The sequence below is a fragment of the Enoplosus armatus genome, chromosome 23, assembly GCF_043641665.1.
Source record: "Enoplosus armatus isolate fEnoArm2 chromosome 23, fEnoArm2.hap1, whole genome shotgun sequence".
Classification (NCBI taxonomy): domain Eukaryota; kingdom Metazoa; phylum Chordata; class Actinopteri; order Centrarchiformes; family Enoplosidae; genus Enoplosus; species Enoplosus armatus.
In genome coordinates this window covers 9,304,982-9,590,288 of record NC_092202.1, presented here as the reverse complement: position 1 = coordinate 9,590,288, position 285,307 = coordinate 9,304,982, and the positions used below count along the sequence as shown (strand labels likewise).

General features: G+C 40.6%; 1 protein-coding gene across 1 annotated transcript; it reads right to left on the bottom strand.

Moving 5' to 3' along the window:
* Positions 1-106,641: 106,641 nt before the first annotated feature.
* On the bottom strand, positions 106,642-230,114 carry LOC139305646 (receptor-type tyrosine-protein phosphatase delta-like). The gene is made up of 38 exons (XM_070929563.1): positions 230,029-230,114; positions 196,136-196,321; positions 172,644-172,789; positions 170,560-170,701; positions 153,543-153,731; positions 152,359-152,367; positions 151,575-151,592; positions 149,467-149,577; positions 148,204-148,215; positions 144,827-145,096; positions 143,186-143,767; positions 142,554-142,699; positions 141,722-141,866; positions 139,777-140,082; positions 138,715-138,908; positions 138,288-138,314; positions 137,696-137,813; positions 136,621-137,208; positions 136,083-136,183; positions 135,683-135,939; positions 134,590-134,683; positions 132,391-132,600; positions 131,111-131,271; positions 129,013-129,027; positions 127,887-127,999; positions 125,779-125,820; positions 125,124-125,221; positions 121,931-122,054; positions 118,761-118,936; positions 116,898-117,017; positions 116,661-116,815; positions 110,780-111,065; positions 109,615-109,793; positions 109,209-109,335; positions 108,829-108,954; positions 107,610-107,764; positions 107,289-107,424; positions 106,642-106,810 (listed from the first exon to the last, which is right to left on the bottom strand). The coding sequence occupies exons 2-38, from the start codon at positions 196,236-196,238 to the stop codon at positions 106,742-106,744; spliced, it is 5,850 nt and encodes a 1,949-aa protein (XP_070785664.1). The 5' UTR covers positions 196,239-196,321; positions 230,029-230,114; the 3' UTR covers positions 106,642-106,741.
* Positions 230,115-285,307: the final 55,193 nt, after the last annotated feature.

Genomic DNA, 285,307 nt, shown 5'->3' with positions numbered 1-285,307 from the left:
ACTTTTACCCCATCCGGTGCACATCATTGGTGCATCCCTAATAAAAATACAATTCAGCCATTCAGGATCAGGCACTTGACCACCACACAAATTAGGAAATGTAACTGATTTAGTAATACCCAAGTGTATAGACAACCCACATTGCTAATTCTTCCTACTGCTTCTTCTCCTGTACTCCCTCTCTCTTTGCTTTGTTTTTTTCTTTTCTTTAGACAAATAAAGTCTGTTTAGGGCCTTCCTCTTTCCATCTCCAGAGCCTTAAATGTCTGTGCCAAGGAATGGTCAGAATTTCCCTTTGCCGTTTTTAATCCATTATCACTCCTGTTTCCTCATCCCATCTTGTGATCTCTCTGTCCCTTTCTCCTTTGTCTCTCTCATCGCGCCACTGTGTCACTGGGCACACCTGCTTCTTCCAGCTGTCAATTACAGCACAGAATTACAGACTGGCACGCAATTAGGGTCCGCCTCACACACTGGCCCATGCTGGTAATGAGTTTCCCCAGTCATTGATCAAAGTCACAATCACACTCTAGTCCAGAGTTTCCCAATTAATTTTCCATTTTTTTTTTGCTATCCAGAGAGCATCTATGTTGGGCCGCCTGAGACTGTTTCTATATTTATATGCCAAAGCAGCAGAATTTTCCACCCAAGAAAAAAAGAGCTAATCCAATTTCAGTGTTGGGGTATGACTGTTTTTTAAGCGGACTCTGTGGAGGGAATTTGAATTTGCTTGTGAAACGTTGTTTGCCATAATTTTGAGGTTAATGAAGAGGATAGCTAGCATGCTAACCAATGAGCCAATAAGGTAACAGCAAGGAGACGTACAACTGACATAGTGATTCTTCCACATTTTTAAAAATGGATTGAAATGGACTTATTCTAAAAGCACATACAATGCAGCTACAGAGGACATATTTGCCATTGCACTGGAGCAAATATCCATACATTTTACTTTACATTTTACGTGTATTTGTCCTTATCCAACCAACTCATCAAACTCCTTGGGCTGTTGCTGCAGATCATTTAATAGAGCTCTGATCTGAGAAGGGGCCCCATGTACATCTACTTCTCATTATGCAAGTGTCAAGGCTTGAGTAGTGGGCTTCCTGGCAAATAATAGAGGAATGACATTGCTTGTTTGTTTTCCCTTAGATGTGAAATGCACTGAAGCAGGAGGGAAATAGGTGGCGGGAGGGGTGGAGTGAAGACGAGAGTAAAAGAACAAGCTGAGCATGGTCACACACAGTGTTCAAAGCCGCTAGGCACAGGTTTCTGTGACTGACAACCTGCTGTAGATGGGAACCCCCCAGTCACACTTTCCTGTCTCAATGAAATTGCCTCAGCGATATTGAGACAGTCTGTAGTCTTATTCGTCTTTGCCATATTCACTCAAGCAGTTATATTGTGCCCTGTCTCTTCTCTGTTTCAGCTAAGTTATTCTAATTAATCTAGCCAGGTTTTGTGAGAAAATATAGAAAACGTCAAATGTTTGAGTTTTGAAATGAGGACTCAAATCCAGCTAAGATAGCAATCTTGTGGTGAAGACAAGGTAATGAATTAATTTTGGTTCATGGCTCAGTAGTGAGGAGAACTAGGTTGAGTAATGAGAAGAGGAAGCTTTGATAATGGAAATCTAAATGATTAAAGTGTGTGTTTGCGTGGAGTGAGGTGGGGGTAGGGTGCTGGGGACTTGCAAGAGGGTTGGGGTGGTGTGATGGCGTGCAAAATTTGTAGCAAAAGCGTTTGTGTACTGTCATTGTTTGCTATTCTGCCTGCACCCATTATCAAATTTCAACATTATTTTAGTTTCAAATACTTGATATTATTCAAATGTAGGTTCAACACATGGAAATGGCAAGCTTATGAACAGTTGAACTCACATGAGTATCTTTCACACATAGTTCCCGATAAATTCCCGGGATAACCTTTCAGGCAACGCTAGTGATTTTCACTATTCATACCTGTCCAGCAGATGACGGTAATGCAACACTTATTGATGCCAACTACCATAAAACTCAACAGTAGAAGATTGGACAAGACGGATGTATGCATTTTCCCTGAAATGTTAGTAGGTCTTGAGGTGGGAAATTTGGCGGAACAGATTTCCCTGAATATTGATCCCTGATCTCATTCGTACATGACCCCATGCAGGAAACGTTCCTGAACATTTCAGAGATAGACTGCATGTGTGAAAGGGGCTTAAGATCCAAGAAATGTGTAAAAGCTGTCTGTCAAAAGAACAGCATACTTTAAACAAAAATATACAGAAGCAGACAATCTTTATATCATAATTCAACACCCACTTGTTATTTAGGCCATACACAAGACATTATTCCTTATTGTATACTGCACAAACATTTGTTTGTGGCCAGTTGAAATATTTTAACATATCGCCCTACCCTAGAGCACTACCAAATCCTTAAAACAGTCATTGCTAAAGAAATTGTCAAAAGCAAAAATAACAAACATCTTTCATATTACTACTTAAAATAAGGTAGGTCATGGGGGCAAGTGGTTCACCTTATTTACCCATTCGCACTTATATTATCTGTATGTCTATTATCCATGATGCAGTTTTACAGCTCTTTTTGCAGAGTGTTATTTGTTTGTCCTAACACCATGTGACTCTGACAAAGGGTTTGGCATCAAAACTCCATTTGGTGTCTGTAAGGTGGCAGGTGATATGATTCAGTGCACATGCTCATTAGAAAGAAGTTATCTGATAGTGTTTATTTGCCTTTAAAGTGCAATTCATCACTCAGGTTCCTAAGTAATATGTCCTGGCGACACAATGAGTTATGGCTTATTAAATTAAATGGTTTCAGTGGCACTTCTCTAACTGGAAATGACCTCACCCACCACCCGCTTGCTTCCTCTTTTTTGCTGCCGTGATGTATGCGGACTACACGCATACATAAACACATACAGTGCATACGCACACATTCAGCACCTCTGTGGAGGTATAGACTCAGAGTAGATATTTCCCTAATGGAAAAGCTCATTGCAAAAAAATAACTGTAAAACCAGCCAGTGCTCTGTCAAACTATTTTACAGTGTCAGCACAAATGCGGAAGTCTCTCTTCACTCTGCAATGAAATTTATGGCCATTGATGACTGATTGCATTTCTCCCCCTCACAGTACTCTGAGCCTTTTGAAAGTAACCCAGCAACATATTAATTTCTCCAAAGTCATCATTCCAAGTGCAGTGACTTGCTGGAAAAATAAAAACTCAGATGAAGGGAGAGCCTAGTTTTAGTAGTTCTTATCAGTGCTAGCAATAAAAATGTCCAACAATCATAATTCACACATTTGACAAATGACTGTTTTGTAGTGAGGAAGTGTGAGCACGTGTAGGCTTTCATTTCTATCCAGACGCTACATGTGTAACGTCTATATCCGACTACTTCTCTCATTATTGAATCAACCAATGTCATCTCAAATTAAAGGGCCAGTTATGTCATTACGCTCGGAGGACCAAGAACAATCTGGGTGCCTCAGAGTATTCTCAGGAACATCAATATGCAACATGCATTTAGTGGAACCACTGAGGTAGACACAGGCTCAAAAGTGTGCCTCTAATTAAAGGTCTAATGTCTCATCTTGTGCATGTCTTTTCCATTTCTTTTCTCGCCATTCCTGTTGAAGACCAGGAACGCTCAGGCAGAGATGGACAAAAAGGTTTATGAAAAAGACACTGATTAACCTGTCATGTTCCAGACAGGTATCCATTAGGCTCTTTAATCAAAGTCTATATGGCATGAAATTGACATTTTCAACCCACCATAATGCCTCACGCAAAGCACTGAACTGAACGGATACTGCCCTTATACGTCAGTGCACTTGTAGCTGTTCCAACTTGTACTTTCATCCTCCGTCTTCACGCATGAAAGCTCCTGAAAGATCTCTTTTGTTTTCCCAGTCTGCACCGAAAGTAAACCTTTCTCATCTTGAGCGTGTTGGAGGATCTTGGAGGGAGACGCACATCATCGGGTCAACCGACAGGTCCCATGTGGTGTCAACCAAACTGGTAGCCTGATTATGAGACACTAGCGAGACTGGGGCACCGTCCTTCCTTTTCTTATTTCTTGTAATTTCAGTGTCCAATCATTACCATTCATTTTCCAGCCCTTCAAGTCGACGCTTTCCCTTCACTACAGAGGAATGTTTCAGAGTATAAGACATGATCTGGGGAGCAATAATTTGCTCTCCCTGGTCAAATAGAGTTTGCAGTTATCCAGGATTGGAGTCAAAGGGCTTCCTTGCTGAGGGCTTTTCTGAAGTCAGCAGGTTGGGTCATACATTCAATACTGTCCACAATTCCTCCCTTTCCTTTCACTACCACTTCTTCCTCTCCTCCCTCACTTCTCTCTTCTGCTATGTCTGTGTCCTTAAGTCACAGGGAGAGAGAGCACGGTTGTTTTGATGTAGGATTTGATAGATTTGTTTGCTACTGCATTCATTTGCTCTGTATCAGGGAGCTGACGGGCCGTAAAATGAAAATTTGCCTTAGATTTTCAGCATGACTGTTTGGGGGCAAATGTGAAAGAACTCCCCATGCATTCCAGATACGTATTTTTCTATATCTTAAAAGTGTGCGAGTGCATGCTATGCATGGTAATTAATAACACGGATTGTAAGGTCCTTACCGACTCGAAATGATGTGGTTCATATTTGTTAAAGGCTAACTTTATTTTCACAAATCCCTTAAACAGCATTGATATTGCTCAAGGGGTTGTGATACTGTGATGAGAAACTCTTCTAGTTTCACTTATTTTGTTGCTCTTGTAAAGGAACCTCATGATTAAAAAGTGACAGTTATGGATAGAGTCCTGCTTTTCAGGTAATTAGATTAAATTAAAATGCATGTGCGTCTTGCGATGCCCACAATCTCTAATTAAAATGAATGTGATGCAAACAACGGGATGCGTTTTCTTGTTAGAAAACAAGTTGAAGGAGAGAAAGTCAAACAGAAGGCTTGCCTTTCGTAAGGCCAATAATGTCTTATGTTATTAATGTCTATACAGTGGTGATGCTGGTGCGCAATGTGAAACTTCCCAATATCTTGGCCAAAACAGGTGAAATCTCAACATACATTTAATTTTGTGGTAACTTTACAATGTGCAACAGTCAGGACATATTTTCTTGTATTATGGACAGTCGTAATGGCCTTGATCAGGAGCAGCCACCAAGGGTGCTTCCTCTTTGTTCATGTGCAGTCGATGCGTGAGCAGAAACCAAAGTAGGCCTGGTCGCACCACAAGGAAGGTGCTTGTGGAGAGCGCGACACCCCATTGCTCTTTCCCCCCGTGTGCCCGGCCGATGTCACAGAGCGCGTGGGATGATGGAGCACTCTCATTCCGAGTTGAGAGAGCGCTGAAGGTGAGAGTCGGCCAGAAACCCAGTTCTTTAATCCTGGCCGGCTTCTGCCACCTTGTTCAGCAAGATAAATGGACTTTTGACACGCAGTCAGATCACACACTGGCCAAGCTTTGATAAACAAACACTTGTTTGTTTGCACTCTCCCATCTCCTGACACCATCATGCGGCCATAGGTGAGGGTCTCCACCGATTAAAGATACCCCCTATTAAATGGGTTATCTTAGGTATAACATGAATACCCTAGCACATAAATAACAGAATGACATTTCTAAATGCACAGCCACTCTTACGCATTTTTTGTTTGTCATTGTATAGTTTACTCTCTTCACTATAGCAACACAAGCTTTAAAATAATGTTTTCAAAGCAATTATTTAGTTCATTGTTCAGGGAATTCTGAGGGTTGTCAAAAAACAAATCTGTCCTTCATGACAAGACGTGCAAACAGACTTTTGTGACAGTCATAACTGTTTGGGTGCTTTGTCATAGTCCAGGTGTGCTACACACATGCAAACCATGGGGGGCAATTAGAGAGGATGTCCAACACCTGGGTCCACAAGTGAGATGGGAGCTTGAGAAGATCCCAAATGACACTTCCTGCAAGAACAAATAAGAAGAGTATACTTCATACAGTCTATCTGAGGTATTTATCAGAGATAAACCACAAGTAGTCACTTCACTATTAATGTTACTCATGTTTACAACTAGCTGTAACACGAAGACTGTCCCATTTCATAGAAAAATTGCCCACACAAAGTGCAAAAGGTGATACAATGTGAAAAAGCTTACCTTACTTGACCAATCAGGAGGAGGGAGGTAAGAGGCTAAAGGTGTTTCACATTAACTCATTAGCTACACTCAAAATTAAAAAAAGAAAGCAGTCGACATCATCTAGTGTCCTGCTTGTTTTGCAATGTGCTCTGGTAAATACATACAATACATCTTAATGTGGCATGGCAGCAAGTAAGTGTATAAAAGTCAATTTTTACTCAAGCACCTTGTGAAAGGTTGTAAGGTCCAATTTATAAAGAGCAGCTCTCCCGCCCACACTCCCTGGGGCACTGTGTAAGCGCTGCAGACAGATCGGTTTAAGGCGAGAGTCAACACCGCCCGTAATCTTTTCCACTGTGTCCATAAATGTGATCGGGTTAAAATAATAGCTATAAACCGCTATGTAAAATAATACGGCTATGTGAACAATGTGTTCATTATTGAATTAATATGGAGTGGTGAATTCAATTGGATTTCTAACATTCGGTAATTATTTTCTCACTTGCAGAAAGGGAATTCATGCCTACATTTTCCTTTTTATTCTTGTCCACTCTATGTAGTTAGAAATTATTTTAAGAATGAGGTCAAAGCTATAGGAAATATTCTTTTATAATGCATACATTATACAGCATTTACTGTGCTCAGCATTTGAAGTTACAAAAAAATATACGTTTTTACGTTTCTTATAGTCCAGACATTAGGAGGTTTTGCCTATATTCAAATGGTACCAATAAAGCCACATACATGTAAATACATTTATCAGATTTTTTGTTTTATTTTGTTACAGCTGGGACAATTTTGTTAATTGTAGCTTGAATAAATTTGAACGCAACCCACGTAGCGTAATCCTAAATGACTTACTTATGCAATGCCTCCACTCTGCCAAAGCTGCCTGCCTTAATGACAAGCCAACAGATGACTTCAGATATGTTGTTGAAGTAAGTGCTGAAAGAATTAGTTGATTAATTCTCAGTCAACGGAAAATTAATTTCCAACAATTTTGATGATTGATTAGTGATCATATATCAAGCAGAGATGTGAGGATTTGCTGCTTTTCTGTGATGTATATCATTGCAAATTCAATATCTTTGGGTTTTGAACTGAAAAACACAAGCGCTTTGAAGATGTTCTAAGACATTGTGATGTCATTTTCTGACTAATACTCGTAACGTGAGCAGCACGTTAGCACAATAGCTGCAGCAGCTTCAGTGCTCCGTCTGTGTCTACACAGGATGCATTCAGGCACAGTATTGAGTGTAAGCATTTTGGGAGCACTCAGAGCCTAATACACAATCGTAAAATGGAAGAAAATAGACTTGAATCTTTAAAATACAAGGGTACAGTATGTAGACAGCTGATTGATAGATTAAAATAGAAGTGCATCTGTTTCGTCAGACACGTGTAGAAGGACTACTGAAAAACGTGGCTTAAACGCCTCCTGTGTAGACACTATTAATCTGTTGATTTTGTCTTTTATTAATCGATAATGAACGTATCGTTAGCTGCAGCCCAAGTGCTAATGTTACTGTCCTTTAATCCATCATTGCACATCCAAAATACTTCAACGCATTTCTTCTCAGTTAAGTGTCATTAATGTCTAGTTTTGTCCATTTTGTGTTAACGAAGAGGACAATGATTTCCCTGTTTACTGACAGGTTCAAGGTGACTTTATGTGATTTTACAACCTCCCACCTGCTGGAGTTCAAGACATTTTGTGCTTATACACTGAACTTTGAAGTCAGACAGATCATCACAGATTAAGTATTTGATTTTTTTTTATACAAAACAATCTATATACAAACCGTGAAAAGATTAATGCGCTGGCACAGGGCTGGCAAAGTGAAGTTGATGGCCTGCAGACAATGTGTGGGTTACAGAATCAGTCTGTGCTAAAATCAATGTCCTTAACAATGCTGTACAACTTTCACCTCTTTCTAACTGGAAACATAAAAATGGAGATTTCTCTACAACTGGCTTTAAAACAAAATTGAAATAACCACCTGAATTCTGGGCCACAAGCTGATGTAACAGAAAATATCTCTTCATCGGCCAGGTTTCACCCGCCGAGTGTGAGAGTGTCTCAGATTGATCTGCTATTGAGACTCCAAATGTGAATTGTTGACACTAACTGTGAAATTTGACTTGCTCAGTGGTACCATTTGGTTTTGGCCATACACAACCAGTAGAGATACATCTATCCCTCCATTCATCCTTTGTATCTCTCTCCCTCTTTCTCTGCGTTGTCTTCCCTCCCGGCTGGTAGCATAAATGGATTTTCATGCATCATCTGAGCGGGTGTATTGGAGTTGATGGAGTGAGGAGGATGACACGGATTCCAGTCACATAGCGCCTGTCCTGTACCTTTATGCCAATTCCCTCTTCTTCCGTCAGCTCACCCCCCTTTTTCTGATCCTTTCTCTAACCCCTCTTTGTTTGGACAGTTCCCCTCCTATATGGACCAAACACAGTGTTGCTGGAAGGCATGTCTGCATAGTGTTGGCTCAAAATGATACTAAACTGTGGGAGTATCATCTGTATTGTAGCATATATACATTTGACTAATATACCACACTTACACAGCACATTTAATTTGGTATTTAGATGTATGTATGTCGATGCGTTACATGTACATGTCTTTTCTTGTCACAAAATACATTAACTGTATGTGCAATGATGTATTATTTATATAGTCAAGGCACTGAAGTCTGGAACAAATGTAGGAATTATTTGTGCACTTTTCCAAAACATGAGAAAAACACAGTGCAATCAGACACCTCCTTCTAAAGTGCATGCAGTCCATATCATTAAAAAAAGGCTTTCCACATGTTAATAAGTAGTACCAACACAATGTATACAGCAACCTCTGGGGCTTCCACTTTATGTCATGCCGTCAGCCAAGCCAACTTTGTCTTAATGTTATTGATTTTAATTAGTTTCTGGTTTAAAGTTTGCTGATATTTTGGAAAGACTTTCTTTTAATCTGCGTTACTCCAGCTATGAAAAGCCCTCCTCCCCCCTGCGCCATCAGAAAGAATGAGAACTGATATTGTTCCTTTTACCGCAAGTCAGCTTCCCATTTGATTGCTTATCTCTTTTATTAGCTTGATGCTATTACTGGCATGGCTTCTTGGCTTTCATTATCCATTTTTATGCTGCAATATTCTCTTGGAATTGTTATCGTAGGCGAGTTCATCTTGTCGCGTTGTTTATGCGTGATTGATTTGTGGGTTACTGATCTCGCCCTCCACCCCTTGCTCAGTGCCGACTTGGCGGGTCGACAAGGTAACTTATTCACAGATGATAGATATCTTTATTAGGAGAAGAGAATGCTTTAAAACCTTAAGCACAGGCATTTATCTGGAGCACGGCATCTTACGGCCCAACACTCGACATGCCCAAACCCATCCATCATGGCTCGGCCGACGGCCCAAGTTCAGCCCGTTTGCCCTCTCCGTCAGCCTGAAGGACAGAGCAGGGTTGAAGACGGCAGCAAGAGACTGAGAAGAACAGGGAGCGGTTGCCATGACAGGACTAGTCCGGGGGTGGGTCAGTGCCCCTTTTGTGCTGACCAATACCATTACCATTTTTCTGCCCATCAGCATAACGCTGTAGGTTCAGCTGGAGGTCAAAGTTCGCCGGATTCTCAGTAGAGAATACTTTCTTTTTTTGGCACAAACGTCTTGGAATCTGAAAAACATAAATGAGGTAGTTTTTTCTTTTTTTTGTATCAAGCAAAAGTAGATGACTTTGAAAATACTCATTATGGATTCTATTGGAAAAAGAACCAGTCTTGTTTACCCAGCGGCCCTAGTTTGAGTCTTTATGCATATATGCCTGTATAATGAAGTTTTTGCCCAGTAGTGATGGCAAATGTCATTAATGCTTGCAAAGATGATGACTTGGAGTACTCACATTAAGCCAAAAGTCTGGATGCTACTTGTTTTCCTTAAGACCTATCATTCTCTCCTCCCGCTGCGTGTAATGGCACTTGGCATCAACACTCGATGATGACGAGGCGATTTAATTTATCTCTTCACTCTTTAGTCTTTTCAAATGTGTGCCTCGACTCTGCCATGGCTATAGTTATCACAACGATTCTTCTCCAGTCAGACTGAAGTGCACGCACGCACACACGCACGCACACACGCACACACACACGCACGCACACACGCACACACACAGTCTTACATGCTTGGGTTCTGTCGTTTCTGAGATAGCTTGCTCAGCAAAGGCATAGCCTTTCTGGCTGTGGAGCTCTGTAATCCTGTTGGTACTACAGAGGCCATATAAAGCTCAAACAAACCCCTAACAAGCTCATGAGTTGAATAAATATTATTAGTTGGGGCAGGTGGCTTACAATTGGGTATAGCAGGTTGGGTATGCAACATTTAGATACTCTGGGGAGTCTTCTTTTCCATTATTCCTATTCCAATATTTTTTTTCCCCAAGGAGATATTTGCACATCCAGCTGTCTCTGATGCAGGCGTGTTGGATAGTGTCAGATCCCGCACACTGCCCTTGCTCAGCATCACAATTTATTGATCATACTAACGTTTCAGTCCCTCTGGACCTTCGTCACAAACACTCTTGATGAAGGTCCGGAGGGACCGCAACTTTAGTGCGTAGTGCTGAACATGAGCAGTGTGCGGGATCTTCTTCTCTCAAAACCTTATTGACCAAGAAGTGAATCATTGTAATGTAAGACTTTGCAAACGATGGCTATTCTAGCCCTATTCAAAATTTCACCATTTAACATGGCAGTTCCCTTCATCTTTATTGGCCAGCTAAATGGTCTTTTCCCAGAGCTTTAATTATTCATAGATATTAAAGTTTAAATCCACTGGCTCTTGGGTATGCAGTCGTACGGCTTTGAAATAAAGGTCATTAACATTAGATGATATTAGCTTAACTATGCAGAGATACTTTGTGTCTTTGTCTTGTTTTTTTTCACAGGGTGAAAATCTATTTGTTCTGGTTGGAATCCATCCAACATTGAGAGTTGGCTTAGTATTCAAAACTAACTTCTGATTATTCTGGATGTTTAAAAACATAAAAATTTGCAAACTATATATCATCACATATCACATACCATTTTCCGCAATACTCAACAATATGTTGATAATAAGACAGAAAAAATACAATTTGGTGTGATTATTTTTTAATGAAAACCCTGTTACAAAAAATACATCTCAGAATGTACTAGTATTTAATTGTATTGGACTGGACATTGGTGATTGAGAAGTTTTATACCTTCTAGGAGAAGAAGTCAATTTCTGTAGATGGAGGCAAACTTCAGTACTTGAACGTGCCTCTATTGTTGAAATTCTGTTCTCCATCTCCAAGCTCAACACTGGCAGCGAAATGGGAGGTGGTCACTGCGGAAGGAATTAATATGTCAAATGAAGTGTGCCAGCGTGATGCCTGATTTGTCCTGTGGAATTTTTGGCAAATTGATTATCCATGCTTGGCTGCCATTTTACATTAGGGCCCCCGATGGCCCTTAGATGATTGCTTACATGTCCTCAACTGATCTATATTGGAAGTTTAATTAGCATTAGAGCACCATTAGCCTCTTTGACATCGTCACAGAATGGGAGTCGGAGTGGCCGTCTTGACAGTAATAATTGGTCATTGTTGATTAGATGCGGTCTAAACATTTGGCCCGGCTGTATTCATGTAGATCATGGAGTGGTCAGCACACTGGCAAGTACATACGAGAACCTGTTGAACCCTCTAAATAAAGGTGTGTGTGTATATAGCCTAAAATCTGGTGTGCGTATATAGCCTAAAATCTCTTGTCACCCCTTGATTCCACACAGGCGGCTAAAGGTCAGTTAAAACTACTACATTACAACAAAACCTCTTAGTATTACTATACGTAATCTGAGGCAGGCAACAACACATAACACTGCTCCTGTTGTGTGGGAAAGCACGTGCACTGTGCGTCACAAACACTCTGGCTGCATTAGTTACATTAATAAACTGTCCAAAGCAAACATTTGCCGTCTCTCACTTAGGTTCAATATTCCAGTGCGTGTGCGTCTGACTGCTGGGCTACGTTGTTCTATCACTACAGCGAGAAATTACCAATATCGTCACAGCCCTGCATCCGATTCACTTCATTACATACAGTACGATGGTTCACACGGTGCTCCATGTGAGTGCAGTCCACAGATGACTCACAAATCTTTGTGGGCTTTGATTAGTGAAAACCATGATTGACTTTTCAGGGTGTGATCGATGAGCGCCCTCACTGCTGATGGTTCAAAATGGCACGCCTTCAGTATTGATAAGCACTCATGGGGTGGGGGGGGGATCTACTTGTTGGATTGCAGGCAGCATCTGCGCCTCTGAGGTAATGGAACTGTCATTCTTCCTCTTTCAGATAAAAATCGTCTCTCCCCCCCTTTTCGTCTTTACTTCCTGCCATCTTCTGCCATATTAAAAGGGTTAGACATTCAGCAAGACGGCGACACCATTACTGAAATAACTGTTGCTTTATTTTATTTATTTTTTGCTCCTGCATACTAAAACAGACCACTGCCTGAACGACCCCCAAAAAATTATTTGCATGACAATACCAAAATCAACCTCCTCACTAGCGTAATCAACCAGTATTTGTTTTTCTGAGTTGGCATCTATATGCCTTAGCATGCATGACATATACAACATATAGTCGAACAGGGCTGAATTTGCACTAATGCTTTTTAAATTTTTTTTTAGCTCACTCCATGATAGTTGGACGTGAAAGCGAGGTTGACATTCAGTTCAACTGTTTCCCATATGCTCCGTATACTGTAATTGCCTGAATGATTGACTTGTGGAAGCTGACCTATAGGAAGCCTATAAATAACATGCTTGCTATTTACTACCATAAAAGTTATTATGAAGGTTGAAAGGGCTTTTCTATCATCTTCATCATTGTAGCTCTAATTGGGTTTAAAGTGTGAGAGGTATAGGTGCTAACTGCCCCGATTCCCTTGTGGTGTTAAGTGCAGAGGGGTCAGCATGACATGTCACATGACTCATACTGTATTTCTGCGTTCCTTCCCACAGTTTTTCTATTTCGAGAGCAGCTAGGATGTGTGGGATTTTTTCAGGCAGTTCACCGACTGTGCGCACGTGTGTCAGAGAGATGGTGAGAGAAAGAAGGGAAAAGTAGAAAGGGAAACAGTGTGGGAGCTAGGAAGAGAGGTCCCCAGAGCTTCTGTTAGGGTCGCTGTGTACTCTGGGATGACTGCCAGTATACAGTTGATAGAGAAGCAGACAGAGAGAATGAAGGAGGGAAAGTGAATGGACATTACAAGCAGTGGAGAGAGCATATGGTCATGAAGCCAGCAGTGGACTGAAAGTGTGCTTTTGCTCTCAACCCATCAAGTATTGTGACAGTGTGACCAGCTAGATGTGTTCGATACTAGTCTGCTAATACAGTGTTTTATGCCTCATAATGTTGGAGCATCTGTGATCTGCTGATAAGAGTTTAATAACGTAAAGGCTATAAGCTGCAAACCTCTTATTAGTTTTTCATGTCTAAATGTGATTGTATTTACTGCACATTCACCTTACAAGAATTTACAAAAAATGTTTTGGGTCAAGCAACCACATTGTGACTTTCTGTGATCTCCATATTCAGGTGGGTGTTTGTTAGAGCAGTTTTCATCAATCAGGCTGTTATCTGATTTGGCACCTGGCTCAATCAGTTGGTACAACATGCTGCCGACATCCCTGATAAATAAACCTGGAAGAACTATCCATCCCATCTGCCCCTACATATGTCATCTGATGTAACTCGCTGGGATGGGAGCTTACACCTTACTGAGTCAGAATCAGCACATGCTTGGCTGCCAGGTGGTTGTAATATATTCATTCAGAAGCTAATGCATGAATCCTTTTATGAAAAGAGAATGCCAATTCATTTGAGATTTTACAGAAACAAAGCCCCAATGCGCTGTTCAATAGAGGAACTGCACAGATCTGCCTGGTTGCTTAGAAGATATTTAATTTAGTAGACTTTGCTGCTTTTGCCGTTCACTACCGTGTCTCTATATGTACAGAAAATGCACCTGGACACCGAAGAAGCCTTACTTCCCTGTCACACAGCTACTGCGTTTTCAATGTAATTATGTGAATGGTGCTTTTCATATTTCATGTGGCGTCAATAATTAAAATCCAAGATACCCTCTTCTTGTTGTGGGAAATTGGACAATAGTAGATTTGTTCTAAAGTTCTTAAGCATTGCTTTTACTGACATAGTGTGGGTAAGGCAGTCATGTCATTTCAGTCCTGATAGCCCAATAAAACAGCCTGGCATTTTTCGTACCTTTTGTATTATTATTAACATTCGATTAAAGTAAATCTAGGCCTGCCTGATGTGATTTCCTTGAGATTATTTGCAAGAAGTTGCATTTGAAGCTTTTAACCAAAGTCTGTTCTCCCATCCTGTTGTGATTATTCTTTGCTCTTGCAGTGCTGTATTGCTGTATACCAACCAAATCAGCTACAAATGTCATACAACTCCATAGTGTAACAGAACTTTATTTTAAGTTTGTAAAGTTTTTGTTCACCGCTGAGTTCTGTCAGTCTCCGGACAAACAAATATAAGGGGAAACACTTCAGTCATCGTAACAATGAGGAAATGTCTCTCCAATGTCTGTGTGCATGAAAAATAACAAAAGCCTAAACCGAAATGTGTTACTGATTATGCCTATTGTATTTCTGTGTCATGAAATCTGCATGAGAAATGTAAGCAGTGTACAGCTGGGAAAAGCTATCAACAAGTACTGAACCATAAAAAAAAAAATGGAGCACTTGTGCACTTAGTTTGTCAATGCAAGCCCTGTATGATATTCATATAGACAGGACTATGGACTTATCTGGTCGGGTTTAGTGAATTTACAGGGAGCTAAACTTACTTTACATTCTTTTGTCATTTCTAATTACCGTAATATATTTAAATATGGCAACTTATGATATTTCTCTGTTGTCAGCATTATGTTTGAGCCTCTTGACTTTAACCAACTTTAGCTTCGTTCTATATAGGAAAAATATTCAGACTGCTAAGGGTAGTTGTAACCTATAATGGCTTAATTATCACTTAATTACGGAACTGTTGCTGTGGTGATGAACAATCTTTTTAATTTAATAACATTCCTTATGTTTTGTGGTACCTGTATTTGCTGACATTTTGAGTTACAAACATTTCACAGTGAGACGCAAAAGTCAGAGTAAAGTAGCCTTGTGTAAAACACAGTATCAAATGTTCTGTGTTAATATTTCTGATTATTCACTTTAGTTTACAGACTTCGATTCTATTTAATGCCCGCTGATGTGACATTCTTTACAGGTAAATCCAGATATTCCCTTTTATGTTCATGCACTGCTTTTCAATTATATATCCATTTTCCACTTCACCGCAGGGGATGGGGAGGACTCCATTATGTGTCCCCTCACACAAAGCAACTCCCATTTTCCTCCATACTTTCAATACGTCTTAAGCTATACCGGCCTACACATCCTTATTTCTTTTCTGTATAGAAAATGGGGATGATAAAAGTACAGAGGCAATCCTTTCCTTTTTCATTATTTATTTTCACAATATGTGCTCATTACTTATTATCTACAGTACTGGCAGTTATTATTATATATATTTTTGAATAAACAAGAGATAACTGAAATTCCCTCATCTCTTTCCGCAACCTTGGCCCAGACCTGGAGCTTTAGATAATGAATGCAATTAAGGGCTTGCTGCATTAAACCTGCTGGTAAACAGTGGGTTTAGCTGCACAATATTAGACTTATTGTCTGTTTTTAGGGCAGAAAAAGGGGAGATAGGAGACCGTATGCTTGAGGAAGAAGACATTTTGACAGAATAGAAATTGCTCCCACGTGCAGCAGTTAAGGCAAGTTTTAGTAAGTACATTCATTATACTTGTATTTAATTTTGATGTATAGTGGGCACCTGTAAAGAGTTTCATCAATTATTTCTCATTAATTAGGGATGCACAGCAGTGAATTTGTCACTCCGATAACTAATAATTTTGCAGATACCTACGCAGATTTGTCATTTTATCTGAATACCACCATGTGTCTAGTTTCCATCAGTACAGTTCAGCTACAGTATGCAGTAAAGACACTGCTTTATTGGTACTTGTCCTCATTTATTACTAAACGTCTGCATCTGCGCCTGCTGTCGCACAAGGAAATCATCACCCATATTATTTCAATCCAAATGCACAGCCCAATGGAAGCAGGTGGATCCAAAAATTCTGATTTCCTGATGGCCACACTTGACAACACACAAGGATTTGTTAATCAGTTTTTAAGTTTGATTGTCCATTAACTGTTTCAAATCATTATGGACCGTGCTTGAAATTGTACACAGACCGTCTCATGCAGGTGAGGTCTGGTACAGTTCATTGGTTTGAACCCATGTCCTAAAAAGTATCTTATCATATTTTGATGTGGACTGTACTGTGTGTCAGTGTGAAAGCCCCTAAAGGTATCTGTTCTGTCTCTGAAACTGTGCAGCCACTGAAGGTGTTCCACAAATCTTTAGTGTATATATATGACATGCCTCCTGCTTTCCTGACAGCAAATAATTTGTATGTGAACATTTTCAGAAGAACACAAATAACACACCACTTTAAGCCTCAGGCTAGACAGACCAAGCTCAACCATCATAGTTGGAGAGCAGCAGGAAGGCAAAGTTTGTATTTTTGAGATTGCAGTGCAGCTTTAGAAAGGTGCGTGAAGTCGATATGGTTGACATGTGACTGTAGTGGCACACTGCGAGGCCATTTTATCTGCCATGGATAGATGCAGTCCTGTGGCATTTTTCTAATCTGTTTTCATTTTCTAATTTCCTGAGTGTACCAACAAGGTCTCCAGAGAGTGAGTACTTGTCAATCACATCACAGAGTGTGGAAATATTGTGCTCCACGAGAGTCCAGCAGTAATGCCATAATGCACTGCCATATAGAGTCGTGCTTGCTAGGTGGATCAGTGTGGTGGCACTAATTTCTCGTTGGATTGTATCCTCTTTCTGAACCCATATTTCTTTTTTTGCCTTCGGTTCTACCAGCTACTCCAGTGATTTACACCACAACATCTCCTTTGAGTAGTGAAATATTGAATGTGAAGCATTTTTTGTTTTTTATTTTATTGGGACCATGCATGCATTGTAAAGTTCTCTGATGATTATTATTAAATTTCAAGTGGTTTTCTTGAATCTTGAAGCATGCCACCAACGGGCTATTCAGACTCAAGTAGCAGTTTCAGTCTCATGTTCCTGTCTTGAAATACATGCACAAAGTTTCATTCGCAGCCATTTGGGTTCAAACGTAAGTCAAAACAACTACCATATAACCCATGACACATCAGGAAGTGATAATTGGCCAGCACTAGATTATGACAGAAACCTCCCCCCTGACAATTGTAGTTGGGGGGAGTTATATGGAATTATAGTGCAGGCTGCAAGCAGTCAGACTTTATTAAAATAAAAGGTTGTAGTTATGAATGTGTCAGAAAGCGGTTGCTGACAGTTGTAACAGCTAAGATGCCCTAAATCAAGACATAGTTTGCTGCTGTAATTTACTGCCTGCTGCAAGCCGTTTGGTGGACACTGATGCAGGAAAAGCTAGATGGGAAGGTTTTTACAGCAACTATGATAGTCGTTCAGAATTGTTGGACCCATAAACCCCAGTCATCAGTAGTAGAAGAGACAATTTCCTTGCACATGTGTCTGAAGGGAAAATGAATTTGGTTTTGAAGATGCGGAGCACTGATATAAAATTTGATTTGTTTTAGCAAGGTTTTACTTGCCCCACAGTATATCTCAAGACAACATTCACTCATTCACACTCAAAACACTGAAAACCATGGTGTTGAGTTAAAAAAGTGATGCACTGATTTAGCATTGCACTCCTATACCATAGTTTTTATTCCATGCATTATTCTTCCTCGTCAACCTACCTGCTGCCTACATTACCCACAATGCAACTCTGTCGCCAACGGTTTGGTGATTCGGGTGTGTTACGCTAGTAGCAGCTAATGTAGCCAGAGATGCTAGCCTCAAGCAGAGGTCTGTTTAGCTCACTTCTTTACAACTCCACACCCCCAGATTTTTTTCATTTTCTTAACTCCCAACCGACGCTGACTCAAGTGACATCACTTGAGACAATTTATTGGCCGAAGCACAGCTTCCTCTGGAGCCACAAAAGGCTTTATACTACTTTTCAAATATGCAAGAGTAATCCTCAAGACCTGTAAACTGACAGTGATGTGTAAAATCAGTGGAGGTCCCCTTTTAATATTTTCTCACTGACCATATCAACATGCTGGCATAGCTGTGTTTTATCAATGCTTCTGTTGAAAGATTGCAATAGATGCCAGTTGTAAATTGTAGTGAAAAGTTGCTTTTAACTGTGAGGTACAGTGTACTAAGTAGGTATACAAAATGAAAAACAAAACTTGAGTAAAAGGGTATGTGTGCTCAAAATGCAAATTCAGATTCTTCTCTGTATATAAGCTAATGTTGTAGATGATTGTTATAGCTCTGAAAACGTGGCATATAAATACAATGCTCTCACATATCTCTGAATAGTAAATGGTCTAAAAGGATCTGCATGCAGGTACACATAAGCTTATTCGCCGAAGGGTAGACTGAGGAAGATCCGCAGGTGGGCTAAATAAAAGCCATATTATTGGCCACCAAAAAACAATCAAATTAAAGCAAATGACACCTTTTCAGAAAGCCGGCGAGGGGTCTGTCAGCCTGATGGAATCCTCATTTCTCTGGACCATTTGGCAGCGAGTTGCACTCCTCTTTCCCTCGTTCTGCCTTAATGGCCACGCTGACAGTGACATGATATTCCACATAAAAGGAGCCAAGAGGAGCGAGACGGGGTGCAAAACTTCCATTAACGTGATCAGAAGTTGTGTTGCTTCAAGGCCTTGTCAGGGATGCCCATTATCGCCTTGTCTGTTTTCCCGAGTTTAAATTGTGCTAATGGTGTTACTGTGATTCTGTGTTTAAGTGAACAGCTCATGTTGCTGTGAGGTGGGCCTGGCTTTGGGTTTATAAAAAGTTTGTGTTGCGTCCAAAGAATTGAGGCCATAGCTGCTGCGCTAATTATTATGAAGCAGATGCAGATGAAAATGTTTTTGCTTGGCACACAATATGAATGTAATCAGTAGTCCACGATTAACATCTCATGTCTTTTGTTTAATGAATTTTGAGTAGAAGTAGAAAAAACTTAACAAAACCCTTTGCCTCCCAAAACAGTGTGTGGGCTGACAAACCTACGTGATGTTAGTTGCATTGTGTTTTTCAGACGACGTATATTGTAATGCATCGCAGGAGTGCATATTTCTATGCCCATACATCGTGACACTTGTTTGCATAAAAACGTGCATGTTTGTGTGTATCCAAGTGTACTAGATGCTCTCCAAACACCCCAGCTCCTCCCCTCGGCCTCGTTCCATCGGCACAACTTCAGCAGGCTAATTATAGCCGTCAATCACTGCTGTCTCCCCACAGTTTTTTACCCAGCAGCCCCTTTGTGCCCTTGCCCGCTGCCGCCCACGCTGCTTAGAGCCAGATTAGCTACAGCCAGGCGCAACGAGTTGAGCTGTATATGAGAGACGGAGTGAAAAGAAGAAAGGGGATTCAAGAGCTGTTGATAGGCTCACTGCTTGCTTTGATGGAGATGGCGATCTAGCTCTAATTTGACGCACTGATGATGTTCTGTTATCTTGACTAGATTAATGTAAGGTACAGAGTGCCTTAACTGTACAGTTCTGGTAATGTAAGAACACTCAGAAGTCATTTGTCTGTGTTTGGCCTTCTCTCATCAGTCTCCCATTCCCTCCATCGGGTTCACTTTCACACATACCAAAACATGTTTGATTTTCCTGTAGTTATAACTCAACTGACTTATCTAAATGATGAGATCATTTTTTACTTTGTTTTCTTTGTGTCGGGCTGCCAAAGTGAAAGATTTGCTATTATTCAAATATTAGGTCAAGTTAGGCAAAGACCACATTAATCAACATTAATTAAACACTTTGATTGCACAACCTAGGCAACACAAGTAGCTTATTATAGGCCTCTGCAGGTATGAGACGATTCTGGCCTGCTGGAACGGCATCTCCTCCCTTTCACAACCACTCTGCTTCTCTGGATATTATTACATTTTCTACACCTAGGGGGCAGTGTTGTCTTTCCTTGTTTCAAGTCACAACTACTTTTGCAATAATACACAAAGATATGGCTGGACTTCATTTCCCTCTTACCATCGTTGTTGCCTCTTTCTGCTGGGCTGAGTTTTCCCTCTCAGCAACAGCATTTGGAAGATGTGGGAGGAAGGGTGGCCCTCCCCACTGAGGTGAGCTGTGAAAAAAGATAGGAGAAGAGGAATGGTGGGTAAAATACGTGCATATTCAGAGATGTGTACCAACTGCTGTCACATATCATGGGTATGACGTAAACTCTTAAAGATAGCCTGAGATAAGAGAGATAACCCTCTGGTAGTTGTATTATTTTAAATATGTGTGTTTGCATTTTATTTTGCTGTTTTGGGGGGGTCCAAAAAAAAAGACATATGAAAAGTTTGGAAAACTTATTTTTAGACCTCCAAAGGAATACTGGAACTTGCAGGTTGGGGAATAAGGGAAGGACATAATTATACAGAACTTTCTGAAAAGTTTAAAAACACAATTGCGTTTGTGTGTGTCATTTGAGCGATGAATTGCTTCGGTCCTAACTTGCCCTAGAGAGAGCAGGATGAAGGTCCAAGAACTGTCTCTCCATCTTTAATCATAGCAACAACCATTATGACTGCTGGAACAGAACTGATCTGAAAACAGCAGCTTGCTATCTGCGCCCTGCAGTGGCTCCACTGTGGATACCATTACATGATAAACACCTTTCACTATCAGAGCCCAGTGCAGTGCAGTACTCGGAGTCCAAGAAAGTTGGATTCAGAAATAGCAGCAGGAAACTTGTTGGACTGATTCTCTAACTAAACAACTCAAATATGTGCTATACAATTCTACATTTTGTGGTCATAAAATACACAGATCTAAGACCAAACGTACTTCATTTAACACTCTGATTGTGAATGCTTTAAACACATATACTAATTTCCCGCCTGTCCCACACTTTATATTGCTAGGCTGACATTTACTTATAAAAGGGCCCTAGTGATTGAATCCAGCCAATCTAGTGGGGAAACATACAAAAGCTAAAAATATACACCAGATCATTTCCAAATATGTTTTTTACATGCATATTTCATTATAGTCTCAGAGAAGCCAGCTCTTAAGTGTGATTGGTTCTTCAACTTTGCCCACCAAGGAGACCGTTTTACTATTCTGGCTGGTCTAGCTCACAGCAGGCTCAAGACCTTGCGCAAATGAATAGAGGCAAATGTCAGTGATGTGTTGCTTACCTGCTGGGCAAACAACTCCCTCCATCAGCAATTCTACTTGGCTCTACTTGTACCTACTGTGAAATTAACTATGCATTCAGTTTCTATCAGACAAGAAAATGAGCCCTGCTGTCCATGTGTTTTGAGTGCAGGAAACTTGCGAAGGTGTGCAAAGAAGCAGCAAACTATTGAATTGGAAGGAATAGTTTCCTTTGTGTGAAGTATAATATTCATTCTCTGGTTGATGAACACAGTGCATCAGAGTCAACTATGTGAGAAAAGGGGGATAGCAGTTAATGCACAGTGTTAATTTTCTGTATTATCAAATTCTTGTATGAAGATTTGGATTCACAACCCCCCTCTGCTTTACCTGCCCTGGGTATCGTCAGACTTTTTAATCCTCGCCTCTGTGGCTTGCAGCCGTATGAATCACTTCATGGCTCAAAGCCTTCTATTGATGATGTCACCACTCTGCAGATATTTTACACAGTGACTTTGCAGGTGTGTGTGCGCACTTGTCTAAGATCGTGTCAGAAGCATGTCACCTGGACAGCACCGCTTGGAAAGGGAGGCTTTTCATTGAAGTGATACTCCATCACAAAATCTATCTCAGACAGCAAATATTTAGTAAGAAAAAGTTAAGCTATTTTTGTCTATTTCGTTTCTAAATCATAGGTTATCCCAGCCTTTTCTTATCATTTTAGATAATTGGGGATTTATATATGAAATATTATGTGAGATGTGTCTTAGTGATTGAAGTTAATAAAGTTGTTGTATTTGTACATTGTTTTGAATCATTAATATGCAAATTACAGGTGAGGGTAGATCAGTATGCTTTGTAATTTTTAGGTATGCAGTGTTTCATGTAAGACCTTATGTATACTGCTCAATCATTGGCATTATTTGGCTTTGGCCTCCCTGTGCCTTAACATTTAACACAGTTTTAACATTGTATTTTATTGTCCTTTTGGATTTTGTTACAGTTGTGTGTGTGTGTGTGTGTGTGTGTGTGTGTGTGTCTTTGTGAATGCAGTGTGAGTGAGCCATAATGCCTAAGGCTAACGCCCGTGTTGGGTTTGACCTCCTGGGCAGGCAGGTAGGCAGAGGAGCTGACATTCAGGAAAGACAACAGAATGTTGTCTAGTTGTCACTTTTGTGGCACTTTTACGGATCTACGGGCTAATGAAGGTGCTGGGGTTGTGCCCCTAAAGTTAAAATGGTGGTTTTACTCAGACGAACATAAAGAAGCTCAGCCATGGGCTGTGTGCTGTTGCAGAAAGTGACATTTTTCTTTAGGTTTGTTCTTCAGCTTTTCTTACATCTCTCTCTCCTTTCTCTGTCTTTTGTCTCAGTATGTTTTTTCTTTCTGTCCCTCTTGCAGGCTCTAGTGAACACAAACAGCTTTTGCCAAGGGATTTGTGGATGTGTATGAATCGAGACTGAGACTTGGGAGCACTGGGCGTGCCTTTTGTTAATAGAATACGCTTGGTTGGGTCTCCCTGGGGCTGTTAGCGATGAGAGGAGAATGAAAATGTTAATGTTTGTGGAGCTGTCGTGGATTCTCAAAGACCTCTTCAATTTACTTACGTTACTCCACAACAGTCCATTGGAGGAAGAATGAATTGCTTTAGAGGTAGAATACCCACATTTCATCCCACATTTAATTGGTTCAGCTACATCATCACCAGAAGTTATACTTTGAACTTGCAAATTTGCCCTAAACTTTTTAAAAGTCTATTAATGATTAAAATAGTGATGGTAATTATGCATGCATATGCTTCATTTCTCTGCTACAGATGTAGGATAACAACTTTTTTTACTTTGGATTGTTTGGCAACTGCAGATGCTCCTTTTCAGCATTTCACTTAATTTTACCTTTTTGTTTATTCAGCTTTATCAAAAGTGGCCCCGGGCAGACATACAAACAGTGTTTGGTTCCTCAATATTTAGTACTTGCTGTAAATAAACATGTCACATCAGGAAGTATTACCTGTGACCACCATGGTTGGGTAGTGTGGTAAACAGGGGCCACTGTTTAATGACCATGTCATGCTGCCAAAAAACACAAATCAGCACAAGGCCAAAAATGACAGTTGTTTTCACAGGGATTCACTGGCCTGCGTCATTATATATATTTTCTTCTGGCAGAGTGGGCTGCGTACTTAGCTTATTTCATTCTCTTTACTCAGGCAAGACAGAAAAGGGGAGACACTGTGATGCCGTTTTAGTTTGAAGAAAGTGGAGGTGCACATGTGGTTCCAGAGGCAGAAACTAACCACTAGATTATCTCTGTATTTTTGGAACAAATAGACAAACAAAGTGAGAGATTTGTTGAAAAATGTTGTACTCTGAGGTTACCCACATGAGTCCTTTCCGTAGGGCAAGCTGAACTTCACTGGATCCTTCCTGTGAATAATCCCAGGCCTAAATTGGAGTCAAAATGTCAAGGTTTCAACCACAATGCTGTTGGGTCAATCTACAGTATGAATCATGTTTCCCAAATCAGAACCCTCAAAACAACAAAACATGCATTTGGAAACGCACCACCCCATGTCGTCACTGACTTCAAACTGATATCTTTCACACACTTTTCTAGTTAAGCTTATTCACCAAAGCCTTAATTTATACACAATAGAAAAGCTCTGTGGTTTCTCTAAACTCTTCCTTTCTCCAGCTCGTGTCAGAGGCAGTTCATATTGGTGCGGCAGAAATGGGATAAAGTATTTCAGCAAATATCCATCCTGACAGTCCATAGATCAGAGAGGGAGGGAGCACTTCAGTGCGTGTTCACCAGAGTGAGCGGCAGTGTCACAAAGGACGTTTTCCATGCTCCCTCCTCTTTCCACCTCAATTTATTATTGTTGGACAGGATTTTCTATCAGCAAGTGTCCTGAAATATAGCACTGAATGTTTTTTAAGCATTCTTTGAAGTTGCATTTTGTCTCCCACCAAACAATCAGCTTTTGCTTCTTTTTATGTGGAGACGGTATGTTCATAAGATTTCACACGTGAAACTAAAGGAAAATTCCTTTACTGTCCATTGAACATGCCTGTTGATGCGTATTAGAATGGAAACATGATTTATGTAACATTGTTGAACTCACGTTCGCTTTAGGAGGATTTACAGAGGAAAATAACGTATTACATACAAGGCTAATTGTTGATTAAGAATATGATCTAACATACGCATTGGCACCTCTGATTGTCACTTGAGGACATTATTCATTTTTTCTTTCAGCCTGGCCTCCAGTTGCAATTTTGTTGAAGTTTAGCAGCTTACGAGACACCTTGGCAGCCTTATTTCTCAGTTGCTATAGTGACGAATTACATACTTTATCGGTCATAATCATTGTGAAACTGACTCTCAAAGCAACTTCCATTGAGTTTTTATTGCTGATGCATATACATTAATGGTACTCTCTTGTCTAATCCAAAGAAACCTCACCTCTCTGAGCCTCACAGAGGAAGATCTCTACATACCTTTACCTGAAATATATGATTTTAGTATCAAAAATCAGGCTGAAAATGCAGTAAGAAATAAAAGAAAACAAAACAGGTAGGTAAAGTTCGTAGTTTTGTCACAGAGATTAGCATCTGTGGTCTGCACGAAATCATGTCAGTTAAGATTGAATCCAGTGGTAGCTGGTAGCTTTCCCTACACTTGAAGGCTGTCTCGTAAAAGTGTTGTTTTTGTTTAAAGAACACACTTTGAGTCTGCGGGCAGTGAAACAGTCGACTATGAGCTGCCAGATATATCTGACCTGCTGACCACATACGCCATGGCAGCTTCCAAACCTCAGGGCAGACTTGCCAAACGCAACCCACACGAACAACTCGACTGCTCTCTAATGACCGGACAGACCTGTTATTTATCGTACATGCAAGCAGTTCCCACGATCCAGATCAAACATTCATAATTACATTAACTATATGTGGGGTACATGGGAAGAGTTGGATTTCAGTTCTGTTTTTCTGTGTGCTTGCGTCCATGCTGTGCTTGGTCAAGTGGTAAAATGTGTCCATCATTATAGTCAATACTGAGCACTGTGTTTTGACGTGAAAGGCCTATACACATGATGTGTGTTCTTCGTGCAGATTTTTTTGTCCTGTTGATCTGGAGGAGATGGCTGAGACAAGGTGGTATCAGATAGCCTGACTACTCGAAGTGATCAATATAGGATGGCGCTGCGCGATAACTAATGACTGTCACGGGGCACTCATTCAAGAAAATGAAAACCCATCCTCCGACTCCGAAACAACAGAATTCAATCATTTTTCTGCCCTGGGCAAACACCCACACTGTTTTAAAGAGTAATAACATTAGAAGGAACTGCACCAAGTTCCAAACAATAAGCCTCTCAATCTAAATGCACCTTTCAGGAAGGTCATACCCAGACAGACTGCACCTTCGAAGAGCTTCCAGAGCTTTGAGTAGGGCGACATTGAAACAGTTTATTTAGACAATAACTGAAACATGAGTTTAGAAGTTTCTATGGACTATTTGGTCTTTTTTCCTGACATGAAAATTTGTAGCAAGTCTACAGAGGGCTTCATCACTTTTAGATGACGAAGTGACTCGTCATGGTCCCTCTTCCTTTAGCTACCTCACCAAAGTAAATGTTTTCCTTGTGTACTTCCACAAACAATAAATCAGTAGGGGTGGGCTGATGTTACTTGGCCTCTCTTTTCTCTCACTCACGCTCTCATATATTCACACACACACAGCGCAGACACAGACAGTAATCCTCTTAAACTGCTTTTTAAGCAACCATTTGTCATCTGGCTGTTGCATCTTGGGAAAATTGCTGCCCTACAGGAGTAGGAGGAAGTGGAGAATGAGTGCGAGATAGCAAGCACAGTCACGTTGCCACCTTTTTGTGAATGGCCACTTTTCAGAGTCATTAAAGAGAATCCAAAAGTCCAGGACTCATAATGGCAGCCAACGTCTCCTCACACATCTTTCTTACTCGTCGTCACTGTTTGTGCAGTGGAATCTCTAAGTTATTGATATCTGGAGGGCTGAGGTGTACCTAACCCAGAACATAATCATCATTATCATTATTCTACAATTAAAGGACATGAGCATTGGTCCACAAGAAGGATTGGCGTGTACAAAAAACACAAATAATTGTCTGTAATACCAGCTGTGGCTGCTTGACCTTGGCTACGGTAGTTCAAATGGGTTCCACTAGCAGCAAATGATTACAGGCAAAATGCATCTCTGATTTGAGGACGTTCTGACTTAATATCCTGGGATTGTCTTATTTTACTACAAACAAAAATAAAAAACTTACATTTGTCAACAACCATTGGATGGATTTCCTTGTAATTTGGTTCACACATTCAAGTCCCCCTCAGGATGAAGGTGCTAGTGCTAATTAGCATTAATGTTAGCATGCTAACACGCTAAACTAAGATGGTGATGTTGGCAGTGTCATTGTGAACATGTTAGTGTGACGTTAGCCTTTAGCTCAAAGCGCTACAGTGTCTAAATACATCCTCACAGAGCCGCTAGCATGACTGTAGACTCTTAACTCTGGCCGTGCCTTCACAGCCTGGTGGGCATGTAATGACGTGTAATTGTGTTTTGATATTTTTATTGTTGTAATTTTCTAAAGAATTGACAAAGTAAACGTATAAACTTTGACTACTGTTACTACTGTTGATGCCCTCCAGAGAAAGAATAGTGCCTTTGTTCCTGTTTTTAATGCAATGTCAACAATGTTTTTCAAAAATCACCCAACTTCCTTACTGATAAGACTGGATAATCTGAAGAATAGGCAGAGTGAATTGTGAGTTAACTCAATTTATATGTAAATGTAATATTTCCTGTGTAATGAGCTTATTGTATTATGTCAGCATTGGCTGGTTTTGTTTTGTGTGATTCAGAATGGCAACCGCAACCAGTATCATTACCTGGCATTCATTTCTCTAAGAAAGACAAGAGATTTGCTGTGTGCACTGCATTGGCCTTAAACTATGTAATGCCAAACAACAGAACATATGTGAGCAGGAAGTGGGATGTCTATTTGTTAGCGTTAACAAGCCACTTCAGTGGATGTAAAATGCGATAATGCATACTTGTGTACTTTAAAAAGGCCTGATTATATTGAAAGTTATTGTCATACAGCTTATTAAACTTTCAGTTAAAGTGGATGAACTGAGGCTTGAGGCTGTTAAAAATTAGACCTTTATGCAGTGTGTGTCTTTTTGTGTGTGCATCGTATCATTGTACAATGCCTAAATGGTCCATGACATGTGCTGATGCCTTGTGTCAGCACTTAACAGTGTATCAGGCACTAAGTGTGAGATTAATGTGGGGAGTACTCTGGTAAATAAATAAGTCCCAGTATGTGTTGGTACATCACTTAATGTTGTGAAGGGTAGATTGTAGGGATGCTAATTTAGATTTTTTTTCTGGCCGATAACCGACCCTTGTCAACTGATCATTAAAGAAGATTAAAATGTATTGTTTAGAATGGACGACTGTCTGCGGCCCACTAAAAAATGATCAATAGGCCAATTACAAATTGTTTTCATAAGAAAGGGTTTTTGGGCAATAGCAACACAAACAACAGCAGAACATGAGGATTCACACATCATAGGCTAACACACATTAAATCCGCAGTATAGAACATCTGGTAGGCATAATAGCTTAGATCTCCCATGTAGAAAAATATTTTATAACTTATTAAAACAAATTGCCTAGTCAATATTAGCCAGACTTTGTAATAGGCTAATTACTGATCAAAAACAGCCAACAGGTTAACAAAGCTCAAACTCAGAAAGGCCTAAAATAAAATAAACAGGGCAGGCCTACCTCTGTCCTCACTCGTGGACATCTTGTCTGCTGGTTTTATTCAGAAATATCAACGTGTCGACACGCTGTGGGGTTAGTCTGGTGCGCAGCGGAGAATACCCGCTCAGATGGTACCGATGTCTCGGAAACACAGGGATAGCGCCTCGAGTGGCCATCCTCGAGAAGCGCATCTGAATACTTTTCCACTTGTCAGGAGTATCCAATAAGGGGGGATTGTCTCTCCTCTAGATGTCCACCTCTGCCTCTAGGTCATTAGATTAATAATATTATAACTGTTTAACTGATAGTATTAATCGGTCAAAACACAAATTGTCGGTTAGCGGTTAAGCGGTTAATTATTCTCTAATAGATTGCATTGTTCATTATATAACTAATAAATACAGGTTTGAGTGGTGTCATCCAAGTGTCATTGTATTAGTTAGCCATTCATACCACAATTGAATGTTGATGGTTTCTCAGTTTTAGTCCTGCGATACATTACATCACTGTAGGTACTGTATCCTCTGGTATTTAAATAAGCATTTTGGTGTGTTAACTAGCCTGATCTTGGTACGTTGTCTTTTGTGCGAGGAGGTTCACTCAGGCGATACAGTCAATGTTTTTAATCCAGCAGCCTGGCAACGCAGCTTCATGTTAGCTCTGAAGCAAAGCAATTAAGCTCATTACTATGTCTGCTTTCTGCTTGCCAACACAGAAAGCACAGAAAGTGCCACAGAGCTGTGTCATTTTATGCGGTAATTTTCTCACTTTGTACCAATGGAGATTGGCAGTGTCAGCAAAATGCATCTACACATTGAACAGCAATACTACTCAAATCCTCAGGTAGAGTTCTGCTACCTGGGGTCCAGAAAGCATTGGGTTCAGATTCTGTTGCATTGAGCTGGGTGCTTGGGTCCGGTTTGGTTTGGTTATTATCAAATTGACTCAGTTCTCTCTCTGACTGCACTAAAGGTCTGCTTTTTTGTCTTTTGCTAGAAGAAAGCATCGTCTATGTGTTAGATTAGTCTCGCAAACTAACCACACATAGAAGAAATAATTCCAAATCTTGGCAAAGGGGACTTCACAATCCCCAGTTATTTACTAGCGACAGCATTGTAATGCTGTGTGACCTGCAACCATGCTGGATTCTGAGGTTCAGCTGGGAAAACCATTTTCATTTGGCCTGTAATAGGGAAACAAGACTAGGTCAAAACCTAGTATATAGCTGGACCATGCATGGTCAATGTGCTCCCGAGGACGTAATTGAGAACTGTTCCCACCTCATTGTAAAGCTTTATTTACGCTCAACGCAGTGTCCCCTGGTGCTATAATTTCTCTATAATTTCTAAGCGTATTTATGGATGACAGTGACATTGGAGATAATAATAGCCTTGGAAAGTGTAAGTCACACTGAATCTAAAAATATGTATCATGTCTCTGTGATCAGATTGGACTGAGTTATGACTTAGAGAAGAAGTAGCTTAAGACCCTTAGTAGCCTCCATGAGCCGCTGCTTCAGCTGCTGACCGTGTTGAGAAATGGGACACATCATTGGGACAAAACATAACCACGTTTGCCTTGACTTTTACGACACCGCCATGCACCTTTCCCTTTCACCTTCATTGGGTGTGGTCTCACATTTGTCAGGTTTAGTGTAATTGCATCGACGCAGGCACATCTGTACTCTTGGTACAAGTGGCTTACAAATAAATAAATAAAATAAATAAAAAATAAAAAACCTGATATTTCTTTGCATTGTCATTCCTGCCCTCTGATGACATATCACAAGAAACAAAGTATTTTACCATCCACTTCGTGCGAGCAGTGCAGAGCCTGTGTGAGTGAACCAGAGCATTATGTCATAACATAGCTCTATTTTACCCCAAAACCATTTTGTGAAACTTTGAACCCCACCACTCTGGAAGCTGTGATTCACTCCTTCCTTGAGCTGTTGCTTTTGTTACTCCAGTCACGAAACAATAAACTTCCCTGACAAAAACTGGCATGTTGGGTTTCAAAATGCAAACAAGAACAGTTTACAGAGACTCATTTAGTTGTTTTCAACAGCAGTGACACATTAGAGGTTTGGTTCTATGTCTGCCAACAATACTGTAAACAATTGGTTCTGATTTGAGAAGGACATTTGGAGATTTATCTTGTGGTAACTTTAATGTGGCATTTAAGTAAGCATTGCTGAAAGAGGTAGCGGAAGACAGAGGGAGGCTGAAATAGCACTGGAGAGTGAGAATGAGGCAGGAAGAGAGGTGGATGGACAGACCTGGTCAACAAACCCTTAGTTGCCTCTTCACCTGACACACTGTCAAGATACAGACAGCATGGAGGAGGCAGTGGATAGAGGGGTGGAGGGATAGCAGTCAGAGGGAAAGCAAAGGAAGCCCAGGCCAGGCCCTGATAACGGAGAGCTGTCGGGGCTCAGGAGAGGAGTGGGAGACATTAGCCAAATCCGGACGGATCACAAGCCTCTGGATGCAATCCAGTTTTGCGGGGCTGCGATAAGGAGGCTGATTATGTGTCACCCATCAATTCGCCCGCCTCCTGCCGCTGTCTCCTTAGCCATAAATCCACTCATGACAAGCTCTACTCTTCGGCAATCACCCCCTCTCTTCTTCCTCCCTCTCCCCTTCCCTCTGCACACTTCTGTCTACACTATACTCTCAGTGGTTTGCTGCAGAGAGAAAGTAAAGAAGGGGATTAAGCAAGTGACTGCAAGGATTGGGTTCCAAGTAATAGAGATTTAATTGATAGATCCTTTTTGAGAGTGAATATTTTTGATAGGCTGAAGTGCAGTGTGAGGATGCTTCGATAATGATTTATTCAAGGCAATGCAAAAGTAAAGCCATTAATAAAAAAACAGTACGATCAGGAAAGTTATTTATATAAATCTAATCTGTGACACATTATGGATTATCAGGTCAAAAAGAAATCTAAAATCTATATACTGTATCTGTATATCTGTATATATCTGTGAATCTTAGAATCTAATCCAATACAACCAAGGGGAAATCATCTGCAACCATTCCAACATTATTGGAAAATATGTTAGTGATGTGTCTGTACTGAATTAAATGCCTTTTTGCCTCTTAACTATATTTGATTACAAATGCTGTATCAGATACTCAGTTTTCCCCAACACAGACAAATGTTGATAGATCTTGATAGTAGTTTTAGTTTTCACTGGAACTTTTCAATTATATAGATAAGTATGTGGGTTGTGCCTGCATTGCATGCTATTGCATATAACTTAGAGCAAGGATATCAGTACCAACATAATATTTTCTTCCACGGGCACACAAAGTTTTCCTTAAATAGTCACAGCAAAGTGGCATCCACAAATTATGGCCAGTTAAATGCTTTTAGCACTTATTAATTACATTAGGAAACCAAATTGGGCAGCCGAGGTTTGATTTATTACTCAGCTAACTAGTTTTGTCACTCTGGGAATATGCAGATGGGGGCGGATGTTCGGATGTTCACAGAGAGAAAGATGGAGAAAGACAGCATGGCCAAACTGGGCCTGACCCTAACACACGTCTCCATGCTAACCTGCATCTAAAGTAACGGAGTCCTCTTGACCCCCTCAATGTGAAGATGAACACATTCTGGAGATGAATAAGGGCAAAGCGATGAATAACGTATACATGGGTCCATCACTTAATCGCTCCTCTCTCACATTTTAATAGGTCTAGCTACATTCTTGACAGCTTGTAACATAAAAGGCCAGTAATTATTTTCAGTGAATGAGCACAGGAGTTTTTTCATTTCAGTTTGTTCAGATCAGCAGCAAACTAGTTGTAATCAAAAGCCAGTTAAAATCAAGGGCATATTCTAACTAACACTGTAAAAAATACTTTAACCATTAACATTTAATCAAACATTTTTTTTCATTAATAGTTTGAAAAACCTAGTTTGACTAAATATAAAGTGGCTTGTTTCAAAATGTTTCTTGTATCACTTACTATTACCGTGAATCTAGTAATATTAAGTGGTGTGGTTTCCAAATGGTGACACATCAAGAGTCGGGGAAATTGCTGTAGTAATGACTAATGAGTAATTTTTTGTTATTAAATTTCAGAAGTTGTGTGTAACAAAATGTCCAAAAGCTCGAAGTTTGGAAGCACTGTCTCAAAGTTCAAAACTTTGAAGAATATAGAAAGTATGGGTGACCATCTTACTAGTCACAGGGAATGTATGTTTTCCTCTGCAATATCCCATTTCATTTTCCAAAGCTTGTAATTCTTGTGACTTGTAATTCATTTTTATTTCTTTAAGGCAAACAGCAAGTTTTCTATATCACTTTTCTTTGTCTAGCTTATGTCTTCTTGGGTTATGTCTGGTTGGAGAAATTGTGAAGATACACAGCTTCCTTCACAGTATGTTGAGAGACCACTTTAATGATGTTTTTTTACCCTGTTAACCTCCTGGTTTATAGATTTAGTTCATCAGGATATAGCTAATGATGACACTTTAAATTTTCATTACTGCGTTCCCAGTAAGAGTGTGTGGTCAGGGCTGTAATATGACATTAGCAGACACGCCATCGCACCACTATTGTTGGTGCCATATTGAGATTTAATTTTCTGTCTTTTGCTGTTTCTTTCTAAATCTGGTTTGAGCGTGAGGTTGGGATGAAGGAGTTGTATAGGGCAAGGGGCTGTGGGCTCAGTGGCTGTATCAAAGACTAGAGAGAGCATATTACAAACTTTTATCAGGAGCTGCAGGGACGGGAAGTGAAAAATCAATTATTAAATGTAAAATGTTGATGTGGTTTGTAAAATGATTTATTTTAGCTGCATGCAAAAACATGAGTGTTCTTTTTGTTCCTATAATGTGTGTGTGAGTCATAAAGTAACATTACTGCATTGTTCTGTGTGATTTGTTTCTACAGCAGTGCTGCCAGCATGTTAAGGCACCCTCATAATGTTAATAAGTGAACATGCTGAATGAAAGTCAATTTGTCAAGTTATCACTGGTCTTTCCATGCCAGTGGTGCTCAAAAAGTCATTGCACATTTCATGTCATTGGCGACCAAGAAAACCCAAGAAAATCAAAGTGATGTGATTATCATAAGTGCTGTGCCCATTCAATAGCTGTCCGACTGCTGACCCATTCATCCTGTGTTGCAGTTGGTGGTTCACTGCAGATCCAGCTTCAGACAGGACTTATGGATTTAGATTTTTTTTATATTATGCCACGTGCCGCAAACCCTGGACATGTTAGAGAAATATTGGTGTGAATGTGTGGTCTCCAAGTATTGGAAAGTGAGTTTATGAAAGCAGAAAGCTCAGTAAGTAGGTTAATACTTGAGTTGTTGGTATCAGTCTACAACCTTAATAAGCTAGGGCTGCAACTACTGATGCTTTTTATTCATTTGTTGATTATTTTTCTGATTAATCCACTAATTCTTCAATCTTTAATATGTTAGGAAATACTAAAAAATGTTGATCAGTTTCCCAGAGCCCAAGGTAATGACCAACAGTCCAAAACCCAAAGACATAATGCCAGCTGGGCCTTTAAATTTGTCAAACTATCTCTTAGAATGGATTTTCGCATTCCTTTTCCCAGATTTGCTTTGATAAATGGCTGTCGAGCTTTGCCCACACCCGTTTCTCTCTTCAAATGGTGCCTTATGCGCAGCCCCCAGTCATTGCTGCCCCATCTAATAACTCTTCCCATGTTTAAGCAAAGCGTGCGCCTAATAGACTGCTCTCAAATCACACATCGGGGGACGCTGGAGTGAGCTGAATGTCACAGTGCATTTATCTCCTTCTTGCCCCCCGACCAACCCATCTACGCTGGGACCATTATTTAACCTAAGAGAGGTCAAATCCTCCCTGTAAGGCTTGAACAGGGCATGAATTAAGCTAAATAGTGTATCCATCCATTAAAGTAGCCATTGGCTGCTTTAAAAGCTCTTGGAGCACTACCATCCTGCATTGCTTTATGGGTGTCATAGACCAAATGGCTTGATGGCGGGTGTGCCTGGCGGCATGTGACTCCCTCACCTGCTGGAGGAGGGGGTTGAAGGGCAAGAGGAGGATAGGGGGCTGCGATGCTGCTAGGTCAGCACTTGGCATGCTATGAGGGGAGTAATGAGCCTTAGAGAGAGATCTTCCCCTCTTTCCCTCTGCAGTCTGCGCCTCATTTTAGATTTGGATGTTCATCCACTTGTGCCATATCTCTTGATTTCTCTCTTTCTTGCACTCTCTGTATTTCACTTGCTGTCAGTTTGAATTTCTCATAATTTCTCTCATATTTTCTCTGTTGCTTTGCCAGACTCTTAGGCCAACAAAGAGGGGTTTTCATAACTTTTTGGCATTTAGCTGATGATATTGTACATAGATTAACCTAAAATGAGTGAAACAGCAGAAAAAACATAGCTCAGAGCATTAAAATCTATCAATAGTTTTCTTTTGACAATAGACGCAACAACATTTCCCCATAACCCTAAAATAAGCATCATATAAATAGACTGAAAGGATAAACTTGAGAGAAATAGTGCATTAAAAAAGATATAATTTTTATGACAAGACTAAAAACATTAGAGCAATTTGAGCAGTGAAAACAACAGAAATTCTGACTGCAGTGTAGAGGTCAGTCAGCCAGCACAAGTTGATGGTACATAGAGCAAATGCATCTGCCTGAGAAACCGGAGGTTTGCGTCTCACTGTTCCTTTATCAACGTTAAACTGGATTTCATTGTTAAAATTTCAACAGGCTTCTAACATAATCTATGTAGAACATTCTTCTGCATTTTTGGCTTCCCAGTGAAAGCATTATGCTGCAGGCTAGCTGTTTGCAGCCAACTGGACAGCTAAATTTGGATTTACCCAACAATGAAACCAAGATCCACAGCTGTGTGACCATATTGCACAGAAGACATGGCAAGACATGGCTTATTTCATATTCCCCCAACCATCTGTGATGTATAAATAAAGCTCCGGTTTTCTGACATTCAAACAACCAAGAACTTAGTTTGTAAAGACATATTGATAAAATCTTCTGTACTCCAGTTAGTATTTAGTGACCTTGAAAATGGTGCAAGTGTGATGCTGTTCGGAGAGTTACCTCTTTTTATCTTTGTCAGAGTTGAGATAATGCGTCACATTTCAAGTCATGACTTTATCTCTATAGTGTAGCAATATCGTATTATTTGCTACAAAAATCCATTATTTGTTGATTATTAAGTGGCACCATTCCAATTGCTCATGTCCGGCAGTCACAACAACTTGAAGAAAATAAATGTTTAGCTCTGCTTCATTGGATCACAAGCAGAAACTGAGCCATTGACACGAAGGCATCATGCATTTAGACCTGCCAGAGGAAGCCGTCACAATGCATCTCAAGTCAGTCAACCAAAAGCCCAGCTAATGTCTGAGGATAAGAAAGCACCAAATAACACAACTGCCATTATGCCCCTCCAATCAGCACCTCTACCACTTTTAAAACAGGCCTCCAGAAAATGCTTTCCAGCTTGGACAGGTAGATGTTTTCTAACCTGACATGTGAGGCTGCTGTTAACAAGGCTTCAAGGGGATCTTCTTGGTCCCTTTGGTTTGATGGATTTTTATGAGGGTCCTTTGCAGTGATGTTATTTCATATATATCTATGTCAGTGACCTATGAAGGTCCAGCTTGACTTAACAATGATCTACGCATGATTTGATTCACATGCAAGTAGAAAAAGGCGAAGGTATAGGGGTGTATCTGAATCAATAACATCACCGGGGAAATCAATCATAAACGGTGGCTGAACAGAGGGGAATGTATAGATTTATCGATTGCTTTGCAACAGCACTGTTCTTTGAATGCACAGTAAAAGAACCTGGTTAGATGCTTTGTGTCAACACTGAAAGCTGGAATGAAGAAAAAAAGGAATAGAAAATGGAGTAAGTGCCATATTGGCATACGTACGTCAGCTTCCCCAAATGCATTTTTGGCTTTGCATCTGCTCAACAGCAGAGTAAGATCTGGCAACCTTCCATCCCGCAAATGGCCCTATTATTTTTGCTTTGCACCCTCCGGTTACTCTGAATAAGCAGAATTTATCTATGTCAAACAGCCTTGTCTGTGTTGTTCGCTATTTTACCTCTTCGCTTGTTGTAGCTACACCACCACTGCCACCCACATAAACAGACATCCCAGCCCCACCACACCCCGTCAGCCTCAGCTCGTTAAAACTTTCCTCTCGTCAAATGTCTTCCTCGACTCTGCAATTTAGATTTTTGTTGTCTTTCACCTCTACGCTAAGGGTTATCTTAATAAAACTCCAGTAAAAAAATTCAGTTTTGGATGTATTCATCTTGTTCAACAGGGCAGTATTTTGTTTGTACCATAGCACATAGTTTGAAATGTTAGAGCTTAGAGATGTTAGAGCCTTGACTGGAAATGCTGGGATGTTTTTCTAAATCTGGGGCTGTTGATTTGGTCTGGCTTTGAGGCCAAGACACTGCAAGGTGTATAGTACATAGGGTTGTTTAACTTGTGTCGTTAAATTATTACATGGCTGCAATTTATTAGTCTGTGTTAGTTGATATACTGCATTAGCCCCTACAATACATTGTTTTATATAGTGGGTAATATGTAAGAACTTTTTTGTGGCTAACAGGCATCTGTCTCTGCTCTTGCTGTCTCTCTCTACAGCTGTCACTATCCAATAGAAATGGCAGAAAAAAATAATCTTTTTAAATACACTAATGAATGTGTCCAGTGGTGAAGCAACACTATGTGTTTTGCAGGAGTGCTTTTCTCCCCCGTATGGCTTTTACTGTAACGCTTTTTATCCACAGACTGACCACAAAGAAGTGGATCATGTGATTGCTAAGTAATCACAATGCTTTTATTATTATTAATGCTTATTCTATACTTTGTTAGTGTGTGCACGCCCTGAGCTGAGTGTGAGTGCTAATGTCTATTCCATGAACACTATCTGAGTGATGTACGGCTTGAACATTTCTCTTTCTTTTCAGACAAGAAAAGTATTTTCCTACGCTTGGTTGTGTTGATGTATAACCATTATGAAGAAAAGCAAAACCACCCAGTGTAGCCCAACCACCAATCAAAACTATCATGCTCGTATGAGTCATTCATTCTTCCTCCCGCACAGTTCAGATGAGGTGAAGACGAGGAAGGTCAGATGACTGAGTTAGGTCCTGCACTCACACAGAAAACCCCCAAATAAAACATAAGATCATTCTCTTTGTTTCTCCTTCTTTATATTACCCCTTCCACCCTGTTCAGATGTGTTCACAAACACACAATCTGTATAGGACTGAACTCAAACTGGTATTTCTCACTCACATCAGTGAAAATGTGCACATGTGAAGCCACACACACACTGCAGTGAAAAAAAAATCGCAAGATCAAAGAATTTGACTTAGGGATTGATTGTTTATTTTTCACAAATTAGGGTGAATGTTCAAAGGCATGTTAATATATTAATTAGTGTGTTTTTAGTGAGGTGTTGGATGAAAACAGGGTAGAGACTTCATTATTTCATCCACCTTGGCCTGCATGTCTTTGGCTAGTCATGGCTTGCTTTGCACAACTTCATTAAACCTGTGAGAATAGAAAAGGACAATAAGGACAAAATCCGCTACATGTAGTTTTATGTTGCGATATTGATATAAATTAGGATTTTGTGTATTTTTGGGAAAATAAATTCAAAAATTGACAGGAATGTCAGACATCTAGAAAACATTGAGAATCATTCAAGTCCATTCTGCACTCCATAACCTCGTTATCAGCTGCTGTATATGTACTTTTACACATGAAGTGAGACATAATTTTCTAATTTGGAAATATTTCTTAAACAGCCGTCATGTGCTTAGCATTTAAAAATCATGTGTTGGAAAAGTTCATGTTGCTGTTAAAGTGAAAAGCAGTACTGTACATCAACTATGGTACACCCCACATAACATGACGTCTGTGTCAAGGAAATTCATCCATCCAAACCCTGGAGGATTTCGCCTACAAAAGTCCTAAAAGTGGCTGTAATTTGAAACTTCTTGCTGTGACTGCTAACAAATGAGTCACTTTTCTGCCTGAGCAACTAACTTTTTATTTTCTGTACAGCGTGGATATAAGCAGTTTTGACATACACATACTTCCACTCACTTATAAACAGAGTACAGTGTTTATCAGGCTTTTATTTTAAACAGATTTACAACTTACTATTATTTATTATCACCTTTTGCAAGGTATTTAATCATTTACACAACATGCACAACAAAACACTTCAACTCACATCAATTTGCATGAAGTGCTAGGAAATTTCAGCTTTGGTCAGTGGTGCAGAAAAAATATGCTGTTGATATTACACCATTAGTTTATACCAAAACCATGGAATTACTATACAAAAATGTACAGTGTCTGAACCCACAGCTTTCATGAATGAAACATTTTTTTGCCTCTAGGGGGATTTGCTTTTCACAAGAGCATAAAGAAAAAACAGCAACAACCATGCATGACAGCACATCACATAACATAAAAACACAAGCATCATAAAAGGCATAAATTGAGAAATCAATAAAGCATGTTTAAGAAAGTGACTATGGGATGACGATGGAGTTTCCAGGTGTTTCTAACTTTTTCTTTTTTCTCATCAGCCTCTTTCCAGTCACACCTTGGAGTTCTTACTCCTTCCAGTTTTTTCTACCCACCCTACTCCGCATTCCTCTAAACACGTGTGATGTATAAGAACCTCAGTACATATGGTACGGTTTCTCTGGGATGGAGAATGCCTTCTTTACATCTCAGTAAGGTCAACTTTGGCACTGGTGTTCATGGAGACTTACTGTACAGGTGCACAAGGTCAATCAGTAATTTGATGACCATCACCTTAATAGCTTTTGTGGCATTCTCAATATTCAGTCTTCCTATCGTTATCCAAATGATGCTGAATCCCTTTAGCTTTTATGAAGAGAAACACAAGACTCTTGGGATGAGTGTATTGATATCTAGAATTATACATTTTGCACATGTCTTGACCTCTGACATTGGCTCTTCAAGTGGCATCCGCAGCTGTGTGATGTAGCCCTTCATTGTTAATCACACCTGTTTACCACAGCTGAAGTGGAGTCTGCCCACCTTTTGTGAAGAGGCCATTATTGTTCCTTTAGTTAGTGAACTTCGTGGTAGCACTTTAGGTTCTCAGCATGTGCTGGAGATGTAATGAGGACAAACTACAGTCAATGAAGCTTGTCTGGTGAATCAGAATTACTCTGAAGGGATAATGACCAATAAAGCAGCTCTGCTTATAATATTTCAATGCACTGATTGTGTACTCGTAAACCTGTGATAACACAGTATGTCTGTTCCCCTTCATTCCAGCAGAAATTGGCTAACTCATATATTATTTTAAGTACATACACAGTTGATTGTAAACCAAATAAGCTCCTGTTACCGTGTTGTGACAGGATACTAGAGGCTCTGGTATTATTTAAGCATATACTGTATTACAGGTCAGCATGCTGACTAAAACTCATCCACATAATTGTAAACCATTCACCTTCTCACCAGCTTGTGTTAGTTGTCAGAGTATCGAGGTCCAAGTGTTTCCAACACTGGGCCTTTAAAAATATACTTAAAAATGATGCCCAAATTTCAGTTGATGTCACCATGAAAATTCACAATGTGCTCAGTGTACAAGTATGCTTGGACATACTAGTTATGTATAGCCAGTATACAGTAGCTTTGCACAGTATTCATTTATTACTGATAGGTAGTAACCTGCCCAGCATTCAACATCATGTGTCATCACTTTAGCTGCTGTAGCAGAACAACATTACAGAGTAGCCTTTTGTCTGTGGGAGTCCGAGTCACCCTAAATAGCAGTTTCACTAAACTGTGTTTTTTAGTCATTAGCCTCTGCTCTGTGAAGTGAATAGCATCATTAGCTTTGCAGGCTAATGTTTATTGTATTAGTTTTAAATAAACCTGACACATTAATTGCTAATCTCAGCTATCTTAGGTACTTCATTGAAAATATAATGAAAACATTACGTATGTGCGTTTATTAATCACATTGTAAGGACAACATCCTGTGCACACTATCAGATTATAGTCGCATTTGGGGGACTCGATTACTCTGTTCCCCACTAGCTATATTAAATCTTGGGTAAAGACTTGGTGTTTGGTCACGGTTAGAGTTGGGTTAGGCGTGTGGTGGTGGTTGTTAAGGTTAGGGTAATTCTCCTTGGAGTGAATGGTTTCCTGAGTGAAACAGGTTAGTTTGTGTGTCACAGTTGCATGTGTAAAATATTGTACCATTAGTCATTTTTCATGAATTCAATATGGGGCATAATCACACAGCACCATTTTCATTCAGATTACATACAATTGGAAAAACGGCAACTGTTCTGTCAAATCGGTCAACCAAAAGCTGATCGCTGTGATTAGAGTTTGACGCTAAACACACAGATCCCACATACACACTAGACACACAAGATACATGCTGAGAAGTATGGGGTTCACCGTTTGTGACAACCCACTTAGTTGCCATGATTTTTCTGCCTTTCTTTCCTCCAAACCACCTTCCCCTGGGGTGAATCCTGCATCACAAAACTTACAGTTCTCCTGCAGAATTGATAGCCAGCACCACACTCTCCAACCACTTTCCCAGGACTCCACTCTTAGTTTGTATGGTTATGCGGCTTCTAGTGAGCAAGTTGTGAGAGGTTTTGCAATGACTTGGCAGATGGCAAACTGACAATTTGTGACTCTTGGAATAGACCATAAATAATGTGAGCATTCCTCACTTTCCCCCATTTCTCCAACTCCAGCCTTAAATGGTATTATATGAACCAAGTGGTCACGGGACAGGGAGTTCCATATGGCTGTATTTGCCATAATGAATAGGTCTTGTTTATGTTGGATTTTTTTTTTTATTCTTGAAACTGCCTTTCATTGGTTTATCATTAAACCCGGTCATTGCACCATTCGGTCTGTGGGCTTATTCTAAATCTGCAAACGATTCTTGAGCATATTTGTCTTCGGCATTTTGGTTTGGAGGAAGTAGAGGATTTGGAAAAATGATTCATCAGGAGATATTACACATACCTCAATAAATAAAGTAAAAAGATGAAGAATTTGTGGCCTTACGTGTAGCTCAGGACTGTGTCACATTACATCAGTTAACATAACCTCAATCTGAAATGATAGATTCTGAATAAAACCTTCAGTTCTGCAAGGGAGAGAAATACAACATTTTGGAAAAGTGGATGTGAGCTTGGCAAATGCAGTGTGAAAATTCTCTGCAGTCATGCCTGTAGCACCACGTGTGGTATGGTAAAATTTCATAGGATTTGATTTCATAGGTCACTGGTTGCAGCAGTTTACAGTAAACAAGGTCCTGTTGTGGTGAAAACCGCTCAAAATATCATATTAACAGAAAATATACCAAGAGAGAAAAACTACAACTATATTCCCTTTTTTGTCAACTTAAGTGAGAGGCTGGTCTTGTTGCAAACGGCCACGACAGCGATTTGCAGTGACACTGACTGAAAGAATGAGGTGATATAGTCTATTTATTGATCTACAAAAGTTATACACACAATCTGCTCACCTGACTGTCCACGCTCCACACAAACTTGGCCAAATTCACACACGTCAATTATAGATATAATATATTGATATAGATATTGTGGAATTGGATACTTACATTGAAAATGTGGTAAATACTGTGTGGATTCTTAGCTCGAGGAGCCTGCTGTGGCAACCACCTACATAGGGTGGATGTGAGGACTCTATCTTTGGATGTCACCCTGGAGACTACATTGTTTCTATTTCCCTGAGAGTTAATGATATGCTTATGCTATGCAAATTTTCCTCGCTGTTTTTAATTGTAGTGTCTGCGAAAGCCCACCTGATGTTCCACCTCCACTTTAACTATAAAAAGCTCAAAATTCAATACAATAAACATGTCTACTTCCATATGAGTAAACTATTACTTCAAAACTTTAGAGGATGTGGAACTTTTAAAGCCTTTTTTTTTTTTTTTACTCTGGGCTCACCTCATTTTGTGTTTTTGTAATTGCAAAGCCTACATCTAAGTTGTTGGTTTGTCTGATAATCGTAGCACACCTTGGTGCCATGATGGCTCAGTGGCCAGAACATAGTATGGTTCCAAAGGATGATTCCAAAGTGTTTGTATTGTAAAAGGTTTTCAAATGTTGGACAAATAACTTTATTATATTTATATTACCAATATAACACAAATTATAATGTAAAAAATATAATAATACATTATATTTAACTGATAAATGCAGTGTTTATGGTCTACAGCTACAGACTCAAGTAATAAAAGCCTTACGATACAAGGGCAGAGACTTGCAGGAAAAGCAGGTCAACAAACAAGCGGTTAGCAAGTAAATAGTGTGATTATTTGAGACGTGGCAACAAATAATTGATAAGCCAATGCATTTTTACCTCTAATACAGGTCATCTGTGCTGCAGTTTTAGCATCCCTATTCTGGAAAACCGTGACACATTTCCAGTTCCCCATGGTTCAGGGTCTGACAAAATACTGCAGTCTTGCTCCTGCTAATCACCAGTCTGAAACTGATGTGTTGTTCCATCGCTGTTGTCCTTCCATTCAAACTCACGACTGTCATTGTCTCAATAGAAGTTAACCAATTCGAATGGATGAATGGAAGGAGAGAGTGTATGTGGAAAAAAAATTGCAAATGCAGTAGCCAGCAGTTTTATTTGAGCTACATTTTCTCTAAAGTTCTGCATTTGTGGTTGTAAAACTGCATTTGAGTCAGTATTTTATTCATGCTGAGGTTGAAGAGAGGCTTTCAACAACCTGCCTAAGACTTCTCTCCACACACTGGCCCTCTCCACATAAAAACTACTATCAGACATTATTCTGAATATTATAGGAATTCTATTTATATAAATGTATAAAAATATCTTTTATGTACTATAACTTTGTATGAGGGCATAAAATGAACTCTTAATCTACTACTTGTTTTGAACACACATTTGAGCTTAGTTTGACCCAAATGCTTTGGTCATATGGTAAACATGTAAGGAATTTGTTGTCGCCACAAACTGTTTGAATGTAATTCCCATAATATTTTCTACTGGTGCTTTGTTTCCTTTTAATGGTCACACAGCCAGAAAACCATTCCCACTCTCTAACACAGACTGTCTGTTTTCTTTCATCATTGTTATGGATGCCAGCGATTTTTATCTATATCCTGTAATTACTGTTTCTATGGAGAAAATGTTCGAACTTTAGTGTTTATATATGTAATTTAAGAGGCTGTCATGGATGGTTTGTAGCATGCTATTGTGGTGCATCATTGTTACCACAATAAGCACAACAGTCTATAAGGGTTGATTCATGAAGGATCATAATAATTCTGTGAGCAATGGTCACAATGTTAAAGTGAGTCATTGGTGACAAGGCTGTGAGAGGCCTGCTGAATTACAGTATATACAGTAACACGCACATACAAAACAAACCAACCATTCTGAAGGAAATCTTGAGTCTGTACAGCTTAGCTCAAGTTTGAATTTTCTAGACTCAAAACAGATCATCCATTGGTTGATTACACACCATTTGTAACAGCATGCTACTTTGAAATGACCTTCTCTTCAGTCCTCTGAACTGATGTTTTAATGATGCATGAAATGTGCAGATTAGCAGTGTTAGTTTTATTTCAGTGCTCTGTGCCAGCCTCAGAATTGGTCATAGGTGCTTCTATGTCATATTTATGAGACTCAAGCTGTCTATTCAAAGAGAGGGGACCTTTTATAGTCTTCACATGGGAACAGGTCAGCAAATGTCAATTCCAGTGATTCATATTTCATGTCAGAATTGAAATGCCTCACCCATCCATCATACCAGCTCTAACAAAGTGTCACGGAGAAGGTATATTTTAGATGTTCTTCCTGTAAGAAAATTTAAATTTGGTTGTAGCAGTTAAAGTTGTGTCAAACACATTGTGGGGCTTGAATTGTCTAAGGAAATAAGTGTCTCCACACCTGATGTCCTAGGGGTGGTGACAAAAGTGAAAATAATTTTCACTCATTTACGTAAATTAGAAATCCAACAAAGAGAATTGCCTTCAGGCAATATCAACAATTAGAAACAAAAAATGAGTTGCGAGTTAAGTCATAAATTACATTTTCCTAAGAATTCAAATGAGGTGAGCTGTAACTTGGAAGTTGTCGGTGATCGTATCTTTAATATTTCATCGGGGCCAAGAGGGTTCACATTGTTATGGTCTCTTGCTCATCAAGAAAAAAAAATGCAAATTAACTTTACATGTTATGCTATTGCTGTGTTTTGATTAGACTTTTTTAATGAGCTTTAACTAGAGCCCTGAGCAAAAGCTCTGAAAAGGATTTGAAGCCTGTGATCTTTCTTGCGTCCTCCATAGAAAACACTGTGTGAGGCTTGCCCCGAAAGGCTTCCTCCGGCATTTTGACAAAAACCCAACAATGTGTGTGGCCTGTTGGTTTGACCAGTGTCTAATGTAGGAGGGAATGGGATAAACCATTGTCATTTTAATTTCAGTAAATCGATGGATGAATGGATGGATGGATAAAACCGAACCAGACTTGGTTTTTTTTTTAAGAAGAAAAAATGCATGTTTACTGATTTTAACTGTTATCACAATTGATATTAGTTGTTTGTTGAGTTCACACATTCACAAAGATTTCATGTTGGGCAGCTGGATGCAAACGTGACCCTGTAAGAGTGAGAGACGTCTCTGCTGCTGGTGCTGGAGTATTGGCACCTGCTTAATGGACGTGTTGTAAATGACCCTCATTCTCCAGTGTTTGTCAGCATTAACGGCGTTCCCCTCTGCTGAGAGTAATGCCACAGAACTGCCTGGGTGACAGCCTGCAGTGATTTGTTGCGTTCCAAACACACAGCGTCATGACACTCCAATAATGGACCTGTGTGTTTTACTCAAAAAATGGCACAATGACTGCCACGATGGAAGAAATTGGCTTCATTTTTATTCAAGCAGGGCCATTCAGGGCAGAGCAACAGGTCATGGAAGGTGCCAGCGTGCCACCATCTACAAAAGATGGATCCATATTGACGATGAATTAATGGAGAGGAATGGAACACTATTGGAATGTATGCACCTGAAGCGTCTAACTCCTCTGAACAGCGGCCAATACCTGCTCAATAAGACACAGGGAGGACATGGGCCTGGAAGTCGAGTTATCGCTCAGAGTTTTAGAAGTCCTGTTACAGCCTTAGGGTCCCTAACATCTAAATGTTTTTTTTAAGGACAACCACAATGGCACAGTATGATGACGCAATTTTACAGTTGATATTGCCATAGTGTAGTTAGTGTTGTGATAAAAAAAGCTGTGACAGTTAAATGCATTTAAGTAAAGACTACTAGTGCTTCAACCAAACCTTTTGTAAAAGTTCCTAAAGAAACACAGCCCTTGCAGTCAGACCAACAGAACCAGCACTAACAATTATTAACAAGCTAATCACATGTTTATGTATTTTGATGAGAACTGCCCGACTGAACCAATTATGAGCTCTGAAAATGATGTCCATGCGTCTATAAACCACCTAATCGTCTTGCAGATGGACTCGTAATGTATGGCAGGGTGGTGTGTTGTCCTCATGGTGAGCTTAATCAATGAAATGGAGTGGAACGTTTGTTGACATCAGCGGATCTCCGTCGTGTGAATCCAACTGCGGGCTTGTCAGAAGGACACACAAGCCGTCCCTGGTGCCTCTCCTACAGACATTTCTCCTGTCATCATGTCACACGTCCTCCTTCGCACATACACCGTTGCTCATGGCAACGGCACACTCTTTGTAGACTTGAGGCCACAGAAACAGCAAAGTTATTTAATTAAATAATCACAGTAATGATGAACAGCCTGTGAAATGAACAAGTAAGAGGGTGAATAGCAGAAAGGAAAGGTGCCTTTAACATGTCTCTCTCCTTTTTGACCAATTTAGATGATGTGTGAGCAGTTTTAGCATAAGGGAAAACAAGGCCAACTTGCAAATATACTTTTCGTGGCTTGAATGAGAATGAAACCAAACCAAAAAATTATATAACTAAGGCCTGTGTTTTTCAGTGTAGGTAAAACAACTTTAGACTGCTGGAATAGTGCCCAGTAAAAACCTTATGTAATATGAGATACTCCTCAAATGATCTAGTATGTACAACTATAAATGACTCAGAAACCCTGTTCATTGAAGGGTAGTTGACCATGAGAACGCCCATTTAGTAATTTAGTTTTCCCTCAAGGGCACATGTTATTCTGGCACAAGCCCAATATATATAATGCATGTATGCAATGTTGCAGTTATATATTCTCGGCACCGCCTGTTTAGGGACTGCTTGTGTGACCAGATTAACACATTTAGTTCAGGGGTTGACAAAGAGGCATAGCATTTTCTGTTTAGTGTTTTACCAATGCTAATATCAATACTGATATCTATTAAACCACATAGGTTTGTTACACAAGACAGCACATGTCACTTTGTTTAACATGATCAGCTTTGTTTGGTTGTCCTCAAGAGGGCGTTGCTTCTTCGCTGCTTTCAGTGATGTTTGCTGTTCCGGCAGTCCTTTCCTCTTAGAACAGGGGTACACACACTTTTTCAGCATGCAAGCTACTTATAAAATGACCAAGTCAAAATGATCTACCTACTATAAAAATGCAAAACATATATTTATTTATAAATATATTGAGTATTCTTTATATGTACAATATATGTTGGTGTACCTTGCATAACTGCATGAACCCATATTACACAATATAACTCTGTACATTTTTTGTCATTACCTTACTCTGATGACTTGCACTGAATGGAATCAGCCAGGGATGCATTTTGCTGCACTTGGCGCGCTTGTACGCGCATGCGTGGTGACCCATGTGTCAGAAAAGATCAGATGTCAGACTGGCTGCCCTGTATGTCAATCAAGTGACAAATTTCGTAGTGAGGATGGATGATAGGCTGACGTCTATTTTTTTAATGCCATGCGATCTACCCACACTACCTTTGTGATCGACCGGTAGATTGCGATCGACGTATTGGGCACTCCTGTCTTAGAACATACTGCTTGTATCGTGCATGATAGTTCTGCAAAGGTTTCCTCAGAAGCTTGCAATGCTCATTCTCCCATGCAGAAAAGTCAACTATAGTAGAATGGCTACTGTTGCTACTTCTCCTTTCAGCAGCTCACACACAGTGTGTATACATTTATACAAACATGATGTTTCACGGTATTTTTCAGTAGTTGGACTCAGACTAACTTTTCATTGTTTTTTATACCTGAACCGTTTTTGCTTTTGGTTGGTGTTGGACAACACTGCTACTGAGTAGTGCTGCATTCTTAAAGAAACACTGAAATAAATGGCCAAGTTGACATCGATGGTGTTCTACCAAACAGTTGCACTTGTCATGGAGTGCTGAAACAAACAGTTTAAGGCACCATTTCCTTATCCTTCAATTACTTTAAAAATGTTTTCCTCTTTCTATGTTGTCAGCTCAACCCATTGAACAGGTTATATTCTTCTCTTGTAAACAAAATAAAGCCACGGAAATTAGGTTTTTAGAACTGCAGTGAAGCTCAGCCTCTCCCTGGCCAGTAATTTGTATTTGACAACTCAAGCATTTAGTCACAAGTGTACTTTGTGTACAGACATTGTAGGAGCAAACATATTGGCCGGCTGGATGTATGGGCTCAGAAGCCAGATGCTTTGCAAGCACCCAGAACACTGTGCTTATGTGCCCTCTGTGGAAGCAAGATAGCGAAAGTGCAAAGAAAAAGGGACAAGAGGAAAGGATAAGACAGAGGAAAAAGAGTGAATTAAATGAGGTCGGGGAGCAACATATGAACTGTAGCTGAGGAATAAAAAAGGGATCAGTCAGGAGAACAAAAGTCAAGTTAACAAGGTGGGAGTCGAGAAAAATGATTAAAACCAAGGACCAATAGCACACATTATCGGCTACTTAAAAATCCATAGTTCTCATTACTACTGGAAAGTTCTGTTGTGTAATTACAGTAAGTTACTATGCAAATGTATTGTGTAAAATAAAGTCAGTTACTAAAAGTTTATTATACACCTAAGTACAAACTGTATTATTGGACGTTAAAGTGACGTGGTAGTGGGTGGTGGAGATCATGAGATGTGACGTGTGCCAGGTCATCACATTGTCGAAGCTGGAAACCTATACATTTATATTGCAGAAGATTATGCCATTAGGGCTTACCTCCTGACTAAAGACATTCAACTTCCATTTGAGCTATCATAGCTCTCAGAGGCTAATGGGAGTGTAGGAGTGCTGTTTCTGTACTGTAACACTATTTAATTTTTTTATGTCTTTGAGGCCAACAAGATTTCAAGTAAACACAGTGCCATCTTATCTGGAGATGATGTTTAACAGTACAAAAGGTTGGTTTGCAACTTTGACGATGCATCATCGCATCATTGGTGAAGTAGAGGCTGAAGAACTTTAAAAGTTGAGCTAATTAAAAATACTTTTGTAAATTTGTAAATTTGTAAACTGTCCATGTACCAGATATAGCCTTTAGCTAGTGAAAACATGAACCTTTAAAACCTTGTACACCATTTTAAAATTAGTTATTAGGCTAAGTTAGTAAATTGGTAGTAAGTCTATATTTCTGTCTTGTGATGGCAACATTTAGTTTAGTGTTTTATATATTGTACTTGGCCTGCATGAAATATGTATTTTCACTCACCAAAAGTAAACTGTTAACTCATAATTGCCTTCTCAATGGTTATGGTTGCATTAACTTCTGATCCATGTAAAGAAGAGGTTTTATATATGCAAAACAGAGGCTGGCCTCGTGCTTCAAGCTTTATACTGAGGACAATGAAGGAGGAAAGAGAACATTCAGTAGAACAGTGCAAGTTCCACATAGAGATATAAAGTAATAGTAATGGTAGTGGTAATAATAATAATTGTCCACCCTAGGGAGGGTGTCTTCCTCCCAAACCCAAAATGGGAGCTGATTCCACAGGAGAGGAGCTTGATAGTTGAAGGCTCTGACTCCCATTCTACTTTTGGAAAGTCGAGGAACCAAAAGTAACCCTGCATTCTGGGAATGCAGTGCTCTAGTGGGGTAATAGGGTACTATGAGCTCTTTAAGATATGATGGTGCCTGACCAGTAAGAGCTTTGTAAGTGAAGAGAAGGATTTTAAACTCTATTCTGGATTTTACAGGGAGCCAGTGAAGCTAATATTGGAGAAATATAATCTCTTTTCCTAGTTCTTGTCAGTACACGTGCCGCAGCATTCTGGATCAACTGGAGAGTCTTAAGGGACTTATTGGGGCAGCCTGATAATAAGGAATGGCAACAATCCTAGTTTTTCTGTATCTTCTTTTAGTAAAAAAGGCAGTCCTTGAAGTTTGTTTTATGTGGGAGTCAAAGGATCAATGACATAAACGCAGTACTACGGCTATCATTATCATCGTCCACAAACTCGCCTACAATAATTAATCTATCTGTTTTAAGATTAAACCTGATAAAAACTCTGAGAATTCAGATGAAAACACGGACCAGGAATGCGTTACACTTTAACAAATAGAATTGGCTGTAGTTGGTTGGGTGTGAAAGAACAAGGCTTTCAAATTTATTATAATTTAGTTGAGGTTCAGGGTTTAAACATTCCCAATAAAGGTACAAACAGGATATTCTAAACTCCCAATGTACCATCCTAAAGCTCTTTGGAAAGAGCTGTAACAAGCTTTCTTGCTAACCTTAAGTTAAGCGGATCCTTCAAGAAGCTTTATATTTAGCCACTTTAAAACACAGCATTAACAGTTTACTGGGATATACTGTTATTAGTTTATCAGCAGAGTAGTGAAAAAATATTTTGGACAGAAATCTGATAATAAATGACTTAGTGTGCAGGCAATTAGACTTGCCTCTCCTTACTTGCCCAAAGATACAGATATTAATTTCACATTTCAGAGGGCATCGACAATGTCTCCAAGCAAGTCAGTCCACTTTTACAAGCTTTGAGAAAGTAAGACAGTGCAGCATCTGATGTTCTTCAGTGCCTTAAATTAGATTTTTTTGTATAAAAGTATATTGATAAACTCTTCTCCTCATTCTTTCTTTCTCTTAATTCACTTGACAATCATTTTTAAGGCTTCTTCTTTTCAAAGATAACATTGCCTGCATATTTAAAAAAAAAAAAAATACAGCATCATGGATTTAGGTAACAGTTTTCCCACAAAATCACTATATTGTATTTAAATTCAATGCAGTTGAGGTATGGTGACCACCTCTTTTGACTTAAATTAGAGGTAGACACAATTTTGTCTGTAATATGTTACAGTATAATGTTGACTAATACAAACAACAACCTACACAATTTTTTGAGAGGAATCTTCAGCTCTCTGGCATTCTCAGCAGAGATTTAACATCATAAGCTTCACCATGCCTATTGACTATTGTATGGTACTTCATTATATTAAGTGTGCAGTATATAACTACAGGTGTATAATGTAATATTAAGGGTTACCTTATCAAAAATGCAGCACTGAAATGAAAAAAATATATTGCCATCTGTGAATGCAGGTGATACATTCACACACTTTGGACCGATTCCTACAAGCAGTCCAACACTATCCATTCTTTATCCAAGCAGTCAAATTTCATGTCCTTCTACTCAAATCCTAATGATTCAATGACTGATATTTCTTCATTAGACTCTCATACCTGGCTGGAGCCTGTCCCATCATCTTCTTTTTTTCTTTTAATGGCAATTCACATGATTAATTGGATCTATTTTTGTTTTACATTGCGGGTGACATGGTATGGCCGCTTATCAGTTTCCCGTCATTAGGTGGTGGGGCTTGACAATGGGTCTGCTGGCCAGGGTCGACACGACTTATCGGGATAATATATGGCCTCCGGGTTTTAGGTTCAGAATCCTTCCCCACAGGTAATATTTCTTCATTTTTGCAGCCACGGTCGGTCCGTCAACCTGGCCGGTCTCCTCTCTTAACTGTAAAGCTATCCCGCTGGGCCACCAAGACCTAATCAGTACATTTTTGACCATGTGAATTACAGTTATATTCACAGATATCATTTTCAAAGTTTGACTCAGATATAAAATTAGCATTGTACCTGTTAAGACAGCTAAAGACAGTATCACAAACAATTAACAATGTTAAGATGTCTTCATATTACTACATGTGTTTATAGACCTTTCAATCAATTTCAGAGTGACAGCATGTGCCAATCCTGTATTTCTGTATCCCTTTTGTTTACGTTTGAATTGTTGATTGTGGCTTTAAAAGGACTTGTAACAATTTTGACATTAATTTCCCTTTGAACGGGCAAGCATTGTCAATTTTGTGAAAAGGCAGCCTGTCTTAAAGAGGAGATACTTGAGCTGTGTGCTTTTTACCTGTAATGAATAAACCTGACAGGCGGATCAGACTTTACACTCTCTTTGTGCTCCCTGTGATGGCATAGAAGTTGTCCCCGCACCAGCTCAAAGACCTCATGACGAGCGTTGTCCAAGCCAAGATACAAACTGACTGTGAGAGTAGCCAGACACGACATGCCAGGGAAGGTGGGGAAGCTGGTGATAATGCTATCGGCAGCAGTCTGGGTCAGCTCAGTGCCAGGATAGAGGTTGGCAGGATTGGCATCCCTTACATTCTACACAGAGACGCCAGGTACCCGTGGGACAAGTGATGTGCGACCAATGTCTCTTCTTCAGTGTTAGAATTTGCATTTAACAAGGGCTGTCTAATCTAATGCAACATAACAAAGTAACGCATCGCACAAGGCAGCCTCACGTTGGCGTTGCTTGTTGCTTGGCACCATAAGTCAGAGGCAGTAATTGGTTAAAAGCAAGAGATAATTTCCTAATTTCCTGCCATCCCACCTGTTTTGATTTAGCACTGTGTGTATGTATGCGTGTGTGTGTGAGAGAGAGAGAGAGAGAGAGCTTGAGCTGTAGGATGCACTGTTACGGTTGCCTGTAAACCTGGGTTGAGAACTGCTGCCGAGCCTTCCAGCTTCACACCTCTTTATGTACAGAATCTGCGATATCTATCAAGTCCAAACACATGCTAGCCATTTATTTTCCAAGAATTCCTCCAAACAAAACCTGCACATGTGACAGTTTGAAACCTCTTGTCATGTCACAGGTGAAAAATGACACTGTGTGTGCACCTCACACTTGCCAGCTCACATGATGCACTGAGGTTTTTCAGAGCTTTCACATAAACGTTGTACGCCACACAAGGTGTGTTTACCGGACCGGAGATAATTCAAATGGATGGTGCACTGCATGGCAAAGCTCAAGTGAGCAGGACTTCATTTTGTGAGCCATTTCACCACATCACTCACCATTATTCTCTACATTGCCTGCATGTGTAGTCATGTAACAGGTACCTTTCAGATGCTTCGCTGTGACATAAATATAGCTGTTAGTGGTGAGATGTTCATGATGACGATACAGAGAACACTTTATTTTCTGCTTGGTGACAAGCTGTATTTTCTTCTCTTTCCCTCCCTACATTTGTAGCCTCATTACTATAATAATAAACATGTCAGGGTTTTTGGAGCCCTCTTCAGTTATTTGTCTTTGTTTCCCTGTAAGAGTTTGAAGATTGGCCTTTCTAATGCTAGAGGGCAGTAAGTAAAATTAAAATTGTATCCATGAATTTACAAAAATCAAATCTACAAAAAGCTGGTGAAGTTAGGATATTTGGAGCAAATATATCAAAGTTAACTACTTATTGGCTTTTTTAGTCACTTGGAGGGAAAAAATTAAAAAAATAGGGGAATAGGGAAAAAATAGGAAGACAACACAAATAATGTGCTAGCACATTATCATTTCCTTCCACTACTGCAAAAAAATATTTTGTGAAGCCAATGTCAGTAGGGCTTGCTTACTGTAAATGGTGGTAAACACTGTCTTCTTGTAGCAGAAAACGCAACCTTTGGATGTGTGGATATATTAAATCCAGATGGGAATTATTTTGTATTTTTGATTTTTCAATGTTGAGCCCTACCCTCAGATCACGAATGCCTACCTTTACATGTAGCGAGTAATCTGTGAACATTTTAAGGACAGCGATTCTTTCTTTTCCTTTTTTCCCTTCTTCATTGCTTTCAACTGTTAAACTTTATCTACTTTTGACTTCAAAAAGGTCACAAGGGTCACGTGATTTATAATGTTTTGTGCTTTCCAGCTACAGCACACTCTCCCTGTCCCATGTAAACAAGATACGAGCTTCAGGGTCAGTATTTCAGGAAGTGAGGGCAGAAAAACCACACGGACCTACATTATGCAATAAAATTCACAGCTGTATTTCTGCAGAAACCAGATCTGCTTTTCTCTAGGTGAAGAGTGAGTTAGGTAGTTGGTTGGTTAATGAGACAGATGGACCACACAGATTGCTGACATTAGCCTGCTCTTGATCTAGATCATGGTTCCTCATCAAGCTAATCATTTATCAGAAGAGTCCATCTTGTTTTTTTGGAGGGGGGAGAGGACAAGCTGTGCAGCCCTGGCTGCTTCAACACTTTGACCGCATGGAGAAAAGGCATCATGGAGTGTGTTGAAATGACAAAACATTAGGGGTCTGTTGCAAATGCTGCGTTGACTGAACACATCCTAACATACTTTGGAGCTCAAGACGTGTGGCTTTTTATGAAATGTTTTCCAAATTTCTGGGCATACTTCTTCCAACACCCGTGCACTCATGCACTTGTGTTTAACTTTTATTGCCATTATTTTTTTTATTATTAGGATCCATTTAAACAAATAATTGCATGTGATTGTACCAGTGAACAAAGTCCTAGTGAGAGATTACAGTAATCAGACATTTAAAAAAACAACAACAACTTATTGCTGGTATGGCACAGAGTATGCATACAATGATGCACAAAAGGTGTATAATACATACAGTGTGTTGGGGATTCTAGTTGACTATTCCCTGAGCCCCGCCCTCCTGCGTAGGCAAATTCTAACCATTGATATTACTGACTGAATTAACAACTGTCGCAAGCATGTTTTATTTTAGCGAGCTTGGAAGCTAATTATAATCAGCTCCATGACTTGGTTGAAAACTCAGTGTCTGGTCTTAAATATGCAATTGATGGCTACATACTGTACATCTTGCTACATAGAGCTGCTAACATTACGTTACACTGAACTCAGTATAGTAGCATCCAACTACACAGTGGATGTTGCAGTCCTTATCAGCTAGTAACCTGATAAAATAATGTCTTTATTTAGGAAGTTTGCATTTTGGCTGTGGAGGTATTGCTACAGTAGCAAGACATTCTTTTTGCTAATAAGCTACTGCTAAAAATGATAGACTACACATGGCATATATGTAAAAACACATTCTCACCAAAAGCAGTAAGATGATTTTAACAAGAGTTGTATTAAAAATAAACACTACGTTATCAAAGTGGTCTGAATGGGCCACATTCTTTGGAAACTCACATTGCATCTTGCAGAGTACATGTCTGATCTCTTTACCGTATTTGCTGAATCTGAACTGAGTAAGCCACAGAGCAAATCTTCACATTTCTTGCAATACACCATCAGGCCTGACATATTGGCCTGCTCTGTGCCACCCATCTGTTCACAGCTAGGCACAGTGGCAGCAGCCAGCGCAGGCCATAGTCAGTGCCACAGGGGTAGGGTCTGGAAAGGAGGGAGACTTCTTTCATGAGCAGCATCCACACAGCCTCCCCATCTACGGGAATATAACGGAAAGCAGATGAGTGTTTCCCCTCTGAGTTTCCCATCTCTTTTCATGACCTAGTGGGAGATGAATGGCTTCATTTTCTTTTGCCCTCGGTTAAAGTGCCATCTTGTCCACTCATTGCCCCTCTCACCAACTGATGTTGGGAGAATAACGAGAAACATGCTGGTCACATGCCAGGAATAGAAAGAGATAGCATTTTATATGTCAACAGAAAGACACATGAGAAAGCAGGCAAGATAAAGGCTTGCAGGCAAATTGGATTTGAGTAATGACTCACCCTGTCACAGCAGACAGAGACGTGAAATGAGCGCCCAAGACTTTACCAGACTGTGGCAAACTAAAGCAGAACAGAGTAGTCAAAACAAAGCTGGGTTATTTAGTTTGGTATTTGTCTGAGTTTCTGGAGCGTCACAGTTTTGGGTGCTGTGTGTCACACACTGCATTGATTAATTAGTCGCTCGGATGATGCAATAGCTCCCTGGCTCCATGAACATCTACAGCAAATACCTTGTGAGGTAAAATTGATGCAAATGCACAATGCATATATATGTATTTGTTCATTAGGTTTTGTTCATCAGTTAACATTCCTTTAAAAAAAGATAACATTTAGGTTGACTAAAAAAAAAGACTGGCTTGTTACCTCTTTTGTTAAAAGCATTTCAAACACTCTGTTTCTAAATGTCACTAACAAGTAACGTCACCACACCCTCGGGGAGAAAGCTGCAGATGCTGCCAGCGTCAGGAAATGGACAAACAGAATTTAGGATTAAAGAGACTCACTGGCCTGATGTCATGCTGAATAGACTGACTTGTATATCATAGGAGTTTAAAAACAAAGGCAGGCCACAGCTCAGAACTTCAGTTCAAAGATTTAATTTTAAAGCCTAGTCTTGCTGAAATTACTGTACAGTATATGACTTTTCTGGGTGGTGTTGTCAAATGGCACTGAGCCATCAGGTTAAACAACTGTATCTGTAACTGCATCTTGTATAACTCACAAATATGTGTATTATATCAATTTTGTCCGAAAGTTTGCCAAAGTGATTGTGGGAAATATAGGAGATCAATAACTCAAGTAGAGGTATGATGATAAATTATAGCACTTAATGACTAAATCTGCACTGAATGTCACTGACTGATGCCAAAAAAAGGTCAGGTCTTTATTAAAGAAATGTTGGGAGGAAAAAGTGTAAGTCTCAGCTGAAGGTATAATATTGGGTGTAATTGAAAGAGTAAATGTTACAGTGTGCAATTTATAATGATTCCTAACACTGTACCAATGGGAGTGTTCAGCAGACAATGTATTCTTTATATAGGTCCAAGGACTGCACTCATCTGATTTGCATGATCTCATATTGTTCACTCTAATCAAGGACCCTAACCTAACCCCCACCCCAACCTCTTTCACTCAAGTAGGGCTGGCTGAGAGCTGATGAAGTGGTAGCTATTTTCACGTAACAGAGAGAAAATGGGGGACGTCCTCAGTTGCTATCATGGACTGGGTTATTAAGGGCACTGGCACTCCAGAGGAAAAGATGAAGATTCATTTTCATTGAGTGTGGTGTAACTCAGGTAGTTAAATAAATAATAGGAATTCAAGCATGCACTGGATTATTGTTTTGGCCTAACTTCTATTAGATACTTTGAGCATGTTCCCTTGGTACTTTTGAAATTATACATTCTTAAATGATATACTTAATACAATTGAGTACTCGCCTTTAAAGAAGTCTGGAAAAGATGTTTGAAGAGTAAAATGTGATCACACTGGGCTAAAACAGAACAGTAGCATGGTTCATTTTCATTGGCAGCTCCCTGCCAGCATTAACCAGTCATAATCACCTCCAACCACACAAAACAGAATAAATGGCAAAAGCTCCTTACTGCATCTCTGCTGTTCTGTCTGTAGCAAGCAGCCTTCTAATCCAATTATGGGCACACTGTGTTCAAGGAATCTTGCCTGGAATCAGCCTTTGTTGTTTCATCCTTATGGGAGCTGCATTTACTCAATCAATGTTAGTACCAAATTTCCAATTAAAATTACCAAACACTTGGCTGGAGGAATCATTTTTGTTAGATTGCACAGTAATGTGGTTGCAGATGATAGACTGTATAGATTGCCTGCGCTTTTGACATTATCAGTCTCATAATAGCACCAACAGCAGAAAGCACCGGTGTTGTGTTGGTGGGCAGAAAGGTAAAAAAGGACTTTTTGTTTGACCTGTGGCAAATTTCTTTGAGGTCTGTTAACAGATTTGAGAGGTCCTGCTGAATTAAAGGCAGAACAATAAGACCAAAAACCACCTGTAATTAATTATTTTTAATAATAAAAGGTTGGTATTTAACACCATGGACATATAAAACAGCATATGGCTTCAGTTAGTGGGAGTTAGGGTCCAGTTGGAAGTAGCATTAGCTGCTCAGGCTCATTGTGTTGACGGTCCCTCTCTGTAACTGTACTCTCAGCGCACACACCGCTTTGTAGTAGCAACCCCTTTGGAGCCACTGGCGAATAATATTATACTGTACAAGTGCATGTTTTGCAGACTACAATATAAGGATTTCAGGCAACACAGTACACAGCATGGTCCGACATTTCACCTTTTCACCTTTTGTGTGGGAATATTGTGGATGGCTTGAAGCAGGGTTTCGTCAGTGTAGCCAAAGCTCTGACTCTTGTATCGTTTTTTCCAATAAATCTTTACACACCTACTCAGTTGTGAAAAAGTCAGCCTCCTAAAGTGGCTGTTGAAGTTTAGTGTTACCTGCTACCTGTATTTGCAGACATTCATTTCAAGATCTGGGCCATATTTTGTGAGATTACGGTTTCCGAAATGGATAGATACGTTTACAAGTAAAGAAAGTTGTGTTATGCTTTTAGGCATCTCATTTTTTTTAAATTACATGTTTTGTCCCTATGTGGAATTACTGTGGGACATCTTTGACACTCCTGTTTATAAAATACAACTGCCATTAGTGGTGAAGTAAATCTGTCTGTCAGATGTTTAAATTATGTTGTATATTAATAAGGCCTCTTGGGATCCCATATGCTACCATCTCTTTAGTGCTAAGTAGAGAACGATGACACATTTCCTTTGTAGTACACGGCTCTGTCTGTCTCAGTCTCTCCCTCTGCTTGTGTTTTATCTTCACTGGCGCTGCTCACAGAAGAAAACATCAGTGTTCAACTCGTCGCTTGGGAAGAAGTTTGATTCAAGTGCAGAAAGTAAATCATGAGATTGTCTGTTCATATTTCACTTTGAGGTATAGTTGAGAGAAAAAAACACTTTCAGTCAAGTGCAATAAGAAGTTGTCTTTATGACTAATATTGGTCTATTAATAAGTTCAGCACACTGAATGTACATCCAACATAATACAAGCACAATTGTCACATAGCTTTGCATTTCCATTAGAAAAGTTAGACGATACTCTTCTGTTGTAGCTTGATTTAGGCTGATAAGATGGTTCGGGGGAGCCAGCTATTGTAGACTTATTTCCCTTCATGTGAGACCAACGCAACACTCAAGATGCACTAATCTTAAACCTGACAAAATGCATTGTTTGAAGGCGGTCTTCGTGTTAAGAATCTTCCTGACAGATTAAAGTTGTCTGGATGAAATAAGTGGCAGATTAGCTACTGGCACTCTTTCGGTATTTTTTTGTTCTTTGCCAGTCTTGTAGTATTAGCTAACATTTAGCAGGATCTTATAGCCACAACACATTGCAGCATGGCCTATTAAGGCTTCTGTCACCGGAGAAACTTATATCTCTGGCATTCTACAGTAGAATCCTCCAGTCTCCCATCTTTCATCTACCATCAATGTTTACTGTAATTCCCAGAAAAGGTTTCAGCCAAAATCCTATTAAACTCTGGGTAGTTGCACTGTAATATTATATATAAGTCATTTAGGATATTTTTTCTTTAATGTGGTCTTCCTGAGATAGTACAGTGAATTAGTAAATAAAAGGTGTTGACATTAATCTCATCCATCACTCAATTTTAAATATAATCTACAAGACACATGTTTAAATATCATCTAAAGGATAAAACAGTCCCATACATGGAAATTCCAGCTGAGGCTCCATTCATTTTTAGATCACTGAAGATTGACTTCAGTTGAACGGCAAGGTGCAAGTGCAGATTTTCAGTATTTGCTTATCTCAAAGTGATTGCCTGCTCTTGCCGTGGGGGAAAAAATGTCATTTTGACAAACGCATACAGAAATAAACAGAAACATTTAATGCAAAAATAAGATGTAAGTATCTTCCTTCTCCAATATATATATTTTTTTCTCCTTTTAGTATAAAATTTCTGTCTGCTCAAAGCAGAATGTTAGCTAATTATTTCTGTATCTTTCACTATGGCTAGAGGCCCTATCAGACTTATATGCATGCAGTACAGATAAGGGCTTATTGGCAGAGAGAAGCGAACGATTTTTAATCAAAAATACGGGCAGCTCTGCTCATCAAAGTACCACTGTCTGTAGTTTGTCTAATCTGGTCTTTCCAAACTCACCCCACTTCCTATTTTTTTACCAACATGATTTTATTTCTTCCCTACTCCCACCCTCCGTCTGTCACTTTTTTCTTCTCACTACATTATTTGTCCATTTGTGTGTTACTACCAGCACAGATTCTTGTAATTGACTCCCCCTGCATCGATGGTAGCTTCCCAGAAATGACTGGTGTAATCTAGTACCAGTTAAGAGCAATTCACCTCACCCTATAAAATTGTTTGTGTGGCTGGCATTTATTCAAAGCATGCACAGGAAACAATCGGCTGTGTATCTCGTGGACGATGAAGAAAATAATTTCAAGCTAAATTTCTCTCTAAATAGACTGGTCTTGTGCTCACGAATCTTTGCCTTTTGCCATCTCCCCCATGACATATGTCAGAGTGAGCCGCCATTGCACACTGTAAATAATAAAGACATAATCACACTAACAGGAACAGTAACAGTTGTGTTCCTTACCAGCTTCTGCTTCTTTGCATAGAGCCAAAGACAATTTCAGTCTGCAGTTATGAGATGACATGTTGGCAGGTCATGACCCCTGTGTTGTGTCCATCCCGCATTCGAGGCATCGTTGAACCCTTGGGAAATTGAAGTGTGGCCTTTTACATCCTCATTGAATTAAGGGCTTTTTAAAGTTGACCTGAAGAGTCTTGTTTCCGCTGTTTTTACATGATGTTACCTGTTGACAGAAGGTAAAAGAGATTATTTCTCAGTTAAGCCATTAAAATGAACAGTGTTCTATGTCATATCTCTTCTTTCCTTTCTCACCTTTATGGCAGCTTTTTCTTGTCCCTGGAGGGCATAGGCATCAAACTTCAACAGTTATATTGAAATATTTGCATAATGTTGCAGCTACACACACACACACACACACACACACACACACAGTGTTCAAAGTCTATGCTGTTACTTACTTACAGTAATTGGTATGGTGGTGTATTGTTTGTGTGTTTGTTCTCAATGCAATAATAGTATAAACATTTTGGTTTACTGCTCTGCCAGTAAATGAATGGATGCAAGATACAGGATTAATGATACAGAGAAAGACAGGGGCATCCTTTGTGTTCTGTTATCACTTAGGCCTAATTATTTTACAAATTCAAAACAAATATTTTAATTCATTTCTTAATTGTGCACCACAGGTAGTTTGGAGACGTCCAGCATTAGCAGAGTTTTGGGGAAGAAGCACAACTTCAAATATACTTTCCCATCTAGCACTGTGTTGTCTTTTAGGGAGCAAAGGAGATTTGAGAGGCTTTGGTCACTGGTGGTAGCCAGGACAGGCAGGCAGGATGGATAGCATACTGTAACCCTACATATGTTGGTGTGAAAGTCTGCCAGTGTGTCTGTGCTGATGCTGACATTAGGATGAACGGTGCTGAGAATGCAGACTCTCTTTCTTGGCTTGTGTGTAATTGTTGTGTTGCCAGCTGTCGTCACTGTTGTTGACTATAGTATATAATATGTTGGCTTTTACAGTGGGCGACAGCTCCTGTCTCATTTTACTCATGGTTCTGAGCAGACTTGTCCAATTGGCAATTAGTCTGTTGGCCAGGCAGAGTGATGTAAAGAAATTGTCCATGATGACATTCCTCCCCTTGCCTGTGAAACATGATGTATGAGATGCATCATCTCACAGTCTTTCCCTAGTAGAGCAGGGTCTCTCCACGTTAAGGAAATGTGTTCGCCGTGTGTTTGGTGTCCAAAGTTTGAAGCCAAATTGGTTTTTGCTTGCAGTGGACTGGGTGAATTGGCATCGACATGTCATTTGGCATAACGCTTCATCAACTGTTGTGTTTCTTCCTTGCTTGAAACAGCCAGTGTACTTCTGCACAATTTGTTCCAAGTGATTCTCCTGTCATTTCTCTGCACAAACTACGTGATCTAACTGTAATCATCATGTGGATTTGTCTCCTTTGACATTTTGCAGATCAAAGTCTAAGCTTTCTATTTCCATAACCAGCACAGTTATGGAAGGCGTCCACCGCATAGGGTATGCATGCAGCAAATAGGGGTGACATTTTACAGTCAAGTGTTACAGCAAAAGTACAACTATCTGTGAGGTGTGTTGGCATGTCCATTTGGCTCAAGCAAAGAAAACTGCTGGGTCAGACTCCTGTTCAGATACCACATTATTGAATTTTTTTGTAAGACCTTTGCTACCACACCAAAAAAATGTCATTGTTGTTGTGTTGATTTGGCTGATACCTTTTTTTTTTTTTTTTTAAGAACCATGGTAGTTGTCCTTTGCACTCAACTGGAAAATCAATTTGTTTTTTCCCCTTTTTTCATTTTTTTCACTGTTTTTTTTATTATCTATAAATGCAATTTCAGTGTTGCTGTGAGGCTTGTAAATCACTCAAAAATAAAATAACGGATGCAGTTTATCTGCATGTTCAGTTTTCCAATCGTTCATCAGATCACATACTCAATTTAGCCTCTTTTTATGAGTTTTGCATCATGCCTCCATATGTTTTCTTATAAGACAGAGCTTCTGTTTGGGGAGTCTGACAAATAGCAGTATGCTGTTGTTTGTGCTCTGGTGAGCTAACACCACCACTATCACTATGGGTCTGTGAGTAACCTGTGCCTAGTATTTTACTTCACTTTACAAGTGACCCACCTGCCAATAAGAGAGTTGGGTGTATGATCTGAAACATGAATTTCTTTTTAATCAAGAATGTTCGGTAATTGATGCTGCCCAGGGTCAGTTGGTGTACTCTTATTTTATGGGCCTATAACTTGGTGTTTAAAAGACTCCTTTATTTATGACATGTCTACTTAGAGGAACATCCGTGGGCGGTCAAGTAAAATATTTGGCAAAGGGGGATTATGGAGGTACAGGGAGCTTGAATATGGAAGACATTAGAGAAAGAAAGTAGACAGCTTTTTTTATTGCTTATATTTTTCCGGGCTTAAATGCATTGTTAGTTTATGTGAGGGTCAAATTAGGTATTGGTAATTATTCACTTGTCATGACAGCTGTATTGAGCTGAATGAAAAGAGAGAGAAGCTTAACAGGGGAAGAATGACCACATGTTGGAGGTGTGTTCAGAGGAGGCACGATCTATGGGCGAGTCAGTCACATATTCTTCCATCGTTGAACCATCTGTGATTTAATTAGCAGACTTTTTAATAATAATCTTTGACCATCAAATAGCGATGCCATAGTTCACACTCAAAACAGGAAGTTGTCCAAAATTGTTTAGTTTGGTGAACATCCAGTGGCTCTGCATCTCCAGGCAAGCGTATTAACAACTATGATGGTAGTGATAGAGCATGAACTCCTGCTCACCTTCCTGCTTGTCACTAAAAACCTATTCATTGGCAGCGGGTGCAGATAGCACCCACACACACACTCATCTGTGGTTCCCGTGGATCCGCTGGAATTGGTAATGACACAATCCATCTCTAACCCATTTCCAATTCAGCTCTGGGAAATGAGATAGGATGGTAATGGAATCTCATTGATCTGAGTTTGCTCTCATGTTTATGGTCCATAAGTGTGGAAGTCATTTCTAATGTTCTTTTCCACATTGGATCTTTTTGCATGCTGCCATATTTGTGGTAGGCTTCATTCAGTTTTAGAGTTTATGGCAAACTGGATATGTGAGATGTTTTATTTTGAAATAGCAGCTGAAAGTTTTTAAATAGCTGGTGGGATACATGTAAACTTGCTACGATGTCTACAAGACAATGAGGTCTGCCTCTCAAATAAATATGACGATGATATGATGATGACATCACTAATTATTGAGCAAATGCTAATTGCTATCTCAAGCATACAAGGTGTTTAGTCACCCATTACAGTTAGGTCATACTGTGTTGTTACAAAAATATTGTCGCTTGATATCATGTGATACAAAACGTGATGATGCACATCACAGAGCTAAAAGGTTGATAGCAATTTCAAATAAGTCCTATTAATTGGCCATGTGAGCAATGCACAGAGGGAGCAGAGTGCTGTGGTGGAGATTTTTGAAAGTTTGTGTTCTCCCTCAGTTCAAGATAATGAGGAAGCTGCGTTTAGATACAAAGCAAAGTGAACTTTTGGCTCCCTTTGATCACTGAAGTGGTTTTCAGTCAGTCCCTTTTGTCAATGGACGAGTTCCACCACTGATGTTGCTGTGACAACAAGCAGCAACTCTCGGTAAGACGGCGCGGACAAACTTATCCCCAAACTCGTGAAGAACTTATATCACCCCAAGCTGCTATATGTTGCATTATAAAATTCAACAGAATGACGGCACTCATCACATTTAGACCCAAAATCAACCAGAAAAACTATTACAAAACTAAGCACTCTTTTGCAGTTAATGAGAAAGTGCAAGACAATTAACTGAGATGCACATGGATTTTGGCATGAGTTTGATATTCACTCTGTCCTTCAAATGTAAATAAGGTAATACAGGTGTGGAAAAGAGAAGAAAAAAGGCAGCATCCTTGTGACCTGCTTCAAAGTCAGTGCCACCAGAAGATGAGCTGGCCTTTCAGTCATAAAATCATGTGACTGTACGATAAGGAAAGCCCCATTTTTCTGGATGTTTGGGCCTCTGTCCAGATCATCCAACCACTGTCTTCAAAGACGCTCACACACACACACACACACAGAGTGCCCGTACCTTATCTGCCTTGCCCTCATCTTGCCGCAGTCCGAAATTATAACACAATGGAATCCTGCAGTGCATTCAATAATTCCAGCAACTCTTTTACATACTCACCCGCTTCATATTCTTGGTGAATATGATTGTGCAGACTGCGCAGGACCCAGGCAATATGGCTCCCCATTACATCACAAAGTATCAAGTGAAGTGTGAAATTAACTGATGTGATGACACGTCAAGATTGGAGTGAAGAGAATGGTCTGCATCAGTCTACAGACGTGTGGTCTATGGTTTGCATCCATTTAAAGCAAAAAGGCATAAAACAATGAAAACAATGTGGGTGTACTGTAGGTGCTGGCCTCTTAAGTAGTGGAAATGTGTGATTACTGCCTGGTGTTCTCCATCTCATTTGTCTTTTTATACAATTAATGAAAAATGTCAGTTGGAAGTCGGTTCCATTTTCTATTGTGGTTCAGGGAGTTGGAGTCGGTGTGTTTACACGCAGATTCCATTGTTTACTCCACTGTGGCCACCTTTTGGCTGTTTAGTATGGTGATGTTTGGCTGACTATATTATATATTCATTCCAACCCAATACTGCAATAACAGCACAACACTTTGCAAAGCTACGTAGAAACAACATTACTCCAGAGAGCTGCATTAAACATAACAAAACCCAACATGTTGACAGTTGTTTTGTTATGACAAATCAGTTTCGCATTCTGCAGTGCAGTGTAATTTAAAATAGGCAAAATCTGCTGGCAGCGTGCGCCTGCCACTCAAATACACACACAGGCACAGTGTCCCCAGATAAGTACAATCCGTCGTCCTTTCGTGGTTCAAACCAATTTGTATACAAAGAGATAAGTGTGTTCAAATGGTCTGTATTGGCAGATTTGTGTGGAGAAAATGCTGAAACATACCCAGAGATTCAAGGGCAGATGAGTATTCTCAGACTGCCTCAAACCCTTGTGGAAATGTTCATTTATCAAGAGCATAGGGAGAATCTAAATTTGATGCAGAATACTGTCACTTAAAGCATTGTCCAGGTGTCAGGTTACCTTGCTCTAGGGTCAAGACATCCTGGTCCTCTTTAGTGTCTTTGAAAAACATCACGACCACTTCTGCTTCGGTTCTGCCTCACTGCACTCTTTCCTTTCCTCTCTTCTATTCCTGTATCTCTCTCTCTTTGTCTTCATCTCTGAGGCTGCTAACTTGCAGTTATTCATTGTCTTCATCTCTTGTTTTGTTTTTGGTTTCTATGAAAGCAGTCAAACATTTAGCATCAGACTGATGCAATGGCAGACCAGCCTTTTTGTATTGACCACAATGATATAAGCTGCTGTTTGCATATGCAACCTGTGCTGACGTGCGCCCGATGGTTATTTCGTGACACACATCATTGCATAATCAATTGGATGAATCTAAACACCAGGCAACAATGACACTTTGAAATCATGATGCCTGCATGACCCCCATCATTTATTTAGATCTAGTTTAATGAAATAGTGAGATATCCAGATTGTTCACATCTAAACAACATTGCCACAGTCTTGTGGAGTGAGTTAACTGTGTGAGCGTATTGATCCCCTTGTGTTGAAGAGCTAAAGGTTAATGTGTTGTCTATCGATCTGAATAAAGCCTTTTACTTAACTCCACAGACACTGTGTTCAGTAAAGCCCTGCGGGTGTTGTTTGCACCTTTGGCTCGTTTTAGCTTTAACTGTCTTTGTGGATCCAGCACATGGCTTGGGAGAAAGCTACTGCTGACTTCATACCTTACATCACATTGCTAAATTACATTAAGTACTCTAGGGAATGTAGTACTGATGCTTCTGTTTTGCTATTTTTTACATAAGGTTTGAGAATATGTAATGCTTTTGTAGATTGACGCATTTGTGCTATGAATGCTAATAACAGACAACCATAAAGCTGTCATCTTTCATAAGGTGTCTCCCTTGTTCTTTAAGAGTTAATTCAGCTGCATATTACATTTGTAATATTTCTTTCAGTACTGCATTGAGTGTCAGTAATATTTGAGGTGGTTTCTTGGCTGTTGTGAAATATGACATTGACCAAACCAAAACATCAAACTGCAAGAAAATCTATAAAATCAGTAAACCTGCTGAATAGATGATGGTGCAGGATTTTAAAACTGTTATCACAGAAAACTAACTGTCAAGAATACAGGATTCAGATTGAGTTCTCCATGGGCCCCTTTTCCCTATTACAGAAATGAATGGTTTCAATATCTGTGCAATGGTGTGTTAAGAACGAACAGAATATCATTAACAGGAAAAGAGGCTATTAAAACATTTTATTTCTCTGAAGGCTTGGAAGTGAATCCTTCCATTGAGCAGAACTACTTTTGTTTACAGAAGTCATGGCATATTCACACCCCAACAATTGATCATAATTGAGATTATCATATTAAGTACTTGCAGATATGATTTCATTAAGAAGTGTCTTGGATGAAAGAACAATCTAAATTATTTTGAATAAGGTAGCTGAAATGCAGGTTTGATGCCGTCCCCCTTACCCAGGTAGGAATAAGCAAGCAATATAGACACACACACACACAAGAACAAGAACTGACAACTTGTGAACAATAACTATACACTTTATATCCATAACTGGTTTAGAAATGTAAACCACACACTCACGTGCTACACTCTACCTAATGTCTTACTGCCACCAATTGGTTTGGAACCAAATATGTAATATATGCCCTTCTTCGATGAACCCTATTAATTGGGTTACATTATATGTCAAAACAGCCATCACACTTTCAGAAATGGTATCACAAAAAAAGCCCCCACAGGCGACAGTGTTGGACAACTTTGGCAAATTTGAGAAATGTTTGTCGTGGGAAAACAGAGTGGAGGCCAAATGTGAAAAACACTGGTGGTGTCAATACAAACGTACAGTATACTTCAATTCAGAAGAGTCACAGTCTCTACCATTTACAAAAAAAACATGCTGTGGGTTTGGCCGGAAAATCAAAATTGACCACTTCTACTACTAACAATCTGACAAATGAAATTCCAGTGGATTGGCAAAGTAAAGCCAGCTGTTGAACTTTTATGCTGATTTGGAGAAATTGACCTCAGTATAAACAATAAATCATACCTAGTCTGTTCCATATTTACATTTTATTTCTTTATTTGTGTTTTTCGTAAGCAATTGTGAAAGGTCCTTGATACAAGAAATTATATCTGGAAAATAAGATGCAGTTGTCTCATGGCAAAACCAATACGTTTTTCTGTTCAGTCATTTAAAGTTGTAATCCTGAAGTTGATTTGGTTTAACAAGTCATCGAGTGGCTACTTTCTCAAAAATACAACAATAGAGTAACTGGTGTTTCTGTTAATAGTGCAGCCAAACAACTTTTAATGAAGAAGTCAATCAATAATCAGCCTTTTCTCATCAAGCCATGAGCAACCACGGTCTGATTTCATGCTGCACACAGTGCAAGTCATTTTCTGCATAACAGTAAGGCACAGTAAAGTAGGTTTCCTTGCTGAGGGTTGCAACTTGTCATTTGCAGCATTTAAACATGAAAATGTCTTGTTTTGTGGGCACATTTAATTGCTTCCTAATTGCTCGTTTCCTGTGGCTTCTTCACAATAGAGGCCACCCTGTGTTTGGCCAGTTACTAAAACACTAGTTATTAAAAACTTTTAATGTGAAGCAGTAGCATGTTCTGTTTGCATTAGCAGTAACTTAATCCAATTCTGACATGGTGTAAAGAGAGCGAACAGTAAACAGTCAGGTTAGCTATTGGATAAAAATTACACTACATGCAATTCTCATTTCCTATAAATCCCACGTGCATGTGAAGGCAACTTGAAACCCGCACGGGAATGGCCACTAACAATGAAAAACCTTAAATAGTATCAAAGGTAGGATTTCATGCAAATTTCAAAAAAAGATTGTAACTTTTAAGACAATGGAGGGAGTGTTGTTACAGAAGTGCAAGTATTTCATCTTGAATTTGGCCTGTAAACATTTTCTTTTGACGAGGAGAGTATTATCTGTCATAATGAATCTCCATGAAGCATAATTGGTTAAATCTTTTCCTTTTTTTTTTTTTTTTGCATGTGGGAGGTGAATGGTAAACCAAGAGAATCGGTAAACCAGAATACATTATCATCCTGAGTAGGTGGTGAAAACCCCTGTCTCTTATGTTATTATGAGACAGAGAAAAACACCTGTTGCTGAAATCAGCGAGGCTTGCAATTTAATTTTATCAGCCCACAAACAATCACTCATTAAGTAGCTGGATTGATGATGGAACCCAGTCAGCTGTGAAGCTCTGCATTCTAGGGCATAACACATAACAAGAGACTTCTTTTTACATGGGGGAGGAACCCGCTCAGCTGAATCCTCTTTGACAGGGGGACCCTTGTGGCAACGACACTGGTTATTCACAGCTAATGTCATGGTCTTTTAATCTTTTTAATACCTTCTGAAAAAATGAAGCAAATATATGTCCAACATCAGAAATTCCAAATTAGTTAAGTCAGCACTTACCATTTAATCAAACAAACAAGCATTTGAAATTAACTCGGCAGGCCAACTGTTTTGCAGATAGATAGTGTATAAATGCTTGGCTCTCCATTATAATTCACCTCCCTCACCCAGATGGGGATTTGCCATTGGCTGATTGGCAGATGTTTAACAACTGGGGACCCAAGCTCAAATCTAATATATTAGAACCCAACGCTGTGTGAATAACAAAGAGGGGGCCCAATGTGAAACTTGTTTGTCGACTTTATGCATATACATTCATCCAACAGCACAATTCATAAGTGCTTACTCTGCAGCTGATGAGGTTGCGGGGTCTTGCTCGACTTTGCTTTTTTTTTCTCATCTTATGGATTCCCAAATTGGACTGTATGTTGGTGTTGATGAGTTTGCATTTACTGTGTCGGTTTACTTCTTCAGTTGTCACTCCAGCTGTGTGTTGAGCTGATAAAACTTTATAGCAAGCAAAGTCTGACAAACTTTAAAGCACAAGGTGTGTGTCCGTATGGGATTTAAATTACACTTGGACTAATGAGCTGAAAAGAAGTAGGTATTTGGTACTGTTATTATTACTTGGGTAGGGAAAGAAAGATAACACGTGTGTTTCAGATGTCATTAAAATTACTGATCAGTGCATGCAATATTAAAATCATCCAACCTCCCCAAGACAAATAAATCCCTTCCAAATAGGGCTTTAGACTCATCCACTGTTTCAAAATACAGCCTGTCTCAGTGTAATATCTTCCTGCACTAGTCTCACTCGACACTCACTAAAAGACAGCTGCACGTCCTTTGAATCCTCTGAAAAACATGAGTCCACACAAACACTACAGCAGGGACTGTCAGTTCTCTTTTTAGTTACTTGTGTCAGCAAAATAAATACATGAGCTCTCTGTAATCTTAGTAAGTTGACTTGCCTGATTTCTCCCTCAGATACACAAACACACACAGCCCTCCCTGAAAAGAGTCTGTGTTGCTTTTCCAGCAAAAAGTGGAGCCAGACTGAGCAAAATGTCTGGAGAATTTAAACTGTTGATATTGTGTCCTTGAAATGCTTGGGATGCAACATTTAAGCAACAGAATGGAAACACAAAATTATTTTAAACATATTATAATGTCCTCATATAATATAAAAAAAGTTATGATTATGTTCATTGCATATTACCAAAATTCATTGTTTATATCCTTGCTTTTCTTTCCACATAAAACATTTTGTAAAGCCATTTTTAAATAAATATATTGTAAATCCTGTATTGTTTACATCCATGTTTAGTAGCTAGTAGTCGTCTTTGTCACTGCCTTTGCTAGCGCAATACAAACACAATGGGGACCCACTTGTAAAAACATTGCTCCGTAGCGCTACTAGTGGTCAAAATGTACACAGGATGCCTTTAATGTGTATGTGAATGAATACTTAATTACTACTACTTAATTACTAATTAATACTCAAGAGGCCTATAGCTGCCCATAGGATTAAAGTCCAGACCACAAACCACTATATCAACAAGCTTCGAAAAAATGAACCTCTTTTTGTCTTCAACTGTCTCAAAACATCACCATCACCATATAAAAAGAAATAGGTATTCAAATACCAGATGACGTATCGGAAGACCAAGTCTCAAACATATACACAAATGCTCAAATGACACCAGACACTGTCTTATACAATTTAAAATAATACATAGACTCCAATACTCCACAAAAATACACATATTTTGCCCCAAATTTGCATTTTTCTGATCTGATATCTCAGAAATGATTAATACTTCACCAGAACATCTATTAATTATTCTTGGTGTATCTGAAACATTAAGAAGACTCACCACAGCCTAAAAACAAATCCTCTCTTAGTGCCTCATTGCAGCAAAAAACAAACAAACTACCTCTTGTGTCATGGAAAGAAAAAGTTCCTACCTCCAGAATGTGCCTACATGATCTAACCAGTACATTACATTTGGAAAGGATAAGATATGTCTTAGAGGGAAGACTCCCACAATATAATAGGATTTGGCAATGCCTCATATCACACCTTGCACATAGAAGTTCCTGAGTTGTAGCCTGTACTTATACACTATTTAATTCTATTTAATGAGTAAATGAGTGAAAGAAACAGGGAACAGGGAAGGAGAGGTTTAGGAAGATAAGTAAGACTAAGGAGGAAGATAAAGGTAGGAAATTAATGTTCCTAGACTGCCATGTCTGAGTTCTGTTGCTTTTCTTGAATTTTGTGTCTCTCATTTAGTATATACACATTTCTTAAGCATTTTCTTCTGCTTATTTTTATTTAATTCATTTCTTTTATTTTGAAAATGTTTCCGTTTTCTTTTTACGTTGCTTATTTTTGATACTGTTCAAATCTCAAAATACAATTCTATATCATTTATATCATCTGTTTTATATCTGTGAATGTACATGAATATAATTGTATAATTCCGTCATGTAAATGAAAATGAGCATTGGCTCAATCAAAAATATTTGAAACAGAATTAAAGTCCAGGTCTAAAAAGATCTTTGCATAACAAACTGAATTTGGCTCAAGATTTTTCTAATAAAATTTAAACTGATACTTTAATACTTTTTAGAAGTGGATAACTAAACCTGTGTGCTTGCCATCATGGACAAGAAGAATTTAACAAGCACAAATGAAGAATATGAGAACTGTATAATAGTGAGTAAGACTCAGACCGGCTCCACAGACTTTTTAAAACTTGACCATGCCATGTACAAGAATCTGTGCAATTTTCCTGGGCTTGATAATATGATTCACTCAAGTATTATGTCATGATCAACAAATCGACTTTTCATACAGATACACATTTATTCACCGTCACATCTACATTTCCCCCATAAAGCAAGATAATATGTTTATTAGAAGAAAGAAATGCAAGTTTATTGCCCCATTTTCCACATGTGAACCTCTGTAGTCAAGAACCTCCATCAAATTCAGTCTATGATGCCAATCACAACAGTCACAGTCGGTCCTCCAAAACCCATTGTATTTTCAATTGTCCCCGCTGATCATCACAAAAGAGGCAGGCTACAGTGAGGCTGTGCGCTAGTAAATTGAAAGTGTAATTTCTAACAATATGGGGGCCCAGCGGTAAAGATGCGATTGCCTTATCTAGATTTCTGAGCAAATGTGAAATAAAAATGGATGTTCCATTCCAAATAAATAAGATGGGAATAATAGTGGGCAAATAACATTCGCCTGAGGTTAGGAAGGCCTCATTGGGCACACCATTTGGAAAAGGACACTTGAACCATTTGCTTTTTATTGCCTCTCCATATTTTTGACAGCATGTGCTCTCTCATCTTAAAATTAATTGGAAAATGAGGTGCATTTGTGTCAGTGATGTTAGTTTTACTGTCAGTGCAGGGAGGTATTACACCTGCAACTTAATTCTATGTTTAAAGGAATAAAAGAGTTAAGTGGGAAACAAAGTCACGTACTGTATGTAGGTAACAGACACAATCTGTCTGTCTTTAGATAAATGTAGTATATTTAGCTGTACATTAACACAGCATTGTGAGCATAACTAAATGTAGATGCAATTTCCTCAGTTTGCCCACCAAAGAATAAGATTTATGGACTTTTTTAGTTGCAAGATTAATCTGAACATTCCAAAGTCATTTACACACCCAAGTGCCCTCTGAAACCCCAAAATGTGGTCTTTGCTGATTTCGCCACAAATAGCTGTTGTCAAAATAATGGCATTCAGATTAAGACTTTCCATTTGTTTCCATGATGGAGGCTGTGGCTGAGCTAATAAATAGCAGAGACATTTTCACTCAGATGATTATTTATTTATTTTAGTGCAAACACTCTTGAAATGCACATGTTTCTGTCAATTTTGCAAAAAGGAGTCTATATGTTACTATTATTTGTCCATAGTATTAATTCATCATGTCACAATAACTGAACATAATGTCATGAAAATGTGGTGAAACTCATGACCTCATGTTCAGGAGATATAACTTGAGAAGCTCTTACAGACACAGTACAGCAGCATTTTCTCAAACAAGTAATGACACTTTCAGTAACATTTATCTCTACAATTCCCCTTTGACCCCTTGTGATATTTTCTTTTATAGCAACAGATTAAATCTCTTCCATACACTGAAGTGCTTTCTGCAACCGGCTCCACACAAACCACATTTGCTCAAGAATTGTATTTCACAGTATGAACCAGTAATTGATAGCAAATGAAGGGGTCATCTCATTTGAATGATAGAATTAGTTGAGGTAAGCCACAGTGGTGGACATCAAGGCCAAAGCAATTAGCTCCAGTGGTCAGCAGGTGGCAAAGGAGGAGGCTATTAATATGATTATGTAATGAGCCAAAAAAGAACAATAGCAAAACTGTAGAGCAGAGAGAAGAAGAAGCACTGTCACGAAACGGCTCGAATTTTAGCTGGCATCCATTGTATGTAATAAGGTTTAATATTAGGTTGACGTGTCCAACAAACCAACATACTGACACACGCGCAACAGGCTATTTGAGTGTGAACAGCTGTGTAAATATTTGTCTGCACGTTTCATAGCTCATGAAAAAATATAATATGATTCAAATTGTGTTAATACTTGATCAGGTTACCTTAATAGATTATTAAACAGTTTTGTGTAGTACAACTTAAAAGAGATTGATATATAGTATTTGAATGAAATATATATCATCCAGTTCTTTATACCATATATCGTAGTGTTTTTGGCACACTTTACTGCCAGCCATTGTCCAAGGCATGCTTTAGTTTTTAGATGTCATTGTCTACTATTTTTTTTTTTAATTCAGTGGTCATTGCTTTGTAATGCAGTTGTGAGTGCAGACTGATTCCAATGCAACAACAATATAGGCAGGCTCACATTCAAAGGACATTTCAAAATGATACAAACTGACTAACGGAAATGAATGAAAACCAGCCATTAGTTTTCATTCATTTCCGGAAGGGAGAATAACTGTTTACTCTGTCATGTCTTGGGAAAATTGGAAAAACATGCCAAATCAGATTGTTTTTTTAAGGCACAGGTAACCTTAGGATATTTCTGATATGATCTTTCACTACTCTGCACAGTCCAAACAACCATTTCTTCTGTTTGCTGTTTGTGTCTTCTATACAGTTTTTGAGGTCACTTGAAGAAAGCGTGAGAGAGTAACATATTAATTACATCCTCGGCTTAGTTGCAAGCCACTCGGGGCAGTTACGTCGCATTACTGTCGGTATGTGAACTCTGATTTTCTCATTATGTCTCTATTTAATGACAAACCCCTGAAAACCTAATATCAACGTGAGCTTATTTAAAGGCACCCACAGGCGAGACATTTCATGGGAAGTCTGGGAAACAGGAAGTGAACTACTATAATTTCCTGAGGTTGTATGCTTGGATTTATCCTGGAATTTGAAGTCAATATTAGTGTTGAGAGTAAAGGGTGAATTATGTTACAGGAAATAGAACAGGTATACTATTATTATTAATCATCACATGGTGGCTATTAAGACTATTGTATTAAAATGAGTCCTTCAGTACTGTCAAACTTTTTTACTTGATAGCCTGAATGTGTGAAAACATTTTTCTCAAAGTAAAATATGTTAGTGCATACGCTGCCCAAGTCATGTTTGTCACTGGGTATTTGGTAGTACTTGCAGTGTGTAGTTTGGATATAAATATTACAGTATTGGTTTTTATTGTAAATTCTATTAGTCAGACTTTACAAAACTAGGATAAATATATTCTTATGGAGCAGAACAAAAAGTTAGGACTGTAAATACTATTGTAAATCTATGCAGAATAATATGCAGGTAATGTTCCTAGAGAGTATGATATACTGTTGTCATGATCTCCCTTAAATTCAAAGACACTGCAGATCCAGATTAAAGAAAAGGAGAACATGTTTGCAGCTGATGTATTTAAATTGCTTCAGAGAATCTCACCTCGGCAAAACAGTAATATGTGTTATTACGAGATACTGTTTTTATAAGCTACCAGCTGGGTACATTTTAGATAGATTCTCTTAAAGTGCTTTCTTTCAACTGCAAAAACAGTCTGTAGATTGGAAAACATTTGAAGATTGATAAAGTGCGGTTATTTCCCAGCGCAATGACCCTTTTCAAAAGAACATCTCAGGGTGTCACTCTCAATTAACATTTGTCCTCCTGACGCCAGTGACAACTTGTCACCCAAGGGAGAAAAAGTTGGTAAAGGAAGAAAATGGTTCTGTCCTCACATGCCCTCAAGGATCAAAAATGCTACAGACTGTTTTTTCTTTTTCAGAGCAAACATGCAATGTTTCCCTCCCCCTGTCCTCTGCCAGATAGCCCTGAGGCTGCCAGAAGGGAAGCCATTGATTATTTAGCTCACAAGATGGACTTTGTGATGTTCAGAGTGAACATATAGCATGGGAAAAGACTATCTGACTAGAAAGATACGTGTTTACCTCTTGGGTGTGATCCATTAAATATGGTGCTTTGATGGTGTCAGCTCAACAGCCTCCACTCCATTCCTCCTGAAGTCAATCACAGCAGTCCAGACACAACAGCAGGGGACATGTGTTTCTGTGTTGGAGAGCTGGAGTTGAGATAAATTATAGCCGAGTAAAATTGGAAAGCTTCACAATTAGCTCATTATTATTTCTACAGGCGAAGGGACACACTTGTTTTCCTTATGTTTGTGTACAATCCCGTGAACACAAGTCTGACTAGTGGCAACCCTGTTATTACTCGGGAGAAAGTGTATGTTTTGGAGCTTTTTCTGCTCTCAGCTATTACACGAGGAAGACTAATTGATCCCTGCAGATGGCAGACAAGGCAATAGGTCATAAAGCCCAGCCACTTTGCTTTCTCACAACTCGCTATCACTTTCCTCCAAAAGTGCCATCAGCAACAGCTAGGGAAAAACTCCGGACATAATTTGAGGCCATACATCTTGGCAGACGGCTACTTTTGTCATCTTAAGTGGTCTTCCAAGCAGAAAACACCAAGAGCCAGTTGTGAGGTTCTGAGTGAGAATAACCCTCTCACAGCCAGTGTGAAAATGTGCAGTGAAGAATAGGATGCAACAAAATTAAACAATTTCTCCGCTTATTTTAGAGTTCTAAAATTGTGACTGTTATCAACATAAAAAAGCCTCTAATTGGTCTTATGTAATTTATTATATGCATTGTTGAGCATTACACCATCATCCTCTTTGTAATAAATGTGCTGTACATTCAAGGAAAAACAGAGTATATTTGTTGTGTCAAGTAGTTTGAGCAGAGGGAAAAAGAGGACAAAGTTAGAGTTTGTTTAATTACTACTTTCCTCACTCCAGTAGATAAAATCAGTAGCTTCAGTCAGCTGATGTGTTATCAACATTTCCTCTGAGAACTTCATTTCATACTTTTTCAGGGACCTGCTGATAAGGGTTTCAGTTTCTAAGATGACTTAATGATGGGATGGGATGATGGGGGAGGAGATATATATGTTTTTATATTATCTGTGATCCATCCCCCCCAACAGACTTCACACACACATGCACTAAGTATTCAAAGTACAGCGCTGATGTGCAGAAGAATTAACATCCTGTAACAATGTGACACATGTATGTTGTTCACTGCTGCCATGCTTTAAGGTTATCACACAGGAAAATGTAATCGAGATGAAGACTCAGTGTAGATGTCAAGTTCACAACATGTTACTTTTGCCTCATCATTTGCATGACAGGGCATGTCTGTCTTAGCAACGTTTTTGTCACAGAAATTCTCGTGAACCTGAAAGGCCGCCTGAGCATTTTGTACTTTTACATGTTTTATACTTTATACATGCTTTGAGCTTGTTTTGTTAGTAATGGATCAATAAGTGGTGACATTTCTTTTTCTTAGCATTGCTTAAATTCAATGTGATTGTAGAATCACGCAGCAACTCTCATATTCAGCACTCTGTCCAACCAAGCCATAATTGTAGGTTGTGGCTGCTAACTGGTCTGGCACTGTGTGTGATTTTCTTCTTATGGAATTGTACCTCTGTGTGCTGTCTGAGGTAAGGACTCTTTAACAGTAGGAAAAAGATGCTACATGTTTTATGAAACTATTGGCTTGGGGCGTCTATACACTCTTGCAGAAGCAGAGTTATATAGAAACACAACAGGAAGAAGCATGTATACTGTAAATTCTATTACAGCTTGTAGAATTTTAACCAAGAAAGTTGTTTCTTCATCTCAGCATTACACCCAAACGCGATTGTTAAATATTAATATGTTAAAAGTTGTTGATAAACTGTGAACACAGTGGAAGCTTTAGCTGCTGAAGAGCCAGGCATTTCCTTGAGGTGTTGTTGGAGACCAGACCAAGGCTAGAAGGAGCATAAATATTGGACCTACGTTCGTCTGGTTGCTTGAGATACAAACTCCAAATGAATCCTAATGTTGCTTTGTGTCTGTTCGACGTGTAAAAAACCAACTGTTTGCTAACATGTCTGCAATATCAATGTCAGTGTTGGGTGTGCAGATTGTTGTGCTTTTCACAAGTGGCTAAAAAATGAGTCAACGCAGGTTTAAGTAATCATCTTTTCCTGTCCACCATACTTTTTGGGGCTTTTTGGATTATTGTGCATGTATGATCCACGGAGAACATTACAGCAAGTTAGTGCTGTACTGGAGATATTCATGAGACTAACTAACCCAGTGTTTTGCTAAAACAATATTCCATCGACGCCGGTCTTCCCCAGTTTATCTTACACTGTCTGAAAGAGGATGAAGAAGTATAGAATTAGCGTTTTCTTTTTCATACTTTCACAGACCACTTTAAAGACCGAGCTCTCAAAAGGCGCTCAGCTGTTGAAACGTCAACTACAATTCAGAGCAGCGGTCTCCTGTGCTGTTGAACTCTGATAATTCGGTCGTTGCATTTTCCTCTCTCTCTCTCCATCAGTCTCATCCTTTCCCTCTCATGCACTATTTCTCTCCCCATCCACCCCCCAATCCTTGCTGTCTCTCTCTTTCTTTCAGCAAGGCCTTGGAGGGTTCTGCAATTACGTTTGGGGGCTGATCAGAAAAGGGGATCACTCCAGTGAAATAAATCGCTCCATAACAGCTGCGGTGAAATGGCGCTAATTGCCGATTGATTTGAAGCAGAGGCAGCAGATATCTGCAATGCAGAGCCGCATCTGCCACACTCTCCTCATCATTCCCCTCTCTGATTATCTATTGTTCAGGCTGTTTACTTTGTAGTGATGAGTGGTAAATGGCAGGTTAAGGAAGCTAAGGGGGCCAGACACCAAATTGGGTCCCTCTCAAAAAGACGGAGTGTAAAATTAGACATAATTAACACGTCCCTTAGGCAGATTCTCCAAACCTCATGGAGATGGCAGAGATGCAAATTAGCTGTAAAGATACACACTTTATATACAAAAACAGTGATTAGGCCGCCTCTGGTGTTCAGAGGCTACAGCCTGTCTTGATTGAGAGCAAATCAACCACTGAAAAACCCATTTTAGTTTTCAGAACTGGACGTTTGTTGCATTAAGCATCATGCCACTAGTGAAGAAAGAAACCACTACTAAGTTTATAGCTTTGCAATTGAAATCAGAGTAAAAAGCAATAATCCCTTTATTTTTAACTTTTTGTTTTTGCTTTAAAATGATAAAGAACATCAATTATTCTCTCTGCAAAAAGGTAATACAGTCCAGTTAGGTGTTGAGTGTGCTTTTTAAACCTGACTGCAGTGATGCAATAAAGAACTGACTTGACTTGTTGTGACAGGTGACAAATTCAGCCAGTTCTGTGTCTGAAACAAACAGCATCTGACATAGATATGAGCCATCCAAATTAATGGTTTCAGGCTCTGTAGTGGTGCAGCTGTTTGTTTGCTCCTCTGCTCAACAAATATTGCTGTCAAATAATTGATTTAAGTGCTTTCTCAGCAAGTACATTTTGACAACATGGGATGTCACATTCTCTCTGCAGTGTATAATGAAGCATCTCGGGCAGAGCCTAAATTTTAGTCCTTGGTAACTTGTCAAATGTAGAGAAGCCAGTCAGTGTCATCCATCACTAAACTGTGCAAATTCCATATTTACCTCCATGCTGGTTCAGTTTCGGAAATGCAGTCTGACTTGTGGAGCAGAAAACTAAGAAAAGAAAAGAAAACATTTAATTAAGCTTGAAAACTGGAACACCTTCTTCAACCTAAATCTACTTAAACTCACTTTTGAAAGTCTTCGACCAAACTGGCAAATGATGTACTGATTTCATGCTATTTCATGACATCATAGACCTACATCCACTTTCACTGTAAAAGACAGAAATTCATGCCTAATACTTTCTCCTACAGCATACTGATGTGAACCAAATTATATCAAAATTTAACCATTTGAAACACTTCTGAACACTTGTGGGGCTCATTATTGTCTGATATGAAAATGCTACTACTTGCTGGCCAATTCTGTATTTCTAGAACAAATGTACCCAGTCTTGTGTTGATTGAATAACAAGTCACTAATTTGGGGCTAGCTTTTTGTCAGGCCACAATGAATTGCAAACAATACTTGCTCATAATGCTCATATTGTTGTGCATAGTGTTGAAAAATATGTATTAAGTAGTGAATATTTCAAAGTTGTTAAATACAACGCTTGGTACATATAGGTCAACATTCAAAATGTCTCTTGTAAATAAAACGATGGGTTATACAGAAGAATGTGCGTCATGTTTCAGCTTAGAATCAGATTAAGGGTGAGGGAAATAGAACTGTTAAAGGGTAAAAGCGAAGTTTAATCACCCTGTCAGCATGTCCCCATATGAGACCTTATTTCATGAGGCATACATTTACGATGAGAGTGCAAAGTTTCAAGTCTATACAATTTACAGACTCGTGTGAAATTGAGTGTGGAGGAAAAGAAAAACACACACAAAAAACTGGAGCATAATATGAGTTTAGTCCTTGAAATATTGCGAGAAAAACAAATACATAAGACACTTTTTTTCTCCTTCAGATCATTGAAAAAAATGCACATTCTCAAATTGATTCGTCTTTTCAAACTTATGAACCATGGAAAGGCAAAGGAGCACGACCAGTAATTACTGATGCTACACGCAATATTTTCCTGCTTGACATTAAATAGATTAAATCTTGTGCTTAACAATGAGGTGAGAGAATACTTGTGAATACATTCACTTCATCTGCAGTTGATTGGCAAATGCCATCAGTCTTATAAAGTGTTGATTATATATTACCATTTTTATATTGAAATTCCATCATAAAAATGTGTTTTATTAAGTGAGCTCATAACAGAGTGCGTCGTGGCTCTTGGCCCCCTGCTGAACAGATTGTCTTTTCACAGCAGGTGGACTGCCATTTGCTACAAACTCTTGGAATTGACATCATTACACCTCAATTTTGTGATTCATGTTTGTTCATAGGCAGTGAGATATCCCATTTCCAGAGAATCGGATACTGTCTCCCCACAAGGGTTTTTAGTGATCTTTTTATGATTCACATTGTCATCAACATTTAAAGTGTAATGTCGCCTCTGCTACAGCTTAGGCAAAGAAGGATTTCTTAAGTGCTGATGCCTGGTTTGAGTAAAGAAGTTTATCCGAGAAGAAAAAGCAGAGCAACAAAGCAATTCTGCAAAAAACAGTGTGTTGGCGCTTGTCACTTTGACAGACTGTAGGTATACAGCCCACACCAGCTTCAAAAATAGCACAATTCATGCAGTCCAGGTAGACAATTAGGTGAAATTATGATAATTATAATCAGTGAGGGGTTTAATGTATTTTGTTATGTTGTGGGCATTTGTGTACTCTTACAAAAGAATAACTTTTAAACCGAAATGGCTACCACAGGGAGACTGGCATATCCACAGACTAAACATAGTGTGCCCTCAAACAAAAGTATTTTACGATTGTCATAGATATGTAATCAGATTAAGAGTCATTTCTAAGGAATTTAAGAATAAAGAGTTGGGGTCCTAACTGTACAGGATTCTGTAGAACCATGCAAAAACGACAACCATAATACCATCGCCAGACCGTTTTTTGACCAGGCGAGGTAACTTCCCAGAGTGTACCACAACAGTCATTTTTTTTTTTGGACAGAATAAACAAATGAGAGATATTGTGTTAATTAGTGAATTTTAGAGGTGCTGGGAGGTGGAGTTTCTTACATTTAGACAGCCAGGCTAGCAGTCTTTGTGCCAACTGGCTGCTGGCTTCAACTTTATATTTAGTGTACAGACATGAGAAGTGGTATCAACCTTCTCATCTAACTCTATCTAACATCATCACCATCTAACAAGGAAAGTGAATATGTGTGTTTCCCAAAATGCCATTTATTTCCCTAAATTGTAATCATTTAGTTAATTTACCAGCATATTTTAATAGGCTGTGGATGCTTTTTTCTTTTTTGCCTAGGAACAATGACTTCCTGGAGTAACGTCATGCTTAAAATTGTACAACATGTAACCTCCCTTTCAACCAGAAACAGTCTTTTGTATGGATTAAACAAACCATATGTGACCTGTTAATTGGTGAGCTGTATAATTGCTGGTAGGAGGATATTCTTACCTTTTGACAGAGCCAGGCTAACTATTACCCCCTGCTTCCAGTCATTATTTGAAGCTAAGCTAATGGCTGTAGCACCATATTTAATGGACAGACATGAGAGTGGTATTGATGTTCGTGTATTTCCCTCGGCAAGCGGAATAAGCATATTTCTCAAAATATCAAACTACCCCATTAAAATGGAATTTAGAATATGAAAAACAATACACATTAAAATAACTAATATGAATGTAGTTATATCACATTTTAAATGGCCAGTCTCTATTTTCAATAAAACTATACCTAAATTGACAATGAAGTCTGAGTAGCAGGGTCTTTGTTCCAGTGTGCCACCCTGGCACAGAACGAGTCATTTTTTCCTTGTTGCCAAAGCATTACTGGATCCAAGTTTGATCCCACACAACTTCTCCCATTACGTAAGTGTGTCCCCACCACTGGCCAAGTCCGAGGACAGTGTGGTCAGGCGGTAATGGTCCCTCATATAACCAAAGTGCTATGATGTCAACATAATCACATTGTTTGTACAGTAACCACGATTTGGAGAGCTGTACTGTTAGGTCAGTCCTTCCCTATTTATGGGGCTCTCTATGTGAGAAAATGAATGATGGCACGCTATGTCCTTTGTGCTGCCTAATGTGTCCTGCTGCTGCACATTCAATAATTTCACACACACACACACACACACACACACACCCTCAACCTATCATCGCTAATGACCTCATGGTGAATTTCCATCTCTCACAAATAGGCTAATTTTAGACCACCCACAAAGTGTACACACAGGCACCCACAAAACCAAACATTCACCAGACATGATGCGATGCGACTGCAGAGCTGAACACAAGAAATGTGGGAAGTCATTCACACAGTAGGCCCAAGGCCCAAGTTTCACCCTTTACAATCTCAAGTCTGACACTCTTATGGCTCACGAGAGGCAGAGCCACCGAGTTGGCACGCGGCTTATGAGAAAAAGACAAACGTCCTGCGGAGAGCGTTGAGATTGGAGCTCCTGTTTTCATTACTTTGGTTTATCGGCTCAATAGTCATCTCCTTTCTCCCAGTGCTAAATGTCCCCTTGATTTGCTCTTCTCGTGCCTGCACCTGAAACAATTCATTAAAAATGAATGAGAAGAAAGCAAAACACTGAGGGCTGCGAGATGAGTGGGTGAAACAGGTAAAGATTATATGACTATATAAGCTGTTCAAAGGAATGTTTTCAAGTGCATAGATCCAGAATGATCATTTTGGGACATACATTAGCTTAATCTTGACTGTTGTATCATTGTACATTCCTTTATCTTTCTTGAAGGCTGACCTTTTCTGATTTTATCATTGCAAATCTTACTTAAATATATATGTCTTTCTAATGAATGAATATACACGTAGTATAAATACTGTATATATTCAAGACAGAATCTGTGTATTTAGGAGAGTATACATCCCTGTTTTAGTTTCTTTTTGGATCAGTAAGGCAGTTCACATCTACTGCTGAACCTTATTTAGAGTTTATCATTCCCACAGCTGTTTCCATTATTGAATGACTTCTGAAAAGAGAACGGATCTTGAATACATTCTCAGTGATTTTAGGGGCAATTACAGTTTTCAAGTGACATAATTTCTCCAGTTAGTTCATAACTTCCCTTTCGTTCAAAAGAACCTATACTTAATAGTTCCACAACGAATTTTTGATGCTTATGTACCATTAAGGAATCACTGTGGGTGTTTTGAGAATTTATGGTTGCATATAAGTGCTATTCCACTCTGCTGGGGTATTAAGGTTTACAAGCGTTATTCCAGAAAGGATGATTCATGGAAAAATCATAAGGGGAAAAAAAGGGTCTTTCTCACTTTGAAGTTGGTTTTCCATGTTGTTGAGCCCCTGAACTTGATGTAGCAGAAAGTGTTTACTTTTGAAATGGCCACTTGATGATTTTGTGTAATGCTTTCTTCTAAATGCTCTTTGTGTTTGCGCCCGCTAAGCAACCTTGAAAGAAACCACCAGCACAGTCATTTCAATGCCATGAGAGCCCACGATGAAACATTTTCATTGCTGTTGAACTTGGATCAAACATAAGTAAATAGTTAAAGAAAACACATATGGACAGTGGTTTCTTTAGTGTTCCTAAGTTGGCCATAGCAAAACGAGATCCCGTCTTGACATGAATAAGCCTGCAATTTCATGTGAGCAACAATGCATTTCCAGCTCTATCAGATCTGTTTTTGTTTTGTTTATCTTTCCCCATTTGCATCATTATGACGGGGGAAATCTATAGTAGAGTTTGAATAGCTCGGTAATGAGGAGGAGGAATCAATCATGCCTTCAAAGTAGGCCCGCTGCAGCAATGAGCATATAAATTCACACTCATAAATTCCACACTTTTAGGTCCCCACATCCTGCTTAATGTCTCTGGAGTTTACAGCAGCCTTGTGTGTGATACTTCACTGTAGATGGCCTGGTTGATTTACAGGGTTTTTTTCCCTTTCCTTTTGGGAGGTAATGTTAGATATATCCAAGTTAGCCTTCTCTGTGTGAGCTGTAATTGCTGTGTTAATTTTGGGCCAAGCACAAAAGGATGTTCTGAAGATCCATCTAGCTATCAATCTACCTATCATCTCAACATTTGGCGTTTGGCGTGTGTGGACCGTTATTACATATGCCACATAATTGGGCATAATTAAAAGGAAGCGTAAGTACTGTAATTAATGTCAGTTGTCAAGCGCTAAAAGGCATGCAGAGGATAATGTCTCCCTGTGGCTTGAGCAAGAAGACCTTTTGGAATCAGGAGGCTTCTGATTGATATCACCTGACCTTTCTATGCACATAAATGATGCAGATGGTCATTGAAAATCAGTTTCAGATAAATACTCAATTTCATATGCCAACAATGGTCTTTATTTTCTTTTCTTTTTATCTATTATTTATTGCTGCATGTTAAAGGGAGAGCAAAGTCACAGAATAACTGATCAGTTAAAAATATGTCTGTCTTTTTATCCAATTGACTGATCACTAAACTCCTCCCCTGAACAGCGATTGCCCAATCACAGCTTAGCAACTGTAACTAGGCATGGCAGGCATCTCTACCTCTGGATTTCTAAGCATGCTGAGGCAGTGTGCATGGTGTGCTTTCAAAACCAGAAGTGTAAGGCCAAGGCCAAAGAGAAAAAGCCTCCTTCAGGACTGGTACATCCACTGTATGGAAGTATGGATGATAATGGATGATACTGTATTATATCAGAGTTTATCCAAGATAGTGTTAGGTGTGCCAAACACATCTTAGTCCTCACCTCAACGTTAAAAGTGAAACTGCTGAAAATGCTGTGAAACATGCTGTTTGAATAATAAAGCACGCAAACAGGGCTATGTTAGAACAAAGTAACCGACTAAATACACTGTATACAGAAAGGAAAGCTTCACAGGCGTAGCAACGGCCAGTAAGGAGGCGGGTTTCTCAGAGCTTCAGCACAAAAGCATTATCTACAAAAGACACAACTAATCTTAAATACAGTGGCTCCATACTTGACTCTCATGTGTGTTGAATCACCAATGCCTAATCTGGCACAGTTTTACAGGAAAGGTTACAGACAGCATGAAATTAGGCTTTTTTTTCTCTCCTTACCAACTCTGGCTTGGTTAAATGACTTAAATGGTGAAAATACAAACCTATAGGAAAACATATGGTACCTGTTATTTGTATTCGTGGCCATGACCTGCAGGAGGCCAAAGCAAATAGGAAAGGCTTGAAATGTGCAATTCCAGGAATAAGTGGGGAACAAGCAGCAGGAAATCTGTTTAATGTGGAACATGCTTTCAGCACTCTTTTATTTCTTTATTTAACTCTGACCCTTGCCATATGGGATGGGCAATGGCATTGATGATGCTGGTTTAACTGGGATCAGAAGTCTCAAGGTTTTCTTCACTGACAGCTAAAAACAAGATAATATTATTGATGTAAATTTTCCAACTAAAATCTGGGGGCTGTTAATTCAATGTCGGTAGTAATATGTTGATATTTTAGGCCAGTCAACATAAAGGAAATCCACGTTGGATCACATGGCTTTTGCTATAATAACCCCATGGTTCATCTGACCCTTGATGGGTGGCATTTTAATGTGTCCAGGTGCAGGATAGCAATAGAAAAAGAATCCAACTCAGGTCTTACCTTCACTTTTATGGTGCGATGTATGAAATGTATTGCTATTCACATGCAGTACAATGACTGCCCTCTAAGGAGCAAGAGCTACACCAGAAGAATATTTGGAACACACGTCACAATGATACTTTGAGTGACCGCTCTCCCACACTAGGTTTATTTCCCCAAGCCACCTGCCTCATCCAGCGTGGGAATACAATGCTGGATAGTGCTTTCTTACTGCACTACGACGCAGCCACAGTAGTAAATCAGTTGATGACCTAATGCAGGATGAGAAGAGGCAACATTCTCTTCTTTTTTATTTTTTTCAACATACCACATGGGATCTATTTCCTCTCAACATTAATAATACTCTGGAGCATTAAGGCATGCAGCAAAAGCAGATGTATTCTTCCCCAGGCTGATTCAACTTGTAAGCATTTCCTCTCCCGAACCCCCCTCCCCAGTCCTGAGGCAAAGCATGATTACCCGATTTTAATGAGATTTTTAATGTGATTTTTTTTTTTCTTTCAATCCCTGCAAGACAATCCAACTCTCTCTTATGTACATACAGTGGTTAATGTTTGCAGTCTGATGGTATGCAAAAAGAACACATGTTGACGCTCTTGCTTCCCACGCTTTTTTCTTTTGATTTCATTGGCCAGAGGTCTGCATCTTACCTTTTATGTTTGCATGATGTTGATAATCCTCTGGGAATGGAAATGAAGTAGGTGTGCAGTCTTTTCTAAAGCACTTTGTATTTATATCCGAACACCTTTTTAGTTTTTTTTCTTTTGCAGGGGATTACTCCATGCCAGTTGGAACAGCATACACACCACAGAGACGTGTGTGATTATTAATTTGCATCATTAATATTCAGTGCTATTAATGTCTTCAGGGCCAGCTGCATAGGAGTTAACCTGGTGATACTTCGGAAGCCTTTAGTGTCTTCATTGTGCACTTCATGTGTGTCTGTCTGCCTAGTGAGACTCACATTTGTAAATTAAAACTTCACAAACTACTTACTTTGATACTTAACTCAAACTGATTATGCCAGAACAACTACCTAGCAATGCTGCTTGTCATTCCAGATTTATTATAACTTAAGATTTATGATGAAGCTGAGAAGGAAGGGTAGTTTCTTGGCCACACTGATTGAAAGTCTCCCATGGCTTTCAGGAGAATCACAGCTAAGTTATATTTCTGTTGCATACTCTAAACACCAAACATAAATAATTGAGAATTATTTATTTTGAATTTGACCATTGAATAATTTACGCCAACTCTCAAATGCAGGGAGATATTATCTTCACTTATTCAGCATAAAATTGTACATGGAAAACACCACCCAGCATAAAGGTGAAGCATACATTTCTCTAAGAAAGTGGGACCAACCAAATGTCTAATAACATTCCTCAGTCCAAGCAATGTAAATGTGTTCGTACTTATGTTTTCTGTACTGCGGTCTGCAGGAAATATTCTCTTGAGTGCAGCTAAAGTAGAGATGCCTGTTTCTATTAACCATGATAAAAAAAGTATTTGGGGATAAACAGCTCTCAGGTTTATCGATCAGACGAAATCCCTCAGATATATAGCCCCTAATGATGTTGAAAATAGTGGGATTTTGTTGGAAACGGTCCACAAAATCCTCTTTGTTCTAGACGTACAAACTACTGAATGCTTTATATCTGTCTGGTCTGTCAAGCACAATGATTCAATTAGACAAACAGAAGACCCATACAGTTTTTGTGTGCATGCAACACAATCAAGTTTTTGATTGAAAAAACATGCAAACTATCTTTGTTTTACGCATTTGAATGCCATTGTGATGCCATCATTCACAACATTGGTGTTTTGTTAATGTCCTCTGAACACAGGTGAAGCCATTTAATTGAGCAATCTAGTGTAAGACGTTCATCTTTGTGTACTAAATGTGTACCTGTTCAGCTAATTAGGTTGCGATACTGCTCATTCAGTAGGTCTTATATGACGAGTAAAAACTGCAGGGTAGAAGGGCTTCTCATATGTAATATAGAGGGTAGCTGGCTGGGATGGCGAGCACCTGTCTATTGGTTTATAGCAACTCTAACTTTGTCAAGTGATGAGTCATTGGTCAGTGTGGGCCATTTCTCTGGATAAGGCCATGAGAATGATACCATCTGGGTATAGGAAAAGAAAAAGACATCTCAGCAACTACAGTGCTTATTCACATAGCCAAAATATGCTGTACTTGTAGGCTACATCCTTGAAAGCAAAATGGACAAACTTACTGTACCTGGAAACAACACAGAAGTGACAATGAGCATTTGTGAGGTGTATTTTGGTAATTGACTTCAGTGAAATTCTCATCCAGATACCCTGACCCAGCTCAAACCCTCCATTATGAAGATATGGGCCTTTGCCATCCATGGCTAATTTTTTGTTGCTAAAGGAACGTGAATAGGAGGTAAGGGTTGCTGCTGCGCTGATAGGGTTTATTGGGTGTGTCCTGACTGTCCTGAGGTTTTCAGTTTGCACAGATATGCGAAGATAAGTGGCTAAGCATACAGAGCTCCCATTTTGAAATAGAACTGCTGTTAAAACCAGTTTGTGTAATATGAAGCCCCGGGTCTCTGTGGGGTTGCCAAGAATTTTGTTTGCTCAGAGCTTAGCCTTTGTGGACTGTACTTGCCCCCACTTTTGTTCCCCTCTTTTCTTCCCCAGTCTCCATACCTCGACAGTGGGGTCATGGTGCGTTCTTAAGCATGTGTCATCCCAAATAACAGTGAGGGATGACAGACCCATGGCTTCCTACTCGCCTTATATTTGGACGAGACTATGACATCATAGGGCAAAATGCCTGGTTTCCGTGCTGAAATTGTCCGCCCTTTCAGTTTACCTTTTCTAGTTCCCACTGCACCGACTGCAGCTGTTCTCTCTCCGTTCTTGAATGAAACCCAAGATTTCCTGTGTTTCTTTTTAGACTGATGGTGACCATATGCTGAAACGTCCAACCAGCGCAATAAAAGTCGCAGGATTTTAATTTATTTTCTTGAGATACTCCATCAGTCAGCTCTAAAGTGGTGAGAAAGAGCAGGTGCTAAAAGTACACCATGATACAATACAGAATGTAATTTGCAGGAGTCTACAGTGAGCTTGAATACACAAAACTAAACATAAACACAGAATTCAGTATCAACTCATTAGTAGGTAATTTAATATTAATCAAGAAAGAGGAAGCTCAGGGTGTCATACTGATGTTTTGTACTCATATTAGTTTTTTAATTAGGTATTTTAATGAAACTGCTCTGTCATATAATTTTTGTATTTTCATATTTGATCTGTTTTGCACTGTCTAATTTGCACTCATCTAAACTGAGTTTCAGATTTGCCTTCACGAAACCAGGACAGAAGTTGAGCAAAAAAAACCAAAAACCTAGCAAATAACATTGATAACATTACATGTATTCATCTCAAATGCATGGATAACAATAAGCTATTCTAAAAATAAATAATTGACAGACTGACTGTATTACCTGGGGACATGGTGTGATGTGATGTTTTCCCCTTATGTCTGTGTTTTACCAACCAAATGGCAACAGAACCTTTAAGTTATTTTATGATCAAAACATAACCTAAGATAATGTAACATACTATAACATACTATATGTCCAAGAAGTTATATTTTCAATTTACATTTCAATATCAGTTTCCTGTATACGTTTCCAAAATGCTATTAGAGCTCTCATTGATTTCCACTTCAGCTTACGTGATTCTCCACCCAGATGAGAAAGAAAAAAATGCATGAAAGTACAAGTTACACAATGTCACTGCAAAGTATTCATCTTGTAAAGAGTTGCCACTTTAGTTCTATTGCTATTGAAAATATGTCAACCGTTGTGTGCCAGTAGATGTCCCTGATCACTTCAGTACAGTAAAACATTTCTCCATACATTCTTCATTCTTCAACATATAACCTTGCAATTGTATTTTGATTGATGGTTTAGTAGTGAGTCAAACTTACACACATAGCAATATGTTGACATGGCTGGCAAAGCTGTATCCATCAATGGCTGGCAAAACAAATTGCTGCCAAGACAGTTGAAGAGAGGAGACTATGCAGTAGGGAAAAGAGGGGATGGATGGACGGAGGGAGGGAGGGAGGAATGGTGGAGAAAGATTTGAGGAGCAGAAGGAGTGACAAGACTGCCCATTAGAGCCACTGGCGCATTGGAAGGGTCGTTGAGTGTGTGTGTGTGTGTGTGTGTGTTAGTGTTTATATGATTATGACACTTCAAGTAAGCGATCCTGTGTTACATTTATCTGTGACTTTAACACACTGCATGAGCGGACACGGGCATGTCTGGTTAATTCTAATGAGTAAATATATATTTTCAAATGATAAAATAAAAAGAATGCGACTGAATGAGGATAGAAATATCCTCAGTAAAAAGTACAACCTGGTTAAGTTCTAGAGATATTTCCAAAGTTTCTGAAAGTCAGAAGGGGGGGAAGGAATGTGACAAGGATTGTGATGACTCCTGAGCACAGATTTGACATGTTACATAGAGGATGGGTTTCCTTCTCTGGAGCTCGGAGACACTGTGGCAAATGAACTGAGAAGCCTCCATTTATTTTCCCTCTAAATCCCGCTCCTGTTTCTACTCCACTAACCTCCATTCCCTGCTCATATAAAAGACATACGCTGTCACATGTTGGCAACTGTAAGACTAATATTTACAGTTTACAGTATGCTGTTTTAGGCAACATTTAATTGTTGTGATTATGTAAAATTGCTTAGGTATGTTATTCTTAAATCTTGCTCCGGAATCTGCATACAAAAAGCAGGTTTAGGTGCATGAGGTGCAACCCCATCCCACAGTGAGGAGGAGGAGGGGGGGGGGTTCTTTGCCACAGAGGATTTCCGGGAGCTGTCATTGTAGCTCTGAGACAGCTCTGAATTTATCTGCAGGCTGTCAGTGGAATTAATACAGATAAGGTAAAAATATGACAAAAGTTTGAAAGTCTGTAGTCTAAAGGAAGCTCTCTCACCGCCTCGTTATATTAAAGAGCAAGGCCAAAAGGGGGGAAATATATCTCTAATGGGTTGCATTTGGAGGCTCACAGAGTTTGGACGACACCCAAAGCCAATTATATCTGTGCTCTGTCCTAACTTAATCGGCACCCCAAGCTCTTTGGGCTTTTACATTTAATATTATAACACACTAGAAGAAGTGTTTGTCGTGACACATTGCCTGTTTCCCTGCTTTTCTTCTGATGGGAGTGGGCCACTAGACGTTGGACTTTTTTGTCCTCATCTGTCGTGTTAACAACTTGCGGCTCTTCGGGGTTTAACGGCTGCAATAAAATGACTGTCAAGTTAAGGGGGAGAAAGCTGTCCACTTCAAATAGCAAAGCCAATGTCTCATTCCCAAAACTTATTACCCAGGTATAATTTGCAGGCTAAAATAACACCGCCGCTCAAATGCAACTTCTGATGTGAACATGTGAAATGAATTATTTACATTAAGTGGGAGCTGTCCAAGTACTGCCTGATCATCCACTCAAATAATTAGCGAAATATTTGAACATGTAGCTCACAGCAGAAAGAGCAGACTGGCAACATTTCTCCCGAGGGGGAGTTTTTGTGTGTTTTTCTAAGCACATAATCCAAACATCCCTGCTAAGTTGCCTGGTAGTTCCAGATAAATGAGATTGTTGTGTAACCTCAAGCTTTTTGCTTTCAGTACGTACCTGACAGTATGTGAATCAACTATATCACTTCCTCTCAACCTACCTTTAGATGTTATGTAGTGTTAAGTTATCCTCTCTTGCATTTATGTTGGCAATATGTATGTATGTATAATATCTATTTTAGGTAAGACTTGATCCGGTTCTTTCGATACTAAAGGCCAGGCAGGTTATTGAATTAACTTGGTCACTGTGACGTCTTTCCTTACAGCTCTATATATAGAGCCAGACAGGTTCCGAGCAGCACTTTGTAATGGAGGCTACAGGATGTACTCTGCAGAGGAGCAGTTTATTTTTAAAAATGAAATAGTTGCCTCAACTCCAAATGTGACAGATGCCATTGGGTATTCAGTGAAACTTTTTTCGGCACAGCTTTACAAAGTCGGACTCGTCCCACAGCTACTACGATGCTTCTTTGGAAACACTTAACTGGCTCATCTGTTCTGGGAGTAACATAATCCAATATCTGGGTGGACTTGTTACTGTAATCTTCACAGTGTTGCACTAAGACGACATGACATCACTTTAAAGTTGTCATTGTTGGCAAAAACTCACTTCCTACAAGACCATCTGATAGTCTTTTGTATTATTCATCCGGGTCTGCTTGTTAACAGGAAGACTCTCTTTTTTTACTTTACTACTTTAATATACATCTACTTATAAATACTTCAAAGGCGTGATAATATCTTCCTGAAGCAAAACAACGGACACATTTTTCTCAAAGAAGGCATTTCTTAATCCATACTATATATCTCAGCTCTCAGATGGCGTGTTGGAAGGAGGAGGCATTGCCAACACAATCTATAAAATCAAATCCTATTAAAGCGCAATAAACAAGAAGACACTAATCCATCCCACGTGTGCCTCTGCCAACTCTGCGCCGGGCTCTGTTCGTAAGACACTGGCTACAGCTGTACTGAGTATTTACCAGTTGCTCGCCCACTCTTTCTAATCAGTGTAAATTAACTATAATTTCGGTTTTTACCTCCTGCAAGTGGGCTTGATGCTCTCATGTAGGGCTTCTAGATGTGCTTGATTTTTAGTGCATCGTTACTGGAGATTGCTATTAGCTTTGTTATGAATTAGCTACCTAACTGTATATTCATGAAAATGAATATTATGCATCTGTTCTTTTCGTATGCAGGCAGGTAAAGGACAGTAGCATGTGTGTGTTTTTATGTCAAAGGACCACAGTGATCTTAAGTTAGAGAAAAACAATAGAATAATAGATAAAAGAACATCATATTTTATGAATGATAACCATTTAGCACCCTGTGCTTGTGTCAGTAGCATACTGTAACACAGGGTTATCTCAGTAGCTATTGTTGGATTTTCTTTGATAGTGGGGTGAGCTGGCATGAAGTGCAGAAGGACTCACAGAGGTCTTTACCTTGACAGCTGCACCTTTCAGTGGAATCACTACTGGTGCCGTAGCACTACAGCAGCGTTTAAGGCTGACCTCATCTTCAGGATAAATGACTCAGCAATATTAAACTGCAAGGTGGGCCTCCAGTAGAGTAACCCCATCATGGACATGAACAAAGCTACCAATCCCATCTCATACACATTAAGTTAATTGACTTTATCAAGGAAAACCATCCTATACTGAATGAGATCATACCTTTACTTGAGTTAGATTTTATACAAACTAAGAAGGGTTATTTACAATGCCCATTTGCTGTGTAGCAATCAAACTACTGCTGCCAACAACAGTGAACGCTTTGGTTATTGATTATTAGACAATTAATAACTATAGACTATGTGATGGATTACACATACACATGCAGTTTGCTACAATCCATTTTTCTTTTCTTTTATAGTGGCACAAGCACAGATCATAAAAAATACTGTATATCACAGGGCATGCCTTGAGGATAATTGCATCTGTCATTGTGTCTTACATTGCTTCACACAGTATCTTGTGTTGGCACTTAAATTGCTGGCAATGGCGTTCACTCATCTTATTGAATGTAAAGACGTTTCACGAGAAGAGAGACCCATTAAGGAGGTCCACAGAAATGTTACAATGGACCGCCATTGTGTTCTAAACTCTCACTGTCGCAAAATGACATGTTGGTACTGCCCAGCTGGCAATACGGGTGAAATGATTTAGAATGAGTCCGTGCTTGAGCCACTCACTTGGGTTTAATACGTTTAATTTGGACTAAGATACAGTGCATGGCTACACTTTACTTATGCATATGTTGTCTCTTTTACACTCAACGACCTAGCTAGATGCCAACTACCAAACAGAAAATGACTAGATCTGATTAGTAAGATTATTAAACCAATATAAAGACTTAACTAATGTGTTGGCCTTTTTCACAGAAAATTGCAGTGGTGTTTCTTTGTCAAGTAAGCCATCTTTGACCGAGCGTAAATATTACAGAGAGTACACAAAACAGTCAACAACCAAATTGGCCAACTGAAAGGTATTAATTACAGATGATGTAATTTGCCACCTGTAGATGTATCAGCCCATGATATCCACCGTCAGCAGTGAAAACTTTCGCCTTGTAAAACACGTCCAGACGACAGACGAGCGCTAATTAAAATGCTCTCTTGCTGTTTCAAAGAGTGCCATCAAATTGCATGACACAGCAAACAGCCATTAGAGCTGTTTAAACAATAAAGTGTCTTTTTAACAGAATTGAGCCAAAATGCTTTACATTTAGAACTGCAAGGACCTCTGGGGGGGGGGGGGGGCTCTGTTTTAACCTGGTAAATTAATGTAGGAATGTAGCTCCTCTGTTGGAAGACTCGGGTAACTGTGATGATAAAGCAGAAAAGGCTAATCAGCTTCCCACAAAAGATGAGCCACTTGTGGGTTTTAGTCTGAATTTGGTTGTTTAACAGGGAAACTGAAAGCTAAGTGTAGTGTGAAATTAGGTATTGGTATTTGTTTCTGCTGCCATGCTGTTCTGGATAGTACTAACTCTTTACTTCCCTCTAAAAGTCTTGTGAAAGCACTAAAGCCTTCACCATCATCTCTGCTGGATACCCTGTGAACACGGCGAGTGAGACCTGTTTAAGGTAGTCATTTTAGTTCCACGTCTTGACAAGGCAATAATAGCCCTTGTGTATACTTACAATGGGGGAAATTGTGCTGCTCCGTCAGTGTGCTTTCAATGCGTTGTGTAGCTATCTTTATTTCACTCTCTTCAGTTCAGCGTTAATTCACGGTTACCGCTGTCACACTGACACATTTCAATTACATTGAAACAGAGAGAGTGGGAAATATGGGAGATGTACAATTCAACTCACACCACTGTAATGTTAGAAAAGGCTAACGTGTGTGTTTGTTCGCAAGTTGGCACATACATTTAATTAATCAAGACTACTGCTGTTTTTAATTGTGAATTCTTAATGTAATGGCCCAGTGGTGTAAAGTAATTATATAGCCAACAGCTTCCACCTTGCTGTCTCAGCATCATAAATACACTAGATGGTAGGTTTTACAATTGGCATCACGGTGGGGTGGGGTCTACACACACATACACACACAAGCATACACAATCAAATGAGGCCTCCAATGATAGCCAAATTCCCCATCATCACTGAGATGAGTAAAGCTTCTGCTATACCCAGACATTAACCCGCACGCATCCACAATTTTCTCAGGCTGACACTTCAATTAGGCTAATCCTGCCTGCATACAAAATGCTGCACTCCTCCTCTCTGAACCAGCGTTGCTGGACACATGCCATATTCCTGTGCTTCTTCGCCTGCTCTGCATCACAAGTAGAAGAGCTTTTTCAGCGACAGAGGGAGAGAATCCAGAACGATCGGTTCCACTTCCAGGCAGAAACACAGAGCGGAGAGACGCAGGGAAGCAGAGAGAGAAGGTGGGGGGGGGGGGGATGATGGGCAGCTGAGGGAGCCCAAAAAAAAAAAAAAAAAGATAAAGTAGCCCTGCTGTGAGTTTCATGCATTCATATATTCCACAAGCACATAGGAGACATGGGGGGAGCCTACAATGCGAGCTGTTGACATAATAAACAACTCAGTGGTGTTCCTACAGAGGTGTCCACTGTCCTTGTTGGGGTCTTAATTGTTTCAGTTGCTGTAAGGCACTCGATAAAGGACTTTGAGAACAATATCACCCCAATTACCAAGGTGGGAAAACTTGGTAATTGGGGATGTTGGTAATGATTGAACTGCAGATGCACTTGTTTGTGAAATGTGTTGTGTTGAGAGGGACAAGATACGTGTTTATCTCCTAGCATTATTGATTATTGTGTGCAAACCTTTTCAAACTACACTTGAGCCACTAACAAAAAATTTTATTGATATGTTTTAAAAAGCAACTTATTGCTGGAAAAATACAGTTTACTGTGGTTCTTACTTTGCAAGAAGACTGATAAATTGTATTCCTCAAAAACAGAGCAACAGTACCGATTTTCAGAATTACCTTACAATCAAGTTAAAGTTGGGGAGTGGGATTTTTGCCATTTGACACTGTAACCCAGAGGTAATAAACTCAACTTGGCAACTGAATTTCTTTTCCCGTGACTAAATTTTAGTGATATATAACATGCAATATTTATAATATGAATGCCAGTAGGTATGGCTGTGATGTTATGAATGCTAACAAGGAATGGCCTGAGAAAATGTCACAGATGGATCAGGAGCAATTGGAGGATGTTCCACAAATGTGTCCGCCAGAGTTAGAGTGATGGCTGCCATGTCTAGGTATGGCACACATCAAGAGAGTGGGGAAGTGAGGGACAGTTCTCTGGAGTGAATAAATTGAGCAGCGAACACAGCTGCTGTGCCATCACATTGAATGTTTGTGTTAAAAACAAAATTCAAGTTGGAGAGTCCGGGGGAAGTCACTACATTCCTCCATCTTTCTTTTCCTTTTTCTTAATATAGAGAAACACAGTTATTACGATTGTATTCAGTCAACCTTTGGTTCTAATTTCACGTGATAGTCGACATGACAAAGTAATCACAACCTTACAGTGCTACTCAAACGCTTAAAACAATGGAGGTGGGGACGCTGCTTCTGTTTTGTATCACCTGTCACTCTTTACTCTCAAGTGACCGGAGCTGTCAGCACTACATGGACACTCCACCCCCACCTCCCTTTTCCTTTACTCCCTCTCTGGTATCTCTTCTCCCCGAGGCGGTACATTAGGACATCTAGGCCACCAGTGGGAATACAGTAGTTAATCTCTGCTAGTTAAATGCTCTTGTATGGCCCTGAGCAGTAGCAGTCAACCATCCCCTCTTTTCTGCTTTACTTGCTCTCCAGGGGAATCTGTTCAGCCCGATTTTAATGTATTACATGAGGAAAAGAAAAGCTTATTTCAAGGTAACACTTTTTAAGCCTGTTGAGTATTTCTATATTGAATTGATTGTTTGTCAGTCTATTGTTTGTGGTTTAAACCCCCCCCAAAACACAATGCTAGATTTTTGTCAAAGGGCGTAGGGGTATCAGTGAGAGCACTTCATTTTTACAGTGCAATTCCATTCTCCATCTGCCACCCCGTCTCATTTTAGAAAACTGGACGCACATTTTCATGCCTCTGCCCGTGCCAACCACAAAAATCCAGCAGGATCCCTCCCTCTCATTAGCATGCACTTAACGAGTCGCCACTTTTGATGTCACAATACGTTGATCGCCCCTGCACCTAAACCGTAGGCTAGCAGATAGAGGTGCCACTAAATGTTTTTTTTTTTTTTTAAATGACAACAATTTCTGTGCTTCAGTAGCTTCAGGTGAGAATCCCCACCTAGCAGAGAAAATGGAATCTGCCACCGACTGCGCTGAAGGCCGGTGACTCTGAGCCTTGGCCCTCAATAGTGGATATGCTTTAACAACCTCCCTGGTGTAGGGCAAAATAACTATTACAACTGTGATAGCAGTTGCAACAGATGAAAGGTGGACTCAGTTGTCCTCTTGAAGCAGTACTGTAAATTTGAGTGCATTTTGGCCACTAGTGCCAAAATTGGTAATGAGTAAGTGTGGCAAATATTAGTAAATGTATGTTTTGGTTATGAGGTGAAGCACGAAACTGAAATTGTGTTGTGAATCCAAGTCAAAGCTCCAGCCAAATAAACAATTATTTCTCACATACATTATATTTCACACATATGTTTCTGCAACCTTGACTTTCACAATAGGTGCCTTTTTCTTAGCTTCTGTGGTTGACCATAACACTGCCTGACTCTCTAAACCTCTGTACAACGACATGACAGCTTCATATTATCCCTGATGTAGTTTTTATCTAAAGTCAAAAGCAAAACTATTGTGAACAAGACATCGGAACGAAGATGGATAATATGAAAGCCTTGCTGTGTATGAGGAGCCCCCTAAAAGCACTCTTGCTGCTGAAAAAAAAATAGTGCCTGAGAGCAGAACTGTCTCCACTATCAGCTGAAAATTATATACACCCTGACAGTGAATGGCTACCAGCTGGTGAAGCAAAAATAAGGCGGGGGTGGGGGGGGGCATCTAATTTCATGACGGCTCATTTAGATCCCCACCACCACCTCCAACCCCTCCATGAATTGCTTAAGACCACATTAGGTTACAGCATTGCATTAAAGTTTGAACTTACTCTTCCTCCACGTTTCTACCCATTATATGCAGGAAGCTGAATTTTCCCATTACAGTGAGTTAGTCACAGCCACTTTCAGTTAGCGGAGCTGCCATACGTGGAAGAGTTTTATCATCAGAATGTATTATGTAAGATTGACTGCAGGCTGGTGTGCAGGAAAAAAAAGAAAAAGAAAAAAGAAACTCTTGCTATCAGCTCCTGCGTCTAAAATGGAAGAATCCTGTGCAGGGGTGATCACGGGGGTAGAGCCATTCAAATGGGCCAAGAGTGCTGACGCGTCCTATTTACCTTTTGGTAATGGATTTGTTTGTGGCCCAGGCCCCTCCTGTCTCGAAGGAATATTGGGGGCTTAGCTCCATTCACTTTTCGCTGCCCTGGCCATTTATTTTGATTAGGGAATGAAGTCCTCCACAGAGCCATACCCAGAATAATTGACATTATGTCCTCTGAGGTCACAAAAAATATACCCTTAGTACTTATCCCATTGGTGAAGTGGCAGTATATGAAAAGATTGCAGCTGAGCGCTGAACTGAAGGTGCATTATTGCTTTAGGTTGCAACAAAAAGCTCGTGAATTATATTTCCTGTTCTTTTCCCCCCCAGGCCTGACAGGATAATTGATGTGTGCTGTGAACCAATTGGCTTCAACTAGCCTATATATTGTATATTTTTCTTTTGTTTTCAGTGAGGTCTAAAAGGTGCTGCTTGGTGGTTTGAGTTTAGGTCATGTTAGGAAATAACTTAATTCCCAGCTCACCATTTAAGAAACTTGAATTTACATGCAGTCTCAGTTCTAGAAGAAAAATATTAAATCAATACTTTTTTCTTTTCTTTGTTTTTGACCATTTTGTTTCTGTGTGATCTCTCTGAGATATGTTTAGTAACAGAAAAACACATTTAAATGTGACATAACTAGAGCTGAAAGGATTAGTTGATCAGTTAGTCGTAATTTTTAATGCGGAAGTGGAAAAAATTCTCTGGTTCCAGCTTATTTTCTGGTTTTATTATCTTCAATGATGGTGAACCGAATATGTTTGGGTTTTGGACTGTCTGTCAGACAAAACGAAAAAGACATTTCAAGATGTCACACAGATATGTGCTCTGCCATCTCGAGAAGGCATTTTCAAGCTATTTGCTGACATTTGACCAAACAATGAATCGATTCATTGAGAAAATAATTGGTAAATGAATCCATAATGGAAAGAATCATTTGTTGCAGCCGTGAGTACATTTTTTGCTGAACTCTCACAGGGAAATGTGGAAGTTATTAATGCATGAATTCATTGATTATGTAAACGTTTTCAACAACAAACCCAAAATTATCAGCTCATTATCTAACTACAAACTAGAGTTTTTGGTTTTTGCCACAAGATCTAATGCCAAAAACCTTCCCCCCCCAAATCCACATTCAGAGATTAGTTCCTAAAAGTGCCCCGATGCATGTCCACTCCCACATGAAGCCAACGAGGAATGAGGACTGCAGCGGCAGGGAGGAAAAGGGGAAGCAGATGGCTGGCCCACAGAGGTTCTGATCGCAGGGATATTGGCAAGATGCTGAGCTGGAGAAATTAACCTTCAGAGGTTTTAACGCTGCGGCAACTGTTGGCTCATGCTGGATTCCTCTCTAGCCCGCTGTCGTTTCTCCAGTCAACCTTTATGCTGAAGTCGTCTCTACCCTATGCCTCATCAGTTATTATCTCCCTATTTTCCCTCGTGTTTTACTTGGTCACTCAGTGGAAGAAACCCTCTTTCTTTACCCATTTTCACAGAGCTAGCTAGTAATAATAGTCACTTGAAAGACTGATCCCACTGATAACTGCAGTCTTTTAACAGCCTCTTGTTTTTGTCTTTGTTTCCTTTCCTGTGCTGTTGCAGTTGTGTTTAAAGGTCAAACCCTCTTTTTGCTTCTGGAGTAGCTCTAATGTGATGTGCAGACAGAGTCAATGTAGCGTTGGCAGCAGTGTCAGCTCTTATCTGAGTTCGTCATCGTTGAACTGGGAGCTCGCTCGATTGTGGATCCCCATATGGATCATCATCATCAGCCCTGCTGCAGGGCACGGTGCCCGTCTCCCCGCTGCACAACAGCCTTCGCCGTTCTGCCGGCAAAAGGCCCCCAGGTTGTGCCGCTTGCAGACCCGTAGCTGTCCATTTCATTTGCAGCACACAGTCGCCCCACTTGGTCTGCATTGTGCCTTTAGTCCAGTCAAGCCAAGAATCCAGCAAGTTCAACGTCTGTTTACTCAGCTGCTTAGCTCTCCAGTTTAATATGAGGTTTGCTGGCAGCCTGCTGTGACAGTGAATTGGTGACAAGGGTGTGAGCTCTGCCCTTAACAAGTCTATGAAATCACTGCTAAGGTTTGGCACGAGACAATGCAAACTCTCAACCGCCACAATACAGTATACTGTAAACTAAACAGGTTTTAGTTTGCCTTGTGATTAAAGCTTTTCTTTTATTCCACTGCACCTGAGTGTTTGAATTTCAGTCCAAATTACAGGTCATGATGGGAAGCTGTGTTGCTTTGTATTGACTGTGATCATTCAGTTTAGTTATCTATGAGGTGTGGAAGACGCCATTTAGAGATGGCAGTAGAAATGGCTTAAAGATGAAACTCTCCTGTTGCCTAACAAATTATAAAGATGTTACATCAAAGGATTGTAAAGAAGATACCATTTTACAAGTTTTACAGTGTGTTTGACACAAAGTCGTATGTAGAGGGTATGAATGAGATTGCAACAATCCAGTAAATACAGAAGAGTAGTAGGGATGGGAGAAAGAAAATCGAAACATGATTCTTATCATCCACGAGTCAATTCAGATTCCAGAAACAGTTTTTTTGTTCGTCATTAATAATGTTTTGTGGATGGAACAAAAGCAGCAGAGCTAAAGTGTGAGCCTTTTAGTTCACCTTCAAAGAAGTTGAGCGTGCATTTTGGATTTAATAATTTGCTTTGCAAGGTGAAAGTGAAATATTTTGTGAATACTTCATACGCAGTCTGTTTCATTTAAAAAAAACCTGTGCCAGTACGTTGTTGTGGATAATGATGGATTCCCTTGAACAAGTATTACAACAGGACGGATATTCTTTACTGCTGCAGTATGTGTCTACCATAGCAGCACAGCAGACCTTGTCTCCTTCCAATACACCAACTTCCTACAAAAGACATTTAGCCAGTGGTGGCGGTCAGTAAATTACACTTTTTTTATTTCAATATTCTCTTACGGGCTGAGTATTTAGCCTCCAAAGCTAGTAATTTGCTAGCTTTACTGTATGTAGGCTAATATTTCACATCACAATTAGATACTAAAGACATGGTTTCAGTGCACTGGAGTAAGAACCTATAAATAGTGCCCTGTTTTCTATTCATTAAATTGAGAATCAATTCTAAATTCAGTCATGACATCAAGAATTGGAATCGAATCCTGCCCCTGCAGAAGATGTTTATTGTTGGTAGTAAAGGTGCCATGATTTAGATTTGACCACAAACAGGCCTCTTAAGACATATCTTAAATCAATCACACTATTTGTCCTGGAATTTTTCCTTGAGTTTTTCTTTTTGCACCTAATGTGCACCTGCAGTATTATATCTAATTAACATATCCACAGCAGTCTTAATAAGAAGATGGATGCATGCGGAACATAACTGCCAACAGTCTTATTAGTGAAGATGAAAATTAGTCCCACCCTGATACGTGAGTTGGGGAAGTGGTAACAGGTGATTGTTTATCAATTCAGGAATGGAGCATCAGGAACACAGTGGGTGGTGGACGCTGCCAGTGTCCGACCTCTCGATCATAGTAACTTGCCAATATAATTGAATCCTTTAAATGCATAGTTATGTAATTACTTTTTGCTGCAGCAGAATTGGGAACAGAAGGATCAAAATTGAGCGAATGAAAAGAAACGTCTCATTCTTGAATCCCACTCACCAACAAAGCCACGCTGCTCCCTTACCTTCATTTGGGCATGTTCCATCAAATTTAGGTTGTGGAAAATAAAGCACCAGGGGAGTGAGGCAAAAATAAAAAGCTGTCGCTTTTTATTTTTTATTTTTTTAAGGGGGAAAAAAGGGGATAAATGAGAAATGACTTGTGCACGGTGTTGTGACTGGCTGGTTGGTTTCATAATTCTGTAAAAACTGCTGAGAGACGAAGACAACATCTGCTTGACACATCTGAAGTGCAGTCTCCGGTGAAAAGTGAAAGCTGATGGCAGGAGGGGTTCCTTATTTTGTTGCATTCTTTGTCTGGCGTGAAGCAGACATCTGCATCGGAGTGATTGCACAAGAAATTTAGAAATTCATTTTGGCCAATTTCCATCAAATTGTCAGAAAACAAGATGAAGCAATAATTGCTCTTGCCATGCAGTAATCTGTGCACATTTCCTACATGTCAGAGGCAATACTGTATGCGTGGTAATATGATACTCGCGTGCTCGGAGCAGTCTGTCTATTCCAGCTTCCATCCTTCCAGCTTTCATCTCGGTGGTCTCTTTGTCTGGTCTCCTAAACACATACAGTACATACTGTAGGTGTGGGAGGGCAAATGTGGACACAGCTGATACCCCATAACATAGCAAGAAACATGAATGATCAGTATACAGCATACATTATGAGAGGTCCTTCATGAACATTGCCTTTTGAGGGGCACTTGGCTTGCTTTGCAGTTGCATGCTCACTTTGAGGTGTGATTTAGAAAAACAAATAACAAACAGCTCCTACATAAAATCATTGCTGCACGTCATCCTTGCAGTAAGTTTTTGCTTTTGACATATAATCTCTACAACATTTTTTTTTCTGTCCAAGAAGCAGGTACCTCTGCTATGATCTGCTGTTGTTGATTGTTTTACATCAAAACTTTTCATGGTAGACTTGGGAATAATGTTTCTCCAGCGCTGCGTCATACCTGACAGCATCTGTCATTTGTTATCATGCGGCCTGATATTTTCTAATTGGGTGCATGGATAGTTGTGTGAATCTTGAACAACGTCTCCAGGCAGGCAGTTATTGACTTCCAAAGTGTTCCCCAGCTGTCAAGCAGTTTAATACAAAAATCACTTTTTGTTCTTGCTGTTTTCTTGCTTCAGGTTATTGGCACTTTATTGTACTTCTGTAGGGTTGAGTTGTTGACTTAAATATAGAATGATGTTGTTGTTAGTTGTAGTAACATGCAGCCAGATGGTGAATAGATTATGTGACACCTAATGATGTTTTTTCCTGAATGCATGACCCAGTGAGCCAGTCTGCAGTAACCTGTGAAAAGAATACATCATCATAGACAATGTGAAATGAATAGTCCTAAGTCCTAGCTATATTCCATTGCCATATATATATATATATATATATATATATATAGAGAGAGAGAGAGAGAGAGAGAGAGAGAGTTTAGTTTTGTGCAGTATACTAAAAGTTGTGCCCTTGTGAAGATGTTTTTTTTATGATAACTAATTATCCTTAGTTAGAAACAAGAAAAGAGTACAGTGTTAAAAGTGTAGTGACATTCAGTGTAAAGCAATTGTGCTTTTAATGCTGAGTTACAGTCCTACACCACTTCGTGGGAACAGAATGTGTGTTACAACGAGGCAGCTTTGAAAACATTGCACTTCATCTGTCAAAGGTTCCCCTGATGATTCATTGTAGCTGACATCAGTGACAGAAAAACCAGAGCAATGGAAATCTATTCAAATGTGGTGAGGCTCAATTTCCCCTTTCATGAGAGAACTGTGGATAATATGTTGGACCCAGACCAGTAGGGGGTAAAATAGCTCCATCCGTCTTTTCAAGTCAAAGTGAGGTGGAGGGAAACAAGTGAAACGCCGATGCATAACACTGACATTTTTTAATAGAATTCATTTATAACAAATGGAACTTGTGTCAGCAAAGAACTGATTTTCATACAGACTTCTTTCGCCACCAATGTAACCTAAGTAAGAAAATAAAAAGCACTCCTTTCATTCAGAAAAAGAAACAGTTTACGCTTACAACTAATCAGAGGTAATTGTATGATCTTTTTAACAAGCCATTTTTTTTACAATTTCATTATTTAATTTTCAGTCTATGCATCCAGACGAGAGATAGATAGAGAGAGCAGAGAACACAACGTTTATTTCTGTTAATGACACTCCAAGCTTGAATGGCAAAGCCACAAGAACAGATGGTTGGGGGACAGATTTTTCTGAAGTCATCTGCTGGAGTAACCATGGCATCAGAATGGATGCTCTTTTTCGCCACAAACTTTTTTTTTTTGTCTTTTTCAAGAGTTGATACCTTTTTTGTGTTATTTACATACACACAAAGTGAACGTTTAAGGAGATTTTTTTTTATAGATGGGTTCAAGTAATATATTATTGGGTTTAGAATCAATAGGGCAGTGCATAGTACAAAGATAGAGAAAGTGCAAATCTTCCTACCAGGCCAGCTTCGGCCGTTCTGCAATGTTTCACCATGCAAATGGAAAATCAATTAAAATAAAAAAGGAAAAACTGAGATGAGAAAATAAACATGTTCCGAGACTTGAACATAATGTAACATTAGCCACCATGAGGTTAAATAATAGCACTTTTATATCTCGAAATTATGACAAATGAAATCAGTTAAGCAGTTGACAAAAACAATACACATAGCTGCTTGAGTTAACAAGGGAAAGAAAGCACCTGGAATGCACATCCACAAAGCCATCAAAGAGGATACGGAGAAAGATGCTGCTCAACAGAAAGACTGACACATAACCGAACGAAACACCCAGTCTCTAACTGTAATGTCATAAAAGAAAAAGTGACGACACACCGTTTAGGATTGTCAGGATAACAGATCTCTGCAGTGACACACATGAAGTCTGCAATTCAAACCTAAGGCATCAAGAAGAAACCCTTCGGTGACGACCTGTGCATTAGGCATTCTTTTTGACCACATCTATGTTTAGTTTGGCGAGCCATTTTAAAATGGGAAAATTACTGTTGTAAAATGTCACCGTGATGACAGTCGGTAAAAAGCTCATTAACTTTATGTCGGGCCTTTATCCTGTTTAGTTCTGAGACCAGTATTCTTCCATCTCATCCCCGGCTCTATGTCTGAACATTTTTTAAACATATGTCTTGTAACTATTGTCTATTCTCGACTGTTTTCTGTTGAGGTCTGTGATAAACTGTTTTATACTAATTCACTCAGCCACAATAAGGCCACTGAAAATGAAAAATATGAGCTTTGAAATGTTCTTATTTGCATATATAATCTCATCATGTGACAAATGAATACTAAACGGTAAATAAACTATACAATTACATTTATACTTAATGCTTAGGATACTCAATGGATACATTAATATGTTAAATGGAACATTATAAAAACAGGCATAAATATAAGGCACTCTAAATGCAAAATGAAAAAAATAAATGCCATTACCATTTAACGCTTTAAAGAACCACAAGAAAGTGACGTCTTTGTACCTTGCCCTATTGTGTGGAGCGGTGACTGCGGCTGTGTGACCCCTCTGCCTCTAATTACAGACTGTATGAGAGCTTGAAAAATGCACCAGTGATGCTTTGACTAGCATCTGACATTCCCACTCCCACATCTCACTTGTCGGGGTGGGGGGGGGACCAACAATGTCATGAGTGAATGACATATCCACATAAAACCCTACCTAGAAACACATATTTATTGCACAAGAAAAGATGCACTGAATCAGAATACAGTTTTGTCCTACTGATGTGCATTCCAGTGAAAAATCTCATTTCATTTCCCCCATAGCACACAACTCTCAATTTGGAAGCTTTCATAGATGATCCATATTTCATATACTTTTTACTTATAAATTATGTACTTTATTTATATATTTAGAATGTTCTATTTATACTTTAATATATATGTATATATTTCACATACTTGACAATCTGTACTGTATATTTCTGTATTCATATATCTTATCCAATTCATCAGTTTCTCTCTTATCACCCTTCTAACATGGAAGAACTAAGATAATCGGTAGCAGCAACTTCATACTTTGCTCATCCCTGTTGATTCCACAAAGCCCCAGTTTATCTTATGGGAGTAATTAAGTTACCATGTATGTGATCATGGACAAAAAAAACAAACAGAAAAATCAAGGCTAAAAATAATAACTCTTGAACATTTTGGTAGTGTGAATTCTGTTCTGTGCACTAAGTGCAACAAAATGTGGGAAAGAAATAGAACCGAAAAAAAACAAAAGGCAAAGAGTTTCTCCGCAAAAAAGCACGTACGTCAGAACAGTTCTACAGCTTTAAAAAAAAAAGTTTACATTTACGTAAAATCACTTTTTTCCAAGCGATAAATTTGTGTAAAAAAAGGAAATTCACACAGTTCAAAAAAAGCACATCAGCTGTATAATAAAGTACTAAAAAACTAAATCAATAATTTTTATTTATCTCATAGATCATTTTAACTTTACCCTCTCCCAAAATTTAGATGATGAACATTGTGACAGGAAAAGGGGTATTTATTCATTATTACTGTAAGTCTGTCCTGCTGTTGTGGACCAAGCATTGTCTTCTTTTTCGATGGGTTGTCTGTGTGTACTTGATTGTGAAACTGATTTTTTTTTCTCTTTACAATGTGCATCAAGTTTTTTCCCCCCGCAATTCTGTGTGCCTCCAATGCCTCTCGTAATGGTTCATAATCACTGATGCATTTCTGACGATGTCATTATTGTTCATTTACTTTTTTGTTGTGTTGGTTTCATTCAGTTTTATGAGCCCCAAAATGAATCCTTGAAGCAAAAGAAAGAAGGTAATTCCGTAACGATGCTTCAACAGTCAGGATTCCCTCACTTTGTGTCAAAGCAAGGTTTTTATTGGGGTTGGGAAATACTTGGTCCTCCGGGAATCATCTTTTTCATTTTTTGACGAGTCATGTCGCACATCCAACACTTAATGAGTTGTTAGCAAGGAGTTAAGGAGTACTTTCTCAAGCAGGAATTTATGGCTCAGAAGAGAGGCTCACTGGGTTTTCTTTCCAAAGGACCCTCTGCTTTTTCTTCCAATACTGGGTCTTTTACGTTGCATAGTGATCAAAGCTTCCCAGGTACTCCAAGCCAGCTCTGTAGCAGAACTGGTATTGATCCTGGAAACAAAGAAAAGAAGACTTAAGCTCGCACTCCCTCGTAGGGATCTTTATACAAAATCTTCTGTACCATTTTTGGTATATTGTGCTTCTAGCATGACTATTGTTATATTCGTTTTCCATTGAACCATTATATTCCTTAGGTACCAAGTAAAATATTTTTTATACACTTTTTTTTTTAACAATAGCGCATTTTCAAAACTTGAAGATAATACAAGTGGCTGGCCGTTGTTCTGAAATGATGAGATAAATTTGCAGACTAGACTGCTGTGGATTGGTTCAGTTACTAAAATAATGAGTCTTTAAGTGAACCTTGTGTTAGTTAATCTGTGGATACAGCCCTTTTATTAGGTGAGTTTATCAGATTGGTAACAAAGGAACTGAGTCCATGTGTTTCCACTGCGCTCAGTGCAGTTTCTGAGTAATGTTTTCTTTGCAAGTATAGTGGAAACGAGGAAAGGGAAAAAGAACAGCTCACCTCTGTCTGCACCATAGCTGGTCTCTGTGTCCTTAACATTTTCACTGTCTGAAAGATGTCTACTACGCCCTCATATCTCATTCGTTCCAAGACGATGCTGAGGGTGATAAAAACTCCGGTCCTGCCAACACCCGCGCTGTGCAAGAGAGGGCAAAAAAGTCAATGGTGAGGCCAGAGAAACCAGATGAATATAGAAAAAGGTTGTTCTAAATAAAAAAGCAATGCACCATTATACTAATTCAATGTTTTTGTTGATTTGCAGCTCAAGAGATTGTGCTATTTTTGATATGGCGTGGTGAGTTATACTGGTTGGTCACTCACCTACAGTGGACTGAGATAGGCCCATCTTGGCCAAACTGCTCTTTTGTTTTATGCACTTGGCCAATGAAATCAATGAAGCCCTCTCCTGATTTTGGCACTCCTTGTTCAGGCCAGTCTGTGAACTGAAACTGCCTTACTGTCCGTGACTGTCCATCCTGGGAACAGAGGATGGGAAGAGAGAGAATGTACAGAGCTTGCTCTTTAAATGGCACATCAGTCAGAAATATGGAAAGAAATGGCAAAGAACAAACTGATGAAGTGAATCTGAGGTATTTTGCAGACGGCCAACCCATGGCAGTTCATTCCATGACCATTTCCATCATAAAGGTCCACGCCTTTGTGGGCTCCACAGTGCAAGACAGCGTTCTTAAACAAAATTCTAGCACATGTGCCAAGTTTAAAGCATCAGAGAAAATGTTTTGTTACTAAAGATGCCTTCCATACATGAATGTATTAAACATGAAAACTAAAGATGCTAATTCCTTTGATGTGCTAACCTCGACAGGGTACTTGGAGAATCGACTTTGAGGGTGTGCATTACAGAAGTGATATTGTATCCCCTTGATAAGGAGAGCAATCCCATTGACGAGACAGTGTAACACGCACTACAAAGGAGGGAGCCTGCGCCATTTATCTGTGTAAGCCTTTGATGGAATTAAAAACTCTGGCAGTTCAGTGCTGCCAGCACCACATTTGTTTTTACACATTGACATGTGTCATAATTCCCACAAATATATATTTATACTCATGTTACACTTAAGGCCATAGTTTGGTATAAACAAATACTTGATACAATGCCAACATTTTGACTTTATGACGACTGCAGTGTTAAATCCGGTCAGACTGTTCACCATCCAGCATGTTCAACGCTGTCATTCAAATCTTCTTTCTTGGTAAATAAAATCATGTGATTAAGAAATTGCATAATGGGATTTCAGAAATTAAAAAAGTATGTTATATTCTCAATAACTCACTTCTTTCTTAACACCAGTGACCAAAGTTAAAGTGCAGGTGCAACTTAACATGTGAAAAAGTTGAAAATTCTTATTATATTATTGGTGAACCCTTGGTTGATCCATTCCCAGTGACCCACGGTTAGGCCACAACCCAACAACACACTAGACCAGACTGTAAACAATAGCACTGAATTTAGAGCTCCATTCCCACATTGTCAAATTTTGATCTTCAAACGTTGTTCTGTGAAACAATGTCTGCTTACCCTGGCATCAGTGACTTTGAACTCTCTCAGGATATACTGGGGCATGTTATACTCAGCCATGGGGTCCACCACAAAGTACTGGTATCTGGCCGACCTCTCTGCTGGCCAGTACTGGTGGCACTTTTCCTGTAGAGAGTGAAAAATAGAATACCACAATGAGCCACAACATTCTCTTCATACACTAGCTTCATTGTGTTCATTCCCAGATTGTTTTCATTCAATTCATACTCTACTGCTTGAAAGCTTATATTCTCATGGCTGAATCTATCTACGGTATTTCTTATAAGCTGTTTTGTAACATGTGCGTTTGTGTTCTGTAGCCAGAATAAGGAGGTTAGTGTGCCAAAAAAAAACTGTGAAGAAAGTAAGTGTATGCATACCCTGCCCATTTCTCTAAGCTTGGTGAGCATAACGACGATAGTAGAGTTGTGCTCCCAGAGCATCCTCCAGAAGTCCTCTGTGGTCTCTGCCAGTGGTCCCTGTGTGGCAATATAGGCTTTCTGTTGCCTGTGGGAATGCATTAATCACATGATAGGAAAGGTGTGAGACATTCAGCATGGAAATACATTAGAACTTTCACAGTGAAAGGGTTGAATATTTGCAATGACATGGTACTGGCTGTTGTCTTGTATAAATTTGCTGACTCCAGCAACTGACTTCCCAGTTATTATATTAAATTCATATTTCAAAAATGTAGTAGCTTTTATGAAATGCCAAGCCATTTCAAACAAATTTATATACTGGCCATCAGATTGACAATGGGTGTCAGAGTACGTTGGCACTTACCTGTACCCATCAATGAAACTGGCATTGATGTAGTCAGAGCCCTCAACTCCTCGAATGGGCTGAAGACACACTCGTGTGGACTCGTATGGCATTATGTTAACAAGGCGGTTCTTGAACTTGTTGCAGGGGAGATTGGCACTGATGAATCGTGATGTATGGGCTTTAGTGTTAGCTAAACGCTGCATTGAGACAGAGAAAAACATATCTTTGAGCGTGCCGGTGTCAAGTAAGGAACACTGACATTCTGATGTTTCTATATTCCCCTAGTGACTGACTGTGTTTGACACTAAAGATGGATTGCACATGATAAAGATCTAGGTACTATGAACAATCGTATGCCTTTAGATTCTTTCCTACTTACTTCAGAGTATGGAAGAAAATAATAAACTGCACACAGTGAGTGATGAAACCTACATTATAAAGGCTATAAGTGTGCTGTGGTTGTATACTATTTAACAGAATCATAAAGTACAGAAATGACATCAAAGTGATTACTATCACAGCTTGCCTTGGAAAAATATCATGTTATGATGAAAAGACAGGCATGGATGGCTAAGCGAGCCTGGAGTGGACAGAAGTGCAGTCTAATCTAACCTGTTTATCATCTCTTAGTGGAATCAGCATCCATCACAGAGCAGTAGCAGTAGGCGCGTGACAAGCAAGGCAATACCATGCATACAGCTGCACCACAGACTGCAAAGGGCAGGATAAGGCTGGTTGAGCCTCTCATTGTAAATGCAGAGTATATTGCTCAAGTCCCTCTGGCAACTGTTCTGTGGTGGGGAAAACCTGTGTTTGGCGTTTTCATGTAAACCAAGACCCCTGTTACCCAAGGAAGGGGAAACGAGAAAGGGAGAATTTATCCTATGCTGGGTTACACAAGCGAGTCAACGAACTGGAATAGAGAGGAAACCACAGGCCCCATGCTGTCTAGCGGGCCTAATGGGAGCTGGAAAAGAGTTGAGGAGTTGTATTGAGAATGGCCAATCAATGACACCGGGGCCTACATGCGACTCGGAACACGGGGTGCTAATGGGATGCCTTTAAATTCTTGCTACACATGGCAAGCTGTTGGTGTGATGTGCAATTTTCAAACTTTGCTGTCTCAAGCTAAAACACTGCTTATTGTGCCCCCTGTGCTTTTACTTCATTGAAGAGTTTGTACCTTGAACTCAAGTTCCATGCCGGTGACATTCTCTCCACCCTCTATCTGCGTCAGTTTCTGGATGTAGGCGTATAGGTTTCTGGCGGGCACTTCGGTGGTGCCGCAGTTGACGGCCTCCTGGAGAGCGTCATGTATGAAGACATACTGGTCCTCTGTCTGCACCATGTAGTTGCGCTGGGCACGCATTAGTGTTACATGCCCATAGATGTCCACAGTCTTCTCATGCTTGATACGTTCCAGCATGGCATCTATCACGATGAAGCAACCTGTGCGTCCCACCCCAGCACTGCAGTCAGAAACAAGATACAGAGGGATGAATGTTTTTGCATGCATCTCAGTTGTAGCTGTACAAGAGAAGTTAGGTTAATTAAACAACTAACACATTTTCTGGAAGGTCCCTGAACTTATTTGTACTTCTGCAAATCTTGGCAACCATATACAACATGTCTGACAGTATTTGATCTTCAGCGATAGAAATGTGAGGCAGTCCAGTGGAAGGAGAGGTATCTTTTGTAAAAATGTGCAGGGGCTTGAAGAATTCCCTTTCTCCCAGTGATGGGGCTAAAAGGTAAACTCTCTGTGCCAAGTTTGCCGCGGTAGGACGGACCATTTGGCTTGGAGTGTAATTAAATCTGAAGTGGCACTGTGTGGAGAAGAGGGCTAGGCAGTCACAGCCTTCAGCGGGCTCACTGCTGGCTTTGCAATCTAGTCTCTCCCCTCTGGACCCCACCTGTGCTCTCCAACCCATCAGGACTAATCACTTATTCAGCAGCAACATTTAACCTTTATCTCATGGTTCCAAAAAGTGCCATTACAACAAATGCACACACAAATGTGGATACACAGATGCAATTTTGAGAGTATGATTTTTTTGAGGGCTTCGTTAATGTGCCTGGCAACTTTTGAGAAGTGCAGCTGACTTCAATTAACGCCATTAAATTAGCACAGTGCACCCAAATGGCATAAGAGCTTTAGAAGAGGCACTGAAAGGCAGGTCTCTTCATTAAGACTCACATCGGCACATTTTTACATTAGTGTATAAAAATGCGCTAGTGAAAAAAGCACTCTGACAAATAGGGAAAATGTTTTACTGTTTCTCTTCAACCTCTTCTTGCAGGCCAGCTTGAGACATGCTGTACAAATGTAGACTGCTGACAATCTAAAAGCGCTCACGCCTGCACATTACATGTTTTAATAGCGCATGCCTCAGCACAGAAGATGTTTTCTGATGACAATTTATTTACCGTGGGGCGACAGGGCGGTGTTAAATCTTGTTCGTTAACACTCCTCCCACCTCCCGCAAAGCACGGCATTGACAAGACAAGTCCTTGCACTTGGCACTCCAAAGTAAATAGGTTATTCAATCCATTAAGCTGACATGCCTACGAGGTGTGAGCCATGCTCTCGTGCCTCCTCCTTCTGATGGAGCATTTGTTTTTCATTTGCTCTGAGGAAAGGGTTGAGAAGGAAAACTCAAGAGGGAGTAAAGTTAGTCCCCGGGGGCCAAGTCTGGTTAATGTGCCATGCTGCACTGGAACTGTGCTGCAAATGGAATAAAGACACGTATGGGAGTCATTGGCTTTAACAAATTATCTGATGATCACTTTCAAAATGGCTGACATTGGCTGAATGAGACTGAGAAGTTTTTTTTTTTTTTTACAAAACTCTTCACAGCTGTAGGGCGATTACAAAATGTGCATGTGAGTCAAAGAGAGAAATCAGGCTGCAAAGAAATGTGAAAAGTGTCTCGGGGATATTTGAAGAATGAATCACTTCCAGGTCTGAGAACACCTCAGCCCTTGGGCGAGGGATGCAGAAACTAGAAGAGATTTCTCCCTTTACCCCAGCTGTTTCCAATCTGAAAACATTTTACAGTGCGGACCTGAATGTGCGAGAGTGATGACCTGCGAGAGAGTAAGTGACAGAGTGACAGCGTTGAGCTAGAGAGACGGTGACAGAGGAAGATGAGGAATTGGGGGTGGAGGCAGAAGGTAGAGTTGTGTTACGCAGGGAGAGATGCTGCCAGCTATCTTGAAGTTGTGGTAGTTCTCAAGTTAGTTTTCTAAAACACTGAGCAGCAGGAATATGTATTAACCACAATTTCCCCTAAATGTAGGACCAGGAAATGCTAGGAACATATGCAATATTCCTTTATCGACATGTGACTGTGTGTGTGGTGGGGTGAGGTGGTGCAGAAAGCCGTCGGAACATTTGGCAGTTGAAGGGGAGCTGGCGGACTGACTGCACTAATGACCTGACACTGCCTTTTCAGCCAGTCAAGACCAGCTGCTTTGGACGTCAACACACATTAAGTGTCAGACTAATATGCTTTCCAGGAGTTTAGGGAATAGGGTATGGGAGAGAGAGTGCAGTGTAAAATACAGCTGCAATGAGTCCCGAGAAGATAAAGCATGAGCAGCAGTGAAAGCAATTACATATGTATTGTTACCAAATCTCTTGCCGTCAGCTAACCTGTCACCATTTCCCCGAACTGCCTATTGAACACACACACACACATGAACTCAAACTCTCCAGGATCGCTGCATTGCTGTTAATGGAGGCAATGATTATTTTAGTCCTTTGCGTATATAAATACTTACAAAATGTTGAAAGTAAATCAAAAAAGTCGTTCATTTCCAACTTGGAGGTATGGAACAGGCTTTGCACACTAACTGGGCTGTCCTTCACAAACCACTGGAGAGTGTTGACTGCTGATTCTTGCCCATTGTGACAGTAGGACTATTCCCCTTGCATGCAACCATGCCATGATGACAGTGGAGTTTAGTGGCAGTGCTCCTGAGTCATCCCTTTCCTTCACTGTATTAGAATCACTATTCTTGTTTGACCCTCAAACAATGAGGAGGCCATGTTTTATTTTTCCACCCGGCATGTTTTTATGCCCCCTTGCTACTAAATCTACTGGTGAGGCGAGGATTCAGTGGTGTACAAGGTCTTCGATGGTGATGGTGGAGAAGCCAGAGTTAAGAGTTACTCCTACCAAATCTTGTATGGAGGAAAAGCATTGCTGTGCTGACCACTATGGGTTGAAAGGTCTGTTGAACATCTGACCACACGCATGAACACAGCTGGGTGTGATCAGGTGTGGCCTGTGTCCACACCCAGATGTGGTGTAGCATTATCCAGTGCAATGCTTCATCATGACTGCACAGGGTGTGGAGCAAGCATGTAGTCACCACTAGTTAGCAATGACAGGAAAGTTATTTGCCTGAGTGCAGTTACTCCTTAACTCTACTTCAAATGGATTCTAATGGCGACTGTTTTTCACAGTGAAAAAAATATCCATAGAAACTTCTCAAACACCTCCTGTGGCGTAATCCAGTCTTCTGCTGTCCATTAGTATATTCACTTATTCTTGAGACACTTGCAAAAATTGTGCCTAAAAACAGGTAAACTCACAGCTTTTTGCTATTTTTCCAAGGCAGTTTCTTGCTAACATGCTAGCCCTTTGTGTTTGTCATCCACAGCTAATGTAAGTGAAGGCACTTAGGTAGGTAGACTTTCCACATTATGTGCTGGCTACCACAATAATACACAGTTGTAGAGAGAAATGAAAAAAGGGGGGTGTGGGGGGGGTAGCTAGGTTGTCAGTTGAATCCTTTGAAACTGTGGGTTGTTCTATCAAAAGTTTCCATTCAGAGTCACTTGGAGAGGCCAGTGATCTCCATGACATTCAATCATGTCCTTTTGACCTCCTCCATCACCTCACAACGCCTGAGTAGCCCTTCAGCTAGAAGATGAAAGCAGTCCTTCACCTATGGGTTAGTGAGAGCAGCAAGAACAAGGAAAGCAGGAAACATGCTACAATGTCCGTGGGAGGCAGATTTCACGTATTGTGATGCCACCTTGTCTGAAGTGTTAGCTCTGCAGTGGAAACACGAATGTGTTTTGATTATTATTGTTAAATACTCCTCTGGTGGCACCACGCACTAAACCTGTATTTACATTGGTTCATCATTAGTTTACTGGCACTGTGTGAGAGATTGTCTGGCTTACATGTAACAGTGTGTCGCTGAAGTAAATACTTTAATAAAATTGTGAGTCTTTTGACAAGTTAAATAAGCACAACTATGAACATGATATGTGAAACCCTTCTTTTAACTTGCTGGCTGTGTAAAATTTACTGCGTGATGAAGGCTGGAAAAATTGGATATACCGTAACATGAGAGGAACATGTCCCACCACACTTGCACACAAAGCTCAAGACTTGGTTGACCACTCATTTTTCTTACATCTGCGTCATCAAAATGCAGTCTTGAATTGTAATGGAGCTCCAGTGATGCGTGAGAGCCGTAAGTAAATCAGGGGAATTCTGCAATAGGTTGAGTCGGTTGTTATAGTTTCGTAAAACGGATATAGTTTATAGACAATTGACTGATGTTCTCAATTTTCCAGTGTAAAAACCTCTATCTTGTCGCGTCTATGTGGAGTAATAGGGATAAAATGATTGAGTGGTTACATCTAAGGATCTGTGTGTCCCATGGTAGTCAGGAGATAATGACAATTATGATAAATGAACATATTCCTAATTAGTGATTTTCAGAGAGTGGGAACAGTTATTTTAAACAGTTGAAACTTCAACATCATATGCCACCACTCAAACAAACAAATCCAGAGCTTTGATTGTTTATTTTTATGTCTTTATGGTCTTTGCAGAAGGCCCCTCAGCACCTACATACATGGTAAGCTGAAATTTTTTGGTGCACCAACTAATTAATCAACCGCTCAAGAGACTGTACCATGCTGTTAATTATGGGCAACAAAGGTTTTTTTTTTCTTTCCTTTAGCTTTTATTTAGGCCTTTTTGCATGTGCGTGAATATATCTCCGCTTAAGCACCAAACACTCCCAACATTATTTTGCCAGTATGCAAATATAAAAGATGGCTCTATTTAAAACTGAAGTCCAACGTGAAGTGAGGGAAATGCCTCTCAAAGGATTTGGAGCTTGGAAATGACTGTATCTGATAAAGAGCCAGAGGAATTAAAAACTCCCATCTGCAGAGTGACATTAATTCCTGCATTCTGCTTCATTGTAAAAAGTCAGGATTTTCAATTTGAAGCGATTCGGCAACTAGCTCTAATTAACTTCAGCATGTGGTAATTCTAATTCTTCAGTAATCCCCATTCCCTTTTTTGTCACTTTCTGTCACAACTTTGTATCTATTACACTAACTATCGCTGTTTCTTCGTTTCTACTGCCCCCCCCCCCCCCATTCAGTCACTTGCTTTCTCTGTGCGGAGCCTCTGATGTCTTCCTGAGTTGAGAGGAGCCAGAAGTCTGTGTTATATCCTTGTGCCTCTCTGTTGGGAGTCTGGCCGCTTATGTAGCGGAGGGAAGTGAAGTCGGCATAAAAGGGAAAGTTATTTGTTTCAGATGCAATAACCCAAGGGATAAGCCAAGGACTTGTGGGCTGCTGATGTGCGACATGTTAGTGGTGTAGCAAGGAACACGACAGGTCTGCGAGTGCTTGTGTGTCAGTGTGTGGGAGGAGATGTTTAAGTTTGCTGAGGGCAATGACACTAGTACTGTTTGTGCTGTGATGTTGAAAACACCTTCAGATTTAAAGTGCCTTCTGTGAAAGCTAGTAGGTTGATTTGTTTGGGCTTACAGTGGGCCACAGTTTACTCCCTGTCAAATATTCTCCTTTAGACAACATTTTTTCTTCTGGTTCATGTCTGATCTCTTCAAAAAAAAAAAAACCTCTACTATCAGTGCACAAATGACTCAGGTATAAACCTCTAAATAACCCTGGAAGTATTGTATTTTGTCATATGTATTCATATATTCATGACAGCAAATGGAGAGAACAAAATCAAATTTCATGCTTCAGGATGTTTTTCTGAAACCATGTTGTTTCTTACCTGCAGTGTACCACCATGGGCCCTGCATCTGGAGGATTGCAAGCTTTCACTCGTCTCAGGAAAGCCAGGAACGGAGTGGGGTGCTCTGGTACTCCGTGGTCTGGCCAGGCCGTGAACTGGAACTGCCTCACCTCTCTCTTCTCACTAGAGCCATTCTGAATATGGAGGTAGAGAAAGGTTAGTGAACTGGGGGTTTAAGTATCTACTATAGGACAACAAAATCAAAGTGCTCCTTACTTTAAAAAGTGCAAATGTCCTGACACAGTATGTGGCCAGCTCTACTGTGTCTAGCAGTGTCACTTGGATGAGGCCGTATGTCTCTGTCCCTCTTGTAGGCCAGTATTGGTCACATTTCACCTGCAGTGGAGAGAAATATCTCATTAGAGATGGTACAGATAGGAATATATAAAGACTTTCTTCCCTGTAGTTAGAAAAAGATTAGTCTTTTTTTCTGCATGTTTACTGAGTATAAAGTCAAATAATGGTAAAATAAATGTCCAGATTCCCCTCATTCCTGCTGACTAGGTTTGATTTTCGTAATCAATGAAATGGCCTGAGATATTTGTACAGAGCCGACGGTGCTATTAATTGTCCTGACATACTCTATAATTACAAAGGTAACCACAGTTTCCAATCATATTACCGGCTCAGCTTTATTGCTATTGGAGTGTACAGCTTTGTTTCCCAGTTAACGGCCAATAAAACACTGTTCCATTATAGCATTACTGCTTAGCTGACAAAGGGAAGCACTATTGTTGTTGGGGAGGAAATAACTGGCTTCCAATTTAATTCTTTTTCTTCGTATCCGTTAGAACTGATATGGTTTTAGCAGTATGTTCAACACAATTGAAATGCCATCATGCAATCCTGTTGCCTGGTGCTCTGACAACTCGACACCAGCTGTACCACTGAGATATTCATATAGTAGTGTACTATCCAATAATCTAAAAGCAGCTGTTATAACATGGACACTAGGAGCATTGACGTGGTTGTGACACCAGGAGTGATGAAATGTTTCACAATAGTGTTTACTTGCGAATATTTAAGCTTTATATATGCAAAACATACAAAGACAGCTTGAGTGCTTCCCAGCAAATGATATGACTGATTAGTATGAAAGACAGGAGCTACTGGGAGCAACAAAAGCACATTATGTATTACAAATGTCATGGTGTGGCACAATCAGGGCGGGGGGGTGTCTCGCAGGAAGCACTGTTAAATCACAAAGCATCTATAGAGGGAAACCTGACAACATGGACAAAACTTAATTTAAAAAAATCATACATTTTATAGTGCATACAATGCTAAAAGCAGCCAAAGGAGTATATTTGCTTTGCAGATTGTACAGATACTGAGTGAAAATTGCTCTCTGGATTGAGTCAGCACCCCTGTGCCAGGCTCTTAGAAAAGGCATACAAGTGTGAAGGTCAGTAGCTTATGGAGTCTGCGCAAGCTTTCATGTGCTCAGTCAAACACTGTAAGATGTGCAATAGAGAGAGAGAAAGTGCCTTTTGACAATGTCAACCTTAAAGGAGTAGCAAGTGCATACAGCTGGGCAATGTGGCTTTTCAGTCTTTGAGTCTTTTTATCACAGATTGCAATCCAGTGCCTTCAGCAGTGCTAGGCTAATGAAGGGAGACGTGCCACTAATCAGTCAGGGGTAAACAACAACAGAAAGTGTTTTAAAGAGAGGAGTGAAGATATCAGTTGGCAACAGAATGCAACCTGGCATCTCCTAGAGAATAAATAGGAAGATATCTAGGCAGGACCACAGTACAACACACTGTACAAATTAAACAGGGTCACAGGAAAAAGGAGATGAGGAGGACAAAAATGTCAAACTGATCATGTCACTGATAGATTGAGAAATTGCAGTATAGATTCTTCCATCTCTCCTCTCCATGTCAAATTGAGCAAATAAGTAATTTTAAAATGACTTTTGACTAAAACTTTCTCAGACTGTTCAGTCAAAAGCAATACATCCCAAAGCTTAAAATAAAACACATTTTCCCACCCTATCATTTCATTTGAGTACAGCTCGTTAGAGAGATAGAGAGCCCTTCAGAGAAATATAGCTGTATCTGTATTTCTGTCTCTTACCCTGGACCTCTCCTCCAGTTTGGTCATCATGACGATGATGGCACTCCTCTGCTCCCAGATCATCCTCCAGAATTCACCAAATGTCTCTGGCAGAGATCCTTGGGTGGCAATGTAGGCATTCTGCTTCCTGTAGCCGTCAATGTAGTTGGCATTGATATAGTCACTTCCAGGGATACCTAAAAAGAGACGAGGTGTGACTTGAGTTGTCAAGCTGTTTTAAATAAAAATAGCTTCAAAGGAGGCACCAATGTGTTGCACAGGACAGGGAAAGTTAGGATGGTGGGTGTTGGACAAATTTAACAATTTTTTAATCCAACACAATTCAGAACACACAAAATAAGTCACAAAATAGTGGCATTTGTTGATTCCTAAATTGGTCTAAGTCTTTATTTTTCCCTACAGTTATGAGGTATCGTCAGATTCTCCCCAACACAAGGTTCAGATGACACGTGTGAGGCTATCCTCCATGTTTTCTGTAAGTGTTGAATTGAAAAAAAGCATAAAACAGGCACATTTGGAGCCAGCGTTACAGTCCGTAAGGATTTGTATTTGCTATCAACAACACATTTAAATCCACGGTTTTTGTGTCCCTCTTCCATATCTGCAACTGACTTATAGATAAAGCTTGGTCTGTGAAAGTCTATCACCTCACATGGAGAAAAACAAACCATCAAAAAACTAGCAAAACAATTTCCCCCCTCCCCTCCATTCCTCCTTCCCTTTGCTTATATTAAATGAAAGGCACAGCAGCCTTTTCGAATCCAGGCGAGAGAGACAGAGCTGACAGCTAGTCAATGCTTTAGGACTGGCAGTTTAGGGGCTTCGTGCACACATGGTCGACCAAGATAAGTCTCATCTGCATGGACGCCACGTATCAGAGAATCCCCTCACTCCAACTGCTTCCTCTCCCCCCTTTCCTGCAGACTCCCTTTTTTACTCCCAGGTAACTTACTCAACAGAAAAAGGGAAAGAAAATGGAATATAAACACATTCAAAAACCAACCCACATTATTTTTTTCAAATGTCCCTCGCCCTCTCGCTGTTGAAGTTGTCCACACAGCCAGGCAGCCGTGCATTTCCGTGATGGACAAGGGATAAATACAATTAAGCCCAGTGCATTTTCAAATTGAAAAGAAAAAGCAACAAGAGACATTGCTGTGGTTTAATGAGAATGAGGCAAGTTGTTTAATGCACATTTGCAAATGGATTTTGCCTTTATGCTTTCTGTCACTCAGGATTTGTAGAAATTCTACCATTTTCTCTGTCAATATGCTTATTGCGAAGTAAACATTGCACCAGCGTTGTTCGGTACTCAGTAGTCCTTGTAGAAAAGCAAAGGACTCTCAAAGGAAATACAGGAAGATTTTAGGGTGTAACGTTGTAATGATGGTAAAGATGATGATTCTGAGTAGTAGTAGTATATTCCTGTTAAAACATTGTGCATTTGCAAACAGATGACCACACTCACACTTCCTCAGTTTCCTACATTGTCCTACTGTAGAACAGATTTATAAAGTTGTCACATTTGATTTTCTTGATACAGCAAATGACAGCTTCCACACTAAATATAAAACAGTGGAGAAAAAGGTGAGCTCTTACGTAACTTTAATGTGCCAAAACGTACATAGAATTGAATTTGGATGGAACATGGAATTTGCAAGAGCCACGCTAACAAAAACTAATACACACAAAGTGAAATCAGAAACTGTACAATTTTAACAAATTAAGGGTAGATACAGTTTTAGGGCTTAATTTTACCAGTTTAATCCTGCTAAGCACATGTTTTGTACGGTCAGGCAACTTGGCGAGAGGTGCCACGTCAGTCGTCAAAAGTAGAGCAAAATTCAGCGATGTCATGACAATTAAAGTCCACAACTGCACTCGAGCATCAGAGCGCCTGTGTTCCGAAGATTCTGCTGATCCCTCCGCACATCAATAAATTCTGAAAGTACTGTAGCTGTCTTCAAATTCTGATGTCAAATCCCAAATCCCTTTTTATTCAAAGAACTCAATCAGAGTAAACAATAGACACATTGCTTGCCAAAAGGCTTTGTTTAAGCTTTAGAAGGAAAAGAGGAAGTCCCTCATGTCCCCCTGGCTGAGAACTACTCGCTTGCTGTAGCACAAAGGCTCCAATGTGGTTGTGGTTCCATCAACACTCAAGCTGTGTGTTGTTTCAGAGAGACTGAAAAAAGGGTTCTCTAAGTCTTTATCTATCTGTTTTTGTCACATTAGCCATTTACTCCTTTGTTTATTTTCCTTCGCCCTCCATGGGAGCAGATCAATGGAAAAGGTTAATTAATAGCCGAGTGTGTATGTGCAATTGTGCTTCATCCAATAAACTGGTGAAGGAGCCAGCACTTAACTTGCCATTTCAAAATGGCCTTTCATTACTTAGAAGCTGTACAGTGCATCTGCATCTTTAATTTGCCAAAGACTCTTACTGCACTGGTTATGGTCAGGTTCGCAATGGGCTCAAGTGAAAATGCAAAATTGCTGCAAGGTTGGACCCTGATGTTCAGAGCACTGCAACCACATCTTGAATGAGTCCTGTCTATATAATGCTATTAGCAGCGCCTTGTTGATTGTGTCACTCTGGCCAATGTAATGTTAGCACTTTATCTTGTTTTTTGCTGTGAGTTTTGTTTGTCAGGTTCAAACAGGTAGCAAATGGGCAAACGCATATTTATGTATGATGTTTTTTAACAAACGCATACCCACAAGCAAGTAATGTAATGTGTATTGCAAATTATAATGTGCTACCCTGTGTACCTATCTTCCTATTCTGGTTTCAAGGTATAAATTACACTCAAGAAACAGGCCTTGGCCCCTTACAATATAGTAGGAGGCATTATAAAAGAAACATAATACAATACTTGACATCAAGTCAGAGAAATAGATGCTCGTAAAACTCTCTCACTATACTGTAGGTTGTTGTTTAATCTGATTTGAATGCTTGTCTCAGGGAAGGTTTTCTGTTTCTAGAGCCATCTCTTTCTTTGCAAGCACCTGAGGCATGAAAGGAAATAAGCAGTCCAACATACTTCTGTAGGAATATATTTTAAAAGTACAGTGTGGTTGCCCTCCTGAGGTCTTATAGATACAGTCGTACTGGCTGTTGGTAGAATCGATACAGCAGTTGGGAGGAAAGATGTTGGTGAGTGGCATACCGTCAATAGCAGAGAGCAGAACTCTGGAGTGGTCGTAGGCAATCACGTTGGCATATCTGTTCTTTGGTTTGTTGACCTCCAGGTTAGAGTGCTCCCATGTGAACTGCTGACCAGGGTCGATGGACTGTGAAGTAGAAGAAAATGTTGTTACAATGGAATATTTTGCACTCTATGAACATTTAACAGTAGATTGAATCCACTTGTATGCATGCTCTTTTAAGAGTGAAGGCCTCGTATGTCTAAAGGCGTTTACCAGGCCCTTGTTTGCCAAGGCTGTGAGGAAGGCAGTTTATAAAGTGAAATCTCTGATGAATTCAGTCCTGTGTCTCCATTGTGTCCTTTTTTTCCCACAGTCTATTTTTGCTCATCTCTACACTGATGGTACACTTGGCTAAGAACATATATTTTGTGTTAATGTCATGTATTATATTGATTTTTAGTGCTGCAGTTAGAACTCGTGTACAAAACAGCGATGAAGAAAGGTTGTAAAATATTGATAGACTATTGCTTCATGTCAGCACAGACAAGTTTGTCTTAAGGCTACAGTACCTACTGCATATGATGGTATACTACACTAACCAGAGGGTGTCCACTTTCTAAGACCCACAAAGGGTCCAGACTCTTAAATGAAGTTTAGACCATGAAATATGTCACGAACACTTGAAGTTATTGAGTCCAAAGGCAATTATTGTTCTCTGATTGATAGCTGGTTTAGTAGATGAATAGTCTAACCCAGACGTTTTATTCTTCTCAGTTAATTTAAGTAGAATCTACTCTGGCTGCTCAGTAATCTTGTGGACAATGGGGTGTCAACAGACACTGGAGTCTAAATTAACACTTTTGGTCTGTAAATCTTAAATTAAAAGTGGAAGTGGAGAGCATTTCGTGGATGGACATTTGACATAATAGTGGAAAGTTCCCTCTCAAGAACTATGTGAACCATGTGTTATCTTTGGCATGAAACAACAGCTTCATATAAATTATTAGATTTACAAGAAGATACATTCTGAATTGGTCACAAAGGAAAAGCTTGTGTTCCACCGGCTTTCCTCATTTGACTTTTAGGACTTTGCGGCACACGGCTAGAATCCCACACCTGAGACTAGTTCAACAGAATTTGCTATCCAAGCCCTCTTTCAGTTTTGTAAAGCAGAGATTGATAATGGTCCCTCATCACTGATAAATGAGCTATGAAATATAATGTCACAAAGGGAAAATACAAAGACACGAAAGATAGCATTCCATTTCACATTACAGGGAAAATATTGTGCTTGTGTTTTTAATGACGACACACTACTTTTACGAGTTAATCTCCACTGAAAGTAGCAGACACCCAAGTCTAATGGGACACATGCCCCTCTGACCTTGCTTATAATGTAGATCTGTATATGATCATACTTATATAACCTCTTTAGGGTAATTTATAGGAGCAATGAATGCATAAAAATAGCTTTATTATTAATTTTTAGACCAGTTTATTGATGGCAAACTTTATAATACTATTATGGCCATGGAAGGAAATACATTAAGAGGTATTTAAGAGTATATGTGAATATAATAGGACATTTCAGCACTGAGTTCTTTATGTGCAGAAATCACCTAAAGCAGCAATATGCGGGGGACAAACCACCAGCTAAGCCTGATATTTTATCAAAATATGTTGAAACAGTGGGCTGCAACATTGCTCATAATAAAAATCTTTATTTCATTGTGCGCGCAAAATTGCTTTCCACTGCTCTCGAATAAGCACTATGAAATTGGAATTCAATGTACTTAAGCTGCAATAATGATTGGGCAGCTTGGCAGCCACCCACATGGTGACCTCATACATTTTGGAGCAGTTGCAGGACCCGCAGAGAGAAATGGGCAGAGAAAAGGTGACCATTCCTATCTCACACAATGCCCCAAAAGGCTCCATGAGCATTCTGTAAACACAAGTTCATCTGCAATGCAAAGCCGATAAGAAGGAAACATTTACATTGACTGCAGCCCACCAGGTTTGGAGGGCACTTAAAAAGGACTTTTACGTTTGAAGGTCTAGTCACACAATACATAAATATATCATCTTTGTGCCGTGATGCATTTTTATTCTGATAGTGGCCACACATTCTAGAGTGAGACTTCAGCTAAAGTGTAGAAATGATTAACTGGTTGGACAAGTGTCAGTAAACTGTAGCCTTTGAAATCTCCAGAGTCTAGTAGTACATTCGTCACTCCCATCAGCTAAGCAGTAAAGCATTAGGTTAATACTGAATATCCATATATATATATATATATATATATATATATATATATATATGTCTGTATGTATGTACAGCATGTTGTTTGCTCCATCCAACAGATTCATATTGTGAGGTGTAGTGCTGCCTCTAGGTGCTGATTATTTTAATTGGTTGCTTATATTATTTCACATGGTGAAAATGTAATCAACTGAACAGGTAACATTAACAAGAATAAATCATTTGCTGAAGCGATTAAATTAAACAGCTTTGGCGTTGTAAACGAGGTTGGGTGCAGCTTCATATATGTGCAGTGTTTTGTGTTTTGCCACTCCTCACCATATGTATATCCGATATAATCACAGTATATTAATAATAGTAAAAATCTTTTTTGCTATGCTGAGGTTGCCACGCTGCTATTTGTACTCTGTTTTCACAGCAGACATGTTTGACTTGTCACAGCAGGAAAAGCACAGGTGTTTGTAATAACATTAATGACGGCCTCTGTTCCATTTAAGTGTCTAAGTAAGTCATGTCAGCAAGCCAGCAGGCACAATAGCCGGGCCCTGGAAGTGGAAATGGAATGCAGCCATTATTAATGTCTCCTGCTGTAACATGTCGAAATGCCTGCCATTAAAAAGGCATACTGACTGATTTTAGATCTCTGAGTTCGTCTGGTGAAGATATTCCTCATGAAAGTAGTTCCTGCCCTTCTATTAGGCAGTCATCCACCAAAGCCAGTTGACACATTGTTAACATGCTTGAACTGCTGTGTGGATGGCATGGGTATGCCATGATAGGATTAAAGCTTCCAGGAAAATATCATTAATAAAAAGTGACAGTAATTGATATCACTGTTTACGTGAGCACCATGCATACTCCTATATAATCCAAGACATTATGTTGTATGGTTGTCTTCATGCCACGACACTCTTGTTACAACTATCTATCACAACTTCTAAATCAACGTTTACCTCATATTCCTGTGAAAACTTGAGGTTGTCGTTGGCTTTCAGGCGCTCCTGATGATCTGCCAGGTCCATAATTGGGATTGGAGGGTGGCTAGCCATACCTGTCAATCAGATGTACTGAAGGTCAGTCACCAGTCTTGTAAGAGGGCATCACCCAAGCACAAGCCAACGGTGAATCATTAGATAAGCAGCGTGTGTTTAACAGGGGGAATGGAAAAGTGGATCTTGTTAGGCTAGTTTGTTCACTCAAAGCAGTGGCCATGCTCATAGAGAGAATATGGACACAGAAGCCAATGAGAAGTCATCGAGCACACTTGCCCCACTGGGACTCTCCCTATTGAGAGAGAAGAACGTTATTCACACAGAAAGCTGCCGTGGATAGTTAGCATGACAGTAAGACAGACACAAACAAACATCCCAAAGAAACAAAGAAACATTCAAAAAATGTTAGGCCAGATGTTGACGTCTGCTTTGAGTGATGACATGTTTTCAGGCTGTCATTTCAAACTCCGCCTCCTGTGATGACGTAGCATTAACACCAGATGTATTAGATGGGGATGGGAATACAAGACTAGGCAGAAAAAAGGAAAAGAAGGGAATTAAAGCTAAAAAAACAAAAAACAAAAAAATGTCAAATGCATAATCGAGACCAACTAACTTGACAAATGGAGGTTACTGGGGTGACTGGGCGCACCTGAACCTGTGGAGGAAACGGCGGTGTAATTAAAGACATTGCAGATGTCATAGCAATGTGATGACTATTTTCTTCACAAACAGAAGGCAGAAATGTGACAAGAAGTAGTTGAATGATTATGTGTATTCTAAATGGGACATTCATTAGTAACATACAGATCTTCATGCTAGAAGCTGGGCTATGCCACCGTGCTCTTTCAAAGAAATAAGAAAGCGTACAGGGAATAAAAACCCTTGCAGCACAAACCAAAGTCGAGCAACCACAGGATATTATGACATTCATTTTTAACCTGAGGATGCTGACATGGTGATGTACTATTTGTGTAGCCTGCAGCATAAAGTTTCATCTTGCAGTTAAGTTCACTTGACATTGACAATGTAGAATTGACAATGTTGAATGTGGGTGGTAGTCAAGGTATATTTGTCATCAGCAAATTTAAGAGCTTAGATGTGGGAAACAGTCAAAAGTATAGGGTTTGAACTATACTGATATTCACAAAGACAGCTTTTGGTACATGCTGTCGCAGTCCAGCCTGTAGCCAAAGAATGCAAAGCTTAAGAATTCAGATGCCATTTTGACACACCAGTTGGGTGACAGTCTCTATCTCTCTCCCACATTGAGGTGATGTTTCATTTTGGTTGCTGACACAAGTGGGCATTAGCTAATGGAAGCTATCCCTCGTTTTCCCACCCACTCTCGCGTCTCTCTGAAAGACGGCGACGGGTGTTTCTATCGCAGCCTGCTACTCAAAATCCATTTCCACCACTGGGGGACAATGAAAGTACCATTTCCAACACGCCGTCGCTCAAACATCAAGCATCCTTAAGATGAAAATGTCCATTGAGGGGTAAAGAGGTGAAAGGAAGGGTAGAAAGAGTAGGGGAGAGAGGTGGTCTAATGTAGAAGTGCTTCAGGACTTGAGAGAAAGTGGCCACGTGGTAGGGAAAAAAAATATATTTGGTCCTTTTTGAGCAGCGAGAGAGCCAAGATACCAGCTCTCAGAAAGGCTGTTTGGAGGGGGGGAATGATGGCTTGAGAGGCGAGTGAAATAGTGGGAGGATAGTTGAGATCACTCTGAGCCAAAAGGAAAAATACCCCTCTGCCAGGATGAAACAGCCAGTAATGGTCCTAACATCATTGAAGAGCTTTCATAAATATGCATAATCTTTTTTAAAAAATGAGCCTGCAGGGATAATTCATCGTCCTTTCATACTAGCTGACCTGAAAAATATGGCTTTGATATTACAACATTATTGGCAGTCTCTGAACACCTGTCTCAAAGCAGTTGGTGCCAGAGGAACTCAAGCGGCAGTTAAGTGTGTCTCTCTCGGTCGGGAAGAGGGCAAAGATGCATACCTCCTTTCCAGGTGATAAATGGACTGTGACTCCCATAGTTCCCCTAGGCGAGAAACGGCCACATGACGGAGGCCAAGGCACGACCACTGACCACCACAAACCTCGGTACTAAAGGTCAGAGCGAGTAAACACCAGTGTTTACAGCTTGTCGCCACTTTTTCACCGCTATCCATTGGCTCGCACACAAAATGGGCCGCGGAGCCATGACACATTTTGTATTTCCCTCGCCTTCCACAATGCCGCATCTTGTGACTTCTAGCAGTAGGATACCATCCAAGCAGGTCTGTACTATTCTGAGTAAGCAAGACAAGTCTTGATGACCTGGATAACGCAGGTGCAGAGGAAGCCGACAGCTGCCACGAAACTGTCAAGTTTGCATTTCTGCCTCTTCATTTTCGACTGAGAAGTGCCTCCGGGGAGGAAACTGTCAGTTTTGACCCTCTGTGCCTTCTCTAAGCACCTGTCCACAGTCTGCCTGCAAACTGCTCACATGTAGCACCAATCTCACTGCAAAATTATCTTTTTTAGGACGTCATGGTATCAGGTTGAAGCGTCTGCAGTGGCTGCAAATGAACAATGGATGATATGAAGCTAATTGTGAACATACATTATTCCTTTAAGCAAGCATTCAGTAGCTCTGGCAACCCTTTTTACAATGCATATTCAGTTGTAAATTCACAGCGAATGAAATGGTCGTCACGACTTCGAATACGTACCAGGCGTTTGGAAGTTGAGACGTCTGAGCTCAACGGGGTCTGTGGGGTGGTGCAGTGGCATTTCTTTGCTGTTGGGGAGACTGCCTTTCCTGGCTTCAGATTCTGCTCTTTTTCTGCAGAACAAACAGCAAATTGTAATTATTTTTGATTAACTATTATTTTGGGGGGGCACAAAACTCTTACTGTATAACCAAAGCGCAAAGCCTGCCTTGTGGCCTAATAAATACAAGAGGCAAATATATAATTGAGGAGACGACAGGACCACAGTACATTAGGCTACAGGGGGTGGACTAAGTAACTTCATCACGTCACAGTATAATGCAATCCAATACAATAGCCCTTAGCCATTAAATACTACCTTTAGTGAAGCCTAATGTTCACTTTTCAACAATAGTGTCAGATAGGGTGCCAATTCAACTCCACAGTAAATTTGAAGCCGTAGTTAGGGGTGGTGTTTTGCATTGTTTTGTATCCTGGTCCTTTCACTGTATTTAAAATAACATGCTTCATAAAGGTATAATTTACTACAAGGCTATTGTCCTGGATTGTATTATGTTGTAGAGTATTCTTGTTATTTGTTCCACTCCCCTTTATTTCAAGTTTATTTAAGTGTTCATAGATTCATATTCGTAGAGAGTCTTGTTTACATAGTTTTAGTGTACAACATTGTCACCTCTGACACAAGAAGCCGTATGAATCAAGTATCAGTTCCACAGAAGGGTTAGGGTTAATGCGATATGTTCATTCATAAGAATCAATACAAAATTGGTCTCTGACATGGATCACATTCTTTTGTTGGAGGTCACTAGTAATTACAACAGACAGTATGTATAATGGAAAGGTAATATAGTTTTGACAATGTGAATTTAAAGTAGTTAGTAGGAAAAGTCAAAACGTGTACTTCTATTTAAAATTATATATATTAATAATTGCCTGCTGACAGCTGTCATAGACATGTTTGTTTGCTAATAGTAAGTAACATGTATTTAACATGTTTATGTTGATTAAGCACATAGCATGATTTCACTCCCGTGGGAGACCAATGTGTTCAGATAGAATATGTACAGTCCAGGGAGAAAAGGGTTTAAAGGGAATTAGTTTTCCTCAACTTCTTTCTCACTCTTACCTGTCTGGTTTGCTGCTCCATCGGTCAGCAAGAAAAGAAATATCGACACAACATTAGGTGGTACGACCTTTGGCTTTATATGATGGAGAATTCCAGAAAACTTTTCTTTAGAATAAGCGAATGACTGACTGCATAAGAGACAAACGATACCAATCATATCTTTGCTTTGCGTGCAAGATTAGTGATGCTTCACTTCAGAGATTATGCTCAATTATGCAGCCTTGGGGCTTTTTGTTTCAAATACTACAGTTTCCCAGGTGCATCCAAGATTTGTACATTGTATCTCTGCTATTTCAAGCAGTTTCAACTGATTGCTTCTTGTTCAAGCATAAAAGTCATCTCTTGACTCCTAATTGCTGTGTCTGTCTTTTCCTGCAAATAAGCCTACCACTGTTGCATTTATTAAAATCAAGAACGATGCATATTCAAGATTTATGCGTGTGCTATTATAAATGCAAACAACATGTGGGATCTTAATGTTGAATGAATGTGCATAAATTAAGCATATGCCGCATTAAAATGTATGTTTAAAATGTATGTAAATTTACTGGTCTGGGAGCAGACATGACTTGACTTCAGTTGTTCTACGTGTAGATGTACAATTGACTCTGATTTATGTTTCTCTCTGATGAAGCTGCACATTGTTATCCCCATGTCCTCTCCCAGAGCTCAACATAACATGGTTGTTGCCCTTTGTTTTGCACCAGAGGAGCAATCTGTCACATAAAAATTGATCTTGACAAGAGAAATACCTCCTGGTTATGCACCGAATGTTCCCTAACGTGGCGGTGACACTGGCTTAGTAATCGATGTTTAAATCTGCGTGCCACAAATGGAAACTGTGAAGCCCCCACGCGCACACGATCTTTGTTCACTTTCAATTCACCTTTGTATAATCCAAACCAAAGCTTGATATGAATGGAATCCAAGGACAATAAGGTGTAAGCGAATGCCAGAATAAAGCTGTACGCATAAACCTCTTATATTACACTACTATTGATGCGTTTTTTGTCTTCAGTATTGGTACTGTAACTGATTATAGCTTGTGCTGACTCTTCACTTGCTAATCCAAAATTACTTCTTGAGTAATACTGTGAAATTCTGCTTAGGGCTGGACATTTGATTGAATGAACTCTGCGGAAAATGTGCCTTATGTAAAAGTTGCGAAGAGACAAGATAGTAAAGAATGGAAAAGAATGTGTGTGTGTGGACGATGTGAATGTAGATATGTGTGTCTCCTGGCAAAGCAGGAGGGCAGCATAAGGTCAGCGTCGGGATCTAGAGCTACTCTCTCTTGTGGAATGGGTAGTAGTAAAAGGGGAGGGGTTGGGGGTGGCTGGGATGCTTGCCCAGGCCCCAGGGCTTCTCTGAAACTACACACACATGCAGTGACATGCAGCAGATAGTCAAAGCTCTCCCCTCCTACGCTTGACTGATGAGCAGTGACAGCACAAGGTCTCGCTGCCACTGGGGGGGGGGATGGGTTCAGACAAAAAAAGGCTGTTTTGATTCGGTGTGAAAAAGCACTACTGTTAGTGTTTTCTACATTTTTACATGTGTTTGTGAGTGTGTGTGTGTGCAGGGGGGGTAGATGGATGTGTCTGATTAACTTTCAGTCAACGCACGTGTCTGTGTGAAGGATTGTGGGCGTCTGTATTTGATGGCAGTTTTGGTCGCTGTGCGCTCTGATTTACTCATCTGAGATTCGGAGTGTGTGTGTGTGTGTGTGAGTCATGGATAGTCTCAAGATCAATGTGCCTGAGGCTTCAAGTTAAAATCTTACACTTAGTGTCTGCATTAGAATGTGCTAATTGAAGATTTGTGCATAGCAGTGTGTTGGTGTCATGAATGTTAAATATTAAATGGTCATAAATAAATGTTGAGTAACTGTACAAGAATTTTAAATGCACATATATAAGTAATAATGTGTATATAGTGCATGTTTCTCACCGTTCCCTTGCAGGGAATGTGTGCCAGTATTGTATGTACAGTATTTATGTTAGCTGTCCCATCTGAGTTGGATTCCTGTGCATTTGCTTCCCTTGGTGGGGATATTTTTTCATGATTCTTTATGCAGATTATCATTTAATATCCTAACCTTTTGTAGAGTAGGATGGCAATGACGATGCATATGATGAAGACAACAGCTAGCACAGGGCCCACCACCCAGATGAGGCCTTCCTCCTCATCGATGATTGGCTGGGGGTCGATGTCAGCTGACACAACCGGGTCGGAGTAGGGGCTGGTGGCATACATGATCTGAGCCAGGGAAAAAGCAAACCACTCATCATTATTCTGTCCTAGAATCAGTTTATGATTTCTCTTCCAACCACCATATGCTCCTTCTACGTGTTGGACCTCATCCTGCTCCTCATTTCATCATTTTATCCATCATCTGGTGAATCTGAAAGATAATTTCTTGCCAATGTATCACATTGTTCCTTTGACATAGACAAAGTTACATCAACATCCAGAACCGAATACTGAGGGATAAACTAGATCCAGACTTATTTGAGGAGTTCAAGATATTCAAAGCACTGCTACAGGACTTCAATTAATTTACAGAGCATATCTAACAAGACTCAAACAAAGACAGCATAACCAACAATACAAATTAAAAGCCAATTCAAAGTTTTGCTGTGTAATTTCTGCTAAGCTGCAGTTTGACCAATCAAAATTATCTTCAATATCTCTCCTATACAGGAGCCTTGATTGAACTATTTCACATTCTGAGAGGAGATAAAAAAAAAGGTCTTGTGGGAAGAAAATATATGCTTCACTGGGCAAATTAGAGATTTCCCTCCGTCCGCCATTATCGTTTTTGCTCTACCTGAACTCGGGGTTAGCGGAGAGAGTGTGAGGCAGCACTATAGACCCTGCAGCTCATCAAATCCATCATCACGCCTGCAGTAGCCTAATCATGCGGCTTTCTGGTCTTCCATCCAGACAGACACATGCACACATACACACTTGCTGCAGCAGCGGAGATAAGGTGAACCGCACGTAGGACGCAATTAAAGAGGAGCCCTGTTATCGAGGTATTCTCACGATCAGCCAAGGTCTTAAGGGGTTTCTCTCCCTAAAGCAGCAAGGGTCAACTTCTTGGGCCAGCTGCAGCTTTAAGTTTTTAAGTCAAAGTCTCACAAGGGCTCAGAGTAACACATCTGACCAGAAGCAAAACTCAAACACTCCGCCAAGAAGCAGTGGATTTAACCCTCTCTGTCTATTAACATGTACAGTTTTTAGAACAAAGAACACAAGGTCACTAGCACGGGATGACCCAGAGGATAGCAAGCTCGTGTCTGAAGCTGAACTCAAGTCAAATATGAGACACGTGGATAAAACTGAGATAATACATGTGTGAGTGAGCTGACTTACGTTTTCAGACATCTCCAGAACAGCAAGCACAAAGAAGATGTACTCCTGGCCGTTCTGGAGTTGCTTGTTTTCGAAGTCCCCGTAGGTCTTGCCGTCTCCCAGGGTGAACTCTTTGGGCAGGTCTTTGAAGTAGGCGGCGATATATGCTTTGGGTTCTGCCTGCCTCCGGAATCGAAGGCCTCTGCTCGTTCGGTTTATCTCCTTCAGCAGCTACAGCAAGGAGAAAGAAGCAGACGGTTGATAACACATAGGGACACGTCCCAGCACACACATGAAAAAACACATTGACGCTAACCAAATCTGTTTATCTCGATTTTTCTTCTGATTGCTGAGCTGAAAATGCTGATTGCAATAGGCGCAGAGCATTATGGAAAAGATCAATGACTTATTTCATCCGTTTTTTTGGAGACTACAAAAGATTGTGAAATTAAAAGATTGTGTGGATTTCCAGCATATGAAACAGTTGAGGATTATCCAACAACGTCAAACAGTAAAAAAAAACAAAAAAACAGACTGAATTAATTTCGTTTTACATAGCTCACTTATTTTTTATTGTTGATACAATCAGAAACATGGCCAGATGTCGGCAAATAGAATCTGGGGAGAATTTTTGCTGGATTTGATTAACAGTGTACGATTATGTATTTTCAGAAATGTGAATGAAAGACAATCAAATCAAAGTGAGAATAAATCACAATATGTATCAACAAATGGCTTCAAACCCTTTTTTCCATGAATAACAACTCGCTTAAAAATAATAAAACAATATGTTATTGGCTGGGATTACCCCAAAAATCTGGACACGTGAGTATTTTTCCAATGTCACTGCCAGTTTTAAAAGGGACTTATTACACATCCAACCAGAGATGTCTTTATCCAACATTCATAGTCTCCTCGGGTAATTAATGTTAGAGCCAAGAATACCACCCTTGCTCCTCCAACCAACAATAATAGTAATACTAATAGGCTTAAAGAAACGCATCAAGAGTGCCCTTCATACAAGTCTGTACCATCTGACTTTAAACTTCCAGTACAACGCGTGTATCATAATTATGCTAATCAAGCCTGGCTAGTTGTTTGGGCGTCTGATTTCATATCTCTGATTTGTGTGCACAAATTAGTTTGTGTGTGTGCGCGCTGTGTGCTCCTGTCATTCACATTAGAGTGTGTGCGCTCTTGTGTGTGCTCTGTTTTGGCTGTGGGGCTGTTGGTGCTGCCCGATAATGTCTTCAATCATCTCTCCTGTCAACACACCTAAATCTAGCTGCCCTTGGGAAAAGTTGTGAAAAGGTAAGTGCCAATATTGACAAACAAATAAATTCTGACAGAGGGGCGACTTTTGGGCAATCGGTCAAGGCTACAGACATGGGCCTGTAGGCATGAGCTGTAAAGCCAATGCCATTTGAGACAGGGTGTGTTTTCTTTTAGCCTCCTAGACACGTGATATATTGTCTTCACACAATAGAAATACATATTTTAATACTTGCAATTTAGAAAAAAGCTCTAATTTGCCAGAGGATTTGATTCATTTCAAATTGTTGTAACCTGAGGTTTCTATTTCTTTCACTTCTAGGACAGAGACTGCAGTATATGCTGCACTGAATGTGTAGAACCATTAGCTTTCAATGTGTGACACTGCATCTAAAGGAATACCAAAAATGTAATCACGGCTTACAATGCATAGTGATAAAAAACTTTCATTTGCTTACACATTTAATCATGCCTGCAGTGCATAGAAGCTCCTGAATTATCTCAACTGGCTAAATATAAAAGTTGTCAAGTGTTTTGTGCATACGCAGTGGCCTAGGTTTGCCTGAAATGAGAAGAGACATGAAGGCCTGATGCAGCTCTTCAGGTAATTACCATAGACACAAAGAGGAGGAGGAAGAGGGGGTGGGGATGGGGGTTGAGGTTTGCAGTGCACTTGATGGCTACTTCATGTTCTCATTTCCATATGAACAGTGCTCTCTGCAGCTATTTGCGTCAATCAGCGAGACTCATCTCCTGTTCCTCCTGCCCTCTTAACTGTCTTATTTTTTTCCAGTTTTGAAAAAAGAAATGTGTGGTATGTGCACACAGTTACTTAGGCCCTATTAAGAAGCTGAGTACAATAACCGGATAATAGAAAAATAACTGGAATTTTTGCTTTTATTTCCTGGTAACCTGAGTCATTATAACCAGCTCATCTTTTTAACCTACCTCCTCCAAATTCATGTCATCGGGATTGTCCCAGGGTTTGAAAAACTTTCCAGTGCGCTGCTTCTTCAGAGGTACTACCACAACGTAATATCCCCTGGAAAATAAAAAAGTACAGTTTGTTAATATTATAGACGAGGTCAAAGATCACTGCCACTTTTCAAAAGACACAAGTTGTATTTACAAGACAATGGTCACTGTTTCCTGGACAAACAAAACCCTGTATGACCCTGAAGAACAGATACAGCATTGCCCACCATGTCGACCTGTACTGAGAGGGTAGTCTGCTTATTGGAAACTGATGAAAAAAGATGCATAATCATTAGCTAGTTATGCAATTCTTTATCACCTGATTAGGACAGTTTTCCTCTGTTTTCTATTTAATTAAAGCATGTTCAGAGAAGTCAGGCAATACAGTTGCACCTCACTGAGGCCCCCGTGGGCTAATTAGGAGACCTCTGTGAATGCAGAAAAGATACAGAATTAGAGGGATTTTCATCCCTTCATCAGGGTGGCAAGAGAGATAACGGCCTCTGCCAGAGTTTTCTGGGCTTCCTGGTTGGGCACTGCACTAGCTAGCATTAGCCAGGAAGCCAGTGTGGCAGGCTAATGGGAACCTAATTAGCTTAAGCTCTGGCATGGGAGACGGTGGGCCAAGTGCATCCAGCAAGATCAAAAAACCCAAGATGGGTTTGAAGCGTCAGTCTGCAATCGGATGTGCTCCTTGGCCTTCTGACAACCCTGGGCTTTGTTGAACGGCTATAAGAGATTTTATAGGGCTTAGAGGAGTGAGCTTAAATGAGTCGGGCTGCTTCAGTCAGTAATGACTGAGGTGAAGTGGATATTACACTGAAATGTAGGGATGAATATAAATGACTCTGTTTTGGAAGAATTACCCCTTACATGTCCACTATCAACTTAACTTGTCAGTAAGCAATAATAATCAGTAATGTGGACATTTGCAATGGACAGACAAAGTTCCACTGCTCCATAGTGATGTCTTTACAAGTCACATATTCAACAAAATAGCCAAGTCAAATCATATTATGCTTGATGCAATTAGAAATCACCTTTTAATTTGATCGTCTCTACTCACCTTACTCTCTCAGATGTCTGCACTGATGGTAGCTCCACAGTCACCATACCGTCCGAATTGGTCTTGCCTATCAGGTAGGGTTTGGTGCGGAGAATGTCTGGGGCCGTCATGGTGGACACGCGATGCTGCAGACCTCCAGCACTGTTGCCACGATTGGTCAGGAGGAAGGAGTACTGTGTCTCAGGCTGAAGACCTGTGATTAGCTTCTGCGTTAGCTTCCCGTCCACCTCCACGCTCTGCCCATTATCGTAGAGGATCTGTATGCGAATGAGTTGATGTTTCATGTGGACATTGTTTCATGTGGTCTTGGTTGTGGATGTTAACTGAATATTGTTTTGTGTCATAGTAATTTGTACCTAAGTGCATATGAAAATGTTATGTTTATCTAGGCAGTGCTCACAGTGAAAGGCTGAGCTGGGTTGTAGGTGTCTGGGATTTCCCAGGTCAGCAACACTGATGTCTTCATGGCAGCTTTCACGTGAAAATTTTTTGCAAACACTGCTAAAAGAAAGGGGGAGCAGGTGATTTAGACACAAAACATCCTTTTTTTATATCTATCTACACCAACGGTCCCACACCAGTGCTTACCTGAGAATGTCTCCTTCAAAACCAGGCTGAAATCAGTACTACACTGGACTCAACACTGTCCTCTTACCTTCTTACCAACACCAACTCTTAAATGACTGACCTTTGCTTGACTGACGTGACACAAAGAGACATACATACTTACTCCATGTGAATTTCTTAAATCATTCTTAGATTAGGGAGACTAAAGGTAGGACAATATGTTAATAATATGTCCTTTGGTTGATTCCATACTTTGTCAACTTCTGCCATTTGAGGCTTTCAGAGGAAGCTGCTGTGGTTGGAAAGGGCTGCGCAGGGAAAGGTTGATTTTAGACAGGAAAGGGCAAAAAGGGTTCAGGGACTGGTCCTACCTTGATCCAAAGGCTGTGTCCTGAATTGGACACTTGGGCTATATGGACCAGAGCCCTTGCTGGTGAAGGCACACATTTTAATATCATAAGTGGTATCTGCCTTAAGGCCATCCAGGATGACTGTTGATTCCGGGGCGGTGATGAAGAGTTCCGAGGGACTGCGTGGGCTGTTGATGTCCTTATACTGCAGAGCATATTTCACTATTTGGCCGTTTCGCTCTGCCAGAAAAACAGGTTGCCAGCTAACCTGAATGGTGGAGGTGGTGGCACCCTCTGCAGTAATGCTCTGAGGGTAGCCGCTTGGGACATCCTCATTTGTGGTGACTTCTTTGACTGTCTCTTCGCCAAAGCCCACCTTGTTGCGCGCTGAGAGGCGGAAAGTGTACGAGGCTCCCTTGTGGATCTCTTTGGTAGTGTAGTGGTTCTCTCGCTCAGGGAACTCGATGACAGTCAGCGGATCCACGTCTTTGCGGCCAAAACGGAGGCGATAGCCTTGCAGGGGACCATGGGTTAATGCTGGGGGATGCCACTGAAGGAGAGCTGTGCCCATGTTGGTTGTACTGACCATTAGCCGAGGTTTATCAGGAACTAAGACAGTACCAATGGAGAAAGGGACAACTTGTTATAAATGTGGAGACCAGTGTTTCCATCTTATCATATTTTGAGTTGACAGGCATTCAGTATCAGTCGATCTCCTGTCTGTCTGTCTGTCTGTCTGTGTACAGCTAAGTACTTTTAAAGTGGCAAAAATCTGTCAAAAGAAGTGACTAAAAGAGCTGAACTTGGGTGTCCTTTATTTTCTTGTCTTTCTTTCACTCTCTCTCACATTTTCCATTATTTTTCAAAGTGCCTTCAGCATTGCCTTGTCACACCAGCGGGTAAGAGTTATTGCATTAAATAAGACAGCAATTAGCTGCATTCACATGTTTGATGACAAGAATATTTGCCTGGTGCCTTTTTTCCTAACTGGCTGCAGTTTCACAGCCTTACTGAGCAGAAGTGCAGTTTTATATGAACATCTAGGAAATTAGCAGAGAACCACAGGAGTTTCAGTCAGCAGTGACGGTTACGTTACCTGCGCCAGTGGTGGTGATCAGTTTGGGCTTGCTGCGTGCACCATCGCCCTTTGTTGTATAGGCTGCCACAGTAACTGAATATGTGGTTTCAGCCTGCAGCTCTGTGATGATCATTTCCTGTAAAGATGCAGGACTTTAGTTCCAGTATACTCACTGTCTTATTTGCAGATATAAGCAGACGGAGAGATGAAAGTGTGATGTGAGCATAATCATCACGAACGACACAACAGACACATTCTCTCAGCATATACTTAAAATTGAGGCATGCTTCAATAGAAAAGTATAGTATTAAGCTTTGGTAAATAAATAACATGGCAAAGAGTGTTTCTTTGGTGTGTAACAAAATAGCTTCCTCAGTAAAAACTAATAGTAATCAAACCTTTAAGGTCAGTATTTGTAAGTTCAATTTGAATTTCCTTTGTGTGTGTTAGTCAAGAATTGAATCTGTAGTTTTAAGGTAAATATCATAAAAAGCTCCTATGTTTAAAACCAGGTCTTGAACTCCTAATGCACAAAAGACACATGCCATTCATGCAGAGGATGACAACAGGGGAAAACAGGATTGGAATTTTGTCAAGTTTAACTACTCACATGTTCAGTTGAATCATCATATTCCCACTGATTATAATATAAGAATATGGAGAGAAAAGAAACAACAAATAAGGCCAGGTACAGACACTAATCACCGGTGAGAACATATACACACACAGTTTGTCTGCAACCACCAAATACATTTGTTTATTGATAAAAATAGTAAATTTTACAGTAAAAGTAGCAATAATCATATATAGACTTGTGCAGATATATATGTGCCCACTGCACTCTCTGCATCCAGGAAACTTGTAATTAGTGACAAAGCAATTAAATAGTCACTATTTTACTGAGACATGACATGACATGATGAAAATAGCTTTTTTACACCCCAAATAAGAGCTTCTCTGTAGCGCATGTAAAGGTGAGAGAGAGAAAGCGATACTATGTGCCTGAGAGATTAGGCTGGTTGAGGTGGGTGTTGTACCTGGGCATCATCAATCAGGATGTCCTTGATGACTGGCTGTCCTGTGGGCTCCCCATTAACCATCCTGACATAGTGCACCTGGTACCCTCGGATCTGACCGTGCTGCTTGGTGGGCATCGGTGAACGCCAGATCACTTTAATTGATGAGGAGTTGACAGCCTCCACCTCAACTTTACGAGGTGGCCCGCTAGGAACTGGAGGAACACCATGGGATAGAAGAAAAAAGGTCAAAATTATAGAGAACCCCGTCACCCTCTTTTTTTAATCTTGCCCAAAAGCCGGAGCGCAAAATGCTGCAGTGACAAAAAAATCACAAAAGTGCAGCAAACTGCAACAAGCACTGCATGACATCAATATTTCAACAATGGTAAGGGGAAAAAACAACAGCAAAAACAGGTCTGACAACTGACCTAATCTTGAAACATTAAAAATGGGTAGAGTGGATTTTTAAAACATGGAATAAAAATGTGTTTAGCCAAAATAGAAAAGTGGAGCCAAAGGGTGGCTTCAAGTGTTTCAAATGCTTGAAGCACTACAAGAATTTTGGCTATGGAGCAAGGAAAAAATGAATAAAAAATGATTCTATCACATGAGGAGAGATAAAAATATAAAAATTGGCCTTCAAAAAATTCTTCCACCTTTTTGTTATTCCCACTGTCCCGAACTTGTGCTTTTGCCAAGTTCCTAAAAAAAGTGAGTTATATAAAAATGCTGCCATTCAAAAATAGTGCAGAGAGTATTTCAAAGTTTCAAAAATGACAGTTGGGACTGGAAGTTGGAGGCCTGCAGTTGAAAATGCCATACCATGTGTTGAAATTGAGCAGCGTAGGGAAAAAAAAAAGGTGCTTTCGCAAAGTGAGTCACAGTTTGTTTGTGTAAAAAAGTGCACAGTCCAAAATAGGGCTAAAAGTATCAAGTGGCGACAGTCGCGTTAGAAGCAGGCAGAGGGGGTAGAGGAGAAGAGGGGACTGTAGATATAGGCGAGGTTGTTAGTATTTGACGGGCTAGGTTAAGAGGGGTAGACTGGATTTGCAGCTGGGGCTTTGTTTAGCGAACACATACCATCCTCCTCTGTGCGGATGAGCTCTGGAAGGCTTTCCGGGCCTGCTCCGACATCTGTATGAGCAGCGACTGTCACACTGTATTCTGTCCATTTTTCCAAGTTTTCCAAAAGGTACTGGGAACTTTCCGGAGGAATGCTGGAGATTTGACGAGTAGTAGTATCCTCCCCTTCGGTCGCAGCATATTGGATGGTGTATTGCGTTATGATCCCGTTTTGTAATTCCAATGGGGGTGGCCGCCAACTTACCAGGATGTTGGTGGAGCTGGGGCTATAGCACTGGACTTCCTGAGGTGGGCCCGAGGGTTCTGGTTGGTGGATTGGATTAGGTGCAGGTGCAGGGTGTTTTTTTGTTTAGTCAGGCCGTCCATTGAGTTGGATTTTTGTTTTAAAGGAGTGTTTCAGTTTTTTTTTTGATCGGGGTGATGATGGTAGAATTGACCAAACAAAGGAAAAAAAGAGGAAAACAAAATGACACAAATGAGGAAAAAGCACAAGGACTTATGTGGGTAAATAAAAATATTCTAAATCAATGAAACATCACAAATAAAGACAAAGCAAAAGGCAAAGACAACACAAAAGTGTACACACTGATGATGAATGGAAGGTGTTGATTGGAAAAAGGACAGCTTTAACATATGTAACCTACCTTTGTCATGAGAAAATAAATTATTAAAATAAAGGGAAACAAAAATCATACATCCTAATATACTATTTCTTAGAACCGTAAGAATTTTAGACCCTAAAATAATTTCAGTACTTCAGAAATAATTTCAGATAAACCATTCCAAAATAAATGTAGTAATAACTAAGACAAATTTGGCAAGCAGTTACCATCAATCCAAAAACATAAAGGTTGATGCTTTAACTAGTTTAAAATAGAAAAATGTTGTATTTGTCACCAACCTTTCCGAAGCCTGTTGGTTTGTGGTAAAAGCCTGATTGTACAACAGAGAACTTCCCAAGGAGACATGACTGATTTATTAGATTCTGATAACATTGGCATGCACTTCTTTATTAACGTCATCATTTACCTCAGAACATACATCTGGGCAGAGTTTGAACTTCTGAGCTTTTATACCCACCTGATCTCTGCCCTTGTCTGTCAGAGACCTCAGATTTATGTTAGATGTGCAAACAGTTGAGTGTTTGTTCACTGGTTTGAGGGGAATTCTCTGACTAGTAATCAAATCAAGGTAAACCTCATTGGATTTAGTTTAATTTTTAGTTTGTAATAAACAACATAATCCAATTTTTCAACTTCATAAATCTGAGGTCTTTTGGGTGGTAATGTCCCTAACTACAGAGACAATACTTGCTTTGAGCTTTCTATGATATTGTTACTCCACAACTTTCTTGATTCTAATTTGAATTTAGTACAAGCGTCAATGCAGAAAATGGGAAAATCCCTTTGACGTCCAGAAGTGGTTCTTGGAAGTTTAGCTACATAGAAAGCTCAGTCTCAAAAATTCTCTATTCTCTTATTTTTGGCCGACATGCAATGTCAAGAGACAAGGCTTCCTAAAATGCCCTTTCACTGCTCAAAAACAGTTGGGTAACGCAGATGTGGGCATTCATATAAATAATTCAAGGCTTTATCATTCATTTAAGTTTTTGCACAACAAAGGTGGAGGGTAGTTTTTGTAACCTTGTCTCCCGACTTCACAGGAAAGCCTGGGTACGCTGTCCATGCAACCTTTTCAAAGTGAATACTGCATGGTCAGGTAGCCTTCATAGCGCTTATTTACTATTTCAAATGTTTGTCTTTTCAAATGCATGAACCCTTAAAAGAAAAAAAAAGTCTTATTCGCTTTATCTATGCTCAGGACCTTCCTGACATTTTTGTCACTTTTTGGATCTTGCAGCACACGCAAAATTTGGAATGCATTTGAAAATGTGTTCCTTCCCATATAGTTTAAACTCTGTCAGATAAGGAAGAAGACCTACGTGTCTGTGGAGTTTCTGCAGAGATCTCATTGGTGTAAGCCCCAACTCCATGTTTACTCCGGGCAGCCAGCCGGAAAGTATAAGTAGTGAAGGGCTTCAAGTCCTTCAGCAGGTATGTTGTTGTCGGCTCAAAGCTGATGCGTTTCTGTGAAGAAAGTTTCATACTGTCAGATTTAAAATAAAGACAGGACATTTATGATATAAAAATATAAATTGAGAGTATTGTAGTTTGCTGTCACAATTTAGAAAGGTTGTTAGTTTACATGAATGTGTGTGACACTCAATTTCGTTCTTCTAAGGCTCTTTCTTTGCACAGTGTCAGACCACAGTATGACAAACACCAATGATGCAGTCATATGGCTGTATTGTTTTGTGTTATAGTCTTTACAAAATTGATTATTATGCTGTTCATAACTAATTACAATAAATATTGTTAATTAGAAACAATTAAACAACTCTGGACCTGTAAATTATGCCATATGATTGTGTTATATAAGAAAATCTATTTCTTTTGACTGTATTTTACTTTATTTTTCTGCCCAGTGTCATGCAAATATATGAGAATTACAAAATAAATGAAAATAGACCAACTTAATCCTGCAGGTCTGATATTATGTAAATATGTATGACTTTATTAAGAGTTAATTAGTGGTAATAGCTGTTGGTATTAATATGGAGGGGAAGCACAAAATAAATAGATAATTTCATTATATGACGATATTAAAAAAAAGTGCACGATTGCACAACATAACTGTGATTCAGAGTATTTTGTTTATTACAGACTTTTAATCTAATGGGTTTCCAAAAATGGCTCAAGTCAGGGAATAATTACCTCCTCTTTGTCGTCCCTCTTCCTGTACATGAGTTCATATCCTGTGATTTGATTTTCCTGTCCAGTCTGTGCCGGGGCGACCCATGAAAGTAAAATACTTGTTTCTGATTTGGCTTCTCCTCTGAAGTCGGTCGGTTGGGAGGGAACTGTAGTTGGAAAGAGGAGATGAATTCATTACTCTCTACATCTTTCACTATTCATTACCATTACAGTCATGCTCGCACAGATGCCAAGAGTTATTGCTACAAGAGCCACATTGTAGTTCAGGAGACGCTGCTGTCTCAGCCATATTAGTACAGTGCAGACACATAGGTCATGGATACTTCATGCTGAAAAAAACATTTGACTTTTCCACAATAAGTAAACAACAAGGCATTTGCATTTCTTGATCTTAGTTAACTTTTCTCACATAAAACTATTTTTTCCCACTTGAAAAAGCCAATTGAAGTTTTTGTTGACAGCCTGAAGATGTGTCTGTGTTTACAGCTCTGGTTAACAACTGTAACCCAGTAATGAAGATCGGGGACAAAAAAATGTAGCTTCAAAAATGTCTGTGACACGCTGTGGGGTATGAACATTTGTTAAACTTTGTTCAATTATGCATTCTCTAACAATGAACAAACCACGCTCACCTCCTGTCTTAGCGATGATTTGAAGGTCTGGAGAAAGAGGTCCATCACCTACTGAGGTGTAGGCCAAAACCTTGATGTAGTAGGTCTTATTGGGGATGAGGCCCTGGATGGTGACAAAGTTAGACCCCCGGACAATCTGCTTCTCCCAGAGGTTTACATGCTGGGTGGAATCCATGGTGTAGTAGACTCGGTAGCCCATGATCTGCCCATTAGCCTCCTCTGGTTCATCCCAGTGGATGACGGCTGTGGTGGTGCTCAGCATGTGACCTCTGACTTGCCTTGGTGCCGTACTTGGTGCCTGCTCAGCTGTCTTGGCCTCGATGCCCTCACTGGGTGGCCCTCGCCCAATGTTGTTCACCGCCACCACCCGGAACTCGTAGTCCGAGTACGGACTGAGGCCTCCCACACTGTACCGAGTGGTGGCTACGCCATCAATCTCCTTGTACGTGTCCTCCGAGTACTTGGACTTGTGCTGGATGATGTAGTAGGACACTGGTTCAGGATTGCCAGAGTCCCAAGTCAATGTTATGCTGGTGGCTGTGCGCTCCGTCACAACAGGGATGCCAGGAGCCTTGGGCAATGCTGTGATGATAATTATCACATAAATATGAACAAAAATGCAAAATATGCAGCAAACAACAAGGTATAACAAAGGTATACCTCAGTAGAATAATTGATTTTATGTTAAAGGCCATAGAGACTTTATTTTAATTTGTAGATGGATGAATTATATTGACTACATTCATTTACCAGCCCATTGCACTTCGAGTCATAAGAGTGCTGTCTATTAGGTGGGTGGATAGTCTTAATATAATTTCACTTTTCTGGTTTACATTTGTAAAGTTGTGTATGAACTAACGGTAGAGATTAAAGCCTTGCACACACCCTGCTCAGCAGCTGAGAGTGCTGTTGTCGTTAATCTCTGATTTCCCAGTGTTTATCACTTTAATAATTTAACAGGTAAATTTATTGCTTTAATTCCCCGCACCGTGGCACATGGCACAAGATTTCAGGGCAATATATTGTCTTTATATGCCATCTGAAGTATGCTTTTGGGGGAGCTTGCTGCCAGACTGTTATATTGTGACTAATATCTCTATGTTATGTCTAGGAAAAACAAAGCCGAGCTGTGTGTGCGTGGGTCTGTCCCTTGTGTGCACGTGAACGCGGCGACACCAATCTGGGATATCTTTCTGGTACGCTGCAGTGTAGATATGATTACACTCAGATAAGTACCATTCCTACAGAGGACACCCCCTCGCGCCCCCTCCTCCCGTACCTCTTGCTAACAGAAATGGTGAGTTTGTGGCTCTGTAGCTCCCCTGCTGAGAGATAAGCACTTCACTATATTCTCAATCTGGCATCTAATGCACTGAGGCTGGTGCCAGGGCTTGTCTAAAGCTTTATGGAATCCTCCACAGATGACTTATCGTGGCAGAGAGAGGTAAATAACTTTCTTTAAAGCACAGCCAGTAGTCTCTGCTTGGATAGTTTACTCCAAACATAAACTAGCTGCAAATTGATGTATATACTGCTGAGAAAATTGCTGTAAGTGAGCAACTCTAGCCCATTGTAGGAGCACACTGCTGACACTGCAGCCTTTAATTCTAAATAAGTATACATATAATATCAGAGCTTTACCTTTCACCGTTATCTGTGCCACAGCCTCTATCACCCCCAGGGTTGACATGGCCACACAGGTGTAGTTGGCCGACTGCCGGACGTCTGTAAGCTCCAAGACGTTCCGTCCAATGGGCATGTCGTCCTCTGGCGTAAGGTCTTCAGCACCCAGCATCCACTTGACATATGGCATGGGAGAGCCCACTGCCACACATGTTATATTGACACTGCCGCCTGGCATGATCTCATTGTCTGTAGGTGGAATGGAGAATCGCGGTGGCACCCGGCGTACTGAAAAAGACAAAACATGGTGTGAAAACTACGCAGAAAATGGAACACATTTTTATAGAAAAGAAAACATTTCATACGTTATATAATAAGAACATTATCAGAATTGTAGCATCTGTTTCCAGAGAGATCATTTATGATTGTTTGATGAAGGTTAAGAAAACACATTTAAACACATTTGATCCAAGACTTATAGATTTCAATGAATGGGTTAATGACAACATGAGCGCCATGCACAAAATACTGTATCACCATCGGTACAGATATACAGAGCTGCACAAAGTGCTGGACAGTCAACAGCACTCCACAGTTGTATGCAAAGAAACAACTTTTAGGCTGCGTACTTCCAGATGATGTGAGATAATGTGCCGCATCACATTCTCACATCACACAAACATAGATACTCCAGAGAAGTTGCAAACGCATCAAAGGGGGAATGGGTGTTTTTCTGTGCTTATTCAGGCTCAGTCCAAAGTAGAAACTAGTGCTGTCAAATGTCATGCATTCACACTTTGGATCAGCTTAAGATCACAATAATAACACAATTACCCTGAACATGTTTCCTTGTCCAGCCTTTTGACCCTTTGGCTACTACAGAGATGCACTCACAGGGTTAAGCTACACTCCTGCAGTACCTTTTACATACAGTTATGCAAGATAAGGAGCCTGCTATGTTCCGTGCTAATCTACCTTTAATATAAACAATGCCATGAAGATGGATTAGAAAGGTAGACTTTTAAGCGTGGCTGTAGACTTCAGAACTCTGCCAGACAGCTCGGATAAAAGTAAAGTATACTTTCTTTATGCTGATGAATTCAATGACGAATGACAAGTCTTTGGCTTATCACAAGAGGGCCAATTATGCTGACGCTTAAAGCACTGACATGTCTGGCTGAACTACATTCTATGATTGTACAAATGGATGGAAATGAGTGAGTGGATCAAAATCAAGAATATTAAGTCATGCTAATTCAAATTATTTCAACAGGGCTGCAGGGATCTAAGTACAGTTTAAGATACATGGCTGAGAGGTTATTTAGATAGTTCCGAAATTCAACTTTACCTTTATCGAGGAACACGTGTCACGCGTGCTATCGGAGCACTTAGGTGTGTGATACACTTGTTTCCTACTGCTGAGTCTTAGTTAAACCAGGTTTGTTATATAAGATAACTTGAGTGAGTGTTTTTCTTGTAATTTCAAAATATAATCAAGGCTGATTTCAATAATAATGATTAACAACAACTATGTTGATATTCATCTAGATTAAGAAATCCATATCATTTGACAGTTCTAGTAGATACACATTCCCAAAATTGTCTCAAAAACAGCCACAAAAATTTCAAAGAAAAGGTTACACTTTTAACTGAACTTAAATGTATAACATCCATAATGCACACAGACTGATTCAAGGCCTTTTGGGGGGGAGCAAGAGTCTGTCATGCATGCTAGAACAAGATGTGACTTTGCGAGGCAACCGTGTAAGGGAGTCAGGGGGAAGAGGGCTAAAAGGGCAAAATAAGTAGTAACGGGGTCAGAAGGAAGCCGTGGGATCACACAGTGTTAATGGAAGGGTTAGTCTGACAGTGTTAAATTGCTGTAAATGTGGCTAGCCCAAGTTAAGGGTTCTGGGAGGACTAAGAAACACGTGGAGAGGGAGGTAACAACATCTTAGGACAAAGGGTAAATGAATGGACAGAACAAGAAAAATCAAGACAATATATTATTTATCCTCGGTTTTTACTGGTGAGGATTTGTATACAAAAATATGCACAGGTGATGTGCATAACTAAGGGGCTTAGGCATCAGGGAAACAGACAGGGATACCAGGTATTGTTATAAAACATCTAGGGAGGGCTGAAATTAAAAGTAAAGTCAGTGTTACTGCTCATGGTAGTCGAAATCGATTACTGTTTGCTTGGGTTAGATTACTCATTCAGTTCTTTAGTGAACCTTGAAGAAAACTATTAAGGAATATGTCACTTTTAAATGTCTGAATACTAGTATTTGTTGCCCGTTTACTGACCCTGCTTTGTAAACAGCCTCTATAGTGGTTCCTGTGACTCTAAGCCAGTTGTTTGCGCAGGTATTTGCTATATTTGTCTGCAACATAGGCACGCGCTTCCTGCTGCGTGCTACTAATTCATAAAGCCCATTCTGTGGAGCAGACTGCAGTTCTCCAGAGAGGAAAACTAGGGGAACTGCTTGCATTATTAAATACAACGTTTCTCTCGCTCAATATTTAATTAATATCCAATTGGATCACGCTCCCCACAGACATAATATTATCCTGCTCATTTGAATATCATTACATTTGTCAAGTCTTGTGGATAACGCTCTAAATACATCATTCTTTCATGACTTCCTGTGCAGAAACATCCTCGTCAGAGGAAGTGTATAATCTCTGAGGGCAAGGTTGTTTTTACAGCTTGGCGCTTGACTTTAGTGCCAATTACAACAAAGGATGGATTTTGCTTTAACATATTTTTATCTCTGAGAAACTTCAATTCGAGAGAGCACCACAGGGAAAATTTGAGTGTAGTGATGCTTAAATGGCTCTGTGGAGAGAAAGATTCAGTGCTCATGTGGAGCAGCACTGCATCTATACAGAATGGCAGCTTTTAGCTCCAGGAGCCCATAGAAATCAAGGACATTGTTCCTGCTGGTGCTGTGTGTCACATTACATCTATGTATTTTAAATAGAATTTATTTTATTAGTAACATTTTATTCAGTTTCTTATCACATTGACCTGCTTGTTAGACATCTGAAAAACCGAGCAGGAACACTGACAGGGTGAGAGTTGGGGCAAGGGCTGGGGAAAGAGGAAGGCTAGCTCATGCAAATAGACCCTCAGACCGATGCAAATATCGTCCCTACCCACCCCACCTCAAAGATGCAAACATGCACCACCTGTTGGACAGTCAAGCATTCTGACAAGGACCAGGGGCATTCTCAATGGGAACATGAACATTGAATGTGTAACAAAGATAGAAATGATATCAATAGAAGTAAAAGAGAAAAAAAAAAAAACTTGAGAAAAATCTTTTTGTGGCAAACAAATGAACTTATTTCTGTTTCATGTTGTGTTCAAAAAGTAAAAAACACACCAACCTTCTCGCAGCTCTGAGGGATGTAGGGAAATTGATGCAGAACAAAATGAAATAAGGAAAGGAGAAAAACAAGGGAAACACAGAGAGTAAAAAGGCCATGTTTTAGCCGTTCAAATGCTACTTAAACAATTCGAAGGACCTTCGTTCTCAAAGGTGCAGGGAGCCCCTTGAATCTCCCCAGCACCCAGATGACAAAGCAACAGTCTCACCTGTCTGAGCTCAAACATTTTGAATGAGAAAGAAAATTTACTTTTAACACTTATAATGATAATTAAACTTAATGCATTTTGCTTTATTATATATTGTGTATAATGTTACTTGGGAACTGGATGGTAATTGATGATTACAAAAGCTAACCATAGGACTGTAGATCATTGTAATATTTATATGAAAATTACAAAAAAAAAAACCCTGCTACACACATGTATTTATAGAGAATTTAATTAAGACAATACAATACTTGATATTACTGGAATAACAGTTAGTTTAGTATGTGAAAGCCTTGACCGCTGTGTGCAAGTAAAAGTGAGAAGCAGTACCAACAGTCGCACCAATGCATACTTTGATTTTAAAAGAGTGAAAGATCACAGCTTCTGTGGAAAAAAAAAAGATGACTAAAAGTAAGCCACTGCTGCTACTCCACCTGAATTTTTATTTGCTAAAATCATTAAGCTATATGTTTCTAACACTGTGTCGCAAACAAGCTGTGACTATGTTTTACAAGCTAATTTTACATATACAGTAGGATACTGAAATACCCTCTATATTAAAATTATTTTATACTGGATTTAACTCTTTTTATTTTGTTGTCAGTAACTGTAGTGAGATTAAAAGTGTCCTTCCAATGTTGATCAATTAGGAGGAAAAAAAGGCCTGAAAGGATCTGTTCACTGCTGGGGGATAGAGTTGGGACTGACGGAGGAGGTCCACCCTTTTTCTTTTTCCTCCGACAGTCAGGTTTGAAAGGCAATTAGTAGATAAACACAGCAAGCAGTCTAGTCATTGGTGTTAGACTCAGGATAATCAACGGAAAGGACCAGAAACACATAACAGAGCAGATACTGTAGGTTCAAATCAGTGCAGGTAAGTCAAGTGCAAAAAAAAAAAGAACCAAAACATCAAAAACATACTTACAATGGCCTCACAGGATATGGCCCCTGCAGACTTTATTGGCTGATTTTAAAGATTCCTCATGAATTTTAAAGAGAAAGTTAATATAATGTTTGATAGAAGCATGCCAGTGCTGTTCACACTCGTTTCCTACCTCTGACATATAGATTTGCTGGGGCAGAGTAGCGGGTTCCATCGTTGTTGGTCGCCACACATTCATACTTCCCCTGGTCAGACTCTTCGCTCTGCTCTATCTGGAGGGCTCCTGGTTGGGAATAGCAAACGGGATGGCAGAGTATGTTTGGTTAAAATGATGTTGTTCGCATCAAGTTCACAAGCAAAAAGAAAAAGAAAAGAACTTGATTGACCTCAAGGAGGCCAACATCAGCCCCCTTCATTTCTAGTTTTGCATTGTCCTTTTAAAGCTTCAGCAGTTGGACAGTTTGAGGAAAGTCGTAATTAAACAATATCCAATAAACTGCATGACTGAAATCCTACATTCTTGTATCTGTTACTATTAACTTATATTTTAAAGTTTATCCCCCATCATTATCACAGCCTGATCCACTGGCGGAGGTAAAATGGAGACTGTGTTATCCTACTATAGGTGAGGGATAGCTGCAAATGGTAATCATGCAAGACATTGCAATACAAATATATTGTTCCTCTTAACAGGCCTAAAATAACAAGGGAAAAGAAAATAACACATTGTCAACCAAATCCAAAAGAAAAGAAAAGCTCCTAAGTTATCTTCTGTCTATAATACATTTACCTTGTTGATGACTTCTTTAGAGAAAAAGCCTGATTACTTATGAGGCTATAGGGTCTAAAAAGACACTCATCCTAGCGCCAATGTCAAAAAGATTTCAAAATTTCACTTTGAAGAATAGGGGCAAGCCCTTCAATATACAACATGTCACTGGACTGGTCAATATGGGGATGAGTGATACTGCTTCGGGGAAACATGGATCAAACAAAAGAGGTTTACAGTATAAGAAAGCAGCATAACAAGGGAGGACAATTGAAAGAAAGAAATTTAGGTATGAATTTTAGCATATTCAATCACAGATCAAGTGTAACATTCACCTAACTGAATAATTTGGGACTTCATCTAGGTGAAGTAACTTTCAAAAAATGCAGCCCATACAAAAAATTGAAAAATGCTGCTGCTCATATATGTGGAAAAATGTTAATTGAAGTATTATATAAGGCAAAACCAACATATAACCCTCTGTAACAAAAGTTTTGACATGCAAATCTTGGCAAGAAATGTATGTCGGCACAACTTACAACCTTCTGACAACCCTTAGCTGAAAAATAAAATGCAATTGTATTAGAAGACAAAATTCAAAATATCGGCTTGAGCCGACAAGAAGGTAACCAACCACTGCTTTAGCTTGTGAAAGCTACAAAAGACACCCATAAAAATCCACCAATGGGATCAGCAGTGTGGTGTCACATGACCAAGGGAAAAATGGCTTTATGCATCAACAACTCTCCAGCTTTCATGTCACACGGCAAAAATGAGCCAATCAGGTCCTCGCCAGACTCTACTGTTTGCCTTCCCCAAACCCTGAAGAAAAAAAGTCAAAAAGTAAAATAGTCTCCAAACCCAAGAAAAGTAAGAAAAATAGGTGAAAGAGAAAAAAAGCACCGTAGAAACTTTATCAAAAAAGTGGTTGTTTGGGCTTTTTTGTAGAGGTACAGGAGAGGAAAGCAAATAGAAGAAATGGAAAAAAATAGTTTGCAAAGATAGAAAGAATTCTTTGGGAGAAAAAAGCAGAGGAGAGGCAATGTTGTCTTCAGCATGCCTGCGTGATTCCACAGCATCTGTGCATATGTTTTAGTGCTGAACAAGAACAGCTAAGGGGGAAAAATGCTTGGTTGTTTTAGTTGGACAAAAAGAGGGACACATGATTCGCTATGGCCAAAAAGAAAACAAAAATGAACGGAAAAAATATAGTTTAAAAAATAATTGTCATTGGATATGCTTATTTGAGCCAGGGCAAGCATATCACAACTGAGCTAAACAGGCTCTTGAAACCAGAATACAAAGGAGTAAATAAAGCATAGACAAAAAAAATGGAATACAAATTTAGTCAACGAAACAGGACAAATAAGAAGGAGGTCCATATGAACGTAATGGGATTTGGTCTTGGTAAACAGGACAAAAATGGAGGTGATTCGAGTGAATGGATGGGTTGACAGCAAGAATGAATTTGTATTATTTTCATTCTGTGAACGTCAGTTCAGCACTCTTACCTCTTATTGGTGTACCACCTGGGTGGATAATATGAATGCAAATAAGATTAGAAAGAAGAAGCATTAGTACGAGTAGATAGAGGCTGGGGGCTTTGGAAGAAGAATCAAATTAGATTTAACAGGGCACGTAAATAAAGGTACTAGAGGAAAGAGAAAGGAGAGAGAGAGAGAATAAGAACTTTTCTGTACTCTACTGGCAAAGAAAGACAGGATTCATCATAGAAAATTCATAGGTCAGAGAGAAGAACTTGTACATTGATGTACCACGGGGAGGTGCCATTTTGGAAGTGGCAATGGCTTCTGAAGACCATCTACTGAAGGGAAAGACTTTAAGGACTTTGTATATGAGATTGAGAGCAGACATATTTAAAGAAGACTTGAGATCCCTTTGCTTGACCTGAGCTATGTAGAGCTGGTCACCTCCCTAAAATTCTTGAAATTTCCATACCTACAGTAGTGTGCTGGTGTTAAAAGATTAAATAGGTGAGTAAGTGGTGGGTCAGTGAGTGAGTAACAAACATGTGAGGACAGGTCATTAACCAGGTCAGTATATGACAATACTAAGCTTGAGTTTGGTGATTGTAATCTCCAGATAAAGGTGATACTGTGGCTGTCAGTGGTAGGACACTTGAACACCGTGGGGTGAGGGAAGAGTGTGTGTGCCTCTAGTAGTATCCCTGAAACTACACTATCTGTTAGTAAAATGCATGCCATGCATTTTAATAGTTGTTGGAAACATGGAAATTAGTGGGGGGTGATGTGTGCTTTAGAGCTAAGCACTTACCAAAGGATTCTGTAGATTTAAAAATATAGAGAGAAGAAAGACAGCATAAGAATATGATTATATTCTTTAAGTAAGTTTGGTTAACAAGGTTTCGTTAATGCTTTATCAACTCTACGTGAATCAAAAGTCGCACATTAGAAATAAGGATTAATTCTACACAGTTCTGTTGAAAACAAGTCAGCAAGGAAGTAAGGTTAACAAGACGATTTAACAAAGGACAGCTGTGAGATCTGTGAAGACAGGTGGTCAAACATACAAGACTTAAAATTTACATGTCGCTGTGCTAATGTGTTGCCGCTGGCTGGCACATAGAGCTGCAAGCTATGATATATGTACAATTTTTAGAAAATACAATAATCTCACTGTATTGAGATACTGAAATCAAACTTGGGGTATTCAGGCGAATGGGGCTATTAGGGTATGCCACAGGCAAATAAAAACAAAGCTGGCATCTACACACTAAAGCAGGGGCTTTAAATTCAAAGAATCAAGGGGTAAGGGAAAAGCCTTATGAAGGTTTACGCACTACTGTGGCTGATTAGTGTTCAGAATTAGATGTTTTTCTTTAACCTAAGCAAAGTTCTTTGACAAAGCAAATATTAACTCAAATTTTATTTATAAAGTAAAATGTCAACAAATGCACAAGGGCGATGATTAATTTGCTTTTCTGCATGTTTTCCTAATTTAAAATCGTGTGCACTCTTTAGCAGATTCTGAATGAAGCCGAATATTGAATATTAATTGTAAAAAAAGACATAAGAAATGAAGAGAATGGATCCAAAAGAAAATACTGCACCAATGCAGTGGAAAGGAAATCAACACAAAACAGCAAAAGAATTCATTGTAAAAAGTCACAGCAGTGAGCAATGAGGGCAGAAGTTAGGGTAGAAGCCAGCAAACACAGAGGGGGAACAATCCCAACAGCCCATGACAACACTGGAAGACAAAGGGAGACACACATACATACAGACAACACACACCGGGGCATACAGAGAGTAGAGGACAGGAAATAGTAGAAACAATGCCATTACCTACAAAATGAAAAGCCAAATGAGAAGTTAAATTATGGGAGGAAGAAGAGCATGAGAGAACAGAGGAGACAACAGGGGGAGCAGATCAGATAGAGGATAACAAGAAAGAAGACACCCTGTTTTGTAATTAAGTTTTCAGCGGAGGAAACCTACCTGATCTGAGCTGTTTAATGCGCCCATTGTTGTTGGTGGTGTTGACAGGGAGGAAGTCTTTGAACCAGGAGATGTCAGGGTCGGGGTTGCCACTGGCGGCACAGAGCATGGTGGCAGTGCGCGTTCGCTCCACCACTTTCAACTGTGGGCCCATGTCTATGGTGGGGAAACCAGGGGGCAGCTGGTCCTCTGGAAAAAGATGAGACAGTGTAGCAGGCTAATGAGGAGGGAGAGCCAGTGGAAATGATAGTCATAAGACTGCAGAGCAACAGAATGAGTGAAAGATAAAGCAAAGTAGAGACGACAAGAAATATCTACAATTTTTGGACATATGTAGAGGGGTGAGTATAGCAGCAAAGAGACAGTAGAGTAGTGAAATAGAAGACAATATTTTTTACTACCTATAGTTGGTATTGACAAGGACACAAAATGAACAAAAAGTGAAAATGGACAACAGCACAGTTTAGGCATCGCCAAGTAATTAAACGGAGTGGTTCAGGAGTATTTTAGTAAATAAACCTATTGGCTTTCTTGCTGAGAGCTAGATGAGGAGATAGATACCTTTCTCATATCTGCACGTAAAATATGAAGCTACAGCTATAGAGTCGCTTAGCTTAGCATTAGGACTCAAATACATACATACAAGGGCTAGCCTATCTCTCTCCTCATGTAGCAAAATCTGCTCATCAGCAGCTCTAAAACGCACTAATTATTAACACATATCTAATTTGTTTTATCTGTAAAAAAAAAACAACCTACAATGTAATAAAAACTATTTGTGCTAGCTGTTCTATGGCTAAGCTAACTGTCTCCTAACTGTGGCTTCATATTTAGCATGCTAACATGAGAGTGGTATCGACCTTCTCATCTAACTTGTGGCAGGAAAGCAAACAAGTGTACTTTCCAAAAGGTGTTTCTTTTCTTTTAATTACACAAAGGAAGAAGCCATAGCTACTGTGGCTAAACATGTATTCAGCTGAGGTGGAGCTTTGAAGTGCTTTGATGGTGGTAGGTGGCTTTGCTGTGTTGTATAAGCTGTCTTGTCGTTGCCTCTCTCAACTTTCCGACTGAACAAGGGCGGGCTACATCTGGCTGCTGTTTGAGATGTGAGAGAAGATAACTCACATTGCTCCTTGCTCCCAACATGTTCTTTTAGCAAAACAAAGAAAATCAAAGCCTAAAGCAGCTTTGTCTGAAGCTCACGCCTCTGAACAGGAAGTGTTTTTGGCTTGCAGCAAGTGATGATCTTTGAGAGGGCGCAGAGTGGAATATTCCATACACCGTGAGATCCCCATATGTAAAATGTCTGCCTCTCCGCAATGTTAGCTAAGTGCTAATCTGCAAAACAAGACCTGCTTATTCTGAATGCCAATGAGGTTTATGTGCACCTTTAAGTTTTCCTTTCCCTGCTGTGATACAGCTAATTAGTGTCTTCCGTTGCTCTCGTAAACGGCACCTTTTTGGAAACACTTTCTTCATTAAATTTTCATGAGGAGACATCAGTCTGGAAACAGCTTTGAGATGCCATAGCCTGCACACAGCCAAACGACAATCATGGCTGCCTTCCAACAATGCTTTTGGGTATCTGGCATGAGGAACCACCTCGATGGATAAATCTTCTCAGAAAGAGACTGTATTACAAATGAGTGACTTCACACTGAACTGCAAAACTTTCCGATGCAACTCCGTGTCCCTGCCTGAACTGGCGTGTTTCGACAGTGATGGGAATGATATTGTATGTTGCATATTTCAAAACGGCCAATCACATGGCAGCATTCTCTTAAGTATTGTCAAACTAGTTTAATGAATTCCAACCCTGTATAATGCATGCTTTCAACACTGGCCATTTTCTTGGCAGTTGCACACAGTTAGTTATACAGAACATCTTGGCCCATGCATTCTTCTATGGTTCATCACTGTAAGTCCTTGACCTGGTGTGCAATATATATATGTTATATTTATATCCCTTTCAGTATCCATTAAGGTAATGAGAGATTCCCTGGCTTTACTCTTGTTAAAAGTTTGTAGGTGTCTGGCACTGTTTGCACAAAATTGATGTGCTGCTCATTATAACAATAACCACTTAGTCAATGCAGCTCAGTCACACAGTGGCCATATTTACTTAACATCGTAGTTAAAGTAGTAAGTTGAGCTGGAGGACAGAACCAATTCTAGGATTAGTTCTGTCAGAACCTTTAGAAATCCCCCAGTCGTCCCTTTTTTCATGCCACTGCTCATATCTTCTTTACAGTCATTCACTGTGGTGGCAGGGTTATAGATTCTGTAGTCTATCAGTTTTAGATGTTAATGTGATAGGCTTCAAGAACTATTAGCTTTTTGATTTACATTGACATCAACGCAGTAAAAACAAAGTGAAAGGGTGGGTTTATAAAAAGGTGCAAACCTGCACTAAATTATGCATTGTGATCATCATTCGCATGAACTTCTATTCCCATGTGTTTTTTTTTGCATTTACAATTCACACATAAATTTAAAGAGTGCTCAGATATTCACACATGCAATATTTAAACTCTATTTAATTTTGTGACAAAGTGCCTTCTCCAGAAGGAACACACTGCATGAAGACCATGCATGAATAACAGCAAAAGTAACAGAAAAACAACAACTTATCTTTTTTAAAAGCACACCGTTAACAGCTATCAAGGAATGAAGGAACAGTCTAATGTGGAAACTGCACTTTCAAAGGTGCTCATTCAAATGGAGAAAGACAGGGGGGAGGGTGAAAGGAATTAATTGTACAAGGTAGCTCCTGTCCAAGCTCCCTTCAGCCTGTTCAAGGTCGAACAGAAAATTAGTCGATTCAACAGTGAGTCAAAAGTATACCTGATCAAACACAATAGCCAGAAGCAAGCCTAGAAGCAGGGATGCGTGTTGAATATAGTAATTGGATGTGACAATCCATGCGAACTAAAAAGCAACTCCTGTGAAATTGCAATGTATTCTAAAACAAAGTGCTCAAGACATCATAATTTAGCTGCCCTTTTAAGAAGTCTGAATTGTTCTCATGCTGCAGTATGTGATGCCGGTGGTTATTCAGCTCTAAGGAGAAAAGAAGAGGGTGTGGGACAACATTCATTTTAAATTATCAATGGTGTAGCCTAGGTCAACAGGATAGCTTTTCAAAATCAGGATCCTGTAAAATGTTAGGATAGTAAAACCATAATTATGTCTTATTTACTGTGAAAAACCTATAAAAACAAGGCTGGGTCAAGTGTACAAAAGGGCACTTTCACCAAACCCATCTTCCTTCTCCTATAGAATGCACATGTTACATGACGCTAGCCCGTAACTCCACTGCAGGCAGCTGATATGACTCCAGGCAATGCATTTAAAATTAATGATCTGTTACAAAGGTTTCTGGCCTTTTGAATGCATTCTTGCTCAGGCCAGAAATGAATTTTATAGCTGCTTTGTGCACTCGTGCTCATCTAGAAGGGCCACAAAGTCATGACATCAACCGTGAAGTATCCAAAACTTTTCTTACATAGAACATGAGATGAGGATACACAAAAAAAGAATAATAAACATGTTCTCAAGCTCCTTGCAACTCGTAGCTATACCCTCATTTACTTCACAAAGAGAATTGCCATTGTGATAATAAATAAAGGGTGGGAAATTGAACACATTTTCTAGCTTGTGCTGTGATTAACAACTCACGTCAACATAGCTGCTGCAGCATTTTCCTTACAAGGCCAAAATGAAATCAGATTAATCACTATTTAATTTGAGCCATGTCCCTTTGTTGAACATTTTTTAGAGAAGTTGGGTTAGTGACAATGTGTCCAAACTAAAGAACGAAATAATCAATCAACCAGGGGCCAAGCGGCTAGCAGTTTTTCCCATGTGCTATGTTTGTGCTATGTATCAATCAGGAGGTTGGTTTTCAACTTGTGGTTACATAAATGATCAGCTACTTCATGACCACTTTAGGAGCTCTGCATCCTGATAGGAGTGGAAATTGGAGAAGTGCTTGTAGTGCATTTGTTTTTGAAATGTGTGTTTTGGGGTTAGCATACTATATGCTGCATGACTTGAACATATAGTGCCAAGCTACCCTGCACAATGTTTGAAAGTCAAAACTGAAATCAACAGAAAAAAGGAGTTTTACAGATTTCCCCCCGCTTCCTTATTCTACCTCGCTGAGAACTGCAATCTCAAGGACAGTCTAAGACAAGGGCAGTTTCTGCTTTACAGACCCATACTGTATATTCAACAATGGATCCACACACTAAATGAGATGGAAGGGAGAGAAATGCTGAAGTCACCTTCTAGAGAAGTGCTGAGCACTGGTGCTTGATATAAAAAGACTCCCAATGACAATTTGCACACATTAGCCACTGCCAGGCTATCAGGCCATTTGAGTGTGTGGTGCCAAGTATAGGAGGAGTATAAAAAGGACATTGGCTCAAAAAGTACCTCAGTGAGCAGATTTCTGCTGAAGACATAAGGCCACTGGACATAAACTGAACCCATTAGCAGATTATATCTATTGATCATTCATACAAAATACGAGCACAAGTGACATCACATTTGCCTCGTATGACCACAGTGGCCATTTCAGTTTCTACAATGTTGCTTGAGTGCAGCATAAATTCAGCACAATTTGTCGTCCTGCTGCAGTTGCTACAAATACACACACGCATACACCCTCTGTTCAAAATAAACTTCTCACCTGCTGTGGTGTAATGTTTTTGAGTGACAAACTCAAGTGATATCCTCCTTGTTTAGGCTCTAATTAAATAAGCCTAATTGCGTCTCAACAGATAAAGGTACCATTCAAACGTGATCTGTTACTGTTTACATGTTTGCTCAGTTAGTGCTACATCAAGGCACTTGTGTGTGTGTGTGTGTGTGCGCGCAGTGTGAGGTGATGTTTACAAGGTATTACAGGACTAATGCAGTCACATCTATGGAGTGATGTGAAACTGAGGCCAGGATGTCTGCTTGAGTTTGATATCTTCTCAAATGTTGACAGCTGTGGGACACTGCATGTTCCTCTCTCCTGCATGGCACCTACAGTATACCTACCACCAGAGTCGTTGGCTATGATGTCAAAATGCAGTGTTGTAAAATTAATGACATTTTTCATTGTGCAGTACCACAAAAGCAACGTAATGTTCAGAATATTGAGTGCAAATCTGATTCTTAAATTTAAGTAAGTGAGATGTGGATACTGTTTTATGTCACCGAAATCACATTTGGCTCCAAAATGATCCAGTAAGTACAAAGGAATTTGAGTAGAAAATAGGCCTTTGTTGCAGTGGACTTTCCAAGTAAAGCCGTAAAAAAACAGAAACCTTTCCGGTCACATTCTGGCTTTAGTTCCGTGGTTGCTGCACAAGGATTGGATTCGGTCCGACCCTTTTCTTCCCAAGCGGAACAAGACTTTTCACCCCGCGGTTGGGGTTATTCTTCAGGGAAAATCCCTGCAGGTCATACTAAGATATATTTGTTGGACGTATTTGAGTGGATACAATCTCCTCAAAGAGGCTGTCACAGGTCACTTGCTGTGGCCGTGTGGTGGAGAAAAGTGTGTGTCAAGAAGTATTGTTGTTTGGGCATCCTTCCTCGCCAAAGATGCTGGATTATGGCAGTGTGGGAATTCGGGGAAGATGTCTTCAAGTATGACACTCCTACATTTTACACTCCTTTTTTTCCTCTGCCCTAAAGATTATTATTGCCCTGTTTAGGAATCAATCTGATTCTCGTTACCCCTCCCCAGATAAGATTTCGGCCAGCACAAAAAGATGAGCCACAAAACATTACCCATGGAGTGTGACAGCAGTGCTTATTTTTCTCAGCAGCCTGAGCCAAAGCCATTTTTCCCCTCACCACACCATAGCATATAATTTGAAGTTAAGGGACACTGATTAAAGCTCTTTCCACGCTCAAAAATCCAAAAGAAGTGAGAAGAAGATAGGAGAATTTAGCAGGGTTAGGGTGCTAATCATGTTAATCACACAGCACTCTTGCTGCTCACAAGGACATCATTTGGAATTGGCTTGTTTCATGGCTTGCTAATGCATTAACTGACCTAGACTGAATTAGGACTTGGTGTTTTATAAACTAGTAAAAGGTGATTAATAAGAAAATAATTCCATGTACGCAATTTAGGGGGAGGATGAAAGATTTGTAAGAGTGCAGTAACAGCCTAGAAAATCAAATTAAGTCTTGACACAGACATAAGTTACATTTAACCAAGAGTCTCTCAGAGCAGATATTTGGTCTTTGTCGCAGGTTGTTGATTTGGAACACATTAATACGTAAACATTGTCCATTATAATTTGTTTAAAAAAATAGTTGCAATCCTTGTTAATACATCCGTTCAGAGGCGACCTGAATCCTCTTCAACAAAATGTTCTGTTCGGCTCCTGTTCAACTGACGTATTAAATGTTTTTTTTTTTCCTTTGGCATGGGAGAGGGAACTGTTAATTATGCTTTTGTTTTCACACAAACAAAATTACTCAACCAAACGTAAGAGCTCTTGATTAACAAAGGCAGACAGCAATTCCATTTTGTGCCAATTCCATGACGGCATCTGTTCTATTTTTCTCTTTCCCTCTCTCTAATGTTTTACCACTTCATTGTGGATTTCCTTGCTCTACTTACAAGGTACACTTTACACTGTGGTAAAAAAATGTGTACTTTATACAATCTAGCACCTCATGATTGACAGGTTCTAAATCTGAGCCCACCCTTTGCTTTATCAGCTACTTGCAGCTTGGTTAAACAACCTCAAACTTGGACTCAGACAGAGTTGCTTTACTCAACACTGCATCCATCATTCTGCCTATAAACTTTTGCAGAGGTGAAACTTGTCCCCACATTCATTTTTGACCATCAGACGTTTTTTTGTCCAGCTTGTATCTCTTATTTCCTATTTTCTATTAAAAAACACAGACATTTAGTGAATTAGATGCAACACAACATAATTACAACAGGCACACATGCCTGGACATTGTTGTCAGTATATGGATGCCTTTGATAGAATACGTGGAATAGTTAAGATGCAAGTGAAAGAGATGTTAAGGTCATATCATTCAGGTTTAGCTACTCATTTAGAAGGCAACAAGTCAGACAAGCATGCAGAGTATAAAAGCACATGTGCATCACTGCTGAGCAAAGAGAAGAAATGACGTATCGAGATGTCTAAATTTTCCCTAAATGCCCTCGGAGAATCCAAAGCCTGTATTTATCTCATTGATACTTCCCGGTGCTGCTTGGCACATATGTTGTCCAGTCTAAATAAGATTAGGTTTTCCCTCAGAGCTTCCTTTGAGCCAGATTTCCCAAATAAGCCTCCTGGAACCTGCACAAGGTAGATATTGCTTAACTAATCCAATAATGGAAAACAAAATGCTCAGCACTTCATCTAATAAGGCACACACTAGTGTGTGGTGGGGGACAATTCTGAAATTCACCTTCCTGAGTTGTGTTTTTTAAGGGTTCACAGACTAGTGAACTCTGAGTCAACCTTCAAATTGTTTTAAAACATGGCAAGTATCTGGACTGATGTGGTTTTTACAATTGCCCAAACTGGAAAAGACTCTTGATGAGCTCAAATGTGAGAGCATGTCCCAGTTATATGCCCGGGGCCACAGTTCTTTATGTTCTGAAGCCTTAGACGAACGGATATGAGAAAATGTTAATTGGCAAGGCATGACTGCTTTCCAGTTTAGGTTTACAAATGCGTCTGTGCAGGTCAGAACGAATCCTGTTGTATCTAGCAGAGTGCTGGAGAGTTCACGTTTGCTGTGAAAGCCCATGATCCATTTATCTCCAGTGAGGATACAAATGCATGTCAAACTTCATAATAACATTGATGTAGTGGGTAACCTAAGTGTCTGCATGTGTCTACTGTATGTGACAAGGCCCTATTTCCACAGAGAAAAGTCAGTCATTTATAAACCATATCAAATTGACAAGAAAAACAGTTGTCATGTACAATAGTTTACCTGTTAAATTCATATGACAACTACCCACACTAGGGCTTTCAGAAAACCAGAACATCAGTGATGTATAATCCCCAGCATACTGCATTTTGTGCTGTGAAAAATTGGGTACTTCAGTGCAACAGAAAGCTGTAAGAGTGTAGCTGGGCTGATGAAAATATGCCTTGGTTTAGTTCATTAGTTGATTCTACAGGTATAGAGCACGCTAATGAATATTACTGTGAATGTGCCACAGTTGGCTCAAACAGCTAATTCCAATTTAATGTAATAGAGTTTTAAGAGGAACAGTCCCACTCCAACACAAAGTGGCATTAAGTCTCACTAGCTTGGTACCTCTAAAAGGTAGTTCAGTAATTTGCTGAACAAATGCAGTCTCTTTGAGAAAACTGCTAAAACCTGCGGGCAGACAACGAGGGACCATCTAGTATTCAGTAAAATTGAATTTTACCCTTGTTGCCTAAAGGAGCAAAATACTACACTGTGTGTTCCTTAAAACTCCTGTGATGATGAACGTTGGAACGAAATATAGGAGGAGGAAGGTGAAGGCGTGGAAAGCTCTCTTAACCCGAGGTTCATGGCACTCTGTCTCAGTGAAAAATAGCATCCTCTCCCCCTTTGCCCCGCACTGATTGTTTCTTCCATAAATCCCCTTTGAGATTGTATAATTAATTGAATGACTGCTTATTTGTCATTAAAAACCCTCGCCCCTAATGCCTGAGATTATGAGGGAACCATTGTAGAGTCAATCTATTAATCATCAGGCTGTTTTTTTCTCCCAGAAAAACCTTCACAGATGAACAATTCAAGCCGTTCCTCACTCTGAATGACATTGGAGAACTAGTTGTAAAGTCGACATACTGGTGTCGTGGTACATCATTTCATAAAATGCCGTGACATTTTTTGTAAACACTTAAAAATCTGTTCTCACATATAGTAAAACAACTACATTTCACAAAAGGAGTAGCCATATTGTTGAGAATCATGGGGCTGAATTTTGGAGTGTCTACTACTCCCTTTGGGGCTGTATTGGAAAGCCTTACACTTATGTGTAGGGAGCTCCATAGAGAAGCAGTTGTTGGGATTTTGGTTGGAATTTGATAGAAAGTGGTGGGAAACAGGATCCAGGTCAGAAATGCTTTAAAATGACCCCGCCTAATGTTCCTCCAACCCTGCCGTCCCCCATAGACATTTTTTTATGGCCATCACTGCTGGGGCAGATTGGATCAGCCAAGCAAAGGCCATGCAACAGAGATGTACGCCACTTCTGGCAAGGCGCCCCAACTCTCCCTAGGCCCCATGTCATTCATAAACATGACGGATTAGCTGTGATATTCCTCCATTTACAACATAAGCGAAGGGAGTGGGAGGAAGAGAATGAAAGCAGAGAGTGAGTGTTAGTGTCGGATGCCCCTTAGGGCTAGTGCTAAAATGGATGGGTAAAGAGGGAGATGAAAAGGAGAGATGAAGCAGGAAGGGCGGAGAGGGGGCCTTTCTCTGCAGGCCTGGCTGGGCAAGCAGCAAGGCAGGCAGGAAGCCAGGCACAAAGCTCCATTTACGCTCAGAAGCGCCCCCCCCCCACCACCCCCCACCCCTCTCTTCTTGCTTTACACACTACACGTCAGCTCAGCCAGATGTACTGTTCTGAGTAAGGATCACCTAGGGGGAAGGTGGAGAGGGAGAAAGAGATTTCAAGACCTCCTTTACCTACAATCATATCTTTCCTTTACACTGCAGTTGTCTTTTGCATTCGCCTTGATCACTGACTTCATCCGCCAAGACCCAGTCGCGGCTCATCCGAGACTTAAAAGATGCTTAATGTTAAAGACTCTCCCTCGATCTGTCTTTGTCTGTCTCCCGCCTTCTTTGCCTTCTGTCCCTCTTCCACCCTCTTCAGGATTTCACTTTGCATATTCCATTTGCTTGTTGTTACCTTGAGCAATGATTCCATTTACTTCAGAAAACAGTGCCCCATTATTTAGAGTCGGGGAAAGAAAAAACAAACAAAAAGAAACTTCTGCTCTTGTCATCTTATCTGCCATCAGCATTTTTTTCTTTTATTATTAGTAATATTCAAAAGAGGAAGGAGAAAACTATTCCATAATGCTTTGAGCTATTTGCTCACAAAGCTGAAATGGATGCCGCTCATTCTCTCTCAACTCAAACGCACCTTAGGAAGCCTCTTTTTTCTTTATTTCTTTTTTTAGCTTTTTCTTAACAGTCCATCAACCCTCATTTGATCCTCTTGAGTGCATTAAGCATTCACAAATAAAGAGGACGTGGCGGGGAATATATAAACAACCACACACTACCTTCACCTTAGAGACGCCTCCATTCTCACCGACACTCCTGTCACTTTGAAGCATATACTGCCAGACAGCTGTTCTGTTTTTCTGTTTCAGGCTTATTCATTGTATATTTACCACCCACTTGGGATGACTATATGACGCTTGATGTTTAATAAAGTATATGCTTGTGTGTCAACATTTATCATAAAATAAAATTGAACTATTTTGGTGGATTCATTTATTTTGTCTTTTTTAGGGGAAGCTGATAAACGGCAAGGCCAGAAGCTGGAGCCAGCAGGGGCTCAGGAGAGTATCAGCGACCAGGTGAGTCTTCCTACCGGGCAGGAAAAAAGACAGAAGGCAAAACTGTGAGATACTGAGTTGCTTCATTAACCTTCATGTATAATACATTCAGAAGCAGGCGGGTCAGTTTGATCAAATGAGCGTTTCTAATACCTTGGCTGTGGCATATCATTTGTGCATTCACAGAAGTCTGTGTATGTTAAGAAACCTGAAAAAATGTGTGTATGTAGAGATGTGTGTATTACTTTACTAGCAAGAAAGCATCCTGTCAGCTGTCAGAATGCCTCCACAAAATCCTCTGAACTTTAATCACTTTTAGCATTTTGTGCATGACAGTGCCACATATCCCTATGGGTCACGGCCTGTGACTCTTCCATTTGAACATGGTATCATCAGACTCAGACGAGTACTCTGGGAGACGTGCGGTATAAATGTCTAAGGAAACCGACTTCATACAAGTTCACTTCCTCCTTAGAAAGGGGAAAACCAAGCTCCAGCCATTTCAATTATTGATACAGCTAAAAGCTTGCTACGGGAGAGGCGAGTATGGAGATTATTCATGCTAGCTAACATACTGCAGAGAAGGACCTCTTGGCTCTCAAAGAGCCCTAATGGAAAACGGGGTTATAGCAGGCTTTTTAAGTGTAGCAGACAGGCATTCTCCCCAAAAGTGACAGTGGGTGTCACAGCAGGCAATGGGTGGCATTATTTTACTATGTAAATTACTACATTGAGGCCACATGTTTTGAGACAGCTGGGTTTAAAGCTGATGAAACCTGCAATGAGAATATGTAAGGTTTTGTGCCCCATTTCCCTTCGTGTAGCCGTAAAACAAATAATTAGTCACTGCATTCGTCTTTGCTGTACAGAATGTAATAATGTATAGACAACTAATTACACCCAAAAATCAATTCTTGCCACATCACTTTTCCTCAGTCCAAAGTTGTTTGGTCGTAATTAGTGACAAGCCTTACACGGCTTGGAAAGTTTCTCAAGATCATTAGATGCATTAAGGATGACCCTGCAGTACCCAATTAATCTAGTAGAAAATGACTTTTGAGTGCAGCTAGGATCAAAGCTGCTAACATTAGCACCCCCTCGACTACCTGGCTCAGACTCACACACTCGTCGTTTTATGACCTTGTGCCCCATCCAGTTCAGCCAATGAAATATTCTTTCATGAAAATGTTCTGCCATATAGTGTCGCATGTAATATGCACTCAGATGGACGTCAATCCATTTTTAGAGGATGCAGAAATGCTAGCATGCTGAAGTAGTATGTTGAACTTATACCTGCTAAACAGAGGCATGTTGGCACTGGCATCGTGAGCATGCTAATGTTACCATTTAGTCCAATGCGCAGGTGCAGCCTCACAGCTCTGCTAGCGTGGCTGTAGACTCTTAGTCTTGTTTACTTTGACATACCACACAATGTATTTAATACATTACAAATTACAAAATAATATTTTCTGTATATGCATGTGGACATTTATATAATATCAGAAGCAAGGCGACATTTTTCAAGTGTCTAACCTTTCTTTCTAACCATATTCATCACCTAATTACACTGCCAGTACTCTGAGGTCACTGTGGAGAACACTGCCATCTAAGGCCAGCGATGGAGAAAAAAACAACAAACATTCCTCAGTTATCTGAATCAATAATTATTAATTCAGGAGACTGCGTTTACTTTTATTAAAACAAATACAGAGCCACAACATGTGCAGAGTTATCTATCATGTTCAGAGTGCAGTCCAAGCGCCTCTGTGGCTCCAGCAGATGTTTTCTCACACGCTGTGCAGGCTGTAAAGTCTAGCATCCATCTTGTTGGCAGCGGTTTTGTCTTAAATCATCCTGCGTACTATGCAGATACTGATTGGCTCCCCCGATTAACCATGCAGTAAGATATAAGGGGGTGTGGAGGGTGATTTTTTTCTTCTCAGAAGAGATCAATTTCTGTGAGGACAGTCAACTCCATCTTTTTAATTACAATAATGAATAACTTGTCATCGTGCACTCCATTTTTGTAACGTATGGGAGAGTGAAGTTGGGAATTGAGGGGAGAGAAGCATCAAGGCAGTATTGGCCAAATCCCAAGCAACAGCTCTGCCTATGGATATTTTATGAAATATCTAATGGACAAGATAATTGATAGTCTGTGAAGTTGGTTGCACTCAGCCAGTATTTGTCCCAGCATGCTGAGTTGAGAGGGAGAAAAAGCATGTTGGGTTCTAAGAAAAAAAATTCTACAACTAATGACTACTTATTCAAACGGAAAACCTGCTAAAACACTGGAAGCTTCTGAAACACCATTACATGTGAGAATTACAGTGACAAGGAGACACAAGTCTAACACTCCTACATGCTGTAAGAGGAGAAATTGATATCAACTGTGCTTCAAAGTGGATACAGTGGAATATTTTCATTTAACGAAAGAGTTAACTCCTACAGTGAGTCAGCATTTTTCCACAGCACCATTTTTGGAGGAAAAATGTATTTTTCGAACAAAATTGAGTGTTCCATGTAGCGGCCCAGGTCGTGCCATCTATAGAGCTCCCGCCAGTAAACCAGAGAATTGTACGGTAGCTGCTGGCCCCCTACTCTCTTCTTTGCAAGCCAGTGATCACAAGCACAGTCATTTTACAATGGTCACTTGCTTCATCCCCACTGCATCCTTTGCTCCGGCAGTCCGAGACAGCCGACACAGCATTTATCTTGCTAAGCAATTTGGGCATGCAGACCAGCTTTTGTTCATCTCTCTCTCTGTACTTGAAGGCATTATACATTGAGAAAATGGTGCAAGATCACGCAGATGAAAAATGATGGTTAGGAATGAGCATTAAGGTGCATTTTAAATTATTCTTATAAGTCACTCCTCATATCTTTCTGTGGGTTTTTGCTAATCAGGCAGGTCCACGCAGTTGTCCAGCATCTTATGGATATCAGATAACTAGGCTTGGAATATAAAGGAGCTTTTGGTGTCTTTTATTAAGAGTGGAGACCATTTTTTCTTGTAACAATGACAAACAGCGGAGTGCATACATTGTCTATGAATAATCACTGATCGTGTTGCAGCCCTTTCATTGTATGTGGAAAGATCCGTCTCTGCTACACGGCTTTGAGCTGTGCCATTGCACCATTTCATGCAAATGGAAAATGATGCATTCTGTTTTTCCGTCACAGGAGAGCGGCTTCCCATTTTCCGCTCCCACTGTCAAGTTGTGCACAGCTGCATAAGTTTGCACACTTGTGTGTGGGGCACAGGAAATAGCTGTTGACAGCATAATGGGAGTATGAGGATGCAATATAAATCCTTAATCATGCCTGAATCATGAACTGCAGCACTCACATCCACACATCATTCTGCTGGAACTAGTGCTACTAGAGATTCTAGACCTGTGAGGTATTTTGGGGTATTTCTTATCTACTTATGCTTAAAAGTACATGAGAATTCCAACTGGCCTAACATTGTCTAGTGACCTATATTCTTGTTAGAGGCTCTCCAGGAGTACATGCAAATATCTCACGGAAGCATATTCATAAATGAGATCAAATACCATTTCGCTGAAATCATATTCCAGACGTGACACCCAGAATGTGGTGTGACTTCATTTCTCGATCGTTTCCTGTCGTTCTCGATTACAAGGCAAATCAAGATGACCTTAATTCAAAAGCACGTGTTGCATATGAGTCGGGTCATCTCATCGTTAATCAAAACAGAGGGCGCCAAAAAAGAAAGTGCACTAAGAAAACCCGTACCTCATGCCGTGGCCTGGCAGATTTGACTCGGAACATCATTACGTTTCAGGGTTCGCCTTTCATGCAAATCGCTTCTCTAAGCCTGGAAGTTCATTACTAATGGCGCTTCCCATCAAGTTAGAAGCCCATCCGAATACTAATATCCCCCAGTGCTTTGGATTTGTCACCTCGAGTCCCCTCTCCTCATAGCATGGCAATTACAACAATGTGCTTTTCCTTCATGGAATTAGGCATCCCCCCTGTGGCGGGCTTCCCACAACAGATGCTTTGCAGTCGTTTCCACACACCATTGGAGCCCAAATGAACTAAATGAACAGTCACTTCATATGTATTAGGCCTGGTGTAGTATCCCTTATCTTTCTTTGCTTATTTATTTATCTCTCCAATCCTGCATCACTCACTTGTGTGCAGGTTTAGTGTTTCTCCACTAAAAGGGCCAAAGGATGAGAGAAATCATTTTCTGCTGGTCATGGTGACTGACCAGACTTAATAAATGTGCAGTTGCATTTTCCAACCTGCAGTTTATGTCATGTGGAATTATGAGTAGCAACCCACCAGTGCTGTATTTATTGTACTGTACGAAGTAGTTTTGGAATGAGGAAGCTTTTTGGTCTTCTAAATAATATATAATGCATCCTTGAGGTAACATTGTGTTACTGCTCATACAGTACGCTGCCCTCACAATGCAGTGTGCCAGCTTACTCCCAGCTTCCTGAGAGTTAAAGTCATTCTTACGTTGGGTCTCTGAATAAGGGAGGAAATCAGTTTGGCTGCATTACAGATCTACAACCTGAAGTTAAAACTGTTGAAGAAAAGACATATATGGCCAGATAGAATTTATCTTATTGTAGTAATTTTGTATATCCTGTGTGTCTGTGGCCAGCACTGGCATCATTTCCCTTTTGTTTATATTTTCATCTTGCTTCCTTTCCTTCTGTCAAGCTAGGACTGCTATCACTGCTCACAATGATTATTCAGTTATTTTATTTATTATTTGCTTTTTAAAGGCATCACTACCAGTGAACAGAACAATACATTTCCTTGGTAACACCTACCAGACACCAGATGTGTACCAAATCTAAATACTCGCACTGGGTATGGGTTTAATCCCTGGTGTGTCATAGCAACTGGTGACAGAGGGGAGTGAAATGAACATATATTTATATAGAAATCTTGCAGATAATTACCTTTATCACTCACAAAGCCAGTATTAGGGGTTTGTATGTGTCCACTGGAGGCAATGTGAGGACAGGGAGCACACCTTTTTTATTTGCACCAAAGGCGAGAAAGAAAAAGCTCTTTGCTGTTTTTCTTTTTTTTTTGGTCTGTGATAGGCCTCTACTCACCTTCAATACATTGATGGGAAAGGAGAGCGAGCAGAAGAGCAAAATGGAAATGGTAATAAACATGCTAATGCTAGGCCGTGGAGCCGGGAAGAGCAGCCTCTATACCCGTCCCTCAGCTATCTACTGGTGTGTGTGTGTGTGTGTGTATGTGTGTATGTGTGAGTGTGTGTGTGTGTGTGTGTGTGTGTGTGTGTGTGTGAAGGGGAAAAACAGAGATAGAGACAGCAGGAGGGAACAGGAAATGTGCACAATATTGCATGTGAGAGCACACACACACACACACACACTCACTTTGTGCTGTAGAGTAAACAGGAGAGAGCTGCATGTGAACGTGCCACCTTTCTCTTTCAATCTGCCTCTGGAGACAGTGCAAAGGGCCTTTTGTTGGCTCATTGGTGAGATAAGAAGCAGGGGAGGGGGGCTTCAGAGACTCACAGAGCCAGCTTTTTTTCTATAGGATGGAAGCACCCCTCTCAATAGGAACTCATTTGCCATGTTGTGTAATTGTGGCACATAATGGAGCACACCTCATTCAGGCAGCCCAAGGCTTTTTTCTAAAGCCATTTTCTCCATTTACAGCCAAACAAGTCATGTTTCAGAGAGATATTATGCAGCCTTTTGAGCTCAGGGCCACCACATATTTGCCTTTGAATGGAATGTTGTGTGTAATCAAGATAAAATTTTGCTCCATGCTTATTATGAAAGAGGTACTGTGCACTGTCAACCAATTTGATATTTGTCATCTGACTTTTATTCTCTCTGGAAGTAAACAAAGCGGCTGACCTTTCCCCGCTTGGTTTGTTACACAGTGCTGGCTATTAACTGGTCACTGAAAGATACTGGCACTGAGGTACCTGCGGGCTAGAATACTACCATAAACAATGTATGCTTGTTAATCACATGAGAATGCACTGCTTTATTTTCTACACGGTCAAACGAATATCAAAGCTGAAGTGCAGAGATGAAAAATGACTGATTTGGAAATTATTGCTGAGCTCTTCCATTAAACCACCGCAGGCTAGGAATGGATGGCTATTTGCATAATTTAACTGGCATCTTAATTATTGTGTCAGGAATCTGTATGCAAATGACTTAAGTCACTTAGAAACGGAAACTTACTTGGCTAAATGGCTAATGGACTAAATCTTATCAAGTTAGAATACACAACGTGAGTGCAACCAGAGTCTCTAATTGGGTTTGACTGTGCGGGTGCGACAGCGACAACCGAGGAAAAGGACAGCACAGACATAAAACAAGGAAATGCAATGCTTACCTGAGTTAGCTGGGAGAAAAAGGGTATGTTAGTGGTGTGTGTATGGGTTTCTTTTGGGGTTGTTAAGTAGGACCTACCACGTAAAACAGTGAGTCTGGTGGTAGCGCTCGTCTCTCCAACACTGTTGGAGGCGACGCATTCATATATGGCTTCGTCTCGGGGCGTGCGTAATGGCTGAATTCTTAGCACTGAACCAGAGCCATCGTCGAACTCAATCACCTGCAGGTGCGAGAGACAGGATATGTTACAGGAGATTTTTTGGTTCACAATGGGTGAGGGACCTTCCGCAGAGAAACAAAAACAACACTGTTGAGGACATTTGGCTAACAACACTGATGGTGACTGACACAATGTGCTTCCTATGACAGAAACGAAAGCTGCTGCCTACCTTACATTGAACCCTAGTGATTTTGTGTTCATTTGTGAATTTTGTGGTTATGTACTGTACATGTAGAAAAGGTAACTTCAGGATCTGTGCAGTATTAGAATGCTTATAGATGACATGTAGCTACTGAGCATATATCATTTTTGAAAAAGACTTTTAGCTTGCATTGTAGGTATGTACTAGATCCATTTGTTATGTGTTCAGACGTGCTGTCGTCTAGTAAATCTGATGTAAAGTTCAACTGACTAACTTTAAGAATGGGGAAGGTTCTATCTTGGTCATAAAATTTTAGCTCGGTTGTCGGGTTCGAGAGTAGAATTTAAAATCAAAATGTGTCCCACTCTTAAAGTTAACATTCTATCCCTTGAAAAATGCATCACACTGGATTGTGTCAATGGGACAGAAACAAGCACAAACAGTTAAAAGTGGCTTGATAAACGGTTACGGACAGTTGTACCATGAGGTGAGATAGTGGTACAAAAGACAGGACCGACTGTTTTGGACGAACGACACATAAAATGCTCACAAACAGGTGTTTGTTGAAGCTTATTCAGCTATTTTTGCATGCTACATGTTGTATACTCACTGATTTTAGAAAGCCCTGTGTCATAACTCAAACTCTTTTAAGCATAGAGGTAGATTTCAATAGAAAATAGGCCTGAGACCTCGGCTACACGCACACGCACGCACACGCACACACTCGCACACACACACACACACACACGCAAAAATACACAGAGGCCTACGAACATTTTCAAAGTTCACAATATATCTGTGCACGTGTTAGTTAACAATACATTTCAACATTTCATTGGCCAAGTGGTACAGCGGTGTTGGCATTCAAGCTGACAGCAGGTGATGGTAAAAAACAGCCTCCTTTCTTAGTCAAAGCTGAAGAGCGAATTAGAAAGGAAGTTGTGAGACTTTGAAAAGGAAATGGGTTTTTGTTAGAAGATGAGGCGGCAGTGCATGATTGAATGGGCGCGGAATGGCGGCAGCCAGCAAGCCCTGTGAGGCAACGAGGGAATGAAAACTAGAGTGTTAGCATTCAACACGACGTGCGATGCAAACGCGATGAACTCTGATAAGATTAGATTTCTGTGGCCATGAGACGCAAAGAAGAGGCGGGAAGGGGTCTCCAAGCTCGGTTAAGCCATTGCTGCTGTGCAGTAGCAAGCAAATATGGCATCTAGAGCAGAGGAGGAAAAAAAGTGACACCATGATAGTCCCGAGGACTGACACAGAAATTAATAGAAATCTTATCAGTGTTCTGCGATGATGTGTTATTTCTCATGGGTATTGAGCCCAAGTGCAGATTAAAGCTGACCAGAGATCAAAGCTTCAGCCAAAATAAGGAGGGTAGGACATGCATTTAGATAAAGATGCCACAAAGCAAAAGGATATTTCGAAGTGAAAGCGCAACTCCCCCCTTTCACTTTGCATCAAGCTGGCAAATGTGGCGTGATGCTAATGTAGGTATCTGGGTCACACCACAAGTTGTTTCTCTTTTTTTATCCAATTGCTCTTTTCTTGTCTTTTATTTAATTACAAATCTGTCCCCAGATCTTTTGTATACTTGCTCATTAAAACTCAAGCATGTTTAAAAGCCTGGCCAGCATGGTTATTAGAGCCTGCTAATGCGTGGTGGCAAGTCAGGGCGAAAAAGCAAGCGAGCGGGGCTTTGGCGCGATGGATTATGTGCGAGCAGAGCGAAAAGCAGTGCTGAAGCATTCCAATTTTGTCGAGCATTTTACATCAGAACAATAGACCTAATACCTCAAATCTCTGGTTGCTGACTTTCTTCCCCTTCTTGTTCCACACGATCTTCGGCCGTGGATCTCCTGTGGCTTGGCAGATAAAGGATGCCACGCCACCTTGCACGCCTGTTTGGTCATTGGGGGTTCTTAAAAACTTTGGTGGTGCTGGAGAGAGACAGAAACAGAATAAAAGATAACAAAAATAGTTAGTGAGCATGCTAAGCATCGCAGACAGAGCGATCCATCTCTCTTATCAAGCCACATTTACTAGAAAGTAACAAAGTTGCAGATTTCAGCATGTGGCTGTTGAGAGGATTGTCTTTGGAGGTCAAGACGAGAGATTGCACTGACTTTATTGTGCAAGTGGAAACAGGTGATCAGTGGTTGAGATCAGTTAAAGGACAGAGGTCTTGGGAGCAGAGCATTTTATCTTGACCCTGGAAGTATATCTACGTAACTCCTCTCAAGGATAACTGACTGAGACGTTTAGGGAGGAATTCTTGGACAAAAGGACACATTTGTGGGCAAGAAAGAAGAGCTTAAGATCAATCACTGGAGAAAATATGATGCAGACTGCAAGATAATATACTTGATGTTTGATTTATTGTGAAATGTGGCAAGACATTTGGGTTTGGATATCAGTTATTTAGATAGAAAAAGAGTAGCAGTTGTGTCAAGGCTGCAAACTTCTGTGAAAAAGACTGCCTCTTCCCTCTGTGACAGTGAGAAGTGTTATTGTGGTCATTATGTGATACTGTCACAAAACAAAGTAAAAGTATACTGGGGTATAGAAACTGTTCACACAGGAAATATTTTGTTCACAACAACAACCTACAAAGAAGGCTATAAAGGACATTACAACCAATTTTTAAACCGTTGCTTTGTAATATGTAATGAGGTGTTTAAGTTTAACACATTACAATGCTGCTAAAAGGGGGGGGGGGGGGGGTTCTTATCATTTGAGTGAAAGGACGATTGTCCGCGAACTGGTCCTTTACGTGTAATTCAACATAAAAGTCATCTATCTTAACAAGCACGGTTGTACTAAATCAGTGTTCCTTGTAGCATAGGCTAGCATTTTCCAAACTGTTGCAGAGAAACAGAGGCTTGTCTATCGGTTCACTAGCGGACAACACTAATCTCTAGAAAACCACCAATCGGAACGGTGGCTGTGCCCCGTGCAAAGGAGACACGCACCTGATAAGGTCCTCGCAATGCTCTGATTGGCGATGTGAACATTCTGTTGCTCCTAATTGGTCCCTCAATTCAGTACAACAAGTCAAGTGTAAAGGCAATGAGGATAAAAAATGCTAAAAATGCAGGGGAGTGGAGGTGAGAGAATAGCTGAGTGGAACAGTGTTTGCTTTGTGTGGACATGGCATGGACGTTCCCATCTACTGTGGTGGTTTATACAATAGCATTTGTTAAGGCTCTGATCTCCACAACAGCGAAGAGAGCTGCACTCCTGTTCCTGCAGTTTGATTTTCAGAATTACAGTTTGCCAAGTAAAATCATTCAGGCTTTGTCAGCCAGTAAAATTCTCTATTCCAAGAATTGAGTTCCATTTCGTCTATTTTTTCCCCCTCCAGGACAATCAGTTCCTGCTCATGAGCTGACGTTTCTGTTACAACCGCCGGGAAAATCAAAACACATGAAAGTGATTAGTAATCAAAGGAGACCGTCTCTCCCTGATGAGATTTTGATTGTGAGATTTACATTCCGGCTTTATCATGATGATCAAGGCTAATTTCAATAGCAATAATGTCATAGTGCTAAGTCAGACCCCGTTAGTATTTTCCTCTGAAGTTTGAATGCCAGCTTCAGTGGGAGGTGCAGCTCCATCTGTCCCCCTGCAGAGCAACTGTTTGCCTTTTATCAATCACTTCAGCAGGCCATTAGGGGCCACACAGCTGCAGTTATGCCAACCGTCTGAATCACCTCATCTGTGTGTGTGAGAATGTGTGATCGTGCGTGTTGTGCCTGTGTGCAGACTGATTTCCCCTCCCAGATTGTACTGCCCAGTGGCTGCACTGCGAGCGAGGGACAAATTAACCTGCAGGATGCGCGGAGAAGTGACATAAGATGTGTGGTCAGCAATCAAATGGGCGAACAGATAAACAGGCGAGCAGCTGGGCTTCCACTCGGCAAATAGGTCTGGGAAATCACCTGATTGCCTCATGACATGCACCCGTTCTTGCGTGCACACACACACATTAACAACCCCCCCCCACACACACACACACACACACACACTTCTCAGAATGTCTCTCTCATTCACCGGCTGACAGATCTGACAGGTGGGCAGCAGAGTTGACACTGTGTAATTTGTACGCCGCAAAAAGCACCATTATATCTGCATTTGCACCTTATTTCATTGACTTGGCTGGGGTTTGGTGCTCATTGGCATCCAGCCAAGAAGGTGCTGATGGGTAATTGATATGCTATTGGGGCTGTTTTCGCTCCGGGGCCATCCATTACGGCTCGGTGCGTCTCCCTACGCCGGCTGTGATAGACTGCTAGGACATGTACGGGAGATCAGCACTGGAGGTGAGGGGAAGAGGGTGGGTGGGGGGGGGGGGGTTGGGCGAGTCATCGCACAATGGGGAGTGATTGAGGCGTGACATGGAGGTAATGGTGTTTTCACAGACATGGCCGCTGATATCACCATCATACCCCCATTTTAGGTCTGCCCGCTGACAAACATCCATTTTGGTAGACTCCTCACGCGGCCTCAGGTAGATGGAGGCTGATTGAAACCTCGGTTTTTCCCCGAACAATGGCGCGACTAGCACCTTGACAGCAACCAAAGATATGGTCTATGAACAAACATTGTGCAAACTCATGCACCACAAAGAAAGCTTTTACCATACAACCCTGATCATTCAGTGATCGTGTTGGATAATCTATGACAACACAAAAGCTTCTCTAATAAAAAAGTGGGAAGATTGATCTGCCAATTCTTTGCCTGTAATCATGTCAATTTGAATCATTGGGCATAGAGTATGGACATTGTTTTGCCTTTAATCGTATAAAATGAATCTCAATTGAAAGAACTACTATCTAGTAAAAGCTCCTGTTACCTCTGCTGCATGTTGGCATCTCCTTTGAGAGGTAACCATGATCTACATGAATTAATACCGTGGCTAGGCACCTGTTAATCCAGTGCTAATCTGTCGCCGGGACAAACAAATGAGAAGTGTAAAGCCCTGTCACAAGCTAAAAGGTTGGTGACATGGGCCCGTGCCTGCTCTCCCTTGAGGTCATTATGAAACCTTGTTCAAATTCGCTGCTGCTGGAAAGGAAGAAGCTCCTCGTAGCATCCTCTTGCTCTATTTTTCATGGATCAACGCCATGTTAATAATTTGGTGGCAGACTGAAAGCCTTCACTGTTCTGAAGAACACCCATGTCCACGGGGCTGAGGGGGCAGACTGTTTCATGATTGGAAATGTATATTTTTTAATGGATATACATACATGGAAATTAGAAGCCTTCAACAATGTGGGAGGTACAAACATAGAACATGACATTTATTACTATTGCTGCTACTGTATACTATCTGTCTTATCATTTTGGCCCTTTTTGAGCTCTTTTATAACCATTTAAATAAAATGGTCTCACCAATCAATCAAGTTGTTTTAGGTGATTATCCTAAAATGCCATCACCACACTCACTCACGTTTTTTCCCACCAAAATGGAGGCTAAATGTTTTTATCTTGAATCCCAGCCTACGATCACCCTCTTGCACATGCAACAGTTTACGAGAATTGTTAACGCGCTGAGGAAGTATACATTTACGATCAGGGCCATAACCAAATTAGTGTGTGATATAATTTTTAACGCATTACCAGAAAGGAGAAAAAGTAAATGTTGACCTGATCTGAAAAGAAAAAATCCTCTACTACAAATGCCAAAGACAGAGATGTCCAAAACAAAGCCAATGATACCAGACCTACAGCAGTAGTTGGAATGGGTTTCTTAATTGAAAACTAATTGGAAGTCAGGAAAAGCAAACATTTAAATAGAGATGGTCAACAAAATAAACAGAGCAGAACACTAAACAAAATCTGAAATGATACACAGAGTGAAACTTTTTAAAAGACAGTGTACCTAAATTGGCCTTGCATAAATTACATTCCCTGTGTTGGTGTTGGTATTCTGCTCTGCAGAGTGTAGGGGGAACTTTAAGTACCTGTTGCAGGGCCAGACTATAAGTTGAGTGGACTGTGTAACTGAGGACTGCAGCTAATGATATCATATTTTTTCTATTGCCATGTTGAACTTTAGAGGATAGTTGGGTTCAGAGCATCTTGCGGATCTGCATTCATTAAAAGTTTGTTTGATATTGGCTTAACTCACAGCCAAACATTGCATTTAAATACTCTCCTCAAATGGATCAGAGTCTGGGTTTCATTCATAATGGCCAAAACATTTCAAGTCAAGGACTCCGCCATAGACTAAAGTTTGATCTGCCAAGCCATTAAAGAGCATGAATCAAAGAGTGGAGAGAAGAACATTAATAAACCCACTTTCGGTTGGAACCTCTATTCGGCACAGACACCAGTCCAAAATGGCTCGGTTTTCACAATTATACTGACTGACATATTCAATTTCATTTGCATGAAAGGGGCCATTTCCTCTCCGAATCTTTAACTTGCAGGGTGAGGTGGGGTTGTGGAGGGCGATAATTAATCCTAACTCATTGGGTGGCAGTCTGCAAATACCCTGCTCCATTTGGACATACGGGTGGAAGAAAGGAGCATTTAAAGATGCCATTAACCTCATTCGACATCTTTAAGCCGCAGCATTTCAGTTCTGCGATATTGATGAATTGTCACAATGGCAGCAAGTGGCGCAAAATTGGACTGAAAGGGGTGGCTGATGTTGGGAGAGGGTAAAAGTCACCCATGTACTATATGTGCCTAGCACATTTGACTTTATGAAAGTGTTCTGAAAGTCCATTGCAGCAATATCATTATCATAGTATTCACATACAGAACAGTGCAGAGGGATGGGTTTGTTGGTGATTGTGAATGCAGTTGCGTATGTGTGGTTTATAAAGCAATGCCCTCTCTATGGATTAATTAACTGTCTATACAGTGTTCAGAAATATCTGACCCCATGCCAAAAAGAAAACTGACTGTAGCACACAGAGATAAACAATGCAAAAAAAAAAGAAAAAAAAGAGAGACGATAAACCACATACTAATCAATGGAACAAACACAAGCATAAATTATTTTCTTGGGGCACTACACAGCTCTCTATCTGCAGCATTATGATAAAAATGTGTCTTTTGTAATGCAGAGGAAACAAACTCCACATTGTATGTGCTCACAAAGGGTCTAGGCAGAAAGAAAGAAAAGGAATTGGAGCTTAATTAGAACTGTTGGCTGATTTGCATTGCATGCTCATCGGTAATCTTGCCTTAAATGGAAACTGAAATTCTTATTGCAATTAGTGATTACTTGAAAAGGGATACGGCCCCCGAATGATTGTTAATTACTGGATCAGGAATAGTACATTAATTCACTGCAGAGGTTTTAATGCAGTGCAATGATGGGGACCCGCTCTTCCATCAATATTGTGCTGCTTGTCACACATAATGAAGTTCATAATACAAGCCTTCTCCTACATTGCCCCCCCCACCCCCCCCCCCCCCCCCCCCCCAAACTGCTTAAATGTGCTCTGTAAGCAAAATTCACAACAGTCATTATGTAAAACTAATTCAATAGAATATACAAGAATGCAGCTTAATGACACATTAATATTGAAACTGCATATGGATACTAGGGCTGCAGGTCCATTTTGTGATAGGGTCAGGGTCTCTTATTTGGCTCATAAGCCGCTGAGAGTCTCCCGTGAATAAATAAATGCATATCATCACTTACGACGTGGCTTCAAAGGCAGGAAAACCACAACATGCGCTATAATACACAACTCACCAGCGTTATCTCCTTGCCAAATATTCAGCCCGATGACTAAAGTTGCAAAAATGATATTCCGATGGGACTTTCTTAACCCAAGTAAGTGTGTATTACTCATGCTCAGTGGCACTGCTATGGAAGGGCTGAGCTTCTGGCTATAACTCTGCGGGAGTTAGGGCACTTTAGCACAGACAACAGCTTCAAAAAGACTGGCTAATGCACTTGTCCCATATTCAATGCACTGACAGATTCTCTGACAAGATGGTGCCGGGGGGGGGGGGCTCCAGAGGTGCACAAGCACAACCTATCATGCACATGGGCACGCAGGCAGAGGCACACACTCTCACGGGTGTTAGAATATTCTTGCTGGATGGAGCGAACATTGCAAATGGGAGACCGACATTAATAAATTGGGAGGTGTGGGACAATAGAAAATTCTGGAAGGTTCCATTAAATAAATATAAAGGGTTATTTATGGAACAGTGCTCAGCTTCTTAGTCTGTGTTTCATGGGATGAGATGGAAGCTGAAAGGCTCCCTTATTCAATTATCATTGTAGATTCATAAAGGCAAAAACCTTTCAGTTGTGCAATGACAGCTACATCAGTGATGTAGTCTCTTCTGTAGTGTATTACAATGTTTGCAGAGGAAATATTGTACCCTCTCTACCTCTCTCTCTCTCTCTCTTCCTGTGTCTGTCTCTCTACCAGACACACACGCACACACAAGCTACCGCCATCTCCCATGGGACACATTAGCGAGGTAGAGGGATCCAGTTTGTCACTTAATAAAACGGCCCACTCAAACAGATGGCTTTGTTCAAACGGCCCCAAACGCTTTAAAAGCTGGAACTGAATTGCTGCTGTGGCAAATCAGACACATGAAAGCCCACCTCCCTTTGCGGTAGAAACCAAACAGAAGGAAACATATAAATATTGAATTGCGCCAGTGTCGGCGCGAGACTATCCGCCAGAGAGAAAAAAAAAAAAGACAGAAGAGGAGGGGGTAGGGAGGTGGAAAACACTAGACCCTCCTGTTGGAAATTCTGAGCATCTGGGCTGAGGTTTGTTGAACACTGATGCAAAACAATACAGAGGCTTCAATTTCAATAAGACTTCATTTTCATCTCCCCTCATTCATTACTTGTTCATTTGTGTTTGAATACACAAATCTGGGGCCAATTCGTGTGTGACCATTTGAAAAAAAAAAAACAGTCGAGCAAGAAGTATGAAATTTGGATTTGTTTGTCTTGTTTGTTTTTCCTCCAACGTCTGGGAAAAAAGAGAGAACATAGATAAGTAATTCTAATTGTGCAGGCTTACTCTGTTTGGTAGTCAGTGCGGTCTATTTGCAAAAAGTTAATTATCTGATAGGATAGGCAGTGGCAGCCACTAACACAGAAAGCCATTCGTTCATTCTGTTATCCACCAGGCAATGGAACGATTCATTAAATGGCAGCGCTGCGGCAAAATGGCCAATAGTTATCATGCTGGGGTTGCACTGACTTGAAAAGATGTTTAAAATGGCAAAAGTGATAAACATTCTTTGGCCATGTCAGCTTACCGTCAATGTTATGACGTGTAGATAATAAGAGAACGTGATTGTGTGTGATTCGGATGCTTCTACCACACATGTGATGTACATTTTCTGTGAGATTGATAAGAAAATATCACCCTGACAGCACGCGCAGATGGCAATCTGCAAAGCTGCTGGCAGAAATCAAAAGACATGGATGGGAAAAGTGGAATGGAAAATCAAATAAGCAACATATTTGACTGTCTTCATTCAAGAGAGAATTACACTATACTCGAGCCTGTCCTATTTCTTTATAGCATAAACTTCACATAATTGTCTTTGCCCTCAACCACGGAGCGGAAAAGCTTGCCTCATATTTGTCTCTGTAGGAGCAGAGATGGATTATGTAGCAAATCATTCCAGGGATTCGACATTGTATATTTAAACAGACTCTAATTTTATGGATAAGTAGTGCCAAGCCATTTCCGATGGATGCCAGTTGTCAGGCCATAAGAAGTGACACATTCCCTGCACTGTGTTTTCTCAGGCGCTTACAGGCAAACTAGCTCATGCTCCAGCAATCCTGCTAGATGACAACTGGCTTCCATTCAGCTGCTCAGATATCCTGCGAATGTTCCAAAGTTCAGCAAACCAGGTTACACCTAAACCAAGCTTTTTGGAGAAACATAAATAGGCTTTTAATTCTAATTTATCCCACGTCTACTGTACATCCAACCGTCACATTCTGCCAGTTTTCACATTAAGGATCAGGGAATATTTCACTAATCTGTTGGGAATAAATATAATGGACAATGTAGAAATATATGAAACTACAGCAGTTTCTGAGGGACCCCAAAAGAGCAAATCCCTCTGCACACTGTTCTCTGCAACCAGCTGTAGTCATGGCCATCCTCGAAACAAAAACGTATTACTGGGACAAAGAATATGCAGGGGAGGTACCACAAACAGTCACTCAAGGACCAAAGTGACCTTTCACAGGCCACTAATTTTATGCGGCAGTGAAGGGAGAGTGTTGCATATAAAAGACAGGAAGAAAAATGGCAGTAATTTTGAGGTAAAAATCACCTTTTCCTCTTTGAAGCCAACAATGAATGTGATCTGTCAGAATACAGCAGCATGAAAACATTCTAAAAACTGTCAATGGCACTCTTTGGTGGAAGTGAGCAGCATTGTACAGTTTCGATACTGTGCCTTGAGCCGCTAGCTTTAAATACTAGCTTTAACAAGATACTGTTACAGTGATGGTATGTGTTTAATGACTGAATGGTATGTACATTAAATGCTTCTAATGCTACTTCACAAATTATTTTGTCACATTTCTGACTCCCGGATAAAATAGATTTCTTCAAAGTTTCATAAAAGCATTAATTACTAAGAATTAATATTTTTTTGTGGTAAAAATATTGCCTCTGAACTTCTGCATCTGATATAACATATGTCAAAATGCCATATAATTATCCAAATTAATTCAGTTTAAATGATTATTCTTAATGTTTCTTTTCATTATGTTTTTAATTAGTTTGTTTCACATTAAATGAGTGACATGCAATACTGTAGGGTTACATATTAGCTGTGTATTAGTGGGTTGTTTTTGTCAGCTACACATAATTGATACGTCTCAAACTAAACCACATGCAGTATGTCTAAGTTGAGGTCTTTGAATTGTTAATTGCGAACCCCTGAAGAAAACAATTCAGTGTGTGTGTCTTTGAAGAGCTAGAAATGGGAAACAAATGAGTTTGGGTGGTATCAGGGTCAGACTGGCGGATGGGGGTTTTCACTTGGAAGCAAACAGTGCAATGTCACCCCAGGAGCAAAAAAATAACAACCCCCAGGGGACATAATTAAAATAATCCAGTGAATTAAGTGCGTCAGATCACTTTTGAAAGGCTGGTTCCTGATGTGTGTGGATGTGGGGATGATTCATTGGGAAATGAGTAGAAGTGTGACTGCGTGTATGCATGTGTCCGTCTGTTTACAGTGTGTAGGTGTTACTAGACACTCACTCACACATTTCTAAGGTGTATTCACATTCATTATATTCATCAACCTGTTGAAAGAAATGTACTGTAGTATCACTCATCTGGTTCCAAAACGACTTTTTTTCAAGGTAGCCTCAATTTTCCAATCTTGCTTTTGTGTGGTGATTGGCCAAAACACAGTTGTTTTTAACTTCAGAAATATTAGCATCACATTAGAGATGCTTAAAATGAACACGACCACACTGGAGTTCAGTCTGGAAATCTGTCAAAGCACGTACAGAGAACCACAGATGACGATTTGAAATGCTATTTGAGAAGAGAAACCAAACAAAAGCGAGCTCAATACTCAGAACTGCTTATGGCTTCATGAGAATCATGGTTGTGATGAAGTGTATATATATATATATATATATATATATATATATATATATATATACACACATATATATATATATAAGAAAAATGCTTCTCAGAGTTCATGTATGCTATATTTTTCCAACTGAGTTCCGATGAGTGATTTAATGGAGTATTGTGTCTTGTTTTCTCAGAGGCCTGTTGATTTCTAAAGACGAGCATCCTCCTTAGGGTATAAGACTGTTGGGGGCCGGAGATGTGGCCTTTGGGCTGATGGAGTTAGTTGCGCTTCTCTTCTTACTCCTTTTCACCCTTTGCCAAACTGAGCCTCAGTTGACAGAGCGAGAGGGTACACAAAGGCGCCGGCCTCAAGTGCAAATGTTTGCCAGCAGTAATGGGCTCTAGTCCACTGGGTGAGTGAATGTGTGTGGTTTTTGTGTGCATTACAGTGCATGTACATAAGCATGTTAATAGAAATACTGTACAGACTATATATAATTGTGGGTCTAGACAATGTGCTTGTGTATTTGTGAAGGGAGAGTGTCATGCTGATCATAAATCAGCCAGCTCAGGGACAGACATTTTCTATCTGAATTATTCTAAAAGCACAACTGTGAGTAATGGTCGGGGCTATTGACTTTTAATGTGTAGTAGTGAAACTGCGAGGAAGAGAGAGTAAAAAGCCAATGACATTGTCACAAAATGCCACAAGGTACTATGGTCCTCAGTAAGTAATGACTTCATCCGTTTTCTCACATAGATTAAAGGTTAAATAGTAAGCCGGCACATTGACTCGGCATGATTGTTAACTTCCTGAATATTCTAGGAAATCTAGTACACTTAAGCACATGAAGTGATTGATTTTTCAACTTGAAGAAGGTCAAACTGATGGAGAGGCAGGTTGTCATAGTGTTGAGCCCACAAATAAGTGTAAATGTTGTAAATGAATCATAACGAACAGAATTCAAATACATCAGAATAGGATATAAAGCGTTTTTCCTGTAATTGACACTCAGAGTTCCAAACTATCCATAAATTACTTAGACGAGCACAGCCATCTGCATGTGAGGAACGCTTAAATGTGGCATGTAAATTAGTTTCCATAAACTCTTATATATATCTAGAAAGTACAGACATCACTTCATACGTCTCATTGAATCAGACAGTGACACTAATGCAGTGATAACCACTCATTCATCCCTCTATGAGAGGCTTTCTCTCATGTTCTCTTTTCTCTGTCCATTCTGTCCTATATGATAGTGGTACATTTAATCATTGAGAAACCATTTAGAAAATTAATGTTGTACAGAAAAATCTGCTTTACATACTAGAAGTGAAAAGAAGAAAAGCTCCACAATGATTATTGTTTTACTTAAAGGGACTCTTAAACCTACATTTGTGTAATGTGCCAGTAAATAGCAGAAGAATTATGTTTATAGCAGAGTTCTCCTTGGCGTGTTTTTGGAGCAGATATTTCCACTCTGCAGCATGTAAGGCGAGTCCCCTGTCATTAATCTTTCCACAGGTGCAGGGGCATTGTCAGAACCCATACGTCCCTTTGCCTTTTCAACCAGGGAGGAAAGTGGAATGGTAGGGAGGGAAGGTGGGGGGGGGGGGGGGGTTCTGAACATGTCCCTAAAAAACAATTTCCCTTCCCCTTCTTCTTCTGCACTGAATTTGTCAGGAGGGGGAACCAAGTCCAGATTAATTAGATTCCATTTTGTGGTCATCTTCGTTTCTTTCTCCTTCCATGACTCTCTTCTTTTTCTTTGTCTTGCCTACAGTCCTTACAGCCATTCCGGCACCATTTATCACATTGCCATCTCGACAGTGCCTTCCCCCTTGCTTGCTGGGAAGCCATTAGAGCATCTCTGCATCGTGGCGGCCAGATTGCATTCCGGTCCCCACTCGCGACATTTATCATCTTTTGTCCTAACTTTTTATCTGCCCCTGCCCTGTGTGAAGCCCTATCTGCAATGCCCACTATAATGAAACACTGGGAGGTGAGGCTCAAGTAAATAACCTAATTAAACCTAGCAAGCAGGGACAAAGGGGGGAAATGCACAAAAGGCCTTTGTGAGAATGCCAGAGGAGGAACACTCACAGATGGCAGTGAGGAAGTCGAAGCAGTGATGTGGCGCGATGCCCATACCACCTTCTCATCTCAGTATTTATAGTGCTCCTAGTGGTGCTGTTGTTTGTCCAAAGATGTCCTCTTTACGTGATTTGGGCCAGCATAGTATGACAGTTTGTCCTTATTCTTACAAAGCACTAATTACACATCAAGAAGTGAGGAATGTAAGAAGAATAAATGCTCCTGTAAGACAAGGAAATATAATGAATATGCATTGAATAATGGGTCCTAAGAGAAAATCTATCCTTCCCTCTCACTTCTTTTCACTCCTTTCTAATTCTTAGGCAAAAGTTGAGCCAACTCTGATTGGTCTCATTAGGGACAAAATGAAGAATGCCAAGCGTCATAATTATCGGCGCACCGCTGCAAACAGTATCGAGTCAATACAGCAAAATGTCAGGAGGGCATTAGTGGGCAATTATTAATCCATATCAAGCTGGGATGGACAATTTAATTATCACCTAATCAATATTTCCAGATCTTGTACAGATGTAGAGCAGTGACCGGGTGGATAGATTTGCCTTCTGAGAAGTCGGTGGGGGGGGGGGCAGCTGGCAACAGAATAAGGGCTGCAGTAAACAGGAACATGCTTCTCTGCATGCATGACCAAGGGCATACTCTTCAGCTTCTTTCAGTGATGGACAGCAGCTCTACTGTACCTGAATACATTAGGGAAAGAATGGAAAGTGCAAAGAACTAGATATGTCTAAAAACGCTCTTCTCTCCTGCAATGGTTGTAAGGCGTGCCTTGGGTGGTCTACAAGTTTTAGTGCCACTGTGTGGCTACTTTGACTTATATATTTGCTTATTAACTGACTCAAACCCAAATGTTACCTCAAGCCACCTTGACCAAAGATATGAGATGACTGGTGCTACTCACACTTCATCACTTCGTCATTTACTAGCATAGCTCAAAAAGCCACCGCATGATTACAGAAGGATGCGCTGATGAAATGGGGCCATGTATCATAAAATAGATGCTGTTGTTTGTGTAGCTTTTATTAACAATTTGCTGCAATATTCCACCATTGCCAATAATATTGCTTACTTTCTTTTGGTACTCTCTCCGTTCTCAATGCAGCCTGAATAATTACTCTCATTGTACCTGAAACAAACTATCTCAAATAATGTCAGTCAAGCCTTTGTGCGAGTGATGAAACAAAATGAATGCTGTGTAACAAGCCCTTGTGGATTTCAAAGACACCACACAATGAGGCATGGCAAAACAAAAGTGGCTGTCTTCCACGAGATAGCAGTCATCTTGAGATAAGAATACCCTCTCATGGTTCTGTTTTGCTTTTTTGTTTGCTATTATTGTGACTCCCGTCTCCATCCCTGAATCGCTTTAGTCACTATGCAACCAATTGATTACCACTAAGTTGCCTGGACCTGGGTTATTTTCACCGCTTATTGCCTCACTGTCTGCTGCAATGGATTACGATTTTAACATGAGATTGCATTTTCAGCCCACTTTTTCTTACCCAGCACACATTATAAACCTGCATCATTCTTTCATTTTCCCCCATAATGCTTCAGTTTCCATTTGCTATCATAATGATAATAATACCACAAGCCCATAGTACCACAAGTACTTTGTTCTCACCAATAAAAACTCACTTCATTCATGTAGCCTTGAAATTTTGACGCCCAGCTTTGACAGAAGTTGGTTGACATTAAATTAAATGACTGATACTTTCTAGACAAAAGTTGGGGAAAAAGTCAGCTTTTTTCATTGTGTGTGACAAGAGACTTGAAATAAGATCAAAATGTGACATTCAGTCTAAAATGCAATATCTTTAATCTGTTTACCTTTGGCTTTCAATACTAAATTTCAGATCCTTAAAAAAACAGTTGAGGTAATTTCATAAGATGTCAAGAACCTAATCATATCTGTAGGATTAAACTGTAGGCTCCAGGATTACTTTTTGGAAGTTATCTTTGAGCTTTGCCAAAAAAAAGGAGTTGTGACTAAGCAGCAAAGAAACATAAAAGATGACCCTGTAACTCATATTAGCTTTCCCTCTCCTGCCTTCCTGTCACCTCATTTGGTCTGAATGTCTTTGAAAGTCAGTCCATCCATTCTTTTAGTTCATCTCTGTCTAAGCTCTTTCTCTGCATTGCTTCTCTTTCTGTTCTATCTACCTACTCCTAATCTCTCAGTGTCTTAGTCTTCATCCTACCCATACTCTATTTGTATTCATTTAGTTTATTTCTAAGGTGTCTTACGAAACTGCTGTCTTCTCTGGAAACAAAGTTGTTGTTTCATTTGTCTACTGTACATACAGCATGTTACTGAGGCAGACACCATAGAAAATGGTTATTTTTAGCCTTGGTCAAAGTGGATTTTCCAGACCATCTGATCAGTGGTGCTCTTTGGCAGTAATGGAGAATAAAAGCATATTATTTCAGATATGCCACATTGTCCATCTCTTGGTTCCATTAGGTGTCCATGTGTGTGGAGAACACAATACTATTTTTATACATGTATACTGCTCAGACTATGAATATGTGTAGAACCGTGCATAGCTGGTACTGCAAGCATATACATACAAACTGTGTGCCTGAGGAATGCACACATATCAGATACTGTATGTGTGGGAGTACCACACTACCACGTGCAAAATTACATTATGCTGCCATGCAAAAAAACCTCTTAGATTATTATACTTTTCATAATCGGATTTTTCACGTACAAGTTGCTTGAGAATGAGATATGAGACAAACTTGCCTCATTCTTGATGCAGAATGAAAGCAATTCCGCAGAATCAGTAGTCAGCCAAACACTTACACTTGCATCTCATCTCCTCATGTACAACCAGGCCTTTCAGTAGCACTTTGCTACCTGCTAACTGACTAATGTCTTCTGGGCGTTCCCATACTCCTCCCACTGGAGTTGGCATAATTTGGTCAAAGACACAAATAAGGCTGTCCCTGTGGGACTTAATGGCAAAACTACAGCTTATCCTTTCTGTGGACATCTCTCCTTGAATATTCACAACGGGGGAAGAGCACAGCCAATTAAATTGCGCTGTGTAATGAGAGGCAACAGATCATGCGGTGTGAAATTTCCGTCTTACCCAGGCAGTGGCAGGAAGGAGATCGAGGAAGTGAAGGGGAATCTCTTCGAGACTCTGATCGTGTGTTATTTTTCCTTCTCTCCAAGAGGCACGAGGAGGAGGAGAGTGGGAAAATCTTATTTGGAAGGTGTACTTAAAGAAATCCTGACATCATCGAGTCTGCTCAACAGCCCCCCCCCCCCCCCCCCCATCATACACACACACACACCATACATGCTCTCTTGTACTAACTATGAGACTGAGGGAGAGATAAAAGTGGGGAGATGAGTGGATTAGCGTTGACTGTGTAAAGATTGAGTGAGATCAAACTTGACTGAAAGTTTGTCATGAAAAACGTTAGACTGCATGTTTGCCTTCACAGAGCCTTAAAGATTCGGAGGGAGGGCAGAAAACCAGATAAGGTCTTACCTTTCGAGGCAAATGACCACTCTGGATTCCACTGTCACTCTACCTCTCGGTTGTACATTCATTATCTATACTTAACTTGAAATATCCTTCATCATAACTCAAGTGATGGGGATTGTAGGAATTAATTAGTTGATGAGAGAATGATGAAAACCATGAAAGTCGGCACCACAAGGGAGCATTAAAGCTAAGGGGAAACAGACTGTTCATGGATGTTATGATGGATGTTGCATAAACACCTCATAAACGTCCAGGGATCCTTCGGTAATTGTGTGCGTGTGTGACAATGCATATTCCATGTTCCACGGTGTGATGGGATGGGCACTTAGCGCGGTGCCATTAGAAACAAGGGCTTGGCTCGGTTTCAACTGGAAAAGCCTATGGGTCTGGCTGTGGCGTGAGAGCATTTTCGCCTCTCAATGGAGGCTTTCACTCTCATTTGCCATAACTAATAAACCACACTAAAGCTGTGTGTCACAATAAATCTTAGCTTCTCAAATGACATGACTCACTTGGTGGTGCGGAGAAGCCAAGGAGGGAGCGAGCGTAAGACTGCGAGCGTGTGAATAAATGCACAAGAGAGTGAGTTAATGAGTGAGCAAGCAAACAAACAAGTGGGGAGGGCGGACAGAAAATAGTGTCAGATGTAATGTGTGAGGGAGTATTAGGTGAGAAAGACGGCTCTCCAAAGACAGACTTTGAGCACTCACTCCATCACTCTGCGGAATGTAAATCAACTTTGACAGAGAGGAGCTTAGGGCGTCAAGATTCCCAATCGGCGTCAAGCATTGGAGAGTGCTGTAGGTAAGAAGGTGGGGATGTAAGCTTTCTGCCTGGGACTGAGAGATTGCCCCGAGGCACTCCATGGAGATGAATGGTTTAGAGACCATTAACCCCAACGCAGAATCTCAACATACCCCACAGGCACACAAATGTGCTGCGCCGAGATCAGTGCAATGTGTCGCACTCTCAGGACCCCTGGAGTGAGACCAAAGCTCCAGCCTAGGGCCAGGTGTTAGCCACACAAACTCACATGCACAACCACACACACACACACACACACACACAGGCAGATAATTCAAAAGCGCTTTCATAATGGAACTGTTATGTACTATAAAAGTGCACAAAAACACATCCCCTCCCTCCAAACACACTAATCCAAGGAGGAAGGGCTTTGCTCCCTCAAACAAAGCGATGCATTCAGAAATATCCAGGTGGCACTTTTACAATATTTAGTGAGAATAAGTAATGAATAGAATGACAAATAACTCCTGGCTCTGTCATACTGTACATCTACCTCTTGGCTCCCTACAGCTTTAAGTTCACTTGTTTATGCTTACCTTCTTATGGTATACAAAATAGAGACTGGTTCTTGGATTCATATCTTAGTGAATGCCACGTGCTTAAGATATATGTTTAAAACCACATTGTGTTATGTGTTAATAGCTGAAATTGTAATCATGGGTCCGCTTTACTTATGCAAAATCGATTAGTAGGCCGCGAAGGTATAGCAGGCAAGTCATACTTTCGCCAGACCTGCATTAAATGGCCATTTATTCTGGGATACTTGAATGCAGAAAGTGCTTAATGTGTCAAACCAGAGTCAGGGGTTAAACCGTCTACCATTGAAAAGACTGCACTCAAATAAGGCCATCAGACAATCCACCACTATTTTCGTATGTAAAAGAGTTGAATGTGAATTTTGTTGTTGGAACTAAATCTGTCGCCATGTTTGAGCCTCCAGTCTACAGGATGTTTTAGTATGACTCCCCCGTCTTAGATTACTGCATGTGTAGATGGTGTGCACTCTAGCTGTTCATTGTTCAGACTGCACACTGCAGTAAAACATCATCTGTGCAGGCGACGCTGATGTATTTCAGACTTGACTGGTCCAGTAATCCCATTACTGCAGCTACAGCATCAATCTATTAATTGCACTGTCACTGGGGCAATGTCATGAAACACCTGCATTGTTATACAGTTCACTGGCATAGTGTACGAAGGGTGATCAGATTTAGTACATATGCCAGCAAGGCCGGAATTGTGCCAAGTGTAAGCCCACCAGATGCAAAACAGCTGGCATTGTGCTCAGCTCACCGGCTGATCCCAGCTTCAAAGGCATGCTACAAGGTACCCTTTGTGTGAGAGAAAGAGACTGTGTAAGTATAGAGAACTAGTCTGGCGCACTGCGTTAACATGGTTTGGCATCTTAAATGCTCAGAGGACAGATAAGGAGGTGCCAGAAATCCACTAAAATCCATACCATTTCAAAGCATGATCGGCCCAGTCATTTCATATAGAGGTATTCAAATATATGGATTTTGAGAAAGGGTTTCTGGGAGTTTGTTGATTGCCGCTCCAATTGATTTACAATTTGGATTATGGTGCTTTTGTTCTGTCAATATTCCCACTCTGAGACATGAATGGTACAGCATGGCTAAATTGCCTCACAATTTTCAAGTCAGTGTGTCTTGGAGACATAAGTGCACTTAGATATAGCATTAGTGACCGGTCGCTAGCCTTTAATTACCTGCATCTGGGCCTGTACGACATCTCCATATTGTATGTGATTATCTGCTTTTTCTTGAGAGTGGGAGGGTCAGGAGTGTGGTGAAAATTGCTTGGCTTTTGTGTGATTCTGTGGTCTAAGTGCATGGCAAAATTACTGCAATCCATAGATGAGGCTAATGGCCTTAAATAATACGCTTGGGCATAGTTGCCACAGAAATCGGCATTCATGGAGTTAATAATGGACCTGATACAACCTTTAAATATAATTGCATACCACACTGTTGACAAGGAGTTGGTACAGGCATTTTCAGCCAAAGAAAATGATAATGACTTCTTACTCATTTAGTTCAACCTGCGAGCAAGAAGCATCTTGCATAGCACTGATAACATTGTTTTATCTCAGATTCCCAGTCTTGTCACAAGGTCTTCATCCAAACAACTAGATGGTAATTAAGTGCTGGCACTCTCAGCGAAGGTGTTTTCACCACATTTATTTGAAGTGTGAACATGATGCGCACTCCCTCCTCTTGTAGATGTTGATGCCATTTTTTTTTAAGATGTACTGCACTAAGATGCCTTTTGAAATGAACGAGTGGAGCCAACAATGAGATTTCCACTTGAGCAGTGTCCGGCAGAATGATGAACGAGGTGGCAGACTGGGGGAATTACAGTGATTTAAAGTTGAATCAAAACCGCTACGACTTCTGTTCTCCTCCTTGCTTTAATGCCATTTTATTTGGTTACACCAACATGTAAGCTGTGTGTGTGTGTGTGTGTGTGTGTTTTTTTGTGTGTCTAATTCAATGTGTACCAGGCAGCTGCAGCTCTTAAGAGTACATACTGTGCGTGTATGTGCTTGAATCAGTGTGTGTGCGTGGCTTGTATGTTAGCGCTGTGTGGGTATGAGTGTAAAAGGGAATGGAATAGACTCAATTTAAATCAAATTAGCATGCAGGCAAATTAAGCAGAGGGATTTAATTTGAGCTGTTGTAAAAATGCTAATTTCAGTACAGCCCGGAAGCTCATATGCAAATACAACATTATTTTACAATAATTCATATTAGGCCAGGCATGCATAAAACACACATATTACAGCTTGATGTCATCTGGGAATAGATTATCATTAGCTTTCGGACTTGCTCCAAGGTGATCCTGCTTAGGGGGTATGTGCTTCATTTATCTGTATGTGTTGATGTTTTAGCTTGTATTGCATTACAAAACAGCATTCTCATGTTCATAAGAATGGTAGTGTGTCTCTTTGTGTGTGTGCGTTATTATGTATACTACCAACATGCATCACTTTCTTCTGTTTAAGCAGATATACAAACGCCGATACAAATCATAGTTATGATCATCTGCATTCCACCCACAAAATACTAGGACTGACTGTTACACTGGCAGATGCTGTTGGGTTGCAACTGCAGCGCTGCTCAACAAATGACTCCTCATAGAGCACTAGACACTCTTGGATCATAAATGTGTAACTTGCTTCGACATATCTTATAGCGAACATATGGGAAACTGGCTGCTCGCACAAAAACAGCACGAGAGTCCAATTTTAACTCAGTGTGAGAGGAGAGTAAAACGTCTCGCCTCTGATTATCTAACAAACATTAAAATGTGAACATCTTTATGTTGTTGCATTAAAATGTGACTCATTTTGCTCCGCATCCTCCTTGCTTTTTTCACAAAGAGGTGACGCTTTGATGGACGATTTGCTCTTTTTGTCCCATGTGGCTCACCTTTGATTGCTGGCTCAAAGGGATTGCATTAGCTTTTGATGCTTGTGGATGTGGCATGCGAGTGCATGTGTGTGCATGCTTCTATACATGGCTGGCTGTAAATAAGCATAAGTAAGGGGGATGAGGTTTGGGTGTTAACATCTTAATGTTTAGAGAGGCTGGAGGAGCCTGTCGATACCCATTTGACGTGTTAAAGAGAAGCGTGCTGGCTCGCTGGGACTCACCATGCCATCCACCAGCAAGGGGAGGAATCAATTAAAACACTATTAGGCCCAGGGTTTGACATGGTCCAACACAGCATGGGCCAGTGCTGGGTAGAAAGTGTGTGGGTGTGTGTAAGCTGGTTTTCCCTACAGATGTAGCTCAGCATAATTTCAATCAGCATGTTTTTCAAACTGTATTTTTTATATGAATTTGTTCATTGAGAGAAAAAAAATCCTAAAACAGTCAGCAATACTGGTAATATAGCTCAATCAGTGGAGGTCGATGTGTGTAGACTGTAGCTCAATCACACAATGAAGCCAGGGGGGAAACTTTCTAGTTACTCACACTGAGACAAATTCTAACTTCTAACAGCAGGTTTGTTTTTGCTTCATATCGGTGTCTGACTCATGAAACAATCCATCGAGTTAATGAGCGGCCAAGTTATTTAGTGCGGATGGCCACACCAAAGTTTCCATCCCTGCCCAGGTGGATGTTAAACGCCTCCAGCTCTCCTCTCATCCTCCAACACTTCCTTTTTAATGTTCAGCAAAAGACACTGAGGAATTGTTTGTTGCCTCCCTACTCTTCCCCTCTCTCCCTCCCTCTCTCTCGAGCTCTGTCCCCTTGGCTCACCAGGGACAATTATGCCCTTCTTTCAAGCTAGTGCCAAGCCCAATTTGCCACACAAATTAATTGGGCCTCATTTGAAGAGCGAGGGGGACAGGGTGAAGGAGAAAACGGGAGAGAGAGCAACAGAGAGAGAAGGCCAAAGACAAAACAATAACAAACCAACAGACCAAACAGAGAAACATAGCTACACAATCCTTTAAAATCGTTTCTGAATCCATCATCTACATACAGGTCTCTCTTTGAAACATTTGCAGAAAGAACACATTTGGTCGCACTCCCATTAAGACATTAACTGTAATGTGTGTTTATTAGGGGGCCCGATTGGCATTTTTCTTGAGAGGGGGCTGCAGTGTCCACTGTGTGGGGTGGCAAGTAGGACTGGCTCCGAGGATCGTGCCATCTGTTGAGCAGGCCGACTCAGCCATTTTCTGCTCTCGCGTGTCTCATATCCTCCACAGCCGGAGGCTAGCTTACACCCAAATGGATGCAGAGCACCAACAGAGGGCAGCTTTCCCTTCAGAAATACAGCCGGACTTTTTGATGCTGGGGGTTAGTCTGGAACAGACTAAATTGAGTGGACGTCTTGTTGGTGCTCAGTACGCACCACAAATGGGGAGAGAGCCCCAGAGTGTCAGTAGAGGAAATTAAGGAGCTTCTCAGTCGCTGGAAGGGGCGACTGCACTGCTTCCAAACAGCAAGGGGAGAAGGTGGGGAGAAGACAAAGACGCAGGCGGAAAACAAACGGGCAAGAAAAAAGCCCAAATAAGAAATGAGGAGAAAATTGGCAAGAGAGCGATTAGGAAGAAAAACAATAGAGGGGAGTTGGGATGGGGAGGAACAAACACGTGCATGTAGGAGATCAGGCAGTACAGGAACAGAAAGGAGCAAATATAAATCCCATAGCTAACATATACTGCCTGAAACGGTTCTGGCTGTGAACAGACACTTGCTCTCTTACCTCGGTTGCAGACAGGACACGCACCTCATCCCCGTGACCTCCCTGACTCCCACACACCCCCTCAGTCATTAACACACAGCCACTGTGGCTACCTCATGATACGTTTGTTTTGGCTTTGAAATGATGACCCAGCACAGCTGTCTAAGTAGGGTATGGGATAGCAGCAGCTGCTCCCAGCCATACGGCTAAAGGAAGGAAATTAATGATGGGTTTGGTGGGGGGGGGGGGGGGGGCACAGAGGCGTCAGGATTTGGGGGCTGCTGACTGCACACGTGCAGGTCTCTGTTACATTTGCGCTCAAATGTGACTGTGGAATGTCTGGACACGCGAGAGTGGAAGTTTTGTAGAGACAGTTGTCTGAAGGGAAGATTTTGGCAACGGTGTATTTTCTCATCAAATGCTGTTATGTAAATTCACACTAGACTGCGGAAGATGGGAGTTTCTGAAAAGATAACTACTAAAGAGCCCCCTCAATGGTAACGTTTATCGACTGTTAATGCCGTTTTGGGAAGGTCCCGTAATTAAATTGTGTCAATAAATCGCGGAGCTGCACATAAAACGGGGGATAAACGGAGAAGACATTTCTCCATTTGCTTCTTCCCCGCTGTGAGACATATGTGGCGAGAGGCAGAGAAGAAAAATAAAACACATTTGAACAGATTGCAAGGAACATTTCTCAAGCACAAAGTTGAAAATCTCACCCATCAATTTCACTTTGCGTGGCTCTGTTGTATATGACCTTGGGTGAATGATCCCTTCATTCAGAGATATTCAGCTGAACTGAGGGGATTTCAGTCGGTGCAAAGGGAGCAATAAAACTTTTATTCATCCCTCTGTGACTCCAGAAGCTAATGATTCATGGATCTTAGTGTAAAAAAAAAGAGGGAGGACGTGAGAGGGGGGGAGGGTGCTGTGGTGCAGGACCAGAGCTCAATGAGGTTTGAAAACTGTTGTCACACATCAATGGGCAGGTGTCTGATGTCAAGTAACTCAATTCCAATGACTTCTCATCATGAGATTCTTGGCTGAGGCCTGAGCATTTCTGGTTCACATGAGAAGTTTTTGCGGCAGAAAGAAGTAGTTGGAAAATAGGGACTTGGACACATTTTGATAGTTTGAGATGAAGAGATGGATCATTGTGAAATACAGGTGTTTGTGTGTGTGTGTGTGTGTGTGAGAGAGAGAGGGAGGGAGAAGCACAATGTAACGCTAAGATTACTACCTGCCTTGCTAGAGACTGACTGATACAGTATTTTGAAGGATATCAATGTTATTTAAAGACAATTTTTGTAAAGTTACTTGTTATCTTTAAAGATTCCTTTCAGACATGTTTTCAGAGATACAAAAATACATTGCTTGGATTAATGACTGCGTATTATATGGTTTGTCCCCCCAAAGAAGTTCAATTACCTCATACCTCAAAATGACATCCACTCTTTCTGCCTCATTGAAAAATAAATATTTGAATATGCAAATATTGTTCATTTAAAAAGTCTGCAACGTCTCTTCTCAGTGTGTGTGCACTGGAGGTTTTTCACATCAAACTCGTGTAAGTTGCGTACTGGACCACAATTTATGTCAGCAAACCCTCTCGTGCAAACACACCTTGAGCTCAGATTTAAGGTGAGCACAGAGAAACTTTGCTCACCCCTTCAGCAGGTGAACGTGAAAACAGCCTTCTCGTGTCAAACTCTGCCCATACATCATTCTGCACAGTGAAGGTCAAACATCCAAGAGAAGTAGAGATCAACAAAGATCAACACACATTTCTGAGTGGAGGGGGATTTGATTTGATATTTTTTAACTGATGCAAATAATTTCATTCTTCATAGAGTGGCCTTAATTTACCTTATCCTTACTGAATTGAAGAAGTCTAATGCATTCCATGAAGTATTTATTGAAGTGTCATGTGTGGTACATGAAGTATTTATGTGTCTGATGATGTTCAATGAAAAAAAAACTCAGAAACAAAACCAGTTCCACCCTTACCACCCCGCCCCCAACCCAGTAGCACGCAACACTTGAGGCCCACGTGAAAGCCAACGGTCCACTTACTTTGAGCGTCGGCGAGGTGGAGGAACAGACCCAGGACAAGCAGCAGCGGCAGCAGCAGCGTGGGTCTGGCTCTGTGCATGGTGGGACAGCTTGGCACCAGCATGCTTTGGCAGCCTCGGTGGCGCTGGCTCACAGAGTCCTGTGAGTCAGTCTGGTCTGATTTCTCAGATGCAGGGTATTCACAGCCTATGCAAGGCAAGGAGGGATAGGAAGAGGGAGAGGGAGGGAGGAAAAAAGAGAGAGAAAAAGAGAGAGGGACTGAATGAAACAAAGCTGTTTGGCTCCACGGGTTTTATCTATCCCTGCACATTTCTGACATACCCCCACACAGCCTCGGCTGGAGCTGACAGAGGATAGGAAGAGGCTGATGTGCTCACGGGGTATGTTCTGACAGTTCTCTAAATGGAATAGTCACTTCACAAATGCGTGTGCACGTGTGCATGAGAGGGAGAGCGATAGAGAGTGCAAGAGAGAGAGAGGGAGAAACCACACAGATGAAAGGGTGGACTAATAAGATTTTGTCTTCACAGCTTTGGTCGCGAGCACCAATTAAATACGCTGCATAATAAGAGTACATTTTAAGTCCTCCTAAGATCAGTGTTGATATCTGTTTCACATAAAGAGTGCCTCTTTTGCATGTAAGAATAGTCAGGAAATAAAGGAAATATTCATAAATGCTGAAAGCTATTTCGTTGTTAGTAAGTAAATTTGACCACTGAGAGACTTTCCTGAGTCTTTTTCTTTAAAGTACAAAACAAGATGTAAATGTTGTCTTTTAGTAGCATTATGATAAACACATTCAACGAGCCAATTTATCTAAAGAACATACTTACACCACATTTAATCCATAATAGATGCTTTAATAGCTCTAAGTGTCTATACAAAGTGATGGAGTAGCTCAGCTTTAGCACACAAATGTTTTCTCTTTTTTCCAGCGCTGCTCAAACAACCAATAAAATCTATAAGACAGAGTGGCCAAGTGTTGCCATTCATGTTTCAGCCCTTTATCGAAGGGCTACTACATGGCTGTGAAAATCAATGTGATACAGTGAGCTAGTATTAGCTGCAGACTGGCTCTATCCCTTGTCATCCATTTGCTTAAGCCAGAGCTTGATCCTTAGTGATGGATGCTCTGCGGTAGTCTTCGGCTTGTAACACGGCTCCCAGCTAATCCGAGTGTGTGAGCTTCGATGACATGCTGTACTGCTGGTTAGCATGCTAGCTAGTCTGCCTGCATTGTTCTGTAGGATGCTGTTGTTTCAGCTGTGGTGACCGGTGGAGGTGGGCCGGTACACGGTCTGTGCACCATGAGACGAAACCCACAACACGTCAGATCTCCTGAAGTTTTGGAATTCTGCAGTTTTAGCAAATGTCTGTTCAGGCGGCAGCAACTGTGCATATAAATGCTTTTGCTGGAAATAATATTTTATTGGACTGTTTATCTACAGATTTGACCGCCACCCACTAAAAGACAAAAAAGAAAAAGAAAAACAGGCCCCCCCTAAGCCCAATCAGTAGGCCCAATGATGACAAAGTACCTCATTTCCCTGTTACCAATCATCCTCTTTCTTGCTCCTAGCTCTCCCTCTTTCATTTCTGTGGGCTGTAAATGGCAGAAAAGACGGGAAGATAGCGCACCTGTCACACTCGATTTGTGTTGGGGGGAGATAGACACGACTACCTGTCTCCAAGCGCCGCGGGGCTAGCAGCAAGCACAAGAGCGGGGGATGTGTGGCGAAGGGAATCAATTTGAGGCAATCTCATCCCCCGCTCACACCACCGCCGACACACACACACACACTCACAAACACAAATGCGTATACATATACATACATTTGAGCACACTAGACAGAATTTTCACATGAGCAGTGTTTGTAGCGACTGTGGATTTGATTAGAATCAACTGGACTGAAAAAACCTGAGCAGGGCGTGAGGGGATAAAGCTGCAGTGTGATCCATACGTGGTGCAGGTACAGCTGTCTGTCTCCTCCGGTTGTTGTTTTTATGCGTCTGCCCCTCCAAATCTAAGTGATAGCCTTTGAGTTAATTAATATGTGAATTTCCATAATGACATGACATTAGGCAACAACACAAGAAACAGTACTCAGCAGCCCTCCCCATCTCTCTCCACGCCCGGCATGCGCACACACCCATTTACACACACGCTGATAGTGTGTGTGTGTGTGTGTGTGTGTGGTGGTTTGTTGCGAATCAGGGAGTCCATCTGCATGTTGTGTAACTGCAAGTGAGACAACCAAGAGGCTGTGCTATACATGGAGAAGCTAATGTAAGCACAGCTAACCCCCCCCCCATACCAAAAATGAAAGCAATTATATTTGTATTGTGGTGTTCATTTTTACAAGTAAACTGCGCTGCAGATTCTTTGCTAATGTGCTAAGGAGGACGAGCCACCTGCCAAACCTGGCAGAGAGGCAGCAGTTTGCCAACAGCATTGTTATCTGACAGTGGATTTATCCTAAACACTGCAGCTTTTTTGTATGAAAGCCTGCGCTCATTCATGTGTAATTACATGTTTGAGCATGTACATGAGTTCAAATGATCCTTTCCATTTCCAATAGTCCACAAAAAAAAAAAGACTCCCTCAAAAGGCGGCACCACCTGTGCCCATTTTATCCTCAACATGGCCATTTTGCGTTGCACTCTGCACCTTCACTTTCATACATTTGGTGGCACTGATGCTTTCCATTGAACATTTATTACAATAGAAAAAAAAAACAATCTTGTCTTTCTTCCTGAGCCCCTGGTGGTATTATTGTGTTCCCATTCAGTGGTGCTTCATTCAAAGGATTTTGCTGCTGATAGCAATCATGCATTATTAAACAAAGCCTGACAACATGCACAATGTTAATTAGAAAAGGGGGGGAGTGCGTGGCAAGAAAAAGAAAGGGGCTGTTGAGCTGTCTACTCTCTCTCCTTCCCCATGATCCTTATCAGAAATGTGAAAGAGAAGGAGGCTGGGATGTTTATATTCTCCATAATGGCTGGTCTCCATTCTCATTTGAGCCTGTGTGTTTGGTATTCTGGTCTATTTAGACGAGCGATATTATTAAGAGGAAAAAACAAAAGAATCAGTCATATTTATCTCTATATTCCAGCCATTCTGCAATAAACTTGTTATGAGGAAGAATGCAGGCAGAGAAGTTATGAGCTCCCCAAAGCAGCAGGTTCACAACATCAGCTTCACGCCAATTGTGTCTTTCTAAGGTCTGTAAGGCCATAATATTTTGGCAAACCAAGTACAAACCAGTGGGAAACAAATGCTGACATGAGAATGCTACTGATGGTGCCATTTCTAACAAATTCAACATGGGTTTGAGCATAGTGGTTGTACCACATCATGCCCATCCTTCGTGCAAGTTTACTAATTTCACTTTGGCCAGCTCCAGGGAATTTTTAAACGGGGTGTTTTTAATTTCAGACTCATGCATAAACTGAATTGAACTTCAAGGAAATAGTGGATTCACGGTATGTTATCCTAACAGACCAAAGCAGCCACAAAAATGCCACCAAATCTATTAAGGCCAATCCCTCTGTAATTAGCCCAACACATGCAAGGACAAAGCACCACAAAAGTACCGAGGATGTGATCCATACTGCATTGTGTAATAAAAAGTTGCCTAGTATCATGCCCAGCCAGGCACAGCAAATAAGAATTTGTTTCATTTTATGAGGCAGGACTTTCTATTTCCCTCCAGACTAGCAGAGTTAAAGAATGCAGTAATTACCCCCCAAACGCACACTTTCAAACTACAAGGATATACAGGGCTATAGCAGTGAGCAAACAGGGTAGGCCACTGTGTTTAGTACTGCAATGATCTCTGTGATCTCTCTTTTTGACTTCGCCCTGATGCTGAGAGAGACAGCCGCTCCTTCAGAAAGAGCTTCTGTAGCTTACTGTAGCTCTTGTGGTGAAGTTAAGTGGCAGCGAGGGGACAAGGGGTTGAGAGGAGTCAGAGCTGCAGCAGATACAGACTCCACCACCTTCCTTTTGCTGTTCACATTTTATGTAATTAAACTATTCTCCAGCATAACACCCTGATGAAGGCACAATAGTCGATGATTGGGGAATAAAGCATGTTGGAGAAGACTTGTGCGACATATTTAATCGAGATGAGCTTGAATTTAAGTTTACACTGGTCTGCACCTCACTGTGTGTGTGTGTGTGCGTGTGTGTGTGTGTGTTTTAAAAAAACATATTACCAATAAGCTGTTGCCGTGTTTCATCAGAGCCATGTAATAAATCCTCATTGTAGGCCTTTTTTTGGCCTCTAAAATATAATTCAAACATTATTGCAATGTCATTTCAAATTTATTTTATTCTTCTTTCATTGGTGTTTTAATGTGCCTGTGCAACTTCGCTTTTATTCATTTTATTTGATATTATATGAAAAATACTACATTAAAAATAGTTCACCATTATTATAGTTATTTGATTGGTACCAGGAAAATAAATAAACACCTACCAGCTATTAATGTGCCATTATACAGAATCCCAACAGGGATTCATTGCAGTACATATCGTTGTGTTATTTAGCATATTTGTTGAGCAAATGTAGCGCATAATTGGTCATTTATGAAGGCTGTATGATGATCATGAATGCTATACTTTAGGAATGGCATTATGAAAATGATGTATGAAAGTGGGTTTATAATTAATCTAACATGTAAAATGATATAGCTACACACATCTCTCCCTCTTTGTTCATGCAGTAGGTGTCGGTGACCTGCCCTCTTTTTTCTCTCTTTGAGGATGAGAGACCTTGTCGTGGCGTCAGCCCGTTGTTCTGAGATGGCTCAGGCAGTGGAAGGGGGATAAGATTGAACTACTTAAGGACTCATTGTTGCTTAAATTGAGGCCTCAAGGTCAAAGGGCATATAAAAAGGCACGGGTTGCTTCGCACTAGCAGTTCCTCTTGTTCAACAGATTTGGTAACATGGCTGCCTGTGACAGGCACCAACTCGCGGTGCCCCTAAGGTTTCTTAAACATCATATGACCACATTCATAAAATAAGCTCATCAAAGGCTACCCACCCATTTCCTTTGCCAATCCCCACTTCCTCATCAAGAGGGGTTAAGTTTGGGTCACCTTTTCCTCTCGTTCTTTCTTGAATGCCACAGTGTAGAGTCTGTCAGTCTCTCTTTGCTGCATAAAGCCTCTTTCTTATGTGTATTTCTTTCTTTTCTTAACCACTCTTCCTCTTTGTTTTTCTCTTCTGTCTGTTTTTCCTCTCATTTTTTTCATCTGCCGCTACTTTCTTCTGCCCGCGATGGTGTGATTTAAGACCGAGTGACAAGGCCGTTTCTCACACATCGCTCCCGATCAGCCGGCATGTGTAATAACATCCCTCAAGCTAAGCTAAGCTATGCCCTCAAGTGCAGCCTCCACATGAAAGACCCTGACAACCGCACATCAGAGGAGTTTATTTGCTATACTTATTTATTTACTTTTTCCCCCTCCCTCCTCGCCGCCCCTGACCTCACTCAAACAAGCCTCCCACGGTCATAAACTGTCCTTTGGGTGGTGCCGCCTGACTCTCTGTTTGAGAAAGTCAGCCTGACTAATTTCTGACAAGCAAATGCTGCCAATGCTCTAACTGATGTCTTTGGTTATATCTTGTTTTCTTATGAATGAATCGCCCAACATGAAATGCACAGCAGGAAGCTAATTGGGTCTGATGACATTTGTCTGTCTAATAATTGGTTTAAAAGCACCTGCTGCGGCTGTAGGACAAGGAAGCTATCACAATCCCATCTCAGTTGTGTGTCCATTACAAATTAGTACCAGGAGATTTCAAAGCCACCCCCCACCTTTTTGTCGGCAAAATGATCTGGACTTTAAAATGTCACACCACAAATAGTGTAAAATAGCATTTACTCCCCCAGTTCGTAAATACTGTTATTAATCATATTATATTATTGGGCCTTTTCTGTGGTATTTCCCCCGTCTACACAAATACAGCTTACACATGTTCACAGAGCACAAACCTCCGAAAAAAACAACTTTATATTGGAAAACACGGTTCAAGGAGAGGATGTTGCAATTTGAAAACCGTTGCCTTGTTTGGGTGCAAAGAGCAAGGTTGTGTCCTCACGAGAATTCAGCACACCCAAACTGACCTTGAGCATACACTTTAGTAACTGAAATGACCACGTAGCATCAGCTCACAAATACTCCTCCCACTCATTCTGAATGTGCTCTTTTTGTTTTCAACAGCCTCTCCTTGACTTTTCTCTCTACCTGGTCTACCTCGCCATTCTCTCTCTCTCTCTTTCTCTCTCTTCACCCATCTTTCTCTCTCATCTCATTCCTCTTGCTATGTTTCCCAGCAGCTGTTGGGTTCAGATGGATGGTCCCCCCAGTGCAAGACCCTGACCTGCAGTCTAGTGACTGATTATCCCAGTGCCCTGTTGTGCTGCTCCCTGAAAGCATACCAACACCCAGTGCACGCACACACACACACACACACAGGCGCTCACAAACAAACACACTCGCACAAGGTTACAGAGCTAGTGGGTAAGCTTTAGGGACATTGACGGGGGGGGGCAAAAAAACCAAAGCAACATATTTCATCTTTGTCTGCACATTCGGATCACCTCCTTTGACCTTGATGACACTGGTAAACACACTTCCTATTGAACTCTAATGGACACTGCTAATGCCTTTTCAATGGGCAGCAGATAAAACCACAGCAAGTACAATCAGCCTTTGGGTAAGCGTTTGTAAACTATTCAAATGATCGCTTGGATGCTTGTTGGGAGGCCTTCTCTTGTGCTATGTTTGCTTGTCACAGTATGGGCGGCTTCTATAGTACAAGCATGTGCCACTTGGGTCGTGCTTGACCTTGCGCATCAGCATTTAGTATAGGGAAAGAACTTGTTATCAGTCTATTGTTTCGGGTGCAGAGAGTGTGGCAGGATAGGGGAAAATGAGAAAAATGGTAGACGCAGCAGCAGCAGCCAACCTGGAATGGCTGGGATTAAATTTATGCTGCATGAACAGGGGAGGGCTAAATCATGTTACATATTATGAACCAGAAAAAAAAGAAGGGGGAGTGAGAGGAGGGCGGAACAGAGGGGTGGAAATATAATGGATAAGGAGAGCAACGAGGCAGAGAGGGAGAGGTGGCGAGAGAAAGGAGAGGAGGACAGGGGAAAGTAATGTGGAGGGAAGGAGGTGAGGAAGAAGGGAGGGAGGGGAAGGCGCGCTGTAGGGTAGAGAGCAGGAGAGGTGGAGGCAGAGGGAGGGAAGCAAGGGAATGTGCCTCACTGCCAGCTTTTCTCACGCTCCATCTGTGCTTGTACGCCTAACAGAGGCAGCGCGAGAGAGATGCAAGAGAGGAATGAGGGATAGAGGGAGAAAAAGCAGGCGCTGCTGAAGAGGAGATGATAGTTGCGAGGCCACTCTGACAGTCGAAAGGTATTGTTTCCTGAAGGGACGGGGCTGGATGACAGCAGGTGAAAAACCGAGAGAATGACAAACATGGTATACGTAAACTCGCCTCACCCTCAAAAGCACAAACTGAGGCTCAGGTCCGCATCCAATCGGATAGATGCAGCATAAAACACACAACTCCTACACATGCATGCTCACAAATGTAAACCCAGGCATTCATGTGCACAAATAGACACGTACAAGCGGAGCGCAGGCACGCATACCCTTTGCACCACATGCTCCTGGCACTTTGACATCTACCCCCAACACAGCAACGGTCTGTGGGAGGATGAATAATCTCACTTCCGTGAGGCAGAGAAAATGAGAGAGAGGAAGGAGGGTGAGAGGGAGGTTGTTCCCAGCCTGAGCTCATGTCGCTTTATGGAAAGTACAGAGCTCTCAAACAGACAAAACAGCATTCCACTGCCACTCGCCGACATAGCAGAAAACATCAGAACAGAGCTCTATTGAAAATAACTGAATAATACAGCACTGGGAATTGCGTTGCCCCCTAATACATATGGCATAAGTCAACAATATGCCTCCTTATCTTTTCGAAACAATTGAACACCAAGGTACATTGTGTGGTGGTAACATTTTAGTGGCTTTTGTACACAAGCCAAGCCGTTTGGTATGTAAATACACTACTTAGGCGTACATGAAGGATGTAAGGAGGCGCTTGGGGCATACACGCTACACTCATAGGGCAGCAAAATAATTAAAATGCCAAGTGTCTCCCATTATCTAAATGCTAATTTGCCTTGATATACCCTCAGCTAAAATGCATCGCCACATTATGGTTGCTGTAGTGCACTAATGCAACTGTAGGTGAATATTTCTTCAATTAGCCTAGCACACTGTACGCTATCTGTTACCTAAGGTGATACGGCAGATGTTTTTATAAGTGAACTCGTGAATAGCGTCAATCCATATGGATTTCTTAAGAGGTTCTCGCCCCTCTGTTTCATGGGCAGCTGATCTTGTCTTGATGATATTGTCCTGTCTCACTCTAGTCTTCGAGAGTGAGACATGCTTCCAGTCTTCTAGTCAAGTGTTTCCAGAGTTGGTCAAACCGGTGTGCATGAGGACACTGAGAGCAATTCTTGTTTTTCAGTGTATTATGGGCACTGTTTTTTTTTTGCCTTGACTCAGATTTGATAAGAAACCCTGAGTCAACAACTGAAAGAACAGACAGGCGGCATTAGAACCAGCAGCTTATCAAAGCTTTTTGCATGAAAATACATCAGTGCCAACAGGGAGGGCAACAGGACAAAAATATTATCACAGATATGAGATGTTTTTGCTGAATACACAGATAGAGGTGAAATTGTGTTGTTTCTGCTTTTCCATCTATATCCTGATAAGACTGTCAAAGGACGTGCAGGGTGGGGATGAACAGCATTTTAGAAAGCTGTTTCAATATTTCAGTGGTTCAAGTATCCTTACGAAAGTTTACTGAGCACTTTGATGTGGGCGCTGCTGATTAATAGATTTGAAAAGCTAAACTTTTTTTAGTCCTTGGACGCCCTTGAAAGGTGTTTTAGCCAAGCTAAGCTATTGTTCTCATGAAAGGCAGTGCAGGCTGCTTGTGCAACTCAGACGGGGGAAAGCAATGGTTCACCCCAAGGCAAAAGCAACAATTCCCCCTTTGTCGTTTCACTAAGACAAATGCTTGCCATTGCTACGTTAGCAACCAAACAGGAGCAGTTCCCCGTCAGTGATGGTATATTGTAGCACTCGAACAAGACATTTTATTATGCTGCTGAAAACGAATGAATAGGTCCTTTTCTCCAGCCACAGTTTGGAGATTGAAATTCAAATCAAATGCCACCTTCAAACAAATGTCAGTGCAGGAAATCAAAACCTTTCTGTCAATGCCTGGCATCAAGCAAAATACACAGTTTGACATTTGGAAGTGATTTTCTCTCCCTCTGTCCTTGTTTCATATAGAATTAACTTGGGAAAACGTCAGAAAAAATGCATATAAACCCACATCACACAAATAGTCTTTGCTGCTCTCGCTCAACATCTAACACCCTCTTAGAAACCTTTATACAAGCTCCCCCAACCCAATACAATCCGCCCCCGAACACTCACAAACATGATTAAGACACTGTCAAGCCTGACATTGCCATCTTCCATGCTGTCAGTAGCCCTCACTGGGAGTCGCTGTTGACTGACTGCCTGGATGTGCCTTATCATTAACAGGGCCGCCTGTGCCACCACGGAGGGGCTTTGATGACAGAAACTAAGGCCCCAGTGCCTGCCCCTCCCATTTTGCCTGCCCAAGTGTCATCTAAATGAGATAGGGCCCAGGAGCTAAGGGATTAGGCACTGCATAATTACCTATTTAAAGACCCTAATTGAGCATTTCATTAAGAGACTGGCACTGAGATTTTGCCAAGGAGGGCACTTCAGGGAGAGAGACGTATTTGCCTGTGCGTGCATGCATGCATGTATGCATGTGTAACCTTGAATTCAAGAGTTACCTTGTTAGCATGGATGTCTTTTGCTTGCTTTTTGTTTACATTGTGCTTGAACTGCGTGGTTCCTGTATTGTGCAAGTAAATCCAGTCGAAATTCACCATTTAGAAATTGATTGACGGTCATGAGTAAACATTACTTATTATTAAGTCACAGCTTTCAATTAGCTTTTCAATTAACAGAAGATATTTGTGACCCCACCTGATTCTGATGACATTTTTGCTACTGAATCCAAACTAAACGTATTCTGTAACTCACTGATTATTAAGTTACTCTAAAGTATTAGTTAGTGGAGTGGACATTTTCCTGCTCTCCAACAGTGACCAAATGCAAAATGAATGAGTTTCTGTAGTGCTGATATTTCATATTTGAATGCAGGCTTTTATCATTCGGCTTTATTTGGCTACTTGATGAAAACTGTTGTTACAGGCAGTGAACTAAGGCCTTCACCCCCCCTTGCTTGCTTTAGCCAGGGAAAACTTGCTGGAGAGATATGTACAGTTTTTGTGTTAATGTGATGTAAATTCTGCTCCAGTTGTTCCAAATGCTATTTTGAGGTAAGATTGTCATTTCCAGACAAATAAAGCTACAAACTAAAGGAGAACATTTGAGAGTAACAGGCTCTGCTACAGATGATAAAGGAACATACACCACAAAGCTAAAACATTTTCCATATCTGTGAAGCTAATTGAGTCCAATAGAAGGGAGATTTGGGTGCTCACTTTACTGTCAAGTTTCCTCTAACCCAAGACAAAAGACAACAAGTGAGTTAATGCCACAAACATTGCCAGCCGTCAAGCTCATGCTGTCACTGATGCCCCTAGGAGTGTCAGCCCCTAGGTTTCCAGTGCCACATCTAATGCAGTTTTGTCAGACAAGAGATGAGATACAAGAGGGGTATGTATCATTTTATCTGCTTCACAGAAGCTGGGATAATACAAATATTCATTGTGTGGTTTACCACTGAAATTGAATTTCTGATGTAGAGCTTAGATATTTTGAAAAAAAAAATTACATTTACTTCAAAAGGAGCTTTTATTTGAGCAGTCTTTAAGATCTTCAAAGCTATTTTGACAGAAAACCACCACCAGTACAGTGCAGCGAATACTATCCATTTGCCTTCACAACATTTTACATTTTTGGGTGGCCACGACATGACTGTTTAACTGGTTCTTTGCTCATTTGCTCACATATTTCAATGCTGAGACATCTGTGAAAGATTCTTAGTTCAGATCATAATTCTAAACTTAGTTATGAAATCCACAATCCTACATTGGCCTATGACAGGAGCTAAAATCAATGAACAAAGGTGGACTCTGGACGACACCAGGGGCCCCTGAACTTTTGTCATTACAAACTATTTCAACAAGGACATGCTAGACCCAGATAGTTTGCTGATGACCAATTTGACCTGATTTCCATGACCAAGCAGGCTGTGACTCTTGTTTGCCCCCTCGTCTCTATATCTGGTATCACTTGGGACGTTGGCAAGTCAGTGGCAGTTGGCTTGCACATGATTGACTTGTTTGCTAAATGACTAGCATCTGAAGTGGCAACGCTAGCTGGGGGCTATTGAAGTCTTTGGGGCTGACACCAGCTGCTAACTGCTACAGATAAACTGTCCGTCCCTCTGGGGATTCATATGAGCACTATGGTGGGGAGTGGTGCTGAAGTCTGACCAAAGATGCTCAGGGCTGTAATGACACTGAAACATCATGAGTCAGTGAGAGCTGTTCTAGCACCAGACGTATTATTCTTCTTTGACATGATGGAGGTTGAAAAGGTTCCTGCACCAGCAAGTAAATTAACCTGGATCTCATACATGACAGGTGAGAAATCTGTCCGTTAGCGACCAGCGATAACAAACTCAAAAGTGAATCCAAGTGTTGATGAATTGTTGGACTGCTGCAAAGGCGTCAGGAAATTATACTATCTTTCAGTATCACATTGTAGATTGAGTATCTAGACACTATATATCCAAGCCACATGAGCAACCTTTGCTGTAACTGACTTGAAGATGTGGGCATGGAGAGTGACAGGCATACTAACAAGCATCCATGTAATCCTAATAAATTAATATATTAGATATCTGGAATGTGAGCCCTGACTTCTAATAATCTTGTTGGGATCAGGTGTGCAAGGAGCTGCTGCTGTTGTGAGGACTTCAATGTAAGCACGGGTAGGTGGGTAGGTTAGTTAGTGGGTAGGATGCCTTATCCAAATCTCTCACTTGAAAAATCATCATCTAACTCCCTCTCTCCCTTTGTTGCCATACAATGAACTCGAACAATGAAGCGCGCAATAAGCTTCAGAGTCTGAAATATATTCCCTCGCATAAATGGCAGATTGGCAAAGGGTACACAAGAAAGCAAGACACATAATCTCCGAGAGAAAACCTCTTTGTGCGAGAAAGCCTGCACATGTGTGTACTACCTTCCAGCATAACATTTCGACGGCCTTGTCACTGCTCTGATTGTTGACTACAATATAAGCCTGTATGCTTGATGCTTTGAACGCCTAAGATGGAGATTCCTGTGAGTACAAAGACTGTCTGTACCTTGTGTCTGATTGTAATTAGCTATGGACTTAGACATTTAATTATTGATGGGACCAGTATTTGTTCCAATGTTCTATGTTGTTACTGAATTTTGCAAATCCTTTTTTCCCATGACCAGTGCTACATATTGTGTTTATCTTATCTTGGACGACCACGTTTTGACCCCATATGCAAGACCAAACACCTGAATAGGTTTAGAAAATGTATGCTAAACAGATTTCAAACACTCAGCCGCTGCCATGTTTTGAGATCCTACCACATTAATGGATTAGTAGGGTAACAGTAAATATGACATAATGTAAGAAAGCCAAATTATTGCATAATTTAACATTTGTGCAATCTACCCATGTGAGTTCCCTGAAAAAGCCCACAGCTGAATATCCTCTAAACCAGGTAGTTTCTACTCCTCAATAGTTCTGGCAGTCATAGTGACAGTAGAGCCAATCTAACGGGCAGCCCAATGTGGGCTCTATCAGGCCCCATCATGGCCTTGCGCATTCCCTATCTCCCCATCTCTGTTGGGGAGACATCCATCTTGATTTCTGCTGAGTGCCAAAAAGAAGTAGCAGGAGAATGAGAGAGAGAGAGAGAGAGAGAGAGAGAGGTGGAAGAAGGGAGTTCACCTGATAAGGCAGCTGAGAATCAGAGGAGAGGATCTTGGGGAGTGTGGCCCCAGTGCGCTGGAAAGAGGAACTTCATCTTTATCTAATTACCAGAGGGCCATTTTGCCAGGGTAGATAGGGCAAGCGTTTATGGCGGCTGGTTGGTATCACAGTACTATCATGCCTTTACAAGCACACGCATTCTCACGCACAAACTTATGCAGATATGATTAACATTCAAATACACTTCCAGTGACGCACAGAGGTGCAAGCACACACACGCACACACACACACACACAGGGCCCAGGGCTGAGTGCCATAACAGCCCAATGAAATATATTCAGATTAGAAAGGTGTCGCATTACTCTCCAGCCGGATGATAAATATGCGGTTAGCACCATCATTAATCTTGTACCCCTCCCCACCTTCCGCCTCCAGACGCGGTGATGTAAGGGGAGGGGAGCCAGCATACACTGGATGGAGCTAGTGCCTCAGTTAGGGCTGCAGAGGTGCGGCTGCGCATGCATGGAGCAATGACACTGCCTAGTTCTACTAAGTCTCGCAAGCACAAGAGATCAGGGCATTCTGACTCATTGGGCTCGCTTGTCATGTCACCGTTTGGAAAGGCAGGTTGTAAGGTGGAACTGAGGTCTCGCTAGTTCTTCATTCAGGGATTGTTGCAGTGAAAAACACACTAAACCCCTCCTCATTTGTTGCACACATTGTCTCTTTTGTTCTCAAGCTGTCCATCGACTCTCCCTGTCAATCCCTTTACATTCACATCTCCTTCCTCAGCCTCTTCTTTCTTTCTGAGCACACCGCTTTCCGCTGCCACCCTTCATCCCAAGGGTTTGCTGACATATTGCCCTGACCGGCATTTCATCGTAAGTGGCCATTGTCTGGTTAATGAGCAGCATGCATAAAACACTGGAGGGCGGAGAAGACAATGATAGACATACACAGAGACAGAAACACATGTTGGGCACAAGGGTGGATTCACCATCAGTGGCTTAAGCAGCATATTTCCCCTGCAAACACCGCATGTCCCTCTAGGGAGGCTTCAGACAGACAGTTCAGACAGTGGCACATTGCCCTCAATACAAACACAGCCCTAGGGAGGGGTCAAAGGTCAAGAGCTGAGGAAATTACGTGTGATAAATTGAAGATGGTGCCAGTAGTGTTGTATATATGTGAGTGGGGTCATCCTCCATACCCCTTCTCCTAGGGTGTTTGATGAAGTGTATAGGCTTTGAAAGTACAGCCTGTCTCTCCAGCAAGCTCAAAGTCAGAGTTTGAGCAGGATCCTCCCACGTATCCTTATTCAAGTGGTGCCTCTTGGGAAAAATGAGGGGGAGCACTTAATTGGATTTGGTCCAAGAGTACGACTAAAAATTTAAATGCTCAATATGAGTCACCATTGAGTTACCAAATGCTAAAGTAGCATTATGTCTTTTTTATCGGCTATAGTAGCATCTGTGCAGGGGTTGATATATGGACAGTTCTGTTCTCTAGACAGTAAATCTCCATTATGAGTAACTTAATCTAGTCTTTAACTAGATTCATTATGTAATTATCAGTGTACCAACATCTTGTCTAAACAGTCCAACCCTATACAAAACTACTCTACATTATAACAGTTTAATTCAAGCTTAACAAAACACTGGCAAGTGTGTTTATCTTTATCATTCATTTTCAACAGAAAAAGATCCATCCCAATGGAGCACTGCAAACTGTGTCCCTGAAAAGTGGTTAGACATCATATTTACAAGATGTTTTGCTGATTCAGAAGTCTTGCAGGAGGAAAGGTTGATTGAAAATTCACAGCTGATCTCATATTCCAAGGGCAATTTTTCTAGGGACATTTTCTCATTGTTGTGAGAAACTTCTGTCCACAGTGGCCAAAAATACTTTGGACCAAGAAAAGACCCCCCCATCTGCATTAAGTAATCACCAAGACAGCAACAGGATGAGTTTCATTCTTACCAAGACCTTTGAGCTCAACAACAAGCGTACACTGGGACTATTGTGTGTGAAGGGCCAATATAAACTCTAGTGTTTCATTGCAAGATGGCTGATTAGCTCTTAAGGGGGCTGTAAAGAATTTGGTGCCTTCGTTTGGGGCTTTATTCAGGAGGCGCTTGTTAAATTAGGGTGATGAAAACTATTCTGCACATGCATCACATACACAGTACACTATAAAATTATACCATAATCGAGCACAAATTCCACACAAAAATTGTCATGCTCACGCAGTTACCATGTGTTGAGCCAATTGTGTTACCACTTTTTTATTGAATCTCTCTGTCGCCCCCAATCACTCTGTGCTCCATAAAATGCTGGCAAGTGGATTGGGGCTACTATAATGGTGGCTCAATGCAGAAATAAACTTGTTTTACTGCTGCAAACAAAGTGATGTGACCTGGAAAGGTTGTATTTTTTGTTGGGATAATGACTGTATTTTTGAGTCAGGTCTCAGTGTGAACTGTAATTACTTGTCTGGGGCCACTGAGCTACATTGGTCTCAAGCACTTAGTAATGAAGTCCATATTGGCTCCATGTTTATTAAACACAACGTGAATGTCTTTCCTGTCTGCCCATGCTCGGGATTTATCTTTGGTTCTATTCTTTTCTTTGTACAGGAGAACATGGATGGGAATCCTGTAGGTTTTCATATTTAGACTGAACAGCAGCTACTGAACCATCGTTTGAATGAAGCCAAATTCTTAACCAAACTCCACCAACTCTGCCACAAGGTTGAAAGAGATATTTTTTAAAAAATTGTCCTTTGACTTTCACATTTTATATGATTTCATTATCCACACTCTGCAGAACTGGCTCCCAGTTAACTTAATCACTGTGACACCCATTTCTCATAAATATGCAAATACAATACTGGCATCTTCAGTACTTCGAGAGCAAGAGGGACTTTAGGCAAAGACTTGCTGAAGACCCTTTCTCAAATCCCAAGTCAAGTCTTTTGAACACCTCATGGGGGGCATTTTTTTTTTTTTCAGAAATTGTGAAGTTTCTGGGTTCCCACAGCAACATGTTTTGCCAAAACACAGCATGCTTGCTTGTCACAGTAAATTTAATCATACAAAATGGGAGCACTCTGTGCTGCTCTCATCACTGCCACTTCTTTTGAGTGGTTTTGTTTCCACTGTGGTTAGAACTGAAGCAGATAGAGGGGGAGGCACAACAAAGACAGAAAACCATCCCTGCAATCCTAATGAAAATAATATCGTAAAAATGGCACAATGGAGGTCTGGTTATATAGCTAGGAATATAATTTTATACTCAGGTCCTTTGTGTCCCTCTAGACAACTGGCTCACTAGTAAAACAGTCCTCCATAGACTGAAAGGCGGCATGAGTTTGTGAGATGGTAGGGGAAAATAAAAGGGACTCGAGGTAGGAGAAGGGGATTTGTAGGGATATTAAGGCACTGCACTCCTGCTGGCTTGTGCCTTATCCCACTGTACATTCCAGTGGTGCAGTGTGCAAAACTTTACAGTACTCAGCCAACAAAAAACTTTTGGTAGTCCTTATGCAACTACAATCCCCCTTAAGGAGGACCATCTCAATCCATTTTCTGTCAGCTGTCTTGTCTTGCCTCTGGGTATGTGCTTGCGTTCCCGCTGATCTACTTAATCTCTGACAGGGGGCAGAGTTTGTGGACTAACAGCTGGGAAATCTGTGCCCCCTACTGCCCTTGCACTCCTCCTCCTGCCACCCACTCTTTCTCCCTCTCTCACTGCCCTACCAGTCGGGCCCACTGACGGCTAATAAAAGAAGCAGCCCTTGACTGTGAACAGCTGGGCTCCTGTGATCTAACTCGGCAAGCTGCTTGCTGGGGCTTTTTCTCTGTGAGCGGAATAGTAAAACACATAAGAATAGCACAAGAATGAGGGTGACAAATACAGTACACGGAGAGGATTGGGGATAAATGGAAAAAAAGCGCATAAAAGCGGGAGCGTAAAAGAGAGAAAAGTGGGAGAACAGGCATAGTAACTTGCAGTGGTAAGCCAGAGGAAGGGAGCTCAGTGGCTGTCTTGTCTCTGGCTTTTCATGGCCTAACCAGCTAATCAATAGCACAGAGAAACACTATTTCAGCTGGCTCACTGAGCCCTCTGCACAGGAGAAATACTGAGAGTGCCAACTCAGTCTTTCTGTTCTTGTTTTTTTTTCTCTACAGTCTGTGACAGCAGTATTTCTTTCAATATATTTAGGTGATACACAGGAAGTGATGTATTTCGTGCAGTGGTGAGTGTGCACCTATACAGGGACCTGAGTTGGACGTTAGAGGGAATGCAGTGAGTGGGAGCAGCTCAAGTATGTCATTGATATTAACAAGAGAAAGCTATACTGTTTATATAGCGGGGACTGCAGTGTTTCAGACTTGAAGTGGATTTAAAAGAATTAAATAATCAAAATGCTGACTAAAAAAAGCAGTCAAAATAGCCATCTCATGTACCATTAATAAAAACCAACCCAGAGAGCAGAGTGATGGCAAGAGGCTGTGAGGATTATTTTAGATATTGACCCCGCTTTGAAACTAAATTCTTTTGGTCTTTCGAGACAGCTTTGATGCGTCTTTGGGAGTACACAAGCTGCTGGGAATGGACTAGGTCCTCCCCTCTATGCTGTTGGCATTCCAGTCTCGAGAGAGACGTGAGAGAGGCACCCTTGCTCTAAAACAAGGACTCCAGACGGGGACATGGGTGGGGGCTGTGATGTGAGGGAGACTTAAAATGTGGCAGACGTAAATAGCGCATATGACCCGTCATGCCTGACCTACGCTCTCTTATCACACTGCTGTTCCATAGATATCTTTTCTAATTCTCTGTGTGTGTGTGTGTGGACAAGTATGTGTGTAGTGGGGAAGTTGGTGAGTATGAAAGACGACTCCAGATGCTCCCAGCTGGCTGTTGCCCAGTGAGGCTAATACACTTCTGCCGGCTTAATTAGAGCACACACTCACACACACAAGCACAGCCTACCCCTCCTCACCACTCATGTCCTGCTGTTTCAATGGGTTTATGGTAGGAAGAACATATGCCCCCCCTGTGTTTTATACAGGACACACATGCAGACAGCTAAACAAACAACCAGGGGCTTAATTACCTCATAAGGGAGGCCAGGGGTGAGGGCTGCTGATGAGTCACAGTAGCATAATGTAGAAGGTTGTGCAAAGTAACACAAGAAAATACAAGGCTGTGCTTTAAATGCAACTGATTCGTGGATTTTGATTGAAGTGGTGACTCAGTAGCAAAAAACTTCAGCGAAACTTACCTATGATTGCAAGCAGTGTGGGAGTCTAACTAGTTCTCTTAATATCTCAGCTGCTTCGTGCAAACACAAACTCGCCACCCAGACTTGCTAGAATCTGGGGGGTCATGTTGGTTCTCGTACAGACAGGCGCATGAAATGATGAGCTTCTAAACTGGTGGGCCCTCAACATATGTAAAACCTGATCAACATATTTTTCTTGTCAGCCTTAACACAAATTGACTCAGGATGCCATATGGACATCTGTGTATCTGGATGTGCTTGCCGCCCTGACCCTTTCTTTAGGCTGCCGAACAGCAACACGGCACTCTGGCAGCAGCGGCAGCAGCAGCAGCAGCAGCAGCCCTCCCTCACAACACGTCGTGTCAGACATTTCCTGCCGCCCTGTCAACACTGGGCTGTGTGTGGCAGCTTGTCTTTTTTTCCCCTTTTTTTTCCTTTTGTCTTGTTGGCACAAACACATAAAACAACAATATAAAACAACTCGTACCATCTGCAGTCAGTTTTTAGTTAAACCCTGGTTTATATAATTATCTTTAAAAATCACAAACAGCCTACTTTTCTTTTTTTTGCACATCTCATCACATCATGTATTTCTGAAATAGATTTCTAACATAAATCAATCCTAAATAAACAACCTGTATTACCCAGATTTTTGAGACAACATATAATTACAAAATAGATGTTGAGGTACATCTACTCAATATTGCATACAAGCAGGAATCCAAATAAGGCAAGGGGCTTGTCAGTGCTTGAACATCAGTTTGCAAGTCATGTCTGACCACAAAGCAAGGTCTAAAAGGGTAAATGATAGCCTCAAAACAACACACGGGGAAGCAGTGCCAAATGAGGACATGGGTGGGGGGGGGGGGTGTTAGGGGCAGTGGTGTAACAGAGAAAGAGATCCCAAGGTCAGTGTACTGGGGCCTTCTACAGACAAGGGAAGAGAGATGGCGTGGACAGATGTCAAAAGTGATAAGCGTCAGGCCTGACAAGCTCCAGCTTGGCTATCAGTTACTACTCCGGGCCTGGGGTCGGGCCGGTGCCAAGACAATGCCAACGCCTCTCTGTGACGATCAGTGCCTCCGGAGGTTGTGCAAAATGGCTGCCGCCATGCCAACGCATTATTACGAGTCACTGGCTCTGCAATTTTTTTTTCTCAAAGGAAGTGCCATCTGTGAGTGACAGCGGGGCCTCAGCCATTTATTTTGAATGCAGTAAACAAAGCTGCCATTTTTGCATTTTGAGGGTCTAGATGCTTGCATATTACCACCAGGAAGGCTGTTTGTTGTCATGAGAGACATTAAGCGTGGTGTGATGTATATCCGTTCTCCATCTCCATTTATCTAGTCGAATCCATGCTCTCTTATAAGCATCACTCAAGCAGCAGCACAAAATAAATCCTCATTTTCACATTTGAAAGCAGGGTGGACAAAAATCCAATACTCAGGAGAGTGCTTGGTCTTGCTTTAAGCATAACAGCTCACGAGAAGAGAAGGGGGGCAATGGGAAATAAATCAATATCAGGCCATTTACTATCATATTCTGTGGTCATTGATGATCTGTCAAACCATTTATTTCAGAGTCTGAACTGCACACCAAAATCATTTACCAAAGAACTTTCTCTACATCCAAAACAAATAATGAATAACTAGCAAATCGATACAGTGTGCTTTATTGAGCTCACATGCTTGACTTGAGTCTGGCACCTGGCCCAATTGTTTTTCATTTGCCAGATTTCCTCTCCTCTCCATCCTTTGTTCTGCTTTGTATCAGGCTAAATAATAACAAAAAGGCACGGCCCTTGAATGATGTGCATATACAGTGTGTTTGGCATGAACCATAGTAGAAAGACTATATCTCTTTTAGGGATAGCAAAGCTCCGTTGCACCCTGCCAGCTCCATTGAATCACATGTTTCCAGAAAAGACAAACAAACCAAATTTTAGCAGACTGATTTGACTGTTGAATATATAAAGACTCAGCAGTGTGAATCAAAAACATCCGGCACCCTTGATCAGCGCCTCTCAAAGGGCCCTGGGTTTCGTAATGGAATCAACATTGGCAGTGCCACATCGACCCGGTTCACACCCCGCTGTTCTACTGAGTGGGGCTGAATAAAATCATCGCAGGCAGACTGAGAGCTCGCCAGGATAGGGTCAACTGCTCTGACCCCCACTGGGAGGCCAGACCCCATCTTCCTGAAAAAGCACTACCAAAAAAGCGCTCGTATCAGCAGGATGCTAACAGAATCCCTGGAAGAGAGGTTCCGCTATGAAGTTTTGAATGACAGGCCAGCATTTTGTGCAGTATTTGACAGGGACGCAAACCCAGCTCTTTGGGGAGGTCTACTTTAAAGGAGAATTGGTCACAAGCCAAATCAGTTAGCATGTGTAACGTCTTGAAAGAAATGAGGGATATGAGCGAACAAAATAAGAAAGGCAGGTGCCTTATTTTAAGTGTAGAGAAACATTATGCCTCCCAGTTACTACAGAAAAAGCTGCAGCAATGGGGTAAGTGCCAAGATGAAGCTCCTTTCATTTCCTGCCTTCGACTCACCTAGGTGAACTGGGGCATTCCTGTCTGCCTAAGCATGAACAAGTGACTACCAATCCTCACTGACCCACATAAGTCCACCGTATAAGGGTCCCTCTTGGGTCACGGCCTCAGTGTCACATGTGAGTAGACGAGAACAGGATATTGATTACCAATAAACTCATTAAGAACTAAGAGAAGGACTTTCCGCACAGACACAACAATTTGTTTCTGTCAAAACAACAGCTTAGCAGTCAGATTGCTTTCACCGATTCAGTTTACTCTCTTGCCCTTTTGAACTCATTGTTTCACAAATGCGCTATGGCTCCATGCCATATCAATGATTTTAATATCAGTTGTCCCTAACTATATTTAAACCTGCAGTTAGGTAATTAGGTGAATGTGCATAATGAAGCCTGAGCAATGAAGACAATGAAATGACTGTAACTCTGATAGCACTGGAATTCTGGCAGTGGTTTCTTGCTTTGGGACACTGGCCATTAATTTACAGAATGAGCAATTGATAAAAATGTCATATATCTGCTGCTCTTGTGTTATGCATCTGCTATTGCTGATGTTAGCTGGCAGCTGACCTTATCCGTTTCCATCCTATCTGCATATTATGTTTAATATGATGTGAAGCTTTCAAGGCTGTCAAATCTGGCATATGAAAATTAACATGCTATGTACTGCCTATGTATATATGAACATATAGGGTCTGTATATGTATTAAGGTTATTTTCTTCTTTCTTTATTTCCCAATTATTTCCCCTCTTATAAGGTTTCTGAAATGACAGCAACCTTCACCAACGCAATTAAAGTTAACATCTTTTACAAGAAAGTTCAAATTGCATTTGCGACCTGAGACAGCCATTTTGTGTCTTCATATGAACCACTGGTTGGAGAATCCTCTTTGCTGTACTTGGGATGCAGAGAAGTTCCCAGCATATCGATGATAAACTGTCAAGTCGTCACCCTTTTGCACCCGCTATGACGCCTCTGCTCTTCAGGCCCTGGAATGGATGTGCCTGAAGATGGAGATACCAAGCTAGGACGTAGACAACTACTGTTATCGCAGCTCTGCCATTAATAAGATCGCCCGGTGGCTTGTGTCCCGAGGTTTCCTGGTCTGTGTTATCATGCTTCGGGACAATCTAAATGAAACGGTGCTGGAAATATGGCGCCACTGTGACAGGGGGTAAAAATGGGAAGAAATGTCATGGGCCATGGTGTCAGTGTGGTTAATCGAAAATAATGGCCAGCAATTTATAGTTGCTGTCCTGACCAGCACTGGATGTACTGATGCAGGAGATCGAATTTTAATGTGTACATTCCATCACTTTATACAGGCTACTGATGTTTAGGGCGCGGGCAAACGGCACATGAATCTATGGACAGAGGTTATCATAGAGCAGTAATAAACAGGGAAACACTCTGAAAACAGACTCTGTCTGCTGGGTTTGTGTGTGTGTGCCAGCACGTTACAGAACCTTGTTCAACATTAGGGCGATTTGACAGTCATCTGATTTCCACCTGCGGCCACTGTAATAAATAAACGGAAGAGGGAAAGGGGGAGGTAAGCTCATGGGAAATGCAAATGAAGGCCACCTGCTGTGTTGTTGAGACCACAGGGAATCGTGAGACCCATCAGTATTTTTCCTCATTTGACAAGAGTCCATCTAATCTCCCTTCCTCCCTCGTTCCTCTAACTGTGCTCCCCTGGTGTTAAACACTTGAATGGATCCTGGGGAAAAAAAATAAATCCAGATGCTGCACGGTCCCATGGTGCTCAGTTGCGCAGCATTGGTTTATATAGTTCCGGAATAATCAGAATAACTACAGCATTTGTCTTTGTTGTGTTTTGTGAGGAACAGATCAAATGTATTACTTATCAATACATATTGCCAATATGCCAACACTTTGTATAGCTTTAGTACATGCAAATATATTATCTACTGCAGTTGCAAAGCTTATGCAAATTGGTCAACCTCTGATCTGGCAAGTGAGCCTCACTGATACCCCTTTCAGACACAACACAGTGACTCGGGTTAAACCTGCACTGGATGTCAACATGTCGCCTGCCCTAGCCCTGTGTCTGAGGCAGTCTCACAAAAGGTGGTGTAAGGTTGTGGACAAAAATTCCAATCAAGTTGAATTCTTGCAGTAATCGAACTGTTAGTTACGTTTATTTTAACTGCATGCCACACAATTAACCAAACACAACCAAACATATATCTCACATATTGCAAACAAAGCACCATAAATCTATTTGTGCACAGGCACGTAGAGATTGACTGAGTCATGAATGAATGATCGTTGGACTGGCCTGAATTGCCTCCTAATGCAAGGTGGTTATTTGGAAAGAGAGGGGGTCGATGACACTTTCTGTTGCGATCTATGCTCTAAGTCCACTTAACCAAGACATTACAGAGCTTTTTGTGATGACCAGTGGCAGACAAGTGTTTGCTGTAGGGAGACAGCAATAGCAATAGGATGGATGGGGATTTTCATAATGGTGTGTGGGAACCAGTGTTGTAGGCCATGGTAAGAGTACGTGTTCTGGTTTATTTTTTGTCCTATAGATGTGAGCACAGCACAGCTTGACTAATCAGGAAAGTGGTGTGCTATGAATGCTATTCAGAAGAGCTTCTGATCAGCAGGTCTACATAGAAATACAGAAATGATAGATCAGCTGTGACTCATGCTCCTCAGTGTTAGGTAAACTCACTCATTAAGCTCAGACTGTATTGTCGGTTCCCTCGGCTCAGAGCACAAACACCAAATAACCTCCTATAGGGCACAAGAGGTAGAAATCAGCTGCATACAATTTTCCTTTTAGTCGTTTTCTGCGTTTCACTCCTGACGTCAGAGCTCTTAATGAAGACAGCGTAGCTCGCCGCTGCCGAGTTCTGCACAGCCAGTCTAAAGATTTTATTTCACTGCTTCCACAGCTTGCCTTATTTCACTATGGCTTAATGAGAGTCGTTTGGAATAATAGGCTTCCATTGAACGGAGGCATCTGCATCCACACAGCTCTAAATGAGTGAGCTAATTTCCAAAGATAATCACCTCTCCTGCTGTGTTTTTATGCCGAGAAGCTGTAGATTTTTAGCCTCGGATTTAATGAAGTCAGAAATTACCTCCAATCCTCCGGTAAGGTCTACGGAAGCTGAATGAGTCACTAATATTTCTCTTGAAGTCGTAAAAAGAAAAGGTGTTATTTTCACAAACATGGCAATTTATGAAATCGCTGTCACTATATCGGAAAACTGGGAATATTCCAAAATCTGGAATACTATATTACATTTTCTATGGACAAAAAATGAATATATATATTTTTTGATTAGCACTTTATTATCTAACTACTCAGTGAAGTAATTTTATCATTTAGCGTCCACTAGCTTCACTAAAACATGGCCAAAGTTAAACAACACATGTTTGTTTTTCTTGTCAAATTATTCAGTAGGTTTGTAGTTAAACTAAACAACAGGCCAAAATGTAAATACATTATTTGAAGTTATATGAGAATGTCCTTCAATTCTGCTGCTGTGAAAGATATACAGGCATAAAGGGCCTGCTGAGGGCAGCCATCATATCCATTAGCTCAGCACATAATCATCAAAACTTTTTTACAGCAAAGAAATCCTTGGCTTTACTTGCTGCTTGAAATATGCCTCAATCTGTGCTACATAGAAATTCTGACTAGCCCAACCGAAGTACTTCATGCTGCTGTAGAGACATGAAAAGAACTACAAACGCTTTTTACATGTTTCCAAGAGCAAACAAGTGAGATTTCTTAGGATGCCTGGGTAATGAAGTCCACTGGGACATTCAGAGACACAATTAAAGGATGAAGTGAGCTCTCTTTTTCACTGTCTCTTCTGTCTCCCGCTTTCTTCCTCTCCACTCTCTTGTCTAGTCCCTGTGTGTGTGCCTGTGTGTGAGCGTTGTCACTGATGACACAGAAGCTGTGGCGTCATGCCGTCACTGCAGATGGCAGATATGAGAAAAAAAAGGGACAGGAAGGGAGGAATCGCTTACAAACGGCGTAGGCCATTTTGACAGAGCGAAACCCTGGCTTGTCAGAACAAATGGGAAAGGTCACAAACTATGACAATGTAGTAATGTCCCATTCACTGAACTACACTCTCCTTTATTTAACTTCCCACTTTCACGTCAACGAACTTGTCTTAAAAAAAAAATGCCATGCCCTTTTATGTCTGTAAAGGTTGCACTACAGGCAGCCACAAGCAAGTGAGCCTGAGCTGTTTATCACATTCACTGTGTATTTATGCAGTTGGGCTAGAGAGAGGCTGTCAGTAATTTGGCAACATTTACAGTACTTTTCCCTTTGCAGCTCTGACGGAGTGGCCGTTGCAAAAAAAATTATACAATATGAAAGAAACAGCAGCAGAGGTTAATTCCCTGGTGCAGTGTTATGCGGGCTGGCAGTCCAAGTGGAGGAGCAAGACAACAATATGGCTAGCAGCTAGCGCAGGACGTCCTCCTCACAGCTTTGTGTTTAGCTTATCACAATAGACGGTCGGGAAGGTTTCCAAATAACGGCAGAGGGTGGGAAGACGGGAGAGAGAGCAGAAGGAAGGGGAGGGAAGGGATTGCATTGTAATGTGTTTTCATGGCTACCAAATGAACCTTTCTATAGACTGTGACACAAAGAGCCTAGTACTGTAAAACACACACACTCTTCTTGGACCTGTCACAGGAATGGAAATCAGCTATGGCAAAAGGAAAAACCATTTGCAATAAGCTTGAGGGTTGACGGTCAGCATCATCAGCTAAATTGCCAGCTAATAATGCATATTAGCTTTCTTTCTGAGTTAATACTTTAATTGCTGTAATTGACACCTTTTCCCTCCACTAGACCTGAGGCTAAGGCATCAAATATGGATGACACTTTAGTTAGTAAGCCATTTCACAGAAAGTCTAAATCTCAGTTTCAACTAAAGTCACAATAGTAAGGTTTCAGTAAGGATTTTACCAAAACCTTTAATTTGTGTATCTAAGTTACTGTATAGATATCTTCTGTTGATGTGTTTAAGTCTACCCACCTTTCCCTTGTTTGTTATGTTGCCTCGTCTCTATTGTTCGCTTTACAGAACCTTCCATATATCCATATATGTGTCTGTTAGCTTCTCTCTCATCCCCTCATCTAATTTCACCACCCCTCTTTGCAAGCCACACAAGCCCAAGATGTTGTCATCCCATTTTAAACCAAATCTCATATTAGCCTTCTATGCCATCTAGGGACCTGATCCTAGGCTCATTTGTTGCCTTACATCATGTAACCCAAGTAGCATGTTGGGTTACATTTTCACTGATTTTGGAAAAAAGAGAAGGGACGTACGCAGGCATTCCGATCGCCACGTACAAACGCTCCCTTTCTCACTGCATGATGGTGTCCGGTTACCGCGGCTCTAAAACTCTCCTGGAATGTTTCTTTAGGGTAGATCAACGGGAGAACACATGCAAGGACAAGGTAGGGGTAGGTGGAGGATTAAGTCTGGCAGCTTGGGTTACGCTGCCCTACACCTGACATGGACTTCCCTTGAACAGCATGAGAAATTTAGTGGAAAATCTTCGTATTAGAGGTCACAGAAATTCTAGTTTACCCTGAAGGTTTTGGGGATTTCATGAATGACTGGTGGTATTCTCCAAAGTTTGCACCTGTGAAATGTGTATGTGGGTGTGAGATGTGTCATTGGAATTACTTATCATTGGGTCAATGAATGGAATGGCATAATGTGGTTTAGAGTGGTTCTTACCAGTGTGGACTATGATGCTTTAAGTGTGACAGTACGACCCCCTTTCTTCGTCACATGGCTAATTTCATGCTTTTGCAAATATTATATATTGTTATGATTTGGCATTAATAACTTGGTGACTTCATGGGGTTTGGTATGTGTTGCTTATTTATGCTATCTATAACTCCAAGCTATTTGTGGTATCTTAAGCCATTCTGCATGAACTTCATTTGAGAGTAACCTAAGTCTGCTAAACAGCTCTGGCTAAAACTGCCTTTCTATGTTTAACTGTTGCCATCTCATCTCCCAGTAGATTTGCGTATACACAGGCCCAAATATAGTTAATTGCCAAACGGGTTCATGGGGCTGTAAAAGTTAGTGGACACTGATGCCTCATAGCCATATTTGCTGATTTTGTGACTGGTACCAGGCCGGTGTGCTTCTCTAATGTTTGAAATGCGCAATGTAAATGAGTACGACTTGGGAAATGGATGTTTTACAAAACTGCCATAGCAGCCCCTGGTGCCTAAGCAAATTTAAACACTGATATTATTCTATAAATACATTAGTGGGGTCATGTGCGCCATAGTTTTCTAGCCTGACTAAATATAAACAAGTCCTGTCTCCGCAGTGTTATCTATAACAGTGTGATGCAACTCTCCGAAACCCCTCTGAAATAGTTCCTAAAATATACATGAAAAGGGAACGGAAAGATATACCCGTTCTTCTGTGTCGGCTGTTTGAAGACGCAAGCACAACCTTCATCTGTCATCCATAAAATATCACAACGAGGAAAGAAATAAAGGAAGGAAGGAAGAAGGGAAGAAACACTGAATGAAAAAGACAAAGAAGACTCATGCGTCGGATGGAATTGTCAGCATTGCCAGCATCACTGAAGCACATCTGTATGAGCAACATTCCTATTGTAGTATGATGAAGAAAATGACAAAATACCAAAAAAGTTTCCTTTCTGGTCTTGGCAGGTTTGAAATAGGCAGGACAAGGAAACGCTGCAACTCACATTAATGTCTAATACTCGCTCATTTTTTTTCCCACACAGAGCTCTGTATTCCCCCCGGGCTACCATTTGCTTTGCAAAATGCATGCATGAAATTCTTGAGACCAGCCTCCCCACGAGAGTCTAAATAATAGATTACCAACACAGCATCCAGCCTGCACTATAACTTCAGCCCCAACTGTCTGGCCTCATTAGCGAGCGAAGTGTAAAAGATAGCCAGCTGCTAGCCCAGGTGACGGCACTCAGCTCTGGCCTTTGGCAGTACTGGCCCACCCTAAAGAGAATATACGGCGTCTCGCTCTGTGCAATTCATCTTGTAATCCGCCTTAAAGCTGCTAAGCTTCCGTTGATGGCAAATGAATGGAGACCAATGGCAGGAAAGATGGGCGACAGAGGGAGAAGAGGGTGAAAGTTTCAGTGAGCAGCACAGGGAGGGAAGAAAAGGACAAAAATGTGGCAGAATCATCTGCGAGGAATGACGGAGGGAAAGGCAGTTGGTTTGGGCCGTCTGGCCAGAACCAGAGGTGACCTAAGCCATTTTCATCCACTGATTGTCCCCCTTTCTCCCTCCTTCTGCCCCTCCCTCCATCTCTTTTCACTCTCTCCTCTTTTGCTCTATATCTCTCGCCCTCTCTCTCCATGTCTGCTTCCAAATGGCAGTCATTATACCGGACATGAAAAGTCATTTTAGTTCCGCCTGGCTTCTTCAAAGCAGCTAGCTATAATTGCAGATTGAGTAGAGAGAGAATGCCGGGGTTACACAGAATTTAAACATTGACTCCTAACCTTGCAGTGAATGCAGGAATTTAAATTTGAATTTAAAAAAAGGGGAGGATAAATGAGGAATGATAAAGAAAAAATATTTACACAATGTTGATCAGTCCAAATTCCTTGCCTTTTTTTGTAAAGTATTTCTCCTTTTGAGATATCCATACATGTTTAAACTCCCTGTGGACATGTGGGTGCCAGACTCTGTGAGCGGATTGGAACCACTGGATCCCATTACAACACGTGTCACTTCAAGAATTATGCCACAAATTGGGGAAACAGTTCCAAATTATGAAAAATCCATCCACTATTAAATGCATTCCTCATTCGTGAAATTGCTATGTGGCAATGTCACTGCACTTTTTAATGGAATTTTCTCCTCTTTGCCAATTCCAGTGGGAGTCTGGGAAATGCAAATGGTCAACAAATACAAATCTCAATCAACTTAACAGTGTCTTAAGCTTAATTTAAGATAAGTTAGGTCTTATTTAATGCAAATAATTGTATGCTGAGCTGCTGCAGCAACAAATGCTGAATGTTTTGTGTATTCTTAGGATTTGTTCTATCATTTTTATACAGTCTTTCAAATTCCTGTGTGTCTGCTCATGTGCACGAGTGTTTGTGAGCTTGCGTGTTACAAATTCAGCCCGAAACAGTTTACAGTCCCTGAGGGTCATATAGCCTTTACGTTGCTCTTTCCCAGTTTACGAGCTAGCCACCAGTCTGAGCTGAGCACTTATCTCTTGCCCCCTTCTATTTGGCACAGCAGGTAGTGTAATTGTTCTTGGAAGGAGCCTATCAACTAAAGGCTCCATTTTTGACTTCTCGTTGCAAAGACCTTTATCATAACACCCCATTTTTGCCCGGCTCCAGGCTCTAACCGCAGAGTGCTTCTGAACAAAAGTGTTTCAGCTAAGTCATTCCCTTTTGATGGAGGATGGTGGGGGGGGGCAGATAAGGGAATATAGACTGGAAAATATGTCTCCTGTACGAGACGCTCCCCACAGTCCACTACCTCGCCCCCCACCTCGCCCCCCAACCCATGAAAAACAACCCCCACTAGCTCTCTTGTGAGCAGAAACAAATTCTAAAACTGTCATACTTTAATTGAAATTCCATCACTTGTGTGGCTGCCATTGTGGAATAATTTGATAAAGCTGTGTGACATGAATGCACAGAGCCGACCGCCACTTCTATTTCTTACTCCAGCTTTTATTTCCTCATTCCGCCGGTTATTCAAATGAACCTCCGTGGATTCTGCTCTCAGCCTTTCCAAAAAAATTAAGATAAGAGAAAATGAGACAATGGGAAGGGCATAAAGAGGAATAATGTTTTGGGTTGCAACACAATCTGAATGAAGTCTTTAAAAATATCATCTAGCTACCTTTTTTTATACCCCATCACTTTCATTCTGGCAATATTTGAAACAAGAATATTTCACTCTGTGTTTAGTTTTCTTCTAATTAGTCCCGACTTTCTCAAAGTGCTAATAGTGACAGGCTGTTAGTTGCTAGATGGGGGGTAATCCAAAATGGAGGTCAAGGGCAGAATTCAAATCCTCTGCCAGTACCACTGACCCCGATCCAAATCCATACCAACATACTCCCTCCCCCTCTATGTCTTCACAACTGGCTACAGGCGTTTGGCATCCATCATATCTCCTGAAACCCAATCTGCAAGCAAAGGACAGCTGCGGCGGAAAAGCAGCCCTCCCTGTTTCTGACACGTCAGTGCTCCCCCTGTACGCAAAGCCTGGAGGCAGAGCCTCTAGGCAGAGCGTTCTAACTGTGTCGTACCCAACACTAACTTGAACCATGTTGGAGGTGACACTGCACTTTGTGTGTTAGAATACATGCAAGTCAATTTCATTAAGGGAGACACATGCAGTGAAATCGGGATGAAAGGATGGGGAAGGCAGGGGACTTTTCATTTTCAGTTTTTTTCATGATACTTGGTTTTGATGAGACGGAGAGAAAGAAAGAAGAATATAAGAAAGGACAGAGAAAACAAGAGTATCAAAAAGAGAGAATAAGAGTAAACAGGAAAGAACAAGCTCAGCTATATAGCCCTGTGTGCCTTCCGCTGCCAAATAATATTTACGCCTCAGCTTTCTGCCCTGACAGGGTGATGGACAGTAGAGGTGATTTTGCTTGGGCGTGAAAATAGGCTTCTTATTATTCCAACCCAGTGGCAACTTGAATATCAATAAAAACTGCTAGCGTTCCCCTATGTGTAAAACCAATGCCCCGTAGCGGTGGTTTTTATCAAGCAACCCACCCTTGACGCTAGTTATGCAGTAGTAGAGGTTACGGGAGGAAATGCTTGCCAAGTAAATAAGTGAGTGAAGCGATTGAATAGAGGGGAAAAACACAGCGGGACCGGGGCCAAAGTGAACCAAGGGTAAAGTCCTGATCACTTCATTATGCTGGAGTGCAGCTCAGTGTTGTGCGAAATCAAACCGCTTTCTCATTTGTCACAATGCATCAAGTTGGCCTCTGTGAAGTGAGTTTGTAGTCGGCTGGAAGCCCCTGACGCACAGGCATGCGCGCCGGTTGATGAACATGCGTAAACTAAACTGCAAGATGTACAAAATGCACACACGCGCGTTCACATACATACCAACACTGATCCGACACATGGGCATACACCTCGCCACCCTCCTGCCTTTTTTTTTATATGACCTCTACCAGTCAAACTTCCCCTGCATCCGCCAACCACCCACCCTGCCAGCTAGCCATGCCGGCCTGCCAGTCAGTGGGTAGGTTGTTAAGGGCCGTTGCTGGCACAAAATAAGCTAGAATACACCCACTGGATTACAGAGGGCAGGCAGTGAGGGGGGTGATTGCTAACAGACCTATTGGCACTCCATCTCCTCCAGTTCCAACACCACGGCGCCTGATAATTGTGGCCTCTATGTTTACGTATCCATTTTTGTAATGTAAGTGTTGATTTCTCATTCCACACTCGTAATAGGGGCCCTGGCCTCAGAATTCCTGAAGTAGTGCTCACACACGTACATACACACAGATAGAAAATAAACTTTTTTTCTTACTCTTTTTGTCTGCTCTTGAAAATAAACCAGCGAGTCAGAGCTACTTGGACTGTGCTAAGACAGTTGGACTGTGAGGTGCAGGCACACTTGTTTGCAAAAGGGCTTGGCTTTGTGCCAAAGAGGGACTTGGATAAGGAAATGTCGAAAAGCTCCCGTAGTGCCTCCGTTACATTAAATGCACCGCTGTCAATGAGCTTATATCTATGAGCTTAACATTTAACCCGCATAAGCAGCAGCGCTTGTGAAAACACTTAGCCAGGTGAGCGCACATTCGAGAAATAAAGCAAATAAAAAGGACATCTGAAAGACATTGTTGACTTCTCTCTCGACATTCAGTCTTGGAAATACCCCGTTGTCCCTTCTAGACATTGTCAAAAATGTGGGATAGGGTTTCAGAATGTGCTTCAGGCACAAAAAAGTGGAGAAAAAGGTGGATCGGCAGGCACGCAAAAATGGCCTAACTCCCTTATAGGCACTTTCCAAACCCTTATATCATTTTTCAATTTAATGGCTTGCATGCCATGAACTGTTTGTATCCTTCACACACACACACACACACACACACACACACTGGTGAATGACACAGAAAAGCTTGAATCACTTCTCCTTTCATTTCCTTTTACGCTATAATACGGAATTAGCTTTTCACAGTTTACATCAAGAGTTTTCACAAAGAAGCTATATATTATTTCAGAGGATTTAAAAGTGCCACAAAGTGAAGGGTGAGGGTTTGAGAGAAGATGGCCGCGTGCCAGTGACGCTTTTTTCCATGACTGAGACACTTTGCTCCCTTCAGCGACTTTGGATAGCAGCACTTTAAGCGAGCACCACCTTAGTGCATATCCATTTTGTCTCCTCTTTTTTGAGCGCCGCCGTCGCAGCAGCAAAATTGGAAATCGAACATGTGGTGACAGCGGTAATTGTGCTGTGTCAAAATTGGGCAAGTGCTAATTGTTTGAGCTGGGAACTGTAAAACACGCAAGACAGCGGAGGTGCTGGGGTGTGCTCTCCCAGAGTGCTTACTGGCTATAAAGTGGGCATTGCTTGAGCAAACACACACATGCGCGCTAATTTGCATGCTTAAACACACACACACACACACACACTCTTGCTGGCCCTTGAACACCTCACTAGCTTACTCCACCTTCAGTCATTGCCTTTTCATTTGGCTCAGACAGCAGTATATCACAATGTATATGGTCAGAGGTGGCCTTTTTTTTTTTTTTTTTTTTTACATTAACATGAATTACAGATTACAAATTCTTAATTTTAAACAAGCTGAAACCACTTGTTATGTTAAAATTGTCAAATTGTTTTATACTCCCAGTTTACTCCCCATCTTCATGGCTTGTAGCCCCTCTCTGCTGCATTCCTCTAACTTGCTGGAAAGAACGAGTCCCCTAGTGGCCCAACTGGCACACTGAGCACAGGTGGTGCGCACAGCTCTGCTGGAAATAAAGGATCACTTTTTCACTTTCACCTGATTGACAGAACGGTTGCGTGACTGACTGACTGACTGCCTTTCTGCCTGCCTCACTGACATTTAGCTGCCTTTCTTTCTTTTAAACATGTGAGCTCTTTAAAAAGCACAGTCAACTTTAAAAAATGTGTTCTAAAAATAAGACGAGGGATCTCTGGAGAGTAGCAGGAATGCACTTTGAAAATTCTTCACAATCGACTCTGCTGGAAAGGTTTCCACAACTCCAAAAAAAAAATGAACTGTATTTGCATGACAGCGCCACAGCTTTTAAGTGAGCTTAAAATAACATGTTTGAGCTGCTCTGTTTCATTATTTTTGATGACATAAAGGGAGACAAATCAGCTGTAGTCTACACAAAACGCACTATTAAGGCAATTAAATGTATTTACTACACATGTGCGGTGATAATTTAGTGAAAAATAAACAGACTTCCGCTCCAAACCTCAACACAAACCGCACACCATGACAAAAATATCCCACCTGCACATTCACCGATGTAGTTTGTGTGCAGATATATATATATATATATATATATATATGATATATATTCAAAACAGAAACGAAACCAGTAAATGAAGGTTTCGTTTGTGCCATTGCTCTGACTGTACTGAGGCTCTGGAAGCGCCACTGTCTCTATTCAAGGTTGCGCGCATTCATAATAATAAGCTGTGCGTTAAACAATTATTGACACATAAATATAACGGTTACATCCCTGAACACGCCAGCCAGCGTACAGCCTACATGCATTAGGGGAATAAAGGCAGTCCAGATAGGTGTAACTGGACACGGCTAATGTGTTTGAAGCAACTTCAAGAGGCTCTACGTCCACCTGAAATCACTGCGGCAGCGAGTCACAACTCAGAACTCCCAGCCTCGTCCGTCACACAGGCTTACCTTATCACCATTTTTGCGGCCGGTTTGAAACTCAGTCTCGCCTTTCTTCTGCGTGAAGACAGTTTCTTTTTTACATCCAGTATTGACAGTTGAGTCCTGGGGAAATAAAATAATGTGGAGGAAAGAAATCCGTCCTCAGGTTCTGCTGCTTCTTCTTCTTCTTCCTCTTCTTCTTCTTCTTCTTTTACCCCCCCGCCGCGTTTGTTCGCTTCTCCTCCTCGACTTGTCCGTGTGCGCCGCGTTCACGATCTTCGGGGCTACAGGACGGACAGCACGCACGTGGAGCGCGCGTGGTGTATATTCTCAGGCTTGGCTCTGTCTGTGTTGTGCTCGTTAGATCTTCATTGGATTGAACGTGGCGAGACTGTGGTGGTGTTTGAAGAGTGCGGTGTGGCTGGGACACACAGCCCCTCGCTCTCCCTCCCTCTCCCTCTCTCTCTCCCCCCTCTCTCTCTCTCTCTCTCTCTCTCTCTCTCTCTGTCTCTGTCTGTCTCTCTGTCTGTCTTTCTGTCCGTCTCTTTCTCTCTGTTTGCCGAGACCCGAGCACGAACTAAAACCCCAGGCAGAGAAAAACGGGAGCATGAGAGAGAGAGAGAGAGAGAGAGAGAGAGGTGTGTGTGTGTGTGTGTGTGTGTAGGAGGGGTGACGTCACTTAGCGAGGTCCCACTTTCCCAACTATCCTGGATCAGCCCCCCCCCCCCCCCCAAAAGGTCCACTGCAGGAATGTGCACTTGGACTTGGCTATTTTAGAGGAAGATTTGACGTGGGAGTGTGTGTGCGTGGGTGTGTGTCTGTGTATGTTAGTTATTCTACAGCTACTTTATCAGGAGGGGGGGGGGGGGGGGTAGTAAACACATCAATAAGCCAACCATCAGGTGTTTGTGTCACCATCAGGGGTGGAAATAAGTATTCAGATACCTTAAATAAAATAATTAATTAAATAATTAATTAAAATAAAAGTCATAATGTACAAAAAGTATAAAGTGAAATGTACTTAAAGTACTCACCCACGCTTATATTGTAGTATTGTGTGATTATTACCTATATTGTATACTATTTTATATACTTTTGGGAGGGTTGCTGTATAAAAATGCACCATATTTTATATGCTCATTGTAGGTTTTTAACATCTTAATCTGAAATTGTTCTTTTAACTGTAGCTGTCAAATAAATGTAGGAGTAAAAAGTTATAAAGTTAAAATACTTAAAGTACCTCAGGGTTGTACTTAAGTACAGTACTTGCATAAATGTTCTTAGTTAGTTTCTGTCACTAATTGTTAAGCAGTAAGAGGTGAAGCCTGGCGTACATGGATGCTTCGTGGTTAGGATAATGTCAAACTCCACAATAAGGTCACTACAAACTGCAGGGATATTATATTGATTTTGTTGTCGGACTGTGTTTGAATGTGTGGAAATGCATGTCTATTGGGGGAGGCATATCATCTGCCATTTTGTTTATTTTCATCAAAGGCATTGCTTCTGTGTGTAGGAAAGCTGCCTTAACATACTGCATTATGTTCTCCAAGGTCAGCCTGTTGGAGCTGCCAAGTTGAGCAGTAAGTGTGCAATGATCACACATTTCATGGAATGATTCCGAGACGTGATTCTTTCAAATCCACGTCACTGAATAGACATAATGGTGCACAACAATAACGCAGTCAAGTGCGCGGTCCTCTGATGTAGGGCTACAGAAAAAATAACAGCGATGGCCCGGGGAGACAGATGACTATGACCAATCGTGTTTTGAGAAAAGTTGCTTTTGTGGCAGCAACCCAACCCTTCTGATGAACAACCGAGCCCTGCAGACACAAACATCTAGCATCCAACAATAGTACTACTGAGAGACAGAGAGACAGACTACTGCAGTCAGCAGATCTGTTTTCTCACCTGCACTCAGACATGTCATGTTTCTGATTGAGTAACAGCGCTGGTGATTTATACCTGCAAATTATACCGAGCTCCATTTTCTAAGGGCAGAATTTGATACAGCCTCTGCATGTAGATTTATAGGCCAAAAGAAAGTGTTGGTTTTTGTGACAATGAACAATAGAGAAACTTGATGAAATTACTGTTATGTGAACCGTTGCCCTCAACTGCTGGCAACGGGAAAGCATTGTGGGAGTGATAGCTAGTTGTGTCTAGAGGCACAATGTACTGTAAATCACAAATGTCTGATTATCTGACTTTCACCAAAGCAATTATTTGGAAAATATTCTTATTTATCAGGAGTACAGGCTGAAAGTCGGACAGTGTTGTGGTTGTGAAGAAGATAAGCCTTTCCCAGCACATCCAAACATTGAATGTTTAGTTGATAAACCTCAGTTCTCTTTAAAAAAGCTGATTCCAGGCTGACACTCACCTTTGATGCATGACTGTAGCGAGCTTCTCTATTTTTTTCAAATCCCTCACTTGCATTCGAGATCTTTTGAATATAATTGGATGCCACTAGTTATTAGATTTACAATTCTGCTCTGCATCTAACCTTGTGCTTTCATATTCTTGGCACCAGCTATAGCAGTTATACAACAGCACTTGTAGATAAATGGGGGCAAGGGTAGGATTTATCAAAAGTCTGCCTTGCTGGCCTATCATGGCTGAACTTTGTTGCCCAACGGGACAAGGTAGTCTATAAACCAACTGTCCTTCATTAAGAAGGATCCAAGACAGAGAGAACCTGAGTGCCGGGTCGAGATACAGCTTTACCACATGCTGCAAGTTTGCCTATTAATACTCTTGACAGTAGGAGGGCCATTTAAACAAGTCACACTTGACAAATGTTGTCTTTGTTGTACAATGACAACACATTACTATTATGTGAGCCAACAATGTTTGATGTACTGCCTCGGGCATGTTTACATTCATACGTGTGTGGGGTCATGCAAAGTGTAGCACTGATTGACATTTACTATGTAAATACGATGCAAATGCAGCTAAGGATAAGAAAGGTTATACAGTATCAATATGCCATTGCTTTGGATGAATAATGTAAGGAAACCTATTGATGTATGTGTTTCTCTGTGTACCTGCCTGCACACTAAACCCTGGCTTTACAAAAGAAATTAGAATTGAATATTTGTATTTTTTTTCAAATGTATTTTGGAAACGTGAAATTCTGTCTTTTTCCTCCTTACCATTACTGACCAATGACAGCAGGTTGCCAAAGAATAATTTGAATGCCATATTAAATGATGAGTCTAGTTATGTTTAGTATTCATTAGCCGCCTAATATCACTGTCGCTGTGGATATTTAAATATTGTGCTGTTTATGATCATGCAAAGTATCAGAATTGGACTGAAATATCTTGGCAGCTATTGGATGGATTGCCATGAAACCTTGTACAGACATTCAAGGTTTCCAGAGGATGAACCCCTCTGACTTTGGTGATCACCATGACTTTTCCAACTGGTGTCACCATGAACTTGACTTTTTTTTTATTTTTAGTGAAATGTCTGGAACGAAAATTATTGGATGGATTGTGATGAATTTTGGTACAGACATTCATGTTCACCTCAGGATGAATTTTAATAACTTTGGTGATCCCCTGACTTTTTCTTCTAGCGCCATCCTCAGGTCAAAATGAGTCCAATACTTTGGTTTATGGCAAAATACCTGCAAAACTAATGACATCCCCATCAGCCTCGAGCTGTGTCGAGTGCTGATTAGCAAATGATGATATGCTGAAGTAAGATGGTGAACACTGCGAACATTAGCATGTTAGCATTGTCAGTATGAGAATCTTAGCATGCTCACATTAGCATTTAGCTAAGTACAGCCTCACGGATCCAATAGCACTGCCGTAGACTAGTCATGTTTAAAAATACTGTAAAATGCTTTTTAACACAAGCTCAGTCCTTGGCAGCCCCTTTGTGTCACTTAAAAGATACCTTTTCTCACAGCATTGTCTTCAGTGGTGGCCTTGTGGTTTATGCAAGTGACTGGAAAAGCAAATAAATTTATAGATTTTGTAGAATTTCATTTTACTGGGGTTAACTCAGTGGGTGAAACTGCTTTGTAAAGTCATACTTTTCTGTCGTGTTTGTCAGCTTTAAACTGACACTCAGTAACAGACAGGCATCACAGTTAGAAAATCAATCAGCTTGCTTTAAGTTGCAATAATAGATGTTTGTTTTTAGCCAGCCAAAAGAGGTATTTAAGTAATGCTTGTCAGATCAATTTACACTAAGGACAAGGCTCAGACTGGATTTTGTTGCTCAATAGGCTGAGGTCAGTTCCATTGTAACTCAATCCAATAACTGCTGTATCAGTTTAACACTTTGGGAGGGCTGACAGCTATTTTAGAAGGATTTTTCTCCTCCATGGACAACTGTGCACTGTACTTCTAATAAGGCAGCCCATTTATAATTCTGCATACAAAACTGTCAATTTCACATTTAATGTTGGACAGACGTGAAAATACAATATCTTTCACTGTCAATCTTCCTATAGCTGGAGGTGCAGGCCTTTTCACCCTTGACAAGTTGCTGGCGCTTTACAAATGACTGTCAGTCAAGTCATTACTCTAGCTTCTGCGACCCAAAGACAACGGCATGTATAATACTGCGGAGGAGAGAGACAACTTATCTGAATCAAAAACAAGAACTGTTGTTTTCAGCTCCTGACGCCCCAGAGTTGATACATTTATAGTCCCCACCTCCCCCCACAACCCTGATCAAGTAAACCAGTCATCGTAAAATTAATTTCCCCATCAAGCGAGACTCACGCTCTTTGGGATAACAATCTATCTTAAGCGGATAAATCTAATCCAATGTGTTGAGATTGACTTGTTTATGGCCGCTGCCCAAGCAGTCAAGAGAGGGAGAGAAGGATGGTGGGTGGTGTGGTGGTGGTGGGGGGGTAAGAGCGACAAATGCCAAGGTGATATTACACACATCTCCAAGGCACGAAAAATGTAAACCAACACCCAACTGTAGTCCTTGGCCGAGACATCCAATACTTCTCTCCTTCTCAGGCTCTATCAGACATGATGGATGGCTGAGCATACAGTCGTGCTTTCATGAGCAATTAACATTTAGTCAAAATCAGAGGTTGCCATAATCATGTACATGATAGGGAAGAAGTGGTTAATTTATTGGTCCGATGTCAGACAGCTTTATGGAGAGACTTACGCAATCAGTGATAACATCTATATAATTCACTTAATGACCTACATAGCTTGGAAACAATGACAGCAGTATAACACGTCCCCCAGGGCCAAACATTTGCTAACCCCTCCTGAAGCCAGTTTATTAAATGAACCCTATTTGTTTCCAAATGATCCCCATAGAGAGTTACCTGGACCAAAGATGGTTGTGTAAGAAGAGTTTTTATGTCACAATCAGGCAGTACCTTAAAGCCTCTGAAAACTTGGTTCCAAATTTTAAGTATTTCTCTGTAACATTAAATATTCATGACTTAATAAGCAAGAGTCAAAGTTCAAATTTGGGGAAAACATCTGTAGTTATTCTTTATTGAAAGTTTAACGCTCAAACCTCAGCTAATCTGCTCCGTGAGTGGGTGTAGTCTGATCCGATTTGATTGACAGTGCAGGCAACATGAGCATACAACCCCACAACTGTCAACACATTTTCATTCAAAGGTTGCTAACTTTAATAGGTGTGCAGAAATATATAACATCAACATTTTATGTAAAATAAACCAAAGTTTGCAGGATTTTTTTCTTCTTCTTATGTTTATCGCTCATAATAAAAAGCTGAAAATCAGTTTTCAGGGCCTTAAAATTCACTGCAACATTGCAGGCCAGCTGAACCTGCAGTCTTGTGGTAATACATTAGCTCTTACTGGTGGTGCTGCCAGCAGTTAGATATTAACTATATTTGGTGCAGCTGACAGCAGCCTCATGTCACAATACCTACAGAGCTGACTGCACACAGTGAAGCTGACTACGTGTTTAGTCTAGTGCGACATGGCCTCAGATTGGAAGAGCTGACTGCAGGCTGATGTTACATGTTTGATCAGCTTTGATTAGCTTCCAAATAGCTTTTGACTAACGTACCCAAGATGGCACCAAGTAAAGGCCACAGTGGTGAAACCGCAGAAGCACACATGACTACGTATTGTGCTGCACGGAGGTAGCGTCTATCAGTGTTTATAATATATAGTGCAGTGTGCAACAGTGCATTAAATATATTGTCTGCCTCAGAGAGGGTCACAAGCATATTGTCAATGAGAACACAATGGGCTGCACTCCTAAGGAGGGCAACTTGAACTCCTACATGACCTGAACGGCTCCGCCTGTCATGGGGCAGAGAGGTGTGCGCTTACTCATCTCTTCTGGAAGTGCTGAGTCATGAGTAGTCAGTACCCCCTTATTATGATGTCAAGCGGAATCAGATTCGCAATGAGGCTTGTGGACGGGACCTCGGTTTGATTTAGTTTAGTGTTGGCATGTGGTGCAATGAGCTGAAAAGCAATTAGGGCCATTAAGAGATCAACTGGGATGGCGGGAGCAGCCATGGTGTGCAGCAGGCTGCGCAGAGAGACAGAGATAGAGGTGGCGAGGGGAAAGAGGTTTAGACAGATTGAGTCAACTCCTGCCTGACAGAGTCCCTCTGTGGAACCTCGCTCAGGATATCTGTCCGGTGGAACAGTGCAAATTTGTACCTGACTGTGTGTGTGGTCTTTGCTGGATGTAATGACGTGCAACAAGTGTCGTCAATTCTGAGATCATAAAATTGAGATGGAGAAGGAGGAGGAGTCGCGACAGACACACTGTGTTTGAGAGCAACAGAGGCCCTTTCCCAAACTGATCCCGACCCCACCGGCCCCTCACTACAGTTTGTCGATCGGCATGAAGTCACATTCACAGCTGTGGAGAGCGCTCCCTATTAAGAGGGAGGGTATACATCAGCAGGTAAACTGCAAGAAGCACTCGCCACTCTCCTCTATAAGCAGCAAACATCCATCACCATGGATTCCGATAGATGCATTATTATGTGCTGTTTCAATGCAAATGCAAAACACCCAAAAAGAATAAACATGTGCTGTGTGTGCCCGATGTGGACATATATTATAAGCTAGCACTAAACTCTTACGTTGATTAATCAATTAGTCAATCCTCAGAAACTGAATTAACAATTTAAATTACTGATGAATCGCTTAAGTCATGTATTAAACAAATATTCTATAGCAATTTGCTGCTATCCCTGTTTTATATCATTGTCAATTGGATATATTTGGGTTTTGGACTGTTGCGCAACACAAGCGAGTCATAGTTACCTTACTGTACGTTACCTTGTAGGTTTTTGGAAAATTGAGATTGATATTTTCTCTAATTTATTTTGTTGACTAAAAGATTCATTCATAAGTCGAAGAAACAGATGATTTGATAATAAAACAAGTTTTAGCCCTATTTAGCTAATGGGTTCACGTCTGTTTAGGGACAAAGTGATATATTCTCTTTTTTAGCTTAACCTTTTTACACGTTTAGTCATATGGTTTTATAGTCCACTTCTGCTCCCCAAGAAGTGGTTTGGGAAGGCCCTTGATATTGTGAACTCTCTACAGGGATGGACACAAGTAGAGAAGATAAAATAAACCAAGATGAATATCGTTAAGAGTGCTGATGTAACAACGTGGCACTGTCTCACTTATTGTTTATTTTCTACTCTGTAATTTCTCCTTCTTGCCTAAATTTCTGTGAACAAAAATCATGCTCTCCTGCATTTTCTGTCTGCTGATCTTTTCCCCGTCTCCCTCCACTCCCCTTTCTTTTATTTAAATCTTCCCCACTCTGAAAGCCTTTTGCCTTCTGCCGTCATCTTCTCCCAGTTGTTCTTTTATTTGCCCATTCTCTCTACCTTACTCTCTACATCCACTCCTTCTGCTCTCTACCGCTCTGACTTCCCTTCCCCAAACTAATAGTGACACACACCTCATCCCTGTCCATGTCTCTTTCTGTCACTCCCTCTATCGCTATCCTTCTCTCTTTCTTTTTCTCTCTCTTTCAGCAGGTGCGGGCTGGCATCAGGCATTAATAAGAAGCCTCTCACCATAGCCGATTGATCACGGCCATTGTTTGCGCTGGTTCCTCCATTTTACAGTTCAGTGTTCATGAAAAGGAGCTTTAGCCACTCCTATCTGTCACCCCTCCACCCCAAAATGTACTCTCTCTCTCTCTCTCTCTCTCTCTCTCTCTCTCTCTCTCTCTCTCTCTCTAGCCAGTGATCCCCCACCGACATTTTCACAAGCGCACCTTCATCAATTTCACACCTCCAATGCCCTCCTATGCCAGTGTGGAAGGTGGGAGGAGGTGAATTGATGGGTGAGTGCTGACAAAGCCAGCTTAAACTCGAAGTCTGGGAGTGACAAAGTTCTCCAAGTGGAGGACAGATAGGACACGGAGAGACATCAATATGTGTGTCGCCAAAGTCCACAAAATAAAGAAACTGCACGACATCAAACAAGTGCTCTAATTCAAATATGTCCTGTAGCATCTATGGAAATCACTGTGTCATGATATCGACCACACTGCCACAATGTACAGTGCAAGTGTTTGCTTCTCAGCTTACCACTTGCTGCCCCCTGTAGTTTGCATCGTTCTCATTTATTCCTCCAAAGATGAGTCATGCAACTTATGCTATAAATCCAATAACGCAATAAAAGGTGTGAGGGGAAAAGCCATCCAGAAGGTAAACATTCTCTGCGCTCGCTTCCTCCCTTTAGTCTTGCGAAATTAGGCCATTCTATCATCAGCCAACTGGTGCATTTATGAGCAGCTAAAGTAATTGGCGATTGCGGCAGGATCTCAGCTGAGGCAAAGGTAGCACATTCACCTCAACAGAGCCTTAAGCTAAATGCTTCAATGAAATAACAGAGAGGAGATGGAGGAGGAGGAGGAGGTGGTGAGTGTAGAGAAAGAGAGTAGCAAGGTGCCTCATTCACTGGCTCAGGGGTTTATGGGATTGCTCCCAGCTGTCACTCTGTGTAGTGAATCCGCAGCACCGTAATATCTTAATTGTTTCAAATTAAATGCTCGTAAAATGGCAAAGGAAATTAGTTTTTCTCTCTGGCTAATCCAAAGCAGCCCCTTGACTTACATCTGGGCCCGCTTTAAGTGAGAGGGGGTTTAAAAGGTGGAATGGCTCCCACATGAGATGGCTATGGATAGTCTGGTGTGGAATTAGATTTTATAGGTTGTGAACTACGAGCCTATCACTGTGCATATTTGAGTCACATGTCTCAGAGCATCCCTCGCTCCTTCTTCTCTCTTTTCTTTGTCTTCCTATCCTTTTCCCTATCTCCACATCTTCAGCTGTCCCCCCTTCTTTCATTCTTTCTTTACACGTGTGCTCATGAGTTCATGTGTGTAAATATGTATGTTTATGTGGAACGATGTGTGCGCGTGGAGGCTTATCATAATAAACAGTCTAAATCTCCTGTGGGGATTCACACATTTAGTCTCCCCCCATCTCCCTCCGGCACTTCTGAGACTCAGCTCATTCCACAGCACACATTCAAATCACTCAACCAGCTAAAGCGTCCTGAATGACATGAGCCTTGCTGTCAAACACACACACACACACACACACGCATAAATATGCTCTAGTATGCCTATATGTATACATGCATGCACACACATAATGCACACAGGCATGTTGGCATACATGCAGACACAAACACATATAAAGCCCTTCCCACCAAGAATGATAGGTGAATATACTTCTATTTACTCATAGGGCATACTATACATGCAATTTATACACTAAACATATGCCTTCTATGTGAACACAGTGTGACATGCTTCACATGGCTTTTCTGAACACAATTCCCGGTCTGAAAGGATATCAGAATTTCCCATTAGCCCCTGTTAACTTGACATCTTCCCTTCCATTCTTGTACAAATACCAGCTTGAAATGAAGCTCCTAACAGGCAAATCCAGCAGACAATTATGTGTCATTACATCTGCAAAGTGGTTTTGAGGGGGGGGCGGCTGTAGGTGGTGGTGATGGTAGGGGCAGTGAAGTAGATCATCATAAAATGAAACACCAACTGAGAAGGCCTGACACCTCTCCACTTGGAACCAGAGACTGATTTAAAAAAGAGAAAAAGAGCAAGTGTCATTATTGCCTCACAATGCAGGGAGGAGCTCTCATTCTACTCAGCAGATGGTGATACAAGAGTGCCGTGATAAAAGTTCAAAGTGCTTGAAAAGTTTCAATACTGCCATCTGCAGTTAGCAACATCTAGAGGAAAGCAACGCGTCTACATTTGATAAGAGTTACAGGATATTGGGGGACTTGTCTCTAAATGAGGTCCACAGACTGCATGGTTTAGTAATAATAATCATAATGATAATAATAATTTATCTAGTATTCTGTTGCAGTTTTCAAAAAACAAGTTTAGAAAAAGCTTTACACATGGATCCCCTTTGTTTTCAATACCATCACATGATCTTTAACAGCAGATGGGGCTTGGCAGTTTCCTTCAAATTTAAGATGAACATTTAAATTTAAATTGAGAAAAAAATTGAAATTTTCAATGTATAATTGACAACAGTCAAATTCAATCTGTTGATGAAGGTCATAGGATCTGAAGCATTAGAACAGCTAATAAGTGGATGATGAGGTGGTGTTTTCTCAATCAAACTAAATAACTTCTAATACTAAACCAAAGTCTATCTGTGTCAAACTTGTCCTGTAAGTGTCCTGCTGTATTCTGCACTAGTTATCAGATTTATTTCATTCATTTGCAGACTTTAAAGCTGCACTAATCAGTATTTTTATACTTATAACCAAACTATTGTGTATAATAAGTAAGACATCGCTCATAGTGACAAACGCACAGAGAATCCCCCTTCTCTGCTGTTCCTCTAAGCTGTATGAATCCATTTTGTTTCCAAAATGTTGACTGTCTAGCAAGCTAAAGGCACAGTTTCTCATACAACAATACAACTTCTGACCATGGTAATGTTTTTGACAAGATCAACTGAACTAATAAAAAAAGAGAGGAAAAAATGCCTGAATGTATAAGATTGAGGACAATCATGGCATGAAATAGGTCTTTCTCACAGCAGACATTTTTACTATGATGAAGACATTATGCATCTAGATCCCTACATGCCCTTGACTGAATTTATCAGTTTTCTCTGCCAAACTCTACATTAAGGTCCATCTTCCACTTCTCACCATCTATTTTTCTCGCCTGCATGCTGCTTTGTTTGTAATGTACTGCAGAGTATTCTCCATCCTCTCCTCTGATGCTTCACACCCCATCTCTCCCCTCTAATCTCTACGCTTCCTTCTTTCATTTCCATCTCTCGCTGCTCCTCCCCTACCCTCTCTCTTGGCTTTCTAGCATCCTCTTCCCCTTCTCTCTGCCCTCTCGTGTCTCTCTCATCACCTCCTCTCCTCCCATCCTTTTGGGTTTTTTTTCACCTGCACACTACACAACTTCTCCTCCTCTTCTCTGCTCCCTCATGTACTGCTGGATACTCTCCCATCCTTCCTCCTCTGTTTTTCTCTGTGTCTCTCCCTTTACCGTTTTATTACCTTTTCTGTCCTGTCTGTCTGATTATCTTGTTACTACTGCTCTAGCAGCAAATGCTCTTGACCCAGTCCCTTTTTCTTATCCTTACATCTTCCCCTTCAATGTCTCCTTTGTGCCACTATGCACTTCTTAACCAGCCTTTATTTTTCTTCTTTTTCTCTTCCTCACCTTTAACATATCCTCTATTAGTTGCCCTTGTGCCTTATGCCAGAATATGCCCTATCACTGCCAGTCTCACACTCTGCCTCACTCTCTCCTCTCCTCTCCTCCCCTCCTCTCTGTCTGCCATGTTTGTGGCCTTTCGCTCTGTGCACATCTAATGGCTGGGGTGTAATCCACTGGCTAATCTGCTGACAGCCTGTGTGACAAGGCATTAGCTTTGTGTCACTGCCTACCATGCTGCCTCTCAGCATGTGTGTGTCAGAGAGAGAGAGAGTCAGAAAGAGAGAGTCTATGAATGTTAGCGTGTCCGTATGCATACACAGTATGTTTGTAAAACTTTGTGTATATGCTAGCATGCGTGATAGGGTGTAAGTAATGGCTTATGTGTTTGTTGCTCAATGTCTACTGGATGCCCAAGCGTAAAATTGATACTGTAGCTCGTCAGTTTTGCATGACCTTTCACCTTTCCATTTTTTTCCACTATTTATGTCAACTGCTGCTCTTTTTTTCCTTCTCTATGGGTTATGACAGTTTTAATAAGATACCAGGTCAGAGTGCTAGTGGATGCAGCAAGAGGCAGACTGGGCAAGACAGGCCAAAGCAGCCTTTTTCAGGGTGTCTCGCTGCTCTGTCCAGCCATGTCAAATAGGGCTCAGTTTGTAACTCAGTATTGAATTTTCTATTATTTCCACTGTAATAGTTGGGACATAATTGTATGTCTTTCAGCAGAAGCTTTTTTTTTTATTACATTTGGCACTAAAGGCTGCTGATCATCTTCATTATTTTCATTATTGATTAATGTGTTGAATTTTTGTTGTGATTATTCAAGCACTTGTTTCGTCTATACAATGTCTGAAAATAGCAAAAACAGCTCAGAAATGCAAGCTGAGTGTCTCAAAGCCTATAGCTTGTTTTGTCTGAGTCATTCCAACCCAAAAGATTTTGAATTTACACCGATAAATAACAGAGGAAAGCAGAAAATCGTCATATTTAAAAAGCTGGAATCAGCAAATGTTCAGCATTTTTGGCAACGATTATTATTAAATTATTCTTGACCGACTAATCATTCCAGCCCTAGTTACTGGCTTCAAATAAGTGGGCGAGTGTGCTTTTGCATGCTTTGCATATGCTCCACAGAAATCTTCTCCCTCATCTGAATTGTCAGCTCCACTTCACCAGCAGAACTCATCTTGCACTTGCCCACGTCTCTGTCTTTTTAGCTTCTGTCCTTTTTCTTTAGTGGTCCCCTCCCCTGTCTCCACCTGAGTGATCTTGTTATCACAGCTGACCCCTCACTAGATCTGTCGACAGCCAAAGAGATTACACCGAAGGCCGCAGAACACATTGGGCTCCCCGTTTGTGGGGCGGCATTGCCTGATCCCCTGATGCTGATAAACTGGCCGAGGCTTTGGATTGAAGAAGGTCCCGTCGGGAATAGGGTAGGGTGAGGTGGTAGGGTGCTATAGTCGACTTTAAGTCTACCTCTAATCACTGGGCTTTTCAGAAGGGATAAGGGAAAGGAGAATGGGAGCTTGGTTTGGGACGGAATTAGGCCCTGATGGAGCTGGGGATAAGGTTGTTGGCCTTTGATTTGATCACACAGTTTGCTTGAAAGCTTTTGAGTAGCATGTTTGATCCAATCTACACTGCGCTTGGAACATGCTATACAGCTCAGGTGAAATACAATCATAACAAAAAAAACCCCTGCAATACTTTCGTAGTCCCTAAAGGGATTTTTTCATCCATGTAGATTCATTGCCTTGCACAACTCTTCTTTGAACCCATATCAACAACAAGCATGCGTCATGCATAGCGTAACCTTGCTTTTCATAGCTGCTCATAATTTATATTATATTAGTTGTATTGGCATGGTGCTACCGATGCCTTCTGCACTGAACATTTTCCAGCTAATGAATCATAATCCCAGGGGAACTGTGATTCATTTCATTCATGCTAATTTCTGTGTATCCCTTGATCCATGCCTCCAAATTCCCCTTTTTTGACTGTTGCCGCATGGGGGATACTTCTGCCATTCAAGTGAGAACATGGCACAATTATCATTGATTCATGCACCATAAAAGCAGAGCAGAGTGAGACAGACTTTTATGAAACGTGGCTTGCCAATATACTGTCAGAGACGGAGGCTTGATGGCTCACTCGTCCGTGGCCTCCGCATCATGTTGTCTTCACCAGCTGTTGTTTGACAGAAAGGGATTCTTCCCGCAGTGTGCAAAGACACAGCTATCAACTTAAGAGGCTTGACAGCAACACACTATGGGGCCGTTTTTCTACTGTATTATAATAGGTATTACTCGTGGAGCTCTGCAAATGGTGTAACACAAAACAACAGCAACAAATTATAAAGAAAGACAATTTCTAAAAGCAGAATGGAACCCTGGTGGTCTCGCGTTCATAAAATAGCATAGTATTTCTTCAAGATTTTACATTGATACTGTAAAACTTTGTTGTGCTGCTATATGTATGTTTATGAAATACACCATAAACATTTTTTCAGAATCTTACAGCGGTTTTATGTCATAATATTGAGTGATTGAAGTGGAACAAAGACCTAGAGTGCACCAACCAATACAGTGCTGGGGAGCAGTGAAAGAAACTGCCTTTTTATTGATCTGTCCTAATTACAGGAGTCAATAAAATTTATGGCTTTCAGTCCTGCCAGAAGCCACTTATATGGCATACTGAGTTAAGCAATCACTTTTAATGGCCAGTGATCAAATGATATACTGCTCTGCCAAACAAAAACGGTACAGAACAAACATGGAGGGGTATAAAATCCAGTCTGGAACCACATTGCCATACAAGGCTGTCAGAGCTGAGCAGTTGTTGTTTTTATACTCTGAACAACAACTGATTGCAAATCATGAAATAAGACACTACCTGCTATTTTGTGTGTCTTCCCAAAAGTCAACTCAAGGCTGTAAATGTGAAAATAACTGCAATGCTTTCAAGATCTTTTTTTTTTTTTTTTTTTACCAATTTCCCATACATGTCCTGTCAGTATTCAATCAACTTAAACCATCGCAGCAAAATGTTCAACATCCTTGCAACTGCATTCTCCACCATCATCACTACAAATCAGCATAGTTGAGGCTTGAGGCCAGTTTGATGAACACAATCAAAACCACCGTCTGCCTATATAGACAGTAAAATTCAATGTACAATACAATGCACGCTGCCGAGCCTGTCGATGCTGATTGTGAGAGCAGTGCTGAGCTCCCAACGCTTAGTAGATCATCGTAATTAAAACATAAATTGGACGTATTGAGCTGCATGCAATCGCCAGTGCAGGCTCCAGGGTAGCATTGATTCATACATGCACTTGGAAACAATTGCTCTGATTTGCACAGAGTAAAATATAGAAGCCTTGTAAATAAAATCAATAGCAAACAAGCTGCCTAGGCTCTTCAAATAGTAGACAATGAACTAAAATCAGACAAATAATGCTAGAAGTATGAGCGAGCATGGCCTCATGGGAGAAATGCAATCTTTACCATGAATACAGCATAAGACAGTACATGTACGGCATGTGTCTGAGGAGAAATCCCAAAGAATGCTGAATTATTGGATGATTATTGATTGATCTTGATGGCCCTGTAAGGTATGTGAAGGTATCTGAGGACAGACAAGGCACTGGTTGCACAAAGGGATGTCAGGTCAGTCTTCATTTTGCTCTTAGACTTGTCTAATACCAGTTGAAATATACACTGCACCTTTCAGTCAGCCAACCCACCCACATGCTATCAACACAGTCAGAACAAAGTGCTTTGTGCTGTGTTTCAGTGCTAAGAATCAACCACACCTGCTGACAACTAACACAAAAGAGGAAAACATTACCTGTAATTTGTCATTTGTTCACAAATTTGTGAAGAATCAATGAAAAGAGAGTTTTTAGAGACCACAGTAACCCCATGAAAAGGCATGTTTTGTCTGCCATTTCTTCACTTAATATTGAATTTATAACGGTTAAATTCTTCCACCAGAAACATGTTTTTTAGGCTGCGTGGAGCTTTATCTCAGTCAGCCATATTTGTTAGTTTGAAAGCAGTCCTTATTTACCCCGAATACATAGAAAATTAGTCCTACTTAAGATAGCCAAGAACAAGAAAGCTTTGTACAACTAGCGGACTTTGATGTGTATCTGAAGTCTGAATAAGCCATAGTCAAAGTCTGTCCTCTGATGAGGGGTAATGGAAAGGATAAAGGTCTAGAGTAATAACAACACAACCCTGATGCAATCTTTATTACATGGAATTTATCTTTATACTTACTTAAATATGCACAAAGTGCAGGTACAATAAACAATGATATGATAATATAAGTTGCACACCTGCTACAGTGCAAGGCCTATAAGAGTACCCATATAGACAAATTACATACCTAGCTTGTGACATTGTATTTTTGTAGTAGGCCTGTTCAGAAGGTTATCTGAGGAATAATCCAATCAAGCAAGCTGTAGAAATCTGACTATTCTCTGACTTTACTTCAAGTTCAAGGTTTACTTCCAAACACACTGCAGATTTTTTAAATTTTCTTTGTAAAACTAATATAGCGTAATGAAAGAACAGAAGCACGAGAGTTGCTATCTGCAGAGGTGACATGTGCTATGGCTGAAGGAATATTCCCTAAAATGGCTCTGGGCACACACCTGAACCCCCGTGCTCCACATTTGTAAATTAACATCTTGAAATCAGTTGTGGATTTAAAGCAAAAAACTATTGTTAAGTATGAAGGGAATTTTGTACCTGAAAATGTTATAGAAATATGAATGATATCCTGGGCATGGACTTTAATTCAGGCCTGTGTAATCCCTGATTTCCGGGAATTTTTCTTAGACTGATCGTCATACTGTGGGCAGTGTCCTTCACTACTGCCAGCCTAAGAGGGAGGACAGAGAGAAGAGCAGATACAGATGAGCGCAGGCATGAGGACAGCTATGGCGGGGAAAGAGGCTCCAGAGAGAGAGTGGGCCGGATGTATAGGGAAAATTGGATGGGGAAACAACAGAGGGAGGGGAGAGGCAGTCAAGAGGAGATAGCAAGGGTAGAGTGGCAGGAGAATGAGAGAGGGTAGAAAGGAGGGAGATGAAGGAGAGAGGGAAAATTGGAGAAAAGCAAAGGAAGGTGGTGGAGGGAAGAGCTTTTCCTCCTAGCCGTATACTGTATCCTCAAAGCGGCTTTCATCCGCCCTCACATCAACAGCCTAGGTGGAGAAACTCCATACACACACAGACACACACTCATCATGCTAAAAAGCGTCCTTTGACAGTAATCACCAGTCTACCTTTTGGCATCATACAAAACCTTTTTATGCATTTTGTTGCTACAGGGAAGTGCTTAAAAGGGAATACAGAAAGCCCAAAAAGGTTTCCTCTAATTAAAGGCAAAATGAGCCTCACGAGCCAGACGAATATTGAAGCTTTTCTAGGTGGATAGACAAAAGCCAAAATTGATGATTTGTTTTTCTTTTGTTCGACAGGAAATCAAAGGGGCACTCACACAGGTATCTTAGTACAGACAGAAAAGACAAACATGAGCATGAAAGCGCCAACTTTCATCCTGATAGAATATCTTCCCTGTATTATGATAATGTTGTACTATATAGGGTCAAATGACATTTTACTAGATACATTAAGTATGCACACACACACACAGTAACGCCTGAGCAAAGACACACACTTACATACACAAAGCCTGAATAAATGCTAGGAGCAGAGAGAAGACAAAGGAATTAAAGCGCGGATGACTAACAGAGTATGACATGTCCAAGGCCTATCACTAATTATGCCCCCACTGCTACAAACTGTTCCCTTACTATGATCCACTGAAACAGGAGACAGGGGAAAAGGCTGCAGCAATTACTGCTGAAACCACCCCATAAGTGAAGTGTATGTTAGTCATAAGAAGGTGTCAGGATGGGAACAGTTCTTTATTAATACAGAATCTCGCATCTTACACTTTATCTGGAACAGCTTGCACATTAATCAGCTTAAGGAAATTGATTAATTGTAAACGTCTATGAAACCAGAGGCAATTCTTTAAACCTGCACTATGTAAACTAAAACGGTTCTCAGGCTTACATTTCCTTGTTTGGACTGGAGACCATGATCAGGTTCAGCCCGATGAGTTCAGTTTTTTCTGGATCCAGCACTTGCTTGCAGGTGATTCATAGTCATGTTGTGTTTAACTGAGAAGTTCACCAGTGGCTATTAACAGCACTGAATGTCTAAAAATAGTTTTTATTCATTTGTGGAGTGTAGGTGATGATCTCTGTTGCAGCCCTACTGTGTGAGATGGATGTATTTCTACTTCTGTGTCATCTGTGCTGCTTTAAAAAAAAAAAAGAAGAAAGTGTCTACATAACATGAGGGTTCTGCACCGATCAGCCAATACTTGGACAAAATGTAGCATCTGCTTCAAAAGACTAGGCAATGCAGGATGTTGCATGTATTGTATTCAGCGGAAGCTCTTTGTTAATCTTGTCTTTTACACGGATGAACAGCAGTTCCCTTGTTTCAAAGATTTCAATTTTCCCAAAATATACTCTCTTTTAATCAAATCTTCAGCTCCAAAATGCTTCCTGTGATCAACTCGCCGAATGCAATACATCATCCTCTGTCTCTTTTGTGATTGGCTCGCATACGCTTGCTAAAACCATCATAAATTCCCCACCTATTGACCAAACCCGACCCTCAGTTAGGTGAAACAGAGCAAATGAATAGCATTTCAATATGGAAATATGAGGCGCTCTTCTCTAATGCAGCCCCACTTTGTGGTATACTCAGCAAACACACAACCATGCATACAATACAAACACAAGCACATCTGGTTCATTTTGCAAACACACTGAAAACCCCCTCCTAGATTTATGCTGGTATCGAATGACCCACATGCCCACTTAGATTTGTGGCACTCCTCTAGTCCACAATGCACTATTGTACGGGTAACAGAGATGATGGGTGAGGCTGAGATGTTGCGGCATGCCATTTATCTCTGTCAGACGTGGTTGAACACAAGTTCTTATTGGCTGGGCAGGATTCATGATTGCTAAAGCGGCACCCCAGTCTCTGAGACCATGCTAATTAAACAGTGGGGAGAAAAGAGCAAGAGGCTGTCACTCTCTACCCTCTGAGGCTCCATTCTGCTGCAACCAGCATTAACGCGGTTCTGAGACTGAGCAGAAATGGAAGCCCATGCTTAAAATGCCATGACCCGTCTTTGTTGGTGACTATACAATGATTTGTGCATCGGATTTTATTGTAAAAGCTTACCTTTCAGCACTCAAGCAACCTTCCCAACAGTTCAAGAGCTGCAGGGCAACAACAACAAAAAAACACATGTTAGATTACAGTTTCTTCATACCATCATAAAAGCTGTTGGGATAAGAGGCTGATGTCACTTCTGGGAAAGAGTTCAAGAGGCATGGGTGAAGATAGCAGCAGGTTTTGTGTTGGGAAATCACTTTAATCACAGCTACAACAACGCAGTGATCTGCTGCCCTGAGCTGAGCACAAATTCAGCACTGCCGATGCTTTTTACTGTGTAAAGGGCAAACACGTATCACCCACTGATTACATTCGGCAGGCATATGTGTCTGACACTTAAGCCCTTGTAATTTTCCATCCCGTTACAAAAAACGCATATTCACCACTGATATTCAATCACTGCTTGAATGTGGTATATCTCCTGGGGATTTCATTGGGGCACAAAAAAAGGAGTTGTGAGAACAAAGGGGAAAGGGAGTTAGGGGGGCCACTGAGCAGCTTTTTAGTTTAGTACTAATTAAAATGTGGGCGGCACTCAAAAGGTCAGAGATTGACCAAAAAAAAGAGAAAAAAGGGGCACGTCACTGCTGATTGTGTGCGTTGGGCGCTCAAGGTCTTGTAGATTAATACCAAGTTCACTTTCAAAAGGAGAATCGAGAGAGATGGGAGAGAGAATTAGTCGTGCGACTGATAAACAGCATATCTCCGCGCTCTGTTCCTTTCCCCCCCTTTTTTTCCAGCTGGGAGATAAAATTCAGGCTTGGCAATGGTTGCCAGCGCAATTGATTCTGGCAGAGGAATATGACTGCAGAGTATGAGGGCTTAGTATCTGAATAGCTGCTGTCAAAATGCTGAAGGGGAATTTATTTCTAGTTTATATGCAAGCTATATCATGGAGTTACTGGGACTAAATGGCTACAGTTTGATGTACAGTATGCTGTCATTTCACCGGCGTATAATCACAGACTGTTCTAGGCACAGGCTTATGGGTGCTGTGCCTGGATTCAATGAACGCAATGAAAGCATACAGTCATTTGCTAGGATATGACAAATCCTTTACATTTCAAAATATAAACTAGTCTTTGAACAGTTGTTGTAATTAGCATGAACTTAATATTGGTCTACATGTCAGCTTGTTATGTGTGAAAACTGACATTTTGCAAATCTGATATACTTGAGCTTAAAAAAATCCATTTTGAATTAATCTTCCCTCTTCAAGATGATGCTCACCATCAGTTACAACATCTTGCATTAGAGGAATGTAATGCAACGCAAGTGTAACTTCAGAGGGAGCAAAACACAACGGAGAGTTAGGAAAGACGAAATTGGTAGCCCCGTTGTGTCTGTTCCATCCCTCCACTAAAAAGGTTTCCTGACCGGTGGGGAATACAGGAAATGATTAGTAGGTACACTCCAGCAATCAGCAGGCAATAAGAGAGCCAATTGTCAGAGGTCCTACCGCCCTTTGTAGATTTATGGCTAATAATTGGCCATGAATGTAGCCACTCCGGTACTATCAGAACCTCACAGGGACCGTTCGTTGGAGGTACAAACAGAAGGAAATGAATCAGATTTTTTTATGCTGAAAACTGTGAAAGTATGTGGAGATGCAGAAAATACATTTCAATTGGAAATTCCTGAGCCTGTAAGAAAGCCTGTATTCACTTTATAGCACTCTATGAAAAACATTAGGATGGCAGACATTACTGCTCGTCATTCTACGGTACACTTAACAGTACTAATTGGATAGTTTATTAAAATAATTTGCTGCTCAAAGACTCCAGAGTCTAATAGATTTAACAAGCACTGTGTCTATTCAGCTGCCATTTGACAACACCTTGACAGGTTCTAGATTATGCCTTAAACATCCCCAAATAATGAAACTAGCACGTAACAACTGGGGACATAGACATGATGACCTTCTTAAAACACCATCTGTTGCACAGCACAACCACAGCAAGGCAAAATTAGCCGGTGAGGCTGAAAGAGTCACATTATGTGACACCCACAGTGTTCCACTGCACTGTAAATGGCGAAACACAGTATCTCCACTTTGCTTAATTTGAAATACTATTGTGCATTCACAATGATTTCTTTCAAAAGCCAGTGGAAACATGTCTCAGCTATTGTAATTAATTGAATGGTAAGATTGGATGGGCACAAAGGCTACTGTAAATCACTGTGAAAGGGAGAACGAGAGCACTGTCGACATTTCCGTTTGTATCTGTGACAGGCGATCCAATAGCAAAGAAAGTGATATTATCCAGCTGTATGTAAACATAGTCTGAGAATATCAAACCTGATGAACAGTGATGTGCTGCCTACCTAAATAACCCTGGTGATGACAGGCCTTAGCGCTCCATTTATTCCAACACTACTGCCGCCCCCCCACCCCCCCCTCCCCTTTCACCTTACCAATACCCCTCCCCCTTTACTCCTCGTTCACTACTTTTCCACTGTCACTTTTTTTCAGGATCAAGACATTTCTTTTTCTGTACACCTTGGTGTCAGGGTCACTGTCCTCCCTGCTCCTGCCACCCCTCAACCCCCCTCGTCCTTCCGTCCCTGATCTTTTTTTTTTTTTTCCCTTTCGAAATTCTCTGTCCATTGCCCTCCTGACAGCCACCCATCAACCTGGGTGCAATTTAAAAAGCCCTTCAACAGCTGCCATTCCACAGGGCTGGCTATCAGTCCAGCTGCCAAAGCCCAGACAGGGACTCTGCTTCAGCAAGCAACTTTGAACGTCAGGTTGGTTCCCCCAATTCCAAATAGACTGAAGGTGAAAGACTCTATTTCTCAAAGATTGGTTCAGCTGAAGACGGGGTAACTGAGGTGGAGTTTTGAGGCAGCATTGCTACTTCCTTCCTGACATGTTACAGCCAACATCTGGCATGCAGTGTTGCGGTCTGGAGACAAATAGTTTGACTTCATGTCGGCTGATGAACATGATTTAATAACAGCAGCATGAAGCAACGTGTCGAATATATTTGTATATTTGTAAGTGTTGTGCTGCTTTGGGAAAAAAGGAAAGGCTTATTGGAGAACACTGGGAGGAATATTTGTGGTTGTGCAGAGATTTATCACTTGCCTCTGTGCCTGTGTTTGAGCCAAGGCGGTGTGCGTGCCTGCCTGCCTGCCTGCCTGCCTGCATGCGAACATTGCATACATTGCTTGTCTAAATGCGCATGTTGCCTAAAACAATCAAGTGAAAACAGCTCAGGCTTGAGGCTGGGCTGCCTGCTGCTGTGCACTTCTCTCCACCATATGTCTTTGTCAAAAGTATTTGCTGTGCGCCGAATGAGGGATGAAATCAATCCAAGTGCTATTTTTCCAGTTGCTCTTTCTTGAAGGCAGCAAAATTGTACTGATACTTGCCAGATCACCCCACATTGTCAAATGTAACAACTGGCCACCAGTGACATTCGCAGACAGACCATCTGGTCTCCAGCGTCCTATAGTCGTTTAGGGAAAGAATGGAATGGCTGAAGCCTTTCTCCTGTCTCAATTAGCAACTGGGATGGATGTGAGAAAAGCTCTGGTGTTATGGACCAATGGAAGATGTGTGTCATGTGTCAGTTGGAAAGTATGTTGAGGTGGTCCATGGACAAAACATTTTCACTAAGAATGACTGAACAGATGCACTTGCTGGCATTCATTTTCCGTAGTTTCACCCACTCAGCTGGACTTCTGGTACTCTCTATCTACTGTACACTGCCTGAAGACAAAATCAACAGCACAGCAAGGTTGTGTCAAGGCACTCAATAACACAAAACATGGTCTAATAATAAACTTTGTTAGAGTTGTAGTTGAGTTGAGCTTTTCAAAATGCTATATATGTTTGTCATATCCGCTTCACATTTTTAATAATGGTGTAATGCAAATATTTAACAGTCTTTCAAGTAGCTGATGCTGAAGTCTATTTCGCAAAATGCCATTTTAGCTGAGTTGTGTAAGTACTGCATATAGCTGAAGGAGTGAAGCTATTTTCAACGACTGCTGCTGGACTGGCTACAGCTATTGTGTTGGGCACTCTTGCTGTCCGCCAAAGCTTTTAGTTCATTGTGTAGCAGCATCAATTTTGCCCATAGCCACAAGACCACATGAACAAAAGCTCCAGTTGGCTGGGTCACACTGCGATGTACCTGGGGGATGTACGCATGTTTTGCATGGACTGGGAAGGGTAACTGTTGGGTCCATTAACATCAGAGAGGGCTGCAGCCTCCAAGCTGAAAAATTGCCCTAAGCGAGATGGCATTATGGGGAGGCATCTTCCCTGATCCCATTCAGCAAAGAAAGTTAATGGAGTTGAAGTGGGTCGTCTAGAGTTAAATTGAATCTGCTGCCAATGGAAAGGCTTTGATGTAGCAAAGATTAAGCAATTGTTGTAATTTTCTGTGCGAGCCCAGAGTACCATCAGCCTTAGAGAGCAGCCCTTTTAAAATGTTCTTCGTCAATCAGTGGTTGCTTTACTCTGTTGGTAACAACATGCAGTAGTCACTGTTCAGCATGTTTTCATTGTGGGGGAAATGTGTTTTCTTTTTAAGCATGAACCAGGACTGTATTCATCTTATAATCTAGGAATGTCAATATGATGAAAACAGGTCAAAACCATAACCAAATTGATAATGATGAAAAAAAGTCTTTTGTTTGGTCAGCATGTTGGTGAGACTGAGGAAGTCAACAGAAAATTGTACTGAAAAGAAACATTTTATCATGGAATTGAAATGGAGGTTCTTAACAGCATGTTTTCATTGAAACCTTTTTGTATTTGCAGCGTGTGGGTCATAGTCCCTTTTTTTTGTTTTGAAGAATACTTTTGAGCATGAATAGATTTGTTCCCCACTTTTCTTCTCTAAAGCTCTAACAGCTTCTCTTTAGCCAACAAGTGTATGAGTCATGGAAGTCATGGATCTCTGGTGGGATATATCAGTTAATGGTAGAAGTGTCCTTCCCGTGCCCTTCTGTAATAGCCAAGCATCATTAGTGAGAGGGTTAACAGAGGGCCCAGTCATCCATATGTTTCAATAATTACCTTGCACTTCTGTCAAGGCACATACAGAAAGACTGAGCTTACATCACAACAGTACAGACAAAATGAATGATGAGGGAAAAGGTGTCTAAATGGATCTTTTTTCCCATCATGTCTCAATTTCTTCTTGTGTTTCTGTAAGAACATTTAAAGCAGCTGAAGGTGAAAGGTGCAAATGTTCAGGTTTTATCACATGAAAGAGGCTGTGGATCATGCCTCAGCCTTGGTTGCAGAGGCAGCAGTCTCTGCACTGTGAGTGACACATTATTTCTCTGTAAACCCCCGCCCCTCCCATCCTAACTCCCCCAAATCACAACCCCCAATCTATTTTCTGCCTGGCTAGTCTTATGAAACTGCATATATTCTGTCAGATTACTCCCACCACATTCCCATACTGTTTAGTTTTCGGGTGTTTGAGGAGCAGATTTAAAAATGGGGGCCAAAACAACACAGAATGTGCAGGCTAATCAGAGACAGAGGCTGCACCTCAGAGATTTAACGATGGGCCTTTGTGCTTAAAAAATGTAATTCATGGCTTTCTGATCCTGTGATGTGGTGAATATACTTTGGATTATGTTTAAGGTCTCAGTGGCACATTATTACATCTGTATCATATTATTATGCTAATGTACACTTTTTCAAATTCTGCCAGATTTCAAGCTCACTTTACATACTTCATATACTTCATTTTGAAAGGCAAGCCATCAGTCTCTGGGTAAACAATGAGCAAATTAAAATTACCTTTAGTTTTATGTTTTGCTTGAATAAGCCAATAGGTTGTAATATACCATTAATACGATCTTACTGAGATAGAATATACTATTTTCCAAAAAGTGCCTGGACTATTACCAACTGCAACAAAAGATGATGACTGTGAAAATTTCATTTTCTGAAATTACCTTAATGTCTCTATTTATTCTTATCCTGAGCTGGAGTTGTGCATAAAAATGGCTGCATGACAGACAATAGCTAATAAAATGCACATTAAGAGAATGGTGTATCAGTGCCACAAATCAGACCTAACGGGGCAAAGCTATTTTTACGTGCAACCAAGAGGAAATCATCTTGCATAAGGGCACCTCTACATTTGAGCCATGTTAACAGGAGGAAAATATGTACAAAAACAAAATTCTGTCTGTTAAATTGCTAAATGATCCACAATGTTCACCATCTAGCTGCCTACTCTGTCTGTCTGTATGCTGTAAGTAATGTAAGTGTACAGTAAGGAAATCAAGCGGGTGGTGAGAGTGAACCAAAACAGTACATTTGCGTGCTGCAAAATTGCACTGAAATGCTCCACAGAACTGAGGGGAACTGCAGAGTTGGGTGATGATTCTCTGTGGGTTCATCACTACATTATCATCGACAACTGGAAGCCAATTCCTGTAGTATTGCAATATGAAAAAATGAATTCAAATAACTGAATCCATAGTTTTACCTCAAAGTGTAATGTCACATAACTGGAGAGGCTGCAGCTGCTGTACAGAATGAATAGGACATTGACATTTTCACCATTACATTTTGTTTTTTAATCTTACACTGAAATAAGCTTTACATTCCAGTAATGCTGACAATTCTGGACCTTTTATACGAAGCCCACTGGAGCATAAAAGGGAAAATGGCAAATGCATCGGTTCACAAAGTCAGTGTTATTATAGTCATTGTCTATGGAGCAGCTACAGTGTTTGCAGCCAGATGACTAAACTGTCCTTGGCCACTGCAGTAACATGTGATTCCGTCGACACAGTGGCATTAAAATGAACTGCATTAGCTTAATGGCCATTCAATAATGTGAATTTGAATGAGATTTCCTGCTGTTCTCATTAATGCTGATTGATGCATTCACTGTCTCTGGGCTGATGACCATTAAGGCAATTTATTGATGTGTTTTGAATTGAAGCCTCATTCAAAATCAAAAGGAATGCAGATGACTTCGTTTGAGCACACAGGGGATATAGTTTTTATTGTCTTTTGCAGTGAAAGAAAATAAATCAGTTACATTGGAATTCAAAGTGCCCTGTGTTTTATCACTTAGATCCTTTTGATATTGTTATCCAATTATTCTGCTTATGATTTGGTGTCAAACTTGCTAAAGTACTCTAGTTTACTCTAAAACACATCCAATTAATTTCTTCCTCACTTGAACCAAATAGAAGATGTGTCTCGAATAGTTTGCAAAATTTAAGTCCTCAAACACTTTCAAGCAATTTTGCATTTATTTATCACATTGCAATGGTTCCTTACTCTTCTGGTTTTGCAGAAATAATGTAATTGGTTATCATCATTGTCACACTCACACAAATGTGAACAATATTTGCTGTGCCACTCCAAAAAAGATAACTTTCAAATATGATATGGAATGAACGCGAGGTACATGGAATGAATCTGTTAACTCATGTCCGTGTGCTCATACCTGCCTTTACTCTAAATGCAGTACACAACTTGTTTCCTGATGCATTCATTCAATCCCCGTCCTATCTACTCTCCCATGAATGAAAATCTCCTAACAGCACACCACAAAAGAAGTTGCTAAGCCATTTGGATCAAGAATCTCCCCAGGCAAATCAGCAATTAGAGCCTAAGCTGCCTTGTAAAATCAATTAGGAGTTGTAGTATGTGTTACAGGTACAACACTGGCTGGCACCTCTCTAAATGGACCAGGAAGAGTGGTTTAAATCTGCCATGCAAGAGTATATGATCTGCAGCACTTAGTCACAGAATTTCTATAAAATCTTCCTCTCTTGTGAGGAGTGGCTTCGTACTGTAGGTCTGTGTTGCTAAAAAACGTTTCAAAAGTTTTGACACCAGAGAGTTGTAATGCAAAGATAAAGTATATACTGTCTGCAGCGTTGCAGGTTTCTGAGCTAAAAGGCTTTATTTTAGTCTTCAAGTGAAGTTGTTCAATGATGTAATAAGATCTCATATATTGTGGCTACAGCAGGAACACTGGCTTATGTTTATTTGTGTTCTATCTTTGGCAAATTATCAATGCGGATCTCTGTGGAGTTTGCATGTTTTCCATGGGCTTGTGTGGAAGTGTAAATGTGAGTGTTTGTCTATCTGTGGTAGCTCTACGATAGTAGCAACCTGTGACCCCAAACTTTAGTTAAACCTGCAATACTGACAAATGATCCCCTTTTAAGTTGACATGGCAAACTCATTAGCGAACAGTCATCCAATAGATACAGCAACAACACTAGCATTTATTTGGAGTTTTGTTTTTGGTCAAAATTCTCTCCTTTTAGCTCTGGTTTGGTTTCCACCAACTCCTGAGGGAAACTCCTTAAGCTGTTAAATGCTCCACTTTGTTCGCTAGCTAGTCGCTAACCTAGTTCTGTGTGACATTTGGTTCTGGGCAGATAGCATACGGTAAGGATGAACCAAAACAGTGAAGTTGTGGGCTGTAAAATCAAAACAATTAGCTTAAGGATGCTGTAAAGCTTGACAGAGCTGACAGGAACTGCAGAGTGTGGGGATTATTCTCTGTGGGTTTGTCACTACAACCCCTTTTACATTCCACATGGTTATTTGATCCAATGTCAATATAAATATATTGAATGCAGCTTTAAGCCTTTGAGATCACTGTAAGTATTGGCAAAAGGTTTTGCCATGGAGTATGATTTTGCTTTGTAAGCACTCAGGTCTGAAACTATTGGAATGAGCCATTTATTTCCCAATGAAAGCTGCTTCTTCAACTTTCACTGTGATAATTAATGAGATCGACATTTTCAATTATCTGTTTCCTGCCTTTACTTTGGCTGTTCGAGTGCACAGCAAAAGAACAGCTGTTGGCTGCGACGGGGTAGGAAGACAGGTGATGGAGAACAAAGAGGGCAGCATCTGCCTCTTTGAAATATGGCGTGTTATTTTTCATCAATATCTTTGTGTAGCATACCACCACCAGGGCAGATTTCCTCCAGGTGTGTCTAATATAGTTGGACACGACAGTATGTACCGGTATCGGTTAAGTTATGTAAACAGACATGTGGTTTGTTTAATGTTGCATCCTGGAACTGAACAGTTGGTACAGAAGCCTATGCCACAGAAACGACTGGCTGTGTGATGCTGTTCAATTCTCCTATCCTTAGAAATACTGCCATATACAAACATGAGTAAAGCACTACTTATTGTATAACTTTACAGCACTCTCCCCAGGGTGTGTGACAGATGTTAACTTCTTTCTCAATGTACTATACGAGCAGCTTTCCTGACATCCCTGCCCATGTAGTAACTGTTGGCAAACACAGCCATTCACAATAGCCTTTCAGAGTTGTTTAATGTCTAGCAAAGATTTTTCTGTGACAAAATGGGTCATGTAGAGGCATGGGGCCCTTTTTTACTCTCACCAAGGTCAGTAGGTCTCTGTTGGCTTATGGCCTATTCAGCTGGGAGCTGCAATTAGGCTGTGAAACCATGTATCTCACTGGGTTAGTCACCAGCTTCAGTTGCCCACTAGTACTATACATCATCCTCGGTTGCACCATGTAGAGTATTTGGAAGGCCACAGTCAGCCCACAGGGGGATCATTAGTTCATATGTAAATATGAGAAATGGATGCAGATTTCACCTTGCCTGCATGAATTGAGAGTGTAGTAGCTTGGGAATGACAAACAAGGGTCATATAGCCCAGCAACTGCAAATGCCTTTGGTTGTTGTTATGATCCTGCATGATAATTGGGGAATGGAAAAAAGTGGCGATAAGAAGACCAGCAAAGAAATTTAAATCAACAAAAATAGGCATGCAATGATGGCCATGTGCTGTTTAGTCAAAATAAATGTAAATAGAATTAGGCAGCAAATATTTGCGTGACTATGTTGCTTACTGTGTCTCGATGCAGTTATTCATGTGCTCCCATGAAAGCTTGGCCCCATTTTCATGTGGTTTTGCATTTGTATAGTTTTTGTGAGAGAAGGCATACCCTGCTGTGGTGAAATAGTTTCACGCTGAGATCAGTGGAGCGCATGTAGTTCAGTGAATGCTGTTGTACATTCTCACTTTTGCACATCACAGGAGATGCAACAGCTCATTCTTCCTCACTGGGCCAGAGCGAGTCAAAGATGCAAATGTGGGCATTCAAGCATAGAACCCCTGACCTCAGTAGGCAAGTCTGAAATTATAGAACAGCCAGCACTTTCCTTTCTCCTAAAAGAACGTGAAATATGCATTGACTCATTCATTTTTTAAAAATTTTCCTACTTTTTATTTTTTTACAGGAAAAAAAAACACCCACAGGGCTGATTTTTTTTCTTTATCATCTCACTTGTTAGAGCAAGAAAGAAATGATCAGAAACATCACAGAGAGTGACAGATTTAGTCTGAATTCCCGTGCTGGCATTTCAGACATGATCATATCTGGTACGCTGAAGTCAGGAGATTTTACAGTCGGGTCAAACCGCAGCAGTTACTCCCAGCAGAAAATGAAATGAAGTTCAGATTCTAACTGTAACATTGGCATACAGGTGTGCACACAGAGTACAGACCCATTTCACATCATGGCAGACAGCAAAGGTTCCACTCCACACTTTAGTGTTTGTGGGAAATGTGAAAAATGTATAGCCGGAAAATTCTGCGTGACAAGCAATACAGTGACACAGTTCTTTTTGACCGCATTGCTGTTCTGTCTTCATGTAAGTGTATGCTGTTGTCTACGGCAATTACTAGTGGCATCACTTTGTACTTTTTGAATAATGGAAGTACTTGGTTCATTTTTTCTGAGCCTTCCAGCATGGTAGGAGGTGGAGTACATACTGTAGAATACAAATCACCCTAAACAGGCAATATAAAAACTGATTTGTTTTTTTTATATATATGAATTCACCTGAATATCAACACTGTGAGAGCGACTGCGCAGGGAATTCGCTCTGCACAAATCTTATTTGGCTGCAAAAGCGAAGAGCAAGAAAAATGCTCCATCAGCTCTCATAAGCATATCAAAACAGTCAATAGAGTTGAGGAACCAGTGTGTCACACAGCTGGCCTGATATTCAGCAGCCCTTGTGTTGGGTGCTTATGGGTTAAGAAAAAAACTGGGCTGTCCGAGCCGTGAGCCACCCATGTGGAACGTGCTGAAAAATAATTAGCACAATAACGTGGTGAAAAGGGAAATAACTTGAGGAAATCAACTGTTAAGGAACATCTGAGGCTGCAACAAGCTGTGCCTAAGCATATGCTCCTCCGGTGTTTTCAACAATGCTCAATCTTCAGTCCCTGCAGGAGAAATGCCTCTATTTATAGCCATTCAACTTTAATGGCTCTTCAAGATGGACTGCAGCTTTGCTGTTTTCAGTCTGGTCTAATTTCCCAGGTAATATATATAACATTTATATAAAGTTCTAGAGTATAGTACATTAACCATACATACACATACATTTGTTTTGTAATTTCCATGGATTACATCAAAAAGAAAAAGCAAACATGTGGTTTTGTCTGTAAAACCAGTTAATGTTATCAAGTTAATTAAAACCTGGAAACTTTTCGTAGACATATCGCACTAAATTGGAAACAGAAATGTACCCACAAACACGACCATAAGGCTTTGGTTTTTAAATAACCTCACTCAGGAAAACCTTAAGAGGTCTGTTTTGCACATAAACCAGTCTCAACGAAATTCCACTTACTGAACAGTTTTCAAAACGTCTGATAGGGGAAAATCCAGCTCCACCATATTCCTTCTTACTGTACCACATAACCAGTTAGTACCCTAAGTGTAAGATTAAACTTAAACTTTACTAACTGATTTTATATAACCTTGAGTTATATACTCTTGACTATATGAAGTGGCCAGACTGCTGTTTTAGTTAACTTGCGTTAACGTCCCAAAATTGGACTGGCCAAGCTGAATTTTCAAGATAAATTGACACTGCCCTGGCCATGTATGAAGTACACCACTGTCATAGCTGTAATATACTTTAATCTATCACCCCGATGAAGTTCATTCAGTGGTATTTGGAGACAGTATGTTGGCCACCACCTCATATAATCAGGAGTCCATAACAGTGAGTTGTAATTATCTGTACCTATACAGTCCTCCCACTCAGTCTATTCTGCAGGGGCTTACTGCAGCAGCTCGTCTGAATAGGGGGTATTTATACATGAAATTAAGGTGTAATTAAAATCGGTCTGGTGCTAAAGGGGCTGAAGGTGATTATGCTCATTTGCATAGTACACTGATTTCTTTTTTTAATGCTGCCTTCACAATTATGACTGGTTCTAACACATTTTAGACATCCATCATTTTTAATATTTCAAACAAAACCCCAAAAGTGTTTATGTGCGATAACATTTTGCATTCTTAATGTATCTCCAGGGTTAGGCGAAATGATTGACATGCCACTACTAAATTCTAAATGTACAGCTTTTTTAAAAAAAATTTTTTTTTTCATGAAACAAGATTCTGGTGAGAATCTGATGAGGAATCATTGAAACTGGACCTCCGAAAATACACATTAGTATTCAACTCATTTTTCACAGGCATAACATTTTCTAATTTGCTCCATTGGGCTTGTTTTGAAGCAAATGGGGGACTATTATATGGGCTGAAGACCAAGGAGAAACTCATTACTTCTCACATTATCACCACAAATGTGAAGAGGAAAAACGGAGCTCTGTCGCTTCAGCCTGGTCACGGGCTAAAGCCTTGCATCTCGTCCAGGTTGTAAATGGACCCCTCTCGGCTGATACGCCATTGCGTCCTAAGCCATCCCTGATATTTGGTGAAGGGATGTCATGACTGCTCCAGCTGTCGCAGGCACAGCTGTTCACTTTCCCCTTGAGTGAACAGAGCTGCCTTCGCCCCGCGGCTTGATGGCGTGTGTATGTATGGGCGAGAGTGTGTCCAAGCGCAAGCAAGGTGCACTAGCAAACACAGCTTATTCCAAGATACAGGAATATAAACAACTGAACACAAGTAAATTGGGAGCCGCTAGCAAGGAGGCTGTATCACAACATGTTTCCCAACTATGAAGTACAATGATTTATCCACTCCAGATTTCACTGTGGTCAGGGAGAACATTTTTTATGAAGCTATGACGTGATAGACACATGTTCATTGTTGATGAGCGTGGTGACGAGTTCTGTACTGTACCCTTTGCTTCATGTCCAAAGAGGCTTTCAAGAGAACCTGAGGAAAAAGTGCTGCTGATGTATGCACTGTTACAAGATTGATGTTTCTCCCCTTTGGCCTGGGCAAGCATTGACTTTATCACAACACTCTTCACACCATGACTGTGTACCTCTTGAGGTCTAGGTGTCCGTGCTAAAAGGGCCATATTGATTGCATACTGAAACAGTCAGTTATGATGAATGGACACTCACTAAATCAAATTCGGAGATTAATCGGCCAGCGGCGGTGTCATTAGGGCTTTGTGATGGGTGAATTAATATGGTGATTAAATGAGGGGTTGCTACTATGTCACAGTGTCAGCTCTGACAAGCTGACCCCGGATCAGCTGGCAATGGAGTAAAAGACACTTCATCATCTTGCACCTATAAAGTGTCTTTGACCTTTGGCATTTACATTTATCATCTGGGTTTTTCCTTAGACTGGTACGTACTATGGAACAGTCCATCGTTTATATGAATAGAAACAGATCGTAGTGGCTTGGCAAATTCTCGGTTTTAAATTTAATGGGAAAAAAAGGAATCCCTGCATAAACCGAAAAAAGAACACAGCCAGTGTGTTAGGTCCAAACACAGCAGAATGTGAAAAGACTATGAACTGTTTTCTGCATCTATATTGGTAGAGCTAATAAAAGTATTCTTGGCTGGAAGGAAAATGCAAATGCTGACAAAATCAATGCACCCCGCTGCCAAATCCACAGACACTACCGAGCAGATTTGGCTCATTTCGCAAACAAGCAATACATATACACACGCACATGTATACGCACACTCTCACACACAGAGACAAATCTGTGATACACCGTGTCCCTATGACCCTTATGCTCCATATGGTCAAGAAGAGGGCAGAGAAAATAAGCACACGGCTCTGTGGGTGATTGCAGCTTGGCAGCCAGCAAAGCCCAGTGGTCTGTGCTGTTGAAGCAACATAGCAATGGTTGGTACAACCCTCTTTTCCGTACCAATGCTCCTGTCCTGCTTCATATACTGTAGTGTAGTGTATAAACATGGTAGTTAGGGGCTGAAGATCGGCTCTTAACTGAACCAGTTTGCACCACCGTAAAACACTGTACAGTATGTGGCTATAAGCACAGAGCTCCCACAGGGGCACCACATTGACTGTGAAATGATGAAATTAAAGAATTGCAAATATTTACAAATGGCCTTTGAATGGATAAAATATGGCAATAAGTGCACACTTCTGTTCAGTTCACCCAAATGACATGTTTTGAGACACCTGTTTCTAAGGTTTCTGCTGGCACCCCAATACGATGGCGGTGAATGGAATTGAAATTAATTTTTGAATTGAAAAATGAGATTTAAATGATGATTTAAGTTGACATTTAATTCAACAACAATGTGTCTTTTCAGTAGCATTGTCCTGGTCACTTTGGATAAAACACAGACCTTGCTGTTTACAGTTTTCATTGGAACTGCTTTCTACCAAATAAGTCGCCCCAATGAAAACTTTGAAAATAGTTTTTGGCAACTTGGGTGAAACAAATTTTTGAACTGATCACAACTAAAGCCATGACTCAAAATAAACAGTAGGCTTTTACTTGAACGCTCTTCACGTTATCAGACATGTTTTCTGAAAGGACATGCTGTACAAGTCATGAACAAAGTCACAGCTGTTTCTTTTACTGCTACTACTATGACTCCTTGCTAGGAGCAAGAGGTGCATGACAAATTGTATGTGTGCCATGTTAATATAATTTCTGTAGCACATGTCTCCTAGCTCACTTAAGGTGCACTGGTGCACGAGAGCAAAGATTGCATGAAATTGTGAACTGACACAATTACCACCACATCCAATGAATGGCTTCTTGTGAATAACTAAATACTTGACTAAATGAATACATATCCATTCAAAACATGTCAACTCAGCTGGTGTCTCAACTATCAGATAGCTGATATACTGTATGTTCCACCTCCCTATGTTCACCCCTCTTGTCATTTCCAGGGGGTTGATAATGGGTGATCGGTGTTAGGGGAGTTATTCAATTTATCTCTAGCTGAAAGCACTCTCTCTCTCTCCATTATCAATGGGGAATAATATGTGGCGATCCCTCTTTTGTCAAAAATGCATGCAGCCAGTAGCGAAAGCTTTTATGTCTTTATGTAATTTGTGCCAACGACAGTGCCCCAGAAACATTTTACAGTGTTACTGTTGAGTTTAGCCAGTGGGGACCATACAGTGCACTTATCGCAAACTACTTAAGTAGATGGGGGGCCTGCCCCGACAAAAAGATCATCACCCACAAATAGGAGCACTGTATGACCTCTAGATGTTTTGATGTGTGAAATAATGCTATTGTAGTACAATATTCATAGAGTGTGATTGGCCATTCACATGTGGCCATATCTTCCAAATGGTTTCCTAATTTGAGTGGACAGGTCCACCATTGGGTCACCCGCCAGCATAGTCATGCATTTGACCAGGAATAAAGCTGAAATCAATTTCCTCTGGTCTCTCTGTGGGGCCTTTTGAATGGCCTTGTGTTTGTGCCTGAGGGAGCACTTACTCTACTTCTGCTGACCTCTTTGTCCTTTACCCTATGAGCATATCACTCCCATTGAAATGATAACTGCTTTTCAATCTGTGGTCAAAACAACTGGGCACACTTTTCAAAATCCCAATTGCTTTCAAAGCACTTAACCACAGTTACCAGAGAAATGATTTTTTGGCAGTTATCAATATGGATCCGGGCATAGAGATTGTCAGAAATCAACCTAAATGCTGCCGGAGGACAATTTCCTGTGACCTCTCTGCTAGTCGGCCACCCATGTCTTCCTGTATGCTGATTTACAAAGTTGATGGAATTATTTAGCACGCTACAGACAGTTGCCTTTATCATTTTACCCACATCCATGCATGTAGCATAATAATATCTGGCTGCATCTGAGAAGGTCTTAGAACATCTTTTGAAATCAGATGAAGAAGAAGACGGTACTAAGCTGCTGTATGCGTCAATGTTTTTAACTGTGTGCAAAGTTGAGCTTAGTGTGTAACATAGAAGGAACAAATGGAAACAAATACAATCATTTTCAAACTTCTACATATGCGATTGTAATTCAATTACTGTACCACCTAGGAGGCCTAGAATCTGTTGCAGAATGGCTCGTTCCGACTCACTGCTTTGGGTAATGGTGTTTTCTTTGCTCGGGAAATGAAATATAATATCATTAAATAGAGATATGCAGAATGAAGTGTCGACAGATCCATCTTGGGTGCCTGCTCCATCTGTTTGTGGGTGCTGAGTGGCTCCCCAATGACGGATCCAGCTTATCATTGAAACTTCCCGCTCATGGAAATCTGGGGATTTGGCTCATTCGACATTTTTGAGATTTATGGTTGTCAATATGTTGAGGTAGGAACAAAGACAGGCAATTAAGGGAAGATCCTGAAGAATGCTGAACAGCCTATTATTAAGGATTTCTTGTTAAGATGGGAAGTCTTTTCTAAGGCCACAGATTCACAGATCAGGCAAAAAAACTTTCCTGGTGATACATGTGCATGCAGGCTCACTTGTTAAATTTGCACCAGTGCAAGGATAAAATCATCCTTGAACATGGCTATCAGCTGAGACTGAAACCATTGACTAGAGACAGCTAGGATTTTCAGTGTTTGTACTAGCCCCAAAGATAATATTTGCAGTGGTACCACTGCTTTTAGCTCCAGATAGCAGTTAAGAGGGGCTGAGGAGGGGAAAAATGAAAAGGAGAGGCAATAAAGAAAAGCTTTGATGTTGTCATGCATGATTGTGCGGAGGCATCCTCGGGCTTGTGTCGAATGTGTTGATTTAGTGATTGCTGCAGAAACGAGAATACAGATGGCTACTGGTGCTATTTGGGGCTGGGCTCTGAGAATTAGAACCTTTCTGACATCCTTTATCTTGGGTGACACTTCAAATACTTCAGACACAAGCGTCAGATTTGGTTCCACAAGTGTGGCACTATGCCCATTTAATTACTTCACTTTGGGGGTGGGCAGACTGCCGTTAGGAAAAGAACAATGAAAGGGGCACAGGAGCAATTAAGACCATATATGGCACTGACCACTCCAGCTAACAAGCACTGGAGTTTTTTTTACAAAAGAAACAAAAGTATCTATATATAACACAGCTCATGTTTATTCATGGGGTACAAATTTTCAATATAACTGATATACAGCTCAAAGAATGTATCTTTCATTTCATTTGAGGTAAAGTTTAAATAACTTAGCAAGCCTACTCTTAGGGCTGATGAATGTTTATTTCACCACACCAATAGACAATAAAATCAATCAAGGGAAGATATGATGTCACTAAAAAACAAAGCAAAGCCATATGATAGCTTGGCAATGACTGCTAATTCTGGTGGCACACATGGGGTCTCCAGGTGTTCGGGTCTTGCCTGCCTCTATTGCAACAGCAGGGCATTCCAAATGCCTAACAGGATTCTGCACCTGAGCTCGGGACTGGAGAGCCAAACAATATGGGGGTGTTTTATTCTGAAACATAGTCCATGGATCATGCAAGCAGGCACTTAGGCAAAGGTGACAGATGTTTCCCTATATCAGACCTAGGAAATAAATAAATAATTGCAAAGTGCAACAAATGAGTTGCGTCCACTCCATGTGGTGGACATCTGTGCTACAGACTGCCTCTAGTTGTGGCTTAGGTCTCTTCGTTTTAGTATCAAGGAATGATTTTGTTCTTAAATATGGAATATCTTCTGCTGATGAAATAGGAAAATGTTATTGAGGTAAAAAAAATTTTTTATAACAACAGTTACTTAGGTCTTTGTGTGCCTTTGCATCTGTGTATTGAATGAAATTATAGTGTTTTCCATGTTATTAACAATAACCTACAAGAATAAATGAATAAATACATAATATGAGAAGATACCACTGTGACTGGGCTGGACTGTGATTCCTTACCAGGTTGCATTAAGAAATTGACACATTTCTTTGAACTTCTAGAATTGAATTTAAGATCTGAAACACTGAAATCTTTCTGTCAATCTGTTGTAACCTGAAAGACAGTCTTTCCACCTTTTTTTCCTTTAATGTGACATACTAGCAGCGGCCTATTGTACATTACACTTGCAAGTCATGCACATTTGGCTAAACACAGCTCAGAGGCATAATGTAATCAGGGAAGCCATATTCCTGTCGCACAGAATACCTAATATTTTGGAAAATGGGATTCAGTGCATTCTCATCAAACCCTTGGAATGAAATATGAAAATTTTTTATAGCTGTGGTATTTGCTAGAATAATATGCTCGCCAGGTGAATAATCACACTGGCTGGAAGTGACAAACCAGTGTGCTGTGCCATAAATAAGATGGGAATAGGGCAGGGGAAAATTATTATTATCCCTTTAGGAGGGTGTTCTGCTGTTACTATTCTAAAATATAAGGCTAGTGCTTATACATATAAATTCAAACTAAGGCTGCTTGGAACTATGCAGTGCCCCAACACTCAAAGGGGCTTTAGATGAATCACAACTGTGATGACATGCATTCCCAAACAGTTAAGCCACTGTTTGATGAATGTGATCCACTAAATACAGTGAATATGGAATATAGTTGGCAGAGGTTGGCTGACAGAGGATTCTGCTGGAGTAAGCCACAAAATACCCTGTAAATTCAACAGTTTTCTTTCCACTAAAAGCTAGAAAACATGTGTCACTGCTTCTAGTGTCCACATTATCAATTGTATTCAGACCTGCATGCTAATAAGGGTCTACAGCCATGCCAACGAAACCGGGAGGCTTTAGGCACAACAGAGCTTTGTCAGCATGCTAACATGCTCACAATTACAATGCTAATGTTATTATGTTAATATTATTGATATGTTCACTATTTTAAGTGTGTTAGTGTGATAACATTTGCTAATTAGCACTAAACACAAAGTGCAGCTAAGGCTGATGTGAATGTGAATGTACTGTATTTGACATGATGATGGTCAAAGGGAAAAGTTAAAGGATAACCAAAGTTATTACAATTGATCCTGGGGGGACCGTGAATGTCTGCACCAAATTTCATGTAAATCCATTCAATAGTTGTTGAGATATTTTAGTCAGGCCAATGCCTGACCAAAACGACTGACAGGACGACTTTACCATCCACAGAGCTAGAAGATATATTTAGATTTAATGATACAACTAGACTGTTAGATTACTTATCAAAACCCTACAGATTTACAGATTTATACATTTATCTTTCCCCAATTTAAAATCGTAAAAATAGTAGGTAAAGGTAAGACCCCTTTTAACACTTTTTGAAATAGTAATTGTGCAAAACTGATTAAAAACTACAATGAACATGCATACACAAACTAGGATTCTAAGCGCTTTGTATAGGTTTGCTCGTAACACAATGAAAAATATTCTATCATTAAGGTTATTTAGCATTCTGCTCATATAAATGATGTCTCTCCAGTAATTGGAAATTCAACTTCACATCCTACCAGGGGCGATGTCAAAACATTTACACCTTGGCTTGCAAATCCGATAAGACCAGATTTATAAAGATAGGGATCTCATCTCTGACTGTTATTCACAGATATCTTCTGACAGTCATGTTTGAAGAGGCCATGACCTTCAGAGTCACTGCTTTGTAATGGAAAGAAATCAGTTAGCCTGAATTAGTGAACCACATCCAAGGGTTCAATAATGGACTCCCTCTCTCCTCTTACTTTGTCAAAACAACAGATTGATAGGAAACCTATACTGGTTCTCAAAGTCTTTGAAATTGCCACAAAGGGGGCAGCTTGAAAGAGGATGGATTATGTCCTCTTTGAAACTTGTGATTCCACATCACTAACCCGAGTCTTAAACTGGTGGATGATTTCTGATATCTCCTTTCAAAATAAGAAAAAGGGCAGCTCTGTCACACCAAAGAGGTCAAAGAAATCAAATGAATCCAAAAGACTGGTAATGCTTTTGGTGGGGTCCATTTCTTAAACTAGATAAAGTGTATCGTCGGAGTAAAAAGAAAAGCCTTGTTTCTCATTTTACGGAGGTCCCATTCAGCTATGTGGCCTTATCTTACATCCACAGCCAACTGTATGGTCCAACACTGCCTTGATACGACAAGTGTAAGATAAACTTGACAGATCAACTTTTTCGATAGTCACCGAGCCCATAAACAACTGGGGCCTCTAATCTGATAATCCACCAATGAAAGATTAGGCGCAGGGAGTATTATTGTGTTGTCACTCTTGCTTACAGGGTCACATGGGCTTTAGCTGCCAGGGTTAGACATCCCTCGGCAAATCCTAGGAAGGTGTCACATCTCAGCAGGTGAGGTGCGGCGATAAGACAGACTGGGGGATATTAAATGGACAAACTGCAATTATCACAGGCATTAATGAGAAATCAGAAATCTACAGGAGGGCGGCAGGGTGTCCTCGTGATTAGAAACACGTTCTGTAGCTGAAAGGTCACAGATCTGTTCACAGAAATAGTCAATGTGTGCCCATCAACAGCTATTTGTACTATGAAATATCCGCAAGCAAGACAGTGAACCTGCATGTTCTTTTTCAGATTTCATTTGGCTCGGTAAAACATACTCTTACTGCACTTTCAGTGGGTTTCAAACCTAAATGATAGAAAATGTTCTGCATCCAAAACTTTGATTATTCCTATGGACGACATTAACACAGCCCACATTGTCTTCTTCTGCTCTTTTCAGTTTGCAATCCTGCTTCTTTTTACATTTCTGAACCTGATATTAACCATCCAGGCAGCTCCTGCATATGCTCACTGCTATCTCGCAAGGAGAGCCGGAGAGTTAGAGTAATTCAAACATTCTTCAAACTGCAATTTATTTTCCCCGAGTTGTAATTATGGTCTATTAAAATGCAAATGATGTCAATGGCAGAGCAGCGCTAATCACTCAATGTCTGTTTATGGGCAGGACAGCCACATTAGAGAGAGACTCACACGGTGGAGACTGAGATGAACAGAGATCCTGTATCTGTAAAGGATCCAATAAATTGGACACCTTTCTCAATGAATAGTATGCATTTTCTCAGGGGATGTAAAGAAAATCTCACCACATATCAATATTCAAGTTAAATATGGTTAGTTACATAAAGTTTATGATTTCAGACATGAGCAGACTTGCACCACCTACTGTATATCTATTGCAATCTGCAAAAATGTACACACTTTTACTTATAGGTACAGAGAACTGCCCAACTGCACACCATTATATATTATCGATACTGACACGTACTGCTATATCTAGGTATGCAAATTATAGTTATTTTTTCATGACATGGATTCAAAATAGTTATTATAACTAACTGTTATAACTGGCACAAAGGACTGCAACAGATGTTTAGGACCTTTACAACAATATATGGTGACCATAGTTAGTTTTTATTTGTGTACCATGTCAAACATTTGGCCCATCCTTCACTGAATGACAAATCACCACTATTAATCGAATGTCCAAAAAATGTAACATGCGTCTTCTGGTAACACATATACAAAACAAAAAGAAAAAGACAACTGTTAGAACAGTATGTGTACAGATGCCATAACAAAGTTATGTGAAAATGTTCAAATAAATTGTACACGGAATAGCAGAAGAAAGACAATACCTGCTAAAAAGCCTAAAGTTTATCTCCCTCTCTACACAAAGTGCACACGTCTTGACTATGATCAAATATTTTTTTTATCCCCAATTAATATCTTTCTGGTCAACCTGCTTTCTTCCATATCAAGCAACTGTTTCCTCAACTGAGTTACACATATGTTTCAGCGAACTTCACATGGTTCCCATCCCATAAACTCAAGCATAGTACATATTATAACTCTAATACCCATTCTGTAGTCCATAAGAAGAGCTTGAGATATTGATGTTTTGTATATCATATCAATACACACTAATTTACTGCAAAATATTACCACACAAATTAATGTAAATTGATGTGCTCTGACTATAATTGGATAATCTAAATAACATTTAGCATTTAACAAAACAGCTAATCAGCTAAGCAAAGTACACAAAAATATTGCTTACTGAATAAAACTATGCAGTTGCTGCCTTGGAGTACTGGCATCTTTAAAAGAAATAAAATATAAACAGATCAGATTGATATAAACATGTACATTTTGGCCTCTAACTCCTAAGAATTTAAAACTCCTTGCTGAGACGTGATTTATTTATTTATTTTTTAATCGTCATCCATTCTCAAACTCTGAGGTCAAAACATGAGGTCAGTAATTATCCATATTTCAGTGTTTTATTCATGAGTGCATAGCCACGGGTAGAATGAATGTTCATGCATGTTAAACTACACACGATTTCCTGTTGTGGGTCATGTGAGTGATAGCTACACAAGAGCTGCACCTATGGAGTAATGAATGTGATGAGCACAAATTACATCTGCGGCGTAAGCAACCCAATCGCATGTTCTTCTCTCTGCTGTGAGTAATTTTCAGCTCTCCGCTGTTTTATCCTGTGGCTGATGTTTACACATGTGTATGTTCTGTGCTCCCATCATTTTTGCTATGCATTACATCAAGCCGAGAGGGGATTAAAGCTTATCTGTAGTACAGTTAACCATATGCCGTGACAACAACCTCATGTCACCCTTATCACAGGGTTAGCTGCTGACAAGACATGGTGTTATTAATAATCAAAAACCCCTGAACTGTTCAGGATGCAGCCCAACAATGCAGCACTTACACTGAAATTATACAAAAAAAACCTGCATGCTACAAGCTACATGACAAATGTAAAAATGTTTTTAATATGAAGTAAAATTGGGTTCGTGTTTGGATGTTAGTTCAGAAAGAGACATTCATTTGACACTTGAGATGTGGCGGGGCCGTGTTTTGATGCAGTTACATGCAGTCTGATATCAAACGTGGCACAGTTAGATAACACTGCATGCATGCATGTGAGGCAAACAAACTGTCACCCTGTACACTTAACAAATTGGGAGAGCGGGCTGGCCGCAATAGTGGAGTGCTTTTGTAATCACTGGTGAGAGGATTTGTGAGAATATAAATAGCACTTTCATTAGATCAATACTGTCATCCCTCCTCCGTCAGCTCACATTAAGAGCACAAGCTGGGTAATAATGGAGGACTGGTTGGACACACTCTGTAGCATTCTGTTTGATCATAAGGGGTGGTGTCCCCTAGGGCGCAGTCTCCGGCCTGCTGATAAATTCATCTTTCTGACTGTCCCCGTGGGAGCTTGCCAATGAGTGAGGGACATTGACTTTTCATTAAGGAGATCACTGCATTGGAAATTGAATTTATTTTGGTCTTAAGAACATAACAGAGCTGTTTGCGAGTCAGCCCGAAGGCCACAGAAGAATGCCAATACACTGAAAGCTGATGGAATGTTTTGGTTGACTAATATTGCTCCCCCGTTCCCTCTAGTGAAAAACATACAGGTGTCAAGAAATAACATGCAAAGTTGAAGACTGTGCTATTATTATTGGATAGAGTGTGCTATAGTCGTTCTTTACAGTAGGCTGCTTGATGCCGTTAGCCTAGTTTGAAATGATCATAGAAGCCTTGGGCACAATGCTGCATATAAGATGTGCACAGTTACATACAGAATGTATAAAGAGTTGTTGACACACCCAGTAGGCTTTGCTGTGTAATAGCATTTGTGTATATAAGAGTTATTGCATTTGGCAGGTGCAAGAAGCAGAAACATACACAGTAGTGTTAATAAAACATTTAAAATATTTTTTTTTTTTATCATTTTACCGGTAAATAAGTTCACAATTGTGGCTACTTTTTGACTCATGACAATTTCTTAATTCAACGTCATCATTCAAACAGTAAAATCAAAACGGGCTTAGCCTATAAAATGGATTCATTCAACACGCTCATTACATTTATACAGTATATTGTACTTTTACAGCTTCATTGTAGGGGATTCAATGCTATTTATAGAGTGCATTTTACCAGCTAAGTTCATGAAGGTTCAGCAAAATATCAAGGGTCACTTTCCGGCACTGTACCCTCCACCTATGCAAAGCTTTTACACTTGCTGTAAATTTCATCAAGGTGAGCTAAAGTGTTTACCCCATTAATTTATTTCAGCTAAAGCCAGAGCGCTGACCCATAAAATGAGCTAAGATAATACTGACCTTAACATGGTCTTCTGCACATGGAGGTAATTGCTAAGGCTCCAGATCAATCAATATTGACTTGCCAGTTTTTTTCCCCTTCCCCACCCACTATAGCTTGAGCTGAATGTGTAAAATTGGCTTTAGATGGATGGAGAACATATCCCTGATAGTTTAACCTTTATCTAGCTAACATGTTCACTTATCTGTAGAATTATAGATTTTGCCAGTCAAGCTGTTTCACGTTTTAAAAGACTGGAGAGTATGGCTAGGATAAATGTAGGCTCTGTGTTGAAGTTTAATTCTCAAGAAGAATTAAAACACATACATTAAGAGCCTTACTGTTGAAAGTGTAAAGTTGTGTCTGCACAAAAGCATTGCAGTGATATGGAGACTTGTATCTTCTGGCACATATCACACCAGAAATGAAATAGCTGATATTGGACAATAACATTTCAACAATAAATTACTGTGAAAACAAGTATGCAGGCGCGCACACACACACACACACACACACACACACACACCTTTACATCACAATCGCTGTGTACTCCAAGGCATTTGATTTCTCTTTAATTTTTCAAGGTAGGGGCACAGACTTAGCAGGCATTTCCATCTTGACGTGATAAATCTCACAATCTTCTTTTCCCTGCCACACTGAAGTAATTTATTTTCTATCTCTCCAAGCTATATTTTCCAGTTAATATTTCATTTTTTTCATACAGCCTGACAAAGGATGCCACAAGGGATGATAAGAAGTCTGAAACCTTTGCACTCTTGGTCTAGATACAGGATTTACCTTGAGAATTTTTTCGAAGAAATAAGACTTCTAAAATAAGCAAGACACTTAAAACAACATCACTGTGTTCTGTGGGAGCTATACAAGCTGTACGTCATCCTCTTCTCATAGTTGCTTCTGAAACATTAATGATCAATGTTTAATATGAGTTCTGATATGCGTTTAATTCGAGTTCATAGATGACTACAGCTAACCACAGGGTTACAACCTGCATTGATGAAAACAACAAAACAACATATGCTACAAATGTGTTTCCCCTCAGGTAAAGATCACAGACTGGCTGACTAGAGTCACTATTTATAGAGTTTTCAAAACAACAAATCCTGATTGTGTCACTCAGACCTATTTTCATACCCAGCAGCAAAACATTCATCATTCATATGCCACAAATGTACTCTGTTTTGACTCAGGATTATGAGTCAAAGTATTAACGTTATTGCAAGGAAACTGTGATCTCAGTGATTTACAAAGCAGGCTTGTATTCTTTGCAGCAGAACCAAATTACATGTTCCTTGAGTGATGGGTAGCAGTGTCCTTCTGGCTATTCAACTCGCCCTTAATTTGAATTTGATAAGATTTCTTTTTGAGACATTGTTAGGCTAATGTAAATTTGGTGAGGGGACGAGAGCCTACCGCTGGCTTAACTTTGATGAGGTGTTAATATCTAATATCAAAAGCAGATAAAACCCTTATTAGCCCCAGTGGTCTTGCTAGAGTGGGAACTTATTACACAGAGGAGATGAGACGAAAGCAGATGAAGTAATAAGACTGCCGCAGGCTTTGTTACATGTCCTTAAGCTTTCTGACGGGGTCAACTTAATTTTGTGACTTAAATGCTGAGGGTTTACGGATGCAGACAAGCTGACATTGTTTGAGAGATCTAATTCAGACTCTCATATTTCATAGACTGCAAACATCTGGGGGATTACAGTGTCTCGAGCCAGAGGCAGTTTGATAATCGGTTGTCATTTTAGGAGTTGTATGCCCTTCCCAGCTTTGGCGGTTTCTAAAGGTCTTTGGTTCAATCAAATGTTTGTGAGATTAGTTGGCTGCACTCCTTTCAAGAACTGTTTCCATGTGGGTTGGGTTTTAATGTTTGCCTGTAGGCTTTCATGGTAAAACACTCTGAAAATATGCTGGAAGACTGATCATTTTGGAAAGTTATTTTGAGAAAAATGTAGCCATGCTTTGCTGCCGTTTAATGGTCAATAAGGAATAATTCACGTTGTAAAGCCAAACCAGTTATGAAATGTAATACTTTGTAACATAAACACATAAAGAGGATCATTGGATCTCTACTAAGGATTTGTAGTGAATTAGTAGCAAGACTTAGAGTCTACAGCCATGCTAGCAGCTCTGTGAGGCTGTACTTAGGCACAGCAGTGTTTTGAGCTAAATGCTAACACCAGCATGCTGACATGATATAATGTTACCATGTTCTCCATCTTAGTTTAGCTAGGTAGCATGCTAACAATTACAGTTATTACATTTCGTCCTGAACATGTGTACCAAACTTCATGTCAATCCATCCAACAGTTGTTGAGACATTTCACGAAAAACTACAAATGTGAATCTCATGGTGTTGCTAATAGAAAAGTCAGGGGATCACCAAGATTCATCATCTTGGAAACATCTGTAGAAATGGTGTGCCCATCCATCCAGTAGTATTGAGATATTTCAGTCCAGTGGAGGACCAACACTCCAACACTGCCATCCATGGAGCCATGCCACCAGGAATAAGGATAAGGAATAGTTTTCTAAAAAGGACTTTATTTATTATTATTATTTACGTTTTATGTGCTTTTACAGTCCCTTAGAATAACCTCTTTAAATATAAATGCAGCTTTACATACACTGCTGACTTGGAAGGCATTGTAAACTACCTTCCTAGACCTCTCCAGAAAGCACAAAGTAAGCACATTGTTTGTATGCCACCAATCAATGCTTTGGACCTGGAGGAATGAGCTTTTGACTCACTGACTGAGGGACGGCATCAATACAAAGCATTCACCCTAAACAAGTCGGAAAACACCTTGGGTTCCAGCACTATGTCCCATTGATTTCTGTTCAGCTCAACACAGATTCTGCAGCATTTAGACATTTAATTCGCTTTCAAGCAAAGTCATTACACAGCCGGGCATTTAATTAAGCAATCACAGCGGTGCAATCTGAATGATTCAGTGTCTAAATGAGGGCCAAGTTGGCAGTGTCTAAATGTGGGCCGAATTGGCATTATTGTGCCTTTACAGTTCCTAATGAAGCTCCTTCTAAAATTGAAGGTTTATGGAAAAATTACATTTCTGTGGATGATGTGCCCACAGCTCCTCAAAAACAGCTCAGAAAAACAATAGTCAACATTTTGGAATTCACACTAAATAAATCAACAGAGTTAAACTCTTAATTAAGTGTGTTAAAGGATTTTTTGAGATGGAAGAAGCCAGGTATTTTATGGCTGACCTATTTCCTCCACAATGGAAGCATCATTTGAGGGGCATGGGCACAGATGTGTCTGAGGATGTTCTGGGGAGGTGTTCTCACCTCTCCACGCCTCTGTGAACAGGGCGACAGTTTATTATGTCTGGATGTGCCCTCTGTGTGCTTGGTTTGCCTTTCCCCAAATGAGCTCAGCTGTAGTGACATTGAAATTCATAAAATGTTTATAGTTGGTCAGTCAGCACTGCTTGTTGTGGATTTCATAATGAAGTTTGGAGAACTGCAAATGCAGTGCTTTGATACGTTTTTCTCAAATGATTCGAATCAGGTCTTTTCTTCTGCCACGCTGTATCAGCACTGTGTATCTAAAAACAATTACCCAGAAAAACAGGAAAACAATATTTAGCACTCTGTGATTCATTCATTAAACAGTATCAAAAAATGGAAAAGCTCCTGCAGCGGACAGAAAATAGACAATTAAATTCATGTCCTATTGAAGCAGTGCGGACAAACAATGTGAATGAGTTTATGGTCTCAAATTACAAATTGCTTACAAATTTAAGTCTCTGGTAAATGTAGAATTAATTTCATGGCGTGTTTGCCACTGATGCTGCGAAAACCTTGTTCAGTACATATGCTGTATGATTTTTGTCACCACCTCCACTGTTCTGTGCAGTTCTGTATCACTCCTGTTCTTCTATCTGTAGTGGGCAGGTGTGCAGGTGGCACAAGCACCTGCAACTGCACCTGTGCAGTTTGTGTCACAGTATGTTGGTCTCTTGAAGCCATTTGCTCCCAGTCATGTTGGTGTGATCTCGACAACTGCTACAAACATAAATTGTTTTGAATTGTTTCCTTCACAGTTTTGAGAACAAAATAAGTTTTATAATGCGTAAATCAGTTTTTGTGCACATTAAACATACAAGATATAATGTCTTAATTGAGTGAGCTTTAGAGGTGCTCGTAGGCTGATTTTGTTACTTCCAGACACAGTCAGGCGAGCTGTTTCCCCTGTTTCTAGTCAACTGGCTGTTGGCTCTGGCTTCATATTCACTGTGCAGCCATGAGAGTGGTATCAATCTTCTCATCTAATTCTCAACAAGGAATTGAATTAGTGTAGTATGTTTAGTATGACTAAAGTTATTATATGGCTCAAATTGATACACAAATGTAAAGACCAAAAGCCTCTGCTACAGTGATTGCGGGATTCTTTTAATTCCAAATGGAAGTCTTGCTTGATAATGACACCTGGTGCTTTTGCGTTTTCAAAAACTATATCTCCCCCAAACTTGAACTTTGACATTCTAAACTCCAACTACAGATGTTAATCAAAGTCAAAACTTAATCCAGGCCTGATAAGATGCTCTATTTAACAGACTCGTTTTAGCGGGGGGCTCGATCAGGTGAAATGAAGAGGAACTGATTGCTTGTGGTGATTGTGCTGATTACATTTTAAATTTAAAACTTTCCTCCTAGTACATGGTCCTGAACAGTATTGCAGACAATGACATAGCGGGCTTAGTAAATGCCAAGGTGCCTGCAGTCTCAAAGAGTGGCAGGGAAATACCACACTTTTATTTTTAGTTTAGTTGTATTGAAGTTATACAACTATGGCTGTGTGGATTTTGCAAATGGAAAAACAAAAATAAATCTCCTCAGGATAATTCTTCGTTGACCTCTTGACCAACTCCTTACACCTGTCATTGGTAAAATGTATAAAAGAACACAGAATTATCCCCACCAGATCCAAAAGCTGAAAATGCTGCATTATTTTGTCAGGCAAAAGCAATTTTCGTATTGTCCTGTTTATGTATTGCCACAGCAGCATTAATCATCAACATGTTTTCAAAGTTTAATAAAACAATCATGTTCTGTAGGAGGGAGAGTTCAGCATTCCTGACCTTCTCTTATTCTTTCTGTGGACAGAATTCACAATGACTGAGATCCGTGTTACAATTCCCCCCCTAGTCAAGACATTATGGATGCTTGTGCTACAGCTGTCATATAAATGACATTTGAAAATATACGATGAAAGGCATTTGCATGAAATACGGCTCTGGATAAAGCATTAGCATATGGGGGGAGGGGGGGTTGCAATTGTGTCCATGCCCTCTCTTAGAGATGATAGATGATGTCATGTACATACATGCGTAAAACCTTACATGAGCTACTAACTGCCATTTAAAAATCTAAATTAAAAAATAAGGAAACATTAAAGTGTTGAGAGCAGAGTTTTACGGTGTTTACATATACACAGTACTTCATGCAGGCCTACTAGGTTTTCAGTCCAATCGCTGTTTGTAAGCATGAATAACCTTGTGCTAATGCAAGATCACGAGAGGACTGAGACTAATCTTTGCTATCAACCCAATGTGAAACCTGTTCCAGTGACAAAAGTAGGGGACTCACAAACCATTTTACAAAATCACATCAAGTTTTCTGAACTTTTGCATCCCAGTGGGTTTAATATCATGGCAGAGATATCAATTTCAATCCGGAAAATCGCTCTTGATCTTTTTTAACATCATTTTGCATCTTTTTCCAATTTGTTCTCCAAAGATTTGTGTATTAAGGAGCTGATGGCAAACTCACTTGCCATTGTTCTGACTGTGTGCTGCAGTTGTGTAAAGTTTAACTGTGAGCAGGAATAGTTTGATGTCATTCTCCTTTACATTCTGTGGCTACAGCACGGGTCATGAGAAACCTCCTGGCTGTATTTGCGTTCGTCCCGTGACCGGCTTCTCATCATAATTTTAGCCATATTGTTAGAAAAGAAAATCAGCACAGTTCAAACATCATAATTGTGTAGTTTATAGCTAAAGACAGGTTGTCTTTGTGCAGAACTGCTGCAGATTATCTGTATCTGTATTGATGATATTCAAAGTAAATGGTCATAAAGTCATTTTAGGAGCATGCACTGGCTTGAATCCAAACTCTCGCTATCTGGCTTTGTACTGTATTGCTACTGCTGTTGTTCAAAGCTTGGAGAATAACTTGTTATTTTCCAACTCTTCAACTCACTGCTCAACTCTGGAGAGGAGGGAGAAAAGTAGTAGTTTGAGATCAGTGTCAGACCGGAGACATTTCACTGTATCTCAACCAGGCTTCCAGTATTTCAAGAGAGTCTGCTAGTTCACAGCAAATTCAGACAGAAAACCTACCAACACTTGGATATTTAACTGTATAGTGTATGTCACTTGAACCGGTCTGCAACATACTGGACTGATGGACGCTACCCTGTACTGTACTGTACTCTACTTTATAGTTTAATATTTGACAACTATGTATCAAGGAGGATTTTGTAAGGTGAAAATGATATTCTTTCCTTATAATGCTCTGTCAATATGAAGAAAATATTATCCAGTTTGCCTCTAGAGGTGTGCATCTGCATGTGTGCATGTTTTCATGAGAAGGAAAATCGTTGAAAGTGCACATATATTGGTGCTCAGTATTAGTGGTCCATAGTGTGTGATGTTAGGAAATTAGATGGGAAACTTAGCAAATATACTGTTTGTATAACAACAAGAAAATCAGTCATTAGTTTTAACAAGGGCAATATAACAAAACATTCAACCTGTTATATAGGCAACAGTACATATTGCTATTGTTTGCTAGTGGAATACTGTGTATGTGCCTCAGTAAAGACTTCAAGGGCTGTTAATTTGTTGCAGTTTTGACTTCACTGCAATACATTTGACAGATGTAAGGGCCTATTCACCGAATGTGACAAACAGAGTGCAAGTCCTACAGCAAATATCAATCAGTGCACAATGAAAATGTGGCATAATTGATGAATAAGTCAAATCAGCCCAGCAACTGGAACCCAATTACATTGTAGTTTGAATGTATTCAACTTTCTGTAATGTTTAAATATATTGTTCTTAGTTCTATAATAGCCTTAATAGTCAGTGATATTGCATATTTGGTTCCATGTGATGATAGACAAAAGTTGATTTTCGCAATTTCTCAAAAGAGTTGTATATCAAAGAGAAAAAAAAAATCTATCTTGACTTACCTGTCCTCATCACCTCCACCAATATTCAAATTTGAGTTATAATACCCATTATAAAACCATATAGCTCTAAAGATAAACCACAGAGAGAGAGAGAGTAAAATCCTTAGAGAGGCCTACCTTGAGGTCGAAGGTGTGAAAGTCATGGAACATTCTCTCTCCTGAGACCTGTGACAGAGCGGGAGTGGGGGACGTCAGTTATGATTAGGCCACAGTGCAATTACAGAGCAACTCCTCTGACAGTGATTGATCAATGAGGAACTCCCTTAATGAAGACAAGGACTCAGGGCTCAGAGCAAATTGGCAAAAGTAAGTAGTGGGAATAGTGTCCCAGATTGCTAAGGCTCTAAGAGGATCATCCCGTCTGTGGCAGCAGTTTGGTAGTGGCAGAAATACAGGTGCATGTCTGATTTCATACAGTCGCAACAGAAGCCAAATTGAAGTAAGACTATCAAAAGTTAGTTCATATATTTTATATATTCTTATATAATATATTTTATATTCAGTATTTTTCTGAGCAAAAGTCACCAACAATAAATAAAAAAATGGGCCATAGGAGTTTTTGACACCAAGAAATGTAGCAATGCTCCAATAAAGGCAAAGAAGAGGAACTGATAACAAGCAAATATGGATGTAAACAGTGTGGGTAAAGAATAAAAATGATCCAACATTTTTATGAGGAAGGCATTTAACACGTTTAAGGATACATACAATTCAGTTCAGGTGAGAAAAAGTGCTCTTTCTTTGCTATAAAAAAAACAAATGGCTGGGTTGGTATCATCCTGTGGGCGGTTTACCTAAAAATGTACAATATCTTTCTGGGTTTAAATTAAAATGTTGACCTTAAAGTTTCATTTTGAGTTTCCTCATGAACTGATGATTTTTACAAACGCCACAGATGAATACCCTATAGAGTGGAATGGCAGCGGGTTTTAGCATGTAAAGACTGACCATCCAATCCTCAAGTTACTCTACAGTCGCTTCAAAACTATACAAGCACAACTTTAGATAACTTGAATGTATATCTAGTTATGTCTTATTGCAGGTTGAGCGATCAATAAGTTGACAAAGATCCTCTGTGGCGCTTTTAACTCTGTTACACAAAACAGGCTGAACTCAAGGGCCACTTAAACATGACGGCCTCAGCTGGACTGTCAAGTACAGCCTCATTGTTAAAACACCAGAGAACGAGGAAATCAGGCCCCTGAGGCCACTGTGTTGAAATTCTGTTTTTGATTCAGGCCGTAATAAACCCCCGAAAAATCTGGCCTGCCTTGTAATCTGACCTACCATAAGGAGGGACATATTTGCTGCCTGTTCTATTCATTCCATGTACGCGGGTGAGGAGGGCGCTTGCCAAAAACAGCTGGCCCTTCGAGGGAGGCATCTGACTGGTGCTTCAACTTTTTTCTTCTCCAAACTTCATAGTGCACACACACACACACACACACACACACACACACACACACACTTGCATACACTTGATGCACGAGCCCACATGCACAAATAGAGGAATACGAAGACACATACATTCACAGGTTCCATTAAAGACAGTCACATGTATTTTTGTTGGTAAAGAAAGTCTTTACAGAAAGCTGACTGCACAACTCAAAGCAGTGGGAAACAGACTGGGAATCTGGCACTTCACTGGAGTTACTAATTATTACTCATATGTACAGGTGCATTTAGTCAGTCACAGTGTTTGTGTGCTGCACTACTCAGAGCGGACAGTTCATCAAATCAGGCATCTAAACTGACCACCTGAACACTAAGGCACACACACATTCTGTGAATAAAAGAAGAAATTGCTCTTTGTGTATTTAGGCGATTGATTTAGAAATTGATTTCCAGTGGATGAAGGTCTGAATACAAAAGAGGCATCCTGATATGAAGTCATTTCTTTCATCTTTCTTGAGGCACAGCTCACTGTATCTTTGTGATTCTAAGCTCACAGTGCAGCTGTAAGTTCATACTGTACCCAACTAAGAATAGTTCAAACATGATGGCCTCCATCTGCTATCTCTGTACTTTCCTTGAACATCAAGATTACAGAACTCAAAGTAATGAAAGTGGGAAAGCCAATCCTCCCGGAGTGCACGGTGCCATGTACTGCTATTTTCCCAACTCTTCTTTTAAACAAAGTATGTTCTTTTTAGTCTGGCTCTTTTAGTGACTGATCGCTTGGCAATCTCTCTCTGTACACCTTTTATTAGTTGTGATAGATTTCCATTAATTTTGCTTCGTACTGCTTATCCTGTGAGCACAGCAGCTATATCCTTTACTGGCTTGTGTTGCAATTTGGTTCCCATGGAAACCAAGTCCAGTCATCCAATGGTAGCAAGGATAGAGCACCTCTGTAAGTGTCTTGAAAGTGGTCGGTTATAATAGGTTCTACTGTATGAGCAGTCTCCGTTTGCACATAATTGCAAGTAATCAGTACTTAAGCATTGGGTGGGCATGCGGTATGCCCAGTGATACAATGGGGCTGCAATATTTAGATTTCTGTATCAAGTGATTTGTGTGGACCTGTGAACATTTAGCACTATAAAGAAGCATATTCTGAAGCAAGTACTGAAAGTGCATATTTCTGTTGCGTAACTCACACATGATTTGTCTGGGAATCACAGCACACCTCTCTGATGAGCATTGTAAATTACATGTATCAGAGATTATTAAACATTTTCTTGCAAAAGATGGAAGATAATTGTGGACAGTTAGTTGTTTTGTACCCTGAGGAGGCATGCATCAGATGCAGGAATTTTCCTCAAACACCAAATGTACTCAATGTACTGAGAGAAACAGCTGAAGACTGTAATTGCTTGAGGTGGCATGAAATAACACAATGGCTGAACTCTGAACAAATTTGTTTGGATCAAGGTTACCTTTATCCAGAGAGACTGAACATCTAAAGGACTAAACAATGTGCTATAGATAATTTGCGTTTCTAAAACTTTGTAAAGTCATAAAAGCTTGTGTAGAATAACCAAACTTCAGCTTACTTCTGAATGTGTATTCATACAAGTTCAAGGTATGATGGTTCCAGAGATTTTCAGACACGACTGAAGCTGCAATTACATTTTTAATACAGTAGAATAATCTCAAATCCTGTACTTTGACAGTGTCACATTAGCCAAACCATAGTTTATTGATCCACTCCTTTATGAACTAAAATTGCACTTAGTGATTTGCATTTGTGGTTGACAAGTCTGAATTAAGACCAGGGAGAACTGTCAGTTTTGATTAAATTTATTTCCAACCTAATAATGTGGCCTTTTTAGCCTTTACAGTTGACGATGACCTTTCCTTTCTTTCTTCTCTTAAGTTTACCCTCTCTCTTTGTCTTCCTGTCCATCTCTCTATAACTCTAAGTGACTGAGTATGGGGTGAATTTAATGATTTGATGTTAACAGTGAAATGGGTCCTTGGGAGCTTCAACAGCTGAAAAGAGCAACCATTTGGCTGGTGGACCTGCTTGCCTCAGCACTTACAGGCACACGTTTAAATGTTCGGCTTTCACCCGGAATGGCCCACAAGAGGCCTGAAGGGGGTTGGGGGGAGGCTTGATGCTGAGGTCTAGGGAATTGCATGGTCATTCATCACATTAATGAGTCATGTCACTTTATTTACAAAAAGGGGAGACTTTTTTCCCCATGGATGGTCCCTACTATCATGATGCGGCATTCTGTTAATGTTGGCTGAAGTTAATCGAAAAAGGCAATGTAAGAATTAATCTACAGTAGCGCAGGTAGGCAGCCGAGTCGGACTGATAGCAACTGAATATTGGCACATCTATTGTATTCGGACACCAGAGGTCCAAATTTGGCTGGACTTTTAGGATGCAGACATTGGACAAATTGGGCTCGGAATCAGCTTCAGTTATTAGCACTTGGGCAAGATTTGGGCCAAAGGCGGCCCATTGATCACACCTGCGGCATTAGTCTGTGCAACCAGCTGTGCCAGATTTAGTTCATGGTTGGCCAGGAAATCTTGGCTGAAAACTACCACTAAAAGTGCTTGTTTTTGCCAGTGACAGATTGTTATTCTGTCTGACAACAAAGAGTAAGATCCTTTTTGTTTAACCAGAAACAGAAGTCTCGCTCAAGGAGAAGTATCGCTCTGAAACCATTAAATGCAATTGGAGCATTCTTCACAGCGATGTATCTCTCCAACCACTGTTCACAGAACCACCCATGTTCTCATTCAGAGGTGCACCAACCCTGAGAGACAAGGTGGTACGGAGCTGTGTTCCCCCTCCCACAAGAACAGCATGGCTATTAAATATATTGTACAATATACCATACAGTGAAACAGCATTGGTAAATTGCTTAAGTACAAAATCCAAAAGTCCTGCAAACTCAGCCCCAGCTACTGTTCATATCATGTTGGTGTACTGATATCACTCGCTTCCTCCCACGCTTGGGTTGCTTCATGAAAGCTCTAATACAGACAGGGCAGGGAACTTTAAATAGGAGACTGAGGATATTGGAACTATATGACATTTTTTCTTTGCCTAGGAAATCCAAATCTGTGATATTACCATTTCAAGGGTGAACAGATTTAAAGCACGATGGAATGATAAATCTCGGGACAGGGTGAAATAGATGAATCTCAAGTTATTTACCCTTTTTAATTGGAAATGTCTGTCACAGGGCAGCAAGCCGACACCTCTTCCAAGGCATTATCTGTCTGCCTTGATCATTTGCAGGTATTTTATGGAGAATGATGTCCTGAGTGTCAATAGTAGCTTTGAATTTATTCCTGTTGGATTTTTACAGGCTTAAGAATACAAATGCTGAGGAGTTAAAAAGCTCAAAAGGTCAGCTTGTTAATCACATCACTACA

What these genes read in the sequence shown, in the direction of transcription:
- LOC139305646 (XM_070929563.1), bottom strand. Translation starts at nt 196,238, where the DNA reads ATGCTGGTGCCAAGCTGTCCCACCATGCACAGAGCCAGACCCACGCTG. An exon ending in GATCACCACCACTGGCGCAG is followed by an intron (nt 137,209 to 137,695) that starts GTAACGTAACCG and finishes GTACTGTCTTAG; the next exon opens with TTCCTGATAAACCTCGGCTA. An exon ending in AGTTTCATTGATGGGTACAG is followed by an intron (nt 109,336 to 109,614) that starts GTAAGTGCCAAC and finishes GCATTCCCACAG; the next exon opens with GCAACAGAAAGCCTATATTG.